General features: G+C 42.6%; 1 protein-coding gene across 1 annotated transcript; it reads left to right on the forward strand.

Annotated features, from left to right (window-relative positions):
• Positions 1 to 5201: 5201 nt before the first annotated feature.
• Positions 5202 to 178294, forward strand: LOC124545655. Its single transcript, XM_047124601.1, has 2 exons — positions 5202 to 5486; positions 178052 to 178294. The coding sequence occupies exons 1-2, from the start codon at positions 5202 to 5204 to the stop codon at positions 178292 to 178294; spliced, it is 528 nt and encodes a 175-aa protein (XP_046980557.1).
• The last annotated feature ends 110064 nt before the right edge of the window (positions 178295 to 288358 follow it).

The following is a 288358-nucleotide window of genomic DNA, read 5'->3' on the forward strand; positions in this document are numbered from 1 at the left end:
AGAGCGAGAGAGTGAGATAGAATAGAGGAGATATTACCAACGAGTAAACATATTATGAAATTGTTTGCGTATTGTGTGGAGGACGGAGGGTGTACTCATGGATGGAGAGAAAGAGAGAGATATATTTGAAATAACAAAAATTACTGTGACAGAGTCCATCTACGCTGATTAGTTTGTAAGTATCTAGACAGGGTATAAATGAAATCAAAACAGAATATTTAACCATCTGCATATTCAAAAGAAACCCACTTGAATTAGAAAGGCGACTCAAAGGAAAACTAACCCATATTGTAACTTTTCTGTTGCCACGCGATCTTCCACTAGCTCCCAATGAGGAAAAATGACGATAGATAACAAAACATTTTAAGGACTCTAATATTTTATCAAGAATCCTTCATTATCTTGTACTTCTATCATGCGTCTTGGCATAGAATGTATAAGCTGTCGGATGTAACAGCCTGAAGAAGCAACTTCCTCCCAAAGAGCGTCCACAGTAGTTAGTTGGTTTCGTGGCCAGTTCTCTGTTAATGTTCTGGCGACCTCAGCCCACATGTTTTCCATGGGGTTCATATCAGCCGCCCGTGGCGGCCAGTCCATGACGTTGACGCCAATCGTGGAGAGCCGCTGCTGAACAAATGCAGACTTGTGAATGGGAGAATGGTCCTCTTACAATGTGACGTCCCCTTCTGCATACAGCATTCGCACTGACGGAAGCATCACATATTGAAATATGTGGGCATACTGCACGCTATCCAGAGTTCCTTCTATCCTGTGAAGAATTCCCGCCCCTCCCGCAGAAATCCAACCCCAGCAGGTAACAGATATCCAGCAACTTCTTCTCGTCGTGGTTACATATCACTGTCGATGGCGACTCCCTTGCGTCCTGTAAACGATTCGTAGACCGTCGTTACTGATGGAAAACACCTTCTCATCAGTGAAAATGACGTTGTCCCACCACGCCCTCAGATGGAGCTCCGCAAGTGCTACCCGGTATAAAACGTTGTCTTCGCTGAGCGGATCGTTGTGCATGCAGTCCAGCGTCCCTCAGCCTTCGGCGGATCGTGTCACTGGAGCCGGGGAAGTTGGTCTGCCGCCGCAACTGCTTCACGTTCAGGAAGGTATTTTCTCTGCTCCTAGACACTAGGTCCGTGTCTTCCTGCTGTGAGCTCACCCTCTTCCTGCCTGAGCCAGGAGCCCTGTTGGTGGTGCCTCTTTCAAGGCAGATCCTCCACCGTCTCGTTGAAGTTGTATGTGGTACGCCATACCGTCTGCCAGCTTCTCTGATGGAACATCCTCCTTCTTCAATGAGACCTCTCCCAGGGAGCCACTACGGCAGACAGCCTGATGTGTATTTCTGCTTGCCGCTCTTATACTGATGCCAGGAGAGGAGGTAAACATACACTCCTGGAAATTGAAATAAGAACACCGTGAATTCATTGTCCCAGGAAGGGGAAACTTTATTGACACATTCCTGGGGTCAGATACATCACATGATCACACTGACAGAACCACAGGCACATAGACACAGGCAACAGAGCATGCACAATGTCGGCACTAGTACAGTGTATATCCACCTTTCGCAGCAATGCAGGCTGCTATTCTCCCATGGAGACGATCGTAGAGATGCTGGATGTAGTCCTGTGGAACGGCTTGCCATGCCATTTCCACCTGGCGCCTCAGTTGGACCAGCGTTCGTGCTGGACGTGCAGACCGCGTGAGACGACGCTTCATCCAGTCCCAAACATGCTCAATGGGGGAGAGATCCGGAGATCTTGCTGGCCAGGGTAGTTGACTTACACCTTCTAGAGCACGTTGGGTGGCACGGGATACATGCGGACGTGCATTGTCCTGTTGGAACAGGAAGCTCCCTTGCCGGTCTAGGAATGGTGGAACGATGGGTTCGATGACGGTTTGGATGTACCGTGCACTATTCAGTGTCCCCTCGACGATCACCAGTGGTGTACGGACAGTGTAGGAGATCGCTCCCCACACCATGATGCCGGGTGTTGGCCCTGTGTGATTCGGTCGTATGCAGTCCTCATTGTGGCGCTCACCTGCACGGCGCCAAACACGCATACGACCATCATTGGCACCAAGGCAGAAGCGACTCTGATCGCTGAAGACGACACGTCTCCATTCGTCCCTCCATTCACGCCTGTCGCGCCACCACTGGAGGCGGGCTGCACGATGTTGGGGCGTGAGCGGAAGACGGCCTAACGGTGTGCGGGACCGTATCCCAGCTTCATGGAGACGGTTGCGAATGGTCCTTGCCGATACCCCAGGAGCAACAGTGTCCCTAATTTTCTGGGAAGTGGCGGTGCGGTCCCCTACGGCACTGCGTAGGATCCTACGGTCTTGGCGTGCATCCGTGCGTCGCTGCGGTCCGGTCCCAGGTCGACGGCCACGTGCACCTTCCGCCGACCACTGGCGACAACATCGATGTACTGTGGAGACCTCACGCCCCACGTGTTGAGCAATTCGGCAGTACGTCCACCCGGCCTCCCGCATGCCCACTATACGCCCTCGCTCAAAGTCCGTCAACTGCACATACGGTTCACGTCCACGCTGTCGCGGCATGCTACCAGTGTTAAAGACTGCGATGGAGCTCCGTATGCCACGGCAAACTGGCTGACACTGACGGCGGCGGTGCACAAATGCTGCGCAGCTAGCGCCATTCGACGGCCAACACCGCGGTCCCTGGTGTGTCCGCTGTGCCGTGCGTGTGATCATTGCTTGTACAGCCCTCTCGCAGTGTCCGGAGCAAGTATGGTGGGTCTGACACACCGGTGACAATGTGTTCTTTTTTCCATTTCCAGGAGTGTATTTACGTCAAACGGAGCGGCAGAGGCAGAGGCATGCAGCGCAGCCGTGCTGGCTCGTCCCGGGCTGTTGGCCCACCAACGCCACCGCCTGCTCGCTCACTTGCGTCTCGCCTCGGCCAGCCTGGCTGGCCCGTAGCTCGCTAGCCGCGGCTAGTACAGATCCGGGCCGCAAGGCCACGATCACCCCTTGAAGGATCAAAAGTTACACCTAACCTACCCAAGTGTGTAGTATAAACTAACGCAGCTACAGCTATTATGCTATAACATGTGCAGGTACACCTACAGTTGACGATTCATTCAAATATTTGACGAACAGTACGTTCAAAAATACATTCATTTTCAACATAGCTACCACAAAAGATTTCACCTAGCTAGCAGCAGCATGATGCAGGAAACTATTCTTCCTTTAAGCGCTCTGCATTAGATGTAACCCTAAGAAAACGTTTATTCAACCACGACAAGTAAGCCCAATGTAAAAGTAAACAGGTTTGGCGGCAGCTTCACCAAATAATAGTATATACGTAGTATATAATACACATTTTGTGTACTTATAACATGTACTCAGTGTCTCTGAAACAATACGTGCTGCACGACAGAAATTACTTTCTGCTGAGGCACTTCATTTACATCTCAATGATACACGACTAATAGAGAACATTGCTCTTTACGGTAGTCAATCCACTTGTAAATTAAGACCTTGATATCGCAGATATTAGGCAACACGTTACTAGGGATGAGAAAGGCCTTAAGGTTTGCAACTAAACATGCTACTCCTAGCCACTGCTGAATAAGAATTTGATTATTAACGTGTCTTCATAACCAAGTGTGCGGCGTTCGACTCTCAGTCAGCATAGACGTTTCCGTCGAATTATTTCCAGTAAAACGTGCGCACATCTCGCTAATGGTGGACCAACGTTGGACATATCCTAGTTAGACAACGACGGCGGTAGGCGCCGGGTTCGAATCCCGGTCAGGCAATAGAACTTAAGTCGTCATTTAAGGTTCCAACCACACTACTGGTGACAAACTGTGATAAATACATTCTAATTTTACTTACTTATTCAACAGTCCGATTAGGTGCTGGGTTCGCATCCTTGTCATCAGCATTACATGATGGCATTTCAATTGTAAACATGTGCATCCTTCGTTCCTTGACAATGCAACAGTATACAATGTCTTTCGAGGTTAATTACCACGAAGGTAATTGTCATTTTACGGTTCCCGGTTTCGCACAAACATTATCGTCATTTACGTTCAAGTTGAGAATTGGTAACTGATACTGGTGCAGACGTCAATGTATGACATCTCTTTCTGTCTAGTGAACGAGTCTCGATAAGGCACGTGCGCCCTAAAACACTAATCTTCATCATCATCTTCTATAAAGCACAAAGCTTTGCTTGATTAATAATGGCTTTACGTTCTGGGTTTGCATCTGGATCCAGAACGAAGACGTTGGTCATGTCATTTAAAGTACAACTTTGTGTACAAGTAACTGTTGATGAGTAATGTGAACAATGATATTACTTGTGATTCGCTGTTAATGTTGGGATTTCCGTAGAGCGCTTCCAGCCGTTAATCAGGTTTTCTTTTAACTGCTTAGTATTACATAAAGTTGATGCGAAACCACTCCCATTTTAACGTTGAACGACGTTGAGCATGTGCTGGGTAAACCTTTTAGACAGCAAAGAACTTGTTTCCAATTGTCATACAACTTTATAAATCCATATATTCTCTCAAATATTTAATTGTGCCTAAGGATTGCTGAACGATTTATGTGACAAAATTAGTTGTCCCATAACGTTTGAAATATCACTTACTGTAATTAAGTTTAGTTTACAAACGTTAAGGACTGCCTGATCTGTACTATCGTGGTGTTACTTTACATCTGGACGAACTGTCATAAAGACTGGTGTTCTCTAAGAGTCTCTAGTGGTTCCCATTGTGCAGCTTACAATGACTGTGGAGGGTTGCGATGATGTGCAACACAAAGTGCTACGTTGGTTGCATACATTCAGGTGCAGCCTACACGTTGGAATTTAAGCATGACCCACTTTTTTTGCTGTCGAGTGTACATCTTTTCTCTAGGTACTGACAGACTCTGAGCTAGAGGCTGAGCTAACTGCAGTTGCAATTCCCACTGGGCTGGTACTGATGACTCGACTCTTTGACTCACTGGATGACTGACTGGAACTGACTGGGTCCTCTTGTCCACAGCAGCCATCTAAATACTGTCGGCCGAGATGCCGTTGGTGGCACGTTTCTTGCTAGTCTGCCTCTATCAATCTTCTCGCAACCTCTTTGCCTCCTGGTGTGGTGGCAACTCCTTACGCTAGCACATTCCTTCCCCCTCCGCCCCCCCCCCCACCACACACACACAAAATGCCACAGCGTTGTCGTGTATTGAGGCTCCTGACCGCACTCTGCAATTTGGCTTGTGAGGCAAAAGGACCATCCTCGGGAAAACTGTGGCCAGGGCACACGTACAGGCCTGAGGACGTGTCCTGGGCAACGTCGGCGACGGCGGACGGAGACGGCGACGGCGACGGCGACGGCGGATCCAGGTTCGTGGGGTCGGCGAGCGGTGACTGCGGGGGCGAGGGCGCGTCACCGATCGCCTCCTCCTGGGAGGAGGTGGCACCAGCAGGAGGTTGCAAAGGCCGTGCGGTACTGTGAAGCCGTGAATCTGGGGGAAGAAAACCAGAAGAATTACGGGATAAATGACGAGCAATTAAATACACTAAAGAGCCTATGCGTTCCTTGATCATGCCTCTTTCCCAGTGACCATTGTTGCCATAAACCCAGTAAACAACAACATCGCGCAGTGTAAAGCGGCGCCGTTTGCTGCGGTGGGTGAAGCAAGTGCAGCAGCGTCCGATGGCTGCGGCAATGCCGAAGTTCCGCAGGTGATGGTCCGCCTAGTGGGTGTGAGCGATAGGAGGCCAGAAAGAGTATCAGCGCCTGTTGCCGTGTCTGGGTGGTGCGACGCTTGGCCATCTGTTGCTTGAAACTGCGTACGAAGCGTCCTGCTTCTTCGTTGGACTGCGGGTGAAACGGAGGACTTGTTAGGTGACAAATGCCATTTCGTTCACAAAACTGTTCAAAATTACGTGTAAAGACACGTTGTCCGACACAAGTACTTCAGGCAGACCTTCTATGCAAAATATGGAGGACAACGCTTGAATGGTGTTACGTGATGTGGTGATGTGGTAGAGTTCATAGGCACCGGAAATCTAAGCTTGCTGTTAAGAGCCTACTACGATGAACCAACGATTGTTCGAAAATGATCATGGAAAGTCAATGTGCACTCGTTGCCATGGCGATTCATTCTTAGACCAAACAGAGAACGTCTGTGGCGAAGCGGATTGGTTTCCGCTCATGCGCGACACTGTGACACCATCTGTTGAATGTGGGCGTCCACGGCCTGCCAAGTACAGTGCTGGCGCGCTAACTGCTTAGTGCGAACAATTCCCCAATGTCCTTGGTGGAGCAACAGCAACACATCGTTTTGCAACATTTTGGAAATAAGCACACGCAATTGTCCACTGCCATTTTGAACTAGAGTCGCATCTTGTTGAACAAAATCTGGAGGTCTGGGTCTACTTCCGTGGCCCGTGCAATTTTTCTGCAGTGCAAGAGAAAAGAATCCAGCTATTCAGAGTCCTGCGCATCGATATGGCAACAAGATACGCAGATGCATCAATATCAGAGTCTGGGCCAACTGGAGGGCGAGATAGGACGTCTGCGTTGGCATGCTTTGCCGTACGTCTGTACACAATTTCGTACTGATGGGAAAGCAACAAAACCCATCGTTTCAATTTTTGAGCAGTACATGTAGCAACCGGCTTTGACAGATGAAGAAAGTACTGCAAAGGCTTGTGATTTGCCACTAAATAGAACTCTGCGACCATACAAACAGCGATGAAATTCGTCGCACCTTACACAGTAGCGGGAGCCTCATTTTCGATCTGAGAATAACTGCACTGAAATTGAGTGTGCAACTTTGACGCAAAAACAATGTCTGTCTTGTGCACCAATTCTGCGCGAAAGTATAGCACCGATCCCGTAGGATGGGGCGCTCACTTGCAAAATCCCTGGCTTGGCAGGATCAAAATGCACTAAACATCTGTCACTGAGCATAGCATTTTTGAGTTTCTGATTTGCATCTTGACAGTCTTTAGATCACACAAAAGACTTTTTTTCAACGCAAGCAAGGCAATGGAGGCGCGTTCTGAGCGGGATTTGGTATGTGCCAAATATATCATGTCATTTTGCCTAATACTAACTGCAGTTTAGACGCATTGACTGTTTATCACGTGACCTAAGTACTGTAGTTCAGTTTGGAAAAAAGTCACACTTGTCGAGATGACACTTGAGTCTTGCTTCTGATAACACTCGAAAGAGAATACGCATACTGGCAATGTGTTCCTCTTGTGTACCACCCGAGACGACAATCTCGACAAGGTTGTTTGAGCAAAATGGCACTTTAGCAGTCAGCTGTTCCAAGTAACGTTGAAAAATGGTGGGTGTGGTAGCACTGACGAAGAGCAAACGCAAATAATTGGATATTCCTAAGTGTGTATTTACAAAAAGCACTTTCTGTGATTCTTCATCCAATGGAATTTGCAAATAGGCATCACGCAGATCGATCTGAGAAAAGTAACGTCCTGCACCAAGCCCTGTCCATGAGTTCCTCAGGACGAGGTAACGGATAAGTGTCAAGTACTGTCTGTGGGTTGACTGTAGACTTGAAGTCAACACATGCAAATGCGACCAGAAGGCTTAGACAACAAAACGAGAGGACTCGCCCATTGATTAGCTCGATGGGAGAAAACACACCACTATCATGCAATCCTTTCAATTCACTGTCTACTTTGTCTCTTAATGCAAGTGGAACGGGGCTGGCCCAAAAAACTTGGGCTAGTTATTGTCTTTCAATGTAATAAGCGCTACGAAGTTATTTGCTTTTCCCATTCCTTTTGAAAATATTTCAGAAAATTCTTTAAACAAGTTAGCGACACTATCTTTTGGTGCAAAAACTGATATGAAAATTACACTGCTGGCCATTAAAATTACTACACCAAGAAGAAATGCAGATGATAAACGGGTATTCATTGGACAAATATATTATACTAGAACTGACATGTGAGCACATTTTCACGCAGTTTGGCTGCATCGATCCTGAGAAATCAGTACCCAGAACAACCACCTGCTAGCCAGGGCAGCAGTCGAACATTTTCTGTATCCAGAAAGGCCCGTACAACATGCGGTCGTGCATTGTCCTGCTGAGATTTCGGGTTTAGCAGGGATCGAATGAAAGGTAGAGCCACGGGTCATAACACATCTGAAATGTAACGTCCACTTTTCAAAGTGCTGTCAATGCGAACAAGAGGCGATCGAGACGTGTAACCAATGGCACACCATACTATCACGCCGCGTGATACGCAAGTATGGCGATGACGAATACACGCTACCAATGTGCGTTAACCGCGATGTCGCCAAACACGGATGCAACATCATGATGCTGTAAACAGAGCCTGGATTCATCCGAAAATGAGGCACGATATGGCGGACAGACGTTTTGCCATTCGTGCGTCCATGTTCGTCGTTGAGTACACCATCACTGGCGCTCCTGTCCATGATGCGGCGTTAAGGGTAACCGCAGCCATGGCCTCCGAGCTGATAGTGCATGCTGCTGCAAACGTCGTCGAACTGTTCGTGCAGATGGTTGTTGTCTTGCAAACGTCCCCATCTGGTGACTCAGGGATCGAAACGTGGCTGCACGATCCGTTACAGCCATGCGGATAAGATGCCTGTCATCTCGTCTGCTAGTGATACGAGGCCGTTGTGATCCAGCACGGTGTTCCGTATTACCCTGCTGATCCCACCGATTCCATATTCTGCTAGCAGTCCTTGGACCTCGGCCAACGCGAGCAGCAATATCACGAAACGATAAACCGCAATCGCGATAGGCTACAATCCGACCTTTATCAAAGTCGGAAACGTGATGGTACGCATTTCTCCTTCTTACACGAGGCATCACAACAACGTTTCACCAGGCAACGCCGGTCAACTTCTGTTAGCGTATGGGAATTCGGTTGCAAACTTTCCTCATGTCAGCACGTTGTAGGTGTCGCCACCGGCGCCAGCCTTGTATGAATGCTCTGAAAGGCTAATCATTTGTATATCAGAACATCTTCTTCCTGTCGGTTAAATTTCGCGTCTGTAGCACGTTGTCTTCGTGGGGTAGTGATTTTAATGGCCAGTAGTGTACTTTGTCTTGGATGCTAAGGCCAAACAAATCAAAGCCATCTAAACCGAAAATGTTCTCAATGTCTCTGGATTTCAACATAGTAAAATTTACTATTCTAAAGTGAGATCTGTAAGTGTCAGCCAAATTGCACTGTCCAAGCAATGGAATTTCCTGTGCGTTATAAGCTGTGAGGTGGTTTCCAGATTTAGACAGGCGTGGCGAGCCCAAATTTTCGTACGTGGCACGATTAAGCGAAGTTACTGGAGCTAACTGAAGGTTCACACGATGGCCAGCAATTCGTAAGGAAACAAATAGTTTGTTACAATGTTGTTGCACAGCACTGGAGTGAGAAGGAGGCATAACCTTAATATTACTTTTGTCAGACCCTGAGTTCGTCTTTTCTGGGAGCGAACAAAGTTGGCGTTTTTGTGCCGTTGCAAACGAACTGCTTGGACATGGCCTTTTTTTCCACACGTGTAGCACGATTCGTTACATAATGGGCAGTCCTGTCTTTTATGGCGAGCAAAACTTCTAGGGCAAGACGTCACCAAATTCACAGGCCTGTTTACACGTGTACGTGGCTTTTCACGCCGCTGTGAAAGCGCTGGATGTTGCGGCTGCTTTGGGCGATCGCGGGCAAGGGGCACTAGACCCGACATATCGGAGCCTGGTCAAACTTATTGTCCCCTATGCCACCCCAATCATATTGCACTAAGATTTGCAACAGTTGAGGAAGTGATGGGTCAGAGTACTTTAGGATCTCTTCCCCTATTCTACTATCAGGGACACTGAACGTTATAGCATCTCTTATCATTAGGTCACTGTAAAAGTTGCCACAACTACACTTAAATTTACACTTCCTAGTCATGCCCGTTAGTACCGTGTACCACTGACGGTAAGTCTGTTCCGCCACGTGGTATTGGGAGTATTGTCGTATTGTCACGGTCCGTGCTGCTCCCCTCCCCCCCCCCCCCCCCCCCCCCCCGTCAGAGATCGGTGGTTCGAGTCCTCCCTCTGACATAGGTGTGCGTGTGTGTGTGTGTGTGCATCGTCCATAGCTTAAGTTAGATTAAGTAGTGTGTAAGTTTAGGGACCGATGACCTCAGCAGTTTGGTCCCATAAGAAATTACCAACTGTAAGTAGACTGTTTAGGTTTTTTTATTTGGTAACGCCACCTCTGTATGAAAATCACTGGCTGTGCTGTGTGCAGTCTGTGGCTGCTTTGCATTGTTGTAATACTCGCCATTGTAGTGTTAGGCAGCTGGATGTGAACAGCGCGTAGCGTTGCACAGTTGGAGGTGAGCCACCAGCAGTGGTGGATGTGGGGAGAGAGATGGCGGAGTTTTGTAATTTGTCATGAACTGCTATATATATTATGACTATTAAGGTAAATACATTGTTTGTTCTCTATTAATATCTTTCATTTGCTAACTATCCCTATCAGTAGTTAGTGCCTTCAGTAGTTTGAATCTTTTATTTAGCTGGCAGTAGTGGCGCTCGCTGTATTGCAGTAGCTTGAGTAGCGAAGATTTTTGTGAGGTAAGTGATTTGTGAAACGTATAGGTTAATGTTAGTCAGGGCCATTCTTTCGTAGGGATTTTTTGAAAGTCAGATTGCGTTGCGCTAAAAAAAAATATTGTGTGTCAGGTTAAGCACAGTCTTGTATAATTGTTCAAAGGGGAATTTCCACAACTTCCAATTTACGTCTGTTCCGGGTTTTTCTACAAGCGAAAGAACTGATATCTGGCTGCAGCTACTTTAACTTCCTGGTCATAGTATTGAGTTGATCCAGCAAGTACTTGCTCATAACTGAGTTAGGCAGGAGACGCAGTTGGGAATAGTTTTTTCATTAACCTCAGGAATGGGGACCCTGAAATTGAAAGGAAGTCTTGTAGCCTTATAGTACCTTCAACCCGATCAATTTCACAATGTGCTTGGAACTGTGTCGGGTATTAGAGCCATTCCTCTTCGGTGTCTTAAACTGCCGGAACGGTGGAGTGCTGGTCGGCGGCACATGCTGGGCTATCGATCGGTCGGTTGTTGTGCAGCCGACGCGGCTTGTGCTGCCAGAAGCTGTTGTACCGTCGTTAGAAAAAGAACAATTTGCTATTTCTTAAACTGAAAATGTTGTGCTAGATCCATCACATTGGCCGTCTGCGGCTGAGCAGTGGTGCAGTGGGTGGAGGGGGTGGGGATAGCCATGGTGTTCACAAATATGTTATAGCAAAAAGCAAGCAAAGCCTCTGAAAAGAGAAATCTGATTAGTTCTGCGCCTCCCCTCCTGGAATATGTACAAGAACACTACAAGACATTAGCATTAAGAACAGAGCACACCTGCAAGCTAAAACAAAAGAGAGGCAAGCAAGATCTGCAATGAATTATACTCGTTGCCAGTTTTTACGTCGTCTCGCTGTCTGTGTGGGCTATTACCACGAGAAGCAAGGAAAGGATGTTGTTCGGTGGCTGCGAGCCGCTATCTATAACACAACTTCACGCATGTAATAACTGGGTTCTTTATTCATAAGAAAAAGAAAGCCACTTAACTTTAGCTAGTTTTTGTGATACAAGCTCTTCCGAGCTAGTCTATGTTTGCCTCACTGCTGGTGAAGTACAAGTCCTGCTATGAACAATACTCTGGTCGCTCGGCATTGAAAGACTATGAGCTAGAGGCTGAGCTGACTGCGACTGCGATTCCCACTGGGCAGGTATCTGCGACGGACTGGATGACTGATCTAAATACTGACAGCCGAGAGGGTTCAAATGGCTCTGAGCACTATGGCACATAACTTCTTTGGTCATCCTTCCCCTAGAACTTAGAACTACTTAAACCTAACTAACCTAAGGACATCACACGCATCCGTGCCCGAGGCAGGATTCGAACCTGCGACCGTAGCTGTCGCGCAGTGCCAGACTAGCCGAGAGGGCGTTGGCGGCGTGTTCCTTGCGAGTCTGTCATTGGCCTCTATCGTTCTCCTCGAAAGCTATTTGGCACCTGGGGTGCTGGTAACATCTTATGCCAGCTCTTTAACAGGGACATTTTAGTGACATAGAAAAAATTTTATTGTCATGCTTACATCGCTTAACCTAAGAGTTGGTTCGTTTGCGAGAAGTGAGCTTAGACCCATCATGAAATTTCCTTTCTTATGTCGCCTCTCAGAGAACTGGTCAAATGCATACCAAAGCTGCTCAGAATTTTCTTCCACAAAAACATAAGAAAGGTATATCTCAGTCTATCAGTATGAGAAGATTTTCTAGAAAATTCATACCTAATTTTCTCCAGTTATTTGCGTTCCTCAATAAGCTGTAAAGGGACGTTTTTTGGGAACCAATAGTCAGCAGGCGTTGTTGTACGCACTCCAGTGTGCCCTAAGTAGTGTTCATGCTTTGGATTTCCCAGACTTTGAATGAACCATCATAGTACAAACTGACGCAGCTGACTCTGAGGTTGCAGCTGTACTTCTCGACCTTGGTCTGCAGTTGGACTAAATATACCGTCCGCAAGCTGGAAGTATTATCAGCCCTTTCGTCTTAAAGAAGTTTTATCTTGAGCTTAGAGGATTCTTTTTGGAAACCGAAAACCTTTCCTTATTCTAGTTACTTGCATATTCTTGTAAAACTGGCAGGCTAGCACGTTTCTGGCTTTCTGTTCTCAGTAAAGAATATGGGGAGATTAGACAGCCAGACGGTGGACGCCTTGAGACTGAATTTTGAGGTCAATTACACTGAGTCGAAGACGTTTCAGAATGTGTGGCATGGATTCGACGGTATTAGACGAAATATCTTCACTAATCGGTAATTTAGGAGAAACTCTCATAAAACATGGAAACAGAAAAAAAACTTGAAAAATATGTAAACAGACATTCATAATTCCGAATAACAATTAATGAAATCATAAGTACGTACAATATAGAATAAAATAACTTAAACATTACAAATATTCACCATGAAAAACAGTACTCGCAGGATTGTCTAACTTTAGGGTAAGTACACCATCTGAATAACACATAAGTTATAGTGGATCTAAATGTATACATACACACATAAGGGCTATTCGAAAAGTAATGTTCATCGATCGCGAATTGGAAACCAGAGGGAAGATCAAAAATGTTTTATTTGCAACAATCTGCTACTCCTTCCCGTTACTTCTCCATATTGTCGCCGTAGCACTTGGGACATGTGTCGTTGCATTGTACCAATTATCCAATATCCTTGCATAGAAGGCAGCCGCCTGTGATTTGTGCTAAGTCGCTACGCCGATCAGAAGTTTCTTGTTAGTTGAGACGAAAATCCGGGATTTATGGTGGGTGATCAAACATTTCTCACTAAAAATGCTGCAGGAGCTTCCTCATTGAATTGTCATGAAGAGGGAAATGCATGAGTGAAACGTCTTATGAGCTGCGTGAAATCAGGCGAAATCTTCTTATGGACACTCGTATTTGGTGGGATGGTGATGATGATGATGATGCTGATGATGATTCTAATGGTGATGCTGATGATGATATTTGGTTTGTGATCCACTTAACTGCGTGGTTATCAGCGCCCGTACAAAATCCTAATCTCTTTTACTGTCCGGTCTCGCCACTTTCGCGAAGGAGGACAAAATCATGAAGACATCACAAACACCCAGTCCCCAGAAGAAGAGAATCCCCAACTCGGCCGGGAGTCGAACACGGGACCCAGTGATAGAGAGAAATTTTGAGGGAGACACTGTTTTCTAGGCGTCTTCACGTGCTCGCTGTGCGCTCGGAACTGGAAAGAGTGACGTGACGTAAGGGCGTGTATAATAGAGGCACAGTTCAAGACATCTATGCAAGGCTTCATCGGATGATCACAGTGGTTTCCATGTTCCGATCAATCGGACCTTAAGTTTCCGAATAGCCCTTGAATACACGTCTCTCCTAAAAGTCGCCAGGCGCCTTTTCGTTAGTGTCTGAACATATATTTGCAATTCAGCTTTGTAGCAGAAATCAGCTCCAACAAATAGTGCTCATGAAGTCTTTCATATGACGCCCAGGTCAAAGAAAAGCGTCGTTTGTCTCTCACTAGAAACATAATCATTTTTGAAGCGGAATTTTACGTGCCCATTCGATAGAGCGGTCCCTTATTAGCCTAGTGCAGTGTCCCTTGTATCAGTATGTATTAACAGGAATAGTAAAACTGGAAGAATACTCAATACTCCAGCAGCAACATCACTGGCCTGGTCCACGCTGACTGCTACCGTGAAGGACGCAGCACGACTGAGTCTCTGCCGGACTGCTGCTTCTTCTTCGTGTTTTACTGTCCCTGTTAATACATATAGATAAAACAAGAATCGGACAGTACTAGTGTTGGATCGCTCTATCGAAGGTACCCGTACTGTTCAGCTTTAAAAAATCATTTTGTTAGTAATAGGAAACAAACCGACGCTTTCCGCCGACACTGGATGTCGTATGGAAGATATGATGAGCACTATTTGTTTGAGATGACCACCGTTGCACAATGCGAAAACTAAATTGCAAATACGTGCCGAAACACCAGAGAACATGCGCCTAACTAGGGAAGACGCCCGGTAAATAAAAACACCTCTTAAGCCTTGTGACAGTAAAGAATGAGAGAACTCGAGCCATAATAACTTTTGCAAATAATTTCTGCGAAAGCATAGTTCAACACATAACTTGTATTTATGTGTGCTAGAGTAGCTATTCCATTACAGTTAAAAACAAAACCAGAGGCAGAAATCCCCACAACATAACAGAAAAAGTAGAAGCTACATAAATTCAAACAAAAATTTATCTGAAGTCAGTCTTATACTGAGCACGGACACAAATGTCTTTGTTGTTGTGGTCTTCAGTCCTGAGGCTGGTTCGATGCAGCTCTCCATGCTAATCTATCCTGTGAAAGCTCATTCATCTCCCAGTACCTACTGCAACCTACATCCTTCTGAATCTGTTTAGTGTATTCATCTCTTGGTCTCCGTCTACGATTTTTACCCTCCACGCTGCCTCCAATGCTAAATTTGTGATCCCTTGTTGCCTCAGGACATGTCCTACCAACCGATCCCTTCTTCTAGTCAAGTTGTGCCACAAACTTCTCTTCTCCCCAATCCAATTCAACACCTCCTCATTAGTTACGTGATCTACCCACCTAATCTTCAACATTCTTCTGTAGCACCACATTTCGAAAGCTTCTATTCTCTTCTTGTCCAAAGTATTTATTGTCCGTGTTTCACTTCCATACATGGCTACACTCCATACAAATACTTTCAGAAACGACTTCCTGACACTTAAATTTATACTCGATGTTAACAAATTTCTCTTCTTCAGAAACGCTTTCCTTGCCATTGCCAGTCTACATTTTATATCCTCTCTACTTCGACCATCATCAGTTATTTTGCTCCCCAAATAGCAAAACTCCTTTACTACTTTAAGCGTCTCATTTCCTAATATAATTCCCGCAGCATCACCCGACTTCATTCGACTACATTCCACTATCCTCGTTTTGCTTTTGTTGATGTTCATCTTATATCCTCCTTTCAAGACACTGTGCATTCCGTTCAACCGCTCTTCCAAGTCCTTTGCTGTCTCTGACGGACACAAAACACACCTAATTCCGCTGTTATCGACAGGAATGATCAAATCGTTTTGCATTAAAATTTTCATCTGTGCTCCACTTGCAGTGGAGTGAATGACGAATCATTGTGTGCGCAGCTGCTATGGGTCTGCCGGTAGCCCGGCCCTCCACAGTAAACTATTTTCGGGCTGAGGTCTTCTGAGATGCAGAAGCGAGGAAGGCACGAAGAGCAAGACCATGCATGAGACACTCTTAAATCAGACTAGCGAGGCACGCCGCGAACTCTAGCGTGACGCGGCAGTACTCTTTGCTAGTCTACGCTTGTGAAATGTAGGTAACAGAGTGAAGACCAATATTGTTTCAAGTGCCGATAAACGGCCCAGTCACTTACTCCACTATGTATCAAGCGTTCAAAACGAATGAGTTACCAAATACGCAATAATTCATAAAATAACTGATTGACTCATATTTAGCATAGAAATCTTTCATCAAAAGATCGCACTTGTACAAAAACTATTGGTGCTATAAAATTTTGGTGTCTTACCTTGTCCTACGAGCACGCATCAATCTTACGACTTGGGGATAACGACCAATTCGGGGAAAATCTTATGATTTTAGGATTCCTCCTTTTTGTGTTACCACATAAAACTATTCCCACGTTTAACTTCCTATCACTTCTCCAGAAATTACAGAATTTCTCTGATGAAACAATTTTATTCTGAGATAGTCAATAATTTCATCATCTTGACGCTGCAGAAAGCTTATTTTCTTGCTAATTCACTTACATACCTCGCAATCACCGTACTATCCAGAAATTGGTTGTGTCATAGTGTACGTATCAGCTATGAACGAAACAGTAAACGCATAAGTGCAGTGAACTTCCATTAAAGGAATTACATGTGTTAGATGAGGATGCACTTTATGACCTACGCCATACAGGGTGACTTTTTTCCACCGTGTACTAACTGTAGGGATTTATCAGTGAGAGGTTATGGAACAAAAATCTCTACTGGACTTACAACCGGAAATGCATTGTTTCCATTGTAGAACCCATTTATTGAATCATACACTGTTACAGAGACTGCCGCCTGATACGGGGCGTATCACGCAGCTACAGTTACAGTATGTGTTGAAAGTAGTTTCCATGTCTCTCAACGCATGCGTCTACGCGCCGTAGCATGTTCTGTCTCACACGTTCACATCGGCCAGGCTGCATCCGAACAGTGTCAAAGGCAGCATGAATACCCTGCTCCAGTGTCTCCACATCTGGACTCTGCATACACAATACTTTTGAGATGGTCTCATAACCATAAATCGCACGGGTTGAGATACGGTGAACGAGCAGGCCATGCAACTGAACAGGGGGTACGACTGAGAAGCGAACGCACGTTAACGCGGAGTGGACTTGAGCACCATCATGCAACAGCAACTATAAAAATCATCAGTAAAACTTCTTCCAGCAGGGGAGGAAAAGTCACCAGCAAGAAACGCCGATAGTTCCAGCAGGGGAGGAAAAGTCACCAGCAAGAAACGCCGATAGTTCCGGTATGTTAGGTACCGTGGGAGGAAGAATCGTACCAAAATACGGTCGCCAATTATCCCGGCCCACACATTCCGGCTACATCAATGTTGATGATTCGCTGTCACCATACCATAAAGGTTCTGCATACTATCCCACAAATTATTTTCAGAGTTGAAGATACCACTCCGCGTATAGGTGGCCTCGTCTATGAACTGGGTGGAAGACACAAATCCCGGAATCGTCGTCGCCGGGGAAGAAACAAGTGACAAAACTGCTACCGATGTGGAAAATCTGTCACTAGTAAGCCCTGCACAAGCTGTAAATGATAAGGGTAGTAACAGCGGCAATGGAGAAGGTTTCACACGGTCGTCTGGTTTATCCTGTGTTAGTGGGCGGACTTCCTGGTACTGACACGGCAGACGCCTTCGACAGTGTTCATCACATTTTCCTTCAAGTCTGGTGTCCGAACATTTCGGCTACGTCTTTCATGAATGCCTGCTTCCTGAAACGACCCTGTCTCAGACAAACGTCGGAACACTGTTGCAAACATTGAATTCTGTGGTTGTTGTCGACGGAGATAGGTCTCCTGATACAACCTTGCTGCACGCCGCCCGTTGCCAATTGCCTTTCCATAAATAAATACCACATCGGCAAACTCTCGATTCGAATACGGAACCATTGTTACAACGCTGTATCACATCCATTACAACGTGAGTCTGCAAGAGAAGTGAATCGGACACAAAATTACCAATTACCATGGCAGGAGAGGGAGCTAGGTCGTATGAGGAACAGTACCACCCTCTAGGAGGAAGCCATGCGTACTGTAACAGTGGCTGCATAGTACAGGGCGTATTAGAACCCAGTATCTATAACAAAATATGAATGAATAAATGCTCTCTAGCATGGAAACCATGCATTTCCGGACATAAATTCATTAGACCGTTTATGTTTCACATCCTCTCATCAATGAATCCCTAGAGTTTCTACACGGTGGAAAAAATCATCCTGTCTGATTCACATATCGATACTCTGTTTAAAGCATGAGCTTCTGAGTGTGAGTAATAACATTTTTTTATGAATGTACAATATCCTTCCCTCCATTATGTCGTCTGGTACAGTAGACGTATATAGCACATTTAAATTAAAAACAGTTCTTGTTTCAATTTATTCCTTAATTAATAACGCGTTTCACCTTCGTCGGGTATCATCCAATTATCTTAAAATTTTATATTACATCATTTTTAAAAACCATAAAACGGCTATTTGCTAGACTGAAGCATGTGCCAAATCAGATAAACTGGCAGAGACCTTAATGAAGTCGTAGTAGTAGGTCAGAACGTTGTAATGATAGGACCAAACTCGCTGAGAAGTATATACATTTAAACAGAATACACAAAGATGTCAACGCAACTTCCCGGCAGAAGCGTCAAGCGAGCACACAAGTGAGCAATGGTACGCGAAACGAGTTGTTAATAAAATAAAAAACTGCCACCAAGACTGTTTTATTTGAAATATTTTATTAACTCTCTCCTGTATGTCAATGGCCAAGTGGTCCAAGGGGTAACCAAAATTGAACTGCAGATAATGTAAACAAAGTGTTTCTGTAAGTTACCTACTACAAAGTCAGGAGTATAGAAACCAGTTAGGTCAAATGTCACACTACAAGAGTTAAACGTTGTAACAATCTCGTTTTACCCTGTTTGGATGTCACTCTAGTCTCAATTTTCAAAGAGAGATGTAGAGAAGACAACAGTTATCATGCGACGGAATGAATAGAAATTTAAAAATAAGGAAAATTAAAGCAGCTTTAAAATTCCAAAAAATAATAGTCATATCGACAATGGTATATATAAATGGGACCTAGACAATCACTAAAAATAGGAAGAAACATACATCCACCTGTGAAATGGAATCCGTAAAACACAGTTAAGGGTTTAACAAGATTTAATCGACACGAAGACGAAGATATCAGAAGATACCTCCATTCAACTGCTGTTAATAACATAATAAGGAACTGCAGATTAACTGGCTAGTATATCTGACACGAACGAAAAATTATATACAGCCGTTATTGATGACAAACAAGACTACCGGCGGAACGTACAGTAGGAAGGCAGAGACTACGCAGAGCGGGAAACGTCTAATACTAAAATGTGACGGAAGAATAACGTGGTTATCACTGCTACTATTATTATTATTATTACTATGACTTAAAATTTTAAATTAGTGAGGAACATACAATTAAAAGGCACCAAATTTTGCTCATTCTGTAAACTTTGCTATTCCACTACACTTCATAAAGAACTGTCTAACGTCACAAGCAAATATTAACTCATGGAGAAAGTTATGACTATGAATTTAGGCTTGTGATACTGATATTTGAGAAACAAATTGCTGTGTTACGTTTGTCATATGGTAAAGCAATGCAAATGAATGTAAATATAATCTTAATGTCAATATTTGTTTTGTAGCGAAAGTGGTTTCCATGCACTTTTTATCACAAATGGAAAAAATTGTTTTAATTAACAAGGTACTCTTAATAGTTAATTAACACGCCGTATTTCCCTCGCCTCTGTCAACAACATTTAATTCATACATTTGCATGAAATATTTCACTCCTCCACACAGGAGACAAAAGAAAATCAACTAGAATAATCATGACTGAGCAGAACAGCGGTCCGTGTATCATGTCACAACAAATGCGCGAAACAATTTCAGAAAAACAGCTTCGATGCCATTATGACAAGGCTGAAAAAATCTAACAGCCACTTTGCATGTTTAACTACACAATTAAAACAGCTGTGCTACAGCACGAATGACGTTTCACTAAGTGTGTCGAACACATACACACCGTACCATTAGTCTGCCGATACTTGAAATATGACAAAAATTTTAGAAGCATTATTCTCGATTAAGTGTAATGATAAGATTATGAATGTGGAGATTTTCTGCAGGATCTTCGAGGAAAGAAATATGTGGAGAGCTCTGACACTAAGAAATGAAAATACGTTAGGACACGTATATGCAGGAACTCTTTGGGAAGTTGACGGGCCCTAGTCATCGGAATTGAAAGTAAAGATAACCAACTGAAATAAATTTTTGTACTTTGCTTTCCTTCTAAGTTCGCTTGCTGACACAAGTTGAGACTGGTTTTAATGAATCAACTGAAACATAACCGTTGACTAAGTTTAGACATCACGTTGAAGCTCTCTGTTCCGGAATATACTGGCTCAGGAGTCTGCTTAATACATTAACACTAACACTTCACTTTCTTCCTCAAATATCGTTTCCATATACATAATCAGTATGGAAACTGACGCTTTTCGTCAGCATGTAGCTCCTAAGTGGGTCACTGTAGCTGATGCTCGGTTGGTGAATTCAGAGGTGTAACAAAATTTTCTTCACAAGGTCACTTTCCGCGATACAAAATGATAACAAAACGGTATAGATTCTATGTCACTTAAGTGACAAACATAAATAAAAACAAGTTATGATACATATAACCCGAAAATTATTCAGACACTTACATCAAATGTCAAAACAACCATAATATTAAACACAAATACAGAAACACAATTAAGAAAGAAATCATAATCAGTAATGTTTGTGTGTTATACAGTTTAATGAAAATGTAATTATAAGAATTGGAGGAGAACGCTCTCGTTTTGTAAGATGGCTGATCATTATTGCTAAACAGAAACCAACAGTAAACGTTCACCACTGAAGGTTCCGTTGTCCATGACAGCGATTTTCTGTTTTAGGAATGTCTTGGTGTTCGTCGCTAACAACATACAAGTTTTGAGTGGTAACGTCAAGGTGGAAACGTTAAACCTTTATTTTTAATGAGAGTGTACAGTACATTTTTTTGTAGTTACGCAACAGTCCATTCACAAAACAAACTTTGTTTTCTTCTATTGTGTAGCCCAAAAAGCCACGTGCATTGACTTTTAAAGGCGTTCAAGAAGCAGTGAAGAACCAACTCGACCTTCATGAGCTTAGCATCAGAGGTCTCATTTTATGATTTCGCTCCCAATAAACACGCGTTCTTTCTACTTATCCTCACTGATCTTGCGAAAACCTGGTTTCAAATACTTGAAAGCCTCAGCCAACGTGTCAAGGCCCTTTGCAAAACTCCTCAATGGACCTGACGTAACCTGAAGCAGAGGCAGTATGATTTTAAGATTCTTCAATTTCTCCAGGCGTATTTTATGACCAAATAAATCTCGGGTGCACAGCCTGGTATGAGTGGGCATAGGGCACAATATCTTTGATGACACAGTCCCAGTATTTGGAAGTCTGTGTCAGGACTTTGGTTTGGTCATAATCCATGCTGTGGAGTTCCGACAGGCAATGCTCAGCGTTTGCCGACTTACTCTGCTGTTGCAGTCTAGTGTGCCGTTGATGTTCTCGTGATCGGTCCTCAATGCTACGAATGGTCTGACCTATGTATACACTACCGCATTCGCAAGGTATGTGATAAAGCCCTGATTTACGTAGACCAAGGTTCTCCTTGACACTACCAAGAAAGCTTTTGGTTTTGCTTGGAGGACGGCAGATGAAAGTGAAAACCACAACTAAATCGAATCAGCGGTTACATCTTAGCAAGGCGTCGGAACCCGCCATCACCCGGATAAGGAAGAAAAAGGATTTTTCCCAGAGTGTACCGACTTCAGGGGAGTAGGGAGGAATAACGAGAGCGGTGCTGGCAGACCCTCCTGAACGAGAAGACCTAGGACGCAGCGCCCAGACGGCGGGGGAACGGACGCTGTACCTGGACCGCGCGCGGGGCGCCGACCACACCGACTCATAGGAAGCGCCTGAGGGAGGGGGATTGTCCTATATATACATGGCGCCGGCCCACCGCCGGTCAGTACATCAGCGCACCTGATGATGGCAACGTGGTCGATTGCCGAAATACTGTGTCCTATGCACACTCATACCAGGCTGTTCAGCCGCGATTTATTTCGTCAGTATGATTTTATTTTGGACAAAGAATAGTTCGTTCGTTACATTTTCTTTTCCTGCAGAATACATTTGTTCCACAGGTTACTCCATGACGTTGTAATGTCTTTTCTTGGATCAGATCAACTACAAACACAATAATAAAATAGACTGGAAACGTACAAATAATCATAATTTTTAATACCTCGAAAACTTTGTGACTCCATATGCGTAAGGGTAAATTTTGAATCTAGAAACTGATATACCACATATCAAATGTCACTTGATGGTACACCACTGGTATATTACGAATAAATTGCCTGTCAAGGCTCAAGTAAATAACATTAAGTGCTCACTAGTTTCAGCTGATTGTGCAGCTATCTTCCATCTGAAGATGGCTGATTAATGAGCTTAGATACTTTTAGGTGTTTCCCAAATCTCACAAAGTGAATAAGGGGCTGATTGCCAATTTCCGCCTCAGTTATACGATTCTCAAACGTTTGGAAAACTTTCACGCATTTCCACGTGAATAACACTACAGCCTGACAGTTGGAGCACATTCACTCCATCGGTTGGGGGGGGGGCGAGTTGGAAGAAGGTGGTGACAGGCTGACATCTGGATGGGCATCCCACCACCCCTTTGATTACCGATGCCAAGTCCGTTAATAAACATACCTAACCACGGGCAGAAGGCACAACAAAAAGAAAGCAAGGAGCGTCAGTTATACGATTCTCAAACGTTTGGAAAACTTTCACTCATTTCCACATGAATAACACCTCACCCAGACAGTTGGAGCACACACACTCCGTCCTGGGGGAGTGCGAGTTGGAGGGGGGTGGTAACAGGCTGACATCTGAATGAGCATCCCGCCGCCCCTTAGGTTAACATAAACATACCTAAATGGTGCTGACACGAGCCGAAGGCACAAGGAAAAGAAAACAAAGGGATTGTGTAAATGTCTCTCCGAGTCGGCAGAAGCATACTATTAAAGCAAAAATCTCAGATTTTTGTGCGAGACGTGCCTTTATAGCGACGAAACGATTTCTACAGCAGTCTTTTCAGCCAGCCGTCCGCAACACTTAGTGGCTGACTGTTAGGGGACAGAGAGCTGCTTGCTACATCGGGTCCTCGGCATTGGTTCACGGGTCGGGATGCCGCCGCCCTCAGTGCTGGCGACGGCGGGTCGCCACTCCACGCTGAAGACCGCCAATTACTGCGACAGCGCCATCGATCGGGCGACTCTGCGCGCGTCCCAGTTCTCCGTGAATTATTGCGTTAGGGCGGGCGTTAAACAAATATTTCGCTCTCCTGCTCACTTCATTAACTAAATCACCGAAGGCGGCTGCAATTTATTCGGTGTAATTAGCAAAATTCGCGTGTGCATAGTACGTCGGTGTGTATGTGTGTGTGTGTGAGAGAGAGAGAGTGAGTGAGTGAGTGAGTGAGTGTGTGATTGGGAATGCGGAAAATCTGTCGCCGAACGTCTGTCGCACTTAGGCCTCATTAGCCTTTCACCGGAAAAATTGCAGCCCGCTGGTGTTAATAGTTGCTTATTATTAAATATCCAACCACCCGACGAAGCTTTGGGATCGTTGTTATCCCGTGGCACGGTCGTGTCTATGTATTCTGCGGATAAAGTAACAGTATCGAAACTTTACAGATTACTGTATGCAGGACAGTGCAGTATAGTACTAAAATGTAGACTTTCACGGCCGGACATGTCATGTCCATTATAATTATCCGGGCTGTTATGCCGTGGTCGGTTGATGAATTCTATGTCAATTCCCAATGTGTAATCCCCGTCTGCGGACGACATCTTCAAGGGAGTCTGTAGCTCGATGGAAGGTCCAACACACCCACTGGCTTGCTACTGAGTCAGTAGCGAGCCAGTGGGTGTGTTGGACCTTCCATAGAGCTACAGACTCCCTTGAATATGTCCTCCGCAGACGGGGACGAAACGTTGGGAATTGACACAGAATTCATCAACCGACCACGGCATAACAACCCGGATAATTATAATGGACAGTGCAGTATAGTATATCTAATAACGAACGGGCTGTGGCATCTGGATATAATTAAATTTTTCCACGTCAGAGTACGCAAATACTACAAAGCCACCAGGTAACAACGACTCCATAATTTGCTGGTTGGGTGGTTGTATATTAACGAGCACTTGGTACTAACTGTATAATGCAAATTTTTCGGCGGACGGCTAATGACACTGAAATGCGACAGACACTCGGATACAAATCTTTCACATTCCAAAACACAAACACACACACTGACAGAATACTAGGGCCGTACGAAATACGCTAATTACTCGTAATATTGCGAAGTTCAATCGTGTCTTGCACTGGCTGAATTCTGACGTACCGATACCGTCGTAGCTTTTCGTCATCGGTTTACTTTACTACCCAGACATCTTACTTCATAGTGGGGAACTGGACTAACACGAAAACTACGAAACAGATAAATTCCTGGACTTTGTTAGTTACAACGCTGATATCTCTCAAGGCCTTGTATGAAGAAACATCCATCTTACCAGTTCGTAGTTAGGAAAGTGCATATTGTGATGACTGTTGCTAAATAATGTAGAACATTTTATTAGAATCGCTATTGGACCTCTAAAATTTTGCCACATTTAGGTCGGTGAACATTCACTTTAAATATCGTCGTGTTTCGCTTGTGAACTTTTCGGCAGTCAGCCTCAGGAACTTCAAATTTAAGCAGTAACTTGGTGACTCAATCACTGTGTTTCTTTCGCATTACTGAACAAGGTTTAATAAACACTATTTCTAAACTGTATCCACCTCGTATTAAGAAAAGTATTATTTACACCACTGACCATGCGCTGATGTGACAAAGTTACTGGATAGCGTTATACACATGGCGGTAGTATCGCGTACACTAGATGTAAAAGGGTAGTGCATAGGCGGAGCTGTCATATGTATTCAGGTCATTCATGTGAGATTATGGCCGATCGACGGAAATTAACAGACTTCGAGAGCGAAATGGTAGTTGGAGCTAAATGAATGGGACATTCCATTTCGAAAATCGTTAGGGAATTCAATATTCAGTGATCCACAATATCGAGAGAGTGCCGAGAATACTAAATTTCAGGCATTACCACTCACCAGTTACCATTAACCTCTCATAACGACGAACAGCAGAGGTAATTGCGTAAAGTTGTTAGTCCTGCCAAACAAGCAAAAATGCGTCAAATAACCGCAGAAATCAACGTGTGACGTGCAATGAACATATCCATTACAGCAGTATGACGAAATTTGGCGTTAATGGGCTGTGGCAGCAGAAGACCGACGCGAATGCCTTTGTTAACAGAACGACTTCGCCTGCTGAGACTTTCCTGTGCTCCGACCATGCTAGTTGGTCCATGGAGGACTGGAAAACAGTGGCATGGTCAGATGAGTTCCAATTTCAGCTGGTAAGAGCTGAAACGCTCGCTAAATCAAGCACAGTTAACAGGTAATTAGGATTGTGGAAAGGGCGAAGAGAGTAGCGCTCGGATTCATTTCACAATTGTAATTTATTATCATTTAGTTCACAAATACACTTTTGAAGGCTTAAATTTGCTTCTCTGCTGAAGGCCTCCAAAGAGATGCTTTAGAAAAACTTAAATTTTGAAAAGACATGACACACAGTTAAATTTACGAATAAGATAAATCGTATACATATGTGAAATCATCATGCGGAGCGGCTGATGGCCGCCGAATTAAATCTTCACAACTCCAAATATACTACTATGGTTACTGAAGGACACAGCCACAATGTTTTAAGATGCTAATAGGGCCGATGGCCCACAAGGCGCACAGAAAGAGATGATGATGATGATGATGATGAGCGTTTGGCGTCATTGGCCGGGAGGCCCCTCGCGGGGCAGGTCCGGCCGCCATAGCGCAGGTCTTATTACATTCGGCGCCACATTGGGCGACCTGCACGCCGGATGGGGATGAAATGATGATGAACACAACACAACACCCAGTCCCTGAGCGGAGAAAATCTCCGACCCAGCCGGGAATCGAACCCGGGCCCAGAGGACGGCAATCCGTCACGCTGACCACTCAGCTACCGGGGCGGACACAGAAAGAGATAAACAAACGCGATAAGGTGGCTGAAGGCCGCAAAGTTAAATTCTGCAAATTAAGGAAATATATACAGGATGTTACAAAAAGGTACCGCCAAACTTTCAGGAAACATTTCTCACACACAAATAAAGAAAAGATGTTATGTGGACATGTATCCGGAAACGCTTAATTTCCATGTTAGAGCTCATTTTAGTTTCGTCAGTATGTACTGTACTTCCTCGATTCACCGCCAGTTGGCCCAATTGAAGGAAGGTAATGTTGACTTCGGTGCTTGTGTTGACATGCGACTCTTTGCTCTACAGTACTAGCATCGAGCACATCAGTACGTAGCATCAACAGGTTAGTGTTCATCACGAACGTTGTTTTGCAGTCAGTGCAATGTTTACAAATGCGGAGTTGGCTGATGCCCATTTGATGTATGGATTAGCACGGGGCAATAGTTATGGCGCGGTACGTTTGTATCGAGACATTTCCAGAACGAAGGTATCCCGACAGGAAGATGTTCGAAGCAATTGATTGGCACGGAACATTCCAGCCAATGACTCGCGAGTGGGGAAGACCTAGAACGACGAGGACACCTGCAATGAACGATGCAGTTCTTCGTGCAGTTGACGTTAACCCTAATGTCAGAGTCAGAGAAGTTGCTGCTGTACAGGGTAACGTTGACCACGTCACTGTATGGAGAGTGCTACGGGAGAACCAGTTGTTTCCGTATCATGTACAGCGTGTTCAGGCACTATCTGCAGCTGATTGGCCTCCACGGGTACACTTCTGCGGATGGTTCATCCAACAATGTGTCAATCCTCATTTCAGTGCAAATGTTGTCTTTACGGATGAGGCTTCATTCCAACGTGATCAAATTGTAAATTTTCGCAATCAACATGTGTGGGCTGACGAGAATCCGTACGCAATTGTGCAATCACGTCATCAACACAGATTTTCTGTGAACGTTTGGGCCGGCATTGTTGGTGATGTCTTGATTGGGCCCCATGTTCTTCCATCTACGCTCAATGGAGCACGTTATCATGATTTCATACGGGATACTCTACCTGTGCTGCTAGAACATGTGCGTTTACAAGTATGACACAACATGTGGTTCATGCACGATGGAGCTCCTGCACATTTCAGTCGAAGTGTTCGTACCCTTCTAAACAACAGATTCGGTGACCGATGGATTGGTAGAGGCGGACCAATTCCATGTCCTCCACGCTCTCCTGACCTCAACCCTCTTGACTTTCATTTATGGAGGCATTCGAAAGCTCTTGTCCACGCAACCCCGGTACCAAGTGTAGAGACTCTTCGTGCTCGTATTGTGGACGGCTGTGATACAATGCGCCATTCCCCAGGGCTGCATCAGCGCATCAGGGATATCATGCGACGGAGGGTGGATGCATGTATCCTCGCTAACGGAGGACATTTCCTGTAACAAAGTGATTCCACGCTGGTACTTTCTGTTGCTGTGTGTTTCCATTCCATGATTAATGTGATTTGAAGAGAAGTAATGAAATGAGCTCTAACATGGAAAGTAAGCGTTTCCGGTCACATGTCCACATAACATCTTTTCTTTATTTGTGTGTGAGGAATGTTTCCTGAAAGTTTGGCCGTACCTTTTTGTAACATCCTGTATTGCAACAATCAGTAAAACAATACATTAAGTTTCAAAATTTCCTTTTTGCAACACCAACGGCGGAAGGCCCACAGTAACTTGTAAAATCACTCAGAGGAAATTACAATAACCTTTCAAGAGCAGAAAGCGATAATGCTTAGTCTTGAAGGAAACTCTGGGAACATGTCTCCACGCAGAAGGTCCACAACTAACTTTGCCAAATTAAAAATATAAAATACAGCTAAATTTCAACAACATTAACACTGCCAAAAGGATAATTAAGAGAACGGCACTCAGGAGTCTCCAGTGGATCGGTCTGCCCTCGTTCACTTAGACGAGACAAGTGGTGAGTCGAACTTCACTTAATTCGTGCGAACCCATACAAGGGACAGTCACGGACCGACTGACGAACCGGTTGCTTGCCACGATTGAGTACACGAGAATTCAAGGCCCCACACAAACGCGTATGTGAACTGAGCTGCCAAATCTGCACACCATGCCGGGCAGCAACAACAGGTGAGGAAAACGCACTGCCTAGAAACTACGTTAGCGGCCAGGGCAGGTAACCAGAACACTAACGGCCACTAGGCTGTCCGCTGGTGCACTTGACTATGGGCAAATTGATTTAATCAATTCCACCTGACGGCGGCTATATCGAACACTTCACTCGTTGATGCTCACAGGAAAACCTCCACAACAGCAACGCCGGAACCAACAACGTGTGTTCAAAACCACTCAACTTTGGCGTCCTGGGTCGGCGAGCGACGATACTCGTACCGATCGGACAGCTCCAGGCAGACTCCGACAAAGCGGGCCCAGTCGACTACGCCGCATGGAGATGTCCTCGGACCAACCGACCGACCAACAATCCACCAAAAGTCAGGACCGGCTTAAGTGATGCGTGGCGGTAACAGTCGGAAGAGCAATGTCCACGCAAGGCTCACTGCTCCTGCAAGCCGGCGACTGGCTGGCCCGGGCTGCGCTCCAGACGCATTGCAACTGACTGCCAGGGCCCAACTCACGACCCTAACTGCCGCCGAGAACTCTCCTCCCCTAACTTTCCGACTCACCCACGACAGATGACAACCGGGAAGTCATAGCAGTCGAGCAAAGATCCTATCAGAGCGGATATATCGATACGCGCTACCAGCGCCGATGACGCTCAGGCAAAACAATAACTCAGTAACGCCAGTAATTTAAATGAACGTGGTCAGTCCGCAGCTCGTGGTCGTGCGGTAGCGCTCTCGCTTCCCGCGCCCGGTTTCCAGGGTTCGATTCCCGGCGGGGTCAGGAATTTTCTCTGCCTCGTGGTGACTGGGTGTTGTGTGATGTCCTTAGGTTAGTTAGGTTTAAGTAGTTCTAAGTTCTAGGGGACTGATGACCATAGATGTTAAGTCCCATAGTGCTCAGAGCCATTTGAACCATTTGAACGAGGTCAGATGGAAATACGTTAAAACAGGGTGTCAAATACCAAATTGTGCGATGGCGAGCCATGCATGGCTCAGGTAGGGTTCGAGTTGGTGCAGAACCCACAAAGCCATGGATCCAAGTTGTCACCAATGCACTGCGCAAGCTGGTGGTGGCTCCATAACGATGTGGGCTGTGTTTACATGGAATGGACTGAGTCCCCTGGTCCAACTGACTCCGTCATTAACCGAAAATGGTAATGTTCGGTTACTAGGACTTCATGTTCCCAAACGTCGATGGATTTTCTATTGATGACAAGGCGCCTTGACACTGAGTCGCAATTATTCGCAATTTGCTTGCAGAACATTCCGGATAATTCGAGCGAATGATGTGGCCACACAGATCGTCCGACATGAATCCCATCGAACTTTTATGGGACATAATCGAGACGTCAGTTCGTGCACTGCACCGACAACGCTTCCGCAGTTATTATCGGTTAAAGAGGCATCGTGGATCAGTATAACCGTAGTTAACTTCCAATGACTTATTTACTCTATGCCACGTCGAGTTTCTGCACTACTCCAGGAAAAAGGAGGTCCTACACGATATTTGGAGGTATCCCATGACATTTCTCATCTCAATATATTATTTACACCACTGACCATAATAGTGTCTGTAATTAATATTTATTTAGAAGTTATGAAATATTTTTATTGGCAAATGGGCCAAATGTGTGACCGTTAAAAAGACATAAATATTCCCAACAATTTCCTAACCAGTCACAATCTTAAGCCCTTTGACTTACCTGAACTCTGAATGTCTTAAGCAGACAAATACGACGCAAAGGTGACAGGTTTCAAATGATACACAGCCCAGTCTTGATGATTTGTACCCACTGTAATCGTTAGTGACCATGCCACGGGGTCAAATGGGAAAATATATTGCAGTCTACCGTCCCCTGTCCAACAAAGTGCTCTGAACAGTGTGCCTCCACTGGCACCGTTTCTCAGTCGTCATATGTTCCTCACATCGCCGCCTATCTAGTTTTACAGAGCGGGCAAGCCTTCGATCTCCGCATTCTGTGATGAGGTGTGGATGTGCAACATTTTCTCGCCTATTCATGGTTTCACTGTCGTTCAACAACTTATCGTAAGTTCGCCGTTTCCAGGCGCCGGGCTGTAAGAATCTGCAATTTTGACAAATTCGCTTATGTCATGGGATTTCCCCATCTGCGGGCTGTATTGTAGCTAGAACGGTTCGTCTTTGCTCCGATTATTTCTTCGCCGCGTCACTTATCCGCAACGCACACAGGTGACATTCACTTCCGATGTGGGCAGTGGTCACAGTATATTGGCTCATCGGTGCGTATACAGATAAAGACGGGATGCTGTCTTCCAGGTATACACGGTGAATCACCTAAACTTGCACTGAAAATCCTGCGGAAATGAAACGTGCTATTGATGTGATTTTCACAGAATGGATTGGTAGTCTGGTAGCCATATAGTTAGCCAATTAACAGATCCTAATAATTTTTGGAAAACGTATTTTGTTTGTAAACAAACATTTTTAAATGGAACAGACTTAATGTAGGGTACATTAAAATGTTATTGGAGATTGTTACAGGATTCTAGTGCGAGTCGTTTTCCAGATATCGCATTTTGAAAAGTTCCCACAACGACACTTGTACATACACAAGAGAACAACACAAGTGCATATTTTACTTATGTAAGTGTTCAGTATGACCACCGCCAGCGTCAATACACACTTCCAGTCCGGTATGAAATGACTACTCCAAATGTGTATTTCAACAGAGATGTCCGAGCAACCTATAGTAATACGTCGTTGCGTATCACCGGGAGTAGTTGGCAGGTGGCGTATTTCGGCTTTCCCCACAGAAAAAAGTCTACCAGATCCGGGGAACGGGGCGGCCAAGGTGCAGCTCCAATGCGTCCAATCCCACGATTTGGAAACAGTTAGTGAAGATACGCTGTAGTACTCTATGCACTATATGCTGGCCAGCCATCATGTTGCCACCAAAACTGACATCTAGTCCGCAGAGTAACTTTTTGTAGAAACCATGGAAAGTGGTCTGTTAGGAGGCTGCGATAGTTGTGTGCGTTCAGTGTTCCCTGTATGAAAATCGGGCCTATGAGCTGAAGGTCTACTACCCCACTCCACACGTTTACGCTCCATGGACGCTGACGTTCCACCTGCCCGAGCCAACCGGGTATTGTTAACAGACGAGTAGTGCATGTTTCGGTGGTTTACCTGGCCATAATTTGAAAATACGGATTCTTCACTAAACATGATACATCAAGATACATGATACACATAACTGGTTGAAGAGTTTGATAAATAATGGCCGAGATGGTTGACGTCTATTATAATATCTTGCAGCATACACCATAGAAGAACGAATTGCATTCTTCCTACATTCTTTATACATCATGAATATGTCGGATTTTTGTGCGTTGGCGAATCCCATAATTCATTCGCGACCTACTGCTTCGATTGTCATGCAGTTAGTGACTAGCAAGTCTCAGTTCTCTGAAGGAACACACACTATTAGAAAGTATAACAACTGCGTACCTAGTAACAATGTAGGTTGAATAACACAGACAAGGGGCACTGTGGAAATTTTTTGCATTGTTTGCATTAGAATCACGCAACAAATAGCACTGCCATTCTAATATGCCATGTTTTTATTAGTTAATGTCAATAGGAATTGTTATATTTAAAAAGGTGCATGCTTGCGCAAAAGTACAGTTTCTAATTATTATTAAAACGTGTTTATTAGCTAACAACACGAGTCTCTGTGTACCAATCCTTTCTGTGTATACCACACGTCAACAGTACTTCCTATTTCCACAGTGTTAGCGGTGAAAGTTGCGGGTGATTCACCCTATGTACCAGATTTCAACTTATTATCAAAAATCTGTTTTCATGATAAGGCAAAGCTGTGCTGTGACACAGCTTCTCCTAACACAAATCGTTAATATACTAGGGGCGTTCAATAAGTAATGGAACACAGTTTTTTCCCGAAAGTAGGTTGGTTTTATTCGTTATTCCAGTACAGTACGTTATTCCCCACTGTTTTGGTTACGAAGCACTAATTTTCAACACAACCACCATTGAATGAGACTTCAGTACGCCACCTTACTGGGAGAGTCTGTATGTTCACATTGTACTACTCTGCTGGTGCCGACGGCATGGTCCGTCAATAAACCCTCCATTATCCACGTACTGCGTTCCGCGAAGTGCATCTTTCATAGTGCTTCAAAAGAGACACTTCAGAGTTGATCGTATCACCTGATGGAAGAGATGAAGCAGAATAATCCTTTCAGAGCCCCAGAAGACCGTCGCCGACTTTACCCGCTGAGGGTGCGGCTTTGAACTTTCTTTTGAGAGGAGGGCTCGTGTGACGCCACTACATGGATTGCAGTTTTTTTTCCGGTTCGAAACGATGAACGCATGTTGCGCCACCTATGAAAGTGTTGGAGAAAAAATTGTCATGGTGAGTCCCGCAACGCGCAAACTACTCCGTTCAGATAACCCCTCGTCTCTCTTTATGGTATTCTGTTAGACTCCGAGGAAAACAGCGGTCACACATCTGTCAGTACCAACATTTGTGAACCTGTATGTTCGCATTACCAACAGAGACGTCCAGTTCTGCAACGAGGTGTTTCATTATGATCCGTCAATCACCTTGAATGGGAGTGTCTGCACGTTCTAAAATAACAACGGCCGGCATGCGAGAGATCGGTGGGACAGGTTTGTGCGACCTTGTTGCGATGATGTAAGAGGACACCCCTGAGGACACCCCTGCTTTTGCCCAGTGCCAGGTATCCGTAGACAACCTGCAAGCCTCTCTGAATATCTGCGATGCTCTGACTTCCCGCCAAAAGAATCTCAATAGACTAACAGCTCTCTGCATGGAACGCAACTCTGCTACAAACGCCATTTTGAAGGATACATATAGCGCCTCCACCTACTGCAACTTCATAAAACTACAGGGGCTAAAGCGGGAATATTCCACCATCTCCCACAAAAAAGTTTGTATTTTACAACCAAAATTGGCCGAAAAAGGTGTTGCATTACTTACTGAATATCCGTGGTAAAATAGTCGGTATGTAGGCAGCGACATATTAAACAAAAATTTTGTATTTCGTCTGATGCAGACACAGTCCCAACTAATATCAAAACTTTAAATTAATATTTAGCTCTGTATGTCATGGAGTACACTAAGTGGCTTTTGACCCGTCGACGTTAGATCTAGCAGCATCTGCCCAGAAAGGTTACGTTATGATTACTTAGTCACAAACTTGTAACTATCGTTGAGCCCTGGTTACTCCCAACTATGTGTTTTCGTGAACTTAACTGTCTACCTGTGTTTGGTTTCCCGCCCTTTGCTGTGGCTACGTCGTGGTTCTTCTTCCTTCTACGTGTGGCAGCTCCGATGTGCATCGATATTTGCACCATGTACCATCTTTGGTTTCGTGCCTATAGTTCCCGGGTAGGGGGTCTGCAGAGGGTCGGTCGGTTGCTGCGGACCAGAGAAGTTATCTCCTCGCGGTGCAGTCGGCTGGGTCCACTGGCGGTCCTTGCGCAGTGTCGGACCGGGTGTGGAGCTGTCCGATCGCTACGAGCTTTGTGGTTCACTGACCCACGATGTCAAAGCCGAGTAGTCGTTACAACTACACAAGCCCCGTCCATTCGTGTTGTGGGGCTCGTTTCGGTGTTGGGGAGGTTTTCCTTTGAGCAGCACTGAGTGTTCCTATTGCTGAAATTTAGCCACCATACGATGCAATTAACTACATTGGTTGACTACAATTCAAGTGCACCAGCGGAATTTTCTGCCTTGTGGACGTTAGTGTTTTGGTTACCTGCTCTGGCCACTGACGTAAATTCAGGCCGTGTTGCTTTTGGGTGAAGTTATCCATATTACCGTATTTAAAATTCAAGTGTACCAGCGGTATTTTCTGCCTTGTGACCGGCGGTTAGTGCTCCGGTTACCTGCCCTGGCCACTAACGTAATTTAAGACAGCGTCCTTTCCTTACCTGTTCACGCTATCCAACATGGTGTGTAGTTTTGACAGCTTAATAAATATTTCATTGTGGATAATCACGTTCGTAACTTTCGTGTTTTAGTTCTCATGCACCGATTGGTGGCAGGCAAGTCGTTTTGTCGGTCAGTCCATGGCTGTCCCCTGGTTGAATTCCGACGGATCAAGTGTAGTTGGGCTCACCACCTGTCTCACCTAAGTGAATGAGGCCAGACCAACCTCCCTGGAGGCTTCTGCGTGCCGTTTTCTTTATTGTCCGTCTCACCGGTGTTTAATTGTCTGTTTATAATCTATCATAGCCAATGATTTAAGAAATTCTTGCATTTACTCGATGTTATGCATTTTTGAATTGTGTTCCTTCAGCCACTTAAATCTTCATTCTAAAAAAAAAAAAAAAAAAGAAGACCTTGTGGCCTTCTACCTTTGGAAGGTACCGTTTGTATTGCATCTTGTGTATGTTTGTCTATTCACCCTTGCCTTGAGGCTCTCACCCTCCCTATATATATATATATATATATATATATAGTGTACCTGTCCGACACCTTATTTGGCCCTTTGGCCCTTTCCACTATCCTAATCACCTGTTCAGCCCAGCGGGTATAGCGGGCGTCTCAATCGTACTGCGTAACAGTTCGTAGTGAACAAATGATGTAGAAAATTTTCCATTCTATATGCTCCCTTCATTTTCAATAAAGAAACGATACACCACCTTTGCTTTAAGAACTCTTTACAACCAGCTGGGCGTTTTGAGAGTACGCCATCACTTTCCCTTGTCGCGGTCTTAGATAATGAACAGGGGGTAGGATTGCTGTCTCGTCCCCACATACGCTTAATTACATTTTATTGTTATGTTCTACCATACAGTGTAGAACACTTCACGCTGTAAGGTAGCAAGAAGTGTACACGTGATTTCACATGACGGATTGTCTCTAGAGCGTGAGAACGGTGGAGTGAGTAACTGGCGAATCGTGCAGGAACCTACACAGACGGAAAAAAATCTGCGAACCATGGCGAGAATAACTTTCATTATTTACAGTTACTGTTTGAAAGTTAAGATGCATCTCCAACCGTGCATCAAGCAATACTTGCACTGACAGTTGCTAAAAATTTTAATGACTGTTGGTCCATGCTTCAAACCTAGGTGCGAATATCACTTTTCAAGTCATTGGTGAACACTACGGATCAATCATAGCTACACCCTGAGCGTGCACGCTTAAGACTCTTACGGTAGCACACTAGCAGTCTACAATCGATTTCCATGGAGGCAACATGTACTTAAATGTGCCATGTCCCATTTCGTGAAAAGGCCAATCTAATCGCTAACAGTTGCCGTGGAAAACCTTTATGTAGGATATCTGTATGAATTGTAAGATAGTTTGAAGCATAATGTTCTGTTTCTTTTCCGTTTTTTGTGATTCTTTAGAAGGAAAAAATATCTGGAAACTTTATCGTGAGTACTGATATTAAATTGCATCTCACAATCGTTTCCTTGACTATATGAATCAATTGAGACCAATAAAAACTCATTTGCTATCCCAGTATACCGTAATTTCATTTTCAGCGGCACTGAATTCTTCCCCATTTGCCACTTCGCTATGCACTGTTTGCTCCATGCAAGTCAGGGCCTGTTCAAAAGGTTCAAATGGCTCTGAGCACTATGGGACTTAACTGCTGTGGTCATCAGTCCCCTAGAACTTACAACTTCTTAAACCTAACTAACCTAAGGACATCACACACATCCATGCCCGACGCAGGATTCGAAACTGCGACCGTAGCGGTTGCGCGGTTCCGGACTGCAGTGCCTAGAACCGCTCGGCCACTGCGGCCGGCTCAGAGCCTGTGTCCAGCACCGAATAAACGAGTCGGGACAACGACTATGAGACACGTTTACAAGACAAGAGGCAGGCCTCCAGATGTGCTATGGTAAGTGAGCGCGGACGTTACACGCTACACGGAACTATGTTCGTTAATCCTAATACATCTTTTTGGTGATAGGTGTTATATTCAGGATCCCCGTGTAGCTTGTGAGAGTTAACATTTGATTTGCCGTGAGACGACTAATAACACCAACAATGGACGGATTCGTTATTGCACATGACACATCCTTCATTACCTTCATAAATACTACTCTTGTTATCACGGGTGGTAAATTGGCTAGTGACATCTGTGGGCTGTTTCTCATTCGAGACGATCCCCGTATGACTATTGATCTACAATATTGTCTTCTATGAGCAACGAACATTAGCAGAGAACATAACTTTTAAATCCGCGAGGAAAGTCGTGGGATACCTCCTAATATTGTGTCAGTGTTCCTTTTGCTGGTCTTAGTGCAGCAACTCGACGTCGAATTGGCTTAACAGGTCGCTGGAAGTTGACTGCAGGAATATTGAGTCATGCTCCGTCTATAGCCGTCTATAATTGGGAAAGTGTTGCCGGTGCAGGGTTTTGTGCACGAACTGTCCTATCGATATGTACCCATTAATGTTCGATGCAGATGGCTAAATCATTCGCTCGTACTGTGCGGAGTGTTCTTCAAACCAAACAGAACAACTGAGTCCCGGTGACAACGCGCATTGTTATCCGTAAAAGTTCCATCGTTGTTTGGAAACATGGAGTCTATGAATGGCTGCAAATTATCTCCAGGTTGTTGAACACAACCATTTCCAATCAATGGTCGCTTGAGTCTGATGAGATGACCCAGTCCATTCCGTGAAAAACATCCCACACCATTATGGAGCCACCACCAGCTTGGACACTGTCTTCTAGGCAACTTGGGTCCATGGCTTCGTGGGCTGGCTCTGAGTACTATGGGATTTAACATCTATGGTCATCATTCCATGTAGGCTTTCACGGCCGGCGTCTTTATCAGTAAACACTTCCGGGCTAAGTTGCCGTGGTCGATCTGTAGAAATTCTTCTCCCTGACGTTTCGTTCTCAACTACGGAGAACATCTTCCGAGGTGAGTCGACGACTGGCTGCTGGTACCTGGGGCTGCTGCTTATATGGAGATCGTAGAGGGCGCCACCACACGTCACGTGGCGTCGATGTGTGGCTATCTCTGGCTATCGTCTGTTCTCTCGATTGCAGGCAATCGATTGTCACGTGATTGATGTAACGTCGACCGCCATATATTGTTCAATTTTATTCCTTCTTCTTAATGATTAATATTGTATTGATTTTTGTTGATTTCAATTGCCTCTCTATACATACGTGTTTAATAGTGCGACGTCCTCGCTAGCACGCTTGTCTCACCAAATTTTATTTCGTTATCTCCATCCTTAAAAACATGTTACGCTACTGCCGATTTGTCGATATGTCCCAAGCGAAAGTTTCTTTTGTGCTCCGTCAACCGTGTATTGATGCTTCTTTTTGTAGTTCCTAAGTAAACCCTGCCACAACTACACGGAATTTTATATACCCCTGGGGTGGCTAAGGGGTGACGAGCATCATTTGTTGATCTTAGGCATTCACTAATTTTCTTAGTAGGTCTGAAAATAGTCTCCACCTGAAACTTGGCTAGTACTTTTCCAATGCGATCAGTGATGTTATGGATGAACGGAAGAAATACTTTTCCAGCTGATGGTTGTTGCTGTCTCCTATTTTTAGGCATTTTTCTACTTGGGTGAAGTGCTCGGTTAATCTCGTTTTCCGTATAACCATTTTTCGCAAAAGCCATCCGTAAATGATTTAGTTCTTCTTCTAAGCAGCCTGGTTCACAAATATTATTGGCCCTATCCACTAGTGTTTTTATGACCCCCCCTCTTTTGCCTAGGGTGGTGGTTTGAGTTCTTATGGAGGTAGCGATCAGTATGTGTACCTTTCCTGTGGACCTTATGGCCTAAGGTCCCATCCGCCCGTTTGATTACTGATACATCCAAAAAGTTAAGTTGTCCGTTCTTCTCTTTTTCCATAGTAAATTTGATCTTTGGGTTGATGCTATTTAAGTGCACCAAGAAATCATTCAAGTCTTCTTCCTCATGATTCCATATTACAAAGGTATCATCCACATACCGGTACCACTTCGAGGGGCTATTTTTGGCCGACTGCAGTGCTTGATGTTCAAAATATTCCATGAATAAATTCGCAATTGCGGGGCTTAGGGGGCTTCCCATGGCTACCCCATAAATCTGTTCATAAAATTCACCATTGTACTGAAAATAGGTCGAGGATAGTTAGAACAAGGCCAGTCTATCAGTAGGGAACATATCGGCTATATGAGAGAGAGCTTCATCAACTGGAACCGTAGTGAACAAAGACACTATATCAAAGCTGACAAGGATGTCATTAGGACCGACAGTAATTTACCTCAATTTCTCAATGAAGTGCAGAGAGTTTTTAATATGACTCTCAGTTTTGCCTATGTAAGGCTGTAACAAAGAGGCAAGGTGTCTGGCTAGTTCTTGGTAGGAGCTCCAATTGCGCTGACTATTGGTTTCAAAGGAACATCAGGCTTATGTATCTTTGGTAATCCATGGTAATCTATGGTCATCAGTCCCCTAGAACTTAGAACTACTTAAACCTAACTAACCTAAGGACAACACACAACACCCAGTCATCACGAGGCAGAGAAAATCCCTGACCCCGCCGGGAATCGAACCCGGGAGGCTTCGTGGGGTCTGCGCCATAGTCGAACCCTACCATCAGCTTTTACCAAATCTAATCTGGCCTCAACTGACCAGGCCACAGTTTTTCATTCGTTTAGGGTCCAAGCGATATTGTAATGAGCCCAGAAGACGCGCTGCAGCCGATGTCGTGCTGGCAGCAAAGTCACTCGCGTCGGTCGTCTGCTGCCATATCGCACTAACGCCAAATTTCGCAGCACTATCACAACGAATACTTTCGTCCTACAGTCCACACTGATTTCTGCTGTTATTTTACGCTGTTTTGCTTATCTGTTAGCTCTGACATATCTACACAAACACCACTGCACTCGGTCGGTAAGTGAGAGACGTCGGCCAACGCGACGTCCATGATGAGAGGTAATGCATCAAATTTGTCGTTCTCGGTACGCTCTTCACACTGTGGATTTCGAAATATTGAATTCCCTAACTATTTTCGACTGGAATGCAAGATGCATCTAGGTCCAATTGCCAATCCGCGTTCAAAGCCTATTAAATCCCTCCGTGATGCCATTTCAGATAGGAAAAATGTTCACACGGGTCACCTGAGTACATATGACAGCTCCACCTATGCACTGCCCTTTTATATCTTGTGTATGCGGTACTACCGCCGCCCGTATATGTGCATGTCGATACCTCATGACTTTTGTCACCTCAGTGTCTATGAACAGTGGTTAGAGGGAAACGTTTTAAACAGCACATAAGTTTTTGACATATGCAGTGACAATTAGGTAAAAAAATTATCACAGAACATAGAAGACTGTACGACATTTTCCATGAAATAACGTCTAGGGTCTGTTGCTGTGGAAGAGTTCAGTTCTAAGCTACTGTTAATGGATGGTTGTTGCCACGAGATCAATCTGATAATGGCGTGTAAACTGAAAATGTGAGTAGGGCGAATGAAGAAAACTTGATCATCGATAGGAGTGCGTGCTCGACCTAAGAGTGTGGTGATGGCAGCGGTGGTATACCTGGAGTTGGAGGTGGTTCGGCTGGCAAGGCAGATTGGCAGGAACGGCTACGATTTTGAGGCGTTGACTCCTCGTGTTGGACCGCAAACGACACATCGAGACCGGAAGTAAGCGGAGGGACTCCAACGACAACCGTTGGCGTCCTGGTCGGCTTCGAAGCTTGTTGAGAGGGGCTTCAGCTCCGGACAGTGCGGGGAAGGTACACGACTTTGCAGTGATTAATGTAAGTTGTGCTTACTTTCCTGCCACAGAAAGGAACATTTTATGGTAGTTTTAGGAAGGGCAATGTTGCCATTTAGGGACTTAAAATTTTGTGTTTAGTGAAAGATTTCTATAGGAAATAAGGTAAGTTTAGTTCTTTCACTGACAACGTAGGTAATGAGATTAGCAGTCAAGCAGATGTTAATAATAATGTGAATAATATTCATGAATTAGACAAGGTGAGGTTTGTTAGTGAAAGTATGTCCGAGAAGACTACCTTTTAGGGGAGTGATAATACAAAATAAAAACAGTATTAATGAGTAAATTAGCACTGAAAGCGGTAGTTCTTTTCGCTGAGTTAATATCGAAATGTAGGCTAAGATGACACAAGTTTGGTAGATGAGTGGTTTTGTATTCAAGAAAAGCACTTTTTATCAATTTTGATGGTATACCAGCTTGATAATTGAGTATTTGTCATTTATCTGATTGACAGATCGCGACTATTGTAGATAGGACAAGGTGTGTAACGTTAGCAATAGTATGCGTTATGAAATGCCCATGAAGGGAAGCGTTGTTAATGTAATCATGTTAGTAGATAACAGAAGTGACATCATAGCTGGTTTTAGTAAATCTCAGAAATTAATACTAATTTTAAAGTTAAGGTTACTGGGAAGCAAAATGTAAATATTGGTTAAAGTAAAACAAGAGCAGAGGGTAATGAAAAGAATTGTGAACTGACACAAGTCGCGTATAAATTACTATTACATGCAACAACAAATGTGCCGAAAGCAATGCGTAGGAAAACTACTAATTTCACGAAAATAATGACATGATTGATAGGTCTAGTGAGATTTAGGCAGGAAAATATAGCATACTAATAAAGTGTTCCAGCAAAATAACGGGACGGTTCATAAAGCTGACGAGCGAATTGACCAAGTGACCAATCCTAGTGACAAACTGAGAAAAGAATTTAAAGCATAAGTGCCTGAAAGAAACTGTGAATTGACAGAACAGAAGAATATGTTAATGACTAGGAATTTGGATACAGATTATTACGAATTAAATACTGATCAGGAAACAGAAGGAAAGGTTATTTTCAATCAAGCTAAAGTACAGGAAATTGAAGAAAAATTGGGAAAGAATGAGGTGGAGAATTATGATTGAATGTCGTAAATGTAAATATTGGACTAGAGTTGTTTGTGGGAGAAATAGCAGTAAGCTATGTGGAAAGCTGTGCTGAAGGAGCTAAACGTGGTAACATTAACAGTTAAGCACTGAAAAGTGAAAGTCATTGTTGTACAGTGAGACGTAGTAATGCCAAATGCGGGTAACATTGGTGACGAGTACATGAGAAACCGATATGTGAGAATGATAACACTCTTTGCGACGTGATAAACCATAATAGCAACTTTCACATTTGCGGAATGAAGTATAACTTTATTTTGTAGTTGAGTACTATTGATGTTGTAATTAATTATCCAGAAATTCAGATAACCGATTACGGTGAAAACGAAGCGTTGTTAAAATTCTTGAAAACGCACCAGAAAATATTGTCTGTAATTTTTGTCAATCAGGAAGACGATGCTTACTTGTTTGAAGCGCAAGAGCATAGCCCTTTCAAACGAGGTCTTCTCGTCATGTCATAGTAGCGTGAGAAGATATGATAACAATATGTAGTTGCCTAAATTGTTAGGACTATACCGACTAACTTAGTGCTTATTGTGACGTCATTTTAATGTTTTGCTAATATGGTGTGGCATTGTCCATGAACTTTGTATGTACTGTGTGTCTGAAGTGAGAGAATGGTTTCACAGAACGAGTGCACAGCTCATGGATTATGGAAATCAGCTGAGTGCATATTAGCAATTGTGGGGGTGCGACTGACTGTGTGTGGGGCGACAACCTGCCGGCCACCAGCTGTTGGTGCAAGGTTGTTGCCACAGCACTTCACAGAGCGGAATGGATATAACGCGTCACTGAGTGGCGTTTGGAGAGTCGTAGAAAATCATTTAATGTTTACAAACAAAGCAGGTATCCAGTCGTCCGTGGAATGAAAATGAATACTGTATAACAGGTAAGGTACCGTATTGAGATCATTAACCTTTTATATAGCTAACATTATTGTAAAAGGGTAGATAAAAAAGTTTTCATTCAGAGACCGTACAGTCCAGAATAGGTCAATCAGTCAAAATTGGCACTGAGCTCCGTATTGAAATTACCAGTTTGGTAAAATACTGCTGCATGAAGAAATCCTTAACTGCTTGTGCACATCTTTGACCAGCAGGGATCATCGACCACACACGGCCTTTCTTAACCTACACGCGCTCGCGCGGGCGGTGAAGTGACCGCCTTTTTGCAATTTCGCGCCATACTTACTCCACAAAGGTAACGAGGTGGCGGGAGGGACATGTATTCTCTAGTTGCACCTTTTTCTGACAGATGCTGCTCAAAGTTCGTCGAAGTCGCACCTCTCTGCCTCTCAGGACAAGTTCAAATAGGTCCGAACACGTTCGGCGGTCAGTTTACCGCCTTGCGAGCGCTTACGGCTCTTACAAATACGGTCAGTTTACCGCCTTGCAAGCGCTTACAGCACTTGCAAACATGGTCAGTTACCGCCTTGCGTGCGGTTAACAGACTTTGTTCTACTCATCTACTTCAGAATGTAAGTATTTCTTTTTGTAATTCCCCCATAATTCCTCAATTTTATAGACTCTTCCAATTCTGTAGTGAATATGCATGTGCTCCAAAATTTCAACATCAAGAAGAACACAATGGTGGCCTGCATGTATATTTTTCAGCTTACTTGACTTGGTAGGAATAAATTTGTGACGCATTTTTCAATTCAACACAGGTAATATGAAAGAAAAAACGAGGAGGCAATTCTTACATGCGTTATCTTTGGAACTGATGGGCGAAAACCTGAAAGAAAGAGCTAAATTGAAGCATTTACCAAAAGATTTGTTAGTATTTTTGGAAAATTATAGAGAGAGTGACGTAGTTTATCCAGCTGTATCAACCTCTACAAGGACAGGAATATGTTATCTGTGTGGCTCAAAAAAGAATATAAAAACAAAGCGAGAATGCGGTGAATGTGGAAGAAACGTCTGTCTACGACATTCAACCACGACAGTCACGTGCAATAATTGTTGTCAGCCTCAAAACGAAAATGAAATGCATACAGACTGATCAGTATTTTTCATCTGACAGAAATGTTTGTGACGTTTTCAATCAAAAATTCTTTTTTCAAAGCAAATAGCTTTTCTTGTGACGAATTAAGACAGTGAATAATTCTAAAGTATTACATTATATAGTCCCACATCATTGCCATTAAAAAAATATTCTTATATTTCATTTGGGTATTTGGCTTTGTTTTTGTATTCCATTGTATATTTTATTGTTAAATAAATAATTTTGATTACAAATGTGTTTGCAATATTGTGTGAGATATCCTATGTCGATATTATACGGAAATATGACCTTTAAAAACAGAAAACCTCAAGAGATTGATGAAAACTCTCGCGAGGTCGGCCGACCGCCCGCGAAAGCGCTCGCGTGACTATTTCTAGCGCGAGTGCATGAAGGTTAAATGACCGAAGGCGTGATAATCACACGGGGAAACATCGGGGCAATAGTGCGGGTGCTCGATTGTCTTCCTCTTGAACTGGCGTAACATCTGCTTCATGAGATTTGCGACATAGGGACGTGCGTTCTCGTGAACTTGTTCCACCAATCCACAACGGTGGTTTTCGAGACGCATGCTGCCTCGTACAAATTCTTCTGTCACTGTTGGCTGGCTACCGGCAGGCAAGAAAACAAGAACAGCACATTGATCCTGTTTGGACGCGTATGGTAACAACGCCTCCACAAATTATGTTTCCCAATTTACTGCACGCATGTCGAAGAGACACGTATGCCACATTAATCCCTGCACAACCTGTCGGTGCTTACACACGCGCATCTAATCGCGCTACGTTGCACATACCTCCCTGTAGCTCTCTCAAATGGAAACATTTCGGATTCCCCTTACAGTTCCTGAAAGGAAGATCGTAATACTGTACGTGTCTAAAGTGTGTATTATATTGCTGAATCACAATGCTCGAGAGTAATGGAGTATGTATGCCCACACAACATTGAATCATCCACACAACTTGTGGATAAACAGATGACTCCGCAGGTGCTCACATAAAATATACAAATGGACATAATATGGACGTTTTGTGAATATTGAAAATGAAATTTATTACTAAGATTTCTTGAAAGAAAAGAATGAACTATTAATCAAATGTAACACTATGTTACGAGAGTCAGAGATTCTCATATAATTAGTTATAGGTGAATATTATTACATTGCGATAGTACCATAAATTTAAAGCAAATTTCATATACTGAAAGCAAAGTATTAGGAATGTACCATTTAGCACAGCACATGAGCCCTCAGTAAGGTTGGAGTTTATCTTATTTCTAAACTTTATAGATTTAACAAAGCCTGAAAATCTTGAAAACACTTTTGTTGGCTGATACGTGGTGCTTATACCAAATCTCAGCCTACATTTTATTACATTTTATAATTACTTTTTAACAGACAGTAGAGGAAGCCTCACTTCACTTCAAGTCAGCAAGAAGTATACACGCCATGTCACGTGACAGATTGTCTCTGAGCGTGGGAACGGTGCGGTGAGTAAGAGCTGTATCATGCTGGAACCTACACGGACACCTGGGATACACCTGCGAGCCTTCGTGAGAAGGAGAATAACTTTCATTATTTACAGTTACTGTTTAACAGTAGAAGTACCGGATTTCGGTACCCTGGGTAGTATCATGTTGGTCATTTTAGCCCACAGTAGAAAACCACCGTTTTATTCGCATTTTGGTGGTGTTTTGAGCGTCTTAATGTTGACATTAGGTGTATACAATGAATAGTACACTGTCAATATTAATTTTCAGAAGTAAACTTTTTTATTTTAAAATTTACAGAAGAAATTCTACAATCTTTCATCAATCGTCGTAAAAAAATAGTAAAACAATGTTACATCGTTTCTTGTAAAAAGATTGAATCAGAATCAAAACATTATATTAATATTAACTGTACTTTTACTTTTATAGAAAAGTAAGGTAACTACAAAATAATTGAGAAATATTCTAAAATGCAGTAGATGATTAAAATGCTCTGCGTGTTTTCTGGTTTATTGGAATCAAGGAAATAAAACATAAGAACAAATACTTTCAGCCTATAATTATAAATATTTAAAAATACTTAAGAACAAGTTCTTGACAGAATTGACTAAGTTGGGATTCTGACATTCAAAAAGCGTTTTTGCTGGGCACCTTTCGCACACATACTTGTTGCACTTGCAGCATACGCTTCATGATTTATTTCCCTTTGTTGCTTTGTTGCAGGAAACTTCAATTTAACAAGACCTTCTACTTTCACATTGGCCAGTGCCGGTTTCGAGTGCCTGAGAGGGAAGAATGACTTGTCTCTGCGGTTTGTAAGAGGCAACAAGTTCATCTGTGACTCTGAGGATAAAGTCCTGAATTTGACAACGCCTTTTCCATATTGGCCAGCGCCAGAATCGAGTACCTGCAAGGGGAGACTGGCACCTGTCTGCAGTTTGTAGAGGGCAGCAAGCTCATCTGTTATTGTGTAAAGGTCCGACGTGAAATCTTCTTAAAAGTAAGTAACTTAAAAATTGTATGAACGTTGATCGTGGCAAGGTCAATTATATTGTAAAAGACTCTCACAAGTCATCGGTGGGTGCCATATAGGACACTGTTTTGTCTAGCCATTTGGTCAACTATATCGACTCCATCCTTAGTCATTAGAAACTTCTCAGTTTCTGGAAGTTTCTTCTCTGTGTTCTCATTCATATGACATGCAGTTACTCAAGTAGTGCTCAACAATTTAAACAATGTCGGAAAAGTAGAGAAATCTTAAGGAGAGTACCAAAGGGGTGAATTTCGGGTCCACTCCTATTCCTTACACATTTGAGTAACCTTACACTTATTGTTCAATAAGTAAAACTGGGACCTTTTACAGATGACGGTAGTGTTATAATAAATCACATTAGAGATAAAGTGACAGAAGAGATGGTGAATTATATTTTCTGAACAATCATACAGTGGTTCTTAGAAAATGTACTCTCCCCAAATTTTGAAAAACATACCAAATTCAGTTGTGATCGACAAATATAGTCATACCTACAATTATATAGAAAATGACCAGGAGTCAGTAAATAGGGGTATAACTGCTAATCCTTCAAGCAATCGAATCAACCTGAAATATTTACCATATTTCCACTCAATAATGTCATGCAGAGTAACTTCCTGGGATAAGTCATCACTTAGAAAGAAAGTACTAACTGAAAAAGAACGAACATTAAGAAAAATGCAGTCCTCATTTCGGCTCCTTTTCAAGAACTTAGTCATAGGGACTACAGCATCACAACACGTTTATGGTCTAATGAAATTCATCCTAAAGAATAGGTCGCAATTTGAGAAGAATAGTGATGTCCAAACCTAGAACATTAGAAATTAAAATAACCTTTTATTGCCCTTTATTAATGCTGTGGCTCAGAAACAAGTATAATACGCAGAAATAAAAATCTATAATCATTTGGTCTTTAACATTGAATTTCTGACGCGTAGCAAAGCGTCTAAAATCTAATTTTAAATCATTGTATTCCAATGAGTAATTTCTACTTAGAAACTGGTAGCCAGTTACAGACAACTTGTTTTTAAGTGCAGTTGTATTAGTTGGAGAAAATAATAATGTATTTGTTAATGTTACCACTAATCAGATGAATACAGGGTGATTCAATAGGCCTTACTTCTTGGTAGTTTTGTACACGGCTACACCTTCAAAAATCATGGGGATCATTTTCATCTTTTCTCGCTGACTTCGGCCAAACTATTGGCTCTGAGCGCTATGGGACTTAACAGCTGAGGTCATCAGTCCCATAGAACTTAGAAGTACTTAAACCTAACTAACCTAAGGACATCAAACACATCCAAGCCCGAGGCAGGACTCGAACCTGCGACCGTAGCGGTCGCGTGGTTCCAGACTGAAGAGCCTAGAACCACTCGGCCACTCCGGCCGGCCACCAAACTATTAATGAAATTGAATTTGTAAGGGGACACATTTCCGCTGGACGCCACAGTTTTAGAGTTATTCAAGAAAAACGCATCTTAAGGTCACTTTTGTATGTTTTTGTTGAATAATTCGAAAACTACGGTCTCTAGCGAAAAGTTATCCGAGTACAAAATTTAACTAAACTATTATTCCTACACAAAGGTACTCTTCATATTTCCTGTAGGACTAACAATTTACAAGCAGCAAGCGAGAGAGTATGAAAATCTTGCTCGAGGTATTTGAAGGTGTTGCAGGTTGCATTAAAACCTATAAGTTGAGGCAGCTAAATTTCCTTGTGTATCCTGTAAACTGACTTGTTCCACATCATTTCGACAAATGAAACTTTCAAATGATTTACAGAACATTTAACTGACTAACACTATTGTACCCTAAATTCCAGAATGTCTTCAAATGTCCATCATGATCGTTGGATGAAATTATTTTTGGTGAAGTAAAATGTCTCTTAGTTCGGCCTTTCGTTTGTCTCAGACATTTATGAAAGGTAACATTGGTATAGTACGCAGTGACCAGAGAAACATGATGGGAGCATTATCAACTCATACAGTTATTTTTCACTTTACATTTCGTCAATTATATGGAAGGAGACTTTTATTCCACCCCTGTTCAATATCGACAATACTAATGCTATATTGCATTAATCGGTGTTCCGCGTTGCGTTAAAGAGGACTGTAAGATAAGCCGTTCACGGAGGTAGCGATTTACGCTCACTTGTCTCACATTGTAGCTGATTTGTCAGTTTGGCCCACGCTCACGTCATTGCTGCGTGCTATATGCCATCTAGGATCCCTGAAGTGATATTCAAAGGAGGGGTCCTGTCAAGGTCGTAGTCGAAGGCAGGCAAACTCGCCTCTTCAGTGTTGGAGCAGCTCCTCCGCAAGTGGTCCTCCAGTTTGACGAGGTGAGCTCGGAGATGAGGTCATAGCGCCGCTAAGTAGCAGCGGCAGCGGAGGGAACTACTGGGAAAACAGGACCAGCTGCTTCAGACCGGTGTGCAAGGAAGGCGCCGACAATCTGTGGCGACACGTGGAATGTGGGGAAGCAAGCGAGGTGTGGCCGGCGCGTTTCTGCCGCTTGCCAGCTCCAGAGGAATGGAGAATGAAATAGTTGCCTGACACATGGGGAATGTCCACTGGCACATAAGTGAACTTCGTGTCCTCGACCGCGCGGTTACCACGACAGTTCTCACCTAACTCTTTACAAAATACGTGGAGATCCAGAGTAATAGCAAAAGCCGTAAAGTAAGTTCCATTCTAAGCGTTCTTCCTAATTTCTTTATTGCTGTTTGATGTGGACAGTTAACAGCTACTGATGCGAAGCAAATACATGCCTTTGGGAGGAGTACTGGCAGTGACTCTGATCCAGAACCATTAAGAACCGCATTGATAGTTTCACAGCGTAGCCTATGCGGCAGAACTAGCAGTACAAGACTGTGATGTTCAAATGTGTGTGAATTCCTTAGGGACCAAACTGCTTAGGTCATCGGTCCTTAGCCTTACACAATACATAAAGTAAATTAAACTTACTTATGCTAAGAACAACACACACACCCATGCCCGAGGGAGAATTCGAACTTCCGGGAGGAGGGGCCGCGTAGTCCGTGACATGATGCCTCAAACCTCGCTGCCACTCCGAGCGGCCAAGACTGTCACGTGACTCACTAAGGCCAATATAAGTCACGGCAGTACCATGATGTAAATTTGTCAATCGGTTATAAAGGTAAGGTCCGATTGATCGTCAAATGGAAACCACAGTGAAAACCCGATGAAGCTTCGCGTATGTGTTGGACAGTGTCTCTACTATGCCCATAGATCGCGTCACGTCACTCTTTTCAGTTCTAAGCACACAGTGAGCACGTAAAGACGCCTAGAAAATAGTGTCTCTTGCCAAGTAGGAGGTACATGTGAGAGATTTGGTCTGATTTCACGCAGCCCACACAACGTAACTGCCATGCATTTCCTTCGTCCTGATAACTTTCGGGCGCAGAGGGCAAGGACAACGACGAGGCTTCTGAAGCTTTTTCGATGGTAAGTGTTCGATAGCCCACTACACAGCCCGGACTTGAGTCCCTCTGATTTTCATCTCTTCTCCCATCAACCGCTGGCAAAAATTTGGCACAGGCAACTACCTGCAGATCAGCGTAGAGAGTTGGCAGAAAGTACACGCGGCTACCTTCTTTGACGAGGGAATGGGAAACTTGGTACAACGCTACGACATATGTTTTAGTTGGAGTAGTGAGTGTGTAAAGAGTAGTTATAAGGTGTAGCTAACTCTTGCAAATGCAGCGATATTGAATGTCACGGTAGTGGAGCGATCGGATCTAATTTTCCGAATAGCAGTCATATGCAATCAGCGCAGTGGGTCTGGTCATTGTGGAGGCCAGACGGAACGACTGATACTTTGTGTTTCGACGTACGAACGATCACACCATGAATGAAGTTGCCGTTTTCCAAGCGGGCTGTCCATCATGTGTACAAGGAATTGCTTACTATACAGAGTAATGTGACACAACGTGAGAGTATTCCTCGGAAAATCATCATCGGAAAATTGAAAGGTTTATACGACGTGAAGAAAAATTCGCTCACTCGGACTTCGCAACTCGAATCCTCACATAATGGCAAAATTTCTTCCTGAGCGTATTTGGGCAGTAAATGGACGTTAAAGATAGGCAGTCTTGCAACACTGTAATCACATATACGGTAAATACCGCCATCACCAGGTTGACTCGCGGTGTGCAGTTGGTGCAGTGGGTAGTGTTTTGGGTTGACTAGCAAAACGTCGAGGGTTCGATTTTGGGTCAAGGCATATTTGTCTTTGTTTGCTAAAAGTAGTCTGTGTGGTACCGTATCTGCCGTTTTAATCGTCATATAGCGATTAGCGTGGGTCTTCTACAAAACATTTGCACTTACGTGCTACGAACACTGAAATGAAAGTATAATCGTTTTCATTGGTCAGCTTTTAAAGAAGCCTTTTGCATGTTGTGGACTCGAACTGCTTCGCGCCACTGCTACTAGTAGACTCCAAACCTGTTTTCTGTGTGCTCTCCCCCCAATGGTCCAACAGAAATTATTTACAATGCACGTTGCTAGCCATACTGGTGACATTAAGGCCCAAATTGATTGTAATGGACCATTGGAAGTAGGGTACACACAAAAAAAGTTTGGAATCCAGTAGATGCAGTATTGCGAAACAATTCGCGTCCACGATGTATAAAAGGTATCTTTAAAAGCTGACCAATGAAAACGGCGGTACTTCCATTTCTTTGTTCGTAGTACGTAACTGCAAACGTTTTGTCATACACCCACTATACTCGGAGTTATGACGATTAAGACGCCAGATACCGTACCACGCAGACTACTTTTAGCAAATAAAAAAAATTTATCCACGACTCAGAATCAAACACACTGCTGTATCCGGTGGGTTGTAGCTACCGTAGTTACGGTACACGCGCAGAACGAAATTTCGTGAGAGACATTTTTGTATTGCCAGTATGTGAGGAATCGCGCTGCGAAGCTCCAGTGCACGAATTTTTCTTCCCCCTGCATATCACGAGAGAGAGCAGTTATGTTGGGAATGTTTCCGATTATGAGCGTCTTCGGATGACTGAATATATGAGAGATATTCTACTCTTTTGCTATCAGAGTTGTATTAGAAGAAGACGACAAGTCGGCTGTGGAGAGCGTTGAGTTGTCTGTGAGTAAGGATCTTTGATGGCGGACGCGCTGAATACAGAATGAACTTTATGTGATGCACTCCCCCGTGTGCCTGAGAATGGAGGATGATTTTGAGACAGATGGCACGTTTAGAAAGAGATAGCATTGACAGAGTTCTTATTAACTGCAAGCGCTAACCGTGTAATTATTTTAATGTATAAATCCTATGTTGTTCAACAATATCTAGGTTTTGGTATCCAAGGCAGATTAGCGGCAATATCTTCAGAAATCTGATTTTTTTTCGCACTCTTCATGTACTTAAATGCATCATCATCATCATCATTTAAGACTGATTATGCCTTTCAGCGTTCAGTCTGGAGCATAGCCCCCCTTATACAATTCCTCCATGATCCCCTATTCAGTGCTAACATTGGTGCCTCTACTGATGTGAAACCTATTACTTGAAAATCATTCTTAATCGAATCCAGGCACCTTCTCCTCGGTCTGCCCCGACTCCTCCTACCCTCTACTGCTGAATCCATGAGTCTCTTGGGTAACCTTGCTTCTCCCATGCGTGTAACATGACCCCACCATCTAAGCCTGTTCGTCCTGACTGCTACATCTATAGAGTTCAATCCCAGTTTTTCCTTGATTACCTCATTGTGCACACCCTCCTGCCATTGTTCCCATCTACTAGTACCTGCAACCATCCTAGCTACTTTCATTCCGTAACCTCAACCTTATTGATAAGGTAACCTGAATCCACCCAGCTTTCGCTCCCATACAACAAAGTTGCTCGAAAGATTGAACGGTGCACAGATAACTTAGTCTTGGTACTGACTTCCTTCTTGCAGAAGAGAGTAGATCGTAGCTGAGCGGTCACTGCATTAGCTTTGCTACACCTCGCTTCCAGTTCTTTCACTATGTTGCCATCCTGTGAGAATATGCATCCTAAGTACTTGAAACCGTCCACTTGTTCTAAGTTTGTTCCTCCTATTTGGCACTCAATCCGTTTATATTTCTTTCCCAGTGACATTACTTTCGTTTTGGAGATGCTAATCTTCATACCATATTCCTTACACTTACGAACAGTGGAGACAGGTTGCAGCCTTGTCTTACCCATGAAACTACTCTGAACCATGAACTCAATTTACCGTCAACCCTAACTGCTGCCTGACTATGCATGTAAAGACCTTTAATTGCTTACAAAAGTTTCCTCCTATTCCATAATCATGTAGAACAGACAATAACTTCCTCCTAGGAACCCGGTCATATGCCTTTTCTAGATCTATAAAGCATAGATACAATTCCCTGTTCCACTCATAACACTTCTCCATTATTTGCCGTAAGCTAAAGATCTGGTCCTGACAACCTCTAAGAGGCCAAAACCCACACTGATTTTCATCCAATTGGTCCTCAACTAATACTCGCACTTTCCTTACAACAATACTTGAGAAGATTTTACCCACATCGCTGATTAAAGAGATAGCTCTGTAGTTGTTACAATCTTTTCTGTTTCCATGTTTAAAGATTGGTGTGATTACTGCTTTTGTCCAGTCTGATGGAACCTGTCCCGACTCCCAGGCCATTTCAATTATCCTGTGTAGCCATTTAAGACCTGACATTCCACTGTATTTGATGAGTTCCGACTTAATTTCGTCCACCCCAGCTATTTCCATCGTCATTTCTATCCCATTCTACCTCGAAATCTGAAACATTACTGATCGAATTTTCACCTACATTGAGCAATTCTTCAAAATATTCCCTCCATCTGCCCAAGGCATCCACAGGATTCACCATCAGTTTTCCTGACCTGTCCAAAATACTTGTAATTTCCTTCTTACCTCCATTTCGAAGACTGCTAATTACACTCCAGAATGGTTTTCCAGCAGCTTGACCCATAGTCTCCAACCTGTTTCCAAAGTCTTCCCAAGATTACTTCTTGGATGCTGCAATTATCTGTTTGGCTTTGTTTCTTTCTTCAACATAACTTTCTCTGTCTACCTGAGTTCTAGTATGTAGCCATTTTTGATACGCCTGCTTTTCCCTTTTACAGGCTGCCTTGACTGTGTCATTCCACCAAGCTGTTTGCTTCATCCTACCTTTACACACTACTGTTCCAAGACATTCTATAGCCACTTCTAGTACTGTGTCCCTGTACCTTGTCCAATCCTTTTCCAATGACTGTAATTGACTACATTCAACTAACTGGTACCTTTCTGAGATCGCTGTTATGTACTTGTGCCCGATTTCCTTATCCTGAAGTTTCTCCACTGTTATCCTCCTACATATGGACCTGACCTACTGCACTTTCGGCCTCACAATCCCAATTTCACTGCAGATTAAATAATGATACACGTGTGTCCCTCACAGCCTTCCTGAATTCCTGATCTGTTATTATATAATAGATGACAGATCTGGTTCCCTTGCCTTCCCAAGTATACCGGTGAATGTTCTTATGTTTAAGGAATGAGTTTGTGATTACTAAGCCCATACTGGCACAGAAATCCAAGAGTTGTTTCCCGTTCCTGTTGGCCTCCATATCCTCTCCAAATTTACCCATAACCTTTTCATACCCTTCTGATCGATTTCCAATCCTGGCATTTTATAAGAAAAGCATACAGTAATGTTTACTCAACTAAAATATTGTTTAGGACACAAAGAAATTAAAGACGCTGATTGCGAACGGGCATTGGTGAAAGTCAATGGGGAAAGATGAAAATTTGTAACCTATCAGGTTTCAAACTCAGGTCTCCTGATGACTAGGCAGTAGCGTTGTTTACTGCGACATCCGAACACGTCGGTAATCGCAAATGCACCTACTACCCTAGCACGCCTCCAATCAGACCCAATTCCCAATTTGCACCAACACCACTAATGTACTGCACTTTGCCCGTTATCCTCATAAGTCGTGGTATTTCTCCAAATCCCGTAAAAGGTGAAGCCTGTTGTGCATCTTCATCTGCTCCTGAATGTTGGAGGAATCGGAAATGATCAACCACATGATGATTCGGAAGCTAATGGAAACCACTGCGTTAAAGACATATGGTAAAGTGTATCAACATGGTATGCGTCGTGTAATTGAAAAAGCATATTGATGAACTGTCTACTGATAAAAGTTTCTGGTCCACTCCCCCGTTTTAGACCACAGTAGGGGGCTTCACAGGAGGAGGTGGCATGAGGAAAACATTCGTCCCATGAATAAGATATTTCACGGTAGGTTGAAATCTCTCCGAGCCCAGCAGTTTGCATCATGGCTGGTTGTTCGCTCTACTAGCGGCAGAAGTGGTGGGCGTCAATGGGACGGTGAACACAATGCCACGACGAGGTTAGCTGTGGCACTGCGGGAAGGCAAAATCGTTGCTGGCATACGGGAGTGACAACTTGAAGTCCGAGCTAGCGCCGTGTCACGGCCGGCAGACGACGAGGCCTCGATGCGGCATTAGGGAGCCGGAAGAAGATGTTTCGCATTGGGGTGACTGGTTCTATGCAGTTGCCACAGTGGATGCAATTCGATAAAGATGGGGGCGTCTAACGGCAGTTGGGATCCACCGGAAAAAGCGAACACAAGGCAGCGGGGTTGCAAATGAAAAACACTGGGTGTGACTTTTGTTAACGTGAGACATCGTTTGGATGTAACAGCAGATGGCGCTTGCCCCCGTATGTTCACAGTATACAGAACCTGGTATCCAAGAAGGGTTTGTTGTAGAATGATATGTGTCACGACAGTCGGAAGGTTGTGTATAAGAGTGACTTGCACCATTCTGTTGGGCTATCTTTGAGTTTCTGGCGGCATTAGTCAGTTGCTACGAGTGTGAACTGATAAAGCAGTGGGACCGCTATTGGGGCTGTAGTTTCAGTGGCTGTACCTCATATAATGCACTATGTTTTGATGCAACATGGTGAAGCCATGTGGGGCATAAAAACTGTAAAGCAGTGATATGACTTAGGAATAGTATTTGAGTGCTAAGCTTTTAATCATTCAAGTTGCCTTTGTATGTGGCTTGACAGTTTCTCATGTTTGATGATTTTATCTTTGTAGGTTGTGTATTGTTTCCGTGTTGTCTGTCCATATGTGTTGAAGGTGTTAGACGTAGTTGGATGTCCCTGTCCCACCCTATTGACTACTGCGATTTGCTCTGTTTTATACTGAATTACGCTTTAGTAAAGGAATCTCAGTGGGAAAAAGTTTATACTGCATGATATTTATATTTTAGCTTAAGATTTTCTGTTTGTCCGTACATTTTTATCCCCTTCAGCCTTTATTATTACTGTGGGACGAGAGCTTATTTTCCTAAGTTCTTCTGTTATTAAAACAGCTCCTAAATCAATCAAAATTGAGCTAAAATTTCTGGATTGTTCACTTTGTATGCATTCTGTGGTTCATAGTATTTTTAAAACTGAATAACAGTCCACTCCCATGGATAAACTGTGCCACAGGTTGAATATTCAACGTTATGGTAACATTCTACGTGTCAGAGTGTGGACTGCAGAAGTTTTAATATTGTAGGGAAGTTAGAAATCTGAAAAGGAAAAAGTAAAAGCACATAATAGATGTATACACTGATAAGCCAGACGAATATGATCAGTAGCCTGCTATTGATACAAACCAGTCCAGCCGAAAGCAGCGTCACCTGGCCAGGAATGACTCCTAACCAGATACACGCATGTTGCGCGTAGTATCAGTGAGCGTGCTGTCCGGGTGTAGAAGGAAAAGGGGCGCGATCAATCTGAGTTTGAGATTGTGATGGCCCGGGTTCTCGGCACGAGCGTATCGGAGATTGCACGACATGTCAGGCGTTGGAGGATTGCTGTGGTGAGTGTCTTCAACACGTGGGGAAACCAAGGTGAAACCACGTCCAGACATAGTGAAGTTGGGCGGCCACCCATCATTACAGACGTCGGAGATAGTAGGCTTGGCAGATTGATAAAACGGGATTGGCGGCGAACTGTGACGAAACTGACACCAGACTTAAATGTTGAGGACAGTACAGCTATCTGAACGCGCAGTGCACCGAACACTGCCAACAACAGGCCTCCGCAGCCGACGATCGATGCATATGCCAATGTTAACTCCACGACTTCGGCACCTACTACTGAAATGGGCTCGTTACCACCGACACTGGATGTTGGCGCAGTGATAGAGCGTTGAATGATCTGGTGCATCCCAATACCTCCTCCATTCTGCCGATAGAAGGGCACGAATCAGTACTGAGGGTCGAAGACAGCGACTCCATTATTCTCTGGGGAGCATTCATGTGGGCATCCACCGGTCCAGTGGAGCTCGTACAAGGCACCACGACGGCCAAGAGGTATCTTACACTGATTGCAGATCACGTAAAGTCCTTGAAGGCCAGCCTGTTTCCCGACAGTAATGGCATTTTTCAACAAGATAATGCACCATGTCACGAGGCTAAGAGTTTGATGGATTGGTTCGAGGCAAACAGTGGCGAGTTTCAGTTGATGTGCTGGCCCCCCAACTCACCAGATCTGAAACTGATGGAACACACCTGGGATGTCATTGAATGTGACGTCGGAGCTCATCGACCCCTCCACGGAATTTACGGAAATTAGGTGATTTGTGTGTGCATATGTGGTGCCAATTCTTCCAGTGATCCACCAAGGCCTCAAGGCTTCCATCCCACGACCCTTCATCGCTGTTATCCGTGCCGAAGGCGGACGTACCGGCGGTTAGTTAGGTGGTCATAATGTTCTGGCTGATCAGTGTAGATGGTCAGTGAAGTGAAATGTAAAGAAGATGGGAATTTCTAGTTACACGAATATAGGCTAAAAATCAGCAGCACCACAAAATTGTATAACGAGAGGAGGATTGTTTATGAATAAGAAGGAAATGCAGAGAATGATGTACTATGAACAGTCCAGTGATATGGTTATCTCATCAGCAAACCACGCGGCAACAATAATTCAGTTACAGATGCCAGTGTCACTAAATACGATAAGGAGATAGATAAAGAGAACAGTATATCGGAAAGGTAACTCAGTATCTAATCAGAGATCATAGTCTAATAATTATGGCAAGACTGGAACGCGGTAGTTGGGGAAGTAAGGAAAGACAGATTTACCGCAGAATACTGGTTTGGTAGGAGGAATGAGAGTGGAGACAGACTAACTACGTTGTGCAATAAGTTTAAGCTAATAAAAGCGAAAATATCGAAAAATCACAAGTGCATGATGTATACTTGGTAATGGAGTTACGGCACAGAATTATTCCCGTTGAATTAGGTTCATGTCATACACAAACCGCAAATAAATAATGGATAGTAAAGCACAATCGGGTGCAGAAATTGATTCATATCACAAATTGGTAATGATGAAGATTAGACTGAAGGTTGGGGTTATGGTTCGGAAGGCACAGTATGAACAGAAGTCAGATACTAAAGTACTGCACCGATATATAAAGCTTCTAAAGTCGTAGATACTGCGACAATGATTTCCATTAGGCAGTTCACTTGAGGAGTAATGTATGCCTCTAAAAAGGTCTAATCACGGAGGCTGGACAGACAAAAGTAGGGAGAAGGAAGGAAATTATGAAGAAATCTTGTGAAACAAATGACATACTTCAACTGAGTAACGATGTAGGGAAGTACAAAAATGTCTAGGCAAAAACAGAAATAAGCCAGTATGAGTCACTTTGAAATGAAGTAAATAGGCGGCGCAGGAACGCCAAGGAAAAATGGATACAAAAAACACTTGAAGTAATCGAAATAGAATCGATACAGCTTATGGAAAAGACGAAACATCCTTTGGAGAAATTAAAAGATACGAACCTCAGCATTTTGTGTGCAATGGTAATTCCACTATAAAACAAGGAACAGGGAGTCGTTACACGGAAAAGCTACACCGGAGGCCTCTATGAGAATGAGGACACAACTGATTACGTGACAGAGGAATCAGTGGGAAGACTTGCTATCAAATAAGGCAGAAGGGATGGACAATATTCCTCTTTAATTTCTCAGATCACTGAAGAAATGGCAAATAACGATTGCCCCAGTTAGTACGTAGAATCCGGGAGACTAGAAACATACTAACAGACCTTCGTAAAAATGTCATCCACATCATCCCACAGATACCAAAGGCAGATAAATACGAGAACTACTGCACACTCAGATTAACAGCTCAAGCATCGCCTGACAGCAGTACGCAAAGGAATGAAAAAGAGAACGTGGGTAGTTGTAAATGAACGTTCAGTTTCACTTTCGGAAAGGCAAAGGCAACAGACAGACACGTCTGACTTTCCTGTTGCTAATGGTCGTAACACTTAAGAAGTAAAATCAAGACACATTCTTATGATTTGTCAACCTAGAAAAAACATTCGATAACGTAAAATGGTGCAAGGTCTCATTATAAAGTAGAGGTACGACATAGGGCAAGAAAGAATAACAAGACTGACTGACTAAGAGCGAATTTATCGGATTAAAAAGGATGTGTGGCAGGGATGCGGACGTTGCCCTTACTGTTCAATCTACAGTCGAGGAAGCTATGACAGAGGTAAAAGAAAGTTTCATAAGCGGGACTACAAAACGGTGTGTAACAATATCACTGACAAGATGCGCTGATGACAGTGCTATCCTTAGTGAATGTCAAGAATTACAGGACGTGGTGAATTTAATGAACAGTTCAGTGAGTACAGAACACGGACTCAAAGCAAATCAATGGAAAATGAAAGTAGCGAGTAGTAGCAGAAGTGAGATTAATGAGAAACTTAGTATCAAAATAGGTTACCATGAAGTAAACGAAGTAAAGGGATTCAGTTACCTTGGAAGCAAAGTAATATATGACTGACGCAGAAAATATATCCTATTTTGTAGATCCACATTGTATTGTATTGAACCGTGGACATAGAAAACCAGGAAATATGGTAATCGAAGTATTTGAGGTACGGTACAGAGGGGTATTGAAAATTAGGTAGACTGATTTTCCCATATAAACAGTGAAGGAAGTAACAGTTGGAAAACACTGACAAGATGAAAGGACTGTATGATACAACATGCCCGCATCTCGTGGTCGTGCGGTAGCGTTCTCGCTTCCCACGCCCGGGTTCCCGGGTTCGTTTCCCGTCGGGGGCAGGGATTTTCTCTACCTCGTGATGGCTGGGTTTTGTGTGCTGTCCTTAGGTTAGTTAGGTTTAAGTAGTTCTAAGTTCTAGGGGACTGATGACCATAGATGTTAAGTCTTATAGTGCTCAGAGCCATTTTTTTTATACAACATGTGTTAAGACACAGGGAATAATTTATACTGCAAGAGAGGGAGTTGTAGTGGGTAAAAACTATAGGCAGAGAATGATATACATGCAAAAGATAATTGAGGATGTCGTGTGCAAATGCTACTCTGAGATGAAAAGGTTAGCTTGAGAGGGGAGTTCGTTGCGGGCATACAGCGGTACATAGACTTTAACGTTTTCAATAGGCTACAGAAAACGGAAACTGTACATAGGCTGACTAGACTTGTGTAATTTACTCCAACCAGTCGAAGTTTCACCTCTTTTAAATGATTCAAGTCGTTGAGTGCAGCTACTGCCAGCTGATGGATTAAATGCCAGTCAACCAGAATCCTTATTTCAACATTTATGTCGAGCAAGCTTGACCCTTTGCTCTTCATGTTGACGATGCAGTGGAGAGTACCAAATGTTCAAATGTGTGTGATTTGCGTAGGGACCAAACTACTGAGGTCATCGGTCCCTAGACTTACACACAACTTAAATATGCTAAGAACAACGCACACACCCATGCCGGAGGGAGGACTCGAACCTCCGGTGGGAGGGGCCGCGACATCCGTGACATGGTGCCCCAAACCGCGCTGCCACTCGGCACGGCTGGAGACAATCACCTTCCACTAATACTACAACCGTATGCACGGGGCCGCATGCATTCATGATTTGACGAACACCCAGAAAGCCTGTTGCGCATCGACTATCCCGCTGAATCAAACAATTTTCAAGTTGTGCAACTCTCTCGAACTGGAGACGTAGCGGTGGATACCCCCGCAATGTAGTCCATGTACAGGATGTAATCATCAGTGAGTGGCTTCACATAGCTACGGCGTATCTGAAGAAATTTCTGGACTCGACCACGCCAATTTGAGACCACTGTAGAGGCTAGAAGCGATTTGCTCGGCAGACAACCTGCCGTCACGAAAACTGTTTGGAATCAAACGACGTCTACAAGAATACTTCATAACCAGTTCAAAAATTCGTGGAGTACCTAATAGTTAAGTCCTGTGAGACAAGTATCATCATGATCCGCAGGCATGAGAAATACAGATGCAGCAAGACTCAAGATTTCGTAAGGAAATGCAGCATTTGACTGTTTCCAATATAACAATACACACAGGTGGATCTAAAATGGGAACAATGCTATAGGGGCATGACTAAATATAAACAGAGATGCTAGCCAAGCGTGCAGATTGCGCTTTTGTATCTGACGACGAATGGCACCTCAGCTATGTTCTCAATAGGTCGCAAGTGCCAGTCGAGGTCAGAACATTGTCCTGTGAAATTTGAAGTACATTATGCTGGAGCTAAGCGAAATCGAACGCCGGTGTTTTTTTGTGCTTTTGTAATCAAGGGAGCAGAAGTGCTTGAAGTTTCAAGATACACCGTATGGAAGATTTACATCGGATACAGGGAAACCGGAAAAACATCATCCACTAAGTGACAACGCGACCGTGACAGGCTGTCATTTGAGACGATTTGGACAAAAAATAACACGACGACAACTGCAAAAGTGACTGCAGAACAGAACGCCACACTCGTGAACCCTTTATGCTCTAAAACAACACCAAGAGAGCTCCATACCTAAGGAGCTGCAGGCCGAGCTGGAATTACAAAATCATTCACCAGTGATACGAATGCCGGTAAAAGGAATACGTGGCGCCAAAGACATTAAACCTGAGCTGTGGAGCAATGGAGGAAACTCATTTGGTCAGATGTGTCCAAATTCTGACAGCTTTTGCGTCTCAAGAGTGAACATCGTGGGGTCGGTGATGATGCAGACAATAACGCTGTGATGTTCAAGGGGCCCCATCGTTTCCCTGAAAGGGTAATCATTAAGTGCGATCATGAATGCATTCAGTGCTGTACTGTTATCAGTCTAGCGGCAAACTCAAATTCGAACCCTCATAGGCTACATTGTGAGTTCCTACACATAGATGCGAGAAGAATAACAAACACAATAGATTTCAACAAGTAATGTCTGCACCCACTTCCCGTAGCACAACTGGAGGCATCGTGCATAGCTCTTATCTTGTAAAGATATCTCGTAGCCGTGGTTCCGGTTAGTTTCTTCTCTGCTTCACACAGTCATGGACGAGTATTGAGTAAACAGAGCATAACAAAGTGGCATCAGGTAAAAAATTCAGTGATGTTAAAAATGAAATTGCGGAATACTGGAGTAAAACTTGATTTTTTGATTGTTTTCGATAGAATCATAAAGTCAAGAAAATGATCTCAAGAGCCAATCTACTATCAACACTCATACAAAAGTTTCCAGTTACTTGTTATTTCAAAGGAACCGCAAAAAATTAGAACAAAATGGTTCACACGATCTCAAAATTCCCAAAGAGATCATACATAAATGTTTTCCGAAGTAGCTATTAGCACTTCGATCCGTTTTTACATGAAATGGCACACCGCTCACTAAAGGACGTGTCTCCTTCCTAGAGACCGAACGTGGACTCCTAGTGAGCTATCTCAAAGGTTTGGCGTCGCCTGTCCAAGGTGTGCCTGCGACTGGTCCGCAGTTTTCACCAATGACTCTCAAAAGTAACTACAATTTTACCTAGTTTTTACGCGTGAGTTGAAACTCAGTGAAATTATTAACGACTGACAGTGCAATTAATGTCTGAAGCATGGCTCATATATTCACCTTTAACACTGGAAGGACTATGTGCGTCATTTTTGACCCACATACATTTTAACGCAATTTAGTACCAGTAACACCGGTATTCAGATACGTAAATAGTTTTTGGGCGTGCCTCGACGTTATTCACGAGGTGTTAGAGTATATTATGATACTCTGGGCCAAAAAGAACGTGAAATACGAAGTATTCGGAGGTCGAATGATACTTTATAATAGAGCAGCTTTCGGTTTTCTATGGACTGGCGATATGCAGACCTACGGAGTACGGAGTGACACTGGGAAGCTACAGAATAACATATTATACAGTGGGGAATCCCATCGTCCCCTATTACACTGCTGTCTGGGCACTTCTCTTACTCGACAGCAGATGTCAGGCAAGTTGCCCTTACGGAACGTCACGACTGAGAGCTTCTTCACCACTGTGAAACAAGAAGATGAGCTGAAACAAAAAAGGAGTCTCATTGGCGCTCTCCGGAGATCACTCAGGGAGGTCCTTCCTGCAGCATGTAGTTTAGACGACACATTGTATCCAACACACAAGTCAGACGACAATTTTCTCACAACATCCCAAAAGAAAAAGTGAGTAAGCATCTAAAAATGACTAGATAAACAGTGTCTCCTGCCAAGTAGGGAGCCAGGGAGGTATTCCGCCTGATTTCATGCAGCCCATACAACGCAAGTGTCGTGCATTTCCTTTTTGGTGAAAATTCTCGGTGGCACACTGCAGAGGAAATGAGTATGCTCCAGCAGCGTTTTCGATGGGAAGTATTTAATCATCTACCACACAGCCCTGAGTTGGCTCCGTCTGATATTCGTCTCTGTTCACACTAACCGCTGGCTATCAAGAAATCGTTTTGGCACAGACAAAAAGCTGCAGATCAGCGTAGAGAATTGGCAGAAGGCACAGGCGGCTGCCTTCTATGACGAGGCTATTGGAAAATTCATAAAATCGAAGACACATATCTCAGTCGGAGCGGCGACTGTGTAGATAAGTAGGTGCAAGTTGCAGCTAACTGTTGCAAATAAAAACTTTTTAATTTTCACTATGGTTTCCGTTTCGGACGGATTGGACCAAAAATTCCGATTCGTATTTTCAGGTTCAGAGCCCTACTTATACATCAATACCTATTTTAAAAGGATGTTGTCAAGCTGACAACAGTTAAGGACTTTTTTTTGTATTGGGCATAAAGTATAAGCCCACGGTAGTACGCGTTATGGAAAATGCAGTGGTACCGCTAAAGAACTCTCGTCGTCCTGATTGAGAGTCAACACATTAATCACTGCGCTGTCTCGGTAAGTCGTAAGTTTTGTTTTGACTTAAGGAAATACTCAATAGCAGCCTTTTCGCAGATCACGTCGATCTGACGACCTCGTTGGCAAGAAAACCGATTATCGGTTGATCGAAAGAAAGTATGGTTAAGTGCACGTGTTAGCACTGTTCATTCCATCATTTTCAACTGGTAATACCGAGAAAAAATTTCTAAATAAATTTCTCTGAAGCAACGTAGTCGCCTCAAATTTATCAGATCTCACCTTTCCCGGAAATACCAATTTCATTAGTGGAGATGCTTCAGAAGAATGTGTATCATACGGATTAAAATATCATTATTTTAGGTGCAGTGAATTATTTGCAATATCGACCACCCACCGGAAGTTATGAGTGTATATCTCCACTTACTGAGCTGTATATATACGGGCAGTCGTCTTGCAGCTGAAATACTGTGCTAGACATTAGAGTACATATTAACAATGGAGGCAATCCGTACGTCCCTCTTACAATTCCAACACCTCATTTCCCTTAGCTCAATGACTTCACTGCACTAAAGTTATGCGATTCTTTGCACTTCTCACAAAAGATTATCTCGAGGTGGAACAGAGTGAGATGACGCAACCCTAAACCAATGGACTCGCATTTTGGATGGTGGCTGCTTCATTCCCTGTATGGCCACAAATAGGTAACCTGTGGATGCTGAGCATGGGTCTTTTAGACCCGACAACTTGACATTTTATCAATAAAATGTCTTAAACGTCTTTTATTTTGGTAGAACTTCTGTACAATTCTTGGAATTACAACCGACGTTATTTGGAAAAAATGTTAATCCTGCAAGCCAAATTAATTATTCTATTTAGCCAATTTTGTAATCCTACACGTGTGATGTGTAAAAGGGCCTTTTCAACCCGTTAGCAAACGAGCTGTCTTTCCACTGCTGACTGCAGTCTTTATTGGGAAGTCTGAAATACTGCAAAGGCAAGAACGGAGTACTCATTTCAAGGTATGTTTATCGCTTAATGCCAAAATTCAGATGAACGTAGGTTTAGTTTCATAAACATAATAATTAGGTAGGATACATTCCCTCCCATGAACCATGGACCTTGCCGCTCGTGTGGGGGCCTGCGTGCCTCAGCGATGCAGATAGCCGTACCGTAGGTGTAACCACAACGAAGGGGTATCTTTTGAGAGGCCAGACAAACGTGTGGTTCCTGAAGAGGGGCAGGAGCCTTTTCAGTAGTTGCAGGGGCAACAGTCTGGATGATTGACTGATCTGGACTTGTAACACTAACCAAAACGGCCTTGCTGTGCTGGTACTGTGAACGGCTCAAAGCAAGGGGAAACTACAGCCGTAATTTTTCCCGAGGGCATGCAGATTTACTGTATGGTTAAATGATGATGGCGTCCTCTTGGGTAAAATATTCCGGAGGTAAAATAACCCCCCATTCGGGTCTCCGGACGGGGACTACTAAAGAGGTCGTCGTTATCAGGCGAAAGATAACTGGCGTTCTACGGATCGGAGCGTGGAATGTCAGATCCCTTAACCGGGCAGGTAGATTAGAAAATTTAAAAAGTGAAATGGATAGGTTAAAGTTAGATACAGTGGGAATTAGTGAAGTTCAGTGGCAGGAGGAACAAGACGTCTGGTCAGGTGAATGAAGGTTATAAATAAAAAATCAAATAGGGGTAATGCAGGAGTAGGTTTAATAGTGAGTAGGGAAATAGGAGTGCGGGTAAGCTACTAAAAACAGCATAGTGAACGCATTATTGTGGCCAAGATAGTGGTGGTTCGTTCTCGGGATCGATACCATCACCGCTGAAGGGAGAGCGGCTGGAAGTGTAATGAATGTGCGCATATCCACGTCGCTGTCTATTAGTCGCGGATTACCCCCAGAAGATCTGGCGCCCCTGCCCTGTGTCCAAGTTTTCCGCTATCTTGGGTTCACTTTTATGTCGTCAACGCGCCGTACAGCGGCACTCAGCATGCTGATCAGTTACAACTCCCAACACCGCCTCGTTCCTTTGCAGCTTGTTGTCTACCTGAATGCCTATGTATCATCAAAAATGTTTCATACCGCGCAGATACCACCGCTGCCGATTACGATAGGACGTTGTATTCAAGCGGCATTCAGGCAATTTCTGACGGCTGGGTCCACCCTCAAAGTACGCTGTGACACACACTCGCCCCGTGCAGGAGGGCCTGGTCTTGCAAATGTCCGCTATCGTGCGGCGACACTGTACATGGTCACGGTGCACAAACAACAGCGCAGTGTCGAGGCCTTCATTAGGCACTATGTACTTGCCATTCTTGTGGCAATGCTCCTTTCCCCGCCGGTCCCGGACGGCAGCATCAGGCCTGCGTTTGCACACATCGTGGCCTTCATTATGGCACTAAGTTATGCTCGCTCAGAACTCCTGCGAGCGCATCTGCCGCGGACGAAGAATTTATACGTCCTTTTATTGCGTCGTGTCGCCTGTAACGTTGCAGATCGTGTTCCGCAAGTTCCCATTGCCACGGGGTGGACTGTGACTTGGCGGCAAGTTCATCACAGCTTCTTTCCGACACATATCTGATCTAATTGGATTTATGCGACCGGTGGGAAGTATCCAGCTAATCAGCGGCTCCGTACCATAGGACTGCCGGACTCTCCAGTCTGTGCTGTCTGTCGTAATGTCGACGATGATCATCATCGATTCAACTGTGTAGCCGTTGTTGATGTCTGATTGTTGGGTCGACAAATGATCGCGAGCATTCTACGCGTGCCGCCGCATGTATTTGACCCCGAGGTCTTCCTTTACCCAGAGGTGGAATATTTTCCTGCAATAAAGTGTCGGGTGGTTCTTTGGATAAAGGGCTGGAATTTATGTATACGGAGATGCTCCTCACTCGCGCCCTGATTTTTGGCAATACTTGCAGGCTGCACATGCAGCAGTTCCGCGCAGTTCCAGATATCGCGCTTCTTTAACGAGTTACCTTAACAGCGTTTCCACCACGGCTCTACTAAGTTGTCATGTTCCCAAAGTGGAGGGTTCCCGCCCGATTCGGATTGAAACATGACGTGCCTACACCTTGTACTCGGCCGCCTGCCACCCTGTATCACCTTGCGTGGCATTTACAGGGTTTCAGATGGGTGGACTAGCTTTAATTTGTTTTCCTCTGTATGTATGTGCAGAAAAAATTAAGTAAATAAAAAAGTAAAATTGGTATGAACAGCATGAGGGTGCAGCACGCCCAGACGTCAGGATTCGACTGCTCCCCACCTCGTCTCCTCCAACCTGTAACTGACTGTGGCCCTAACGAACCGAAAATACAGAAATAAGTAAATAAAAATTTCAAAAAAAGAAAAAGATAATTAAAAAAAGATATTTTCCTAATAGCAATCACTGAGAACCTATAAAATAAGAATAAAAAAAAAAGGTTAGCGTCCGCAAAAAGAAAGTGTACCGTCAGAGAGTTAGCTGCCCCCTGTCAAAATAAACGAGGGGTGGGTTGCGTCTTTGAGTAGCGTCTTTGATTACTAATCAATACGTCCTCACTCCCGGGCTCGAAACCCGTCACAGCCTAAATTTTGATTGGCGGCGAAGACTTCCGGCATAAGAAGTCACCCTCCATTCTGCCAAAGGCCTTGTCAAATAGACCGGAGGAGCAGACAGAGTTCAGGACTCTCTCTTGTCCCTGGAGTGGAAAACTGCCGCTAAAGGCGGAAGACTCAACATTTATCTGCGGTGTTGCTGACAGAAGGCAATGGAAGCCACGTATAACGAGTATTTGCAGGACATGTGGCCTGTAACTGACAACGTGTCATGATGATCTCTCCATTGGCAGAAGATTCCCGAATACTCCCCCATTCGGATCTTCTGGATGGGGTTGCCAAGACGAGGTCACCACGAGAAAACATTAAATAAACTTGTACGAGTGGGGGAGGGGGACGTCAGAAGTTTCAACTTTGAAGGGAAGTTAGAAATCTGAAAAAAGGAATCCAAAGGATCAATCTAGATGTAGCTGGGTCAGTGAAGTGAAATGGAACGAAGACAAGGATTTTTGGTCAGATGATAGAGCAGCAGAAAATAGAATAACGGGAGTAGGATTACTTATAAATAAGAAGGTACAGCAGAATGTGTTTTAGTGTGAACAGTTCAGTGGTACCTGTATTCTTGTCAAAACCTACAGCAAACCAACATCGGCCGGCCGTTGGTGGCCGAGCGGTTCTAGCGCTACAGTCTGGAACCGCGCGACCGCTACGGTCGCAGGTTCGAATCCTGCCTCGGGCATGGATGTGTGTGTTGTCCTTAGGTTAATTAGGTTTAAGTAGTTCTAAGTTCTAGGGGACTTATGACCTCAGCAGTTGAGTCCCATAGTGCTCAGAGCCATTTGAACCAAACCAACATCGACGACGATAGTTCAGGTGTGCATGCCGACGGCGGAAGCCGGAGATGAAGAGATAGAGAAAATATATGTCGACATTGAGACGGTAATACAGTACACAAAGTTAGAAGAAAATATAACAGTCATGGGGGACTAGAACGCAGTCGTAGAGGATGGAGTAGAATAAAAGGTTGCAGTAGAATATTGGCTTGGGACAAGGAATAAGGAAGACTAATTGAGTTCTGTACCAAATTTCAGATAGTAATAGCGAATACTTGGTTCAGGAATAGCAAGAGGAGGAGGCATATTTGGAAGCGCCCCGGGAACTATCTGAAGATTTCAATTAGACTATATCAAAGTCAGACAGAGATTCCGAAATCAGATATTGAATTTTAAAGCAGACATAGACTCAGATCACATTTTAGTATCGATCGAGTGCGGTGAAGTTCACGAGATTAGTAAGGAAGAATCAATACGCAAAGAAGTGGGATACATAAGTCTTACGGAATGACGAGATATGCTTGAAGTTCTCTAAGGCTATAGACACAGTAAAAAACGAATAGCTCAGTAGGCAGTACAGATTAAGAGGAATGAACAACTCTAAAATGGGCAATCACAGAAGCTGGAAAGGAAAACGTAGGTACAAAGAAGGTAACTGCAAGGAAGCCATGACCGTGAGCCCTGCTCGGATAACCAAATGGTAAGACGATCGCTCGCAATAAACGGGAAATCCGACTTCAAGTCCCGGTCCAGCACAAATTTCCACTGTCGTCAATCCATTCTACAGCTGATGGTAGTCATTATTCGCAGTTCCGAAGTTATCTGATGTGTTCCATAAGAATTTCTAAAATCATTGGAAGAAGTGGCAAAATAACGACTATTCTCCTTGGTGTGTATAATGTATGAGTCTGGCGACATACCACCTGGCTTTCGCAAAGATATCATCTACACAATGCCGATGACTTCAAGAGCTGACAAGCGCAAGAATTATCGCACAATCAACTGAACAGCTCATGCATCCAAGTTGTTGACAAGAACAACATAAGAAGAACGGAAAAGAAAATTGAGGACGTGTTAGATGACGATCAGTTTGGTTTTAACAAAGTTAAAGGCACCAGGGAGGCAATTATGACGTTGTGGTTGATAATGGAAGCAACACTAAAAATTCAAAACATGTTCTTAGGATTTGCCGCCATGGAAAAAGTGTCTGACTATGTACAATGGTGCATGAGGTTCGAAATTCTAACAAAAATATGGGTAAGATGTACGGAGAGTAGGGAGAGACGGGTGTTATACAATATGTACAAGAACCAAGAGGGAATAATAAGAGCGTACGGCTAAGAACTAAATGTTCTCATTAAAAAGGGCGTATGACAAGGAATTTGGCCTTTCCACCCTAGTGTACAATCTTTACATCGAAGAAGCAATGATGGAAATCAAAAGAAAGGTTCAGAAGTGGAATTAAAATTCTAGGTCAAATAATATTAATGAACGATTCGCTGACGGAACTGCTGACCTGAGTGCAAGTGAAGAAGAATTACGTGACGTGCTGAATGGAATGATAAAGTATTATGAGTACGGAATATGGACTGAGATTAAATCGATGAAAGACGAAAGTAATCATAAGTAGCAAAAATGAGAACAGCGAGAAACTTTACATCAGGATTGATAGTCACGAAGTTTAAGGATTTCTGCCATCCTGACACCAATATAAGCGAACAAATAGGCCTTATTTGAGGAAGAAATTTCTGAGAAAGTACATTAGGAGAACACCATTGTACGATAGTGAAACGTGGACTGAGGTAAAACCGGAACAGAAGAGATTCGAAGCATTTTCAGTGTGGTGCTTCAGATGAATACTGAAAATTAAGTGGTGTGGTAAGGTAAGAAATGAGGATGTTCTGCGCAGAATCGGAGAGGAAGGTAATGTGTGGAAAACAGTGACAAGACGAAGGGACAGAGTTATAGGAATGACTTCCATTGGACCGGAGGCAGCATTAGAAGGCAGAAACTGTAGAGGAAGTTAGAGACTGGTATACATCCAACAAATAATTGAGGACTTAGGTTACAAGTGGTACTCTGAGATGGTGAGGAAGGCATAGGAGAGGAATTCGTGGTGCGAGGCATCAAACCAATCAGGAGGCTAATGACCCCCCCCTCCCCCCCACAAATAAAAAATGTTCAACAACACTACGAGTATGGCTATCACTCTAAAAATCAGAAAAAATTGTAGTGCAGATTGTACATCGCCTATTATTATGAACACTACTGTTCATCACAAAATTTCGCACCTGACAAGATAAAACACAGTGATCCAAAATTGTGCAAGTGAATAAAATGTTATATGCAAAGAACAGAGAGAAATTATTTATGAAGAGAGTTACTATTAATGGTTAACTCTTGTGGTGTGGCGATCTGGTGTGGAGAAAGAGGTATTGAATCTCAGGAGAAATAAATCGCAGTATATAATACTGTATTTAATATTATAGTAGAGAGAAGGTAACTGTAGCGTAATAAACGCTTTTTTGCTCTTTTTATGTCACTAGTCCTTTCCAAATTCGATAATTTATTTAATACCAACAGTCTGCATTTATTTTAAGTTAGGGCTTGTAAATTCTCGTCACGAATTTGTACGAATCCAAACACTTATTCATCCAAGAGTTACGTTTCCCATGGTTTACCTATATTCCAAAAGGCAAATGCTACAATGGTTAATTTGATAAGGACACGGCGGCTTTTTCTCCATCCTCCATTGATTGGAGTGTGCTCCGTCTCAAACGACTCCACCGCCCATTCGAGATTCCAGTTGTCTGTTAAAAGGTCACATTCAGTTTATAACTAAGCATTATTCAGTAGCTCACAATTTTTTTTGCAAATAGCTCTGAGCATTATGGTACTTAACATCTGAGGTCAACGGTCCCCTAGAACATAGAACTACTTAAACCTAACTAACCTAAGGACATCACACACATCAATGCCCGAAGCAGGATTCGAACCTGCTACCGTAGCGGTCGCGCGGTTCCAGACTAAAGCGCCGAGAACCGCTCGGCAACAACGCCGGCATTTTTTTGCAGATACCTTAAAAAGATCTCTCTGTATCCATCCTCTTTGAGAGGCTGTGGAGCGTTGTTACTTCTGCAAGCTTCTGAGACCTTTGCGTCAATCAGTATGTTGTTAAGGGTGCATACTTGTGGCAAGCTTCGGAGAGAGGGGTCTTGTTCGAGGAGCTGACTGCGGATGGATGTCAGATATGGCGCGGGATGTTTGCAGTTATTGGTGAGAAAGTTTCAGTTTTAGCTGCTGTTCACTCATTCTAAAGATGTCGCAGTCTATCCAGTCGTGTGACGTTCGGAACCCACGGCATAATTTTGATGAATTTCGTGTGCTGAATTTGCTATGAATCGGGAAGGCGAGCATGTACACACGCATGCAGTGGCAGGATATTTCTGTGTCTCTGTGGATTCGTTGAGCTTGCAGCTTGTTACAAAACCGCATTCTTATCATTCAGTTCCCAACATTATGCAGTGGACTCAGTCACTCTCTCCATCTATTCAGCGTTTCTTTCTTTTTTTTTTTTTTTTCATGGAGCCTTCTTTACATACACTCTAAGGCAATAATAAACGACTTAGTGCGGAGGAATTGTGCAGATTCGTCAGAAATCGATAGAGATATCGACGGAAAATTCTGAATTTTAGATTTTGGTTGCCGATGGATAAGTATGTGACATCGCAACGCAGGTTGACCTCGCAGCTTGCAAGGATATGTCGATACCAGGGCATAAAGTCTTCGCAAATTTCATTCCGTGTACTCAGTTGGACAGGAACTATGCCTCGCAAACTCACGCGGGAAGAATATACGCAGAAGTCAGCATCGGAGAGAGGACACCTAGCTGGGCTTAAAGATGCCCGTTCGAATAAATGGTGAATTGTTCGACATTTGAAAAGGAGTGTGGTTCATGGTGTGGGTTCCTGTAGTCATATCCTAGTTCATGAATCACGGGCAACGTATGAGTGGCCAAGTAAGTGATCCCGACAGTCGGGATATCAGTTACTTTGGAATAAGGCTGGGCATCTCGCACATATTCTGAGGCGTGGTCACCTTTGTGCTCATACGGCAAAGACTACCAAACCCACCAGTTAGTCCCTCAACCGTTGGGGGTAATACCCAATGGGACTCGCGCCAAGTAAGGCTAGCAACCTGCTTCCCTGGTACTTTAAATATGATGCTGGCAACAATCAGAGCAAAATTTCTCGGACCTTTGGAGGTGACGGAGTCCCACCTCTAACTGACAAACCAGGGACTCCTAAGATACGACTTGGCAAACAAATGGTAATGAGATGGGGAGCTGTTAATATCAATGGGGGCTACTCTGGGAAGAAGATAGAGCTGGCAGAGGCTGCAAGTAGGATGGGGCTGGACGTTTTAGCTGTTAGTGACATTCGGGTAAGGGGTGAGAAACAAGAGGAAGTGGGAGAATACAAGGTCTACCTGTCAGGAGTCAAAGCAGGAATAGCACAATGGGGTGTAGGGCTTTATATCAGGAAAGAAATGGAACCCAGCGTAGTTGCAATAAGGTATGTAAACGAACGACTGATGTGGATAGATTTGACAGTGTATAGCAAGAAAATTAGGATTGTGTCAGTATATTCGCATTGTGAAGGGACTGATCAACATAAGATGGATAGTTTTTATGAGGCACTCAGTGATGTAGTTGTTAGAGTAAAGGACAAGGACAGCGTTCTGCTCATGGGTGATTTTAACGCCAGGATTGGAAATCGATCAGAAGGGTATGAAAAGGTTATGGGTAAATTTGGAGAGGATATGGAGGACAACAGGAACGGGAAACAACTCTTGGATTTCTGTGCCAGTATGGGCTTAGTAATCACAAACTCATTTTTTAAACATAAGAACATTCACCGGTATACTTGGGAAGACAGGGGAACCAGATCTGTCATTGACTATATAATAACAGATCAGGAATTCAGGAAGGCTGTGAGGGACACACGTGTATTCAGGGGATTCTTTGATGACACTGATCATTATTTAATCTGCAGTGAAATTGGGATTGTGAGGCCGAAAGTACAGCAGGTCAGGTCCATATGTAGGAGGATAAGAGTGGAGAAACTTCAGGATAAGGAAATCAGGCACAAGTACATAACAACGACCTCAGAAAGGTACCAGTTAGTTGAATGTAGTCAATTACAGTCATTGGAAAAGGAATGGACAAGGTACAGGGACACAGTACTAGAAGTGGCTAAAGAATGTCTTGGAACAGCAGTGTGTAAAGGTAGGATGAAGCAAACAGCTTGGTGGAATGACACAGTCAAGGCAGCCTGTAAAAGGAAAAAGGATAGCAACCCTGGGCACTCCTTCTCCCGGAGACAGGAGAAGAGCGAAGGCCACCACAGGTTGTCGAAGGCGCCACTGATATCCACCATGATGCCAACAACATACTTACTACATACTAGAACTCATGTAGACAGAGAAAGTTATGTTGAAAAAAGAAACAAAGCCAAACAGATAATTGCAGCATCCAAGAAGAAATCTTGGGAAGGCTTCGGAAACAGGTTGGAGACTATGGGTCGAGCTGCTGGAAAACCATTCTGGAGTGTAATAAGCAGTCTTCTAAAGGGAGGTAACAAGGAAATGACATGTATTTTGGACACGTCAGGAAAACTGCTGGTGAATCCTGTCGATGCCTTGGGCAGATGGAGGGAATATTTTGAAGAGTTTGTCAATGTAGGTGAAAATTCGATCAGTAATGTTTCACATTTCGAGGTAGAATGGGATAGGAATGACGATGGAAAGAGCATCACATTTGAGGAAGTGGAGAAAATAGTCAATAGATTGCAGTGTAATAAAGCAGGTGGGGTGGATGAAATTAAGTCGGAATTCATCAAATACAGTGGAATGTCAGGTCTTAAATGGCTACACATGATAATTGAAATGGCCTGGGAGTTGGTACAGGTTCCATCAGACTGGACAAAAGCAGTAATCACACCAATCTTTAAACATGGAAACAGAAAAGACTGTAACAACTACAGAGGTATCTCTCCAATCAGCGTTGTGGGTAAAATCTTCTCAGGTATTGTTGAAAGGAAAGTGCGAGCATTAGTTGAGGACCAATTGGATGAAAATCAGTGTGGGTTTTGCCCTCTTAGAGGTTGTCAGGACCAGATCTTTAGCTTACGGCAAATAATGGAGAAGTGTTATGAGTGGAACAGGGAATTGTATCTATGTTTTATAGATCTAGAAAAGGCATATGACCGGGCTCCTAGGAGGAAGTTATTGTCTGTTCTACGAGATTATGGAATAGGAGGCAAACTTTGCAAGCAATTAAAGGTCTTTACATGGATAGTCAGGCAGCAGTTAGGGTTGACGGTAAATTGAGTTCATGGTTCAGAGTAGTTTCAGGGGTAAGACAAGGCTGCAACTTATCTCCACTGTTGTTCACATTATTTATGGATCATATGTTGAAAACAATAGACTGGCGGGGTGAGATTAAGATATGTGAACACAAAATAAGCAGTCTCGCATATGCGGCTGACTTAGTTGTGATGGCAGATTCGATTGAAAGTTTGCAAAGTAATATTTCAGAGCTATATCTGAAATGTAAGGACTATGGTATGAAGACTAGCATCTCCAAAACGAAAGTAATGTCAGTGGCAAAGAAATATAAACGGATGGAGTGCCAAATAGGAGGAACAAACTTAGAACAGGTGGACGGTTTCAAGTACCTAGGATGCATATTCTCACAGGATGGCAACATAGTGGAAGAACTGGAAGCGAGGTGTAGCAAAGCTAATGCAGTGACCGCTCAGCTACCATCTACTCTCTTCTGCAAGAAGAAAGTCAGTACCAAGACTAAGTTATCTGTGCACCGCTCAATCTTTCGACCAACTTTGGTGTATGGGAGCGAAAGCTGGGTGGATTCAGGTTACATTATCAACAAGGTTGAGGTTACGGATATGAAAGTAGCTAGCATGATTGCAGGTATTAGTAGATGGGAACAATGGCAGGAGGGTGTCCACAATGAGGAAATCAAAGAAAAACTGGGAATGAACTCTATAGATGTAGCAGTCAGGGCGAACAGGCTTAGATGGTGGGGTCATGTTACACGCATGGGAGAAGGAAGGTTACCCATGGGTTTAGCATTAGAGGGCAGGAAGGGTCGGGGCAGACCAAGGAGAAGGTACCTGGATTCGGTTAAGAATGATTTTGAAGTAATAGGTTTTACATCAGAAGAGGCACCAATGTTAGCACTGAATAGGGGAACATGGAGGAATTTTATAAGGGGGCTATGCTCCAGACTGAACGCTGAAAGGCATAATCAGTCTTAAATGATGATGATGATGATGATGTTGAAAAGGACCGATGTCAGCTTTCGACGATGCTGCTAGGAATGGGTGAATCATGGCAGAACAAAGTGCCTGGAAAGAAGCGACACAACGTGAGAACCGCGCAATCGTCAGGGATGCAAATGGTGCTTCGCTGACGGCAAAAAACATTAACAGGCGGGTTACGGAAGGGGGCTGAACACACGCCTCTTGCGCCGTCACCCACTGACTTCTCTGCACCAACAAGACCATTTGCTGTGATGTAGGGCAAATTCAGCCTGGAATCTGAGTGAATGGAGTAGAATCGTCCTGTGAAGAGTCCCCTTTAGAAATGAGCCCCAATAGCCAGCAAAGACGTTTCTGGACGAATCCCGGGAAGTGGTGGTAAATCAACCTGATAGTCGCCCGCCATAAGGTTCAAAAACCACGAGTAATGGTCCGCCGCTCCGATTCATTTCATAGCACCCCTTTCGCTGTCGTCCGTGACACTATTACAGCACAGCGGTAAGCCGACGATATTCTCTGCTTCCCTTTCTGTTGCCCTTCATAGCAAGTCAACCAGGGCACACATATCACCAAATTATCGCTTGTGTTTGTATTTGCCAAACCCTACACTGGCCAGCAAGATCGCTGGATCATTCCCCAAATGAGTTGACAGCATTATGAGTAAGGCCCTTCAATCATCTCGGAATTTTAATGGTGTAAGGCGCCAATTGAACAGAATTTTGCATAATATCCCTCAGGCTGACATCCAACTCTGTTATATGAAATGTATTTGCAGTTACGAATGTGAACAACCATAATTGAATGACAACACGAAAATCTGTGCCCGACCGGTACTCGAACCCGTATTTTCCACCTATCGCATAGGACTACCAGAGCTGGACACACGGCCAGACCTAAACTTCCATATGTAATGAACCGTGTGTCTACAACCTGCACGCATACATGCATTATGAATATTCCTGCAAAGGCGAGTCATTTTACTTGAAAGTCGCTTGTCCGGTGTCGGCGTATAAAATTACGATGCAATAATCTTTTGGACATACATGCATGTGTTGCTTTTGCTGAAGCTTAAGTACGCAGAGTGTGCGTTGATGTGCCCAGAATTACTTAAGGGGCTCCGGAAAGGCTCAAAATCATGAAAAGTTCAATTTTTACTTTTTTGCGTTTTCTGAATCTGCAGACTATTATCTTTTAATAGATATATAATTTATTCAATTACGAAGACTACAACTATTTTTAATTTTTTTTTGAAATGTGTTCTACATAGGCGTGACCCACTGTGGCGCTGTTAAACTGCTGTCAAATGGTGTTATTATTAACGTCCGTGTTCATCAGGTACATTTTAGTGATGTGAGATAAAGTATGTGTTGTGGCTAACCTGTGATGGTTCAATATATATCGCTTGTGTGGTTGTCGATTGTTTCATGTTTATTTACTCTGTCGTTATCTCGAAAATATTCGTAATTAATTCTGTTTCTTGAGTCTCTGTTTTGTTGAAGTATAGTAATGAGTAAAAGTAAAGTTATTAGAAATCCTCTGAAGACTTTTAAGAAAAGGAGAAATGTTGGAAAGCCAAAGGTATGTGTTATTACTGTAAACAATAAAGACGATAACCAAGTGCGTGAACCTAACCTCTCAAGTACACCTGCCCATAGCAGTCAAAGTGGGAAAGAAAATACTTCACAGAAGAAGCTTGGTTCAATGAGTGAAAACTGTGAATGTTTTATGGGCGAATCGGATGTGAATGAAATATTTGATATGTCGGTTCTCAAAGGAATTTTTTCAAACTGTGTAAGATGTATTCATTGTAGTGAAGTTGGTCTGGAACTCTCCATAATAAAGCACGTAGGACTTGCTAGTGAAATACAACTGAAATGTGATAAGTGTTCATACATGACCACCTTTCGGAACAGTGTTGCAGTAACTGCAACTGAAGAAAATGGTAGCAAAATCTACGAACACAACAACGAGCGATGCTTGCTTTAGACAAGGAAAGCCTTCGGGCTGCAGACAGGGCTGTAAAGAGTCTAGAAATACAATCAAGAGTAAACAGGAGGAGGAACAAGAGGAAGCTGGAGGAGGAGTTTGCAGAGGATGAAGATAATCCATCCTATGGACCTGGAATGCACTAAAAAGTTAATCCAATATTTGTCGCTCGATTCCCAAAACTTTTATTTTCTCATACCAATTACATGTTTTCTAAGGATCTTCCAAACATATTTGTTTCCAACTTTCAGTAAATGTTACACAGTACCTTCTGCATAATTTAACACAGCCTTTTTCCAAAAAACTGTATATTTTTGAATATATAAATGAAAAATTGCAAAAAAATGTTGTGAATTTTCATTACAATTGAAAAAAAATCATCTTTAATAACTGAACTATAATTTTGTAAAATCCCTTTGTTTAGTTGTAGCCCATATTCCAATAAATAATCTGTAAAAAGTTCAACTTCCTACCTCAAGTACTTTGTGAGGAAAGGTGTAATTTATAAGCGTTATTTTAACATTGCAAGTATAGGGCGTTCCGTAGCCCCTTAATAGGTGACGCATTTTCAAATCTTTCGAACGACACCTTCATCAAATAATTCTGAGATGTATTGCTAGCAGTTGTTTACTTTTCATATTTGACCAAGAAGGTACTTGATCCCCACTGGACACTGGTGGCTTATAAGTTAGTCACCATTATATGCAATTATTTCGTAGGATCTTACAAGTGATCTTCGTATTCATTAATGTTCCATTACAAACAAACCTGTTGTACAAACATCCGCAACTGAGCATTATACAGGTGGTAGAAAATACTGCTTCAGTTGTAAATTTGTTTTATTATTACGACCGGTTTTGGGTTCTCATAAGCCCATCCTCAGGTGTCGCAACTGCGCTGTGGTCCCCAATTTCAAAAATGGTTCAAATGGCTCTGAGCACTATGGGACTTAACTTCTCAGGTCATCAGTCCCCTAGAACTTAGAACTACTTAAACCTAACTAACCTAAGGACATCACCCACATCCATGCCCGAGGCACGATTCGAACCTGCGACCGTAGCTGTCGCGCGGTTCCAGACTGTAGCGCCTACAACCGCTCGGCCACCCCGGTCGGCGGGCCGCAAGTGTCGCGGTGGACGTCCATCTCGGCGCTCGGGGGCCACAGCACAGTTGCGACACCTGTGGATGGGCTTATGAGAGCCCGAAATCAATCGTGATAGTAAAACAAATTTACAGCTGAAGCGATATTTTCTACCTCTAGTATGATGTTCCATTGTCCATACTATGACCGAGCGAGGTGGCGCAGTGGTTAGACACTGGACTCTCATTCGGGAGGACGACGGTTCAATCCCGCGTCCGGCCATCCTCATTTAGGTTTTCCGTGATTTCCCTAAATCGCTCCAGGCAAATGCCGGGATGGTTCCTTTCAAAGGGCACGGCCGACTTCCTTCCCCATCCTTCCCTAATCCGATGAGACCGATGACCTCGCTGTCTGGTCTCCTTCCCCGAAACAACCAACCAACCAATCCATACTATGCCAGTCTTTCATTAAATTGCAGGATTAACGTAAGTACGATTTGCTCTTTTAATTTCATTTTCAGATAGCGTTAAAAAACTGATTAGTTGGGTCATGAATTTTAAAACAAGGCATAGTCTCACTAAATGAAGGAAAAGTGGTTCTGCTTGTACTAGTAGTTCAATTGATAAACAGACTAACCAGTTAAGAATATTAAACATTAATCTTCCCTGTTCTTCCGAAATGAGATATGAATGGAGCACACAATTCAGCCTCCTATTAATGTTAACGACATCTACATATATCGTCCGCAGCTCGTGGTGTAGTGGCTAGCGTTGGTGCTTCTGAATCACAGGGTCCCGGGTTCGATTCCCGGTCCATTCTGGGAGTTTCCCCGCTCTGGGACTAGGTCCTCGTGTTGTCTGCATCATTTCATCATCATTCTTGAAAGTGGCGAGTCTGGACTCTGTAGAAGTTGGATCTTCGTACGGGCGCTGATAACCGCGCAGTTGAGCGCCCCGCAAAGCAAATATCATCTACATATATCAAAGTTCCATAATATTGTTCTTGTATTAAATATATTGGCGACACAAATAACACTTCGAATTCTGTAGTGAATGTAGCAGATACGTTATTTGTGAAACGTCTACGATGCTGCACGAAACTGGTTACAAGCTCTAAACTATTTATTTAATTACATGATGCTGTTGGCTATCAACAATAATGCTGACTCCAAGAGACCTGTTAAGACACACACTATGGTGCCGCAAGTCCTAATGGTTCAAATGGCTCTGAGCACTATGGGACTTAACATCTGAGGTCATCAGTCCCCTAGAACTTAGAACTACTTAAACCTAACTATCCTACGGACATCACACACATCCATGCCCGAGGCAGGATTAGAATCTGCGACCGTAGCAGTCGCGCGGTTCCGGACTCAAACATCTAGAATCGCTCGGCCACAGCGGCCGGCAACGGGAAAGAGATACCGGCTCTAAACATTTACAGTACTTGCGTAATTTTTATCTCCTGCATACCTATGAATGGCTTTGGGAATAAAATGAATGTTTGCAATCATAGAAGAACAAATTGAAATGATCCTGGTTTGCAGAGAATGTAGGAGAAATATTGAGGCTGATGTTGCTCTCTGTGCCGAGCATTTTCCAGAGAAATCTCGTTCTAGTTCGTTCTTTCACAAAGTAGTGAAGAACTTTATGTTTGATAGCAGTGTACAGACCGGAAAAAGTACACGAAGGAAACGTGTTACAGGAGAAGCTAATGAAATAGCTGTACTAGCGGCAGTACAACACAGCAGACGGATAAGCATCCGGCAATTACACCACGATCCCAGTACGTCCGTAGAGAGTGTTGTCACAATACTGCATCGTCATAAGTATCACCCAAACCACCTATCGCTTCCTCAAGAACTTCATGATGTCGATTTCCATATTTCCATATTTCGTGAATTGTCACGTTAACAGATGAAAACGACCCACACGTTCTTTGTAGAAGTACTATTTTCCGATGTGTCTACATCCACAACCCGTGGTAGTGTTTACCGACGTAACATGGGTTACTGGAGTGAAGACAATTCCCGCTGGTAACGGCAAGCTGACCATCCATGTCCTTTGTCGGTTAACGTTTGGTGTGGCATCATGGCGTAAAAACTCATTGGTTCGTATTTTTTCGACGGAATGTTGAATGGACGCAAATATCGAACGTCTCTCGAACAGTAACTATCGGAACTACTCCAGGAAATTTCCCTGGACTTTCGACAACGTACGTGGTTTCAGCATGGCGGTTGCCCAACGCATTTAGCAGCTAAAGCCGTAAGGTATTCGACTGCGTTTGCACTGAACGGTGGATCGGCAGAGATAATCCTATTAATTGGCACGCTAGATCGTCGGATATATTTATGTGGAAATATTTGAAAGGTAAGGTGTGCAAGCAAGTGACAACAGGCCGCGAAGAAATACTTGACCTCATCAGAAAGAACTGTTCTGACACTCCCGCAGGCATGCTTCTGTCCTGTGTACGGTCATTTGAAAAGTGGATCACTAATTGTAATGAAGTTGGCAGTATTGCGTCTGAACACTCACTGTATTTGGGAAAGCAGAGTAGCGTTCGCTCGAGCTTCAGCCACGGTGACGCGTCGGAGAAATATAAAGTTGCGAATGGGGTTTCCAATTAGAAGTTATGAAGTACTGGGCTGTTCTATCCACGCAGCATGGAGATGCAGTCTCACGTGCCATTGGATATACAAGGACCTTTATGTCGCATGTCACAAACTGCAATTGTGTGTCCATTTCTATTCCTCCGATTACGCGGAATCTGTCGTGGAACAAAGAAAATGCTTCAGATAAAACATAAGTATATTTTGCTGTACAATCGTAATAAGACATAAAAAACAGGTGTTCCCAGCGAAGATCTCAAAGTTTTTCCCTGCCACACACGCACGTTGTGGCACAGGGAGTCGAGTGTCCCCCTCCGATACAAACAAATTTGAATTATAACTTTTTGTTATATGATGTGTAGTTTTTTTAGATATTTCAATGTTTTTAGTTAAAATGAACACTCTGTATACAAGTTCCATTGCTGGCAAGCTGAATCTTGTCTAATTTTACTGTAATATTGGAGGCTAAAATACAAAGGGGCTAAAGAGACCTGAAAAGCTTGAGAAGTACAATTTCTCCGGCCCGGTGTGCCTGAGCGGTTCTAGGCGCTTCAGTCCCCTACGGTTTCAGGTTCGAATCCTGCCTGGGGCATGGATGTGTGTGATGTCCTTAGGTTAGTTAGCTTTAAGTAGTTGTAAGTTCTAGGGGACTGATGACCTCAGATGTTAAGTCCCATAGTGCTCAGAGCCAGTACTACTTCGGTGGTTGACAAACTAAACCTCCAAAACATTTTTTCTCCCATTAATCTTGCTCACCCAAAATATCTTTTTTCTGGTGCATTAAGAGAAAAATTGTTTGAATCGATCTTTTTGTACATTATTGGATGGTTTCTGCTGTGGGAATACGTTTTAGGTACCCCCTCAGGTACAGGAGATACGGGGTAGAGCGCGATGCCCACACCCAGGTTATCCTAACGTGGATACGTGTTCTCCTATAACTGACCGTGAGCGGCGATCTGATCCGTAAATGTTTGTGGGAGGATTCCCGCGTAGTAAGTAATTATCATTCACTTTGCTGATCTCTCTCTAGAATGCAGTGCTTGTATCTTACCATACAAATAGAATTTTAAATAAAGGAACCGTTATTAGAGGAGCTGGATAGAAGTACACAAATATCACTTGGCAACACTTTGAGATGACGATGTTACACAAAAAATTATTAATATGGACACTATACACGTACTGAGTTAATTAGCCGGAAAAGCAATACTTTCATCTCCACAAAATATCTGTATGGTAGACTTGATACACTTATAAATAAATGTACTTTGAAATAATCAGTGAACATTACCTGTTTAACATTGAAGATGCCATCCAAGAACTTCATGGAAATGACTTCAAAACCAGGGGTTTCATCAATTGGCTCTGCAATAACTTCACTTCTGATTAATCCTAATTCCGATTCTTTACCGTAAACTGCGGTACCTACTCACCATCCAGTTAACGTGTATTGATAACAGCGATAATATAGAAGGTTTATAATGGTACAAAGCTGTGCAAAAGCGCAGTGCCACGCTAAAATTAGTGCAGAGGCTAGAAACGAAGTGCAAACTTTAGTACAAGTTCCGGTAGACCTCCTTGACGCCATATACTAATTTCTAACGAGATGGATACATGAGTGAATCTAGGTAGCAATGGCTCGTACGCTGTGATAAGCAGGTGCTAACCATTATGTGTAACAACACTATAGTATTACCGCCATCGCATTAATATACATGGCCTTAACGGGACCGTGCTATGGATGAGTAGTATGGGCTTACTAATACAACAGGCGATGGAATGTGTGGTCAGGCGGAATCCAGATCTGAAACCCGATCGATCTAAAAAATTAATAAAAATGGAAAACATGGGTCACGTACAAACTACAAAACAATCAAAACTGAATAACGACGCAGAAAGTCCCAGAACTTGCCTAAACTGTAATTTAGAAAGTAATTCCGTCACCAGACTAATTAGCAATCGTAGCAAACAACGCAAAGTTAGCGTTTAGCTTGCGTGGAATAACTGCAACGTACGTTATATCCAAAAGAGGAAAAAATTACCTTTAAGCCGTGTACTAATTGGAAGGGTCTTATTAATTTTAAAAAGACAGAGATGTTTACTGCTTCAACTTTTGTAACTGAAATTCGCAAATATACATAAAGGAAGGGAGGAAGATTAAGGTTTAACGTCCCGTCGACACAGAGGTTATTAGAGACGTAGCACAAGCTCGGAATGTTGGAAGTTGCAAGGACAGGAAAATAACTTGGCCGTGTCCTCATAAAGGAGAGATTTAGGTATATTAAGCAAAACCTAATGGCCGCATGCGGACGTGAACAATCGTCCTCCCGAATGCTAGTGCTAAACATGGCGCCATCTCGTACAGTATGAACGTGTTTGACAGTCTACTAATGATCACTACATACAGTAATGCCTCAGTCACTCCACTCATCAATATATACATGGTACGCTGAAAGAAGGAGCGCTGACATTAGTTATATTACAGTAAGCTCAAGTAATATTCTCTTAAATGATAAATACCCATCTCACTGCAACAATATCACTTAAATAAACTCAGGAAATAATCGATCTGTACCGCAAGAAACTGAAACGTATGTTTATATTCCGAAACGAATTGTTGCAAGTGCTGATCTTTGTTGTCCCTAGCTAACTTCAAGATGTTTCGTTCCACAAAATAACAATTTCAATTACACAGTGTCGCCTGACGCAAAGAAAACCATTACGTCACTGCCGTACGAATATAAACAAGGTATTAGTGTTTCACAGAGTTTTCCATATCTTCATTAAATGGTGATGGTCTCTGCACGCCCCGTCTTCTTAGACTCATTGTTAAGCTGCTCCCACCGCGCACGACGATTCTCCAGTGATACGAATTCTACGTGACGACCTGTTGCTTTAGAGGAATATGTAACCAAAAGATACATACAACGTTGATCCTCCGCTTGTAGTTTAACGTTTTCCCACACCAGGAAATAAAAAGTCACGTGAACGGCCCATATAACCAAAGTATCACACAGTATGATTTAACTTTGCTGGATTACACGTACTGCGTGGTGGTGATGCACTGGGTGTATGGTCAAACTCATAAAATGACTACATACCACGTTTCATATATTCCATTGGCTGTCCAGAGCATGCTCTTGCAATAAAGCGTTGTTCTCGGGGCGTCTGATTGACAAGCTTTAAAGGACAGTGGTTCCGTGACGACATGACGCGAGCGAGATGTTGTTTAGTTGATTTGGGGGAAGGGATCAAACAGAAAGGTCATCCTTAACGCGAGATGTTATTTTGGCAATCTGATAGTAGTTGCGTGGGTGATTGAATAGCGTAGGGTCGTAGTTTAAGTTAAGCAGTTTAAACAGTCACAAGGCTGATAGTAACATCTAAGGTAAAAGACGTGTATACTGAATGCACGTTCATCAAATAATACCGATTTCAGTATAATGTTTGACGGCAACTGTTTGTAACTGATATAAAGTAACCGTGAATACGAGTGCTGTACATTCCAGGAAAAGAAAGGGATGGAAAACTGTATGAAAATACCAGGACAAATGCATGTCCGAACATCAACGCAGATGACAGTCACGCCTGCAGGTTGCGCTGTTCTGTTTGAAAACGGACGAGATCTGTGGAATGTCCTCAGTACGTAGGAAGTGCCATTAGCGGACATAACAGTATTTATTTATTTATGCATTTATTTTACCTGGCAAGATTTGGGCCTTCAGGCCCTCTCTTACTCCTAACCAGGCATACTCAGATTGAACGAATTTCAGTTTCTACAGAACATTAAGGACATATAACGTATTATACAGTATTAATGTTAAAGAAAAAATAGAGATTATAACAGTAGTACAATGATAATTATAACAATCAAAAATAATTATAACAATCAAGAATAGTAATAATAATAATAATAATGACTATGTATATGAAAGTAAACATATTTTTCTTTTACGAATGTCAGTCCTATTGCTAGTTTCTCGTTATATTATTGCAGCTTGTGAGTTATTCTCATCAAGCAGAGACATAAGATGATAGAATGGGGTGAAAGAGATATAGAAGAGGTAGATAGGTTAGAGGAAGAGAAATAGAATGGTAAAATTCGAAGCTGTGATGGAGAGGAGAAAGAAAGAGATGAGAGGGGCACAACAATGGTGGCTATACCGTCCCTAATATGTAAGTTTTGAGTTCCCTCTTGAATGTTGAGTAGTTCTGGATAAGACACAGATTACAGGGGAGCGCGTTCCATAGTCATATCGCGGAGACGGAGAATGACACGAAGAAAGATTTTGTGTTATGTAAAGGTACAGCCAAGATGCTAGACGTATCCGATCTGGTACTGCGGTTGTGGAATGATGATAGGTGTTTAATGTGAGAAGATAAGTATTGGGGGCAGCAGTGGCTATGAAATCGATGAAGTAAGCACATCGTGTGGAGATCGTGGGCCTTATCTGGGCGTATCCAACCTAGCTGGGAGTATGAAGGACTGATATGATCATACAACCGTATATTGCACACATAACGAACTTAAGCATTCATCACTAGCTCGAGGCATCTCGAATTTTCACTATTTGTGCCGTGTTGAAGTACATCACAGTAGTAAAGATTAGGCAAGACTAGTGTTCGGACTAATTTTTGTTTAACATGGGTCAGAAATATTTTTCTAAATTTTTGAATTGCGTGTAGGGAGGAGAGCGATTTCCGGCAAGCTGTGACTGTTTGTTCTTCCCAGTTTAGGTGTTCATCCAAGATTATTCCAAGGTCTTTTACTGTTTTTTGGTATGGCAGTTGGGTACCATTGAGGAGTATTTGAGCGACTGTTTCGCGAAAGTACCGGCTGATTAACTTTGGATGAGATATAAGTATGACCTGGGATTTCTTGGGGTTTAGTTTCAGACCTAGGTTCTGTGCCCATCGAGAAACAGAGCAAAGATCTGCGTTCATACTCGCTACTGCGTCAGTAATGTTCTTGGGGCTTGCACTTATGTACAGTTGGATGTCATCGGCATATAGATGGTAGTTGCAGGAGTGAATCACTGAAGAAATATCATTAATGTACAGTGAGAAGAGTAGTGGACCAAGGACGGAGCCTTGGGGAACTCCAGAGCGCACGTTTCTCCATGATGACTTTTCCGACCCACAAATGACTTGTTAACTTCTGTTTTTGAGGTAGCTGTCGAACCAGTGTATTGCGCTCTTTGAGAAATTCTGCTGTTTCATTTTAATTAGTAATATATCAAAGTCAACTGTATCAAAAGCCTTGCTAAAGTAAAGCAGTGTTAGGATGGTAGCTTCACGTCTGTCCATAGCATGTTTAATGTCATCAGTTACTTTGATTAATGCAGTTGCTGTACTATGGTGCTTTCGAAAGCCTGACTGATATTTGTCATGGATGTTATGAGTTTTGAGGTAATCCGTCAGCTGTTCATGGACGATGTATTCTAGGGCTTTAGATACTGCAGGCAGTATGCTGATCGGCCTGTAGACACCTGGCGACTTGGGGTTGTCAGTGTTGGGTATAGGTTGAATTAAACTATGCTTCCACTCAGTAGGATATGTACTACTGACAAAAGACAGGTTGAAGGCGTCTGTGATAACTGGAATAATAGTGTCTACGACGTTCTTAATCATGCCAATGCTCACTCCATCATTTCCTACTGGCTCGGAAGAGATTCTCATAATTGCCTTGTGTACTGTGCCGGTAGTGACATGTGACTGTGTAGATGAGAGTGCACAATATCGGAACTTTGTGAATTCGAACGTGGACAAATTATTGGTGCTCATGTGATGGATGCTTCCGTAACCACGGAAGCTGAAGTCATTCGTGATTCAAGAGGCACCGTATCGAAGATTTATACCACATACCGGGAAAGCGAGAGAATGTCATCCACTAAGTCACAACGCGGATTAATGTATGTGTTGTGTCACAGTGACGGACATTCTTGAACAGGATTGTAACGAAAAATAAGAGAATGATAGGTACAAAAATCACTGCAAAACTGAATGTTGCACTAGTAAACACTGTCACGACCAAAACAGCACGAAGGGGCAGCCCTATAAGCAAGGATATCCAGGGAGAGCTGTAATGCCGAAACCACTCGTCAGTGATGCAAACGTCCGAAACGCAAAACTTGGTGACGAACCCGTAAAACTTGGACTCTGCAGCAACGGAGAGATAATATTTGGTTGGATTATCTTTGTTACCCACTGTTTCGAACTTGTGGTTAAGTTTACGACCGAAGTGTGAAACATGGAAGGGGTTCGCTAATGATTTGGGCTGCCATGCCATGATATTCCTTGTGCCCCATGGTTACTCTGCTAGGTCGCATTAATGTTAAGCAACATTCCTTGGCCAGGTCCATTCCATTGTAGAATTTTTGTTCCATAATGGCGACGCTGTGTTCGAAGACGAGAGGGCACCTGATCACGAACCTCGCGTCGTTCAGGACTGGTTTCGTGAGCACTAGGACCACTCGTCGCATCTCCTCTGCTTTCGACGAAATGGTGCGTATTTGTCTATTCACCTCCATCAAATTGAACTGTACTTTCCACTATACTGCAGGAAGAGTGGTATAAGATTCTGGTATAAGACTGAAAAGCTTACAGCACCTGTATTTATCCACTCCGAGGCAACTGGAAGCTGTTTTGAATGCCTTCGAGTCTCCTACACAACATTAGGAATGGTTATGTGTTGTGTTTTTGATGTTTCCGCACAAATCTTGTTGTTCCAGTGATCAATAATATGTGTTAGCAAAACGTTTGAATACCCTTTGTCAATAGCCAAGCAACCCATCAATGACTTGTAGCGATCGTAACTACAATCAAGATGAGTGCAGTCAAAATAATTAGTGTGATGTCTTCTGAGTTTCTGACACAAATGGAGAAGACGCTAGGTGAATGGAAAGAACTTTCGCAACTTGTGCTTGAAGTATACTCGTACATGCACACATTGAGCGGGCGCACTGAATTGCTGTTACATCCAGAATTCATCGTCGTGTTTTCGGCAGTAATATCGACTGGAGTTTCTAAACTGAGTTCATTAAATTATGTTATTACCTTAAAACGCAGCTACTTTGCGCAAATTTCGGTATTTTTTCTGTAGTTACATTATTTAACATCGAAAAATATTTATTTTATTTAATTTTTTTATTTTTTCCTTCAACAGAACAATGTATGCTTTGGCTATTAAATTCGTATTAATTTCAAGCCTCACTATTCCCCCACAATTTCATACGTTTCTTTAAAAAGAAATGTGAGTCAGATTTACCTCGAGTGTTTAATTTCTTTGACAAGGCTTTGAAATACAGCTTACGTCAAAGATATAATGCCTAAAAGTTACTTTGACATCATTTTCTTTAAAAAAATAACATTTTATGTGCTACAAAGGAAATTAAATTAGGAACAACGAGTTTTGGCATTCAATTCGTCATTTTTATTAAGGAAATATTTAACATCATTATACTAAATACCTATGGTAATATTATAGGCCCATAAGCAGTCTCGTAATTATCACTGGAATGATAATTAACTTTGGTATTATTAAGCTCAACTTTATAATTGAACTTGACAAAATTGAACAATAAGGAACAAGCTAAAAATAATTATTAATCCGTATCCTCGCACACTGTATATTCATAGCCCGGAATGGTTCAGCATTTGTTACGCATGCCACAATCAAACTTTTGCAGGTGATGCAGCATATCCACTCAACAGCGTGTTGGTAGAACCAGCAGTCACCCTTACAAATGGAACAAACATTGTTCTCCTTCTTCTTGCGTTCCTTCGTTCCCTTCGACTTGTCCCCTATTCCCTTCTTCCCTTAGAGAAACATCTAGATTGGAAGAAGTCTGGTCTGTAGCAGGGACCACGGAAGAAGTTGAGGAGACTGATGCCAAGGTTGGGCATCTTTGATAGCTGAGACAGTTTCAATAGTTGAGACATCGGTTTCGATTCCTGGGGCAGAATCAATTATTGGGACATCTCGGCATGCTAAAGATATCTTTGAATCTGCTTTAAGAACGACTTTCTGACTTTCTTTCCTCTTCTGTGTTGAATTCTTTCAGCGTTGTAGCCTTTTTGTAGTTTAAGAACACCAAGAGTCTGTTGTTGAGGACACTTCCAGCCTCTTCTGAGCATCAGAACGACAAAGACCTGAATTTCTTTAGGAGCTCTGTAGATTTTTCTGTACATTAGCCACTGCATCTGTCAACATGAGAAACCGTGGCCTTGGGATGGTGTCCTGTGTTTTTCAGTCTCCAGTTATCCAAAATCTTCCACCATTGTTTCTTTAAAGACCCACAGTTACCCACATCCAGTGGTTGTAACATGTGCGTCGAGTTTGGTGACAGAGTTGTAACATAATTTTGTCGTTTCCCAGTGCAGTTTTGATGACTACAGGTGAAAAATAGGAAGCCAAATTGTCACCAAATGCAACACCTTTTTAATTTCCATTTCTATGTTCGTGGAAGTGTGGTAGCAATATTTTGAAGAACCATACCTCGAGGAATTTAATATCAAACCAGCCGCTACTACTGTTCTTGGCCGCGAGGGATTAGCCGAGCGGTCTCAGGCGCTGCAGTCATGGACTGTGTGGCTGGTCCCGGCGGAGGTTCGAGTCCTCCCTCGGGCATGGGTGTGTGTGTTTGTCCTTAGGGTAATTTAGGTGTGTAAGCTTAGGGACTGATGAACTTAGCAGTTAAGTCCCATAAAGTTTCACACACATTTGAACATTTTTGTACTGCTCTAGTAATTAGTTCCATGTGGCCCACTCTGTGTTCAGGTGTCGCAAAGATGCTTCGACCTGTAGACAATCATGGGAGGAATCAGTTGTCTTCCAGCTGTGCTGCAGAAGATGATTGTGATAGATGATTTCGAATGCTCCTGGACTCTTTCGATGCGCTTGTGCCCTCAGCATACTAGGACTTTTATCGTCGCTGTAATATTTCTCTCGTCATAATTATAAATCATATTAGGACGTGTCTTCTCTAAAACTCATCCCAAATTCTCCCCAACTCCCCCCTCCCCCCCACCCAAAAGAAAAATGCTCTTTGAACTCCTAAGGACCCGCTGATGCCCTTGTGTTTTCGATATTCATGACCAGTCTCCATGTGAGTTTGTTCTGAGGTGCAAATTCGTTCAGAGTCGTAGCCCAGCAAGTTGTCTTTCAACTGCTTTATAGCTTTACGGTCTTTAATGGTAATCATTTGAACGATGGTCGAATGTCGCCCTTTGTGAAAGGAAAACCCCAGTCTGCTAGTACACACATGGTATAAGGTACTGATTTATCACTCTGAGGTATCAAAATAATTGGATGCCCAGGCTTTCCATCTTGTTTATGATACATTCTGTTAAGAGCAGTGGTACTATTAATTTTGTACTTCGTAGGAGCACCTGCGTGTGAAGGTCTCCACACTTTCACTTCCGCTATGGCTTTTGCAAGGTCTTAATCACTATAATTTTTGTAGCTTCGGACACACAGCTCTCTTTTATACGTTCTGATCATTGTGATGTATTTTTAATACTAATAAATACAACGATATCCTATAACAAATAAAAAAACCATATATACCACCGATTAAATCACTCAGGCACACATATACAGTGTGTTACAAAAAGGTACGGCCAAACTTTCAGGAAACATTCCTCACACACAAATAAAGAAAAGATGTTATGTGGACATGTGTCCGGAAACGCTTAATTTCCATGTTAGAGCTCATTTTAGTTTCGTCAGTATGTACTGTGCTTCCTCGATTCACCGCAAGTTGGCCCAATTGAAGGAAGGTAATGTAGACTTCGGTGCTTGTGTTGACATGCGACTCATTGCTCTACAGTACTAGCATCAAGCATATCAATACGTAGCTTCAACTGGTTAGTATTCATCACGAACGTGGTTTTGCAGTCAGTGCAATGTTTACAAATGCGGAGTTGGCAGATGCCCATTTGATGTATGGATTAGCACGGCCCAATAGCCGTGGCGCGGTACATTTGTGTCGAGACAGATTTCCAGAACGAAAGTGTATCGACAGGAAGACGTTAGAAGCAATTGATTGGCGTCTTAAGGAGCGCGGAACATTACAGCCTATGACTCACGACTGGGGAAGACCTAGAACGGCGAGGACACCTGCAATGGACGAGGCAATTCTTCGTGCAGTTGACGATAACCCTAATGTCAGCGTCAGAGAAGTTGCTGCTGTTCAAGATAACGTTGACCACGTCACTGTATGGAGAGTGCTACGGGAGAACCAGTTGTTTCCGTACCATGTACAGCGTGTGCAGGCACTATCAGCAGCTGATTGGCCTCCACGAGTACACTTCTGCGAATGGTCCTTCCAACAATGTGTCAATCCTCATTTCAGTGCAAATGTTGTCTTTACGGATGAGGCTTCATTCCAAAGTGATCAAATTGTAAATTTTCACAATCAACATGTGTGGCTGACGAGAATCCGCACGCAGTTGCGCAATCACGTTATCAACACAGATTTTCTGTGAACGTTTGGGCAGGCATTGTTGGTGATGTCTTGATTTGGCCCCATGTTCTTCCACCTACGTTCAATGAAGCACGTTATCATGATTTCGTAAGGGATACTCTACCTGTTCTGCTAGAACATGTGCCTTTACAAGTACGACGCAACATGTGGTTCATGCACGATGGAGCTCCTGCACATTTCAGTCGAAGTGTTCGTACGCTCCTCAACAACAGATTCGGTGACCGATGGATTGGTAGAGGCGGACCAATTCCATGGCGTCCATGCTCTCCTGACCGCAACCTTCTTGACTTTCATTTATGGGGGCATTTGAAAGCTTTTGTCGACGCAACCCCGGTACCAAATGTAGAGACTCTTCGTGCACGTATTGTGGACGGCTGTGATACAACACGCCATTCTCCAGGGCTGCATCAGCGCATCAGGGATTCCATGCGACGGAGGGTGGATGTATGTATCCTCGCTAACGGAGGACATTTTGAACATTTCCTGTAACAAAGTGTTTGAAGTCACGCTGGTACGTTCTGTTGCTGTGTGTTTCATGATTAATGTGATTTGAAGAGAAGTAATAAAATGAGCTCTAACATGGAAAGTAAGCGTTTCCGAACACATGTCCACATAACATATTTTCTTTCTTTGTGTGTGAGGAATATTTCCTGAAAGTTTGGCCGTACCTTTTTGTAACATCCTGTATATCTGACTATCCGAATCTATAAACGTTTATGTAAATAATACTACAAAGTTACCTGAAACTTGGCATCCAAATAGTACGAAACCAATTTTATGTACTACTCTACAAAAATCAACGACGAACGTGGTCGCACAAGTCGTGAGTGACGTACTGCAACGCAACCCACTCTCAGGATTCCCCTCCTGCCGCAGAAGCTCACGCGTGTTCTCTCCGCACACGTATAAGCTGTATTTTGATACTGTGACATAGGTGCCCAAAAACTGTCAAATTTATCAAAGTCAAAGTAACCCCATTTTTCAGTCCATGACTACTAACAACGAAATGTTTCTCAATACAGTTGGTTGTTGATAACAGATTTTTGTCTGTTGAAAATATCAGAGGAATGAACTCGTGCCTTGCCCGCAAAACACTCGGTTCTTTCAGGTACTCGTCTGACAAGACAGACACAAAGTAACAGCCGCTCTCAACTCTACGCAGGCGAAGCGAAAGTCGCGCAAACTCACTTCGCAAATGTGGTAGACTTTTTCTCTAGTGCACCTAACTGCGACAGTCTCCAGAGCGTTGCCTTAGCCACTACCTCATACATCCACAGATCACGCTGTCCACTTCTTCCTGTTGCTCCATCAAAAGTCTGTCGGATTCCTTCTGCCTCTGCCACGTAACGATACTTCATCTGCATCGATTTTTGTTATGGATTTTGTGTTTCTTTCAAGTCTTTGCCCTTTCCCTCAACACAACCGAGTACAGACTGTTCAGTTCACGTTAACCCAAATAGGGCACTAAGCACCATTTTGCTTAGAGCCCTACTGCGTGATATGATTGTGTATTCAGCAGGTGGTATCTACTGTAAGTCGTTGTTAAATGTTGGGATTGGAGTCAAATATCAGGATCTTGCAGTACTGATTTGTATTTCCGACTGGAAAATTCTGTTAATGTTCCTGTTCTTGGAAAAATGGCCGAATACTTTCGCATCCTGTATGAAATATTTGTGCAGTAAGCATGATATGTATTTGTAACTACTAGTTTTATACTTACAACTTGGAAAAGAAGACAATGTATTTTATTATGACATAGTACTAGTATAACATTAACTGTGCTTCACAGTATTCAACATTATGTATTGCTTCATTGCATACAGAAAGCAGGTTACAAAGCGTGGGGGAGGCGGCGGGCTTCGTTTATAGCAAATGGTAATTTACTATTCTATTGTATAGGGGTTTCAGTTTCCATCAAGTACTGAAAAGACTTAGATGTTCAAATGTGTGTGAAATCTCATGGGACTTAACTGCTAAGTTCATCAGTCCCTAAGCTTACATACTAATTAACCTTAATTATCCCAAGGACAAACACACACACACATGCCCGAGGGAGGACTTGAACCTCCGCCGGGACCAGCCGCACAGAAAGACTTAGAAATGGTGAATACAATGACCAATTTGAGAATGCAAGCGGTCAGAGTTCACTAACAGCACAACTCCCCTTCCCTTGATACTTGTGATAAATATACTGATACGGATTTAGGCGATGTAAATACGCACATTTAGATTTTGCCTGGGAAGTCATTTGAGCACTGAATCAGAAGTAGGACTAGTTACTGAAGGCTACCTAGATGAGAAAAGGTAGTGGCAGGGGAATGTGGACAGGATGAAAAATGTGATACAAAGAAGAAGAATGTGTGTCATTTGGATAAATTTCGTCTTACAGAGTGCAATAATCAATAGTTTCAAGAATATTAAATTCTCAACAATCGAAGCCCTTTGCAGCTATTTTGGTCATTTTTTGATGATGATATTGTTGGTATCGTTATTAGATTTACAAACGAATATGATGCCAAACAAAAGAGATTCGGTGATGTGACTTCAACTAAAATGAGAGCATTTGTTGCTATATGTCGACTTAGCGTGTGTATTAAGTACTGAGGTAGAAAGTGCACTGGAAAACAAGATCAGATTGCCATAATAATCTTGTTGGGTATCTTTCCCGTGATGGATTCAAATTCATAATGATCACCTTGCGCTTATGTGATAATGACAATCTAAATACGTCATACAGATACACTAGAGTGAGGCAGTTATTTCTTAGCCTAACACACGGTTGGAGGAAAATGCTTCCCACACGAGAAAAGAAGAAAAACGTTGTAATGATGAAGTAATGGAGCGTTACTTCGATAAACACGGATGCAAGCAGTTTATAAGAGGAAAACCAATACGTTGCGACGAAAACGCTCGGACTGCAGCTACGGTTACAAGGACTGGATAGAGTGCATCGATTGATCCTGGCTTGAGTTTGGGGAAATACTCTTTATCACCTGTTTTTGACAGTTATTTCACATAATTTGTCCTCATTACTGAATCACATCATGAAGAAATCCAATCACTGGGACAATGAAGGGAAACCGGATCACAGAATGCCCCATATTGGACAATAAGAAGGACAACAAATTCCCTCCGGGAATTATTGTGTCAGAAATAACAAGTCTGTAAATGCGGTAGTTGAAGATGGATTGACAGTAGTTTGGTCACAATAGCTTCCAGTTCTACACCCGTAAAGTACTACACACGGTAAAACGATTTTTGCAGAATGAGGAAAAAGCACAGCAGTCAAACAACCGCAAATCATTCACTTTTACAACTACAGCACGGGTGGAATTGATTGGGCTAATCAAAACATAAGCTTCTATTGGCCGTTCATGACTGGGAAAATCTAGTACTTCAGTTTGACAGCGCATTGCACAGATGCTGCCGAACAAAATACACGGCAGTTACATAGGCTTGAAGGTAACGAGAAACAGGATGAACTTCGTCGCTGAATTGTTGCCTCCAACCTGGACACAAATGCTCAGGTTTGCGAGTCTGCAGGGAGGCCATCAAAGATATGCATAGGTACTTCAGAGCTGATGGGCCGAGTGCTCAGAGCCATTTGAACCACTCGTAACGTTGAGCTTGTCGGGACGGGCAGCCTCAGCGTTTGTGCTGTGGACAAGATTTAATTATGTTCGCCTGTGTAGCCGTCTGTGTAGCGAATTGCTTTCGCGGCGTTCACATGTGTTGTTTACTTGGCGTGACCAGTGCAAACCGCCGGTGCGGAATGGGGCGACCACAACTAAGCGATGCAACCCGACAAATAGCTGGCTGGTCAAAAGAATGAGCCGGCCAAGCACTGGAATCGTACTGATCTAATATTTGCGCTACCCGCGGCAAGTATGGATCGGACTGTTTCAGTATATGTTCTCTGATTTTGACATCAGGTACATCGTACACGATCGCATCACGCAATGTCTGAATATAAAGCACCGCAAGCACATTTGAATTTGCATTTTCTTTTCATACCTTCCAAATACTTTGTCCACTCGCGATACGTTTGTTCCGACCGTTTTTTGCAATTAAAGAAGTGATACCTAGCTGCTACCAAATTCACTTGTTGGTCATAATAGTTTGTTAGTGAGTGTATAACACTGTCGTAGGCAAGTTCACTCGGAGTGGCGTTAGGAAAGAGTTTTTGAATTAATCTGAACACAGCACTTCCTACCGTGGATAATAGATACGGAGGTTTCACAGTACCTGGTACATTATGAACGACGACGTGCATCTCAAACTGTGATAACCACTCGAGCCAATCCTCTTCATGGTCACGCAACTGTCGAAAAGGTGGTATAGCCGCTGTAGTAGGCGGTGCTTGTTCTGTCGGGCATGCAGCATTGGCCACGAGATGCTGCACCGTGTTGAGTAACTTGGATATTTGTTGCGATTGGAACTGAAACATCTGCAATAGCTGTATGGCATCTGACGTTTGCGGCTGTGGCGCCTAAGCAGGGGGCGGGACAGGTAAGGGGGAAGGGGGGGGGGGGGGGGTGTCATATTGGAAACACAAATGTAAAAAATTGACAAATACATGCAGAAAGAAATTTTCTGCAACGCCCACCTGAAATCACTGGTTAGGAAATACGACAAGAAACTGTTAAAGCGAAGTAAAGACAAGAGAGAATTAAGGCGCCGCCACAATACACACAAAAATGTTGGTGGCCATGAGGCCCGGCATTGTTTCTAACACCTGGTCGCCAGTTGTGGGATCTTGTTCACTCGTCGCTAACAGCGTGCGTAAGGGATGCTATACAACAATTCAAACAAATAACATCAGTAGTCTTATTTCTATAAAGTAAGTGACAATACTTAACTTTGAAAATAGGTCGGTGTCACAAGCAACATGCAAACGGTAATAGCCTTCGCTATAGACAGAGTCCATAAAAGTAACTGATAAGTATTACAACTAGTTGTCCTTGTAGCACGCTCTGGAATTACGTTCCACTAATGTCCGTACACTGAGACGTTCTGAGCCCAGAGGCTGGCAGGAGCGGCGCATATATTCACTACTTTCAGATGTCGCTCCTGGCACGGCGCGGTCCAATTCCGCACACGATTGGCCGACGTTTTCTCACCACCTTCTGTGGTCTTCCGTTCGCCTTCGTCGTTACGGCGCTTGTGGTTACGCCAGAACAGTAGAAAGCTAGAGGTGGCCGTAAAATGAGTGTATCGATCAAGTGTATGATACTGACAAACCCATCCGTCACGTAGGTGCTAGAAACGAACCATGACGGCGAGTTCTTTACTAAAACTAAAACTGGGAGACTGATCCACACCCCCAGAATCTCTGAAGGTGTTTCACGAAGTAGGTAAATGATTTCCTGTTTGTAGAAAAGGGGACATTCCGTAGAACTACTAGAGTCAGAAGGGGCGTAGAGAAGAAGTGAAATGAGTTAGTAAAGGGCGCAGTCCTGTACCTCTATCACTATCGAAAACAGAAATATAATAATGGAATTCTTTCCCTATAAAGAAATGAATGTCAGAAGAAATTCCAGAAGCGATATTATAACGGTCGAAAATCCAGGATTTGACAACAGGTCAAATGATTACGTCTGCACCAAAGCCATATGTAAACTATCTGAAACTGGTGAGCCGGAGTTCGGAACCATTCCTCTTAATAATAAAGTGAGGAAAGTATACGCATGCATAGACAGTTGAAATGGAACAGAAACCACAAAATTATAAAATCATCGGAGAACGGAACTATACACCAGTACCCATGGCAAAATCAGTGGAGGAAACGGAGGGAGAAGAAGCGAGAGTGTCTCCCCCATGCTTCAACCGTTTTTTCTTCTTCTGTGATGCGGTTCTCTCAGGCTGGATACGTTGTTTACTGCAGCCCTCTAGGAATTGCCAATTCTTGTAGTTCTGTGAGTAGGTAATGCAGAAAAACATTTTGAGACCGAGAGGGAGAGACCTTCTTACCCCTCTCTTCGACAGATAGGGGCTTGCGTAAGGAGATTTATTTGGTAACGACGGGGAGCTCGTGCCCTTGGGAATCAAACGAGTTTTGCTCATCAAGAGGATGTGGCCTGGAGGCCATGACAGAAGGCGCAGGAGCGGTTTCGGAAACTGAGACAACCGTAGAAGTATCCGACAGAACCGGCGGAGACGAATGCGGTCCCAAAACAAATTCCTTAACAGACGGCGTCAACGAGGCGGACTATATGATGAGAAAATCGCCAGATAACTTATCAGTAACAACCTTATCAGGTGCTGAAGCACCCATGCCTCCCTCGTTCACAAAGGTTCCTCCAATGCAGGGCTATCCGTAGGGCGAGGGAAAGCACAAGCCTGCAAAACTGCATCATCGTCTTTTGTTCTGCAACGCTTGTTGTGAACATCTGAAGGCAGCACTGCAGGAGTGACGGGGAAAATCACTAGCATTAGATCTCGAAGATCCACTTTGATCCCCAATAAGCAGGTTAGGCTCAGCTGTGGCATCCTGTGGGAGAAGATCCGCTAAAGTCAGTTTTTACGCTGTTTGTAAGCAGATTTTAATAACACCATACGATGAGGACAACCTGTACAGAGGTAGCCGCTTTGATAAAGCCAGTTCCTTCTTGGCCGGTATAAGGAATATGAAACTGATAACCACATACCAACAACTTGGAGGGAATATTTTTTTTAATCATCGTTTCTACCGACCGAAAACCACTGTCATCTCTGATTGGTGATGAGGAGACCAGTGTTCCCTCCGACTATGTCGTTTATCCCCGTAAGGGAGTAGAATGGACGTCAGAAAACCGTCTCTACCTCGGGCGGAAGATAAGAACCTTAATATTTGTATAGACTATTTCTGAATTCGCCAAACGAATCATGTGGAACCATCACTATGAGTAATGGGGAACTGAGTGCCGTGAGGTAATAGTATACTGTCAACATGAAGCGGGTCAAGAAATTTAACAAAAAACACACGTAATTCCTAATCAGACTGCGCAGTATGCACTTGATATACATAATATCCTTGATCTCGTTCACCAACCAGTCATTTACCTCTAAAAAGCCAGGCTGCACATGCCTCATGGATTTATCAAAAATGAAGCTGACTGTACCTCTACGTGGAACAGACGTGAGCAGCACGTTGGACATCGCTCTGCGAGACAATGACGCGTCAGGAAGGGACGCGCATAAACCAGCCACTACACTACATTCTGAAATGGTATGGGCACGAGGACTCACGTCACACTGAACAGAAACAAGTAAGACACGTGGCGCTAACTGTTTGCTGTCCTTAGGTTAGTTAGCTTTAAGTAGTTCTAAGTTCTAGGAGACTGATGACCATAGATGTTAAGTCACATAGTGCTCAGAGCCATTTGAACCAGCCAACCTACTACTCCGGTGCGTGGAGTGGTGGTGTGGCGATAATCACCAGGAAGATGTTCTAACCACCATGCCACGCTGGTACAGTGGTTTTGCATAACTGCACAGACAGTGCCTCCATTTCTGTTGACAATACCGTGCTCTAAAAGGCATCTAAATTACGTGAGAAACTTTGACCATCATTTTCTCAGAAATGGTCAACTAACTACAGATAAGCTCAGACACGTACTCACTTATTTTGAGTGTTTTTCGATTGAACAATGTTTCCGAGAAATCGGGTTATGGCACATGCGGCGTCCTCATGGGTAGTTATACTCTGATGTTGGTTGCTCATATCTGACGCACTACCATGTGTATGAAGCTCCATAAACGCTTTGTTATATTCATTTTGTTTATGTATTTCTAAGCTTCTGTCAAATTTGTTACTTGGTAATTACTTAAAAAGAAAATGTGTTCCTTATACGCTTGTAACATTTCTTCAGATATTCCGAAGATGAGATAACCCGAAACGTGTCAATTGAGGCGAGTAGCTGAGAATCAAGTGACTATAATTTTTCCCCAGCGAAATAACAGCGGTGTATAAAAATTCAAACATTAGTTTCTGTAGCGACAGAGGGACGGTCACTATGATAGCTCTTGGTAACTTTGGGTAGGGGCTGTGGATATTATACGCAAAAGAACATCTGATGAATATGTTGGTGGGCACATACGTGGTATGTAGGTGTTTCAAGATGAATGGGACGCTATCGTTGAATTGTAGAAGTGGATTGATGCCTAAACTGGTGTAGAAATAGTAGGTAATTGTTGGAAAGGGACCAGTTCATAGTCCAGCCTGTGAAGACAATTGACATTACCGAGGGAAAGTATATGGAGTGTTAGGATATGATGGAATGATGGATGTAGGTGAAGGTGCTCTCGGTATATGAGGTATGAGATGTTAATCACGAAATGGCACTGGTTTCCAGTGGGAAAAGGTAGTCGGATACGGAAATCAAGGCGGGGTGCATGTCATTCCAGAATTCTGAATGAGTTGTCATTCCTTGGGAACAGCGTAAATCCATGCTACGTTGAAATAAGTTATTATGGGCAAGTTAAGATTTTTGTATATTTACGATACGTAATATTTTCATTCACTTAACAGATATTAATATTTTAGCTCCTGGAGTGGGCTGGTAGAGGCAAAGTTCCCGCTCTTTTAGCAATCTTTTCAGTATGGACCGATTTCGTGTCTTTATACGTGTAAAGTAAGATTTAGGTAAATAAGTCACCAGGAAATGCCAGGTTATTTCCTAGCACGTTCATGTTTATTCTTCAGTGCCTTAGCGTGTCGGGTACAAGGCAAGTGAATCATGAACAGAGAATTTCGCAGTTTATAGCCGCACCGCTTCAGAGGGCTAACGGAGGGGACAGTGGAGGAGGCATCGGGGTGGAACAAGTTGGCAGAGTCTGCAGAACACGGGCGGCGCGTATTGTGCTGTGATTTATAGCCTGCAGAGGAGGCGTAATCGCGGGCGGCGAGCAGGTAGGGGGGCTGGAAGGAGCGCACGCATCTTCACGTCGCCCCGGGCCGGGACCACCACCTCAGAAAAATCTGCATGCAAATAGCACGCGAGCGGCGTTATAGGTAAGCGCAATCACGCCTGGTGTTTCCTCCAGAAGAGTTAAACGTTGGACCAAGCGAGAATAAAGGAAAACGTCAGACACAGAGTGAGTTCAAATTATCCACAGGAGTCAGTACAGAAGCATTGACTAGTTGGTCATCGGAACGGTACTGAAATTATTATAACGTGCAGTGACGGGAAGAGATACTGAGGATCAGTCATTAGGTCCACTGACACGATGGCGAACATCAGATCAGTAACAGCAGTTCCTAGTCATTTGAGTCTCTTGCGGTACTTTTTCTTCTTCATCAATCTTCTGACTGGTTTCATGGGGCCTGCCGCGAATTTCTCTCTTGCCCCAGTTTCAACCTAACGCCTTGAATTATTTGTCGGGTATATTCCAATCTCTTGCTTTCCGTTAAAGTTTTTGGTATTTACGTCTTCCCACAGTGCCATGAAACTAATAACGTGATCTTTTATCACACGACCTACTACCCAGTCCCTTATTATCAGCGCTTTCTACATAGCTGTTTCTCTTAATTTATTATCCTATCAGTTTAACTAATTTTCAAAATCCTTGAACAGCATTACTTCGTAAATTCATCGATCCCATGCTTTTACGTTTTTCTAAAAGGCTGTGATGCACTTCTGTGATTGGCATGTGCATTCACAGAAATTTCTATCTCAAACTAAGATCAGTGTTTGATACTAGTGAAAAGCATCTGACGGTTATCATGAAATTATTATATTTGGTGATTAACTTGGCTTCACCTAGTTCAGTCGATAGCTTTCCTGTTATTTTCTTGTCGTATTTCCATTCCTCTGGGCTTGATTGCTTAGGAAACAAACTTCATTAACATTACTAACCTTTTATCCCACGGCTTCACCCAAGAATGCGTTCGACATATATAATAAACACATCGCCTCCTTCCTCTCGCTCTGGCTACCTCTTCCCCTCTCTGTCTGTTCACCTTATCATACCATCTCCATCTGTCTGTCTCCTCCTCCTCACTCCTTCTGTCTCTTCATCTTCTCCCCTCCCTCTTTTTGCCCGTATCCTTCCTCCCATCTCCCACTGATCCTATCACCCTCTCCTTCTCTCTTTCCACCTCTGCTTCCCTCTTTCTATCGCACATGCCCACTGCCCCTCTATGCCTTCCACTTGCTTCATGCATCCTCCCTATCTCCACTCTCACTGTCCATTTCTCTTTGCCCTCACTTTGCACATTTCCATGACAGTCTGCCTACAACCATGCTCATTGGCATTTGTGGCGCCTGAAATACAGTTCAATAAAACAGGCCAACACTACTCTCACAACAGATGTGTAAGTCAAGTAAGGCTACACGTGTACTTGGCCCTGATGTACAGGCCCCCATGCAAATTAGGTTGACAAAGCAAGTCAACATAACATGCCTATTATGCAGTGCAACTTACTTCCAGGGACCAGAAAACTGTTTCTTGCGCCTGACACATAGGCTGCCTTACAAATCAGGTTCATTTGGCAGCCCAATACTGTTCCCATTCAAAGCGTCTGTCATGTAAGGCAGCCTTCACACCACAGGCTGGAAATATCCCGTTTTGCCCATATCTCCACTGCTATTGCTGCTAGGAAGTTATGAACCGCACAGTGCTGATACGCATGACACCTGCTGTTTTTTACCAAATTTGATTGAAATCTATCCAGGGACTTTGTAGGTTCCCAACATGCAGACATACATACACTGTGCTTTATATTCATAACAGATATCCCTGTAGTTCATATCAGTATTGTATGTTACCATTTGTCCACAACCCAATCGTTGTTGGCTCTGTGATGTATGAATTTGTGGCTGGCTGAAAGTTTCAAAGGTCCTAGGCTGATTCTCTGTGACCAGTACAAATCTGTCGATGCCTGACTGCTTAAAAGAATATTCTGGTACCACTTTTGTGAACTTACGTGGCTTTCAGTCTTAGCTGGGAATCCATTGATCTCTGATCGACTTCTGGTTATTTACAGGGTCGTTTCTAATTTGTAATTTATGTCAGTATTTTTCTTACATTCAGAACGTAAATGCTGTAGCTCTGGGAAGAATAGTCTTGAAGTTGCATTACATTTGATTTAAAATAGATTTGAATATAAGAAATGATTAACTATACTAACATAAACCATAGTTTGAAATAATGCATGGATTTCTGCCTTTTCTTGTACAAATATTTATGTCACAATCTATACTTTTTTAATCAATGTATCTTATTGAAAACCTGTCTTCGGTGCAAGTGTGTCTTGGGTTTTGGAAACTAAGTGGAGTCGGCATGTCTGCAACGAACTGTGGGGAAGGAACTGTGGTAACTTGCTTGTATCTTGGGATTACTTCATTTTTCGGATGCGAACTGTTGTTGTATGATACAGAACAATGTTTCATTTCACTGTTTTTATGGTAAATGCGGAATGTATCGTTTATGACAAAAGTATAGGAAAAGTTTTTTCTTGGATTGAATAAAAAGCCTGCGTTTTATTCAAGCAACTGATAAAAACCCGGACCAATACTAAGCCCAAATCAGCGGAAGGAGTCACGCTCGAGGAAACGCCGCTGAAGTTACGTATCTGCAGTCATTTACTGAGTATATTTCAATCTAGCCTTATTCGAAGAGAGATATAGATGCTGACTGCTCTAGAATGCCTCCATTAAATAACTATTCTCACTAATATCTTTGTGGGTGCTGGCTACATTTCGAAGTGCATGTGCTGTCGTAGAATCAAAGTACTTTTCTTGGTTCTCGTCGCAGAAGCGTAGGAATTTCCGTTGAATTATAGCTTTCAAAATCGGCTACTAGAGTGACCGGCGGAGATAACAGTCTTGTCCCTCTCTTTTCGTCTCTTGATTGGTCAATTAGACAACCGCATGAACTGTGGAATTTTCCACCAAACTCCTGTTAAAATTTCGGACGATACGCTGGTGGAAGACTTGAGAAATGGAAGCTGGCATTTTTAGCATCCTTCCGCCTATGCGAAATTTGGTATCTTGTCATTTTTGCGACGTCTGGCCGCCCGCCTTCCCCCACTCAGTGATGTTGTACCAGGTCGCAGCGTCTGGGAAATTTCTGAAAGTTACTGACCTTTTGGTCGTGGTCCGACCGTGAGGTGAGTATCATGTACTGCTTATAAGCGCAATTTTGATAAACAGTTTGGTTGAGATTCCAATTGGATGATTCGTTTTATAATGTATTTAATCTGTGCAGCAATTACATTCACTTGTCAAAGGAATTACGAGGCAAAATTTTCCGTATGTAAACTTTGTAGGTTTTTCACCTTACCTTTGGAAGGACGACTTCCTTTCATTATCAAACTTGAGCATAACGAACGGTCAAAAGCCTGGACTGATGGCAGGCACTCGCTATCGTTAGGAATTATTAAGATTTTCTTTGATTGGAGAACTCATCTATTAGTGACAAACTGTCCCAGGTAAAGTGAGTGTTTGAGATTTAATGAGTTCACAAGAGGAACCACGCCCCATCCATCCTATGGCAAAGCGAGAGATATCATACTGAACAGAGCAGTTGTGATGGCATCAAAATTTGTACTGAGAGCATGTCTGTTGAGGACATTTTCTTAATATTTAAATCTATTGAATTTCTCCAAATGACACGTTTATTTCATTACTAGTATCTAGTATATTCTACAACAACCCAACGGAACAGTCGGTGAACGTAATTAATGTTTCTGTGACAAAGATCGTGCTACTGAAAGATTTTTACTATTAATACAACGGAGACTATAAATGGTGCTACTTCAAGCCAGGACCAGTGAAACAAGATGAACCAAGTGCAAAGAAGTGGAGAAACTTGAGCTGTAGGTATATACAAATGCCCTGGGAGAATTAAAGAAAAGTAAGAACAAGATATATTCATGTGTTCACGTTCAAAATTAAAACGTGAAACGTGACATAATGACAATAAAGTACACAATGATGCAATGTTTAAAATTTGTAGAACTCGAAATCGTCTTCTATCATAAATTCCTTCTTCTTTATTTGATGAGCAGTTTCAATTTATTTGCTAATCATCAGATGTGTCGTTGCAATTACGTCACATTTTATCAGCCTGGAGTCATTAAATTGAAAGTTGTGACTGCTGTGTTCCATATCTAACTAGAGGAGCGCAATTGCCGTGTTCATTATAAAACAAATTTTTATCATACAGAACGAGCGAGTACAATGCTCGTTCTTTTATCTGAATTCCTAATACAACTAACAGTTGTTTGGCCATTGTACACAACGAAATCACCGCCACATTGAAAACAAAGAAGTTGGGAACACAAGAAGTTATATTTGTTATTTATGGGTCGCTTAAGTATGAAAAAATCGTAGGATATCAGTCACGAATGATAGCCTGTTTTGTCCTCTGTAGCTCCTGGCCCCGTAGCTTTTGAAAACGAGACTAACTACAAATCAGGTGACTTTTGTGAAACTAACAGTAGGGATCTCCTGCGAGCAGCGGCAGCCAGATTTAAGGCTGTCCATCCTGTGGCCGTCACCGTGCACCTTGCTTCGCTGGCTAATGGCAGAAATCTTATTACTTCAGGGCCTATCGAAATTTCTCCTCTATTGTCATGTTAAGAGGTACATTGGGACGAATGAGAGTACTATCTACTTGAATGTCAAATTTAACTCTGCTACAACATATATATGTTTACTGGTTAACAATTTCTGTATTGTTCAGTGTCTGTAATGTAAGATGCTTGAGACTTGCATGCATTACTATATAGACACCGAACAATGCAGACATTTCAAACATATATATATTTCATGCCTCAGCAAACAACGAGAGTAATAATGCCTCTCCCTGTGCAGGAGCCACAGGAATACGTGGGAGCATGGGATGTAGAGACGGTGGCATTCAGAAGTTACGATCGGCCTGGCAGGTGTGCACGGACAGCCAAAGAGATAAAGGCAACAGCTCGCTTTAAGAAAGAAATTCGGATTCGAGTTCCGGTCTGGCAAAAATTTCCGCTGTCACTGATCCTATGCACATGGGGTATATAATCGTATTGGCAATACATTTCATTGATGTATGTTTGTTCTTACATCGAATCAAAGAGCCGAAATACGGTAGCGAGTGATCTTCATAGAACGAGTCAGCCAAAATTTGACTAACACGTATCATCATGACAAGTATCTGAAGGAATCAAAAGTGCGTTGAAGATTAGAAAACAGTGTGGGAGTGGAGCGACACCCAATGGCCAAACCTCTACACTTCCTTCCGTCACAGCTACAAGCGTAGTATCCTGACAGTGTCCCTACTCTACAGGTCATTTTGTTTTTGATAGGTTTATTGCGATTTTAACCTTTTGACTGTGCCTATCTTGGCTAAGAGCTATGTACTATATATGTTTTTTAGATTTCGAATACAAGCATGCCTTTAATGTTCAAATGGTTCAAATTGCTTTAAGCAATTATGGGATTTAACATCTGCGGTCATCAGTCCCTCAGACTTAGAGCTACTTAAATCTGACAAACATAAGGACATCACGCACATCCATGCCTGAGGCAGGATTCGAACTTGCGACCGTAGTAGCAGTGCGGTCCCGGACTGAAGCGCCTAGAACCGCTCGCCCAGAGCGACCGCCACCGTTAATGTGTTGCTTCAGACTACTTCTACCGAATAACCGCTACAGTGGTTCGCGGGAATCGCGTCGGGAAATGATGTAAAACCGGTACAGTGTTTCAACGGGACAAATGCTCTTCATCTTCTGTTGTTTACTGACCTTTACTGCAGTGGCTCTTGAGGTTTGCTCAGAATACAGACCGTTAAATAAAAAATAAGTCAAGGTAAGCACAAGACAGCTTTGCTCCTATGAGTTGTAGTGAATTCACCAGAGGTAATCGTGTGAAGAAAGTGACCACATCGAAACTCATTACTACTTCATCCGATTCGAGATACCAATTCTTCAGTTGGTACATAAAATTGTATGAGTTCGGTAAATACACATTTTCCTACCAGAGGGCTTAGTAGAGAAGCCAGATGTTTTTCTAGATAATATGTTACTGCTGCTAGATTGCTCACAATGCGTTCAGGAAACTACAAATCAAATATGTCTTCGCTTTCCAGTTTGAACAGATGCTGTGTCATGCTGAAGATAACGTAGGTCACATGTCAGTGAGGGAAATCAGACATTGGCTAGTCATGTTACACTGTTAAAGATTGATTTGCTGAGCATAGACTTCGCAACAGATCAGGTCAGCCAGAAAAGTCTGCTGTGGCTGAATACTGTCTTGACACACGGGACATAGGATAGACTATGGAGAGACAAATATCCTTTCATCCGCCTTCACGTACTGGGACTCCATCGTTAAAAAAAGCAGTCGGATTAAGTGTAAGTGATAACAGAGATATGTGATTTCAACTTAGCATGGGATGGGAAACCGTGCCGGCCGGAGTGGCCGAGCGGTTCTAGGCGCTACAGTCTGGAGCCGCACGACCGCTACGGTCACAGGTTCGAATCCTGCCTCGGGCATGGATATGTGTGATGTCCTTAGGTTAGTTAGGTTTAAATAGTTCTAAGTTCTAGGGGACTGATGACCTCAAAAGTTAAGTCTCATAGTTCTCAGAGCCATTTGGGAAACCGTAATCATGGTAATAAGACCTTGTCGGCCCCAGATGAGCGAATCTAGTGAGTCAACACAGGCGGAGAGTCGGAAACTGGACAATTACACGCTATCCTTGCTAGATTTGCGACAGCATGACCTCCGTGTACCACTGAAGAATGCCTCTTATTGTCCATATAGATAGAAAATTTTCATGAAAAGGAAAGAAATAAATTCCTTACTTTTTAAAGAGATTCATAAAACAGTTTCAATATTAATTTGTGACCAAACAATGACGTTTTCTAACACGAAGAAAGTAATCTATATTGCTGTAGCTCGTTTTTATGTAGGTTGATCGACGAGATGCTGTTAAAAGATTTCGAAAGATATAATGTAAGGAAATTTCCATGGCACACTGCATTCAGTGTACATAAATTTTACTTATTTTATTTTATTTATGTTCTTCATAGACGCCAATCGTAATCCATTTCTAATCACCTCTTTTCTTTATTCCAGTTGTAAAAGGAACTCCCTTTGGCACTCGGAAATCAGCGAAGATATTGTGGGAATGTTTCGATATAGGGTAATTCACCGAAGACTCCAAACGTTCTACAGTATTGCTAAAGTAGCAATAAACTTATATCATAGCCACCATCAGCAGTTTTACGTCAATTTCTGGAGAAAGGCATTATGTTACTCAACTGTATGCATCACGTAACTCCCAAATGTTCCCTAATGTAATCTAAATGTCATCGATTAGGTCGACTCGTCAGTCTTTACTTCCGCTATTTATTTATACTGTTTCTCAGGTTATGTGTGTAGCGACGCATATTCAAGCTAGGGCCCGATGCCGAATTTCAGGCACTTCCTGACACCCATCGGCTCAGCATCTACGCCATGCCAGCGGCTCTGCAACTACGACCCGGGTGCTGGGGCGATAACCGATGCTTCCAGACGCTTCCGCAGAGATTGGCAGGCCGCATACGTGATCTCAGCCACAACAAGAGATGTCTTGTATATAAAAGCTGGCCATCCAATCTTACTGGGTATGTCGCGGAACCTGGGCTTCGAATCTACTTCTGCTTCGTGTGTCTTACACCATGAGGCTGACAAGCTTCTTCGCTCTCCCAATGGACTGCCAACGGCGTACCAGCTGCAGCTTGGATGGGTTGGTGGTTGTCATATAACCTTCGAGCCACTGGAGCCAAGCAACGCCAAGGTGGGATCTTGAGAAACCACATGCTACCGCCAGATCCACATGCTTTTGCATCATCAGCTATGAAATCATGGGCAGTCACCTACGAGACAATGAAGCTGGACGATGCGCTGGTAGCAATGTCGATGCCTAGCAGTATTGACGAAAAGTGGTGACTCCTGCACGGCATTGACAGCAAATCCCCTCCAGAGGGTCACCGTCCACCGCCACTGCCTGTCTTCTGTGGCCACTGTATCAACACCTGCGCAACTTAGGAGTCAATTAATTACAAATGGTTCAAATGGCTCTGAGTACTATGGGACTCAACTGCTGAGGTCATTAGTCCCATAGAACTCAGAACTAGTTAAACCTAATTAACCTGAGGACATCACAAACATCCATGCCCGAGGCAGGATTCGTACCTGCGACCGTAGCGGTCTTGCGGTTCCAGACTGCAGCGCCTTTAACCGCACGGCCGCTTCGACCGTCAATTAATTACATTGTACAATACAATTGAGGAGTCACTTTTTTGAAACCCTGTATGTGTCTCCCACTGCGACTCACTAGTTACAAATGTGGCTCATTGGTACCAACAGCCTTCATCTGTAATGGTGGTGTACAGTGGGTAACGATGTTATATTGGCACCAAATTGCATCACAGCTATTGTGAGGGTGGTATAGCGAACCCAGGACTCCAGATGGCAGAGCTGAATACGGGACCCACCATGCCGTATTTCGTCAGGAGGCCAAGAAAGTTCAAGAGCGTCAAGGGGCAGTGCAGATTGATACAGCGGTATTCGGTAACATACGTTTATTCAGATAATTTTCAGTGCATAGTGTTGGCGTGCCACCTGCGCACTGTCCCACGAGTCCAGCTGGCTCAGCAGACCCTTGGTACGCCAACGCCACTGCTGCTTTCATCAAGGCTGCCCCACTGGAAGTCGGCCGTGCTCTCCCAGTCGCCGCCGGCAGATGCCTTGCGACTTGCACTGCGCTGCTGACGCGATTCCGGGGACTGCTACAATCCCTGGTCCTCGTCACCCTCCGCCCTGTTTGGCCTGCTCTATCCGACCATGGGATGAAAGTGGGTGTACTGGTCACCCATGGCCCTCAGGCCGTCACTGCTCACAGGGCAGGACCAGACACGAACCTGCGTCCTCCTGGATGCTGTGCTGCAACTTGCTGCTAGTGGTGCTTGCCAGAGGGCAACTCCTGCCACCGTCTCTGGCGATGTTGCAGCGATGCTGCACCTCCCGCAGTGTATGTCTCGCCTGGAGCCCAGTACGCCAGGTGGGAAGTGAATGTGGCCCATAGACTCGAGTGGAACCAAGCCCCTCCTAGACCCACTGCAAACCATTCATTGTCACTGACCTCTTTCAGGCAGACTGTGTGATCTCCAAGTTCCAGGCTGCCGTTCTGTCTCACCCCTGTGTTGCGTCCCCGGAGGTGGAATATAGCCTGAACAAGTACATAGAAAACAGAATACAAGTTTATGCAGAATACTTATAACATTGCTGCCAGACTGGCCCCTATAAGAAAAGACCAGCACAGAACCGTCCCGACAGTCGACTGAACTGGCACACTCTATCCTAATCTAAAATTATCCATCTATTTATATCAGTTTTTCCCTCACTTCTGATGTAGCGTCAGAGAGAGACAGAAACTATGGCACAGATAAATTCCCACATGTCAGCTACACACAAATCGCCACTCTAGGATTTGGCCTAGTGCCTCGCCTCATACATTGCAATCACTTAAAGTAACGCTGCAGTTTTCTGCCTCATTGTTGCTCCACTCAAAACAAATTGTGCATGCAGTACTGCCGTCGCAGCTCCGCACCCGCGACTGCCATGTTTACCCTGCCTGGCCCACTGGCTGTTGACTGTTACCACACTCGGCCAGTGGCCCCAGACTCCATCGCCCAAACGCGCCTTCATTGAATTTTGACAAAATATCGCTTTCGTTCGACTAGGACTAATACTAGTACAGCACAGCTCTACCCAACGCTATGGTGAAACTGTAACACGATGGCACCCACTCTTATCTTCATTTCACCCGTTCTTTCTACGCCTCTGCCAAGGAGGTGAGAGCTCTGATGCCCAGAGGTGAAATCACGCCGTTTTCTTAAGGCTGGCGGAGGAAAACGTTCCAGACATACTGCAACTTAGACTCAACACGTGTAGGTCTTCGTATGTTGTATAAATGGAGTCACTGAAACCACACCTTCTCTTGGGGCGTTTACTTACATACATGTCTCGGTTGTAAATGGCGTTTTGCAGTGTGGTATGCAACAGAACGATATTCGTAACAGTCTCTGATACTGCTGGCGCTCCCACACGATTCAGCCTTTTGCTAAGAACAATGTGGTGTTGTAACCAGATTGAACATTATCTGTTTCATTTGGAGATTAATGTGACCACAATCTTTCCTCTGGTATACATGCTGGAACCACTAGTGACCATTCAAAACCATTAGACGAAAGGAGCAAAAGTTCATTAAGCTTTTTCGGATCTCCTGTTTCAAACCACTCTGTGCCATGATCATGGGAGAGATAGGGGCAGGGGAGTGCAACGTGGATATGTCTGTGATTAAAATGGCATAGGGTTCCTGTAAGTCCCCCCAGTTAGGCAACATCCTTCGTGTCACCTGTGTACCTTCGTTGAGCACATCAAAAATGTACCTGTACTGAAACCACCGACTCTTAGATCTCTAGGCGCCTGTGGGCAGCCAACCCCTGGATGTGCTGCTGTTATACCGCCTCCTTGCAGGCGGGAAGTACCTCGTTACCAGCCTGCAGACGCATAGAGATTAATGAAACGTTAATCTCTGTACAAGTAAATTTTTAACGAGTTCAACAAAGGTGTAAGGATGACACCAAGGGCGTTGGAAAATGGAGGTCTCAGATGGACCCATTGCAGTTTTATGACTGAAAATTCATAAACGTCCTTTGCTGCTTCGAACAACAATAAAATTTCGTGGAATGCTTTCGAAAGGTACCTGGTGGCTTCACCCTGTACATCAGAGTAAAATCTGACCTTGCGCTATACTACAAACGGGTCAGATAACGTTTAATGGGTTTGCACCACCATAACGTCCTTAGAGAAGGTTTGCACTGTGCGGAAGTGTCAGCAGAGGCAAGGATTGTTAAGAACGTCGCTATGCCGCATATAGCTTTCGACTGCCATATGTGTATAAATGAAAGCCCTGAGAACTTTTCGAGTCCACCGTGTGTCCGTAATATTTTCCTCAACCACAAATATGAAATCCATCTGATTCCAACAATGGACATCGCAGTTCTTTCACAGAGGCGTAAAAAGATGGTGCGAAGACGAGGTGACACGTGAGGTGGCACTGGGAAAAATGTGTTGCAGTCTGTTGCCATCGTGACGTTACAGTTGACGTGAACTTCTGAGCTCTGGCATCTTTTCACATGTGTCGACTTCTTTCTGTATGAAGTGTCGCCGAGCCAGAGCGTGTTATCACAGGGCCCCACGCTTTTCCACCAGTGCAGAAGAAGGTTGCACGCACCTTTGAGCCGAATTTCATTCTTCTGCGTCGCATTGCGAGACAAGTACGAGTTGTCCAAAAAGTGATCTGTTGACTGTGTTACACAGTGTACATCTCACGTGTGCCTACCTCCATCATCCATATTTACTCTGCATACCCACCACCAAGACACTGAACCATAACCATCTACACATACATAATAGGAACCAAGCAAGTCAAAGTTAATTAGTCTTCCGTTTGTATTAGAATTCATAAAATAGCTTCAATGGTCCACGCACAGTCAGTCTGCCTAACTGTATTTACCTCCCACCTCATTTTTATTATCAGTTCGGTGTTACTAAAATCTCACAATCCAGTCTGCTTACTGATTCATTTGAATGTTTTCCCAATATTGAGGAACCCTCAGTTTTAGAATATTTTTCTTTTCTTTGAAATCTGATGTCTCACTGCCATAGACCGCAACTGGTTGTTTTACTGCAGAGAAACATGGGTCTTTCTCAGCTCTTTTGTTAAGGTTTCCGTTAATTGCTATTATCGTTTTCGCGTATGTCGTTCTGAAACCGGACATCTTAAATTGCATAGCTTATAGTTTAGGAAAATCGCCAGCGGATGAAGATCCGATTACTTAGCTGACAGATAGGTCCGCCGTCCCCCAGTTCAACAGCGATATTCGCCTACTATCGACATAGGGGCTCAACTGGGCTGCAGCAAATGTGTATCCCGGAACGCCCACCTCTGCTGCTGCAGGCTGTGTCGACGGGAACACGCTTTGTGCTGCCGTCTGAAAGCAAGCAACGTGTAACCAAATACGGGCTGGTTCTCAAAGGATGGATTCCGCTGTCTTGTTTCCCAACATCAGGATATATTCTCATCTCGGCACGACGGCCAGTGAAGCACCGGCTGGCTGTATACTGGTATCGGATGTCCTTACCTCTGTTGTTGTTGTCTCGCATTTAGGACTGCATTATTTACGGCAAAGATTTTCTGTCAGTTGATGTCAGCTTCAGGCCCTCAGGATGGTAGTAATAACTCGAATGGCGTATAATGGGAGAAAAAAGAAATTGTAATTTTGCTTGCGAGTTGGAATTTAGTGTAGTCATTATAAACATGCCGCAGGCACTCTACGGTGCACCGCGGAGGATATGTCGTGCTAATGCTATCACATTTCTTACCGTATCAATTTCAATAGTGAGAAATGGAAAAGTGACTTTCTATGTGGTTTGTACGCAACTTAATCTCTTGTATCTTTTACCCATGGCCCCCAAGTGGGCTATACGTTAGTGACAGGAAAATAGTTAGACAGTATTCTTCGACTACGGGTTCTCTAAATTTATTCCCTACAATTTGGCGAGAAACAGCAAGAGTTGACCAATAAAGATTGACTAGGGGACCCTCCATACTATAGATCACGGATTTTGATGCGCTTCAAATATGTTGTAGAGGCACTTACTCTGAGTACCTGGATATCCGGTTTCTTAGCGACGGGCATTGGTTTTTGAGAAAATCGATTTTGAAGTTCATTGCGCGATTTGTATACCCGTAACATAACATTAATTCCGAGCAAGTAATGGTAGCGCAGCGGTAAAGCTTCACGGCTTGAGCGCTGGAGGTATGATTTCCTGATTTCAGACCGGGAATAATCAACTCCAAGAGTGGATGATTTATCTGTCCATCTGGAACATTCGCTTCAGTTGCTAATGAAGGGAAAGTTTATTATCTTGCAGCCGCTTTGTACGTAAATACTGTATTATGACGCTGAAAATTCGCCTGTAACAATTCGGCTTTTGTTATGCTGAATAACTTGTAATACGCTGTAAAATTATTGTTTTGCAGGGTGATGAACCTTATAAGATTACTAAAATACTGGTAAACACAAAACGCAGTTTCACACTGAAAAAAAAAAGAAAAATGGAGAATGCGAACTTTATGATTAGTTCCATGCAGCTTAGGGCACACTACCTTCTCACGCGATCTAACATCAAAAGCTCTAAATCAACGGCGTGTACATGAAAACTGCAGAAAAATTACTGAAGGACTTAAATATAGCTAAACATATGTCGTTCTCCCACTAAAACAGACGCAATAATTAGTTCTGTAGTGTCACCTGACTTTGTTAATGTGTGCATTGGCGTTGTAGAGGGAATGTGAGAGATGGTACACCACTCACTTTAACTACACCGTCGGTCAGATTAATATTCACATTTTAGGTTATTAACTCAGTAATCCCCAGTACTGCATTTGCTATGTGTGACTTATGACTTTACTACATGAGGAAATAACTGCATGTGTAGGCTGCAAAGAATTTGTACCAGAGGGGCCATACTGGAGGCGATGCAGAACTGGGAAAAAGATGGATTGCAGACTATATATGTTGTGTCTAGCGACCTAGCTGTGCGAGTGATTCGTGGAAGAAGGACACTGTGAATTGTACCCACAGGACTTCGGGCCATGGCACTCCACTCTTCCCACTTAGGGTCGGAGCAGGAGAGCGCCAGCTAGCAAAACATTTTACCTGGACCAGGCGAAAGACCATCACGAAAGCGGCCATTTGACAGAAAACGGCTGGAGGAAACCATTTAAGAGAGTCTGCTGTAATCTGAGGTGTTGTGCAAACTGCAGGACGGTCGTCAAACTGCAAGCATTCTCCTGTTAAAAGCTGGAACGATACGGAAAAAGGGGCTGGTGCACGTGTTTGGTGGAGGCAAGACAGTAACTCCCCTGATGCCAAGAGGTGGTCAGGTTATTTTAGTGAGCGGCAAGAACAAATATTTCACAGGCACAACTACCTGCGAAGCTTAACAGCCTTCTTTCAGAAACTGTTGGCCTGGAAATATTAGATCTCTCCGTAAATGAGGGACTGTGGTCCTTTCTAGGTGGATGATTTTTTCTGAAACATGGCCATGCTTAATGTGAGAACGACGCCTCCCTAGCCTGAAATTTTCTATTTTCAGACAAGAGAGATTTTTAGTCGCTGATTGGCTCCACTCAGAATACGCAAAGCAGAGGCTTGCTCCCCCATCGTCAGAACCACATTGCCGTGTTTGCAGACTAGCGAATGGGTGCACCTCACACTGAAATCTGTCGGGATGTCAGGGCTGATGGGGACGTTTCCCACGTTATAATAATCAGAGCTCTAATCCACGGAGTTTGCAAGTTTTCATGGATTGTTGTTGTTGTGGTCTTCAGTCCAGAGACTGATTGGATGCAGCTCTCCATGCTACTCTATCCTGTGCAAGCTTCATCATCTCCCAGTACCTACTGCAACCTACATCTTTGTGAATCTGTTTAGTGTATTCATCTCTTGGTCTCCCTCTACGATTTTTACCCTCCACGCTGCCCTCCAGTGCTAAATTGGTGATCCCTTGATACCTCATAATATGCCCTGCCAACCGATCCCTTCTTCTAGTCGTGCCACAAACTTCTCTTCTCCCAAATCCTATTCAACACCTCCTCATTAGTTATGTGATCTACCCATCTAATCTTCAGCAATCTTCTGTAGCACCACATTTCGAAAGCTTCTATTCTCTTCTTGGCCAAACTATTTATCGTCCAAGTTTCACTTCCATACATGGCGACACTCCAAACAAATACTTTCAGAAACGACTTCCTGACACTAAAATCTCTACTCGATGTTAACAAATTTCTCTTCTTCAGAAACGCTTTCCCTGCCATTGCCAGTCTACATTTTATATCCTCTCTACTTCGACCATCATGAATTATTTTGCTCCCCAAATAGCAAAACTAATTTGCTACTTTAAGCTTCTCATTTCCTAATCTAATTCTCTCAGCATCACCCGATTTAATTCTAGTACATTCCATTATCCTCGTTTTACTTTTGTTGATGTTCATCTTATATCCTCCTTTCAAGACACTGTGCATTCCGTTCAACCGCTCTTCCAAGTCCTTTGCTGTCTCTGACGGACACAAAAACACACCTAATTCCGCTGTTATCGACAGGAATGATCAAATCGTTTTGCATTAAAATTTTCATCTGTGCTCCACTTGCAGTGGAGTGAATGACGAATCATTGTGTGCGCAGCTGCTATGGGTCTGCCGGTAGCCCGGCCCTCCAGAGTAGACTATTTTCGGGCTGAGGTCTTCTGAGATGCAGAAGCGAGGAAGGCACGCAGAGCAAGACCATGCATGAGGCACTCTTAAATCAGACTAGCTCGATTGTAGTAACAAAAGGATTAATAAAAACTTGTGATTATTTTTATAAATTTAAATACGCCACTGTTCTCATTCATGATCCTCCAGTCCTTCCATGGTTTTTTTATTTTATTATGGTGATTCATGGATGCACCAGCAATTCAGAATGCAATCGTACTAAATTAGTTAATTTGATGATTAATTTGAGTTCTGAAAGTGACCACAGACGTAGGCAAAGAAAGAGCAATGAGTAAATTCACTAATTTGGTTGGTTCAAATGGCTCTATGCACTATGGAACTTAACATCTGAGGTCGTCAGTCCCCTGGAATTAGAACTACGTAAACCTAACTAACCTAAGGACATCACACACATCCATGCCCGAGGAAGGATTCGAACCTGCGACCATAGCAGCCACGTGGTTCCAGACTGAACGCCTAGAAGCGCCGGCCACAGCGGTCGGCCTTAATTTCATATATAAAAATTAAGGGTGTGGCTCACATCTGAAGATTGTTTAGAAGATAATATTATTTATGCAAAGATAATTACGCTTCTCGTCACTTGGTCATATATTTATTATTGAAACTAGCGACCCCTTGCAGTTGACGACCCTTGGCCAGGGTCTCGATTCTTGGCACTTTTGTCAGGTACTTATCTTGCGGAACAGGCGCGTGTTTTTCGTTTTTTTCAAAGTGATACTATGATGATGATGGTGAGGTCCCATACTCCGAGGAGCGTAGGGGACGATGCGGGAGACACGCATCGCCGTACTAGGTAAGGTCCTAGTGGAGGTGGTTTGCCATAGCCTTCCTCCGACCGTAATGGTCATGAATGATGATGATATAGACGACACAATAATACCTAGTCATCTCGAGGCAGGAAAAATCCCCGACCCCGCCGGGAAACGAGAACGCTGCTGCAAGACCACGACCTGCGGACTAGTGATACTGTGATGCACTGAGAAAATTTAGACTCGGTTTTGATGCTTTGCGTCGTACCTCAATAATTTTTGGTGTTATTTCAGTTTATGCATTTCTGTGTCATGTATTTCCTTTTTTCATTGTTTCTTGTCTGATGTTGCGTCATTGCTAACAGTGTGGTACACGCTTCTATGGAGTAGATTTGTTTATGGGGATGTGCACGACATTTTCGAGTAGGTTTTGTTTCATGATCTTAGGCATAAATGTGTGAATTGTTTGAAAAATGGTCAGGGTAGAGTTGTGGCGCGTGTGCTTTAGATTCGGAAGCTAGCGGAACCAGCAACTGATTTGAATGCTTAAGAGAAGCAAAGCTCGCGTGTATAGTGAGAAAGACTGCGCACTATTGTCGTTCAGAATAAAATATGAGCCAGCCGTTGATGCAGAACAAGATAGAACGCCGGAAGAAATTCATTAAAATCACTCTGCAAACGGCGCACAAGTGTCAATTGCAGAGTACTCAGGTGATAAGGGTTCAGTTTACTCAGAAAATGAAAGCGAAAACGACAGCGAAGTGGCAGGTCACGTAGTTTCTCCAAATACGGAAAGAGGTAGACTCAGCAAAAGTAGCCGTCCGATTTCGTGGGCCATAGAGCAGTTGAGTCGCGAGCGTTCAAACTTGAGTACGTTACTGGAAGTGCAGAGTTAGAATCGATCATTCAATTTTTGCAAAAGGCAGAGAAGAGGCGACAGATAGAGCAAAAACAGAGGAAGGAAAGGGAAGTAAACGGACGGCAGGAAGGACACGAAAGACAGAAGATCCTGATCAATGAGATTAGGGAAATTCAGAAGTGACCAGACAAGGAGGAAAAGAGATAGGACGACGTAATGAAAGAAATTAAGGAAAATCGGATGAAGGCAAATGAGATTGTCGAAAACCTAAATCAGTTAAAGATGTAAAAGCAGAGGTTGGAGTCATTAGGAATACGTGAGTTGAGGCGCGAGAAGTAACGGTAGATTCCAGATATGAGGCTAGGACAGTCAGATTAGTACCGTGAGATGCGCGGAAAAATATCCAAATTGCGCGAGATCAGGCAGCGTTTGCGAAGGTCGAAGTGAGCGCAACCAAGAAGGCTATTACTGCTCTCAATAAACAGGGACAGAGAGTAGCTGAAAAGACACTGGAAGAAATGGAAATCGAAGACGAGCAAACACGTCTCACTACCCAGCAGAATGAGCTGGCGGATGAAATGAGAGACAAATGTGCGAACAGCTTACTTGTGTGGAAATTCAGCCAGAAGCAGTAACTCGTCACCGTGAGTTCGTTGGTAACCATATATCTCAAAGACAAAATAGCGATCCTCAACATGAAGCCACATCCAGGGCTCAAGAACAGAGTACATCGCTCGGCCGAGCGCGTGCAGTCAGTGGCGCGTAGCACACAAAGTACTCAGCCGGACCGCAAGTGAGAGCGTCTCAGACGTGCGGAAACATTGCAATATGACTCTGACGACACGAGACGAGGTTACAACAGGATTCATGAAATCTGGGGCAAACGCGAGCCAGAATTTAGAGAAAGTCCAGGGGCGCAAAATATCGAATATTTTGACTTAAAATATTATCTCTGAATTAAAGTTTTCAGGTTTACAAAGAGAACCAGAATTTATTACACCCCAAGTCATGGATTGCTCGGTATTACAGGACACTACCCGAAGTCATGCTCACTAGCATACAAACAGGAATTTGTCTGTGGACACCTGGAAGGCCGGCCGGTGTGGCCGAGCGGTTCTAGGCGCTACAGTCTGGAACCGCGCGAAAGCTACGGTCGGAGGTTCGAATCCTGCCTAGGGCATGGATGTGTGTGGTGTCCTTAGGTTAGTTAGGTTTAAGTAGTTCTAAGTTCTAGGGGACTGATGACCTCAGAAGTTAAGTCCCATAGTGCTCAGAGCCATTTGAACCATTTTTGATACCTGGAAGGTTTAATAGCAGGCCACACGTGTACCGCTGAAGCAAACCGTAGCAGTTACGGCGAATTCAGGGGGGCTCTCCTAAATACCTACTGGTCACAGGACACCCAAAAGAATATCAAACAGGAGATAATGTTAGGGATGGATTAAGAAGCGTCGGCGTGACGCAGTACGGTAAAGTTTTTCGAGACGCTTGTCGACAAGAACTGGTACCTGGACCAACCATAAACCGTGTATTGGCAAGGAGATATTGCAACACTGCTACATGAAACTGCCACTGAGATACCAGGAACTGTTCATTAAAAAATGTAACTACACAACAGCCATTCAAGAGTGCTCAACGAGAGATATAATCTGTCAAGGAAGCACAAAACGCAAGAGACCGAATGAGGCGTAATGAAGGAAATTTGCTAATTGCATCTGGAGGCAATAATGACGGACAAAATAGAAACAGAAACAGGGCAACAAGAAATCAGTATTAAGGCAAGAGATTTAATAACGAGCCTCTGCGGAAAGATGGAAACAGACAGGGGACGTATGGCAGTACCTTTCACGAAAACGGAAATAGCAACAGGAAGGAAACGAAAAATTCTAAACGCTTCTTGCAGCCGGTCTGGAACTCAGGGCAAACAAGAAATAATGAAGGGAATTGTGGGTGAAGTCCTCAACGTGAACATCCGAACAGCGTAGTGGGAATCAGACCACCTAAACCCTCATCCGCGTAGGCTCTAACAGACGGCTGCTGCGGGGCTCATTATGCCAGTCAGTTGGTGTTAAGAATGATTTTGTTTTCGATTCGTTTATGTAGTCATTTAGTGCACTGTTCTTTATTTGGTCGCACTAGCACTTTTTGGATGATTTGTTACTGTAATTAGTGGATAAGGTCTTCGTAACATCCGATCAATGGCATTCGTAGTTTCCTGTCAAACAATTTCGCTTTGAATATACTGCAAATTTTTTACGTACCGGTGTCCTCTCATGTTTCACTAACAGAAATTTATTTCGTGGGTAAGGATGTGCCGATTTTTCTCCCGAAACTTCTCGAGTTTATGACAATTGGTTGGTTAAACCCTTGAATTTTGCTGTATTAGTAGGTTGTCACGACACAGAAAAGGTATGGAACAATCTTAAAATTGCATTTTTTGGTTCAAAAATAATGGTACAAATCTTCGAGACACAATTCATCTCAGAATTCATCATGGAATTTAGTACTGGTTTGGGTTATTTCGCTGATTTTGTGTCCACTGCCAGTATGGTGTATGCACTGTCTGTTGCAACATTCGGAGAGATGCCACAGAAGTTGATTTGCTATCCGATACTGGATCTTGGAGTGAACTGGATCATGCCACCGATACCGGTGGCGATGTCTTGGGTGATAGACATGGGCTGTCCACGCCACAGCCTTGTTGACGTTCGAGTATGGTTATTTTTCTCGCTGTGGTGCGATTAGTTCTATCGCCAGTGGAGCGATGTGTTTTCGTTGGTGATTTGCGAACGTGGTTACACTTATAGATAACCTCCTTTGTTGCGATATTTTTCGTTAGTGATACTTTCCTCGTCTGTGTTTATCGCTTATGGATGATAACCTGTAGTGAAATGGTGTATGTTCTGGGGTACTTTGAGTGTGGATCGACAGCGCCAGAGGTGCATCATTTGCAGAGTTTTGTAAAACGCGGCGTAAGCAATTGGAGTGCGAGTCACGGTAGTATGTTCTTAGATGGATGGGAAGGAAATGGCGAATGGGACCAGATGAAAACGGAAGATGCTCAGATGCTGATCGTCCTGCACTAAAAATTTATTACTAAGACGTAGTACTTTTATGTTATTGTAGCAACTGTTAATTGATGATAACTGTATGTCGATTTTTGAGAGTTTTTGGTCAGTTACAGAGGGAAAGATGAATTCATACAGACATCTGATCTTTGCTGACAGCACAGAGAGGAGTGCAAAGATGGTGATGAGCAGTATTCGTCCCAGATTCTGCACCAGGTATCCGCGTCATTGTCACCGTCCAATAAGTTGGCATCAGGAGAAGTATCAAAGCACAGATTATCGTAAAGTAGAAACGGTTAGAGGTAGCTAAAATTGGTAATGGATAGAATAATTAGAAGTAAGTGTTGCATGGTGTGAGAGAGCTTGAAGTATGAATGTCAACTCTGTTCCGGCTTAGACCACTGGGGTGCAAGGGTTTTTTTGGGAAACTAACATGACACTGACATACACAGCAGCAACGGCTTCACAAACAGAAAATGATGAGTTTAGGTGCTTTTTAAATGAGAGTAAATGATCGATGTTTCTTTTCCTAATCGAAAGAACGATAGCACCAATGAACAATGGTTCAAATGGTTCTGAGCACTATGCGACTTAACTTCTGAGGTCATCAGTCGCCTAGAACTTAGAACTAATTAAACCTAACTAACCTAAGGACATCACACACATCCATGCCCGAGGCAGGATTCGAACCTGCGACCGTAGCGGTCGCTCGGTTCCAGACTGTAGCGCCTCAAACCGCACGGCCACTCCGGACGGCGCACCAATGAACATTTTTTTCCATTACTAATATTGTTAATTTTAACTACCATCAGTTCATATATTTATTATGATTTTCTATGTATGTATTTTCTGTAAACATTTATTGTAAGAACACGGTATTATAACATGTGTTAAGACTATCGAAATGAGGCAGTGCTTCTTTACGCCAACTATAATTTTTCTCGCTCAGTACAGCCTCTCGCTAGAAGACGGACAAATTACTTTCGGCACATCCTGCCGCTTTCCATAACAGAGTACAGCTGCCCTTCTGTAGGTCTTCTGATGTCACCATCGGATATCCATTCAAGGCATCATTTCTCTGCTCGCGTCGGAAACCACTTGGGGTGGTTGCCTATGCGATTCCTAGAAAAACGCAATGGCTATCCGGGCGACTGCGCGTCGTACGTCCTGCCACGCTGGCCTATTGCAGCCATAGATGGGAAATATTTTCACGACCCTTACAGATACGCAAGAAGGACCACGGAAAACAATGGGTCGATCTCTACAGAATCTAAAGAATGCACTCTCCTCGCAAACCTCTGGGGCAATGCATTGCGGCCTGCTGAAAGTTATTCTCTGCAAGTGGGGGAGGGAGCAGGTTGCGCCTCTGTTCAGCTGTTTAGGCTATGGCCACCAGCATGCCCCCTTCTGCGTTCAATCAGCGACCAACTCTGCCTGGCAGGGCCGAAATTCCTGCTCCTGCAAAACATTCTACCAGTTGAATGAGTGCTAAATTTTTTTGTAAGCGGAAATAAATAACTTTTTGCTTCATATCATACACCTGAAGCCCTAACCTGCAGGCCTATCTCTTGTTGCTCAGAATTAAAGAATATTCGTGAATCGTAAAATGTTTTAGCGATTTAATTCTATTTTCAAGCGTGTAATCTGTGTTGCAATGCGTTATAAGTATAGATATTGCCGGAGGACAGTCAAAGAAGGATGGGGTTGGAATTTCACTGGGGTGACAGTAGTGGGGAATGCAATGAGGCCCGCCGTTGCACTGGAGGCTTCTAAAAAAGATAAGAGACTCGCTGAGCAGAAGGCAAAGATTTATGCCCTCCATGCTGAACTAGATAGCTTAAAGGGGCATAAAGATCTTGGGTAAAGGTAACAAGCATGGGCGAAAAGAGGACAGCTCTTCAGCTTCATCTAGGTTTTAGCTGAAATTATGCAATAAATTTGACTTGTTGCCTGAAGCAGGAGGGGAAGGGCCTATTCCAGCTGTAGGTCACAGTAGGGTGCAGCAGACTTCTAGCGAAGAAACTCAATGTAGTTCGGCACCTAAACAGGGTAGGAAGAAAAGAGTTTTGAGGCTGGCTAGTACTCATGGCAGGAGAGTAGGCCAGTTGGAAGAGGACAGATTAGGGACAGGTCACCAGGTCAGGAGTATTGTGGTGCCAAGTGCTAGCTGTAGCCACTTGACAGACGACCTAGGACATTTGTGTGAAGGTTTTGGCAAGGAGGATCAGGCTGGCTAAGATCAGTAATTACTGCATTAGGGATGACCTGGATGAAATAGGAGTAGCAAGTATACACACAAATTTTCGTTTTGTGAGGGTCCTCCAGCTATAACCAGCCCTGGGTAGACATTGCTGTGGGCTGTGTGAACATTCAGTACAGCAGGCTGCTGTTTATTGAAACTAAATCTCATACGGAGGCAGTGCTTGTTGCTACAATTGAGAGATGAGGATGTAATAGACATGGCCTACACCTCAATAGGAGAGGGAAAAGTAGGTTGGCTGAGCTTCTTGCAGATAATATACGAACGGCCGCCATCACACATAGCAAAGTCCCTGTAGTTACTGATGTCAAGGGGCAACGTTTGTAGATTAGAATCAGGATTTAGGCACTCTGTTTTGAAAGAAGTGAAGATAACGGAAGAGCTCCACAAGATGCTTAAAAATGAACATAAAAGTAGGATTAGTTTATGTAACCAAAATGTTAGAGGAGTGAACAGTAAAGTACAAGAGCTTCTTGCCTATTTGGAAAATTTTGAAAAGTTCAGAAAATATAGACTTTTGTGCCTGTCTGAGTACCACGTAGCCACAGGGTTAGACAATTTACGTATAAAAAATTACGCTGCTTACTCATCCAGAAATAACATAGTTAAAGGAGGAGTCGTTAAGACAGTAACCAAGTTCCAAAATATCGAGACAAGTAGATTTTCTAGTGATCAGCACAAAGAAGTAAGTGTTTGTGACGTAATACTGAAAAATAGTTAGCTTTCCAACACAACTGGATAAAGTCAGTAGGACACTAAGTAATAGCGTTTTCTTGGATGAATTTCAAAGCAAGGAAACAACTGTTTAACGAATAACAAAAGCTTTCTCTAGTCATGATGCCCATTTAGTTATGTTAAATAACATAGCGCCTTACAGCATAGATACTCCTTATTGGAAATCAGTTAGAATAATTAATGACTCCAGGATGGCTCTGAGCACTATGGGACTTAACATCTGTAGTCATCAGTCCCCTAGAACTTAGAACTACTTAAACCTAACTAACCTAAGGACATCACACACATCCATGCCCGAGACAGGATTCGAACCTGCAACCGTAGTGGTCACGCGGTTCCAGACTGAAGCGCCTAGAACCGCATGGCCACATCGGCCGGCAATGACTCCGGGACAAAAGGTTTTATGGATAGTTTACATGAGATGACATGTGATGTAACTTATAATTAACCAAATACTAATATAAATTTAATCTATTCCATGATAAATTCATATCTTTATTTGAAAATAGCTTTCTGTATAATCCAGTCAGAAAGGACACTAAACAGCCAGATAAAAATCTATGGCTCACTAAAGGGACTAAAGTGTCTTATGAAAGGAAAGGGAAATGTATCTTTTGGAAATACCAAGTAGGGATCCTGAAGTATCTGCACACTTCAATAAATACTAAAAATTACTAAGAAACGTTACTAATAAAATCAAAGGACCAACAGGACGGCACTATTGAACCGTCTGGAAGGGCTATGAATTACGAACCACAGGAAGAAAATGCATTTCATTATCATTTCATAAATTTCGTAAAAAGCATACAGACAAAAAGTTCAAGAGCAAAATCTCAGCAGTACGCTGCAAATTTAACTTTCATAAAATTCAGTCATATGAATGTGTAACCAATTCATCCTTCTGAAATTAAGATAATTATACATACCCTCGTAAATGTAAACTCATCTTATTTTGATGATGTTTCCAGTAGGGTACTAAAAATCTGACCCCGTGTAATAAGCCTAGTCATACCGGAATGTATAATGTATCACTAACTTATGGCATTTTAAGCAGAGAGACTGAAATATGCCGTTGTTAAGCTCCTTTTTTTAAGAAAAGTGATAAGAAAGATGTCAATAATTATTGACCTGTTTCACCTCTGTCATCATTATCCAAATTTTGTGAGATATGATGTATTCTAGAATAATATCTCAGTTTACCATCAATAATCTCCGTAGCAAATCAGAGTTTGGGTTTGAGAGGGGTTTCTGCACTAAGAAAGGCATTTACATGTTCACTCATCAAATTTTACAAGCATTAAGTAATAAAATAGCACCGGTTGGTATTTTCTGCTACCTCTCTAAGGCATTTGCCTGCATTAATCACAATACTCTTCTAGATGGATTAACATTTTGTGGGATTGATGTGACAACCAACAAATGGATAATGTCACATCCAACCAAAAGAAGGCAGAAAGCTGTACTTAGTAATTCAAGAAATATACTCTGGGGACATAATTCTGACTGGGGACGCATCAAACATGGGTTTTCCCAAGGTTCACTCTTATTCTCCACTACTGTTCGTAAAATACGTTAACGATCTGTTGTGTAACAGACAACAAGCAGACTTAATTCTTTTCGCATACCACTCTAGTAGTGTAATCAATCCAAGCACTTATACAGAAACAGAAGCAATTATAAACAAAGCTCTTAAAAGTATTATTGACTGCTTTTATGTGAACGGTCTCTCTGTTTTAAAAAGATTCAACATGTTAAGTTCTGCACATATAGAGGTATGATACTAATGGTAAGTGTAGCACCTATTGAGAAAATAGTAAATAGGATGGAAAGGTCAAAATTATTAGGATTCCATTTTGACGAGAATTTAAAGTGGAAAATTATATGTAAATTGAACGTGGACAGGAGAAGAAAGGAAAAGAAATGGAGGGGATTGCTGTTTTCTACTGCATCGGAGCATTGCGCGGAATCAGCGGTGACAAGTGAAACTGTGCGTTGGACTGTGGTTCGAACCTGGATCTTCTGCTTAATAGGCAGGTGCCAACCACTGTCGGCCGGCCGGAGTGGCCGAGCGGTTCTAGGCGCTACAGTCTGGAACCGAGCGACCGCTGCGGTCACTGGTTCGAATACTGCCTCGGGCATGGATGTGTGTGATGTCCTTAGGTTAGTTAGGTTTAAGTAGTTCTAAGTTCTAGGGGACTGATGACCTCAGAAGTGAAGTCCCACAGTGCTCAGAGCCATTTGAACCAACCACTGTCAACCCTGTTTCTTAAGCATCGCATTGGCTACAGCGCCCTTCTCAATAGATAGAAGTGCCTTAGTAGCATATGTCTGCATGATCTAAATGGTCAGAGCGAAGAAATTCTGTCCATTGACTTGCAGCCTTCAAGATTTCATATGTTGCAACAAGTTGACATTTTGTTCAAGTCTTTCTGGAATTCCTTACAGTTATACAGCGACGGTGCTTTCCCGTACACAATGGGATCGTCAACAGACAGTAATATAATTTAGCTGATTCTGTCTAATAAATAGTTTATATACTGAACGGAAGAACATACCGAAATCAGTCACACTGATGGTGAGATTCGAGAGGACTAACGGAAATGAAGCAGATCGATTGTGTGTAGAATCACCGAAATCAAACAGGAAGGGAAAATACAAATTTGTTAAGCTAACAGAATCTTATATGCCAGACTTTTTAATGTTTAAATGCAAAAGTTTTAATGTGCAATCAGATTTTCAAAACTAAATTAAATTTCTAAGAGTAATATGAACTTGTGACGTACGAATACATCGTGAAGCGATTCAGTATCGACAGATCTCTGTGGTCGGTAGAATCGCTGGCGGTGGTAGAGTCAGAGCGATGTTCTGGCGCCAGAGGGAAGTGGAGTGACGATTAGGTCGATGTAAGCGCGACCGCGGGGTCGCTTAGCCTCTCTCAGTGATCGGGTATAAAGCTGTTTGTGTGGTGATGGCGGGTAGTGAGCGCCGCGTTATTGTGGCAGATAAGATCCTTGGCACGCTGTTGCATTTGCAGTGATAGTCAGACATTGTTCAGTGATGTCCTGTGTCGACCCGATCAGTGGAGATTGCCCGAGGTGCAAGTTATTTCGGTATGTTGTTTGTGCACCTACTTGTATTCTGATTGGGATTATTCTGAAGAAGCGAAGGTGGTACCGGATTGGTTTTCTGGCAGCCAGCTATAAAGAATTGAACACGACGTCGACGAGAGGATATGCTCAGATGATTGTCGCCGTTGACTGGATGATTACTGCCTTACATTCCTACTTTCTAGGAATTATGGTGAACATTCAATTACAGTCTTAACCGTTGCAGTTGACGGGTGAAGACGCTATTCTCTTACTTCACATCCTGCTTATCCTTAGTGGTCCGTAAGGCAGATTTTGTGAACCTTTGAAGTTATCTCATTTATGTCATTTTACTGTGTATTTCTTACTATTAAACTGGCCACGTGGAAGTCCTTTGACTTAGAATGGCCACGCTAATGATCGTTATCTAAATTAAGCAGTACGTGATTTCAGCGCATGACTCGCTTTTTTAAAATTTTCTTTAGCGTCTTTTGGTGTTCTAATTTTTTATAAACTTGTTAACTAGTAACTTACATGTTAGACAATATCTTGAGTACTCATATGGTTGGTATTATGAGTTTCGCTAGAAGGCTCTTGAGCAAAATAACAGTTTAACCCTAAAGTCGTTTCTCTCTGTGTTAAACGTACTAAAGCGAGAGCCCCAAAACTGAGCTTTCGATCAGGTTGAGCGTTTTTTTGGCTCTACATGGGCACCTTTTCTGCAGAACCAACTGACTGTATTTTTTGTAAATTGTCATCACCCTATCTAACTGGATTGATTGTTTATTCTAATTACATGCTATGAGCTTTACTTGACAGTGGATGTCGGATGTTAACTGCCTGTTAATCATTTCTGTAGGTTTCTGAAGCTTAAATTTCGAATGTACTGTTAAACGCAACACTGTTAGCTTTATTAAACATCTGTTTTATGGACTAGATTTAATGTCAAGATTTCAGAAAATATTTCTTATTATTACTTTTTAAATTTTTATTAAGTGTGTTTTTAGAGGCTTTGTCAAGACTCCATAGGTTCCTTTGCTTCAAAAGAAGAATGTCGCTAACAGATTAAACTCTGGTGGTAGTTTCTAAGATTTACTGGGTCTCTTGTTGTTATTTTTTATTAAATTTGTTGGTAAATTTATAGCCCAGTTTTCAGCTACCCAACACCAGTTCCCAACCTCATTTCGCAGCTGTTTAAAACAAATAAGTTTACCACAGGCTACGGCATAGTTGCGAAGAGAACAGGGATCCAGAAAGTTTAGAATAGTTTTTTTTTATTTCTGTCTATGATCAGCAAATTGTTTGGTCATGTGCCTACCGGTTTTGGTCAGCGACGAGCTTCTTCATCTCTGCAGCCTAACATTTCAAATCCAAGTACAAGAAGCAGATGTTATAGCTCTTAAAAGAGTTAAAAAGGACTTATGAAAACTATTATTTCCATACACATAGGAAACGTAGGAAACGTGTTTAAAACCTGAAGAGGCATATGTCCTAAAACGTGAAAAAATAAACACAGAATCAGCCTAGCATCTCCTCACATATTTAAATATGTGCGAAAGTGGACACAGTGCTAGCAGAGTCATTCTGTTAACAGCGCTACTGTTCTTAACAAACTGCGGTACGGTAGCCACAAAACATCTTTGTGTCGCAAACTCTATAGATGTCCTTACTGGAAGTCTACACCTATTAGTCGTTACAAAACTGTCCAGAATGCAATAAAATGAAAAATGTAGGAGGTGAAGTCTGTACTAAGCTTACTAACAATATCAGTTAGTACAGTCATAAAATGCAATAAAAACTTGTTAAATACGAAACATTGACACGCTGTTGTCGTCATTTTACATGAGAATACTAACATACACAACAAGAAGCTGAATGAGGTAACACAATAATATAAAACTTATAAAATAACTAGGGAAAGACGCCAAATGGATGAAAGAAGCCAAACTGATGAAACAACAGACCACAGTAAGTAATCAGCGCCTTATTTTGGCTTGGCTGACAAAATGCTGCATAGGAACTTAAGCGCCAGAGCCTGTCTGTCGTACCCTGTCACTCGTCGTTCCATGAAAAGGACATTAAAACACTGTAGCAGTCAATTAACACGATTAGATGGTTAATGAAATATGTTATGGGAACTGAAAAGGGACAATCAAACGAGAGAGTAATATGATTAACATAAGAAAATAAATCAAATATATAATGCGCTCTATACTAGGCAACGACTAGACAAGATACGCATAAGGGCGGCATCGCCGGATTAAAGGAAAACGTTCTCAAGCAGAACAAAGTAGGCACTGTGTACAAACTCATTCCGTCTATTGAGTAATTTTACTATTAGGGCTCGGGTTTATAAATTTCAAGCTTAAGTACCAAGTTGAGAGCACAACATTTTCGCGTCCCGTGGAGAATTAGCATTTTGTTCTCAGTGCTTTCTGTATTTAGTGCATTCTGCACTGTTTTATTATTCACGAATATGTGTGGATTTACATTAGCGAGATGTAATGAGCTTACGACACAAACACGTGCTGTGGCTACTGTTTCGCAGTTTGTTATGAAGAGTAAGAATCTGGCTGCACTGTGTCCTAGATTACACGTACTTGAAATGTTTATAACGATGGCAGCCTGTATGTTTCTTACGACGATGCCACTACGCCTCCATTATGTTCGGACACGTCTTGCAGTAGGTATGTCTAGTCGTGTTTTAAGCTCATGTTTTCCACATGTATGGAAGCAATATTCCTCATTGTGATCAATTTGTTTTAAGACGTCTGCTGTCCACTTACTGTTTTGGTTCCAGATGATTTGCTGCAGGTCTCAAGATGGTCATCGTTGACCGAAGCCGATATTCTAAGCATCGAGCAATTTTATAATCATAGGCGGAAGTAAAAAAAATACTGGAATAAGATTTACATCCCCATTGAAAACGCAATGTAAAGTTCAGTGAGTCTGTTCCTAACTGAAAATCCCGGAAAAATTTAATTGTTTCGATTACAACGCCATCTACCACGAATGGGAAAAGTGTTTTGGTATTTTTTGGCACAGATCCGAATCTGCTGTAAAAATGGACATCCCATTAGAAAACTGAAATTTTACCCCTAACAGGGATTCATTGAGTTTGCACAGACAGACGTCTCCTTCGAAAATATAACTTTTCATCTGGAACATTTTCTTTCATACGATCCGAATTTCTCCTAATAGTTAGTTGTCTCAGGTTAAACCAAACACCCAGCAATAACCCCCCGTCTTAATTTTTTTCCGTAGTGTTTAACAACGCAAAGAAAGTGTTTCACGACTTTCTATCGACTTCAACACATTCGAAAAACAGCAGTAATGCTTGATATCTCATCCTGATTACATAAAGGAAAAGAGGAAAAAAATGGAACTCTTAACTCTTCTCCTTGGGGCGATGGTAGCAAGCGGCCAAGTTACTACACTAAAATTTCGGTAACCCTGCAAATTAGAAATAATTTTTCAACTCATTTTTTAAATAAGAATTTTATCCAACTGAGACAAATGGGATCGAAAATGGCTTGCTATTCGGAATCTACCGACAAAATTTTTGTTATTGTTGTAAGCTTTTTCGATCTTCTTCAAGTCAGCTGACAAGCGATGGACTCTGTGGTTTTCTTCATTTAGGATATCGGATTCAAGAGCAAGTAGAATCAAACCACATAGATTGTACAAAAAATGGACAGAATATGAGGTACAGTTGAAACAAAAAAGGTGGCATTGATCGAATTGGCCTTGAACTACTAGAAAGACTGGAGAAACATTGGGGTCAGGTTAAAAAGAAAATTACACTCGCTATCAGGTACCTAGCTCAGCATAGTATCATATATTAAGAGAACCCAGCAACAAGCTCTTCCAAGTTAACAATGGTAACTTCCTTGGTTTGATTGAAATAGTAGTAGAATTAAATCCTGTTTTTCAGGAACAAGACATTCATAACGATTATCCTGGAGAAAACGTTCATAATGAACTTGTAAATTTGCTTCCCAACAAAGTAAAAGAAATAGCATTGTTAATTTTGTAAAATAAATAAATATTTTCAGTCATACTTAATTGTATTCCTGATACAAGTAATAATGAACAAATGCTATTAATTGTTAAGTTTGCAAACTCATCAGAAGAAGAAGAAGAAGAAGAAGTGACAACAAGAGAAAATTTGAGTGAAATCCTTTGGTCGAAACTAGACTAACCAGGCCCCGGTGTTCATGGCTGCTGAGGACAAAGTTATAATAGTGCACATATAAAAGGTCATAAAAGTAGTTTTCAAACCTAAATCCTAAAGAGTAATCCAAGAGCATCTTATACCCAAGTGCTACCCACAGTCTTGTGTTAACAGATGCTGCAAAATATACAGCAAAAACAGTCGCATATTGTGGTGTAATTCAAAGGATATACTGTGCATTGTTTCTGGTACAACCACTCAGGGATGGGAAATATTATTAAACAAGTATCAACTTTAGAAGCAGTGTAGAGAGTGTGAAAGTGATGAGACAACGCGCGACAGGAGTAAACAATGACAATGACGAATCGAAAAAAAGAGGGAAGTACACTCGTGTGCCGTCAACGAATTAGGAAACTTCGAGTTTAGTCTAACCGCTGTCATATTGTCTGATTTTTTCTTTGCCATTAACACAGCAAACAAGGAATTTCAAACAGAAAACATGGATGTGAACGTAGCAACTGAGTTCCTGGAAAGTTCAGCGAAATTTATTAAGAATTGCTGTGATGTCAGTTTTGTTAATACGCAGACAGGTGAGAAAGACATAGGCGAATGTTTACAGATTGATCCTTAATTTCAAGAAAAGAGAGTTGACGAGAAGACAGAGTAGTCTAATTATGAAAACATCTACATGGGTTTCAGGGCACAGGCTCCAAATGAGATATAACAAACTGATTCTTTTCTACTTTGTCAGTGACAGAGTATTAAACAGTTTAAAACAAATAATTGGCGTTTTGTTTTCTCCGGAAAGTTTAAGACGTATACAGGACCACGAACTTAAAACGCTACGCTCTGTAAAAAACTTGAGAAAGAGCTAAGTCTAGAAATAAATAGTGACTGTTCAGAAGACATTGTAATATAGCCTGTGGTGGTGGCAGTTCGCCGTCTGCCAGATGACTAAAAAGTCGTCTCGCCATCTACATCTACATCCATACTACGCAAGCCACCTGACGGTGAGTGGGGGAGGGTACTTTGAGTACCTCTATCGTTTCTCCCTTCTATTCCAGTCTCGTATCGTTCGTGGAAAGAAAGATTTTCGGTATGCCTCTGTGTGGCCTCCGATCTCTCTGATTTTATCCTCACCGTCTCTTCGCGAGATATACGTAGGAGGGACCAATATACTGTTTGACTCCTCGGTGAAGGTATGTTCCCGGAACTTCAACAAAAACCCGCACCGAACTACTGAGCGTCTCTCCTGCAGAGTCTTCCACTGGAGTATCTATCATCTCCGTAACGCTTTCGCGATTACTAAATGATCCTGTAACGAAGCGCGCTGCTCTCCGTTGGATCTTCTCTATCTCATCTATCAACTCTATCTGGTACGGATCCCACCCTGCTGAGCAGTATTCAAGCGGTGGGCGAACAAGCGTACTGTAACCTACTTCCTTTGTTTTCGGATTGCATTTCGTAAGGATTCCTCCAATGAATCTCAGTCTGGCGTCTGCTTTACCGACGATCAACCTTATATAATCATTCCATTTTAAATCACTTCTAATGCGGACTCCCAGATAATTTATGGAATTAACTGCTTCCAGTTGCTGACCTGCTATAATGTAGCTAAATGATAAAGGATATTTATTTTTGTGTATTCGCAGCACATTACACTTGTCTACAATGAGATTCAATTGCCATTCCCTGCGCCATGCGTCAATTCGTTGAAGATCTTCCTGCATTTCAGTACAATTTTCTATTGTTAAAACCTCTCGATATACCACAGCATCATCCTCAAAAAGCCTCAGTGAACTTCCGATGTTATCCATAAGGTCATTTATGTATACTGTGAATAGCAACGGTCCTACGACTCTCCCCTGCGCCACATTTGAAATCACTCTTACTTAGGAAGACTTCTCTCCATTGGGAATGACATGCTGCGTTGTGTTATCTAGGAACTCTTCAATCCAATCACACAATTGGTCTGATAGTCCATATGCTCTTACTTTGTTCACCCACCCAAAAGTTGTCACGGTTTTCAATAGCGCAAGGAAATCTGACTAGTAGCCCCTGAGCTGGTTCAAATTCAAATGGCTCTGAGCACTATGGGACTTAACTTCTGAGGTCATCAGTCCCCTAGAACTTAGAACTGTTTAAACCTAACTAAATTAAGGACATCACACACATCCATGCCCGAGGCAGCATTCGAACCTGCGACCGTAGCGGTCATGTGGTTCCGGACTGAAGCGCCTAGAACCGCTCGGCTGCTCTGGCCGCCTCCTGAGCTGTCTAACTTGTCATAAAATTAATTCCTACAAACACACAACAATATAAATGACTTCACAGGGAATGAGCATGGGTGTCACTGAAAAATTAAGAACAAGGACCTAGGGTATCACAAAGAGTTTTAGTAAGTAATAACAAGACCAAGAGAGAAAAAACATATAAACAAAAACTTCAACTGTGTAACATTTCATTAACACAAACTCAGGTTGTATGGCCATAGACTTGGGGAACCTAACTGGAACTTACGCTTAAATGAGAGTGGCTACTGTGAGTGGAAGGACGTCTAGGCAAGCACACTGTGCTGTATCGTTCCACTGATTGGTCTCTCATGTCAAGATTCAGTTAAGCATGCAATGGACACTGGGAGTGACTACTGCAAGCACAAGGTTACCATGACAAAAAGATGGTCTCGTAAATGATTGATAGGCTTCTGAAGTTGCCGAAGCTGCGCATCTTTACTGATACAGCGGGTGAAAGACGGAACGCTGTCGACATCGTGCGGACGCTGCTGAAGCGTCGTGCTGTGGGAGATGACACTACGTCTGCCGGTGATTGTCTCACGTACGCGCAAATATAAAGCGTAGCCGCGTGCGATTAGCCGAGCGGTCTAAGGCGCTGCAGTCATGGACTGTGAGGCTGGTCCCGGCCGAGGTTCGAGTCCTCCCTCGGGCATGGGTGTGTGTGTTTGTCCTTAGGATAATTTAGGTTAAGTAGTGTGTAAGCTTAGGGACTGATGACCTTAGCAGTTAAGTCCCATAAGATTTCACACACATTTGAACATTTTATAAAGCGTACCCGGGTGTCCAGACATCTTCACAAGTAACTGCTCTCCCCATAGAATCGGAAGAGCTCTTGTTACTATACTCCACGACGGTCAAGAAACAAGTCCTAGTCCCTCCTGTTGCTCAAAACCTTCCGAAAAACAGCCGTTCTCCCCCGATGTTCTTGAATAAACGTATCATAGCAAAGCAGCTGTTACTGTGACAATCACGTTTTCTGGCAATGAGACCCGATCTTCCTCATACAGTCACTGCAGTGCAGTAGTCTTTCTGTTCTCCGAAAAACAGCAAACAGTGCCTGGATGTCCTGCAGCAGAAACCCCTCGGCACATTTCACAAGATGTGGGAAGCATCCTAGTGAAAACAATCTCCGTCTCGTCCATAAAACGATTTAGTGAGGGCCGTTTTGGCGGGCCGCGGCAGCATCTGAGAAACATGACATCCGGAGACATTCCCGTCCCAAGGTACGCTGTTCTTGTAATAAACACATTAGCCGGGCGACAAACCGACGTCGCTTTAAATGGACCCGCACACGGAATAAGGAGACCAGACTCCCACACCGCGTTCAGTCGCTAAATAAAGCAGTTAGGTCGGTGCCACGATGCCCGGCGACGCCACTTTCTAAACAATTGTCTTTTCGCATTCAGCCACGACATTCTCACCATCTTGTTTGGCCGACAGCGGAGCAAGTCTGACCGTCACAATGCCGGCCTACAAACCACTGCCCTGCCGTGTCCACGCGCCACTTCGGTGGCTACAAAAGAATCCTCGAATTCGCTTGCTGCTTGAGGAAAGCTCTAAAGCTACCCCTAGTGCAATGGTAACCTCCAGCGTCTAGAAATCTGTCTCTATAGCCGAGTTCAATTCTTCTACTGCTACTCAAGTAATGCAAGTACTGTCAGTGGTTAATCCTAAACCTAATAGTCCATCAGATTAATGTAAATCAGAGAGAATATAGATACACCAAGGGAGAATGGAATTGTGTGGCCGGCCGGGGTGGCCGAGCGGTTCTAGGGGCTACAGTCCGGAACCGCGCGACGGCTACGGTCGCAGGTTCGAATCCTGCCTCGGGCATGGATGTGTGTGATGTCCTTAGGTTAGTTAGTTTTAAGTAGTTCTAAGTTCTAGGGGACTGATGATCTCAGATGTTAAGTCCAATAGTGCTCAGAGCCATTTCAACCATTTGAATTGTGTGATATTGGCCAAAACAAATGGAATTAACAGGTGCCTGACAGGTATTATCAAGGCAGTAGCCTGCTCAGAAGGCACCGCCGTCTTTCAACATAATTAATCAAAAGTTTAGACAGAAATCAAAGTGCCCAGAGAAAGATTGGCCAAGGATATGAAAACTTCTGTGTCAATATTGAAATACTGAAATGAAACTGGAAACTTATTACCTAACATTTATAATGCCTACAGAATTTTGCTAACCATGGCTGGAGAAAGGAACTGTTCACGTTTGAAGCTGATCAAGAACTATTTCATTAGCAGCATCTCGCAAGAACTGTTTTCTCCTGCCATGTTGTCAGAGGAACATGAGGTGGTCACGTAGCCGATTTTATGATATAATTGATGAATTTTCTTGTCAAAAATAATGGAAAAGGTGTTTTGTGTAATGTGTGGAAAGCAGAAAATCCTCAGTGCCCATATCTTCCAAATTAGTTTGAATCATATGAAACTAGAGAACATTGAATGATGAATACATTTAGAAGTGTATTCTAAACAACATCTGTGAACCTTACTTGAATTTTAATTGTATTAAGTTTGAAGGAATTCCGTTGGTATGTTAGTTTTTATTATTCGCATTTCATTAATTATCATACCTCTAAGATTCATTCTCCCATGAATTATTTTCTCATCAGAACAGCAGATCTGCTGTAGTAATAGTCTTTTGATATCTTGGTAGTAAGTCAGTGACGAAACTTACAATCAGCTCTTATTCATCAGGTAATAGTTATTAAAATAACAGCTTAGGTTGCTACATTACGTGATCAGTAACAATAGAATCAAATGTAAATTTAAGATGGAGAGTTGAAGAAAGGAAAGGAAAGGGGAGGGATCACTGCTGTCAGCTGCATTGGGACATTATGCGGAATCGGCGGCGCCAAGTGAAAATGTGTAGTTGTCTGGTTGTTTTTTTTATTATTCGAGCCAGGGGATCTCTTGTTTATTGGGCAGGTGCAGTAGACACTATGCCATTCTTTATTGTTTTTATTTTTTAAGAGAAATTAAATATATATTCTTTTCGAAACAAACTATCCAATATCTGAAAAACAGAATAAAACGAACTCAATGAAACACTTCCGAAGTTTTTTGATTTATTTATCTATTTATTTTTCATGTTATGGCTTCTGCGGAAATTAGTTTACCTTGGGACCTTGACTTGGCTTACTAATAAAAATTTTTGTGTCAACTTAATTAAAATTATGGAAACTTTGTAGTGACTCGCTTTAGTGTTGTGCGTCAACCAAAAATTACCTCTTCATTATGGCAAAGTGTGAAGTAAGAAATTTTGAAATAAAGCTTTGTATTTCGGAATCTTTTTAAACTTATGGTGGTCTTCCATTGCATACTGTGTACAGAGGTCTATACTCGCAGTCGGCCGCGGTGGTCTTGCGGTTCTAGGCGCGCAGTCCGGAACCGCGCGACTGGTACGGTCGCAGGTTCGAATCCTGCCTCGGGCATGGATGTGTCTGATGTCCTTAGGTTGGTTAGATTCAAGTAGTTCTACGTTCTAGGGGACTGATGACCACAGATGTTAAGTCCCATAGTGCTCAGAGCCCTTTGAACCATGTTTTTCTATACTCGCATGTTAAGTCGTAATTGCAAAATATCCGAACTGGCCGACAATCCAAGTGTAGCTATGATTCTTTTTTTCAGGAAAGAAATGCCAGTCTGGTTGAAGTACTTCTTTAAGTGTTCAAATGGCTCTGAGCACTATGGGACTCAACTGCTGTGGTCATAAGTCCCCTAGAACTTAGAACTACTTAAACCTAACTAACCTAAGGACAGCACACAACACCCAGCCATCACGAGGCAGAGAAAATCCCTGACCCCGCCGGGAATCGAACCCGGGAACCCGGGCGTGGGAAGCGAGAACGCTACCGCACGACCACGAGATGCGGGCTTTAAGTGTTATAGCAGTTTCTGTAGTCCTAGTAATCGTTGCGAGTTTTTCCTAGTCCAGTTGCATATGTGGACTTGGTTTCTGTAGATTAGGATGTGTGCCAAGATATCTACTGTATGGCAATGATCACAGTACGGGCTCTGCTTCAATTTGATATTGTGCAGTTTTTGACCTGTGGGGACCTTCTCGTTTACAGTGTCACACCGTGTGGACACAATTTTGAAGCGGAGGATGGGATTGTTAATATTTTTGCATAAGTTACTCCAGTCGACTGCAGGATATTTCGCTTCCACGTGGTTTGACTTGTGGTGTGTCGTGAGGTGGTAATAGGCCCTTCTGGTGTTAAGCTGCTGTGGAGTATCTTGAGTATAGCTCATTTCCAGGTAGTAAGTCCGGACGTAGTCGAGTTGAGCGCTGAAGCGACCAACATCGACTATAACTTTTTGCTCGTTTGGCGAACCTGATGAATAATGTTTTTGTAATTTCAGATGGGGTGTCTACAGCATTTTGCGGATGCGGTCCATATATATGGCAGTGCATTTTTTCTGGATGTCTTTGACGCTCAAACCACCAGCGGGGTGGGTTAACATTATGGTTGGCATGGTAAGTTTAAAGATATTTCCGCTCCAGATGAACAAATACGCTGCAGCTATAATCGCGTGCGCAATATCCTTGGGTACTGGTAACAGCTCTGCGATGTGATATATTTTGCTTAGGGCATAGCACTTAATCGATACAGCTCTCTGTATCTGATTTAGCGTTCTAGTTTTGTGTTCATGGAGAGTAGCCCTGAGTGCATTGAGTTTATGCTCCCATTTGGCAACTGTCATCTCTCGTGGATTGGACATTAAAATCATACCTAAGTGGTTCGTCTTCCCTGCCTTTGTAGCCATGTTATTTGAATGTTCCCCTTAAGGGGTCCAACAATTAAAATTTTCGATTTGTGTTCATTGAGTTTGGCTCCAGAATGGACATAATCATGGATTATTTGTTGAACTATTTCAATATCTGATCTCTTATTAAATTTTACACTGATGTAATCAGCATAAGCATGACAGACGGTTTTTGTACCCAACGCCTGCACACTTAGAACCCTGTTAGACAGGTTTAACAGTAACGGTTCTACGGCGGTTGCGTGCAGTCTCATAGAAAGGAGGTATCCTTGTCTCACTGACTGCTTAATCGGGACTGGTGAACTTAGTTGGTCATTAATTTTGATTCGAGAGGAAGTTCCGACTACACGCTCGAGTACGATCTGAGTAAAATGGGCACTGAACCCCATTCGTTGCATTACGGTTAATGGAAAGTGGTGGTTGATGCGGTCAAATGCCTTATCGAAGTCTAAAAACATGAGACCAATTTTGCCTTTACATAGCCACGACAAAGTCTCCCTGAGACAGCACTCATTTGGTAGGGTCCAAGTAACTTCGACAGTAGAGACTTCATTTTACTGTTTATGAGTCGGGTGAAGGTTTCATAGTCGGATTTGGTTAGTGGTCGAAAATCCTTCAGCGTAGTGCTGTGAGTTTTTTGGAGATCAGGACAATCATTCCCACCGTAAAGTGACATGGTATCTGCACGTCTCCCAATAATTCACTGCATATTTTGCTGAACTCTGGTCCTACGACGTTCCAAAAGTAAGCATTAAATTCTATGGGTATACCAACTAAACCAGTCAATTTATTTTTAGGAAAATCCTTAATTATGGTAAATCCTTACTTATCAGTTATGTTGGCTACAAGGTCGGCGTTATTATGGTTCAAATAGCTCTGAGCACTATGGGACTTAACATCGGAGGGCATGAGTCCCCTAGAACTTAGAACTAGGGAAACCTAAGTAACCTAAGGACAAAATGGTTCAAATGGCTTTGAGCACTATGGGACTCAACTTCTGAGGTCATTAGTCCCCTAGAACATATAACTAGTTAAACCTAACTAATGTAAGGACATCACACACACCCATGCCCGAGGCAGGATTCGAACCTGCGACCGTAGCGGTCTCGCGGTTCCAGACTGCAGCGCCAGAACCGCGCGGCCACTTCGGCCGGCCTGAATGACATAACACAATAATATAAAACTTATAAAATAACTAGGGAAAGACGCCAAATGGATGAAAGACGCCAAAATGATGAAACAACAGACCACAGTAAGTAATCAGCGCCTTATTTTGGCTTGGCTGACAAAATGCTGCATAGGAACTAAAGCGCCAGAGCCTGTCGTACCCTGTCACTCGACGTTCCATGAAAAGGACATTAAAACATTGTAGCAGTCAATTAACACGATTAGATGGTTAATGAAATATATAATGGGAAGAGAAATGGGACAATCAAACAAGAGAGTAATATGATTAACATAAGAAAATAAATCAAATATATAATGCGCTCTATACTAGGCAATGACTAGACAACATACTCATAAGAGCGGCATCTCCGGATTAAAGGAAAACGTTCTGAAGCAGAACAAAGTAGGCACTGTGCAAAAACTCATTCCGTCTATTGAGTAATTTTACTATTAGGTCTCGGGTTTATAAATTTCAAGTTTAAGTACCAAGTTGAGAGCACAACATTTTCGCGTCCCGTGGAGAATAAGCATTTTGTTCTCAGTGCTTCCTGTATTTAGTGCATTCTGCACAGTTTTATTATTCACGAATATGTGTGGATTTACTTTAGCGAGATGTAATGAGCTTACGACACAAACACGTGCTGTGGCTACTGTTTCGCAGTTTGTTATGAACAGTAAGAATCTGACTGCACTGTGTCCTAGATTACACGTACTTGAAATGTTTGTAACGATGACAGCCTGTATGTTTCTTATGACGATGTCACTACGCCTCCATTACGTTCGGACACGTCTTACAATAGGTTTGTCTCGTCGTATTTTAAGCTCATGTTTTCCACATGTATGCAAGTAATATTCTTCTTTGTGATCAATTTGTTTTAAGACGTCTGCTGTCCACTTACTGTTTTGGTTCCAGATGATTTGCTGCAGGTCTCAAGATGGTCTCGTTGACCGAAGCCGATATTCTAAGCATCAAGCAATTTTGTAATCATAGGCGGAAGTAAAAAAAAAGGTACTGGAATAAGATTTACATCCCCATTGAAAACGCAATGTAAAGTTCAGTGAGTCTGTTCCTAACTGCAAATCCCGGAAAAATTTAATTGTTTCGATTACAACGCCATGGGAAAAGTGTTTTGGTATTTTTTGGCACAGATCCGAATCTGCTGTAAAAATGGACATCCCATTAGAAAACTGAAATTTTACCCCTAACAGGGATTCATTGAGTTTGCACAGACAGACGTCTCCTTCGAAAATATAGCTTTTCATCTGGAACATTTTTTTTCATACGATCCGAATTTCTCCTAATAGTTACTTGCCTCAGGTTAAACCAAACACCCAGCAATAACCCCCCGTCTTAATTTTTTTCCGTAGTGTTTAACAACGCAAATAAAGTGTTTCACGACTTTCTGTCGACTTCAACACTTTCGAAAAACAGCAGTAATGCTTGATATCTCATCCTGATTACATAAAGGAAAAAAGGAAAAAAATGGAACTCTTAACTCTTCTCCTTGGAGCGATGGTAGCAAGCGGCCAATTTACTACACTAAAATTTCGGTAACCCTGAAAATTAGAAATAATTTTTCAACTCATTTTTTAAATAAGAATTTTATCCAACTGAGACAAATGGGATCGAAAATGGCTTGCTATTCGGAATCTACCGACAAAGTTTTTGTTATTGTTGTAAGCTTTTTCGATCTTTTTCAAGTCAGCTGACAAGCGATGGACTCTGTGGTTTTCTTCATTTAGGATATCGGCTTCAAGAGCATGTAGAATCAAACCACATAGATTGTACAAAAAATGGACAGAATATGAGGTACAGTTGAAACAAAAAAGGTGGTACTGATCGAATTGGCCTTGAATTACTAGAAAGATTGGAGAGACATTGTGGTCAGGTTAAAAAGAAAATTACACTCGCTGTCAGGTACCTAGCTCAGCATAGTATCATATATTAAGAGAAACCAGCAACAAGTTCTTCCAAATTAATAATGGTAACTTCCTTGGTTTGACTGAAATAGTAGTAGAATTTCATCCTGTTTTTCAGGAACAAGACATTCATAACGATTATCTTGGAGAAAACGTTCATAATGAACTTGTAAATTTGCTTGCCATCAAAGTAAAAGAAATAGCATTGTTAATTTTGTAAAATAAATAAATATTTTCAGTCATACTTAATTGTATTCCTGATACAAGTAATAATGAACAAATGATATTAATTGTTAAGTTTGGAAACTCATCAGAAGAAGAAGAAGAAGAAGAAGAAGAAGAAGTGACAACAAGAGAAAATTTGAGTGAAATCCTTTGGTCGAAACTAGACTAACCAGGCCCCGGTGTTCATGGCTGCAGAGGTCAAAGTTATAATAGTGTACATATTAAAGGTCATAAAAGTAGTTTTCAAACCTAAATCCTAGAGTAATCCAAGAGCATCTTATACCCAAGTGCTACCCACAGTCTTGTGTTAACAGATGCTGCAAAATATACAGCAAAAACAGTCGCATATTTTGGTGTAATTCAAAGAATTTACTGTGCATTGTTTCTGGTACAATCACTCAGGGATGGGAAATATTATTGAACAAGTATCAACTTTAGAAGCAGTGTAGAGAGTATGAAAGTGATGAGACAACGCGCAACAGGAGTAAACAATGACAATGACGAATCGAAAAAAAGAGGGAAGTACACTCGTGTGCCGTGAACGAATAGGAAACTTCGAGTTTAGTCTAACCGTTGTCATATTGTCTGATTTTTTCTTTGCCATTAACACAGCAAACAAGGAATTTCAAACAGAAAACATGGATGTGAAAGTAGCAACTGAGTTCCTGGAAAGTTCAGCGAAATTTGTTAAGAATTTCTGTGATGTCAGTTTTGTTAATACGCAGACAGGCGTGAAAGACATAGGCGCATGTTTACAGATTGATCCTTAATTTCAAGAAAAGAGAGTTGACGAGAAGACAGAGTAGTCTAATTATGAAAATATCTACATATGTTTCAGGGCACAGGCTCCAAATGAGATATAAAAAACTGATTCTTTTCTACTTTTTCAGTGACAGAGTATTAAACAGTTTAAAACAAAGGTTTGGGCACCTGGCTAAGTTTTCCGAAATAATCGGCGTTTTGTTTTCTCCGGAAAGTTTAAGACGTTTACAGGACCACGAACTTAAAACGCTACGCTCTGTAAAAAATTTGAGAAAGAGCTAAGTCTAGAAATAAATAGTGACTGTTCAGAAGACATTGTAATACAGCCTGTGGTGGTGGCAGTTCGCCGTCTGCCAGATGACTAAAAAGTCGTATCACTATCTACATCTTCATCCATACTACGCAAGCCACCTGACGGTGAATGGGGGAGGGTACTTGGAGTACCTCTATCGGTTCTCCCTTCTATTCCAGTCTCGTATCGTTCGTGGAAAGAAAGATTTTCGGTATGCCTCTGTGTGGGCTCCGATCTCTCTGAATTTATCCTCACGGTCTCTTCGCGAGATATACGTAGAATGGAGCAATACACTGTTTGACTCCTCGGTGAAGGTATGTTCCCGGAACTTCAACAAAAACCCGTACCGAGCTACTGAGCGTCTCTCCTGCAGAGTCTTCCACTGGAGTATCTATCATCTCCGTAACGCTTTCGCGATTACTAAATGATCCTGCAACGAAGCGCGCTGCTCTCCGTTGGATCTTCTCTATCTCATCTATCAACCCTATCTAGTACGGATCCCACACTGCTGAGGAGTATTCAAGCAGTGGGCGAACAAGCGTACTGTAACCTACTTCCTTTGTTTTCGGATTGCATTTCGTTAGGATTCCTCCAATGAATCTCAGTCTGGCGTCTGCTTTACCGACGATCAACCTTATATGATCATTCCATTTAAAATCACTCCTAATGCCTACTCCCAGATAATTTATGGAATTAACTGCTTCCAGTTGCTGACCTGCTATATTGTAGCTAAATGATAAAGGATATTTCTTTCTGTGTATTCGCAGCACATTACACTTGCCTACAATGAGATTCAATTGCCATTTCCTGCGCAATGCGTCAATTCGTTGAAGATCTTCCTGCATTTCAGTACAATTTTCTATTGTTAAAACCTCTCGATATACTACAGCATCATCCTTAAAAAGCCTCAGTGAACTTCCGATGTTATGCATAAGGTCATTTATGTATACTGTGAATAGCAACGGTCCTACGAGACTCCCCTGCGCCACATCTGAAATCACTCTTACTTCGGAAGACTTCTCTCCATTGGGAATGACATGCTGCGTTGTGTTATCTAGGAACTCTTCAATCCAATCACACAATTGGTCTGATAGTCCATATGCTCTTACTTTGTTCACCCACCCAAAAGGTGCCACGGTTTTCAATAGCGCAAGGAAATCTGACTAGTAGCCTCTGAGCTGGTTCAAATTCAAACGGCTCTGAGCACTATGGGACTTAACTTCTGAGGTCATCAGTCCCCTAGAACTTAGAACTACTTAAACCTAACTAACCTAAGGACATCACACACATCCATGCCCGAGGCAGCATTCGAACCTGCGACCGTAGCGGTCACGTGGTTCCGGACTGAAGCACCTAGAACCGCTCGGCCGCTCTGGCCGCCTCCTGAGCTGGCTAACTTGTCATAAAATAAATTCCTACAAACACACAACAAAATAAATGACTTCACAGGGAATGAGCATGGGTGTCACTGAAAAATTAAGAACAAGGATCTATGGTATCACAAAGAGTTTTAGTAAGTAATAACAAGACCAAGAGAGTAAAAACATGTAAACAAAAACTTCAACTGTGTAACATTTCATTACCGAGCGAGGTGGCGCAGTGGTTAGCACACTGGACTCGCATTCGGGAGGACGACGGTTCAATCCCGTCTCCAGCCATCCTGATTTAGGTTTTCTGTGATTTCCCTAAATCGTTTCAGGCAAATGCCGGGATGGTTCCTTTGAAAGGGCACGGCCGATTTCCTTCCCAATCCTCCCCTAACCCGAGCTTGCGCTCCGTCTCTAATGACCTCGTTGTCGACGGGACGTTAAACACTTATCACCACCACCACCACCAACATTTCATTAACAAACTCAGGTTGTATGGCCATAGACTTGGGGAACCTAACTGGAATTTACGCTTAAATGAGAGTGGCTACTGTGAGTGGAAGGACGTCTAGGCAAGCACACTCTGCTGTATCGTTCCACTGATTGGTCTCTCATGTCAAGATTCAGTTAAGCATGCAATGGACACTGGGAGTGACTACTGCAAGCACAAGGTTGCCATGACAAAAAGATGGTCTCGTAAATGATTGATAGGCTTCTGAAGTTGCCGAAGCTGCGCATCGTTACTGATACAGCGGGTGAAAGACGGAACGCTGTCGACATCGTGCGGACGCTGCTGAAGCGTCGTGCTGTGGGAGATGACACTACGTCTGCCGGTGATTGTCTCACGTCCGCGCAAATATAAAGCGTAGCCGCGTGAGATTAACCGAGCGGTGTAAGGCGCTGCAGTCATGGACTGTGAGGCTGGTGCCGGCGGAGGTTCGAGTCCTCCCTCGGGCATTGGTGTGTGTGTTTGTCCTTAGGATAATTTAGGTTAAGTAGTGTGTAAGCTTAGGGACTGATGACCTTAGCAGTTAAGTCCCATAAGATTTCACACACATTTGAACATTTTATAAAGCGCACCCGGGTGTCCAGACATCTTTACAAGTAACTGCTCTCCCCATAGAATCGGAAGAGCTCTTGTTACTATACTCCACGACGGTCAAGAAACAAGTCCTAGTCTCTTCTGCTGCTCAAAACCTTCCGAAAAACAGCAGTTACCCCCGATGTTCTTGAAGAAACGTATCATAGCGAAGCAGCTGTTACTGTGACAATCACGTTTTCTGGCAATGAGACCCGATCTTCCTCAAACAGTCAAGCAGTGCAGTAGTCTTTCAATTCTCCGAAAAAGAGCAAACAGTGCCTGGATGTCCTGCAGCAGAAACCCCTCGGCACATTTCACAAGATATGGGAAGCTTCCTAGTGAAAACAATCTCCGTCTCGTCCATAAAACGATTTAGTGAGGGCCGTTTTGGCGGGACGCGGCAGCATCTAAGAAACGCTACATCCGGAGACATTCGCCGTCCCAAGGTACGCTGTTCTTGTAATAAACACATTAGCCGGGCGACAGACCGACGTCGCTTTAAATGGACCCGCACACGGAATAAGGAGACCAGACTCCCACACCGCGTTCAGTCGCTATACAAAGCAGTTAGGTCGGTGCCACGATGCCCGGCGCCGCCACTTTCTAAACAATTGTCTTTTCGCATTCAGCCACGACATTCTCACCATCTTTTTGGCCGACAGCGGAGCAAGTCTGACCGTCAGAATGCCGGCCTACAAACCACTGCCCTGCCGTGTCCACGCGCCACTTCGGTGGCTACAAAAGAATCCTCGAATTCGCTTGCTGCTTGAGGAAAGCTCTAAAGCCACCCCTAGTGCAATGGTAACCTCCAGCGTCTAGAAATCTGTATCTATAGCCGAGTTTAATTCTTCTACTGCTACTCAAGACATTCAAGTACTGTTAGATCAGTCAGTGGTTGACCCTAAACCTAATAGTCCATCAGATTAATATAAATCAGAGAGAATATAGACACACCAAGGGAGAATGGAATTGTGTGGCCGTTCGGGGTGGCCGAGCGGTTCTAGGGGCTACGGTCCGGAACCGCGTGACCGCTACGGTCGCAGGTTCGAATCCTGCCTCGGGCATGGATGTGTGTGATGTCCTTAGGTTAGTTAGTTTTAAGGAGTTCTAAGTTCTAGGGGACTGATGATCTCAGAAGTCCAATAGTGCTCAGAGCCATTTGAACCATTTGAATTGTGTGATATTGGCCAAAACAAATGGAATTAACAGGTGCCTGACAGGTATTACCAAGGCAATAGCCTGCTCAGAAGGCACCGCCGTCTTTCAACATAATTAATCAAAAGTTTAGACAGAAATCAAAGTGCCCAGAGAAAGATTGGCCAAGGATATGAAAACTTCTGTGTCAATATTGAAATACTGAAATGAAACTGGAAACTTATTACCTAACATTTATAATGCCTACAGAATTTTGCTAACCATGGCTGGAGAAAGGAACTGTTCACGTTTGAAGCTGATCAAGAACTATTTCATTAGCAGCATCTCGCAAGAACTGTTTTCTCCTGCCATGTTGTCAGAGGAACATGAGGTGGTCACGTAGCCGATTTTATGATATAATTGATGAATTTTCTTGTCAAAAATAATGGAAAAGGTGTTTTGTGTAATGTGTGGAAAGCAAAAAATCCTCAGTGCCCATATCTTCCAAATTATTTTGTATCATATGAAACTAGAGAACTGTGAATGATGAATACATTTAGAAGTGTATTCTGAACAACATCTGTGAACCTTACTTGAATTTTAATTGTATTAAGTTTGAAGGAATTCCGTTGGTATGTTAGTTTTTATTATTCGCATTTCATTAATTATCATACCTCTAAGATTCATTCTCCCATGAATTATTTTCTCATCAGAACAGCAGATCTGCTGTAGTAATAGTCTTTTGATATCTTGGTAGTAAGTCAGTGACGAAACTTACAATCAGCTCTTATTCATCAGGTAATAGTTATTAAAATAACAGCTTAGGTTGCTACATTACGTGATCAGTAACAATAGAATCAAATGTAAATTTAAGGTGGAGAGTTGAAGAAAGGAAAGGAAAGGGGAGGGATCACTGCTGTCAGCTGCATTGGGACATTATGCGGAATCGGCGGCGCCAAGTGAAAATGTGTAGTTGTCTGGTTGTTTTTTTTATTATTCGAGCCAGGGGATCTCTCGTTTATTGGGCAGGTGCAGTAGACACTATGCCATTCTTTATTGTTTTTATTTTTTAACAGAAATTAGATATATATTCTTTTCGAAACAAACTATCCAATATCTGAAAAACAGAATAAAACGAACTCAATGAAACACTTCCGAGCCCGCATCTCGTGGTCGTGCGGTAGCGTTCTCGCTTCCCACGCCCGGGTTCCCGGGTTCGATTCCCGGCGGGGTAAGGGATTTTCTCTGCCTCGTGATGGCTGGGTGTTGTGTGATGTCCTTAGGTTAGTTAGGTTTAAGTAGTTCTACGTTCTAGGGGACTGATGACCATAGATGTTAAGTCCCATAGTGCTCAGAGCCATTTGAAACGCTTCCGAAATTTTTTAATTTATTTATCTATTTATTTTTCATGTTATAGCTTCTGCGGGAATTAGTTTACCTTGGGACCTTGACTTGGCTTACTAACAAAAATTTTTGTGTCAACTTAATTAAAATTATGGAAACTTTGTAGTGACTCGCTTTAGTGTTCTGCGTCAACCAAAAATTACCTCTTCATTATGGCAAAGTGTGAAGTAAGAAATTTTGAAATAAAGCTTTGTATTTCGGAATCTTTTTAAACTTATGGTGGTCTTCCATTACATACTGTGTACAGAGGTCTACACTCGCCGTCGGACGCGGTGGTCTAGCGGTTCTAGGCGCGCAGTCCGGAACCGCGCGACTGGTACGGTCGCAGGTTCGAATCCTGCCTCGGGCATGGATGTGTGTGATGTCCTTAGGTTAGTTAGATTCAAGTAGTTCTAAGTTCTAGGGGACTGATGACCACAGATGTTAAGTCCCGTAGTGCTCAGAGCCATTTGAACCATTTTTTTCTACACTCGCATGTTAAGTCGTAATTGCAAAATATCCGAACTGGCCGACAGTCCAAGTGTAGCTATGATTCTTTGTTTCAAGAAAGAAATGCCAGTCTGGTTGAAGTACTTCTTTAAGTGTTATAGCAGTTTCTGTAGTCCTAGTAATCGTTGCGAGTTTTTTCTAGTCCAGTTGCATATGTGGAATTGGTTTCTGTAGATTAGGATGTGTGCCAAGATATCTACTGTATGGCAATGATCACAGTACGGGCTCTGCTTCAATTTGATATTGTGCGGTTTTTGACCTGTGGGGACCTTCTCGTTTACAGTGTCACACCGTGTGGACACGATTTTGGAGCGGAGGATGGGATTGTTAATATTTTTTCATACGTTACTCCAGTCGAATGCTGGATATTTCGCTTCCACGTGGTTTGACTTGTGGTGTGTCGTGAGGTGGTAATAGGCTCTTCTGGTGTTAAGCTGCTGTGGAGTATCTTGAGTATAGCTCATTTCCAGGTAGTAAGTCCGGACGTAGTCGAGTTGAGCGCTGAAGCGACCAACATCGACTATAACGTTTTGCTCGTTTGGTGAACCTGATGAATAATGTTTTTGTAATTTCAGATTGGGTGTCTACAGCATTTTGCGGATGCGGTCCATATATATATATGGCAGCGCATTTTTTCTGGATGTCTTTGACGCTCAAACCACCAGCGGGGCGGGTTAACATTATGGTTGGCATGGTAAGTTTAAAGATATTTTCGCTCCAGATGAACAAATACGCTGCAGCTATAATCTCGTGCGCAATATCCTTGGGTACTGGCAACAGCGCTGCGATGTGATATATTTTGCTTAGGGCATAGCACTTAATCAATACAGCTCTCTGTATCTGATTTCGCGTTCTAGTTTTGTGTTCATGGAGAGTAGCCCTGAGTGCATTGAGTTTATGCTCCCATTTGGCAACTGTCATCTCTCGTGGAGTAGACATTAAAATCATACCTAAGTGGTTCGTCCTCCCTGCCTTTGTAGCCATGTTATTTGAATGTTCTCCTTAAGGGGTCCAACAATTAAAATTTTCGGTTTGTGTTCATTGAGTTTGGCTCCAGAAGGGACGTAAGCATGGATTATTTGTTGAACGATTTCAATTTCTGATCTCTTATTAAACTTTACACTGATGTAATCAGCATAAGCATGACAGACGGTTTTTGTACCCAATGCCTGGACACTTAGAAACCTGTGATGCAGGTTTAACAGTGCAGTCTCATAGAAAGGAGGTATCCTTGTCTCACTGACTGTTTAATCGGGACTGGTGAACTTAGTTGGTCATTAATTTTGATTCGAGAGGAAGTTCCGACTACACACTCGAGTACGATCTGAGTAAAATGGGCACTGAACCCCATTCGTTGCATTACGGTTAATGGAAAGTGGTGGTTGATGCGGTCAAATGCCTTATCGAAGTCTAAAAACATGAGACCAATTTTGCCTTTACATAGCCACGACAAAGTTTCCCTGAGACAGCACTCATTTGGTAGGGTCCAAGTAACTTCGACAGTACAGACTTCATTTTACTGTTTATGAGTCGGGTGAAGGTTTCATAGTCGGAATTGAATAGAGTTAGTGGTCGAATATCCTTCAGCGTAGTGCTGTGAGTTGTTTTGGAGATCAGGACAATCATTCCTTCCGTAAAGTGACATGGTATCTGCACGTCTCCCAATAATTCACTGTATATTTTGCGGAACTCTGGTCCTATGACGTTCCAAAAGTAAGCATTAAATTCTATGGGTGTGCCAACTAAACCAGCAGTCGCGCGGTTCCGGACTGAATCGCCTAGAACCGCTTGGCCACCCCGGCCGGCTCGGCGTTGTTAGTCGGATTGACCGTGGGTTGAATGTAGGGTAAAAGCTGCACACTTGCCGTCGAAACAGTAGCCGACTCGGTGTAAAACTACGTATAATGTACGTAGTTTTTATTGTGAACTGTCGATCGTATTCGTTCATCACTGAGAGTATGGAGTAACTTTTGTTTAACTCTCTTGGCTTCCCGCATCATGTGATATACGGACGTATTCTCCTCCGTCAGTTCAATAGGAGAACGCGCTCTAGCTTTATTCCTCTTTAGAGATTTTCGTACCAACGTTGTTATTCTTGCTTTAATGCGTTTTATTCTCCAGCTGTTTGCTACCAATTCCATGGGGTCATCATATAATTCTTAGAGGCATAGAAAGTGATATTACAAGGTGCTTTTTCGCCAGTACGCTTTCATGCGACCATGTCGTGTGATGCATGTTTTTATCTGCGGTTTTGGAGACTGCAGCCACCGCATGATGCGTGTTGCACATCTGGATTGCGTCCGAAGACATCGCTGCCATTTATCACGGATCTCTTGTTTCAGTTCTGCGTTCTCCAGAAGTAACACGTTTAGCTGCCATATTCCTCCTTCCCAGGAATGTGTTTTGTTTAGTGTGCTGCGGGGTTATATTAAATGTGCAGTGATCCGAGAAGTTAAGCGGCCAGATTTCGCAGTCAGTTACATTATGGATAAAGCATTTCGTTACATTTAGCCTTTCTAGTCTACTTGCCGAATTACTCGATACGCACGCGTATCCTCGGGTGTGTGGACGAAGATGGCCCCAAGTATCTATCGTATCTAGTTCGTTAGTTGACAACAACACTCTTCGCAAAGGTTGAAGGAAGGAGACTTGGTCTTCTGGACTATGTATGCACTTAAAATCTCCACCCAAAATTATGGGCAATTGAGAATCCGTTATTAATGGGACAATTTTGTCCCCGAACAGGTTGGTCCTTGCTCGTTTTCCGCTGGATCCGGCGGAAGCATGTACATTAATAAGACGTGGATCATATACTTTTGCAGTTATTCCTCGTCCGGATTCATATATAGCTTGTGCTGTACATGGTATGCCGTGTTTGAACAATATTACCGTTCTGCATTCATTGGCTATGTTCAAGATTGCCTCATATCCGCACACATCCGCTATTTTCGTCATAACTACCTCTTGTATCAACTCTGTTTCAATGTCGGCAGCGTATAAGTGGTACTTCAGAGATTGTAACTTTACTTCACAAACTATTCTGTTTAAATTGAGCATGGCGATTTATACGACCACGTCATTCGGTAGTAGTAGTAATCGCATTCAGTGTCATCAGACCTCGCAGTACCCTTTTCAGGTCCACGGTGGCCAACCGTTTCCATGGGTTCTTCATTTGGAGGTGCCATGTTCATATGTCCTCATTCGTGTTTGGGATGTCTGTTTTCCCGACGTCTACCACGTCACGCTTTCCGCTTCTATCTGTTTTGAGAGTTTTGGCCCCAGTTCTTGAAACCCTTCAGCCCTCTGTTTACGTGTTTGCCGTTTAGGTTTCACCGGCTGCTGTCGGATGTTGTCTCTCTCAGTATTCTTAAAATGTACTGAGAGGGTGGTGTTTCGAGCCAACTTGTAACCCATATTCTTAGTGGATGGCGGGTTCAGTACAGAAATCGGATCACTATGAAGTTGCTCATTCAAGGTTGGTTCTTCTATAATGTCATTCTCAACAGCGGAGTGCAAGCTAACATCCCAAAGACGTTGGGGCTTACATGCGCTTCTTCTTTGTCGAAATGTCTTGGCTCAAACCCGTCTCGGGTTTAAACCGCCCGTATCGCATTACACGCCCTAAATTAAATTTTTTGACGCTTTGGCAAAATTTTCTGGCTGATGGCAAGATGCGAAATACAAAGTTAACATAGCATATAGTAAAAGTAATAATTGTATCGGGAATTAAATTAACGACCCATAAATGATGTAGGCCACACAGCTGCGATTTGGTTAGAATAATGTTTACTTAGAAAGCGAACTAATAGCGAAAGTGGTCGTATTTAGAGTTACTGTTACAACCGAACGCATATCCATTTGACACAGTTCGAACATTCACAGTCCCATCGCGAAATGCAAGTTATTTACGCGAAGAATTAGAGTTCACACCAGGCAAGCGGCTGCTCACCGCTTTGAGACTAACTCCCGTGATACCACGCACCGCGAAAGTTTCTAAGTCGTTTCACTTCCTAGCAGCCTAAAGACCGACCGTCCGCTTCCGTGTCGGCATCCAAACTGTACTCTTTGTTGTCTCAAGCCGAAATTTCAGATTTCCCGTTTACGCCAGCTCTCCCCTCTGCTCGTCCCCGGCCGCGTTTTCCCGCGCGCCGTATCTCCTCGCTCGTCTGACTAGGGCAGTTCTATTACCTAAAGTCGTCCAGCTGATTGGCTACAGCTTATTGTACATTATTTTAAATTTTAACACGTTTAAATAATCAAAGCTTGACCACTTTCGCGTTCTAAAGAAAGTAACAATAATATCCGCAGCAATAATAATAATAATAATAATAATAAACCCCGTGGAGGCCCGGGAAAAGAATCGGCCTCCGGTTTGTTCTGCCAGTCGTAAAAGGCGACGAAAAGGACAAACCACTAATAGGGCTAACCCTCCTTTTAGTGTGATTAGTTGGTTCAGGACAGAACTAATGAAGCCTCGGACAAGCGCCGTCATGGTCGGGGACGACGCTTGAACCCTATGCCCGCCCACAATGGTAACGACACTGCTAGCCAACTGGAAAATGATTTAAATCCAAATAGAGGTGTTTTGCAGGATATGCTTCCTGCAACCACCCTAGAAGGAAAACAAAGACAGAGGAGGAGATGGTCAGATGAAGTTAATCGACACCTTATGTTCTGTTATTACCAAGCAACAAACCTAGGAACCAACACAACTGGATACAGATCACAAGTATACACAACATTTATTACCAGATACCCAGAATTAAAATTTTTAACAGAACAACGACTAGCTGATCAGATCCGTGTAATAATAAAAAATAACAGGATACCCCAGTCAGAATTAGATAACATCAAACAACAAGTACAACAAATACTGGAACAAAATAATGTGCAATCAGAAGAAGGAGAAAATACTGTAATGGACTCAAACATCCCAGAGCAAACAAGCAAAGAACAACACGCACCAATTAAACAATCAGAGGAAAATGAAATCTTAAGGCAGCCACCAGAACAAGCACAAATAGAACACGAAGTGACACAGATATTAGATATAGAAGAAAAATTTCAGCTAACATATATAGAATACAAAGACACAAATACAGACATTAGACCATTCTTGCATAGACCACCAAATAACCCACAAGTCGAAACAACAATAAAAACTATCAACACAATCATACACAACAAAATAAATGAAAACACAACTATGGAAGAGTTACAACTACTGGTATATATAGGAGCACTCACTACACTAAATATACACAGTAGGCAGAGATCAGAACCAACCAACACACCGAAGAAACCCACAAAACCAGCATGGCAACACAGGCTACAGATCAAAATAGAAAAACTGAGAAAAGACATCGGACCGCTAACACAATTTATAAGAAATGAAATCTCGGAAAAAAAAACGAAAAAGTTTAGGTAAAATCTCACAACAAGAAGCGACAGAGCGATTAGACGAAAAGAAGCATAAATTACAAGCATTCGCCAAACGACTCAGAAGATACAAGAAAAGTGAAAATAGAAGGAAACAAAACCAAACATTCAACACAAACCAAAAGAAATTTTACCAGACAATAGATAACACACACATTGAAATAAACAATCCACCAAACATAACAGACATGGATCACTTCTGGAGCAACATATGGTCAAACCCGGTACAACATAACAGGCATGCACGATGGATACAAGCAGAAACAGACACATACAAGATGATACCACAAATGCCTGAAGTGATAATTTTGCAACATGAAGTCACCCAAGCAATTAATTCTACTCACAATTGGAAAGCCCCTGGAAATGATAAAATAGCAAATTTCTGGTTAAAGAAGTTCACCTCAACACATTCACATCTAACTAAATTTTTTAACAGTTACATTGCAGACCCATACACATTCCCTGATACACTTACACATGGAATAACTTATCTGAAACCTAAAGATCAAGCAGACACAGCGAACCCAGCTAAATATCGCCCCGTAACATGCCTACCAACAATATACAAAATATTAACTTCAGTCATTAAACAGAAACTAGTGACACATACAACACAGAACAAAATTATAAATGAAGAACAAAAAGGCTGTTGCAAAGGAGCACGAGGATGTAAAGCGCAACTGATAATAGATGCAGAGGTGACATATCAAGCTAAAACTAAACAAAGGTCGCTACACTACGCATACATTGATTACCAAAAAGCCTTTGATAGTGAACCCCACTCATGGTTACTACAGATATTGGAAATATACAAAGTAGATCCTAAATTGATACAGTTTCTAAACATAGTAATGAATAACTGGAAAACCACACTTAATATTCAAACAAATTCAGATAACATCACATCACAGCCAATACAGATTAAGCGTGGAATATACCAAGGAGACTCATTAAGTCCTTTCAGGTTCTGTCTTGCTCTGAACCCACTATCCAACATGCTAAATAATACAAATTATGGATACAATATTACTGGAACATACCCACACAAAATCACACATTTGCTATACATGGATGATCTAAAACTACTGGCAGCAACAAATCAACAACTCAACCAATTACTAAAGATAACAGAAGTATTTAGCAATGATATAAATATGGCTTTTGGAACAGACAAATGTAAGAAAAATAGCATAGTCAAGGGAAAACACACTAAACAAGAAGATTACATATTGGATAACCACAGCGACTGCATAGAAGCGATGGAAAAAACAGATGCCTATAAATATCTAGGATACAGACAAAAAATAGGAATAGATGATAGAAATATTAAGGAAGAGCTAAAAGAAAAATATAGACAAAGACTAACAAAAATACTGAAAACAGAATTGGCAGCAAGAAACAAGAGAAAAGCTATAAATACCTATGCTATACCAATATTGACCTACTCATTTGGAGTAGTGAAATGGAGTAACACAGACCTAGAAGCACTCAATACACTTACATGATCACAATGCCACAAATATAGAATACATCACATACATTCAGCAACAGAAAGATTCACATTAAGCAGAAAGGAAGGAGGAAGGGGATTTATCGGCATAAAAAACCTACATTATGGACAGGTAGACAATTTAAGAAAATTCTTTCTAGAACGAGCATAAACTAGCAAAATACACAAAGCAATCACCCACATAAATACATCGGCTACACCACTACAATTTCATAACCACCTCTACAACCCTTTAGATCACATAACATCATCAGATAAAAAGAAAGTAAATTGGAAAAAGAAAACACTACATGACAAGCACCCGCATCATCTAACACAGCCACACATCGATCAAGACGCATCCAACACATGGCTAAGAAGAGGCAATATATACAGTGAGACAAAAGGATTCATGATTGCAATACAGGATCAAACAATAAACACCAGATATTACAGCAAGCATATTATTAAAGATCCCAATACCACAACAGATAAATGCAGACTTTGCAAACAACAAATAGAAACAGTAGATCACATCACAAGCGGATGTACAATACCAGCAAATACAGAATACCCCAGAAGACATGACAACGTCGCAAAAATAATACATCAACAGCTTGCCTTACAACATAAACTTTTAAAACAACACGTTCCTACATACAAGTATACACCACAAAATGTACTGGAGAATGATGAATACAAATTATACTGGAACAGAACCATTATAACAGATAAAACAACGCCACATAACAAACCTGACATCATACTCACCAATAAAAAGAAGAAATTAACACAACTAATTGAAATATCCATACCCAATACAGCAAATATACAGAAGAAAACAGGAGAAAAAATTGAAAAATACATCCAACTGGCTGAGGAAGTCAAGGACATGTGGCATCAGGATAAAGTTGACATTATACCAATTATACTTTCAACTACAGGAGTCATACCACGCAATATCCACCAGTACATCAATGCAATGCAGCTACATCCAAACTTATATATAAAACTTCAGAAATCCGTAATTATTGATACATGTTCAATTACCCGAAAGTTCCTAAACGCAATGTAACATACACCGTACAGTTAAAAGGAAGTGAAGCTTGATCGAGGTCCGCGTCACTTTCATTCCGAACCAGACCTAAAGTCCGAGAAAGGAAAGATAATAATAATAATCCCCGTGGAGGCCCGGGAAAAGAATAGGCCTCCGGTATGTTCTGCCAGTCGTAAAAGGCGACGAAAAGAACAAACCACTAATAGGGCTAACCCCCTTTTTAGTGTGATTACTTGGTTCAGGACAGAACTAAAGAAGCCTCGGACAAGCGCCGTCATGGTCGGGGACGACGCTTGAACCCTATGCCCGCCCACAATGGTAACGACACTGCTAGCCAACTGGAAAATGATTTAAATCCAAATAGAGGTGTTTTGCAGGATATGCTTCCTGCAACCACCCTAGAAGGAAAACAAAGATAGAGGATGAGATGGTCAGATGAAGTTAATCGACACCTCATGTTCTGTTATTACCAAGCAACAAACCTAGGAACCAACACAACTGGATACAGATCACAAGTATACACAACATTTATTACCAGATACCCAGAATTAAAATTTTTAACAGAACAACGACTAGCTGATCAGAGCCGTGTAATATTAAAAAATAACAGGATACCCCAGTCAGAATTAGATAACATCAAACAACAAGTACAACAAATACTGGAACAAAATAATGTGCAATCAGAAGAAGGAGAAAATACTGTAATGGACTCAAACATCCCAGAGCATACAAACAAAGAACAACACGCACCAATTAAACAATCAGAGGAAAACGAAATCTTAAGACAGCCACCAGAACAAGCACAAATAGAACACGAAGTGACACAGATGTTAGATATAGAAGAAAAATTTCAGCTAACATATATAGAATACAAAGACACAAATACAGACATTAGACCATTCTTGCATAGACCACCAAATAACCCACAAGTCGAAACAACAATAAAAACTATCAACACAATCATGCACAACAAAATAAATGAAAACACAACTATGGAAGAGTTACAACTACTGGTTTATATAGGAGCACTCACTACACTAAATATACACACTAGGCAGAGATCAGAACCAACCAATACACAGAAGAAACCCACAAAACCAGCATGGCAACACAGGCTACAGATCAAAATAGAAAAACTGAGAAAAGACATCGGACAGCTAACACAATTTATAAGAAATGAAATCTCGGAAAAAAAACGAAAAAGGTTAGGTAAAATCTCACAACAAGAAGCGACAGAGCAATTAGACGAAAAGAAGCAGAAATTACAAGCATTAGCAAAACGACTCGGAAGATACAAAAAAAAGTGAAAATAGAAGGAAACAAAACCAAACATTCAACACAAACCAAAACAAATTTTACCAGACAATAGATAACACACACATTAAAGTAAACAATCCACCAAACATAACAGACATGGAACACTTCTGGAGCAACATATGGTCAAACCCGGTACAACATAACAGGCATGCACGATGGATACAAGCAGAAACAGACACATACAAGATGATACCACAAATGCCTGAAGTGATAATTTTGCAACATGAAGTCACCCAAGCAATTAATTCTACTCACAATTGGAAAGCCCCTGGAAATGATAAAATAGCAAATTTCTGGTTAAAGAAGTTCACCTCAACACATTCACATCTAACTAAATTTTTTAACAGTTACATTGCAGACCCATACACATTCCCTGATACACTTACACACGGAATAACATATCTGAAACCTAAAGATCAAGCAGACACAGCGAACCCAGCTAAATATCGCCCCGTAACATGCCTACCAACAATATACAAAATATTAACTTCAGTCATTAAACAGAAATTAATGACACATACAACACAGAACAAAATTATAAATGAAGAACAAAAAGGCTGTTGCAAAGGAGCACGAGGATGTAAAGAGCAACTGATAATAGATGCAGAGGTGACATATCAAGCTAAAACTAAACAAAGGTCGCTACACTACGCATACATTGATTACCAAAAGCTTTTGATAGTGTACCCCACTCATGGATACTACAAATATTGGAAATATACAAAGTAGATCCTAAATTGATACGGTTCCTAAACATAGTAATGAAAAATTGGAAAACCACACTTAATATCCAAACAAATTCAAATAATATCACATCACAGCCAATACAGATTAAGCGTGGAATATACCAAGGAGACTCATTAAGTCCTTTCTGGTTCTGCCTTGCTCTGAACCCACTATCCAACATGCTAAATAATACAAATTATGGATACAATATTACTGGAACATACCCACACAAAATCACACATTTGCTATACATGGATGATCTAAAACTACTGGCAGCAACAAATCAACAACTCAACCAATTACTAAAGATAACAGAAGGATTCATCAATGATATAAGTATGGCTTTTGGAACAGACAAATGTAAGAAAAATAGCATAGTCAAGGGAAAACACACTAAACAAGAAGATTACATATTGGATAACCACAGCGACTGCATAGAAGCGATGGAAAAAACGGATGCCTACAAATATCTAGGATACAGACAAAAAATAGGAATAGATAATACAAATATTAAAGAAGAACTAAAAGAAAAATATAGACAAAGACTAACAAAAATACTGAAAACAGAATTGACAGCAAGAAACAAGACAAAAGCTATAAATACTTATGCCATACCAATATTGACCTACTCATTTGGAGTAGTGAAATGGAGTAACACAGACCTAGAAGCACTCAATACACTTACACGATCACAATGCCACAAATATAGAATACATCACATACATTCAGCAACAGAAAGATTCACATTAAGCAGAAAGGAAGGAGGAAGGGGATTTATCGACATAAAAAACCTACATTATGGACAGGTAGACAATTTAAGAAAATTCTTTCTAGAACGAGCAGAAACTAGCAAAATACACAAAGCAATCACCCACATAAATACATCGGCTACACCACTACAATTTCATAACCACCTCTACAACCCTTTAGATCACATAACATCATCAGATACAAAGAAAGTAAATTGGAAAAAGAAAACACTACATGACAAGCACCCGCATCATCTAACACAGCCACACATCGATCAAGACGCATCCAACACATGGCTAAGAAAAGGTAATATATACAGTGAGACAGAAGGATTCGTGATTGCAGTACAGGATCAAACAATAAACACCAGGTATTACAGCAAGCATATTATTAAAGATCCCAATACCACAATGGATAAATGCAGACTTTGTAAACAACACATAGAAACAGTAGATCACATCACAAGTGGATGTACAATACTAGCAAATTCAGAATACCCCAGAAGACATGACAATGTCGCAAAAATAATACATCAACAGCTTGCCTTACAACATAAACTTTTAAAACAACACGTTCCTACATACAAGTATACACCACAAAATGTACTGGAGAATGATGAATACAAATTATCCTGGAACAGAACCATTATAACAGATAAAACAACACCACATAACAAACCTGACATCATACTCACCAATAAAAAGAAGAAATTAACTCAACTAATCGAAATATCCATACCCAATACAACAAATATACAAAAGAAAACAGGAGAAAAAATTGAAAAATACATCCAACTGGCTGAGGAAGTCAAAGACATGTGGCATCAGGATAAAGTTGACATCATACCAATTATACTATCAACTACAGGAGTCATACCACACAATATCCACCAGTACATCAATGCAATACAGCTACATCCAAACATATATATACAACTACTGAAATCCGTAATTATTTATACATGTTCAATTACACGAAAGTTCCTAAATGCAATATAACACTTACCGTACAGTTAAAAGAAAGTGACGCTTGATCAAGGTCCGCGTCACTCCATTTTTAACCGGACTTAGCGTCTGAGAAAGTGAAGGAAACAATAATAATAATAATATCCATAATAAACGTTAAATTCTTGTACATAAAACCAATACAATTCCCTTCTTAGCTTTGAATGCCTCGGCCAGAAGCCTTGCACCAATGTGCTTTCTGATAAATAAATAAAGAATAAAAGTAACTTTTATGCACTAAGCTTTTCAACAAATATTCTATTAACTAATGATTCAATACCGTGTCATGCTGTCATCGTTCAATGTGTTTCGTGTGGATGAAATGATAATCTGATGGTTAACTGGAATAACTGAGCCGGCCGCTGTGACTGAGCGGTTCCAGGCGCTTCAGTCTGGAACCGCGCGACCGCAACGGTCGCAGTTTCGAATCCTGCCTCGGCCATGGATGTGTGTGTGATGTTAGGTTTAAGTAGATCTAAGCTCTAGGGGACTGATGACATTAGATGTTAACTCCCTTAGTGATCAGAGCCATTTGAACCATTTTCGTAAATAGTGATAATTTAAATTTACTGTATCCTTTCAACAAATGACGTTACAGAGTTGATATTAAAAAATCTGTCATTTTAATGATGCGCTTCTACATGAAATGTCGTTTTTTAAGATCGACTAAAGCGTTCAGATTTTAGTACTGAGATCTTTGGTACAAAACTTGTGAATTTCACTTTAACAGTAAATCCTAAACTATTACAGATATGAGCGATATTCAAGTTTTATTGGGATCATCACGAAAATTTACGGAGGATGGCAGATGAAAATTACAGTGGCTTGATTCCCTGCCATACTACGGAATTAAATAGTTTTCATAAATGTTTCCCTTTATGACCGATCTTCGGACCGCCACATTTCAAACTGCTACGTCTCCTCCACCACAAACGCTTCTACTGGTTTTTCCTATGCTGTAGGTTCTCGTCTGTCGCACTCGCACACTACAGCGCTTAGGCCTCAGTAGACAATAGACGTCTGTGAATTTCCCCATCTCGTGGTGAATCTGCGCCCTTTGCGGCACACCGTCCTCAACGACAGGGTTCGTTTCACAATTCCTGTAGACTGACTCTTTCGGCCATGTATTTAAATAAGAGCGCAATGCTCGCTAACTCACAGGAGGGATCGGAGAATTTGCGGTGGTTCCCAAGTTTTTCGGGATCTGCTGTGTTGAAACCGTTACAGCTGTCACGATTTCCTGAAGTTCGGGTTGTCTCGCTTCTGTTCTACATCTACATCTACATCTATACTCCGCGAGCCACCTTACGGTGTGTGGCGGAGGGTACTTATAGTACCACTATCTGATCCCCCCTTCCCTGTTCCATTCACGAATTGTGCGTGGGAAGAACGACTGCTTGTAAGTCTCCGTATTTGCTCTAATTTCTCGGATCTTTTCGTTGTGATCATTACGCGAGATATATGTGGGCGGTAGTAATATGTTGCCCATCTCTTCCCGGAATGTGCTCTCTCGTAATTTCGATAATAAACCTCTCCGTATTGCGTAACGCCTTTCTTGAAGTGTCCGCCACTGGAGCTTGTTCAGCATCTCCGTAACGCTCTCGCGCTGACTAAATGCCCCCATGACGAATCGCGCTGCTTTTCGCTGGATCATGTCTATCTCTTCTATTAATCCAACCTGGTAAGGGTCCCATACTGATGAGCAATACTCAAGAATCGGAGGAACAAGCGTTTTGTAAGCTACTTCTTTCGTCGATGAGTCACATTTTCTTAGAATTCTTCCTATGAATCTCAACCTGGCGCCTGCTTTTCCCACTATATGTTTTATGTGATCATTCCACTTCAGGTCGCTCCGGATAGTAACTCCTAAGTATTTTACGGTCGTTACCGCTTCCAATGATTTACCACCTATGGCATAATCGTACTGGAATGGATTTCTGCCCCTATGTATGCGCATTATATTACATTTATCTACGTTTAGGGAAAGCTGCCAGCTGTCGCACCATGCATTAATCCTCTGCAGGTCCTCCTGGAGTACGTACGAGTCTTCTGATGTTGCTACTTTCTTGTAGACAACCGTGTCATCTGCAAATGGCCTCACGGAGCTACCGATGTTGTCAACTAAGTCATTTATGTATATTGTAAACAATAAAGGTCCTATCACGCTTCCCTGCGGTACTCCCGAAATTACCTCTACATCTGCAGATTTTGAACCGTTAAGAATGACATGTTGTGTTCTTTCTTCTAGGAAATCCTGAATCCAATCACAAACCTGGTCCGATATTCCGTAAGCTCGTATTTTTTTCACTAAACGTAAGTGCGGAACCGTATCAAATGTCGTGTTAATGATGGCGCTCTAGGCTTCTGCTCGGTTTGGATGGTTGTCTGTGTTTACTTCAGGACTTGGCCGCGGGCAGCCGCAGCGTAAGTCGTTGGCAGCGCAGTCATAGCCGAAGGTCTCGGCGTCTCTCCAACCGGCAGCTGCGCCACTCGCCGCTGTAAACACTCAACGCGGACGTGGCCGAGAGAGTTGCACGCTGCGCACGTCCTCGGCTGGCCGTCGTATATAACGATGCCTCGATAACCACAGACACTCTTGTACGATGGTACATGTTTGTGCAAGTCGACCTTTAATTATCTCACTCCGTTGAGCGCTTGGAATTGGCGTGCATGGGACTACCGTTCGGTAACATTACTGAGAACTTCCCCGTACGGCGCTATCAATGCATTTATATGTTCCGCTGGTACTCCGAATGGCAGTTCGACTATCCTGATAGTCCGTATTCCAAACCCTGCACGTCTTATGATGACTTCGCCTACGTTTCCGATTAAACTTCATAGTTCCTCCGCAAGACTCAAGTACTTTGTCACATAAATTAACATTCTTCAATTTGACAAAACGACGCTGCCCACTATCGAACGATGCATTCGAACGACATCCTCTGCATCAAGTTTCACTTCGTATTCTAACCTATCTTCGGTTTCGTGTAGCTTGGCTAGGACGTAATGACGATCAAACGATAATCAGTATCTTCTCTGTTCAGGTGGGTATCACATTTCAGATTTTAATCTCTCTCTTTCCTAGCATTTAATCCCGACTTGCGGGATCTGCTGGTTAACCGGATGTGGCATGTTAATTTGAGGGGTGGCCGGATGGCCTTCTTGTCGCCAAACCATACCCCTCCGGAAAGGAAATAGTGTACTCCAACTGTCTGCATCTAGTGTAATCCATGGAACAGTGCGAATGTGTACAGATGTCTGTGAGCCTTGGAACTTGGGGACCAGTCCGGTATTCACCTGTAGGGATGTGGGAAACCGTCTAAAAACCACATCCAGGCTGGCCAGCACACCGGACCTCGTCGGTAACCCACCGGGTGTATTCGATCCGGGGCCGGCGCGCCTACCCGAGTCTCGCCTACCCTGGCAGGGATCATATTTAAAATTGCAATAAATTTCTACAACGGTACAAGAAGCACTGTGACTTACCACGCCGAAGCCAGACGGCTTAGTCAACACTGGAATACGTAAGCGCAAGACTATTACCGGAATAATGGAACCATCTGCTCCAAAAAAAGGGAAATTTGCCGAAAGTCAATTTAAACCGGAATGGGAACTCTCCTACTTTTTTGTGGTTTGTGACGATAAAGCTAAATGTCTAATCTGCGGTACACTAATGTCGTGTGTCAGAAAATCGTCTATGGAAAGGCACTACAGCAAATTGCATTCAGAAAAGTATAGTGATATAACAGGAGATGCCAGAGAGGAAGAATTACGGAAGTTGCAAACTCTTGCAGAAGAGAACTCTGTATCTACAAACTAGGTCTGTTGCAAGTACTTTAGCATGTATATTTTGGTTAAAGGTCATGCGAAACGAAATAACATTTGTTTAGATTCCTTAATTTTTCGTTTTCGCATAAATTATTTCTAACATATCTTTTTTTCTCTACTTTAGGATGACGAAGATGAGAGGTGTTGCGAAAGGACTCTCAGAGCTAGTTACAAAGTTGCTCTACGTTTAGCAAGAGCTGGGAGGCCATTTATGGACGGGTCATTAATAAAAAACATGATGTTTGACGTAGTAGAGACAATGAATCCCACATTAGCTCCCGCGTACAGCAGAATACCACTTTCCAGAACGACAATACATCAGAGAATCAACGACATTGCTGAGAATTTGCATGAACAACTGGCAGCCCAAATTGAAAACTTCCTAGCGTACTTCATCGCACTTGATGAGTCTACGGATATTAACGACACTGCTCAGTTAGCAATATTTTTGCGTGGCGTGGACGACGACCTACATGTAACGGAAGAGCTCGATGTGATTTCGTTGAAGGACACTGTTACAGGGGCAGATATTTTGCATCTGTTGAAATGGCAGCTGAAGGAATAGGACTCCCTTGGGAAAAGCTGTTTTCCATAACCACAGGCGGGGCACCAGCAATGTGCGGTAAAGCAAAAGGGTTTATTGGCCTACAGCGGAAAAAAATTAACATGCCGAATATACCTTCCGTCCATTGTTTTGCACACCAAGAGGCTCTTTGTGCGAAAGTTATCGGTCTTCTAGATGTGATGAAGGTAGTGGTGCGTATCGTGAACTACATTCAAAGAATTTTTGATTTCCTTTGAAGAGGAGTATCCAGATATTCCCTACCACGCTGAGGTGCGCTGGCTGAGCAAAGGGAAAGTGATTTCCCGAATTTTTCGATTACGCCACACTGTGGCTCAGTTTTTGGAGAGCAAAGGACGTCCGGAGCCACTTTTCACGACCCTGAATGGGTAGCTGATTTAGGATTTTTAGCAGACATGATGGCTCTCCGAAATGATTTAAGTCTGAAACTCCAAAAAGAAAACAATCTCATCAACGATATGATTAGCAAAATAAACGCCTTCCAGTATAAACTGAAGCGTCTCAAAAACAACCTTTCAGAGAAAATTACGCAACACTTTCCTGAACTAGGTAAGCGAGATATAAATTGTGCCTTTATTACAACAGCCTGATTTTTATAACCGATCTAATCGAAACGGTGCTATGTTTTTGTATGACAGCATCTGTGCAGGAAGGAGCGCGCTTTGAAAAATACGTCGAGGTGCTACAATCCCTTGAAAATGCGTTTAACGACCGATTCCAGGTAATGTGCCGGTATATGACATACAGCTAAATAAAGGAGATTGCGTTACATGCGCAAGTCTGATATTACATTAAAACCAATAGTACACATTACATGTTTATTGAAATCTATCGAGGAAATTACCTACCCGCAGCCAATTCTCGATGCTTTTGTGAAACCTTTTTCGATGGATATTGAAAGGGCGCCTTCAGATTTACATTTCGAACTAATTGATTTGCAAAGCGATGTTCACCGAAAGGATGTGTTTCACAATACAAAAGGTTTGCTCCAATTCTACCAGAATTTGCCGAAGGAAGAATTTCCCAAGTTACACAGAGAAGCAGCGAAGATTATTTCTATGTTTGGTTCCACTTGTGTATGTGAAAGGTTTTTTTCTGTTTTGTCTTGTACAAAAACTAGATTGCGTGCGAGTATTTCTAATTGTAATTTAAAAAATGCTCTTAGAATTGCTGTCAGCAAATTTCTTGTTCCAGATCTCAGTAGCATAATTGCGAATAAAATAAAAACACATAGGAAGATACATTTGTGTTGAAACCAAATTTAAAATTGTTACCATTACAGTTATTATATAAATCTCTTTTGTACCGGTACACCAAACTAAGCTCTCCACCTAGTGTACATTAGTATTTGGCAATGACGAAGACAACAGGGTAAAAGCTTTGAAACAGGTCGAGACAGGCGGCGCGAGCGACACAAGCTAAGGAAGTGAGAGGCAGCGCTGTTGCGCAAAGCCGACGAGTGGGGAGTCTGCACCGTCGTCAACATAGCGCAGCCGTCTTCTGCACTCTGCACTGTGCGATGCACCGGTGCATGCACCTTGTGCGGCCCTGCTCTAGAGTATGTAGCGTCTAATTGAAGCTTGATCGTGGCTTTCCGATACGAAAGATCCATCGGATGTCAGGAATGTAAAATAACACTAAAGACTAACGCGGTGGCGCGGTAAACAACACACCCGGAAACGCGACGCTTAGCGGCCAAACCGTACCGCACTGCTCCACAGCCTAAGGCCGGCTGCCAACTGAATTACCGATGCATTCCTCACGACCCGTCCTCACAGATTTATTTCCGCAAGTACCTCACCTCCTACCTTCCAAACTTCACATAAGCTCTCCAGCGAATCTGTAGATCCAGCACTCCTAGAAGAAGGATTATTGCGGAGACGGCTTTGTCACAGCCTGGGGGATGTTTCCAGAATGAAATTTTCACTCTGCAGCGGAGTGTGCGCTGATATGAAACTTCTTGGCAGATTAAAGCCGACGGGATTCTTGCCGCACAAAAGATGTGAAGTCGGGTCGTAAGTCATGCTTGGGTAGCTCAGTTGTTAGCGCACTTGACTGTGAAAGACAAACGTCACGAGTTCGCGTCTCGGTCCGGGACACAGTGTTAATCTGCCATGAAGTTTCAGAGTGGTTGTCGTAGTAACATAGCATACTGAAATGTGGTGCCGATTGAGTGCGGCCCCATCGCATTGGTTTGACATTCAGCACGAACAAAAATTGTGCCAATTAGTGACGAAGCACGTGGTTTTACAAAAAAACTGGATATAAATACAGAGGGTCGAAAATATGAGTTCGCGTCCACCATCCGGCCAATGTAGCGCAGTGTGAATTGCGTGTGTCGGTGGTTGTACAATATTTTGATGTACTGCAGCTGTGTTGAGATTATAAGTGATGACACGAGGGTGATGAAGTTAGTGACTGTCTCCCATTGTGTTTAATAAGGATAAATCGTTTTATATAGGGCAAACATTTATGACCTTACTCGAACGAAATTTTCACTCTACAGCGGAGTTTGCGCTGATATGAAACTTCCTGGCAGATTAAAACTGTGTGCCGGACCGAGACCCGAACTCGGGACCTTTGCCTTTCGCGGGCAAGTGCTCTACCAACTGAGCTACCCAAGCACGACTCAGGCCCCGTCCTCACAGCTCACTGACGGAATTGAAGCTGTGAGGACGGGGCGTGAGTCGTGCTTGGGTAGCTCAGTTGGTAGAGCACTTGCCCGCGAAAGTCAAAGGTCCCGAGTTCGGGTCTCGGTCCGGCACACAGTTTTAATCTGCCAGGAAGTTACATTTACGACCTTGATTTTCTGATTCCTTGAGTGAGTATACATTTATGGAGCAGGCAAACCCGTCTGGAACTGCTCTTATAGCAGTTAAAACTGTTGGCTCTCATCTATCACGTAATGAGCCGTGCATGGCTCGGGTTCGTCCCGTTTATTGCTTGACATCTTGTCTTTGCGGTACTTATTCGATTTACTGGCATCACTAAGTTGCTGGCTCGCCTGCCGTGAGTGGCAACAGCAGCGCTTATCTATATGAGCACTGTCGTATTATCTTTGGAGCGACTGCTAGTACTTCTGGGTCGTCGTGTGTCAGGAGTTGAGTCGGGACGGAGCAGCAGTGCGGTCTGGACAGCCATGACTCGCATTATCGTTGTCGACACACATGACTTTTGAGTGAGGTCGTCTCATCGGATGACGTGTATTTGGTCGCCGACCGCTTCTGGGTTCTCCGTGTGTGTCGACTTGTGATTCGTACTTGTTGTTCCACAGTCACTAGTTTTAGCATTGTTCGAGTTGTTTGTGGAAGTGTTTTAGTGGAACCATGTGTAGCTTGTGTGGTTTGACTGAGCAGCTATTTTAATGCCGTCTGTGTGCTTCATGGAGTCGGTCGGTTGGGAGAGAGGAGCAAGGAAGTCTCCGGGCGCGGTATGGGGCCTGTACTGCCGGCAACGTGCGCGCGTGGTCGGATTGTGAGGTGCTGGCTGCGAGAGTTACAAAGTTCGTTGCCCACCGAACCTGGACACTGAAGTTGAGTGATCAGTTTACCTGTTATGAAACCTCAACTGCTGTGACATCTCTTCGTTCATTGCCAGTTGTTGCTTCCTGGGCCGTTCTCGCTAGCAGCAATGTATGGTGTGTTGGAGTCGGTGAAATTTTGCAGCCGTCTTCCTGCAAGGTCTTTAACTATTAAATTGGTTGTTTTTTATCAGTGAAGTGGACCAGCGGTATTTTCTGCCTTGTGACCATTAACGCTCCAGTTACCTGCCCTGGTGGTTAGCGTAGTTTTCCAGCAGTGTGTTTTCCTCGTCGTGTTAATGGTGTCCAGCACGGCGTGTGGTGCGACAGCTTTTTAGTTGTTTGTTCATATTTTTTCTTAAGAGTGTTTATTGTGCCTTAGCTGTTTTTAGATGCCGATTTTGAAGACGTAGTGCGGCTGGTACCTTTGTCCTTCGCTGATATTTTCCTTTGTTGTACCGTTGGTCGGGCGGAAAAGAATTGATTAGGTTGTTGGGCGGTCCTTCAGCCGTCTCCGGGTCGGGTTGTCATGCGATTATTTAACCTTACTCTTGGCTGCCTGTCTCACCTCACCTTACGTTAGAGCTATCTCCTCAGTTCGACCCTTAGAACACTTCTCAGCACCACTGTTCTGTTGGTTTTAGATTGTGATTTTCATTTTAGAATGATGTAATGAGCGATGCCTTCAGTTGTCTATTAATTTCGTGTGATTTAATTTTAAAATAAGGCCTTCAGCCGACTTAAATCAGAATTTGAAGATTGATTTGTTTAAATACAAAATTTTGAAAGTTTGTTCTATCTGACGTTCTTGTTATCCAGGCCTTAAGCCCTGATTTGTTCAATGTCTTGTCTGTGGCGTTTAGCCGAGTATTTACGTGAAATATATTTTTTTTTAAGTAAGGCCTTCAGCCGCCTGTATTCTTAAAGCGTTTTTACAACTTGTGTTCAGGCCTTCAGCCGTTCTTGTTTTTGGTGTGGTTTTGGGCCTTCAGCCCAGGAGGTATTGCAAGTTTCCTTTACTTGGCTTCAGCTGTATTGTTTTAATTTGATCCTTTTAAGGCAATGTGTAATTAAGTGGTTCTTAGGAAAATAAAAGTTTGTGTGTTTTGTGCCACTAACAGTAACTGATTACGGCCCCCTCCACAACCGCAACTTGATCCGCTCTATCCTGCGAAACCAGATTTCACGTAAAATGGAAGGCTAGGCTGTAACATTATTCAGTCACTAGTTGCTGTGCTCTTCAGTCCGAAGACTGGTTTAATGCAGCTCTGGATACAGCTCTATCCTGTGCATGCCCCCTCATCTCCGAATAACTTACAGCCTTCTGAATTTGCTTACTGTATTCTCCTTCCACATCTTTTACCCCCTACACTTCCCTCCAGTACTCAATTATCTCTTGATGTCTCGGAATGTGTTCTATCCACCGATCAGGACGTGATACAAATTTCTTTTCACCCTAGTTCTTTTCAGTACCCCTTCATTACTTAAAGTATCTACCCATTTAGTCCTCAGCAGTCTTCTGTAGCACAATATTTCAAAAGCGTATATCCTCCTCTTGTCTAAACCGCTTGTGCTCCATGTTTCACTTCAATATATGGCTACAATGCAACAAATATTTTCAGAAAAGACTTCCAAATACTTAAATCTATATTCGATGTTAACAAAATTTCATTTCTTCAGAAACGCTTTTCTTACCATTGCAGGTTTACATTTTATACCCTCCCTACTTCAACTACCACTAGTACTTTGCTGCCCAAATAACAAAACACATGTACTACATTAAGTGCCTCATTTTCTAATCTGATATTCTTAGCATCACCTAATGTAATTGGACTAGATTCATTAGCCATGTTTTGCTTTGATGTTCATCTTATATAAAATTTTTAAGGTACTGTCCACTAAGTACAAATGCTATTTCAAGTCCTTGATTGTCTCATACAGAATTACAGTGCCTTCGGATAACAACAGGAAACGCAACTGGAGGAAACCTCTAGTTCGGATATACGGTCTTCGGGAGTTTCTAGCGTTAAGGCCGGCATCTGTGCTCTTTCTTCTGTTTCTCCGCGCTGTCTTGACCTACCTCGATACAGAAGATGCGTAACTGTGGGCCTGGCCAGCACGTTCTGCATATCTCTCATCCACAAAAAATTCTGGTAACGGGTTACTAAGCGACCGGAACTCTACTTTCTCCACCAACTGCAGTCCATAGACTCCAGCGTAGGACTGGAAGCGATGTGCAATGACGTATGCACATCTATCATCTGAGCTCAGTACGACTTGATGCCTACCTGACATAGAACTACTGTTGCTGGTAGAGGTGGGAGCACTGTATACCCACAAATCACCTACAGATTTAATCAGGTATTGTTCCTATTATTGTGTGAACACATTATTACTGATATTTTGTGGCATTGTAAGTACAGGTTCTAGTCCCAACCACTGATAAGAATTTGTAAATTACTAATGTAATCAATCTGGACTTGCAAATAAGACGTGTCAGCAATTCATTTTTCGAGTCCAGAACATAAAATAATTACAAAAACTAATAATTATTGATTCACATAACAAATTTGAAAAATTAAATATGTACAGTAGTATTTATGACACAGATTCAATAATATATACAAACAAGCAGCAGATAAACAAGCAGCAAGATGATTGTATTTCGTGACGGGCCCAGTATTCGGCGGTTGTCACAGCAGTTTCGCTGGTTGCAGCAAGATCACAGATAGTGCATGCAGCCGGTAGGTTGCTGCTGACTAGCAGAAGTTGTTCGTCCTGTACGTCACCACACTGACAAGTTTCCTTCTCATTATTGATGCCCCACTTCCTGAGGTTGGCTTTACACCTTGACACCCCAACTCGCAGTCTGTTCAAAGTCTTCCAGGTCACGTATGACAGGTGTGAACCTTCGGCTATTTGCTCCTTGACCGTTATGTGATTGTCTTCAGCTAGGGAGTCTCGCCAAAGCTCATCTCTGCGAGTTCTGGGAGGTGAACGAATTGCCACAGTTTTCTGTAGGAAGCTTTTTCTTGACCTCAGTCTTGGCTGATGAGGGTCATGTCCGAACAAAGGATGTCTATGGTCCATTTCTTGTTTTTTCTTCTCCACTTCTGTTGTAGCTTGCCTTCGAATTAATGGCGATGCTGTACCCATAATTTGGTACAGCTAATTGACAGGAGTAGGTCGTAAGCAGCCTGTAACAATACGTCCTGTCACGTTCAGGGCTGTATCTACATGTTTAACAAGTGCAGAGTTTTGCCAGACGGGTGCTGCGTATTCTGCGGCGGAGAAACATAGCGCCAAGACAGATGTTCTAAGTACTTTTGGCTGGGCATCTCAGGTGGTTCCTGTAAGTTTGTGGATGATGTTGTTCCGCGCTTTTACTTTGAGGCTCGTTTCTTCACAGTGGGTTTTGAATGTGAGGGAACGGTCCACCTTCACCCCAAGGTATTTAGGAGTTTCACAGTGGAGTAGTTGTTTTCCTCTCCAAGTGATGTTCAGTTTCCTGTTGGCTTCCTTATTTCTAAGATGGAATGCACAGCCTTGGGTCTTTCCAGGGTTTGGTTTCAGTTGATTTTCATCGCAATACTTGGCCAAATTTTCAAGAGCTGTTGACAGTTTCACCTCTACTTCCTCACAGGTCTCACCTTGGGCAGCGAGTGCTGTATCATCAGCGTATATGACTGCCATAGTTGAAGAGTTAATTTGCTGGTCATTTGTGTATATATTATATAATAGCGGAGACAGCACACTTCCCTGATGGAGACCATTTTTTTGCATTCTCCATCGACTCTTCTTGTCTTGGAGAGAGACGAAGTATATCCTGTTTTACAGCATGCACTGAATGATCTGAGTTAGTCGGTAATCCTTTGTAGCTAAGTATGCTTTTCTAAGCCGCTTTTTGCGGTTAACAGTATTATAAGCCGCCGTGTGGTCGATAAAAGCCACACCTGTCATTTCGCCTCCCTCATACTCACCCTCAATATGCTGAGGATCTCTCCACAGCAAGACCTTCCCGGTCGGAAGCCGGGCTGCTCTTTTATGATTATTTTATCAATATACTCAGCTATTCGATTTAGGATCAGCCTTTCCAATACCTTGTACGAATGACAAAGGAGTGAAACCGGACGGAAACTTTTTGGGTCTGTTGGTTCTTTCTCAGGCTTTAAAAGTGCTATTACCTCAGCAATAGTGCTATTACTTCAGCAAGAAGTTTTCCCGAATTGGTAGGACAGCGTGCTCCCAGCGATCAGAGCTAGATTAATTCCCTGCTATTGCGCTGCGCCAGCTTCGGTGTGGCCGGGCACAAGGCAAATATTTGAGGGCCCGGCCACCACGGCAGTCTGTTGTTGGAGACAGAACCACGACGCTGTTACTGTCTGAGTCTACAGGGCTCCTAGTCCGAATGCCCGCCGCACTCCAGGCGAGGCGGCACTTCAATTACCTTCTGGCAGGGCTCTGCGCGCTGGTGGCTTTCTGGATAGTTACATTCAGTGGAAAGCGGTATGGAAAGCACCGGTAGGGAAAGCGGCTGTCCACAGTCTGACAACGGTTTGTCAGTGTTACAGTAATTAGGAGAGTGTAGTGGTTCGTGTGAACCATTGTAATGGCGCGCGCTTCTTCCAGCTCCGGTTCATTGGTGGTAGGGTTAACAGTTGGTTAATGTTCCGTCCTTAGTCCTTCCTTCGCACTAAATATAATTTGCCGTCACCACTGCTTTTAATCTGTTGCATAGGTTATCCCTAGAATTTTATCACAATAAAAATGTAAAATGTTTCAATCTATCAATAATGATGATGATGACACTGATGACGATGATGACAATAATCGGAACGAAAATTGCTCCTATAATAGCGCAAAAAGGACGAATACGTGCTGGGCAGCGTTAGTGATGTGAAAGAAGCGAACTGGATTTTTTATTTATCTGGCAGTTCCACAGACATTTAAACCAAAACATCTTGACACATTCACTCTCTTTTATTTGTTAGTATTAGTGTCCATGTCATGTAATACAACGCAACGTCTCAAGTAAAGTAACATGTTACATGATGTCATGTCGTATAATATGACACATGTCATCATGCCATCGAACATGGCATTTTCCATGACGTGCAATCTGACACAACGTGTCATTAAAGTTTAGGATGCAAGCATGCACAAGTCTGGGATACCGCCTATTACAGATGTACCCCACTCTCGGGAATTTCTATGCTTTTGTTGTGCTGTTGTGGTCGGCGAATTCTGACTTTCCAGGTGAAGTTTAGTAGTTGTTTTCTTGAGCATTTCTGTTAGCCCTGTATTTCTTCATTTTCCAGTTCCACTCTGTCTTGCGTCCGTCATTTCCTGATCTCATTGTAGTTCATTTCTGTAAGACATTTTAGGAAGCCTCTCGCTCCAATAGCTAAATGGAAGTCACCTCTGTTAGTTATTATATCTGCCCTAAAATGACGCTCTCCAAGTTTTCTATCTACTCGATCCACAAGTATCCACCGGCTTTACACCTGTTGGCTACTTTCAATTTACAAGACAACCTATGGCAGTCTCTTCTGCACAAATGGCCATAAAAAGCCAATCGTCTTCTTTTAAAGTCAGTGGTGAGTGTTTGTTGGAGTTGGTAGAGTTCAGGACAGGGGCTGTACTCTCATCTCCCATGACTGGTTGGTTGACTGGGGGACGGGACCAAACAGCGGGCTTATCGGTCCCATCAGTTTAGGGAAGGATGGCGAATACAATGTTTATGTCGATTAGGCGATTATTTCGGTTCCTTTATGTCATCATGATGTCCATCAACTCTGCTTCATCCTTCTTTAGGCTAAGTGTATCTCCCAGAGGGCAAAAGGATACTTTTATTCTCTATCCATCTTACCGTTTTTTGACAATATCATTCGAATCATGAGAGTGAAAACTTTTACCCTACGTTTTTAGTGAACTTGTGTTATAACGGTCAGCAACACCCACGTAATGTTTGGAGTTCCACCAGAGATCTTTCACGTAATAATCAAGTACTGTAACCACGAAACAACAGAGATGTACTTCAAACAACGATCTTCCAGCCTCTTCAAGCGGCTTAACATCCACGTGCTTTTGGCAAAGTGCTCCTCGGCCTTTCTCAAGTAGTGAATGTCTTATGGTTGGTGCGACCGTCCTTATATAGCCACATCATCACCAGTTACAGCACAAGTACCCATAGCAGCGTCATGTAAGGTAGTGTTTTCGTTGCAAGATTGGTGTGCCCGCTTCAACATTCCCATGGCAGGCCCCCAGCTGTGCTTAGCTACAGAGCGCCGTCTCTGTTGAGATTGTTGTCAGAATTCATTAGCTCGATCACTTCTTTTATGGTGATCTCGTGAAACAATTTGTCTGTTTAGTAACAGATGTCTCCCCGAATACAATTTGGTGCCTGTTTTCCAGAAGTTTTCCGCTGAATTTTCAGGATACCGTAGGATAAAACATGTCTCGTTTTCTATACGACGCTGTTCAATAACGTTCACAGTTCGTCCGACACAAAGCTTCACAAGTAAATTTTACATCCCTAGCATTTTTGGGCTTCCATCATCTCCTACAGGCCTCATAAGGTGTCACGTTTTTGATGGGTACCTCGCAACTGACACTTCAAGTGCTAGTTATTGCTTCCTGTCACTCAATGAAGGGACAGCAAAAATATAATCTTTTCCTTGTCCCCCTTTGGGACTTCTGCTCACCCGCTTTCCTTGAATTTGCTTACAAAATTTGTCCGTTCTTGCAGCTATTATGCTTAAGTAAGTTTCTTAAGTTTCTGTCTTCTTGCGATATGTTTTCAGCGTCTAAAACAATATGCCTGGCCTCTTGGGCACTGTGACCATTGAGATGCTACACGTCGTTCAGCGAAACTTCAGTGATGCCTTCAATTCCATTTCTGCATAGCAGTCGTCATATCCCATCACTGCAAGCAACTTTATCGTGGAACGACAGACAACGATCATATCGGTAGACGTTTATCTTTCGGACTTGACATACGACATGATCTTCACGCAGCCAACAAACATTTAAATGCGATTTCTGATGGAGCAACCTGTTGTATAATTTTCCTTATGTATAGGATGTTCCAAATGGTTCAAATGGCTCTGAGCACTATGGGACTCAACTGATGTGGTCATCAGTCCCCTAGAACTTAGAACTACTTAAACCTAAGGACATCACACACATCCATGCCCGAGGCAGGATTCGAACCTGCGACCGCAGCAGTCGCACGGTTCCGGACTGCGCGCCTAGAACCAAGAAACCACAGCGGCCGGCTATAGGATGTATTAAGTACAAGTTTAGATATTTGTATTAGTGACTGAATACGATGTACTAAACAACATTAAAACAGTATTTACGTCGTTTGCAGACTAATAATTGTAGCCATTAGGCGTCATACGTTTTTAGCTTGCTTAGTACCTCTAACTATATGTAGCAAGAGGAAGCCACTAATGGTTATTTTCCCCTGGGCAACCAATTAGGTGTTGAAGTATGGCTGCATAGATGCAAAACGTTAAGGCTATACCGACAGGTGCTGTCCTCGTAGTAGCCCAGTACGAGTGTGCAGAAGTCATGAGGTAGTAAAGTTTGTGATGTGTTTGTGATGTGTTTGTGAGAAGAATGCTGATACTTAATTAGGTTTCAGTTCCAGTCTGTGCATAGATCTTAAGGCATATGGTGCTGTGACTCCAGCCAAAAGTGTAACGATTTTCTCTGGATATTTTCCCAAGTCTGTCCTAGCTTACTTAGTTTGTTGCAGATGAAGCCGACACACAACTTATCGAATGTCGGCGGCACTTGCCGGCGTGAATGTGGTGATCGGAGCCTGCCTACCTGAGTTTCAGTTCCAAGACAATGCAAGAAGTTCCAAGAAAACTGTAGAACTATCAGAAGATATCTTAAAATGTCGGTGTAGTTTTTGGAATTAATTATAAAGGCAAGTAGTTAATATTTCAACGACGTCATTCTGGAAGAAAGATATGTGTAAATTCATTCGAGGTACGCATAAACAAGACACCGATGATGAGGGCGTCAGTGAAAATGATTGGGATGCAAGGAAAACGATGCAAAATGAACTTGAAAAAGTATCTACAGATTGCCTGTGGATGAATTAAGTTCCCCAGTGCTAGTATATAGAGATTTCTTGTGGCTGAAGTAAATTCCCCAGAGTTAGAATAATTGTAATTTTTCTGCTCCACAACAAAGGAAAGTAAATGATACAGTTACCTACAGGCCATTCAGCCTCCTTATCCTATTTCACTAAAATTATTACCAACCTCATAGAAACGGATTTTAATTACACAAGGGGACAAGCTAGCTTAGAAGGCATTCGAACACTACTGTCCATTAGAACTGCAATACCATGAAGGTAGTATTCAATGGAAATTTAAGTGTAATGAAGTGTACTACAGGCTTGGACACATTGACAATTAGTATTTCAGCGCAACCTCACAATGGGCGTAGGAATGACACAACTGACATTCTATTGAGTGTGTAATGGGCTTAAGTGCAAATATTTTTATGTATGGCACCTTAATATGTACACATATGGGTGTGTTAGTTATTTTTTCTCTGTGTCAGTTGTGCATGGAATGACCAATTCAGATACTGTCACCCGACGTCTGAAACGCAACTAGCTATTACGGTCTGTTAATTGTCTATAATCTGATCTTTTATTTCCTAAATACGTACGTAAACTCGCAAATAAGTTGACGTTAGCACTTCGAAAATTTATATTTGATATTTTTGTAACTGGTGCGCAAAGAGAAGCGTGCTGTGCAATTACTGCAACATGTATGATTGCAGCGATCTTTTCGAAGCAAACAATATCCTCTGACAGGCAAGTGAACAATATACTGCAACCACTTTCAGATAACAAATTTAAGGAAAAAATCAGTGTTTATTTCCTACAAGGCAGTGAAAGAGCACGAATCATCCACGTATCTATGACATAATTACAAGGCGCTTTTGATGATAGTAGCTAAAGTCGGTTATCTATGACATAATAAAGAGGCGCTTTTGTTGATAGGAGCTAAAGTAGATCAGGATGTCAAATTTGTAAAACTGTCATTAGCAAAAGGTAGTTAATGTAATTTTAAAAGTATTTGGTTCTTGCTGCGTCCAATTTCTGGCAATTTTCTCCCAAAAATATCATAAGGAGAAACATTTTCTTCTCGGTAAGTTCCACCATTGTACCACATCTGTCATTCGTGATCTCTCCTAGTTAAAACGATCTTCACTAACCTGTCGATACGAGAGAAATAAATTGGACATTGACACTATGCAGGTGGTCCAGTCCCTTAGGCACAAGATGGTGTTCATCAGGTGATCCAGATGTAATTTGCGGTGTTACGTTCAAATATGTATCTGAGAGCGTGGCCTCAAATCGGTTAAAACAACGTTCTTCTTCGTCATGGAACCTGAATAATTTCGTTCTATATAATCTCTCCGCTTCATTCTACACTATCTTTTAAATTAATTTTATAATATAGTCACAGAATCGTTGATGTTCAACGGAGAAAAGAACAGCGATGGCGACAGCGAATGGCAACAGCGATTAACTCTTCAACATGCTCCGCAGTCATTCAAACATTTGCCTGGTATCGTCAACGATTGTTTATGCTTAAAAACTGTCAAAACTTCACAGTAACAGAACCAGAAGAATTTTATTTCTTCACTTCCTGGTAAAGTACTCCGTAAGAATCCCTCTTGGCATCTTGTGAAAGTAAAATTAGCTCGTCATTGAAACTGACTCTCTTAATAATATTTCACTACAAAGAAATAACTATCACTCAACTGTCATCACTTTAACTTTTATTAAATCGACTTTGATCTGCTGATGGAAAGCATATCACAAATGAGTTTGTGATGCTCAAAACTATGAAACTTATTCCAGTAACTTGTCACACGAGGTGTAATAGTCAGTTGAGACCAGAGAAGCTTTCAGATCCACTAGTCTCAAAGTGTGGGACGCCTCTCACCCCCCCCCCCCCCCCTACCCTCCGTAGCCCCCCTAGGTGGCTTGAAAACAATTGAGGGAGCGAGATTATTGAAAAGAAAAAGTATGACTTCAAAAGTCGATTAATTTACAGAAATGAAAGCAGAGCAGAATAGATTCTGACACAATGCAAAATTAAAATTCACGTTTATAAAGATATAATACACATATAAATAAGACTGCATCAATACTGCACAATGCATTTAATAATAAACTTCTCAGTGCAGAATCAAAAACAAGTTTTGTAATTATTAGTGACTCCCTTGGGCCTGGCTTGCAGAGCAAAGTTTTTCGAAGGTGGATTTACTATTATAAAAGTTAGCTCAGATCCGTATTTCGTCTTCAAAGCAGTGAACGCAGAAAATCTAATTTAGTAAAAGTAGGGTATTGCAAATGGTAATAGTATTTGAAATCCTCTTCTATTCAGTCCAGAGAAGTCAACATCACAGAGAAGTCAACTACCCAAAATCCAAATAGCGACATATTACTAAATTGTTTTCTTGACTTCGTCACTTGCGTGAAGTCAATGAAGATTTCGTCTTCAACAGCTGAGAACTGAGAGACCTTCGGAAATATTTTTAAATGTATTCTCAACCCACTCGTAACGTGCTACCACGTAAACATATATTCGTACGACAATGGGGATTGTAGCAGGGAGCGTAAAAATTATGACTGGAAATTTGATCGCAAATAGTGAAAGGTTACTGAATTCACTGAAATAAGCTTCATAATTGAAAACGGCAGGCTGCATGATGCTCTTTGCCAGTAACATGGCAAACAGCAACATTCAGATTTGATGTTGTTGTGTTTATATAAATTGCATCAGTTCTAAGTTAAAATAGTCCTTACGAGTGTGGGATGTTGCTAATGACTTATCGACATGAGGTTATCTTCGATCCTTTCTTCATAAAGACTATCGCCTCTGGAACCAATACCTAAACCATGGTATTTTCTACAAGAGTTAGATTTCAAATGGTCGGTTAACGGAAAAATTAGTTCCTAAACTTCCGAGCACGAGCGGAGACGCTCGCCTTTTAATGAGTATTAGTTTAGGGATTTCGCTGCTTTTCATTAGTTCCTCAGACAAAGGGAACGCGAGCAGAGTGGGGAAACGTATTTATTTAGTTTTGCCCGCCGCACACTTGGACGACGCAGACTATCAGGAGGCGAACGGTCGGAGGGGAGAAACGCGACCGCAGCGCGGACGGGGTGCGGAAAGAAAAGCGCTGCTTTTGTTTCCGCCGGTGGTGGCAGCCCTTCGCGGCGCAGATGGCCGTTCCCACGGCGCCGCCCCCACCGCCGCCGCAGGCAGGAACGGCACCGCCGGCGTTCCGGCCGCCGAGGGCCATCTCATCATCAGAGTGCAGGCTGGCTGCTTCCGGCGGCCGCGCCATGGAAACCGCCCTCCCTCCGCGGCGACCTGCTCTGCAGCACAATGAGGCGCCCGGCCGTCGCCGAGATAATGTCTGCGCCGGGGAACCCCCGCGAGTAATTTAACAGAGCGGGGCAGCGACGAGTGCGGGAGCCAGCCAGCCAGCCAGCCAGCGTCGCCGCCGGCACTGCGTCAGCGGCCGCGGTAACAGGTGCGGCGCTGACGCGGCTGCGCGCTGACACCAGCACTGCTGATTGCCGCCGGCAGGCGGCAGCCGGCAGCCGGCTCGCCCGCCAACTCCACTCATCACCATCGCTCTTCAAGATTCATTCTAATTAGTGTCATCTCTTATCTGGCGTCTGCTTCAACACATCTGACGTCTTGCCGAGAAGCACGGCGTATTACTCTTACGCTCTCGACTTCCTAATCCCGTTTAGGCAGAACAGAGTAGTCTTCAGAACCAAAGTGGAGGTGTCAGGATTATTTTAGAAAGCGCTGCACAACTTCAATATTTTTTCTGTCTTTATAAGGTGAATGAAATAAGTTGGATATGGTGAGAAGCTAAGACGAAGAAATATTGATTGTCAGACTCAGTATACAGAGAAGGCAAAACAGCCTTTGGTTAAATTAAAAACAAGGGCGGTAAAATTAGAAGTGCACTCGGAATTGAACTGTTAAATGCGGTGGAGACACAGGACACGTGGGAAGAGTACACTGAAGGCCTCTTTGAGGGTGACAACTTCTTTGATGACGCTGTAAAAGTAGAAAAGCGAGTCAACAGCTTAGACATAGGGGAGCCATAATTAGACTAAGAATTTGAGATCGCTTTGGATAATACCAAATAAAGAAGAAGGGATAACATTCCGTCCTCATCATCAACATCAGTGTTTTGCCAAAAGGCAGGTTTTCACATGGTAGTTCTCCAGGCTGTCCGGTCTTCTGCCATCCTCTTCAGGTCTGCACAATTTCCTCTACCCTTTATGTCATATATCATCTTGTATCTTCTTCTTCCTCTCAGTCTTCTCTCAGAAACCAATCCTTCCAAGGCATCTGCTAGCAAGCACTCCCTTCCCAATGAATGTCCCAACCAGTTCTTTTTTCTTTCTCTTACAACCTTCAGCGGATATCATCTCTCACCAACCCTTTCCAATACTCTGTCATTAGTCACTCTTTCCATCCAGCTTATTGTCTCCATTCTCCTCCACATCCGCATATGAAATGTTTCTAACCTTTTTTCATCCTCTCGTCTCAGCGTCCATGTTTCTGCCCCATATAGTACCACACTCCAGACAAAACATTTGCCAAGCCTTTTCCACCCGAATTTCTACAATCATTGGGGGAAAGTGATAACAAAACAACCTTCACATTGGTGTGTAGAAAGTATGAGACAGGCGAAGTACCATTACACTTTCAGAAAAACATCATCAGCACCGTTCCAAAGACAGCGAGACTCCACAAGTGTCAGAATCATCGCACAGTCAGCTTAACAGCTCATGCATCCAAGACGCTGACAGGAATAACATGCAGAAGAATGCAAAACAAAATTGAGGATCTATTAGTCGATCAATTTGACTTTATGAGAGATAAAACCACCAGAAAGGCAGCTCTGACGTTTCGGTTGATAATGGAAGCAATACTGAAGATAAATCACCACAAGTTCATAGGGTCTGCAGACCTGGAAAAGCGTGCAATAATGTAAAACGGCGCAGCGATATTCGAAATTCTGAGAAGCATAGCTACAGGGAAGATGGGTACTATACAATATGTACAAGAGCGAAGAGGGAACAATAAGACTGGAAGACCCAGAACGAATAACTCGGATTAAAAGCGGAGTAAGGCAGGGGTATAGTCTGTCACGACTACTGTTCGGTCTATAAGTCGAATAAGCAAGTACAGAACTGAAAGAAACGGTAAGCATAATATGTATCGAGTGTAAATTGAAGAAAGACGAAACTAAAGAGTAGCAGCAAAAATGAGAACAATGAGCATTTCTTCTCTTGTATCCGGTTTTAGAAAATAGATGTGAGTTTTGATCTGGATGCCTATCCCTGAGTACTTCTTTTGTGCTTTTAGGTCTAAATATGGCGATTTACGTCAGATTACCCACCCTGCCCAACTGAAAAATAACAGAAGCACAGTTCGCAGAATGCTTCTCCATCTGCGTTGCGTCTTTTTACGAAAGACCGTATTTCCTTATATCTCTGTGTCAAGAGCATTTACGTTTCGCTTTTGGCGTCACAAAACAATGAGAACTCACATGCTATAATAACTCACATGGGCATTGCAACGATAAATGAATTTATGGAAATCGAATGACTGAGCCGTATGAAAAGTTGAGTAATGGTTGAGTAATCGTTGTTATACGACATTGCCAACTTCGGTGAAACCAACTAGACATAGTGTGAGAGTAAGCTGCCGGCGGTTTCTTAAAGTTGCATACAGAGTGCGTCAAATATTTTGGTTACAATTTAAACAGATGATAGTGGATACAGAATTCATTATGAGATGGGGAACCAGTAGTCAGAAATGCGCATTTTTTGTGTTACGAGCATACACAGCATACAACGCATAACAACAACGTACAAATGCTCAAAGCGACAAACGACAGTCTCAATGCATGTGTTGCAACAGCGTACGCAGTTCTGCCGCACTGCTGCAAAGATCCCAGGCGACCAACAGTGACAATTATCTGTCAACGTACTGGCGGCCATTGTCCGAGATCATTTAATAGGACGTTCTTTGCTACATCCCCATTTGGCTCATCCACAATACCTGGTGTTACTGCGAGATGTGTTGCCATTGTTCTTAGAGTTCTAACCCCTTGTTGTCCGTGAAACTACGTGGTTTCAATACGACGATGCACCAGCCCACTTCGAGGTTAATGTCCGCGAGCCTCCTCTACAAACAACACGCACCTTCATCGTTGATTGGAAGGGGAGATGTTATCGTATGGCCACCACCAACACCGTATCTCATATATCTGAACATTTTCCTCTGGGATTACGTGAAGGCGTTGGTGGATGAATCCCGCCTAAAAAGGATGAAAACCTGCCTGCTAGGGTCGAAGCTGCCGGTTACAGCAGACACCAGGGATCTTAGAGAGTGCGGCAGAGCGTCAATCACCCTTGCCACGCATGCACTGAGACTGGCGGTTGTGACTTTGAACAATTACTATAAGTTACGTTCTTGTTTATGGCTATAACACAATAAATAAGCATTTCCGACCGTTGTTCCGCTATCTCAACATTATCGGCTGTGAACGCAATACTTTGACCCAAAAGTTTTGAGACAACTTGTTTTAAAACATATTAATATAATGAACAGGTAGAAGAAAAATCCTGGATTCTCTTACTTGAAAATGGGACGTTTAGTGTCACGATTCAAACTTCTTGGGACACTGGGAGAAAGAGTGAAAGATCGGAAAGTTCCCGAGCAGTCCGGAGTAAGGCAAACTTAGACTTCAATTATTTGTGATTTCAAGTCCGCATGGAGGCCAAAACGAAATAGACTCCTGGCAAGCGCGCAAGCAAAGAAGGGACCCAAAACTGATCAGATGAAATCTAAGAGAGAAAGTAAGGGTTAACTGGGCGAGGTACTTCAGTTCACTTGTCTCTCTCATGTCCTGTCCTCTGCCTACGAAAGCAGCCTTACCTTCAGCCTGCGACTACAAACACATTTTATTGTCACGTCGTTATTTCTGCAGTGTCCTTTTGTCCAAGTAGTATAATAAACAAAATACCACTACTGGTCAGACATTTACAACTCAACAACGATATTGTTGCACTTGGTCTCCTGTGGCTGTGAACGGAAACATATGGTGACATTACAGTAAAGCAATACAGTGATGACTAAGGAAAGTGCTTCGAATTGTGAATGATTTGAAGACTTTTGTGCATATACGAGGGTTGTCCAGAAAGTAAGTTCCGATCGGTCACGAAATGGACACCTCAGTGAAAACCCGATGAAGCTTTGCACAGATGTGTTGGGCAGTGTCTCTAGTATGACCGTCGATAGCATCAAGACGCTCTTTTCAGTTGTGAGCGCACTGTGAGCGAGTAAAGGTGCCTAGAACAACAATGTCTCTCACCAAGGAGGAGGGCCGCTGCGGGGCTTCGCCTTAATGAATGCAGCCCACCTAACACAACGCACATACTTAATTCTATATGGCAATTCTCAGGCGCACTCTGCAGGGGCAGTGAAGACGCTCCTGCAGCCTTTTCGATGGGAAGTGTTTGATCACCCACAACACAGCCCTAACTGGCTCGTCCTAAGTATCATCTCTGTTCAAATGAAACCCTGGATACGAAGACAACACGTGGGCGCAGGCTACACGCTATAGACCAATGTAAAGCACGGGCAGCTGCCTTCTATGACGATGATGTTGGAAATTTGGTATAACGCTCCGACAAATGTCTAAGTCGGAGTTGCGAGTATGTAGAGAAGTATCTGGAAAGTGTAGCTAACTCTTTCAAATAAAATGCTTCTGATTTTCACTGTCGTTTCCATTTAGCGACCGATCGGAACTTACTTTCTGGACAACCCTAGTATTATCAAGCGGTCCAGCGTGAATTGGCGAAATGTCACGATAAGAACTCACGACAAGCCCATCGAAGTGGCCTCTCATCATCATCATCATCATCAGTTATCTGCTATATTAGCAGGTCCTTTGCCTCTCCATTTTCTGCGATCCATTGCTTCCTTCTTAAGGCTGCTGTATGTTGTACCGTCCATCATGTCATCCAGTATCTGGAATCTCTTCCTTCCTCGCTTCCTTTTCCCTTCTACATAACCTTCTAAAACTGTTTTTATCAGTCCGTCATTCTTTCTTAATATATGCCCAATCCAATTTCTTTTTCTTCTCTTTATTACATCTAGTAACTGTCTTTATTCTCCCACTCTTCTCAGTACCTCTGTTTATCACCTCTCATACAGATGAAATAATATTGTAGTCGACTAATATAAAAAACATGTTTTAAGTGGCAACAGTGCGTTTGGTTCATACATCTCCCAGCTACACCGTTCGATCACGTCAACAACAGAGTTCTTGCTGCTGCTTAGCTAGGGTATTATAAGTTACAGAGATCGTTGTATAGAGACCGAAGAGTAACTTACGCTATATCTCTGAAGGAATCCGACTTTCTCCGATTTCTACTGATCGACGACCAGGGCGAGATGCGGCAGTGGAAGAAGTAAGTAAAGAGACGAACTGCTCACGCAGTGCACTAGCTCAACTACCCAATACGTTTGTTCTGCGACTCGACCTAATGTTCAGATAACTTACGGGAATGCTGCCTGGTAATGTCCTTGTCAACCACAGATTTTCAGCACGTGAGGATCATATTATTTTCAAGACATAAATGAAACGAGAAATGCTATGCATGTTAGCTGATACCAACAATATTGTTCAGTAACGCTACATTACATTAAACTCATTCGAAAAAATTGATAAACATCTAGAAAAAATTACCCATTACTGGGAAGTTTTTGCGAATGCTATCTGTTGATACGTGGGGTAGGGGGTGGAGGGGTGGGGAGGTGTAGTGCATTTCTCATCGTTTTAAACTCTCTTGAAGCTTTATAAATGGAATTACTCCGGGTAGTTAGCGTTCATTTTAGATCTCTTGTAGCACTTCTGTATCTTCATTTGTATTTGCATCTAAATGATTACAGTTGTCACTTACGTGTTTGGCAGAGGGTGCGTGGATCCATTCTAACTCTTTTCTGTCGTTTCGCTCTTCAAAAGCAACTCCGAAAGATGAAGACCTAAATATAACCGCTCGTTCTCTGATTTTTAGTCCACCTAACAAAATATGAACAAAGTGAAAATAAGGATAACGAGAACGTTAAGAGAACCGTTTGCTGAATTAGAAAGTTGTGCCAACTGACCCGACTAGAAAAAAAGAATGTTTTTACATAAAGTTACTGAGCGTATCGAAATCATCCAGTCTTGCTGAATTCTAAAGTAAAATGGTGCCAATCGACCTGACTAGAAAAAGAAATTGTTTTTACATAAAACCAGTGAGCGTATGCAAATCATTTAGTCAGTTACTCACTGATGATGCTGGAATCCAAACAGAAATTGAAAGAAAGAAGGCCGAAAGACGGAATTCGGTTTCTGAAACTTTATTGCCAAGGAAGATCGCATAATGCAGGTTAGTGCTTTCAGCCTACGCACGAACGCCGAAATGGCAGATATCGACATAAGAGATCGGTATGAAAAGCAGCTACATTCCGATGGTATTGGAGCTATTTCTATTTTCCAGAAGGGTCGTAGATCACATGCACAAGATTATAGACCTGTATCGCTGATGTCAGTCTATTGTAGAAGTATGCAACATTTTATAATAATAATTATTATGGCGGTTTTTGTGAAATGAAATCTCCTTTACAGAAATTGATATGAATTTTATAAACAGAGGTTTTGTAAAACGCAGCTCCCCTCTGTCCATTCTTGAGATCGAGAGATATCGGTGTCCTACCTTTGATTACAGGAAGGCAGTTGACACGTTTCCGCATTGCGTTTAATAAACAAAATATGAGCATACCGATTATTCGATCCAATTTTTGACAATATTCGGGGCTATTTTGCAGAAGAACTCAATAAGTCACTCTTAATGGAATAATACCGACAAATACGAAGGTAATTCAAAGTACCCCAAGGAAATGTGAAGGGCCCGTCACTGTTTAAATGTTTATAAACTTTATAGTGGATAACGCAGGAATCTACATGATGCTGGTTGCAGATGATGCGATTGCTGCAGAAATGTTGCAGTGCTAGGCTGTAGCAGGTTTGAGGAAGCCCTGCAGAAGGACCATGATTGGTGCAGGGAGTGGCATTGAGGGTAGAACATAAACTGGCTAAGGAATCCGTTCCGTCATTGTAGGTCCACGCTACTGGCGTCATCTCTCCAAAAACGTTAACTTTCTTAATATACGTAGGAGTAACCATTCGGATCACCCTAAAGTGGAATGAGTATTTAAAACATCTTGCTTGGTATTTGACACACCTACTTGGGAACGACTGATTGCCAGGGAATGGCATAAAGATGATACCGTCTAGCGAAACCGGTGAGCAATCGGCAAAATAGATAAATTTGCGACTGTAGACATGCATTATGTCAACAGATAACAGAAATTTTGTGAAAAAACGGACGCCATATTGAGAGTAATTGGAAGAAACTTATGGAAATACAGTTCACATGCGGTAGATGATATATGCACCTGAAATCGTCAGTCTGGGGGCGATTTTCAGTGTACGATAACTGAAAAGATTCTTCACAAGCCAAGATCACCAAACAAGCATTTTATTGGATGACTGGTTTCGACAAACCTATGCTGATCATCAGACTTATGCTTTTGAATTCTTACGATATATTATTCAGCAGTGCTGCAACTGCAACGTGAAGCAACTTGTAACACTCATGAATAATATATTGTAAATATTCAGAAGGATGAGATCCGGTGTTGACAGCATAGCTCCGTCGAAACCAGCAATCCAGTAAAATACTTTTTAGCACTCTTGGCTCGTGAAGTTTTCTTCGATTGCTTCGCTTACTGTACGATAGATGTCGCTTGAAAAACACTAACTCGACCGATTCTTGGTTGTTGTTCAGCCATCTGGGATCCTTACGAGATTGGATTGATAGCGAACACCATACGAAGAGTAACACGTTTGGTCTCGAGATCGTTTAGTCGACGCTGTAGCTTTACAGATATGATCAACGAACATCGGTAACAGACGCTACAGTAGAGGTGTTGTGCGTCGCTGAGAGACTTACTACAGAAATTCAGAGAGAGTATGTTCTGTAAAGAGATGGACAACACATTGATTCCTCCCACATACGTCTAGCAAAATGATCTCAACGAGAAAATTCGAGACATAACCTATAATACGAAGGTTTCCAGAGTCTCGTAACGTCTGATTCTGAAACTAAACAGAGAAGGGCGACAAGACATTGGTTACAGAAACACCGTAAGATGGCTTCCAGTTGTAGATGTATATGGTAGTTTCTTCCCATGTAGATGGGGATCAACAAAATATTTGGCATTCGGGCGACAAAGCTGGAAACTGCAATTTTGTGAAAAGATACTGTTACAACGAAAAACGGCACTGTTTTAATTATTGCCACCGCAAATGGCTTATCAACTCAGTGACATTCTCTCCCTTATCTTGTGATAACACAAAACATGTGCCTTTCTTGGAACATTTTCGACTTCCTCCGCCATTCCTATCTGGCAACGATCTCGTACCGCTGAGTAACACATCAGAAGCGGACGGAAAAGTGTAGTGTAGACAGTCTCTTTAGTAGATTTCTTCCACTTTCGAAGTATTGTGCAAATTAAATGCAGTGTTTGGTTCACCTTTTCCGAAAGGTTTCCTGTTTAATGGTTCCGATTGAAGTTGTTCGCCGCTGTAATAATTACACTTTTAGTTTAATCGACACCCTTAAATTGTGTTGTATTGTATGTTAACCGGGGGCCTAGAAACGACGGAGAGGCTCTGTCCCAGCCGTAGACGCAGTGGTCCACAACCCCACGACGACTACCGCAGTCCACTTCACCCCTTCGCCGGCCCACACCGAACCACTCTTTCAGGGTTATTGTGCGGTTCGGCCCCCGGTGGACCTCCCTAGGGAACGTCTCACACCAGACGAGTGTAGCCCCTATGTTTGGGTGGTAGACTAATGGTGGTGTACGCGTACGTGGAGAATTTGTTTGCGCAGCAATCGCCGACACAGTACAGCTGAGGCGGAATATGGAGAACCAGCCCGCATTGGACGATGCAGATGGAAAACCGCCACAAAACCATCCACAGACTTTCCGGCTCACACGACCTCGACACATATCCGCCGGGCGGATTCGTGCCGGTGGCCAGGCGCTCCTTCCCAGTCCTGAAAGCAGTGCGTCAGACCGAACGGCTATCCGGAGGGGCTTACGCTTAAATTGGTGTGATGTAGCGTGAACTGATTCTTTTTTGTCGTATTCATGTGGGAGACATCACGTTTTCATCGACCAGGATGAATTATCACATTTCGCATCTTGAATGTGTCTAAATCAGTTTGTACTTTATTGTGGCCATTTTATGACTTTACCAGACAATGAACAATGCATCATTTGCAAACAATCTAATATTTCTTCTGAAGCTATCTCCTAAGTCGTTTATACAGATTAATAACAGCAGAATTCATTAAATCCTTACTGCAGAACTCCAGATATAACTTCGGTTTCACTAAACTTCTCACTTACTATGAATTACCTTTCTTAAAGAATCAAGTTGCACGGCTGAGACGATTCTCCATAGAATAGATGTCTCTTGTGAGGAACGCTATCGAAAGTCTTCTAGAAACCTAGAACTGTAGAACTGACTTGAGATTCCCTGCTGTAGCACTCAGTACATCTTACGAATTAAGAGCCAATTGTGTTTCGAAACAATGGTGTTTTTATAATACATGCTCGTCATGAGGTAACAGATCGTTTTACTGGATGTATTCCACAGTGTTAGAATACAGTATGTTATGTTCCTAAATCCTGTTATCAATCGATATCACTGAAATTGACCTACAGTTAAAAGGATTGCCTCTGTTTCCTTTGTTGTGTGTTGATATCACCTGTGTACCTTCCTGGTCTTTAGGTACGGGTCTTTCGTCAAGCTATCGGTTGCACACTATTTCATCAGAACACTCTGAATGAAACGTAATCTGTTTCCTTTATTAAATATCTTAAGTTGCCTCATTCCGCCAAGGGAATACAATGGCAAATTACTTAAATTCGCAATCGGCTTTTTATTCGAATTCTGGTATATTCACTGCGTCTTAGATGGAAACAGTGCTCAGTAACTCTGTTTCACAGGTGGCGTGATCAGTAATATTATTATCGCTATCATTCGGCGAATTTATTGTTTGTGTCTTGGCGGTGATGTACTTTACATACGACCAGTATCTGTTTGAGTTTTCTGCAAAATTTCAAGACAGTGGGAGGCGTTAAACGCGTCTCACATTGTAGCCCAGACTAAGTTACGAGCATGCGTAATCCATCGCCAATATTGGAAACTTTACCAACTTTAAAGCTGTTTTCGTTGCTTTCGAAACAGTGTCGTGACTTATTTTATGTACCACAAGAAATATGTTCTATCTCTCATCAATTTACTCTGTTTGAATCTCTCAATTTCTTTGAATGAGAACCACTTTTAGTCGGTACTTTTAAGGTTAATGTGGACGAATTGAAGACTTGTTTTAGGAACACGTCAAACGAATTTATATTCGCTTTTTTAAGTGACATATTAACTTTTGATGAATTTGAATGTTAGGTTATTCAGTCTCGCAGTAACGGCTTTGTGGCTGCTAATTCATGTAGCTGACATCACGGTCTGTACTTTCTTAATATCCTATGCCTCGAAGACGTCTACTATATTATCGGAAGCATTCACAACTCCTGTAGGCTCTTAAACGAATAGCATAAATCAGTTTTTGTATAATGAACTTCAAATAATTTTGATCGATGATATATGCATACCCAGGACGATGTATTTCTTTTCCTCAAAATATCGAGGGCAGATTGAAGTCTCCGCGAAATTACAATAGTATAATTCAAGTACTAATGTTTACATAAAAAGAAATGATAGTTACTGGGAACTACACCTTTAGTCCATTAATTCCAAAGTAGTCAAACCTAAGTTTCAAATACTTTCTGCGTAATCAAAAGCGTTGATTTCCTGACTGCATTTAAGAGCACTTACGATATGGCACATGCACAATCAGAAACATTGCTAAATTTCATACACAGCAGTATCCCTATCGTGGAATGTTTTAAATACTTAAAGAACCACTAAACACAATTAAACAAACGAGATTAAAATCATCACCGTTAAAATTACATGGGTACAAACATACATGCAGAATATACCTTAGACACAAAGATCTTCGCTGTGCTGAAAAACTGTATATCAGATCATGGTTGCCGGAAGGGATAATCAAAATTTACACTACACAGACACTGGAGAGATTCATTGTGAGAGAAAAATGTTAATACGAATAATAAAAAATGGCTCTGAGCACTATGGGACTTTACTGCTGAGGTCATCAGTCCCCTAGAACTTAGAACTACTTAAACCTAACTGACCTAAGGACATCACACATATCCATGCCCGAGGCAGGATTCGAACCTGCGACCGGAGCGATCGCGTGGTTCCAGATTGAAGCTCCTAGAACCGCTCGGCCACAACTGCCAGCCTACAAATAATAATTAATAGCTTGCGGTCTTAATGGTTTGAAAAGTAATCGAAAGAATTTACAGGAGATATTAGTTTATCATTAAAGCTACAAAAGATCAGAGTGTTAACGAAACTTCTCGTAATTTTTCATATGAAAGGAACCCGACATTCACTTCACTTCCTTTTGGGAGATCAGGGTAAATCGAAGACTGGATGGTCTGACTAGGGTGTAAGCTCCTCACCTCGTAAATATTAGTGTAATGTCTTAACCGTTGTACAACTTCTTCCGGGAAAACTTGTTGGTAGATGTGCTCAGGAATTCACAACTGATAGTGAAAATAGCGGCGGTGTCGGAGAAAATTCATCAAATTATTCGGAGATTGTTACATGCAGAATAATACATGACAGTGTGGGGTCTGGGTATACCACGCATCCATAAAAGAAAGCATATAGAGAAAGGAATACTGGGCAGCATTCAATTGGCGCATAGGTCAGTTTCATGCAGCAGAAACAGCTGTACGCAGGCACTTTGAGTATAATGTTACTGTATCGAGTAAAGATAAAAATAATGTATAAGTTCGCCTATGGTAAATGAATGTAAACAGACAGCTGTTATTTACACTGTGTGAAGAAGTTAGAGCAGTGTCCCTACAATTGTGATTACATGTTCTTCCACCTTTAGCCTCCAGTACGTGAGGCAGTTCTCGCTGTTAATCTGGCGTCAATGAACCAAGAAGAAAAATAGATTAATGGCTACTACAAAGGTAGCCAAGAGAGGAAGAGAAGCTTTCGAACTGTGATGGCACAGAAAAATGCTCAAGACTAAAGGAGTGGATTGCATAACTAATGAGGAGGTATTGAACAGAACTAGGGGAAAAAAGAAATTCGTGGCGTAACTAGACTCAAAGAAAGGATTGACTGAAAGGATACTCAATATATGAATACAGTAAGCGGGTTCAAACAGCTGTAGGTTATGGTAGTTGTTCGCTGATGAAGAGGTTTGGACAGGATATAACAGTGTGGACAACTGCATCAAATCAGTATTTGTTTATTCACTAGCTGAGTACCCGACGTTACCCTGGTATGTATTTATTTCAGTTACTCCCTCTCCTTCCTGCCCCTCTCTTTCACCACACACCCACTCTCCATCAACTACTTTCCTTCTCTCTGTCCCCCTCCTCCTCTTTCCTTCCTATGTCCATCTCCTCTTCTTTGCTTTCTCTACCCATTTCCTTTACCCTCTCTGCGTGCCGATCCCCCCCCCCCCCCTTTCCCTGATATCTGCTGAACTATGTGTCATTCAATGATATAATTCTGAGGTGCATTTGAAAGAATATGTTGATATAGTGTGGCAAATGCGTTGAAAATAGAGTCAGTGGCAAAGAAACAATAAATGTAACCGTCATGACGTCGTTCCTGATGCGACAGTTTTGCTGTACGAACAGCGAAAATGTGATAAACGATAAACTTCTTTCCTTTAATGATTTTATTGAAGTTGTCATGCAGATAAGAGTTTGGTAAAGGTATGAAATTACGTGTAAAGACTGTTGCAAGTCACTAAGTTCTCTCGTTCTCAGATACTGGATAGTGCGCATTGTAGTTTATGCAATAGATAGTGCGGAAATATGGAATAAGCACATGGAAGTTTGCATAAGCATTGTATTCATTACTTTGAATCGTATCACGTATCGTGTACCATAACACTAGAGAAGCAGATTTTCGCAAATATGATGATGTCAGAAAGCCAAAGAGCAAATAGCTTTTTCAGTTAATATTTTGCCACTGATTTGCATAATATTCTCCAAAGCAATAAGTATCATGGACTACACACTTTCTAAAGTAACCTACATTTTTTCTCGTGGTTTAAGCTATCTCGTTACCAAAACTAACCGAAATCGCTTCAGCGGGCTACAACAATAAATTTAAATGCCCTGCATGATACGGCAGTTTTTTACGCATTTCAGCGTTATGTTGTTATATATCCTGAACAATATGTCGAATGTAAATGTAATTATGTAGATACAATCAGTGGTACATGGGACCACAGTCCTGAAGATTTGATTAGTAGTAAAGTTGTAATAAATGAAAACGTCATGCCTGATTGCAAAATAGACAGTGCAAATGTATTAAGCGATACACTCTTTTTCCTTTTGTCATTATATTGGGGCACGTCAGGGATAAAAAGTTTAGTAAAGGTTTGATATTATGTATTCTTACCTTTTTTTCGAGATCCGATTTTGATGAAATATAGCCCATACGGTGACATTAGCGACGCTGAAATTAGCAGTGAAGTATTCAGACACATACAATCAGACAAGACAGTTGTGCTGATTTGTTATTATTACAGATTTAGCGTACGGCAATATAAACTGAACTGTAATCAACATGAATGAATTGCACAATTCAAAAAAATTAATGAAACTAATGAACTAAATATACAAATATCAAAATTTTCATTCTGGTCAAGCGCCGGCTGTCTCACTTCAAAGAATTGGTCTAGATTTCCAGGGTAAAATGGTCTGCTACAGATTGTGACAATGGGATGTTCATCGTCGCGTTTATATTGGGAAGATGAAACCTTTGCGCATCGGTAGAGGTTTTTTGCATAAATTCCATGGCCTGTACAAATTCTGTTAACTGTTTCAAGCACATCATGGTAATATCATGCCGGCTTGTCTTATGTCGAATTTTATCAGATCTGATGTTCATCGGCAATATCATTCCACGTTTCTGACCACATTATAGTATCATCTTTTCTTATTTAGTCCGGCAGTTCATTGTATCTATGTCAAATCATTAAAAGTGATAGGTGTATTGGGAGTGCGTCACTGATTGACCAACGATTATGTGTGTATTATGTCGTAAATAAATTTACTATGCTCTTTGTGCGCTGATTGTTCTTTGGTGGACAGTGTTATGAGATATCCATGTATATAATCGTGAGTTTTTGGCTTTGTATCCATCCAGTACGGCAAAGTCCTGGGGAATGGTATTAACGTGAAATAAAAAGCTATTTCAAATACTTGTTATTTAAATTGAAAAAGAATTGCCAGGAGGAAATATTCAAAAGATCGCTGGTGAGACCCAATTCAAATTTCCGCATATAAACGACTTATTTAATGAGTTGTTGTCCAGTTTTCAATTACGAAGGTACGGGCTTGAAAGAAGTGTTTGATGCTACGGGCAGGTCTGCTACACGGTTAACACTCTCACACACCTTCGCTACGAGACATCCAAGCTTCAATATTCGGGCCTGCGTTGTACGTAGCGGGGTCTCTCCGATCGTCACATGATCTGCTGCTGGTCCTTCTGGTTGGATTTGCAAACCGGGTCATGAACTAAGTTTAAAACTCAAGTTCCGCGTATAAACTCATTAATAATGACACTAATGAAAAATATCTTAAGAGGTAATTCAACATCCTGCTGATGTTGAGATCCACTGCTTGCAGCCATTCAACCAATATTATAGGTGACTGCCTCGATTTTAATCGGCTTTTATATTCACTCATAAGAGAATTCTGTCTTCGAAGATTTTGCAGCGTATTATGGCTTAGAAGTGGTAACCAGTGAAGAGGAGCAGATCTGATGCAACCTGATATCGTGCTCACTGTTACAGTTACGTGATCCTCAGATTTTCTCGCATGTGACCTATTAGGCCATACAGGAACACAGTATTCGCCTGCAGAGTAGACGAGTCCCGTGGGCCAACAACGTAGTGTCACAGCTCTTGCGCCCCATGAGGTACCACTTAGCTTTAGTATGATGTTACTGTGTGATCTCAGCTTCGCTGAGATGTTTTCTGTAGGACAATATTCTATCAAGAGTTACTGCAAGGTACTTTGGGAAGTCTTGGTGGTGGAGGACTTGACCATAAGGGTATGCGTGGACAACACGTACGCAGCATACCTCAGCCTGTACGTAGTCTCTGGGTGGAGCTAAACGATTAGCAAATCTTGCAACGAGTCCTATCTATTAAATATCTCCTGCTTGAACGTAAATGAGCAACTACACCAAACCAGTAATCGGACTGAGGACCACAACAACAACAAGGGCTGCGAAAACAGACGAAGGCCAACGTGAAGACGGCATTAGTCTGAGAATCTTAAGGCCGAGGGAGATAGAGTCTGAGAATAAAGATTGAAAGACGCAGTTTGTCGTGTTGTACGCCATGCCACAGCGTGGTATCATATCTTCTTCTTTCGTTAAACGTCTAGGGTGACTTGGTCTCTCGCTACGGTCGCAGGTTCGAATCCTGCCTCGGGCATGGATGTGTGTGATGTCCTTAGGTTAGTTAGATTTAAGTAGTTCTGAGTTCTAGGGGACTGATGACCACAGATGTTAAGTCCCATAGTGCTCAGAGCCATTTGAACCATTTTTTGACTTGGTCTCTGTCACGGAAACACAGAAAGATCACTGTTGAAAGTAACTGCCTGTCCAGTCGTGTTAATGCCGTACTTCTTGCATCAGACCTCCTAGCCCAGTAATCGGCGTAATCATCTCTACTCCCAACCTACTTATTAAGTTGTCGTATCATGGGTAAGCGATTGATCGGAGAGTGGCACAGGTACAAATACACTATTTATTTTGACAATGGAACCACGGTATGTCTCCAATTTATAGGTAATGAGAGAACACTAAGACAGAAACGTAATACGACTGCTAAATAAGATTTGATTAGTAAAAGCAAGAGCAGAAATTCGAAGTAAATCGACTACAATAAGAAACTGTTGTACAGATTCGTTCTGTCTCCAACGCATGGTCTTAATACAGTAGACTATTCAGTAAACTAAATCGCACAGCGTGCACAGATTGTGGAGTGGTTGGTGGCTAGAATACTGGGACGGCGAGAGACACATCGAGCTACCGTCACACGTGGCAGCTAGCTCCTTGATCCCTGGACATGGCATGCTGGTCGGGCTACGCTGAAAGGCCGACAATTTCTTCTGTCTGGAGACAAAAATTACGTATTGCAAACTGGAAGGCCACTCATGCAAACCTCATCAGAAGAAATTAACTTGTTTTCGTTACGATCTTTTGACTGGTAATAATGATAAGCGTTAGGGAGCAATACAGGCACGCGCATCTGATGACGATGATAACACTTTGCGGCGCTCAACTGCTGTGTTATCAGCGCCTATACGAATTCCCAGTGCCTTTTCACTGTCCAGTCTCGCCGCTTTCCCGAATGAAGAAGAAATGATGAGGACAACACAAAACACCAAGTCTCTGGGTGGAGAAAATTCCCTACCCGCACTAGGATCGAACCATGGTTTCCGGGATCCATGGGCAGCGAAGCTAGCCACTAGACCGCGAGTCGCGGACCACACGTATCCGGGACTGGCGCAGGGGAACCCGCGTCTTCCTTATACAGATGATTGTGTGATTCTGTTACGAATAATTTGGGCTGAGTGAGAAATGTAAATGTACGTATTTGAGGTAAGGGACGTAGTTGAAAGGTATAACTGGAAATCTACTCTCCAGTTGAGCATCCACTGCTCACAACGCTCAAAATAAAGTCACTAACTTTCGAACCCTGATCTTGACGCACAGAATTCCTAAATATCTTCAGATAATTTTCCCTCTAGATGGACTAGTAAATACCCACGTAGCAATATCAGAGAGACCAAAAATCCTAAGTGTACGAATTCCACTTACCTGTACAAGTTTCGCAAGCTGCTACATTTACAGCAGTTGTTGAGAACAGTGTTTTCCATCGTTAATGTAGGCATGACTGCGTCGTTCCCGGTGTCGTTTGAACAGTCTCGTAGGCAGCGAGAGTTCTTGCAAGTAGATTATCTTTACAGGCGGCTAGACATAAGACTTTTCACGTGGCGCTACCAAAAGAATTCAGGTGGGGTGAGACCAGGTGAACGTGCTGTCCTCCAAACGGAACTTCACCTGCCTATTCACTTTTCAGGAAATGCCTGAGCCAAGTGATCACAAACCCCCAGTCTAAACTGAAGGGTAGTGGGTCTCCATCATATTGGAACACATCCGCTGACGAGTAACAAAAAATTCAAATGGCACTGAGCCCTATGGGACTTAACACCTGAGTTCATCAGTCCCCTAGACTTAGAACTACTTAAACCTAACTAACCAAGGACATCACACAAATCCATACCCGAGGCAGGATTCGAACCTGCGACCGTAGCAGCAGCGCGGTTCCGGACTGAAGTGCCTAGAACCTCTCTGCCACAACGGCCAGCTGACGAGTAACAAGTAGCACATATTCTACTGAAGCATTTAAGTGGGGAGTAAACGGAAACGGATCTAGTATGTAATCAATGACTATCTCTCTCCACACGATGACATAATCTATGCGGATATATCTTTACAACTTTAGGTCTTGGCTTTTCATCAGCCCAAACATGACTGTAGATAACATATAGCATTCCGTCTCTGCTGAAACAAGCTTCATCCGTGAAAAATACATACGCAAGAAAGTGAGGATGGACTGCAAGGCACTGCAAGAACCACTGGCTTAATAAGACGCGAGGGCTAATGTCAGCAGGAGTCAAAGCATGAACTTTCTGTCGATGGCACGGGTGTAGTTGCATTTCCCGTAATAGACCCCGCACAATACTCTGCGAAACATTCATTTCATGTGTGATCGAGTGCTGACTGAAGCCGCCTCATTAACTCGAACAAGCACTGCATCTTCTAAGCCAGGAGACCGTGTAGTTTGTGTTTCCCCTTGGTCGTTAAACTGTCGTGCCAATTGTCCTGTTTCACTTAATCGAGTGTTGGAAGCATGGTGTGAGCCGGATGTCTTCTTCTCCGGACATTTAATCATGTGCAACATTTACGCTTCACTACTACTTCCATTTGCTTGCCCATTCACAAAAATCATTTCTGCAATTTCTGTTACCGTGCGCTACTCATTTGGCTAGGGCTGATCGACTTTAGCACTTCAAGCTGTGAAAACAGACTACAGCCTGCTACAGTATAGACCGGCTCATACGAACGCCGCAACTTCTATCCACTGAGCACTTGGACTTCTTGAAAACGGTCCTGACAGTCAGTACATGAGCTACGCACCTAACCTGCAGATTCTTAGTTTGTTCTTGCTCATCAGTAAGTCACACACAATAATTTGTCACATTTTACTACAAAATGTACGAAAAGATAAGACATTCTCTCTCTAGCCATATACACTTAAATACACTACTGGCCATTAAAATTGCTACACCAAGAAGAAATACAGATTATAAACGGGTTTTCATTGGACAAACATATTATACTACAACTGACATGTAATTACATTTTCACGCAGTTTGGGTGCATAGATCCTGAGAAATCAGTACCCAGAACAACCACCTCTGGCCGTTCAAATGGTTCAAATGGCTCTGAGCACTATGGGACTCAACTGCTGAGGGCATTAGTTCCCTAGAACTTAGAACTAGTTAAACCTAACTAACCTAAGGACATCACAAACATCCACGCCCGAGGCAGGATTCGAACCTGCGACCCTACGGTCGGTTCCAGACTGCAACGCCTTTAACCGCGCGGCCACTTCGGCCGGCACCTCTGGCCGTAATAACGGCCGTGATACGCCTGGGCATTGAGTCAAACATAGCTTGGATGGCGTGTACAGGTACAGCTGACCATACAGCTTCAACACGATACCGCAGTTCATCAAGAGTAGTGACTGGCGTATTGTGACGAGTCAGTTGCTCGGCCTCCATTAACCAGACGTTTTCAATTGGTGAGAGATCTGGAGAATGTGCTGGCCAGGGCAGCAGTCGAACATTTTCTGTATCCAGAAAGGCCCGTACAGGACCTGCATCATGCGGTCGTGCATTATCCTGTCTAAATGTAAGGTTTCGCAGGGATCGAATGAAGGGTAGAGCCACGGGTGGCAACACATCTGAAATGTAACGTCCACTGTTCAAAGTGCCGTCAATGCGAACAAGAGGTGACCGAGACGTGTAACCAATGCCACCCCATACCATCACGCCGGGGGATACGCCAGTATGGCGATGACGAATACACGCTTCCAATGTGCGTTCACCGCAATGTCACCAAACATGGATGCGTCCATCATGATGCTGTAAACAGAACCTGGATTCATCCGAAAAAATGACGTTTTGCCATTCGTGCACCTAGGCGCTCCTGCTTGTGATGCAGCGCCCAGGGTAACCGCAGCCATGGTCTCCGAGCTGATAGTCCATGCTGCTGCAAACATTGTCGCACTGTTCGTGCAGATCGTTGTTGTCTTGCAAACGTCCCCATCTGTTGACTCAGGGATCGAGACGTGGCTGCACGATCCGTTGCCGCCATGGGGATAAGATGCCTGTCATCTCGACTGCTAGTGATACGACGCCGTTGGGATCCAGCATGGCGTTCCGTATTACCCTCCTGAACCCACTGATTCCATATTCTGCTAACAGTTATTGGATCTCGACCAATGTGAGCAGCAATGTCGCGAAAGGATAAACCGCAATCGCGATAGGCTACAATCCGACCTTTATCATAGTCGGAAACGTGATGGTACGCATTTCCCTTCCTTACACGAGGCATCACAACAACGTTTCACCAGGCAAAGCCGGCCAACTGCTGTTTGTGTATGAGAAATCGATTGGAAGCTTTCCTCATGTCAGCATGTTGTAGGTGTCGCCACCGGAGCCAACCTTGCGTGAATGCTCTGGAAAGCTAATCATTTGCATATCACAGCTTCTTCTTCCTGTCGGTTAAATTTCACGTCTGTAGCACCTCATCTTCGTGGGGTAGCAATTTTAATGGCCAGTAATGTATATCAGACAGTGTCCTATACCGATGCAGTTTGGGTACCTACGTATTTCCAGTACTTATATCATAGTGCACAGTTAATGATTACGACCGGTAATCTTTCTCCTTGTGGATGGGCATCTCAGAGTACTCTTGCAATCGTAGGATAGTCGGAGATTGACATTCCCACATTGTCCCTGACTAATGCTCCCTGCAATACCAACCTTATTCACGACATCCATCCAAATGCGCAAGATCTCTCCAGATGCGTGCATGCCGAGGATGTTAGCACCTCTTATCGGCGTATAGTTACATGAGAGTGTTGTGGTGATATAACAAATGGTTAAGAAGAAACGTGTGGTTTACACACGATGGAGCTCCATACGGAAGGAGTATCAAACATGTCACTTAAATCTGATATGCTAATAATCCTTAAGCATTATTCCACTCTCTGTAATGAGTAGCCGGAAGATATCGGCGAGGGAGAAATCATCATAGAACATAAACACACATTCCTATGGTTTTACAACTCTGCACCTAAAAATGCTATATTGTTAAAGCCAAATAGCTTGCCGGCCGAAGTGGCCGTGCGGTTCTAGGCACTGCAGTCCGGAACCGCGAGATCGCTACGGTCGCAGGTTCGAATCCTGCCTCGGGCATGGCTGTGTGTGATGTCCTTAGGTTAGTTAGGTTTAATTAGTTCTAACTTCTAGGGGACTAATGACCTCAGCAGTTGAGTCCCATAGTGCTCAGAGCCATTTGAACCATTTGAACCCAATAGCTTCTGAAGTATCAGTTTTGCTGATTGCAGCACTGTTAATACTCTAATGCAGGATGTATTTGTCCAACAACAGACATAGAACCACTCTATAGTTTTCCTACGCCAATAACTAAGGTGACAAATTTTAAAATGGTAAAACTACTTCCTTCTACACTATTCTGGTGTCCTAACAAGGCTTCATCAGTGTACATACGTCGTTCGAGCTGCTTATAAGCCAACTAGAACAAAGGCAGGAGATTGCTCTTCTGTCTCTTAGGAAAATAATGGCTTTTATATGTCTTTTTAAGTCAGAAATGTATGTACCCTCAAATACACTTCTCACAACACTCATGCTGATCATTATAGTAGCAGTAGCGCTTTTAATGGATGGGAATATGACTCATTGGGAAATAAAGCAAAGAAAACCGACATGAATATTTCAAGTAGCTGACACATTGAGGTACCAACTATGCACTGCCGCACTAAAATACGCATGAAGAAGCAGCAACTTCTTACAAGGGAGTAAACACCACGATCAGTAGCCAAAGAAGATGTAACAGTCTTAATGTTGTTCACTATAGCATTAACACAGATCTGGTAACATTCCCCTTGCACAAAGAAATCCTGGTCTGATGTTAGGTAGTTTTGTCTGTCTGTAGGATAATATAGCAATTTTGTCCTAACGCCATATCCCTTGAGTACGATTGGTACTCCACTGTCATCTAACTGCATTCGTAATCTAGATATGGTTCTTGCAAAATAGTGGAGGTGTGATTTAGCGATGATAGAGAATTTGGGAAGCAGTCGGTTGTGTCATTGGCTCGCGTTGAAATTACGGAACAAATGGTGAAATTGATAAAATTGATAGCACTGTCAACTACGGTGCGTGTTACCGTACATCATCCAATATCAAAGGCGTCTTTCCCAAGCTCTCTGTCCATCTCTGTCCACTTGATTACCACATAATGATTGACTGACACCACTTGGTTGAGATTGAGGGAGTCTTCCGGAACACTGGACATCTGCTACCTGTCACTGGGGAGCATGGATAAAATATAGAAATCGCGAGCTTCAGACAGTTGTTAGGAAGCATTCCTCAAAGCTGCAGACATCCTATTTCCACATGTTGCGATGCCCTCCACATGTTATTTTTTTCTTTTTAAGAATAAGGTAACAGTACCTCTTTATGTTTCTACTGCCTCACACATGTCGTCTGCAATAACTTCTGTCGATGGTCAACTCTGGACCAGTAATCATGTACATGACTGTAAAATGAGAAAACAATGCTCTTTGAAATGGAACACTAAGACATCCGCTACCCTGTGTCTGTGGAAGATGAAATTAACTGTATAGCTCACCATCTTAGAATAGCTGTTGAAATCACTCTGCAGTGCTGCAAATTCTTCTGGGTTCAATATGTTGTGATGACTTCTACATTTTGCCAATGAGAAACATCACCTTTGTGTTTTATTTCTACCGACCTGTGTCTTGTGGGAGCTCCATAGTTTACACCATGCAGTGTTCAGATTTTTGTGAGAGTCAATGTATCGAAATATGTTAATATCAGTTTAGCAACTGACAAAAATCTCGTCATGGTAGAAAAACGAAGTGTATGGTGGTGTACAAAGCTGTAGTCATACACCACTTGGATGTATTATAGCAGAAATAACGATGTAAAATTGCTTCTGAAGGAACAATAAAGGAACACTCAGTTGTGATTGATAGTCTGTTGGATATGGTCTTCCTCGAGTACAGTCAACAAAACTTTTACTGATTTTTGCAAGGGACTTCTGGCATTGGCCACCTGCTCCAATGGAGTGATACACGTATATCTAATATGCTCGACGTCAACACACAAATGGTATTTGTTTTTCAATGTATTGGAAGAGAGAGATGCGGTAAAATCATGTAGTAGGTTTTATTACAAGGAGTGGTATCACTCTTGAAGTTTGTATGCAGGTAGTTCTCTCAAAACTACACCGATTTTGTTCATAAAACTAAGAGAAATGGCCTGTATCGGCTCTTGTGGGATCATGACCGTTGTTTTTATTATTATTATTATCGACATGGTTGCCTGTTTAGAAATAGGTGTTACCACATGTCCTGTGTTATCTCTTACTTCATAGCCTCTATTAATAAAATACGCAACACTTGAAGTACAGCTCGTTGTGCAATCAAGAAATGATAGTGTTTTTCCCCGACATGTGAGTATATTGCATGAAACAGGTTTTGATAAACAAATTGCTTACAAAACTAGAACAAAAGAATCTGCTGGATGAATTAAATTATACAGACATATCGATAGGAGGGGAGTAATGGAGCAAAATTGTCAAATGTAAGCATACAGACAGTATTTGATTTCGATGTATAGGAAGAGAGAGATACAGTAAAATCATGTAGGAGCTTGTATTACAGACAGGCTCTCATGATTTGTTTTATAAACGCCAGTGTGATATAGCATTGCATTGGTAAAATGGGACTTGCCATAGCGTATGAAACAGAAATGTTCTCTTCAATTATAGCTTCTTGTTGTCAAACATAAAATGATCCTATTTTTTTCCTAAGATGTGACTACATAGCGTTAAAGATTGTATTCTGAAATGTTATTTCAAATGTCTGAAAAGTTTGTAATACATGCGTGCATGAGAGTTCATTTACAGACACTGATTCAAACACGGGATATGCTCTCAGTTCATGTAATTTGTCCACCACACTGAAAGAAATTGCTTAACACAGAAATTTTTTCTTCGTAGTTTACATTCTCTTTTTTTCTTTTTATTTACTTCGATGATAGTTCAGAAATTATGAGGACACTCTGCAGTGATTAGTAGTTTTGTCAACAAAACAGTATAAGTTTTTTCTGATCTTTTGCAGGGTGCACATCTGCCAAGTAATTTTGGTCATCTGTAATCGGTAGTGGTGCACTTCATTGGATGTTTCAAAATAATGAGATGCGAATTGTATCCAGCAATCGAACATAACATCTGATCCGATTTTGCTCATAAAATTAAAAGAAAATGGACTCTGTCTATTTTCGTGGAAAGAGGACATATATTATTGTTGTGACTGTGTTTGCCTTTTTAATTAATGCTCGATAATAATATGTTCGTTGATGTTAAATACAATTGTTACAGTGAACTGCCTTTTCACCTCAGAACAGCAAGCACCGCAAGGCCAGTGTGGGTTCACCCTAGACAGCTGTGCCATGACCATGGTGCGGTATTTGGGGCGGGACTGTGTCGCTATATTTTAGTCAAGTTGGGCTTGTGTTGGATTTCCAGTTGTCTCCCAATGTTTAGATTACTATACATGCCTCTGAGTTGGTAAAGGACCATCAAAGACTGTGCCGAGCTCGTCTACCAGTGGTAGGCTGAAAAAAACTGAGAGCCAGTAACAATTGACCATTTGAAAAAACCCCTATCACCACTGGGGTTGGAGGGAGAGGGGGGGAGGGGCGGACAAGGGGAGCTATGAGAGTAGGGAAGAGGGCCTCAGATTTCGGCAGTTTGTGATCGTATGTCAAGGAGAACACACGTTGAACTACCACAAAATCTGCAGCTTCAGGAATGACGATTTTCCACAGTACATGTGTTGCGTTATGACCCATTAATTACAAGTGCCGGTTATTTTCACGAGAAAGCATTTTCCATCAGTTGCAGTAGCATGTTTTGGCTTCGATTACCTGGGCTGACTGGGTGAGACATCTGTGGCGAACTGTGACGTCAAACAGCGGTAGATACAGTCCTCAGCTGTATGTTTACAGGAATACACTTATTAAACTCCTCTTTGTCCAATAGCAACATCTCGTCAGTTGAACACATTTCCCATTAAAAAATAAAGATATTACATCCCTCTCCAGCCTTTTCTCCCACCAGCTTGTAGCTGAAGGGTAGAGTTTGAGTATGTGTGCCACTAGTTTCGAGTCATGTTACGAATTTTTCCCAGCAGGATAACACCAGTAGTATGACATTGTCAACTTTTGAGCTGTATTGCGATTTTATGCAGTCCTTGTGTAGCTTTATGGATATAGTTGTGTAATTAGAGCTGATCTTAATGAAGAATTACGTAATTATGGCCGATCTCTACTTCAGCTTCCCAAGCAATATGAAGAGATTACACTAACATCACCTCCTTCTCCTTCATTTAGTTACCATGTGTCTCGTGACCCACTTGTGTTCACCATCCAGAAGGACCATTGTCCAAGTCCCAGAAAGGGCACAGCCATTTTTAATTTCCGACCAAATCCCGGGAGGGAGTGGGGTGGGTCGTCAGCACAGGCCTGACAAAATGAAATTCCCGCCAAAATTCGAAATTCCTGCTAACAGGGAAGGGGGGGGGGGGTAAGGGGCTGGGGTGGGTGGGGGTGGAGCACACGTGTCAGTTGAGGAAAACACATGATGTCATCCGAATATGGTGGTGGGGGTCATGCAGGTAATTCATTATTCAATTTAATTAACTTGCATATCAATTTGATATCAAAATTGCGCTAATAGCTCCATTACCCTACTACTACTCGGTTGTATGGTGTACCCAGAAGTGGATATAGACATAGAACACAATTTAGTAATGATGAAGAGTGGGCTGAAGTTTAAGAGCTAAATGAGAAAGATTCAGAGCACAAAGAAGGGACGTACAGTGAACATAAATGAATAGTACAGTAGGTTATGCGGTTGCACAGGAATGGACATCTCTAAAATGCACAATCACGGAAGTTGGAAAAGAACGCATAGGCACACAAACGGTAACTGCCAAGAAACCGTGGGTTACAGAAGGACTAGTTCAATTGATTGACGAAAGAAGGAAGTAGAAACATGTTCTGGGTAATTCAGGAATGCAGAATTACTATTCACATGTGAATGAAACAAACAGGAAGTGCAGGGAAGTTAAGGCGAAACGGCTGCATGAAAAATGTGAAGAAATCGAAAAAGACACGATTATCACAAGGACTGGCTAAGCATACAGAAAATTCAAACCAACCATTGGTGAAATTAAAAGCAATGGCGTTAAAATTGAGAGTGAAACGGAATTTCCACTTTTAAATGCAGAGAAGAGAGCAGAAAGGTGGAAAGAGTACACTGAAGGCCTCTACGAAGGGAATGGTTTGATGGCGTGTTGGAAGAAAAAATAGTAAACCATAGGGAAGATTCAGTTTTACAATACGAATTTAAAAGAGCTTTGGATGAGCTAAGATCAGATATGGCAGAAGGGATAGATAACATTCCATCACACTTTCGATGATTACTGGGGGTATTAGTAACGAAACGCCTATTCACCTTGGCGTGTAGAAAATATGAGACTGGCGATATACCATCAGACTTTCACGAAAACATCATCCACACAATTATGAAAATAGGAAGAGACAAGAGGTGCGACAATTATCGCAACAATCAGCTTGACGTTTCATGTAGCCAAGCTGCTGAGAAGAGTAATATATAAAATGGAAAAGAAAATTGAGGATCTGTAAGATAACCTTGGCTTTACGAAAAGTAAAGGTAGAGAAGCAGTTCTGACGTTGCTGTTGATGATAGAATCGATTCTGAAGAAAACGCAACACATTCTTTGAATTTGTCTACCAGGAAAAAGCATTCGACGATGTAACACGTTGCAATACGTTCGAAATTCTAAGAAAATAGGAGCAAGATACAGGAAAAAGCGGATAACATTCCATATCTACAAGAACCAAGAGGGAGCATTAAGACTGTACGACCAAGAAGGAAATGCTAAGATGAAAAAGGCTGTATGACAGGGATGTAGTCTTTCGCCCCTACTGTTCAGTTTATGCATCGAGGAAACAATGCCGGAAATAAAAGAAAGCCTCAGGAGTGGGATTCAAATTCAAGGTGAAAGGATGTTTATGATAAGATTCGATGAAGACATTGCTATCCTTAGTGAAAGTGAAGAAGCATTACAGGAAGTACTGAATGGAATAAACAGTTGAATGAGTACAGAATATGGATTGAGAGTAAATCGGAGAAAGACAATAGTGAAAGAAATATCAGACATGGGGACAGAGAGAAACTTAACATTGGAATTGGGGATCACGAAGGAGACGAAGTTCAGGAATTCTGCTACTTACGCAGCAAAATAATGCCTGGTGGTAGAAGTAGGGTGGATATAAAAGGCAAACCAGTGGCGGTGAAAAGGGCAATATTGGTCAAGAGAGGTCTACTATAACCGTAGGCCTTAATTTGAGGAGGAAATTTCTGGGAATGTATGTTTCACTTAAGAGAATCGAAACATTTGAGATGTGGTACTACAGTTGAATTCTGAAAATTACTGGGACTCTTACGGTAAGGACTGAGGAGGTTCTCCAAAGAACTGTCGAGGAAAAGAATATATAGAAAACGTCGACAGGAACAGTGCGGAGGATCATAGACCACCTGTTAAGACATCTGGGAATAATTTCCGTGGTACTAGATGCAGCTGCAGAGGCAAAAAACTGTAGTTTTGCTCCGGGAAAATATGAGCCCCCTGTATTCGACCATAAATATGTTAATAGAAAGTTTTTCCTTACACACACGTCTCACAAATATATAAGCGGCAATGTGCCTTATACAGCGTCTAGGCCATTGCTCCAATTTTCATCATGCAGTTCCTGACGTAAACTATTTTCTGTAGACGTATTTACGTTCTGAAGCGTGCTGTCATCAATTAGTAATCTTCATTCACCGCAATATATGCCTTTTCTGATCTCTTCGTATAGCTTGTAGGTCCCGGAGGAGCCTTCAAGATGTTCTGATGCGGCCGTCCTCTAGAAAGGGATTGTGTAAGTATAATAGTCCACGCCGTTCTTTCATCAGCCGTTTTCCTGATTTCAACGGGAGGATATCCTTTCATCTGAGTTTTTCTGTTGTCTCTGTCATGAATCCCTCAAATGCTGTTAGCTGGAGGGTAAGCGGACACATTTGTTTGATGTATCTGCAAATACTGTATATACAATTCAGTTACAGTATGAAAAATGAACTTCAGATTATTATAGAGTGATCTAGCTCATGAAACCCTTATTACTCTTCCCGAAATATGAGTTGAAATATATTAGTAACAATAATAACAATAATGTAAAAGATATCGAAACGTATCTGCAGCAGGTAAACCATCACTGGTTCGCCTCTCTTCGTCGTGTCCTGTCCAGTAGGTGAAACGTTCTTATCTGATGAGTCACTCATTTCATCGATGGGAGGGATATATTTGAGCCGTGGCGGCTGGCGCTATGGTGGTCTTCTTGCATCGCTAATCTCGATATTCGGCTGTCTTGTTATCTTTGACTGCTCCCCCCCCAGCGGTTTTCCGGGTGCATGTGCGACAGAGAGTCTCCGGTCGGCGTTCATCGAACCAATTTGTGTTGAAAACAAGCCTGCGTCGCTAACCGTAGTTGATGGGCCTCGCCGTGCTCGCCGCTCTTGTCTTTTGTCGTGCCGGATTTTCGGTGCCGATCATTGGGGGCCTTGACGTGCAAAATTGTGGTGGATTCGTCGTCTCACTCTGCACAGATTCCCAGCCCGTAATTGGCAAGCTCCAAGTTACATATGACTTTTATTCTGTCTTTAACTAAGAAGATTGTTGGAACTTATTGTGGCATGGGTTCTGAACTTGGTTCCACAGTGGCTATTTTAAGGAGGCTGATGTTCCTCATTTCGTTTCTTATCATCTGTGGAGTGTGTTTTAAGTAGGTTTCATGCAATCTTTAACTTGTTTTAGGACATATTGACCGCTTGGGGACTGGTGGCCGTAATGTACACGCCCGGCAGCCGTAGAGTTAATGGTTTAATCATTTGTCACGGTAGGTAAACCGTGGATTTATTTTCAAAGAATATTCTTAAGAATTTATTTTAGTTACTAGCGTTTTATCAAGAACATTAACACATTTAATCACACTATGCGAGCGTGGAAGTAGTTGCCAGGGAGTAACTGATGAAATCATAACCAAATTCCTTTTAACAAATGGGAATTTTATTCACTTTAATAGCGCCTAGAAGCATTTTCTTTAAAGAAACAGATTTAAAATTATAATGGAAAGCACCCTCTAAATATCAAGTTACAATTTATTCAGAGGCAGAAAGAAACAAGTTTTGACTTTATGAGCTTTCGGGCAGAAAACCTTGCCGCTCCCTTTTGACACGGCCGTAGTTGCGACCGCTCACAACAGCGTCTGAAAGACTACACTGGTGCAAATCTGCAGCACACCAGATTAGTTTAAACTAAAAGATTTAACAATTTACACCATCCCAGAAACAATGCACCCCCGTAGGGGAGATGGAAATGGTACAAAACACTAACACTAAAATATTAACTTTGCCACAGAAGGTGCAACTTGATTTTAAATTCTAAAAAAAGTCTTACGGTGAAAGTGTGGCACCTTTATATGCTAAAATGATCATTTAAATAAAAGCCAATGAAATGCAATCTTATATAAAATTCTACACGGTTGGCCAAACAAGTTAAGATGCTCTACAGTACACAGATACCGCCTCTCAAGATCATAGGCAAGGTCAAAACATATTTCAGGTATTAGGCCGTTACACTCCAAACAATAAATTCGTTAACACACCAAATCCGACAAACATGACAGAGGCACCTCCGAAAGACAGATAGACACTGCCTAACACATGCGGACGAGAGACAGACGAGCAAGCTGGGAACGAGAGACTGACCAAGAAAACAAGTAGAATTTAACAAGAGTAAATCACACAACATATCACCAATCGCTTAACTTCCAATAAACTGCGATTTCTTGAGGAGACCTGGCGCAGCACCCCCAGATCGCTTTCCCCAACCGTCCGCTGCCAGTCGCTTCAACGGACGCAAGAAGGCGCGCCGATCTCCCGTCTCACGGTGTCGCATCTCGCCCCGGACGGACTGATGTCGCGGGTTGACTCTTGTTGGTCACGTGTTGACCGCGAAGCCACTACCCCTCGCTATTTGGCGCGGCCCACTGGACTCACGTGGCGATCTCACATGCGCCGATGCTCAAGACGGACAAGTCATCTTGTGTCTCAGAACACGACCGACCAACAGATCGATCCAACCGCCAACGACCATTGCCTGAGCAAACTCGAGCAGACTGGCGGCCTAACGCGCAGACTCAGATGCAGGAACTAAGCCCCGACCGGGCGACCGCTTGCTGAGTTCTCTTACTGGCGGAGTGGAAGGTCTCTCATTTTGCCGGCTAAGGTTGATCCGAATGAAAGACGTACTAGCACTCCGAACGACAGACAAACTGCCTCACAAATGCGGACGAGAGACAGACTAACAAGCTGGGGACGATAGACCGACCCAGACTGACTCCCTGGCGAGCTCATAGCGCCCCTTAAATACACGTGAACAGGCAACCTTTCCCCTTCCCGCCAGAGGCAGACACCAAAGCTGCGATTGCCACAGCGGCGCCACAGCCAGAAACGAAGGGCGACTGCGGAGCTCTCTTCAAAACAGCAATTTTTACCACGGCTCAGTAGGATTTCGTATGTTTATTTAATGTTGAAGGCAACTGGATGTGATCTCTGTTTCCTACTAATTTACGGGGAGACAGGTAATGTTAGAGTATTGCTCCATGAGAATTTGGGGGCATGCTTATTATATATTCCAGTGTGGCCGTGATTTGACCTTGTTTTCATCGCAATATATTTGTGTGCTCGTTTCCTGGCGTCGGTGCGGCTATGGATTCTTGTCAGGACCGCTCATTGTGTGGCCGGTCGGACTATATATAAATATATATATATCACCTGCTAGTGAGCCTGTGCACAAGCCGAGGGGACTGAACGCTCGTATTGCCTGTCGGCCGTCGCCTTATTGCTTCCAAACTCTGCTGTGGGCCTTAAACGCTGTTCTCTAAAGTTAAGTGAGGCCACTTGGTTAATATTAGCGTTTCTGTAAGTTATTTTACTGGTTGAGTTATTACTAGCCGTTCTTATTTAACACTTATGTTAATCATTTATCTATCTTTAATGAATGTGCAACTTTTTTTTTTTCCCTGTGCGCCAGTTTTGCGACCTTGGTTGACCCACTTTGCATTTTTAGAAAAAAAAAGCATGTTTCACTGTGGACATTTCTGTGGCCAGTTTAGTTTTATTAAGCTTTAAGATCTTTGTTTTTTAATGAAGTTGTGGTGTTATGTGGCTGTTTAACATTGGATTGGAAGTGTATAGTATTACTAGTCTTTTGAGATATAGTTGAACAAGAACGATTCTTTGATGGATTATTCACCGTGTCTACTATCTATGATTTTGGTTGCGGACGCAAAATAAGATTCTTATTCTTGTTTATGTAATTCAATTAAAGTGAAGATTTGTATATTGTATCAGTAAGAGGGTAAATGTCCGGATTGAAGCTATAATAAAGTCTGTTTTGAGTCAAATTAAAATTGTAAAACAAGCAAAAGCTTTTCTAAAGAATTGAGTAGGATCACAGTTCAATATTTCTTATCATCAACAGCGGTTGCAGGGTCATCTTCCAGTAACTCAGCGATTTCGCAAACATTACGAAGATTTTCAGCTTCGAATTCCTCATCTGATAATGAAATAAAATATTTTAAAATTTCTTCTTCAGACGGACCATACCTTAAAAATACCTTAAATGTTCTCGCAGTTGCTAATATGGACAATTATCAGCTGCAGAATGGACTGACGACAGTGAAAATTCGTGCCGGACCGAAAGTCGATCCCAAATTTCCCGCTTATCGCGAGCGGTTGCCTTACCATATGGCTATACGTGTACGACTCACGGCCGGACGCAAACTTTCATACGTCGTCAACCATGCGTCTAGATCCTATACTATTACATCCGCCACGAATATTCCAGTACAGGTAACATATTTTACTTGAAAGTCGCTTGCTCAGTGTTGGCGGATAAGTACGATATTACAGTCCATGCAAATGTAGTAATAAAGCTTCCTTCTCAATAACAAGGTCTATGCACAATGGCATAAACCATTTAGGAAGACAATCACCAATAGCTGCGGATAGATTCGAAAGCTATTGTTCAGACGTCCGTACCTGTCGAAATGACAGATGTCTGTCCTTCTAGGAGCTCTTTGTGTCACTGCAGAAACATACTAAATTCTTATTTGTTTGCAGACGTGTACTTCACAAATATTTATTAAAAGTCATAAAAAATGGAAACTTTAGAATAAACCATTTACAAGAAATAAGTTCACTGAAGGATAATGCCCCTCAGAATGGAGGCTGGGTTCCATCTAGTATTCAAAACGAAAGAATACTAAATAACAAATTTTATATGAATTATGAATAATTACCTGCATCGAAAACTACTTAATGCCTTACTTAACCAAAATTTAAACTAGTACAATCTTTTTCCACCCATAAGGCTATTGCATTATTAGATATATTCACAATATATAGGATACACAATTGTACTACGTGGGTCAAACCATGATTTTTCCCCTTCGGAAGCAGCCAATCCAAAATCGTAGGGACCAGTCGCGGTACTGCCAGCTGCGTTATAGAATGCAGGAAACTAGTATTTTCCGATGATAATTCTGCTGACGGGCCAGTGTTACAACGTCACATAAACAGACCAAAATCGAGAAAAACGCTAATTTCTTTAGCGAAAATTTTATACTTAGGAGAATATCTCTACCAAGAACAATACCATATCTTCTCCAGTACCTTAATTCCTTCTCAGTTCAAAATGATGCAGATAGTATTCTTCAGAAAGTTATTTACTTTCTTTGATGAATGAAATTTGGAGGAAAAACTAAAATTCTTCACCAGAATAAAGTATTTTAAAAAACCTGCTTATTGTCGTCGGTGTAAACCGTGGAGGAACGAACGACTCTTCTGCAACCTGTGACGCAGGAGTTGTGGCAATAGCGTCGGATTGCGCACTGCTGCAGTCCTTGGGCGCAGCGGTGCTGAGCTGTTGGACTACAGTGTTTGAGTAGTGCGTTTGTGAGGTACGAACTAGTGCGCAAAGTTTGCCCAGCGAACTTTGCACGCTTCAGCTGCAGGACTACAAACAGAGCACTGACATTCTAATGTCATCATGAGGCTTAACTTCCGTTGTTCCTCGCTTTCTAAGATCGAGGAGAAGTACAGCCACTCTCAAGAAACAGAATCTCTGTGAAAATCGTCCTTGTGGAACATTGCGCCCTGCAAATTTATCCGCGTCAAATCCACGTGCTGATTATCAGTTAGTGCCTCAGTTCTGCTGCAAGGAAGTCGTTAGCTATTTCTCATACTACAAATATGAACTTTCTGTTACTTATCGATCCTAAAAGGTTCTACTGACAAGAAATTTCATGTTCGGCGCTGGAAGTCCGTTGTGAGCAATGCCATGGAAGTCAAACCGAGAGTTAAACTGTACATCACTCTCTTGATATCAGCAAAATAGTGCGGATACTTGTGGAACAGGTTCGGCTACAACTGGTTTCTTATGTCTAGATTAGATGAGGACACCTGGTATCAAGTTACACATTTGACAGACTTACATTTGACCTCCACTCCCCCTCCCAGAAAGAACCATTGGAAATCGACCATGGCCACCCACAGGAACACCACTAGGCAAAATTGCTAGTTATATTCAAGGACACGACGTAATTCGACAGAGGTCACGTGGTCCCAAATGGTTCAAATGGCTCTGAGCACTATGGGACTCAACATCTAAGGTCATCAGTCCCCTAGAACTTAGAACTACTTAAACCTAACTAACCTAAGGACATCATACACATCCATGCACAAGGCAGGATTCGAACCTGCGACCGTAACGGTCGCGCGGTTCCAGTCTGAAGCGCCTAGAACCGCTCGACCACACTGGCCGGCTCACGTGGTCCCATCCACACGCCTTATGCAAGTCGAGGAAATCCCTCTCAGCCAGTGGGAGCAAAATTAAACCCAATGGGACAATGAGGATCAAGTATCCCTACGCCTGCCCATTTCATCTTTTATAAGTAGTTCGAATGTGCAACATCTTCCATTCCCTCCCATTTCGGTTACCACAGTCCATGTTTCACTACCAAAAAATACTCTGCTCCAAACGTCAATTCTCACAAATTTCTTACTCGAATTAATGTCTGAGCACCATGAGAGAGAGGTGCAGGTTTGTTGTAAACAACAACAATTTCTTTTTATTCTTCAGTCTTCTGTCTGATTTGATGCTGCACACCACGAATTCCACTCAGGTGCCAACCTCTTCATCTAAGAATAGCAATTACAGCCTACGTCCTCAATTATTTGCTGGTCGTATTCCAATCTCTCTTTTCCTTTAAAGTTTTTACCTTCTACAGCTCCCTCTAGTACCACGGAAGTTATACCCTGTTCCCTTAACAGATGTCCTATCATCTTGTCCCTTCTCCTTCTCACTGATTTCCACATATTCCTTTCTTTCCCTGTTCTGTGCAGAACCTCCTCATTCCTTCCTTGTCAGTCCACCTAAATTTCAACGTTCTTCTACACCACATAAAATCCTTCCATTCTCTTCCATTTCGGTTTTCCCACAGTCCATGGTCCACTAACATAAAATACTCTGCCCCAAACGTAAATTCTCAGATATTTCTCCCTCAAATTAAGGTCTATGGGACTACACTTCTTTTGGCCAGGAATGCCCGTTTCTGCACATCTAACATTCGTTTTATGTTTGCTTTTCTCTGTCCCTCATGTCTTATTTTGCTTCCTAGGTAGTCGAATTCCTTAACTTCATCTACATCGTGACCACCAATCCTGATGTTAAATTTCTCGCTGTTCCAATTTCTACTACTTCTTATTTCTTTCGTCTTCCTTCGATTTACTCTCAGTCTGCATTCCGTATTCATTAGACTGTTCTTTCCATTCAACATATCCTGTGATTCTTCTTTACTTTCACGAAGATAGCAATGTCATCAGTGAATCTTATCGGTGATATCCCTTCATCTTAAATTTCACTTTCGATACTTTCTTTTGTTTCTATCATTGCTTCATCTATGCACTGATTGAATAGCAGGAGCGAAAGAATACATCCGTGCCTCTCACCCTCTTTCATCTTTGCCTTCGTTGTTGGTCTCCCCCTCTTATTATTCCCTCTTGGCACTTGTACGAGTACATCCTCTATATTGCCAGTCACACCCTATAGCTTACCCATTTTCTTCAGAATTTTGAACATCTTGCACCATTTGACATTGTCGAATGCTTTTTCCGGGTCGACAGATCATATGAATGTGTCTTCAGTTTTCTTTGCTGTTGCTTCCATTATCAACCACAACGTCATAACTGTCTCCCTACTGCCCTTACATTTCCTCAAAATTAACTGATAGTCATCTAACAGATCCTCAGTTTTTTTCCAGTCATCTGTATATTTCTCTTGTCAGCATTTTTTAAGTATGACCTGTTAAGGTGATAGTGAGATAAATCTCTCACCTGTCAGCTCTTACAGTCTTGGAAAATGCGTGAATGATATTTTTCGAAAAATCATGTGGTACATCGCAAGACTCATACATTCTACACGCCAATTAAATAGTCGTTCTATTGCCATTTCCCTCAATGATTTTAGAAATTCTGATGGGATGTTATCAATCCCTTGAGCCTTATTGGATTTTAAGTCTTCTAAGGTTCTTTTAAAATCTTTTTCTAATACTGGATTCCCTATGTTTTCTAGGTCGACTCTCGTTTTTCTTACATCAGATGAGGTACGTCTTCTGCCTCAAAGAGGGCTTCAATGAACTGTTTCCACCGACCCTCTCTTTCCTCTGCATTTAAGAGGGGAATTGTCATTGCACTCTAGCAAATTGCAAACACTCATATTCTCTTCTACAATGTTTAAATGCAAGGGTCTAGTCTGTTGTACACTGTAGTGAAAGGGTTTATAAATAATAACAATAATATAACAAATTTAGTAATAGTTTATTAATAAGTTTCCTTGTAAATCTTTTTCTACATAATCTGTTGTTTATTACCATACTTTTTCAATTTTATTTACAAGATTATTTGTTTCTATGACATACACAAAGTGTAGGCGGTATGCTTTATTTACAATCAATTTATGTTCTATTTTGTTAATAATTTTTTCCTTAGAAATCTATTTGTTATATAATGTTTCTTACAAAGCAGTTTTTTCTTATATACAACAATCTTCAATTTTCTGCTGTTTCATTTACAAACATACATACAGATAAGGCTTTATTTGCGAAATACTTTCTTTGATGACTTACCATTATAAATACAATATCTTACATGCAACGTTTCCCACCTAATTCTTACAATGAAAATTTCCAGTTACTCTTTCAGCATAGTTAGATTTCAGTCTATCAGCAGTTACAATATTTACATTTCTTTGCATATACTCATTGTTTAATCAGTGATTTCTGCATACAGTATCTACATGGGAATCGGAGACTAGCAGTAGCATGAGAGGAAATACACACACACACACACACACACACACACACACACACACACTCAAATATATACAGAATACAATCACATAGTGTGAAGACAATATATACACACATGTAATGTGCTATGAGACATTCATACCCTCTCACAAACAGAGAACTATGACAAATAACTGATCAGACTATTACATACCCACTCACACATTCACACAGCAGCTATTTACAAATAAATGACACAGTTGCACACTCAGTCACCCGATCCTGTCCTCACAGATGGCCCTATTTGTCGTCGTCATCGAACAACTATACTTTCAGTTGCAATGCAGTTTGTGCCTCATGGTCCCTCGATACAAAGATTACCTGGTGCACCATATGTGGAGCTATGCAAACGCCTTTGAGAAGGCACCTCTTGTGATCTGTAATAGGGAGAGCATTTGAGGTCTAACAATGCACACCCTTAGCGTGCTTCTGGCTGTCTCCTGATTCCATATGGTAAGCATACGATTTGAGCCTCACAAACTCCACAACCTGCCCACCATTCACCTCATCTTACATCAGGCTGCTAATCTTTTTGTTTCGAGGTCTTGTCCCAAAATATTATTGCTCGCATGTCAGAACATGTTAATTTCTCTGCGATTGCACCTTCTACAAGATGATGACCAGTTTCGATAGCTTTACTAGTCTTCAGGTCTGAGAACAGACAAATCAAAGGGAAATTACCTTACATAACAAGTTATGTAAAATTTTTTTGGATTAGTTTTTAACACTTGCAGGGAATTAAAGAAACACATGTAGTATTCTACACTCAATAGCTGTGTATAACACTGTTGCATCGTCCATACCATACTTATCTTAAATTTTCAGATAAAATCTGTCATGTACTGATTAAAACGAACGTAAGGGCAACCATAAAAATAGAAAAATAAAAAAGTAATGTTAAGTGCGATGGAGACACCACACAGAAAATATTTGAAAATTTTAAAAGTTTTCTGGAAAGCATGAAACATAATACTGGCTTAAATGGTACTAGATATCTGGAATCCATTCGAAGATATTTAATAAAAAGTTTGTCAATCTTGCTTGAAGTTTAAAATAATTAACGAATATGAAATTGAAGAGATACATCCTCTCATCACACAGTAGTAAACCGTCCACAGATTACTTAAATAATTGAGGAGCAGGAACCACTAAAAACAGTTTGAGTTATAACGTTGGCTCTATACTGAAACAGAATAGGATAAAAGAGATAATAACTGATATTAGAATAGCAACAGATGTAGCTAAGATGTAAGGCTAAGGCTGTAGCACTACTAGTATCGCGTTAAAAACAAAACAAAAAAATGTTTACCAATATAAACACAATCTAATACATCTGATAAAATATCTTCACGCATTAAATAATTTTAACAAAAAACTAGAAACAGGGGAGGTGACAGTCAGTAAGTCAGATAAGGCGAAACCTGCTCTCATTATTTATGAAATCTGTATTGCCAAAATACAATCATTTTTCACCTCGAATTAAGTCACTGAATTGGTGAAGGATCCAACTACAACTCTATAACAATGTTAAAAAAATAAAATATAAAAAAATAAAAAGCAGATAGTACTATGTCGCTCCCAACCTCTGTGGCGGCGTTTGTGGAGGCGCTCATTTTCCTAATGTAGCAAAAATATGATTCACCCGAAGAGAAGAAATATTATTAACCCAAAGAGCCGACGCGTTTCCATTGGTCGACGGTCGAATTCCGATGGCCCCGTGGCCACTGCGATCGTATTTGACGATGTCATTGAGTCAACACGTGGCACGCAGGGGTCGTGTGCTGCACAGCTACATGTTCAAATATGTACGATGAAAGGTGAGCTCCGAAACACCTGGGCATGTACCAGCATTATGCGCTTTCGGCAGAAATGCCACAAATATCTGTCGTCTTTTGCAGAGCAGATAAGCCTCCTAACCCCAAGTTCTCCCAGGAGTGGTGGACATCCTACCATTTAGCGCTTAGTGGTAGTTACATTGTCCTATACCTTACCGTAGATGACGAGACAGTAGCAAATGAACATTCGACCAGCTTCTCACTGACAGGCTTTGTCTATTAATAATCTGTCCCCTGACAAAGTCGCTTATCTCAATTCGTCACATGCCCAAACCGTCACCAGGCAGCATCCAACGTCGCGGTGGTCAGCTTTCCTAATGTTTTGGCTTGTCAGTGTATGTCCACATCCTCTGCTGCTTACCAGCTCTCTTACTGTCAGGTATCCTATGGTCTCCCAGCAATACGTTAGAGACAATCACAGTACAGATACAACCGATAGTGAGCCACCAATAATGCCGCGTGTGCACGGCATATACAAGAATTCTGTGACCCCTGCTATTTTGGATGGCATTCAGGCTATAATGTAACTAGTGTTTATCCAAAATTAACATAACTGATTTGTCTTTTATTGGCTGTAGGTAAATCTCAAATGTTTTACTTGAGTGAGATTCAGATTTCAATAGGTGCATATAGCGTCAGAATACATCATCAGTGTCACGAGGGGGTTCATACTCTCCACCATCCTGTTGTGAAGAAATATTACTCCTGAAGGCATATAATTCCATCTAAAGGAAGGGAGATTAGGGTTTAAAATCTTATCGACCTCGAGGTCAAAAGAGACCACAAGCTCAGATTGATTCAAGGCTGAGGAAGATAGTATGACTTCCGGAGACCAGCTTTTGCACAACAAAGTCCCTGTGCTAATTTTTGTATTGCACCATTCTACCCGAAAACAGGAAGAAAAGAAACTCTTCAACGTGGGTTAAATAACGCATTATAAGATGTGTAATATTTTGCTTTGTGTACTGTTTTCCAACTTATTTTTTAGCTCGTTGAATAATTGAAGCTGGGCCTAGTCAAATTACACGCTATATCAATATGAACTGTAGAAAAAAGCATTAATCTAAGTGCTGAACAAGTTGAATCAATACTTGAGAAATTCACTGTTTCCGTAAATACATATCACATGAATAATTATACGGAATGTTCCACCCACTGCATTCTGTGCAGCTCCAATGCGATCACACACTAAAGGAACTTCTGGTTTCGAATCAGCATGCATATAATCTAATCCATTGTCGTCACACTCGTGGTGCAAATCTACCTCTAGTTTAGCTTCAAATGTTGATAATTCAAGCTTTCTCTCTAACTTTTACTTTTACCTCAGAAGGATCTGCTTTCTTCATCGCAGTCTTCCCGATTCCCACAGAGCAGGGGGAATGTATCATTTGGTCTCTAATAAGATTTGCATTACTAATTGCGGTATGGCTCATGTAAGGTCTGTATTTTTTTCCATTAATTTGTGTACCGTAAACAAATTTCAGTCAAAGCCTAGCCTCGGGGTCCTTTAGACTAATGTTTTGAATACAAAACTTTTGCATGTGTACCAGGAAATGTGACCTATTTACGACGTTCCTAACATTTCTATATTTATTTCACTTATTCCTTTCTAAACATAAATCACAATTTTCAGCAGATTATTGGCGGTTATCGTACACGTTTTCCGCAGACAGATGTTTTACATTTGTCACATATGTCGTTGGTCTTGTTTCCTTTGCAGATAGACACTCGTTTCGCTTATTTAATTTGTTTGGTTCTAGCGCTACAGTCTGGAACCGCGTGACCGCTACGGTCGCAGGTTCGAATCCTGCCTCGAGCATTGATGTGTGTGATGTCTTTAGGTTAGTTAGGTGTAAATAGTTCTAAATTCTAGGGGACTGATGACCTCAGAAGTTAAGTCCCACAGTGCTCAGAGCCAGCCAATACATGTAGTAGTAAATCAGAAATATATTAAAATGACATGGTTCCTGTGGCACTCTACCCGACGAACGCCGAAAACGCAGTAAACAGTAATCTGTTTTCTTTTCGTCATTTCGTAGGGGTAGTCAGTAAGGAAAAGCTTCATAAGACTCTGAAATGATGTGTTAAGTTCGTTGCAGATCTTTAAAGTCTTCATCTGCTCTCAAATACCGGATGGCTAAAGTATGGTTGTTTCGAATCGTGGGCTACACTAATATTTCATCCTCACCCCCACCCCTTTGGTAAGTGGGTGATTCTCATGTCTAGAGTGATTCTCTCTACATAGTACATGACGTGTGTTCCAAGTTACGCTGAAACCAGTCCAGTGGCTGATTAGGGAATGTGGAACATACATACGTAAATACGTAATATGTACATCCACTCTTACAATTTGTGTGGATTAATGTGTGTCCATGAACCAGGGACCTTGCCGTTGGTGGGGAGGCTTGCGCGCCTCAGCGATACAGATGGCCGTACCGTAGGTGCAACCACAACGGAGGGGTATCTGTTGAGAGGCCAGAAAAACGTGTGGTTCCTGAAGAGGGGCAGCAGCCTTTTCAGTAGTTGTAGGGACAACAGTCTGGATATTGACTGATCTGGCCTATTAACACTAACCAAAACGGCCTTGCTCTGCTGGTACTGCGAACGGCTGAAAGCAAGGAGAAACTAAAGCCGTGATTTTTCCCGAGGGTGTGCATCTTTACTGTATGGTTAAATGATGATGGCATCCTCTTGGGTAAAATATTCCGGAGGTAAGATAGTCACCCATTCGGATCTCCGGCGGGGACTACTCAATAGGACGTCGTTATCAGGAGAAATAAAACTGGCGTTCTACGGATCGGAGCGTGGAATGTCAGACCCCTTAATCGGGCAGATAGGTTAGAAAATTTAAAAAGGGAAATGGATAGGTTAAAGTTAGATGTAGTGGGAATTACTGAAGTTCTGTGGCAGGAGGAACAAGACTTTTGGTCAGGTGAATACAGGGATGTAAATACAAAATCAAATAGGGGCAATGCAGGAGTAGGTTTAATAACGAATAAATAATAGTAGTGCGAGTAAGCTACTACAAACAGCACAGTGAACGCATTATTGTGGCCAAGATAGATACGAAGCCCATGCCTACCACAGTAGTACAAGTTTATATGTCAACTAGCTCTGCAGATGATGAAGAAATTGATGAAATGTATGATGAGATAAAAAAATTATTCAGGTAGTGAAGGAAGACGAAAATTTAATAGTCATGGGTGACTGGAATTCTAGAGTGGGAAAAGGGAGAGAAGGAAACATAGTAGATGAATATGGATTGGGGGTAAGAAATGGAAGAGGAAGCGGTCTGGTAGAATTTTGCACAGAGCATAACTTAATCATAGCTAACACTTGGTTCAAGAATCATAAAAGAAGGTAGTATACATGGAAGAATCTTGGAGATACTAGAAGGTATCACACAGATTATATAATGGTAAGACAGAGATTTGGGAACCAAGTTTTAAATTGTAAGACATTTCCAGGGGCAGATGTGGACTCTGACGACAATCAACTGGCTATGAACTGTAGATTAAAACTGAAGAAACTGCAAAAAGGTGGGAATTTAAGGAGATGTGACCTGGATAAACTGACTAAACCGGAGGTTGTACAGAGTTTGAGGGAGAGCATAAGGGAACAATTGTCAAGAATTGGGGAAAGAAATACAGTAGGAGAAGAATGGGTAGCTCCGAGGGATGAAGTAGTGAAGGCAGCACAGGATCAAGTAGGTTAAAGTACGAGGGCTAGTAGAAATCCTTGGGTAACAGAAGAAATACTGAATTTAATTGATGAAAGGAGAAAATGTAAAAATGCAGTAAATGAAGCAGGCAAAAAGGAATACAAACGTCTCAAAAATGATATCGACAGGAAGTGCAAAATGGCTAAGCAGGGATGGCTAGAAGACAAATGTAAGGATGTACAGGCTTATATCACTAGGGGTAGGATACTGCCTACAGGAAAATTAAACAGACTTTTGGAGAAAAGAGAGCCACTTGTATGAATATCAAGAGCTCAGATGGAAACCCAGTTCTAAGCAAAGAAAGGGAAGCAGAAAGGTGGAAGGAGTATATATATTCCATGCAGATGATGGAACACGTGAGTCAATACTGACCTTACGACTTATCTTAGAAGAAAGATTAAGGAAAGGCAAAACTACGTTTCTAGCATTTGTAGACTTGGAGAAAGCTTTTGACAATGTTGACTGGAATACTTCCTTTCAAATTCTGAAGGTGGCAGGGGTAAAATACAGGGAGCGAAAGTCTATTTACAATTTGTACAGAAACCAGATGGCAGTTATAAGAGTCGAGGGGCATGAAAGGGAAGCAGTGGTGGCGAAGGGAGTGACTCAAGTTTGTAGCCTCCCACCGATTTTATTCAGTCTGTATATTGAGCAAGCAGTAAAGGAAACAAAAGAAAAATTCGGAGTAGGTATTAAAATCCACGGAGAAGAAATAAAAACTTTGGGGTTCGCCAATGACATTGTAATTCTGTCAGAGACAACAAAGAACTTGGAAGAGTAGTTGAACGGGATGGACAGTGACTTGAAAGGACGACTTAAGATGAACATCAACAAAAGCAAAACGAGGATAATGGAATGTAGTCGAATTAAGTCGGGTGATGCTGAGGGAATAAAATTAGGAAATGAGACAATTAAAGTAGCAAAGGAGTTTTGTTATTTGGGGAGCAAAATAACTTATGATGGTCGAAGTAGAGAGGATATAAAATGTAGACTGGCAATGGCAAGGAAAGCGTTTCTGAAGAAGAAAAATATGTTAACATCGAGTATAGATTTATCAGGAAGTTGTTTCTGAAAGTATTTGTATGGAGTGTAGCCATGTATGGAAGTGAAACATGGACGATAAATAGTTTAGACAAGAAAAAATAGAAGCTCTCGAAATGTGATGCTACAGAAGAATGCTGAATATTAGATGGGTAGAGCACATAACTAATGAGGAGGTATTGAATAGAATTGGGGAGAAGAGGAGTTTGTGGCACAACTTGACAAGAAGAAGGCACCGGTTGGAAGGACATGTTCTGAGGCATCAAGGGAGCACAAATTTAGCATTGGAGGGCAGCGTGGAGGGTAAAAATCGTAGAGGGAGATCAAGAGCTGAATACACTAAGCAGATTCAGAAGGATGTAGGTTGCAGTAAGTACTTGGAGATGAAGAAGCTTGCATAGGATAGAGTAGCATGGAGAGCTGCATCAAACCAGTTTTTGGACTGAAGACCACAACAACAACAACAACAATGTATTTATATGCCGTACACCATCTCCTCACGGTGAGTGGTGGAGAGTACTTAGCCTACATCATCATTTCCCATTTTTTCTGTTTCAGTCTCGAACAGTTCGCGGGAAGAACAATGCAGTTAAGCCGCAGTGTGGGACAGATTCTCTCTGGTTTTATCTTCACGGTGTTTTTGCGAGATATTCGTACATCGAAGCAATATACTGATAGATTCTTCCAGGAACGTACGTTTTCTGAAATTTAACTGTAAACTGCACCGTGAAGCATCACCTCCCACTGGAGTTGGCCTGAAACTTAAGTGTCGTTCTCGCGCTTACTAAATTGAATCTGTAACAAAACTGCCTGCTCTTCTTTAGATCTCTATTTTCTTGATATCTGCTGTCTTGTACGGATCACAGACGAGCAGTACTCAAGTATTGGTCGAACGATTAAGTAATCTTGCTCGTATTGAGCACCACAGTTGTCACTAATGTTAATGATTAACATTACTATACATTTATTGTGTTACAACCGGTTTAGTTCGTTGAATATCTTCAGCACATGTTCAACAAACGAAATCGGTCCCAACACAAAGAAGCTGTTCATCTTTTATTTCCGTTATGATGCATGCAATTTTAACATATTTACACCACCCTTCATGATTCTCCCATTTATTATACTTTTGACAATAGTTTACTGAACTTTTCTCATTTATCACAGTTTCAATGAATTTTCATGAAATTTTCCTAGAACAAATGGAATTTCCACAGTTTCAACGAATTTTTATGAAATATTCCTAGAACAGAGGGAGGAGTTCTCATAATTGGAAATGTATAACACTGGTGACTAATTTTTTCTTTGGACAAAAACCATTGCCTCGAATGAAAGTTCACGCATCGTCAGAAAGCTTTCAAAGCTGAGCATGATAACGTTAACTTTTCAGTCACATTTAGCGCGTTACTGCTACTCCATTTATCGGTCACATTGCGCTTTTTTATCTTTGAGAGTTGTTTACAATAGCTTTGCAGCGGATTGATGTTGTAATAAAGAGATTTCGCATGTTGTAGAGAAGTTAGACATTAAACCAGAGGGTGACATAGGGTCCACATTGTGATTTGCTGCCGGCGACAACTGTCGATGACAATAATAATACTGAGGAGGAGTTAGTGTCTGTACACGTATTCCCACCTCATATATTTCCACACTCTCAAGAAATAAACCGCCACAACAGTGATAGGACACTTAAAGATGGAACGGAATTCATGGCAGCTAATCTGCCGCCATTTGGAATTGGCTCCTCCTATCGTCCTGAACGTGCATATGCCTGCCACCGAGTGTGTGTGCCTTCCGACATCATAGTGATGAATCAAAGCTGCATATATTTTAAAAAAACACACAAAGCCAAATACAGGATATGAAACAACAGACCACTTGGACCGTATCGTTAGAGGAACAAGAAGCAACGAATGATAACTACGATGCCAGAAGAATGTTTTGTGCTAAAGGTGTTACATGGCTATGAGAGATAAAATAATAAGAAGCCCATTCCGCGAATTTAGCAGTTTCGAAGAGAAGTCATCCCGGATTCAACGCGTTTCTGGTAACATGTCCATTTTTATTTCGGATACAGGGATGAAGTTCGCACAAAACTGTCTCCCCTTTTACCGCCGTGCTAAAAATATTACAACTGATAAACCGTTGCTTCCAAGGCACGAGCTGACAGATAGGTGCGGGCCGGTGTGGCCGAGCGGTTCCAGGCGCTTCAGTCTGGAACCGTGCGACCGCTACGGTCGCAGGTTCGAATCCTGCCTCGGGCATGGATGTGTGTTATGTCCTTAGGTTTGTTAGGTTTAAGTAGTTATAAGTTCTAGGAGACTGATGACCTCAGATGTTAAGTCCCATAGTGCTCAGAGCCATTTGAACCATTTGACAGATAGGTACTCATGTTATACGTAGCTGCAGATGTGACATCCAGATACACTTCTGTATCAATACTTACGTACGAGGACAGTTTGGACAGTCGGTCGCAGAATGGAAACCACATTGAAAATCCAACCCAGATTTCCACACATCTGTTTGGCAGTGTCTCTAGTGTAGCCAAAGATAGCGTCACGTTGGTCATCTCAGTTCTGAGCGCAAGTGAGCACGTTAAGATGCATAGAAAATAGTGTCTCTCGCCAAGTATGGGTGCCTGCCGGGAGATTCCACTAGATTTCATGCAATCCCACATAACGTAACTACCACGCATTTCCTTCTTCATGACGGTTCTTGGCTGCACACTGCAAGGGCAATGACGACGCTGCTGCAGCGTTTTCAACCACCATAGGGCCCGGACGTAGCACCCTCTGATTTCCATCTGTTCAATGGACTCTTGGCTATTAGGAAAACATTTTGGCACAGAAAAAGAGTTGCAGTCGAGTGCAGAAAATTCTCTGAAGGCACAGGAGACAGCCTTCTATGCCGAAGGCATTGGAAATTTGAAACGAAGCTACGACAGATGCTACGTTAGAGCAGCGTCTATATATAGAGAATTAACTGTGTACCTGTCTGTTGCAGATTTGACGTACGCTGTCGTTTCCGTTTCAAGATCGATAGTACTTTACTTCCCAAACATTTCTCTTGCATGCTCCGGAAGCCATCATATGGTGAAAGGCAAAGGGTATCTTGTTCCACTCCCACGTAGAGAGAGGGGAAAACGACTGTCTGCAGGGTTCCGTATGAGCCGTAGTTTTTCTTATCTTGTTTTCGTGGTGGCCCTTACGTGAAATGTACGTTTCGCGCAGAAGAATAGTTTCGCAGTTTCAAATACTTATCCCTAAAATTTTTCAATACTGTGTTTAGCAAATGAAACTTCTTCTTCCCAATTAAAGATTCTCATTTCAGCTAAGAAGCAATTCCGTAACAGCAACGGTAACAAAACTAGCAGCAGGCTTTTGAAGTGACCGATATTCTCCTTTAATGGGATCAAGTGGGGATCCTAAACAAAGATTCGAGCGGTAGTGTCGAAAGGGTCGCATTAGTCCTCTATATGCGCTCTGCTATATAGACGAGGTACACTTAACTAAAGTTTTCTACATAAACCGAAGACGGTTATCCGTCTACTCCACTATAGAGTCGTTCTACTTCATATCGCTACTACCTCTATTTGAACACGTTTGGCTAACAGTATTCATATATGCCGCTGACTATACCTACAAAAGTATATCGCTGTAAGAAAAATAGTTCGAAAGATACGATGTTGTAAAAATAGAGCTGCGTGAAAATGAAACCGCAGGGTGAAGTTCGCTATACATACAGATTAAATATGTGTATAAATACGTGTAAAATACGTTAAATATGTGTGAAATATATTTGACATGTGCGTTTGAGTAGTCACCGATAAAAAGCGCATCCTAAAGCACTGGAACGATTTCAATCGAATTTAGTGCACATACTAGTTACAAACTGGAGAGAAATACTGTTGGTGTAAGACCTACCAGCCTCATGTTGGGGTGAGAATGATAATTTGAGGAGACAGGGGATGGCGAGGAGATGGACAGAGAGCGGGGAGGGGGCGGGTGCAGAAGCAGATAGGCCAGATAGAGCAGGATAAGATGAGCAGAGGTAAGACAGAAGCAAATGGACAGGGAGAGAGAAGAAGAGAGGATGGGCAAAGGGAAGAGGAGAAGACGGACATATACAGGGACAAGAAGAGATAGGCAAAGAAATGAGGGAAGAGGAGATGAACATACAGAGGGGCATGAGGAAACGGACGGGAAATGGATACAGAAAGGAAAGGGGTGAGATGAAGAAGGAGAAGGGGAGAAGGAAATGGACAGAGTTAGAGGGAAGGAGGAGATGGACATAGGGCCTGACGAAGGGAGAGTGACTGGGGAGGAGATGGAATTAGAGGGGGGTCAGAGATTGAGAGAGAGGGAAGAAGCAGCTTGACAGAGGAGGGATTATCAAACTGACAGGGTGAGGGGGAAGGAGGAAATGGACAGACAGGGAGGAGCAGGACGGGATAGACAAAGAGTGGGGGTGGAAGAGCTGGACAGAGAGATGGGGTGGTGGTGATGGAGTAATAGAAGACTGGAATAAGTTCAGACTTGGTCAAACCAGGTACTCTGTTCTATAATAAATTATGCTATGGGCCTTGTTTAGAAAGTTCACGACTGAAAAATTTGAATAAATGCTGAAAAACATGTATTGTATCTCTTCAGTAAACCAGCGGCAACGGACGTAATCCAGCCATGTGAATTGGCTTGACAACAGGAAATATGGATCATATTCCCCGACGTCTCAAATTCCCCCACGCTAACCCTGTGTGTAATGTGTAGAGTAACTGCTCATCGGTTAATTCACTGCTATGCCGTCATCAGTCAAATAATATTCCTAAACCTCCAGGAAATGTATGCAGGCTGACAAGCCTAGAGAGGCCTTGGCGTGTTCCTAGAGGGCGGGCTTTTAGCCCTGGAGCTAGTCGTGGTGTGGGGCAGAGGGTCGATAGCTGGGGGCGGCGAAAGGTCGTCCGTAGCGAGCCAGAAGGTCGCCCAAGGCCGGGGACCCACCTGATGGCTGCAAATGGAAGCGGCTCGTTCCCTCGTCACTGCCCTCACTCACTCACCCTCACGCCGCAGGTAACCAACTCTGAAACTAGTGAGCTCTCCGCCTCTCCCACTCGTCTACCCCGTAGCTGCGGGGTCCATCAGCTACGTAATGGAACTGGACACACTAGCAGAAAAATAAGAACTGTTAATGAGAATGACGTCACAGATGCACGACAGCTGTTGACAACAGCAGCTATAAGACTCACTAGCCTTAAATTTTTTATTCACTGGCAGTACTTGTTGTCGCACACACTTAAGAAATGTTGTGTCCCTACTGCAGCATCATTGTCATTATCGTCATGATCATCATCATCATCATAGTTACTTCTCCATACATTACAGTTTTTAGGTTTTCGTGTCCAAGTTTGTCTTGCGTGTTTGTTCATTTCCTTAGACAACGTTCTATTAGACGGAATGGAAAAGAAGTGGTAACACTGACATTAAAAATAGGTTCCAGGCGTTCCCCCATAGATAAATATAATGCATGGTTAAATGTATGTAAGTACAAATATAAAGTATGGTAAATGGTAACGTATGGTAAATATAATGTATGGTTTTTAAGGGAATCTTATACCATTCTTCCGGCGAAATAATGCAAATTCAGGAAATTCCGATAGAGGAGAACAGTAATCAGGCACCCTCCTCTCAAAAGTAGAATATAATGCATACATACTATTGAGATCTGGTGTCTGTGGTTGACGTCGAGGATTACCAGGATCCGAGGAATGACATGGAAAAACTAGATTCGTTTAACTGACGTCATTTATCCTTGGATAACATTGATTTCATATAGTTTTTGATAACAAAAGATCGCCTTTCAAAAACCGGTAGGAAAATCGAAGTTAATTTGGCATTACAAACATGAAGGGGTTCAAATGGTGAACGGAACAACCGTTGAATTACAACAGTAATGACCTCAAAAAAAAAAATTCAAGAAACAAGACCTGAACAGTATAGGTATTTTAAAAATTTAAAACTAACAATTTTAAATTAACCAGCCAATTAAAATGATTAAAAATGATCCAGATAAATTTCAACAGCGAATTCAAATCCACGGTATTAGTCAGACTGCCAAAAGACAAATATTAAGGAAGATTAACCAAAGTTTTACACAAAAAATTACAATAAAACTTAGAACAAGGACACGATATGTATTAAACATTTAAACGGAAAATTTATTGTGCGAGGCCAATTAAAGGCCTCGAGCCTGACAACAAAATTTCGTTTACAGTGCAAGTCAGGTAACAGAAAATACTCAGCTTGAGCAGAGACAGCCAGGACGTGTGACTGCAAACAAATAGCAAGGGCCGTGCACACGGTCGCAAGTTAAGTCAGTGCCACGCGCCAAGAAGCCGTCGAAATGGAACACTCTCCCAGGAACTTAGGAAGTGTTGTCCACAAACAAGAAAGACGTCTGACTGCATTATACTAAAAGTAAAATTATGGTTAGCCATGATTGCACACGTAAAGTCTTTCTAATAAGTCAATACGCCCTAGGAAATAAGCTTTGCTAACAGGTAACTATTGAAAGGGAGCTGTATTTTCTTCACGGAAGGAATATAAATAGCCCGCTAGGGTCTTACCCTGAACTGGAGCCCACTACTTGCTTAAAGGACTGGATAACAGTGATTTTACATGGGCCCACCAGCTTCTAAAACATCGTGATAACAAATATTAAAATTAAACACAGCTGTTCAATTGCATAAGAATTTGAAAACAAAAAAAATAACAAAAACTTGATAAGGCGTAGCCCCTTGATATAGCTATACGTGACAACGAGGCACATTACATAAACATAACAGAAATAACCATGAAACTTTTTTTTTAGAGTGACAGAGACTATGTGTGTGAGAGAGAGAGAGAGAGAGAGAGAGAACGCTGGCCAGCCAATTAAGACAAGTTATTTCGAAATCACACAGAGTAGACAGAGCAAAACACTATTCCTAAAATCACAGAGCCAAGTAACAAGACGTGTATGATGACTGAATGAGCATAACATTAACGTCTCTTCAAACAGCTTGCGGAGCGAGGAATCGATACACACTGCAGAACAACTATTTACACCCAGAATAAGCGAGCCAGATGTTTCCCTCTGCCAGTCCTGGCGAAGAAGAGTGAACGATGACCCGGAAAAACGCCGTGCCGAGCCTCACCGAGTGTGCGTTTCCCCCAAGCATTGCTGCTGCCCACGGCTCCACACTGTGCGAAAACTCAATCAGCTGCCTTCACCGCGCTCTTCCGAGGCCTCTGTCTGTAGACGCGACTTTAGCGGCTGCTTTTGATGACTCGGCGACGCAGCTATGACCGCACAATGGTATAATTCGCGGCCCCTGGTGAGACGCCAGGTAAAAGTTATGTACAGTGAAATGAGCCCCCACGGTTCGATGGTGGCAAGGGAGGAAGAAATAGTTCATCCTCATGCATACAAAACAAGCCTTGGAAGATGAAAGGTGTGGTAACAGGCCACCTATCGTCTCGCAAAACAGCATCGTCATTGGGGAACAAACGTTGCATCATTGGATGATCAGCCGAAATGGTCACATAATCATTGGTGGTAATACGACCTTGCATGAGTAATCACGGGATCCCTGCAATACCATGACACGTCTACCCAAATCATCACCGAACCCCTGTCATGTTTGCCGGCCGCTGTGGCCAAGCGGTTCTAGGTGCCTCAGTTCGGAACCGCGCTGCTGCTACGGTCGCTGGTTCGAATCCTGCCTCGGGCATGGTTAGTTAAGTTTAGGTAGGTCTCAGTCTAGGGGACTGATGACCTCAGATGTTAAGTCGCACAGTGCTTAGAGCCGTTTTTGAACCCTGTCATGTCTCATTTCGTCAGAAGCTGTAAACAGCGTGAAACAAGACTTATCCGACCAAATGACATTCTCCCACTGCTCCATTGTCCAGGTTCTATGGCTGTAGCACCAAAATTTATGCCACAGGCATTTGCACCACTGATGAGTGGATTTGGAACACCAGCTCGCCCTGCAATCCCCTCCGGTTTTTTTTTTTTTTCTTTTTTTTTTCCAGGCGCTATTCACAAGTACGACATTCATTGCTGTAGTGACTTTTGCAGCTGTCGTCCTCTCATTTTTTGTTACAGTCGTCGTCATTTACTGTCCGTCATGATCACTGGGTACCAATTCTACTATAAGGTGAGGCCCATAACTTGTATGTGTTAGTAATTGTTGTTAAAGCCTTGGAATCATAGTATATAATGTGTCAACAGCTTTATTTCTCTGTGAATCAGTCCTCCATCTCGTAGAATCATGTAGCGATAAAGTTATCTCTTATGTTGAAAGAAAAACCACTTCTTACCAAATGTGTGCAATGGACATACGAGTAGCTGAACCTGTCACAAAAAGTCGAATGTGGGACGATGCTGAAATGTAATCTGAGGATTACTCGATTATGAAGTTGGTTTTCATCATCAGTAAGTAGTTTCAAATTAATCTATACTGACGTGAACGTAAATGTAAATGAGGCTCCAGCCACAAAGTAAGCATGCACGTGTCCAAAACCTGACGCCACGCAGTGCTCGAACACGTGTTACCAAAATGAAAATATCGCAGACTCTAAAAGCGGTTATGGTCAGAAAAATACACTGAAAAGTCATCGGTAATGTTTATCACAATATATAGAGGACGAATAGGTGAAGCAAGACGCCTGTTTGGACCAGAACAGCTTATGAAATACCGATCGGTCGTTAAGCACGCTAAGATGCGTGAAAACCAAGTAATGTAGATTCTGTTGCTATAATAAGCCCAGAGTGTACCTTCACTACAAACATTTAAAGAAAGTAATAGGAATTATCAAAAGCCTTTTTAGCGAAATGTCTACAAAGAAAATGGAAGTTACATTAAATACAGCTTGCGGTGCAACTTATTACAAGCGGATCCTCACTGTCCGACGGTCTCATGGAAAGTACTTAATCACATCAACGTTGTACCTGCGTTGGCCTGCCACCAAAATTTCTCGTCGTTTACTCTGTTACCAACTTTACAAAGGCACATGACTTTCTGGTGTCCAAAGTGTTATTGCTACTCTTTTAGGACCGTATTATATAGACGTCTTTGTAACCAGTGCCTAGTTTAGTTTCAGGGGGTATGCTCACTAATGTGTCCCCTTTCTGCAATCGTCAGAGGGAGAGAAAGTTATAGATTATTTATGCGAAAAAGGCAGAAACGTCATACCTCAGTCAAATGAATAACAAAATGAGGTAAGGATATAGTATTTCATCTATACTGGAGCATTTGCAAAAGGTCTGTTGGTATTCATTTTATGTGTCTTGGCAGCCAATCTCACAGCTTTTACAGTACGTGATTAGAATATCGAGCTGTAAAAAATTAATGAAATTCTTCCGCATATGAATGTTAAGGGCTACTGAAATGAGTAACAGTCATGCACAGTAAGACTGTAAAATACATTCCGAAAAGGCACTGCGTTCTTTGTTATGCAGTATCGTCGTATTTAGTGCTGAAGAGGTAAAGGCGATGTCTAGAATTCTATTAGTGTGTGAATGTCGAAAGGAATCGTAAGATTACGCAGTATTGCTCATCCGCCAGCGCATAAAAATATTAGGGTGTTTGAGGGTGACGAGAAAATGATTCCTGGGAAGATACACCTGACACTAAAACTGAGGAACGTAGGAGCGGGAACCGGAGAAATAAATAGTGATATTCTGGTACCGATTTGAAATCTGCTGTAGACAAGCAGGATCACGTGGAACGTACTTTTTTTAACCTTCATTTTAGGTATTACGCACTTTACGACATAAAAGTGACACACTACCAAGGAATTGACCGAACGGGTTGGAAATCAGTAGATGTGGTGTACGTTTAGAAACAGATGATTACAATTTCAGAAAAACTGGATGAGATATTCAAGACGGAGAGCTTCACGTACTGAGCAGGTCAGTAACGTGTCGGTCCTCCTATGGCCTTCATGTAAGCTGTTATTCGGCTTCGCATCGATTGATAGACTTTTTGGATATCTACCTGAGGTATATCGTGCCAACTTCTGTCCAACTGGCGCATTAGATCGTTAAAATCCCAAACTGGTTGGAGTGTCCTGCCCATAATGCTCTAAACGTTCCCAATTGGGGATAGCTCTAGTGGCAGGTGCTCGACTTGGAAACTCACCGTCTGGAGTAGATTAGAACTGAACCTCGATGACGGGTCTGGAGGCGCTCCGCACCGTAGTGTCGCCCGCCATTCGGCAAGATCAAAGGGAGTCTGGGGTGCCATTTCCTTGCATAGGAGGACCTCTTTGGTTGTAGTCCCCCCCTCTCTTAGACCACAGCGGTACTTCTACGGTATTCTACGCCCCGTTTTGTTGCTCTTAATGGAAAACCATCCTGGGCACATATTTCAACAAGAAAATACCGGTCCGTGTATGGCGAGAGTTTCTACTGCCTATCTTCATGGTTGCCAAACCCTACGTTGGCTAGAAAGGTTGCCGGAGGTCTCCCCAAATGAGAACATGTGGAGTATTATGGGCAAGACCCTCCAACCAGCGTAGGATTTTGAAGATCTTAACGCGACAATTGAAGGACATCGGATAACGCAGTTCATCAGTGCCAAGCCGGATAACTGTTTTCATAATGGCAAGAGGTGAACAAAACCGTTATTGAGTAGGTCTATTCGTGAAGCTTTTTCTCTTGAATAAATCATCCAATTGTTTCGAAATTGTACTAATATGTTTGTCTGTACGTGCATACCACACTCATGACATCAACTGATTTCCGTCCACATTCGTCTAATTCATTCGCGGCGCTTCGTTTTCATCTTTCCATTTTAGCACTATATGTATTTCTTACTTCGAGGTTCGCGTTGAAAATATGTTATACTTAATTACAGGAAAAAATATGTATATGTTAGACATTGGCAACAGGTCACTCAAAGTATCAATTAACTTTCTCCAGAAAAACGTCACTGCTTGTAGCTAAGCTTTAACCATTATTAGATGTTTCCTTTCTTTGACTACAGAGGTAGTTTGTTCTTTCAGAATGTCACGCCCATTACCCCACACCTTCTAGTCGCTAGGTGTTACATCATGCAAACCTAATGTTCTCCTGAAAGTGGATCACAAGGGTCTCCGGTCATTACCATTTTCGACTTTTGCCAATGGGGTGGTAGATAGACGAACTCTAGACAAATAAGTGAACACATGAGACGAATTGATCCTATTATGATTAGTCCTACCCTCAGAAAGTACGCCAAGACGAACTCAAAAGAACTACACGTGGTCGACAGAACTGGAAAAGGGCCTGTAGTCGAAAGTGAAATTCATGAAAATAAACTTTTGACTTAAGTAATTCTGTTTCGCTTATCATCTCCTGTGAGTGTTTACGCCACCTTGCGTATCTGTAAGCAATAAAAACTGGACAGTTGCTATGGGGAATGTTTTATTCTGATTAATGTATAGTTCGAATTTGTCTGTACCACCTCTTTCTAAAGTATTTCAGTCCTCCTCAAACCCCCTGTATTCGCACGTCCCGCCGGTAGCGGTTTCGCGTAGTCAGCAGTTACGGGTAGCACTGCCTATCAATAGCGTCGCTCCATTTCATCGGGCGACATTTTTCGAGCGGAATGGCTCTCCGTGACAGGCCTGCGTAGGCGATAAGCCTCGCCTGCGGACCACTCTCGGCGATACGATAGCGCAGTTATCGCCGGCTCTGTCGAATTTAAGTGGCTGATGGGATGGATGCACGTCATTGCCGTAACGGACAGCTACACGTCCGCCGAGATTCCTGGAGGACCGTGATAAAAGAGTTCGCTGGGCTGCGCGTGGGACCCAATTGTGGGTGGGATTTTACGTTACTTATGATATTTCCACACAGTTGACTAACAAATTTAAGTAGCACTTCAGTCTATGTCCTTACAGTGACAGTGACACTTCGGTTTAAGTGTTTAGCACTAACAATACATCACTTGTTGGTACACCTTATTACTTATTGATTTCCCGACGGATGTTCAATTTCCTCAAAGTTTGCGATCTAAATTTAAATAATTTTGTACTCTCTTTCGGAAGTAGGCGTAACATTGTTTATGAACGTGGAATGGAACTATGCGGGAGTGGGATTCGAATCCATAGCGTACATAAAACGCCGAAATCTAAATGTGTCCCTGACGCATGCTGATGCAACGCGTTTAAGAGCAAGGAAATATTCTAGTTCTTATGTAGTGAATCGTTTTAACCCGCCTCTTCTAATTACCACAAGTCCTGGATCTCAGCGACGCACTAGTTTTTACGTTCTGTTCCTTTCGCAGTGGATTGGTACCAATTTCACTTTATTCTCATGCACTGTATTTCTTCCAGAAGCACTCTTGTATCTTTTAATGTTTTTTTTTTTATTCCTTCTAATTTTTCTTCCACCAACACTTTTCAATCTTCCAATTTTTTTTATTCCTTCTAATTTCAACAGCTTTCCAAAATTATTTTTGAACCTGGATGCACCTACATTTAATTTCTTGTTACACATATATTTGAGGATCTGTTTTGTTTGCCTTCTGTCATTGATTGTACATAAATCTCGAAAATATTGATTATCTTTCCCTTGTGCATTTCTTATTCCTATTTTTTATGTATTCCAGGCGTCTGTAGTCCGTTATGTGTCATAATTCTACTCCATATGTCTTCCATTTTGTCGTACTAATGCCTCAGTGGTAGGTATTCGTTTCAGTAATGTCTTACTACACTACTTCGTTTTACAAGGGGCAGTAGTAAAATTTTAAATGACGCTTTGAAAAAGAAACTTCAGTAATGAGGGTTTCAATAGTTTGTGCGCCACTACAGAAGCCAAGGCGAAACAAAATTGCGGACCCAGTCTGGAAAGTGTCAGTGTCATGTGTTACGATGCCTCCAAGGAATGCCACGTGCCGAGACGGGCCCGTGGGCAGCCGTGTAAAGTCGGAAACTGACAGATCGGGACAAACTGACGAAGAACAAACCGCTGTTGTATCCATAATATGCGTATCGATTTTGTTTCCAAGTCCGTAAACCTTCAGCCGAAGATTAAAATATAGAAATAGTTGCAGAAAGGAAAGAAACCTTACGACAATAATTTCCTACTTACAGACGAAACGAAATTGTAAACAGATTTTGCTGCTGTCATTTGGAGAGACATTAAGAATTTGCTCACTATGGTGGCAGCCATGAAAGAGATTCAGGTTTAGACGGAGCGTCTTCTTGGTCTTTAGATGTGCACGAATACAGAAAAGCCCGTCATTCGAACTGCTGAGTCTACCTCATCTGGGGAGAAAACGAAGCTGCCTGGTCTACGGCCCAGCAAATAAACGCTAGTCACTTCGCCACTCAGCTAGCTGGCACCAGAACTACATTTTTTTAGCAGTAGGAACATTTGTGGAAGTGTTGGACAGCTAACAAACCTCCTGACCGCTGCTGCTCCAGTCCATTCTGCAGCTTCTTCTTCGAAGGATCATCAGATGCTGTCTCGCCGACTACTGCGTCTTGACAAAAGGCGCTCCCAATCATGCTGCATTAAATTTTAATTGTTAGTTACTTTGAGCACAGTGTAGCAATGATGCTCTGATTTGATTGCCGTTTCAGTCGTTTGGCGATCGTCAATATTTGCTGGCACAACGACAGAACACCAACGCCAGCAATACGGTAAGGGTCATCAAATTTTGCACAATCCCTTTGTTGCCTAAGCCTGGTTCTCATGTTCAGCATTCTCTCTCCAATGCGTTCTCAGTTAAGCTTGTGTAGTTCAATTTCAGGACTCATTCTGTATGTCGATCTGTGAATGTGTTTATGTCACTGGAGGCTGCACTCGGTTAAGAATGCCTTGTTCTGTTCTCACTGCATAATACATCCCTTTGCTGTACGAGGGGTGTTCATTAAGTAACACAACACTTATGTTTCTCCGACATTTTCGGCTAAAAAAGTACGGGATTTATTTTGCGACATCGCGGAATAATCTCACTCTAGCCCCCGAGTTTCGTGAAGTTCCTATAAGTGGTGGCGCTATGGTAGCCAACAAAATGGCATCTACAACGGATGTCCCTTCCAAACAGAGAGCTGTCTCTGAGTTTCTTTTTGCTTAAAACCACAGCATCGCAGACATTCATAGGAGCTTGCACAATGCCTATGGAGGCTTGACCCTGGAAAAAAGCATGGTGAGTGGTTGGGTGAGACGTCTCTCATCATAGCAACGAAGTCGTGCAAACCTGTCCCGTCACCCGCGTGTCAGCCGGCCGTATACAGCTACGACTCCTGCAGTGTTGGACTGGACACTCTCATTCAAGCTGCTCAAAAGTTCGCAGTCAATCGTCTCCCTGCACAACTGGATGTCTGTGTTGGTAGTGCTGACACATCCACCACTTGGGGTACTCAAAGATGTGCGCCCGCTGGTTTCCTCGTCGCCTAACAGAAGACCATAAAGGGCTACTAAAGAGCATCGATGGGGAATTGCTTGCGCAATGTGGGAGGCTGACGGTGACGTTTCGTTGTGGAGCATCGTTACTGGCGATGAAACATGGGTTGATCACTGCGAAACAGAGACAAAACAGCAGTCCAGGGAGTGGCGCCACATTACCTCTCCTCCGCAGAAGAAGTTCAGTGCCGCACCCCCAATCGGTAAAAGAATGGCGACTAGGACTCTGAAGGTGCTATTCTGTTTGATTTCCTGCTTCATGGTACAAAGATCAACGCTGAAGTGCACTACGCTACCCCTTAGGAAATTGGAGAAACGACTTCGCCGTTTTTGTTGCCACAAAAATGCAAATGAACAGCGCTAGGCTTCTCGCAACTCTGTGCACGGAAGAGAAGCTTACAAAACCACTGGACTGTTCTCCCTCGTCCATCCTACAGCCAGATCTCTCAGCTTCCGAATTCCATCTCTTTGACCCAAAGAAGGATGCACTTCGCTGGACATAGTACGTGGAGTGGGAAGGTTATAGATGTAGCAAGATGCTGGCTCCAACGTCGACCAGTAGAGTGCTTCAATGTGGGCAACAGGCCCTCTCAGAAGGGTGGCGTAGCGCCGTCGCACTGACAGGAAATTATGTACACACTGGTCGGAGCTTGTGTTGAAAAACAGGATTTGTAACCATAAAAACTCCGTCCGAACAGGCCTGAAAAGGCCTAACGGTACCGACCAGCAGCCGTGTCATCCTCAGTCCAGGGGCGTCACTGGATGTGGATGTGGAGGGGCATGTTGTCAGCACACTGCTCTCCCGGCCGTATGTCAGTTTATGAGACCGGAGCCGCTACTTCTCAGTCAAGTAGCTCCTCAGTTTGCCTCACATGGGCTTAATGCACCCCGCTTGCTAACAGCGCTCGGCAAACCGGATGGTCACCCGCCCTAGTGCTAGCCCAGAATGACAGCGCTTAACTTCGGTGATCTGACGGGATCCGATGTTAACACTGCGGCAAGGCCGCTTTGCAACGGTAAGAGTGGGGAATAATATGGTGTATTGGAATCCTGAATAAAACGAAACTGCTTTCACGAAAAAGAAATGTGCTGCGTTACTCATTAAACGTCCCTCGTCTTTTCTAAATCTTTTGTTTATTACTATTGTGATTCCCAACACCTTTCGCTGGTATCCATACAAATCACAGACTATCAGCAAGTAGGGACGTGGTCCATGTCTTCACACTGCCCGATAATGAATAAAATATCAATTTGGCAGCTTTTCTTTGTTTATCTCATCCGCTATCAGGAGCAAACTCTTTTCAGTTATGCTGTCCGGGCCTTGAGAAATGTGTCACTCAGTTCAGTTTCGTGGCAGTCTGCGCCATCCTGTTTTGGTTCCTCTAGCGGCCTGCTGTGGTACTGTGGCATAAGGATTTGAATGCGTATGATGATTAATCCCGTGTACTGGTGCCAAATAACAATTCATTACGTAATCATTTTTCGAAACGATAATTAAAATTTTGTGACTACTCTTATTTGTGTTGTATTTTGGGATCTCTCCTGTCTGTTGTAAGCATTTTAAAGTTACTCCATATGCTCTTTCTATTTCGCGAATAATTTAATTTTTGACCTACTTTTGTAATTCATCTCTTTAATTCCACTGAAGTGACAAAAATAGTGCCATAGTGATACGCACACCTATCGAAAGAAGTAGTTTCGCGTGCACAAGATACTGTATGGACCACTACTCTGTAGTGCCACCTCTGTAGGGGGTAGTCCAAGTGTAGTGATGCCGTAGTTGGTGGGCAAACAGTGGAAACGCTGTTTACAGTTTAATAATAGAACTTCATTATATATTCAGTTCTACAGGAGGCAGGCACACCTCTCCTTGTGAGCTCTTGGGGGGCGCAGCTGGTGTCGGCTGCTAGGACGGCGTCCGCTGATGCGGCACCAGGACCGGCCTGGTGGCGAAGGCAAAGCCACGGCCAGCAGCAACAGCGCGACACACCATATGGCAGCTCAGGCGGAGGACGGCTGAGTCTCTCCCTGGGCCTCAGTGTTGGTGGCAGCATGCATGGACACCGGGGCGGTTGGGCTATGGCATCAAGTCCCCTGAAGGACCCAGTGCGGCGGCAGACGAAGCCTGGGCTCGAACCTAAGGCTGATGTTGCTGCTGCCTAGTCGTCTTGCGGTAAGGCGGTGCTCGAACGTCATGGTGCGACTGCTCTGCAATGATCAAGTCCAAAAATCGAATGACATCCTGTCCTCAAATTCAGTCGCATTTATACTCTATTAATGTTCATTTCTTTCTCAATAACGTGGTTTCTAGTCACGTCACCAGTAACAAAGGGATCGCTCAAGTGTGGGGGCAACGAACCGCCTACTACGCCGTTCTTCACTGCGCGGGGTTGTTTACCACTGTGCTCTGGTATCCTCAATTCGCAACTCATGCGTCTTTTATTGTGCCCTTCATATCGACAACGCATGGCTGACGGCCAGCACAGTTACCACAATATTCTGCGGCGGCCTACATGCTTCTTTCCATCACTTACACTAAAGATTCGATACTTTTACCTAAAATACTGTGGTCGGACACAGCACTTCCTACCTCCGTGAATGAGACATGGTTCCTAGGGTCTTACTCTGAACCACTACTCTTCTTTAATTATAACTATTTATCTGTTCACTTACCCCAACTTATCTATTCCAAACTATTACATAAGTGTCATATGAAACAAATCAATCTGTCTGTCATCTTATGCACTGTGAATCCAGTGTAGCGAAACTTGTATTAACCCTGGATTCGGTCTCCTAACGCTACGTCGCATCAAAGAAAGACAAGATAAATTAAATAAATAAGAATACGCAGAGCAAAAACAGAATCGCCATGATACTACGAATTGCGACACTTAAGTCACTACCAGTGATAAAAGAAACATAAGTCCGACTATATCACACCAAGTCCCGTTACGTACAAGTCTGCCGCCTTGCAACTCCAAACGCCCCTACACATTATCACCTCAGGAGTTGGGGTACGGTGAGCACTCCGCTCTGTCATTCTCAGTTCTCACCCACGTTCCTCTCCACGTGTCGATCCCGGTCTTATGCTAGTAGTAACATACCTTCTCTCTTACTTGCATAAATTTCCCAACTGCCGCTAACCTCACCCTGTAAGTTTGCAACGTGTAACACCTAAATACTGGGTGTTTCCCACCTAGTGATATTTTTGCCAACACGTACAGTTGCGCACTATCTGTAACTACACCTGCTGCTGCCCTGTGGTAGTAAACTGTATGTTCTGACTATTCAGTTCCGCTACTAGTTGTAATTCCGATGACAGCAAGAGAGTCCATGTAGTGCCTGATGGACTGCCTCCCAAAAATTTGTTAACTAGGTCCTAGTGTCCCACGTGCTATAACCTAGCGACTGCAACAACCTTGTCAAAGTTGACCTTGCATCTAATACCTGGATATGTGATTGCATTGCTTCCAGATGCCAAGGTCCTCACATAATCCATAACTTCCTTAGTCAGATGGTGGAGAAACTGTGTGTTGGTGAGCAAGCGCTCTTCAAGTTCATAATTCGCGTGAAATGCCTCTCTGAAGTCACCTTATTCGTTTTTGCCAATCCTCTTTCAGCTTCTGCCATTTCATTCAGTTTTCTCAAATCACTTGCGTCTGCTCTCCCGAAGACTGTCTTCAATATTCTACTTACAATATTCCACCCCTAGCGCCTAACCATCCACTTTTTATTCTCCTAAGCTCATGCGGAACTACTTCAGTCACCTCTTGCATCTGCTGCTTAAATCTTACACATGGTCTAAGCAAGATCCTATGCTCCTTTGACACCTCTCTCTGCTTCCCACTACCAATCACCAATCCTTAAACACCTGAAAATACTTCTTAAGGCTCCCGCTTTCATTTCGTAACTGCCACATACTACATACTAAACTTAAAGACCTTTTCATGCTAGAAAATACCACATCTGTCAGGAATACAAGATTTCATAAATAGAAATATGGCATTTCAGTCTTTGATCGCTATTTTTTTATTCCGGTTTCAGGCTAGCTGCCCATCTTCAGATCATATATTGCAGTTACAGAGTAACTTTTCAGTACAGAACTATCGGTTCACTGTCATAACAGTGAACCGATAATTATGTACTGACAAGTTACACTGTAACTGCAATATATGATCTGAAGATGGGCAGCTAGACTGAAACCGGTCATTAAAATTAAAATAGCGATCAGAGATTGAAATGCCATATTTTTATTTAAAGAACGATTGCACAAATCACATTAAGACCATCCTGTCTAGTTTTGATAAACAAGATTCCACTGTCCATGTCATGCAGTTGCAGTCCCGTTACTCCACACGCAGTGAAGAGGTGCATTACTGCTAAAAGAAGCGTTCTTCTTCTCCTTCTCCTGAGGATAGGGATCCATATCACTTCCCCTTCCCCAATAAACCTGCAGTCCCTGAACAGCCAACATCTTCTCGTTCTACTGATAAGACAACCGCAAATAATTATAAGGGCATATCTCTATTACTATGATCGTTACATCCTAAAGTACACATACAAATAAACTGCACACAGTCTATACACGTAACTACACTCCTGATTTTAATGTACACTACTGGCTATTAAAATTGCTACACCAAGAAGAAATGCAGAGGATAAACGGGTGTTAATTGGACAAATATATTATACCAGAAATGACATGTGATTACATTTTCACGCAATTTGGCTGCATAGATCATGAGAAATCAGTACCCAGAACAACCACTTCTGGCCGTAATAACGGCCTTGATACGCTTGGGCATTGAGTCAAACAGAGCTTGGATGGCGTGTACAGGTACCACAGTTCATCAAGAGTAGTGACTGGCATATTGTGGCCTGCCAGTTGCTCGGCCGCGATTGACCAGACGTTTCCAATTGGTGAGAGATCTGGAGAATGTCGAACATTTTCTGTACCCAGAAAGGCACATACAGGACCCAGCGGTCGTCCATTATCCTGCTGAAATGTAGGGTTTCGCAGAGATTGAATGAAGGGTAGAGCCACGGGTCGTAACACATGTTAAATGTTCAAAGTGCCGTCAATGTGAACAAGAGGTGACCGAGACGTGTAGCCAACGTCACCCCATACCATCACGCCGGGTGATACGCCAGTATAGCGATGACGAATACACGCTTCCAATGTGCGTTCACCGCGATGTCGCCAAACACAGGTGTGACCATCATGATGCTGTAAACAGAACCTGAATTCATCCGAAAAAATTACGTATCTCTTTTCGTGCACCTACGTTCGTCGTTGAGTACACCATCGCAGGCGCTCCTGTCTGTGACGCAGCGTCAAGGGTAATCGCAGCCATGGTCTCCGAGCTGATAGTCCATGCTGCTGCAAACGCCGTCGAACTGTTCGTGCAGATGGTTGTTGTCTTGCAAACGTCCCCATCTGTTGACTCAGGGATCGAGACGTGGCTGCAAGATTCGTTACAGCCATGCGGATAAGATGCCTATCATCTCGAGTGCTAGTGATACGAGGCCGTTGGGATCCAGCACGGCGTTCCGTATTACCCTCCTGAACCCGCCGATTCCATATTTTGCTAACAGTCATTGGATCTCGCCCAACGAGAGCAGAAATGTCGCAATACGATAAACCGCAATCGCGTTAGGCTACAATCCGACCTTTACCAAAGTCGGAAACGTGATGGTGCGCATTTCCCCTCCTTACACGAGGCATCACAACAACGTTTCACCACGCAACGCCGGTCAACTGCTGTTTGTCTATGAGAAATGGGTTGGAAACTATCCTGATGTCAGTACGTTGTAGGTGTCGCCACCGACGCCAACCTTGTGTGAATGCTCTGAAAAGCTAATCATTTGCATATCACAGCATCTTTTTCCTGTCGGTTAAATTTTGCGTCTGTAGCACGTCATCTTCGTGGTGTAGCAATTTTAATGGCCAGAAGTGTATTTATACGACTACCCTGAATTCACCGAAATACATCAAGAAATTAAAAATAAAGTTTTTATTTAATTCCAGAGTATTACATATTACTGTCGTTATCGTGGAAAGGACTATTGCAGTATGAGGCATTTTTTATATATTTGTTAATTATTTGTAAAGTCAGATAATTCTATAGAGTACATTCTCTTCTGATCAATAAATTAGTCATTAAATTCATAAAATAAGTTAGGTGTATTTTCCGAAACTTTAAATACGGCCAGAGTAACGTTTCTACAGAATAAATACATTAAACGAATCAAAGAAAAAATTATTTTCTTCCAGCATATAGTCGATCCACTTTTCCGCTGAAAGAGTTGTCACAGTGGGCGACAGCGCTTATATGACTCTAATGGTTCAAATGGCTCTGAGCACTTTGGGGCTCAACTTCTAAGATCATCAGTCCCCTGGAACTTAGAACTACGTAAACCTAACTAACCTAAGAACAGCACACACATCCATGCCCGTGACAGGATTCGAACCTGCGACCGGAGCGCCTAGAACCGCTCGGCCGCCCCGGCCGGCGCTTACATGACTCTAATAATTATTAAAAATAAAATATTTCGTGCATTAATGAAACAAGCTCGGAGCAATATTTTAATTAGAAGACTACGTTCCGACTGAACATGGATTGTGTTTGCCTTTCCTTTCCTCATTTAACCGTTACGGCAGTTCACGAAACTAGTTAGCCTGTGTACTTAATTACCACCATCCATCCGGCTTCAATCACGTATTTAACAACTGTCGTGAAACTACTTCTGATGTCATATGTCAACGTAGCTTTATCCACTTACGTAAACACTGTCGTCAAACTATCTTGTGTGTTATATGAATACTTATGAACAATGTAGCGTGATCTCTGAGGATATCTCGGCGTAGTTGATTAATGGTGCGCTTTCCCGTGTTCAGCCGAGCTGGTGTTTACGTTTATACACAAGTTTTCGACAACCCACACACCCGTCCTCTGCAGGTACTGCAAGGTTTCCTGTTATGAGCACTCCCTACCTGGACTCCAACCAGGCTGTGAGTTACTGTTTGTCCTGCGCCGCTATTCAGAGCTCAGTTCCGCTCGTGACGCTAAATGCGCCCATTGATGCTCTTTCGTTTCAGATCCCGTTCTCATATTCCGAGAAACAAACACCGTCTCAGCGTTTCTCATCTATGCTTGATATGATGACCAGCAAGATTTTAATAAACTGAGTCGTGCACCCCAAGCCTTGCGTAATTTGATATCTCCGTCCACGTTTATTGGATTCTATGACATCTATATTTCGACCACCTTCTTAAGTAAGCTGCTCCAATATCTAGAAAGATTGATAGACTTCTACGGAAACATGTCATTCAGTGTATTTCGACTATGTCGACAAGGATAAGAAGTACTCTTTATAAATTTAAAAAAAAGCATCCAGGTCTCCAAAAGCAGGATGTGTACCTCATTCCATGCGAATGTGGCAGTCAACAAGGGATGCAAGGAACATCAGTGACAAATAACTAAAGCGACCAAAAAACTCTTCTATCACGAAGCACTGCCTCAATTGTAGTCACGGTGTACGATGAGACAAGTGTAGTCATGCAAACGTCAAGTTTCTGGGACAACGTAAAAAAGAAATCTTGCGAAAGTAAGTCGTCGGGAAACCTAATAACCAGGGACGGGGGTTTCAGTATAACCAAAGCTTGGAATCCTGAGCTCATCCAATTATGATCAAACAGGTCATAATATACCACAGAAATGGGAAACGCTGCGAGAATATGCGTTTCAGCGAATATCGGTACGGGCTCTAAAATCAGAAGTTCACAAAACGGAGTACTTGACATCGCTAGGAGAACTGAGCTGTCAACAGAGCCACGAGACCAACACCATTTCATTTTATTACTGGAGTCTGGGCTACGTGTACCCACAGCAGCACACCTCAAAGCGACTGCAGAAGGCGACTTTATCGGTTGGTCGAAATGTCGTCCATAAAATGGAAACAACAATCGAGTTAAGCCCCAGAAGGGCCTTTTCTACACACGTTATCGTATAGATCCATCGAATTTGACTGACCTGTGGAGAACTAGAAGTATGCACACTAACTGTGAACTGATATATCGCGTTATCTGAGTCACTGAATCCTCACAATCACGTCCAGTATTAAGGTTGTCTGTGTTATAACTTACTTGCATTCTGTGTGGTTGCTTAGTGAATACAGGAGAGAGAAACAGATGCTGTTCATGAACAGAGAATTCAGATATTAATTTATTCTACATTTAACATCAAATAGTAAAAATAATACATAACTTCGTTGCTGTAGTTACAACTTGATTTGCTAACAGTAGCTTTGACTGTATAAATGTATACAGATACAAGAGATTTATAAATCTGTACTCTTCAGTACAACATCTCTTCAGAAGATGTTGAGCTCTGCCCACTGTGAATGTTAGCAAATGCTATTCAACTGGTATGCATACAAAATGGGCACAGTGCACGAATGTTCGAACAAAGTACACCCTCCGAAGAAGGCGTGCTTGCGTCTCATAGCCAGCGGCGTAATAGTTCGTGGCAGCGCCATCGCGCCGCGGTGGCGGATGTAGGAAACGCGGAGTAGCAGCTCGCGGCGCGCATCTTTGAAAGTGCGGCCAACCGGATAGCGACCGATACCGCGATCTGGACTATGTCTGAAACTCAGTTCATAGCATCGATCTGGCAGGAGATGATATGTTATAACGGAAATTACGTAAAAAAAATGTCCCAGCCTCCTAAAGTAAGTGATACTGGTCGAAACTAGTTTTGATACGGGTATTTATATTCTATGATGCATCTGTTTTTGACACCACAGTAGGTCCTCAGTGTGGTTACCAAGCATCCTTCAGCGTCATATTTTATGACAACAGATCTGGTAGCAGGTAGGTTTCTAATAATCTAATTTTTCTACACTGTTATTTTCGAGAAGTGTCTGCAAGCAGGGATCAAGAACTACAGAAATAATTTATGGTAATGTTTGTAGCATGTTACAGACAGACAAAGCTCTTTTAATGAAGAGGCAAAACTCAAAAGTAAGAATGCGAGGAAATTTTGCACCTTAATAAAGGCATGTAATACAGTTCGACATAACTGACTTTTTTGTTAAGTAGGTTTAATCAGAGTCTGCAAAATTTTCGTAGTTGAATGCAAATGTTTATGTGTTCATTGTAACGGCAGTAAACACTTACATTAATAAATTACACATGATTACATATCGTAATACTTGGAGGATGTAGAGTGGTGCTGATCTGTAGCTATACGTCATAACTACCATTTAACGTGACAGAGTTGATAAGAAATGTAATCGCTTTTGTGGCCATGGAGGCAACTTCCAATAAATCGGTTTAATATGGTTCTCAAGAAAACCCTGTATCAAAATTTTATGCATCTGATGTTTTCATGTTCTCTTTGTAGCGGGAGGGCTTTTGAACAGTATGTAGACTACTATATGAATTAATACTGAAGTTTGAATTGAAAATTGCCTGAACTTTCAGTTCACGTAACAAAAGATAAACCGTGTTAAGGCAACGCTCTATTACATCAAAATTAAATATCGTGGTCGTTTGCTAAGATCTGTGTGACGCAAATCCCGATTATTGCAGTGCAGCGACATACATTCTGATCTATATCTCACCCACGAATTAAGTTACTGAATGCATTCTAATTATTATTTGGACCGATTGTGCCCCTCATTATGTAATCACACAAGGCACAATAATCATATACAATTATAATCTCCAAAATAGTGCACAGAAGATCGTATACAAAACAAATCAAAAAAAGAAATATTGCAATACTCTTTTCATGAAATTTAATTGAAGTGCGAACAAGTACTTGTAGCTGCAGCCCACAATATCGACTCACAACGCAGCAATATCACAGCGAAGAAAACATAGCAGTAACACCAGAAACATAGAAATACATTCGCTCTTACATTCGTGTCAGCAAATTCACACTGCGCTCATATACTCGCAGTCATACTGCGATGATGATAAATAATGAGGACAAAGCCATCTTTGTAAGTGCAGTGTAATGGATTAAAATAAATTGCATAGGCCGGTGAGAACGCAAGAAATTTTTTTCACATAATTTTGCCGGCCGAAGTGGCCGTGCGGTTAAAGGCGCTGCAGTCTGGAACCGCAAGACCGCTACGGTCGCAGGTTCGAATCCTGCCTCGGGCATGGATGTTTGTGATGTCCTTAGGTTAGTTAGGTTTAACTAGTTCTAAGTTCTAGGGGACTAATGACCTCAGAAGTTGAGTCCCATAGTGCTCAGAGCCACATAATTTGGAGCCAGTATCTACCTGACTGAATTTGAAAATTCTTCAAGTGGTTAAATACTGAAACAACAGTGATTCACCATTCTGATTATAATTCATGAACCAGAAACAGATTTGTCGGATAAAGTATTTCGTATGGATAGAAACACAGCCTGAATTTCATTTTAGACACTATTTTCTCAATCGTAATGTTTATGATGTTACTGAGCGTCCAGTCTGCAAAACTGGATGCATTCTCACTGATGTTTAGCAGTTCTTCAGTATTTTATGGTAGCTGTGGTTGCTTAGAAAGACACTCCAGCTTCGTCAATGAGCAAATTAGCACTTGCCTCATCGAATAGCATCTTCTAGACTAATGGCACGACTGTCTCCTACACACAGAGAATCCTCTCCATATTACGCTGTTACAGGTGTTCAGAACTTCATCAGACGTCCACTCATATTCACAGCTAGCCGCCTTCCTTCTTACTGTGTCCTTCTGTTCCTCACAAAGAACAGTTATTTCAAAAGTACTTGAGAGCCCTGTAGACCACTTATAAAACATGTCTTATTTACAAAGGTATTCTAATATAGAAGCTTTTACCGTAGGCCGCGCGGGATTAGCCGGGCGGTATAAGGCGCTGCAGTCATGGACTGTGCGACTGGTCCCGGCGGAGGTTCGAGTCCCCCCTCGGGCATGGGTGTGTGTGTTTGTCTTTAGGATGATTTAAGTTAAGTAGTGTGTAACCTTAGGGACTGATAGCCTTAGCAGTTAAGTCCCATAAGATTTCACACACACTTGAACATTTTTTTACTGTTGTACTATACTTTCGTGACAAGCTACTCCACAAGTATAAATGTGAAACAAATTCTGAATATCATATTTCAACAAATCATTAAGCTTACGTATTTCAGCACATTACATAAATAGCTATTCCCCCTTCGTGTCTGCTCCGTTTACATAGTTTTGTTACCGCGTCACGTGCTCTCTACGCCACCAAGTGGCTCTGAATGTCGCGGTGGGAGCTGGTCAAAGATTTGTCAACCACAGATTTGTCAACCACCGAATATGCAAAGTCTGCTCGGTAAATACAATGATGAACAAAAACGTTATAACCATCTGCTTAATAGCTTGTTTGTCCGTATATGGAACGAAATACATCACTGATTCCACGTATCAGGGATCCGACAGTTCCTTGGTATGTCTAGATGTCTACGCATGTGTCATGTAATTCGCGTAAGTAACGGGCCGTTGATTTGCGTACGTGGTAATGGCGTTCGATAGCAATCCAGATGTGTTATATATTATTTAAATAAGGCGAATTTGGCAGTCGAGAAATTAACGTGAGCTCACAAAGATGCCCCTCAAATGACTATAGCACGAATCTGGCCCCGAGACATGGACAATTACACAACTGAGAGAGGACATCGCCGTCGGGGAAGAGATGAAGCGTGAAGGATTGTCAGCGTCTCTTCGACTACAACCACTGGTCCCATGTAAGTGTAGGGGAATGTCTTCCAGAGCATAATACTGCTGCCACCAGCCTGCTTGTCTGGCGCGCTGCACGTTTAGAGCCATCATTCACCTCGATGACGGTGTGACGGCGTTTGTGGAGACGACTATCGACCTAGCGTGGCAGAAATGTGATTCACCCACAGAACTGACACTTTTCCACTGATTGACAGTCGAATTCCGGTGCTCCCGTGCCCACTGCAGTCGTAACTGACAATGTCGCTGTGTAACATGTGAACACATAGGATTGGTCTGCTGTGGGCCTCCATGTTCAACATGAATGGTTTGCTCCGCAAAGCTTGTGTGTGCACCAGCATTGTGCTTTCTCGGCAGAAACGCTCACGACAGTAGCACGTGAACATTCGACCAGCTTCACCGTTTCCGAAATACTCGTTTACTGAGTCTGTGTAGTAAATTGTGCCCTTTATTAAAATCACTTATCTCAATGGATTTCCCCATATCTTCCATGGGGTTATTCCCCCTTCGTGTCTGCTCCGTTTACATAGTTTTGTTACCGCGTCACGTGCTCTCTACGCCAACAGGTGGCTCTGAATGTCGCGGTGGGAGCTGGTCAAAATGTTTTGGCTTACATAACATTCACTTGTATAGCCTCAGTGTTAAATGTTCTACATTATGTCTCCTGTAAATACTGTAAATTAATATGTAAATGAAGTAAAATTATGCAGCATTATGAGAATGTATATAACTGGAAACCTAGTTCAGTAGGCCTACTGTAATGTTAAAGACGTACTGGTTAGTGTTTGCCTCAATTAACGTTTTATTGCATCGATTACGTTAAGAGCCAAGCTGCTGATATATTTGTGGAGCTATGACGTGCATGGGCCTCCAGACATCATGCTAACAAGTTGGCGTCGGTTTATGCTGCCTGCATATATGGTAAACACTTAAGAAAATTCTTTGTGTACGTTGACAGCAATGTGTATGCTTACATAACAGACGATTACAAACACTTAAGGAGCTTCTTTGTGTACTTCGACGGGAATGTGGATGCTTGCATAACAGATAATAATGAAGAACTTGGTTCGTTGCGATAATAAGGGCACGATCTTTCAGTTAACACAACACCCCTTTGCACGGCAGTCTTTGTATTGTCACGAACGAATGGCTGCCGGGTCACTACGTGGCCTGTGTTTATGCATGTTATCTAAGTTTTGGTGATCTGTGCACTGGTGTAAACACGATTGTTTATAATTATTTTTAGTTTTACGTACTTGCATTCTCTTTTATTTCCTTTACTTATATCTGTGTTGTATACAGAGCGTATCATAATCAATAACGAAAACTGACATGTGTGAACCTACGCGATAATAGTAGCAAAAACGTTCTGATAAAAGTAGATATGTAACCGAGCCGATCCAATGATTACAGTATGAATCATTCTCCCACGTAATACTAAATTGTTTTAAGAAAATCAATTTTTCGATTAAGTCCCCACCTAACTGGGCTGAATTTCACCGTCGGCTTACGCTAACTAGAAATAAACTAGTACTTCGGGACGTTATTCGTCACAATTTACTGTCCTTCGTACCTCTTAAAGAATTTATTCAACGAGTCGTATTCTCATTTGTATACAATACGACTATCGGCTGTGCAGTGAGTAACTATTCTTCGACAACCACTCTTACCTTCTGCTAAACCTTGACAAGACGTACAACTTAACGCTACATCTCTTCAACCGTATCAGCACAACTGCTCTTCATTTTTCAGATAACCCTAGAGGATTGAGAACAGGCGACCTGGGAGCCAATGCTTCAGGCCCTGCTCCACCCAACCATCTGGGACCATATTGGCGTGTTCCATTAGCGGCAAAATGTATCATCATGCTTGTGCCACATTCCCCATCGTTGCGCAAGGATAATAGCCTGAAGAATTTCTGGGAGAAACGGTAAGTGCCATCGACCTGCAAGTTTCAATGGAAAAACGTGTTATCCAGTGTAATCGTTACTTTTGCTCCTAATTACGAATAGAAAACATACATCATGTATTGCAGTGGCTCGATGGTTACTACTGGACGCTAACTTGATCACAAGAAATCGAATAGTAAATAGATACGTAGTAAAACAACTCACATACAGGTTAACAAGGGAAGATTGACAACTTTGAATGTGTGAATGAGTGAACTGTTTATTGAAAAAAAGTTAACCTTACTTTAGTCCCCACTTGTACTCATCATTACCCTCCTTATTCTATTTTACTCAGGTTTGTGGCCATTCTCGAAATTTATCCATTAAAGATACTATGCATGTAACCTCGAACTGAACAATTATTGTTTCTAAAAAAAACACTCACGATTGATAGTCTTTAACACCTAACCCATCCACATTCGAAAGTAAGTACGTTAATGAGTTCTTACTGCTATATTTCTTCTTACGCACTACCACGTCTTACCGCTATTCTACATTAAAATATTTATTGTCTACAAGTGCTAGACACGCTCTCCGCAAACTACCGTACGGAGCGGAGGGTACCTTGTACCACTACTAGTCATTTCCTTTCCTATTCCACTCGGAAGCAGAGCGTGGGAAAAAGGAGTGTCTGAAAGCCTCCATAATACCCTAAATTCTTGCATCTTATCTTCATGGTTCTTACGACAGACGTACACTTGACAGCAAAAGGTGGGCCCCTGCTGAATGCAACCAACATATCACAGCACTGTTAAGGTCCTCTAACTGCCCAACCAGTGGGGTACAATCGTTTGGCTATACACATTGGTTCTCACAAAAGACAAGTAGAGAATATTGCTTATTGTAGCAATATAGTCCAAATATAAACCAATACCGTCATACAACAAAAAATAGAAAACCCGTTACTAGAGGTGCTGCAGTCCTCAACGGTTGTAAATTGGATTTCACTAGTGTAAGTGACACTAAAGAAGTCTTATCACACCAATTAAATGACATGACGAGTTTTCGTTTGTGATCCGAATTTTAACGGACTATGCAGCAAACAAAGCTTGCGTGTCTAATCGAGACTCTACTAGACATAAAGAGACTAAAATATCGAAACATGCACCAGTTTACAGGGTTGAATGTCCGATCCTGGAAATAAATGACGATACATTTAGCACTGCACCAGTAACCCAACGAAACTAATATTACCCCTGAGAAGTAACCACGAAAGGTATGTAAAAAAGTGCAACGCACATGTGTGAAATGCCAGGAAGCAAAGTTGTGGTGATGGATGATGAGTATAACCCATTACTTATATGAATTTGCTAACGAAGTACAGTCAGATGTCAAATATTAAGTGTGTTCACCAAAAGCGTGATACTGGAATCTGTACTGACGATACAACTGATTTCTGCCAAGCAGGAATTCGAACCCGGCACCTTTAGCTATTGACTTATAGCTATGAATAGACATGAAATATTTAATGTTTCCTTGACGGCAGGAGACCTATAGGTATAGTAATGAACAGTTCTGTGCTGCCTGGAACACCAACCCTGTCCATGCAGTTGTTGTTCACTCTACACTACGACGTGTCAACTACCAAATTCTATTAGTCGTTAGTAACGCGACGTTCGTAGAGACCTGGAGGAATTTGGCAACGTGAGGAGACAACGTAATGATCGGTTCAAATCCAGAAAAAAGTCGGAATCGGAGCTCGAATACCATTCCAGAGCCAATATTCTCAAAAATTTCAAGGTCACTTAACTAAGAAATGAAGCACCTATGACATTACATGACGATTTGTTCGTCAACTAAAATAACATTATTAGTATAAGAAAGCTTACTAGAGACAGAGTTTCTGCGAGCAGGAACCTCTATCACCTAAAACTAATTCAAATCTGTCCCACTCAGCAGCTAATGGTCATTTGGAACTCAGCACAGCCCTGAGTACGGTAATTGGCGTTATTGCAAGTGAAGATGCTATTTTTGTAGCTATTAAAAATTGGCATCCCCAGCAGAAGTCCAACCCACTCCTTAGCCATTACAAGTTAGCCTCATTCCCACCAATCTTCTACACTCCTGGAAATTGAAATAAGAACACCGTGAATTCATTGTCCCAGGAAGGGGAAACTTTATTGACGCATTCCTGGGGTCAGATACATCACATGATCACACTGACAGAACCACAGGCACATAGACACAGGCAACAGAGCATGCACAATGTCGGCACTAGTACAGTGTATATCCACCTTTCGCAGCAATGCAGGCTGCTATTCTCCCATGGAGACGGTCGTAGAGATGCTGGATGTAGTCCTGTGGAACGGCTTGCCATGCCATTTCCACCTGGCGCCTCAGTTGGACCAGCGTTCGTGCTGGACGTGCAGACCGCGTGAGACGACGCTTCATCCAGTCCCAAACATGCTCAATGGGGGACAGATCCGGACATCTTGCTGGCCAGGGTAGTTGACTTACACCCTCTAGAGCACGTTGGGTGGCACGGGATACATGCGGACGTGCATTGTCCTGTTGGAACAGCAAGTTCCCTTCCCGGTCTAGGAATGGTAGAACGATGGGTTCGATGACGGTTTGGATGTACCGTGCACTATTCAGTGTCCCCTCGACGATCACCAGTGGTGTACGGCCAGTGTAGGAGATCGCTCCCCACACCATGATGCCGGGTGTTGGCCCTGTGTGCCTCGGTCGTATGCAGTCCTGCTTGTGGCGCTCACCTGCACGGCGCCAAACACGCATACGACCATCATTGGCACCAAGGCAGAAGCGACTCTCATCGCTGAAGACGACACGTCTCCATTCGTCCCTCCATTCACGCCTGTCGCGCCACCACTGGAGGCGGGCTGCACGATGTTGGGGCGTGAGCGGAAGACGGCCTAACGGTGTGCGGGACCGTAGCCCAGCTTCATGGAGACGGTTGCGAATGGTCCTCGCCGATACCCCAGGAGCAACAGTGTCCCTAATTTGCTGGGAAGTGGCGGTGCGGTCCCCTACGGCACTGCGTAGGATCCTACGGTCTTGGCGTGCATCCGTGCGTCGCTGCGGTCCGGTCCCAGGTCGACGGGCACGTGCACCTTCCGCCGACCACTGGCGACAACATCGATGTACTGTGGAGACCTCACACCCCACGTGTTGAGCAATTCGGCGGTACGTCCACCCGGCCTCCCGCATGCCCACTATACGCCCTCGCTCAAAGTCCGTCAACTGCACATACGGTTCACGTCCACGCTGTCGCGGCATGCTACCAGTGTTAAAGACTGCGATGGAGCTCCGTATGCCACGGCAAACTGGCTGACACTGACGGCGGCGGTGCACAAATGCTGCGCAGCTAGCGCCATTCGACGGCCAACACCGCGGTTCCTGGTGTGTCCGCTGTGCCGTGCGTGTGATCATTGCTTGTACAGCCCTCTCGCAGTGTCCGGAGCAAGTATGGTGGGTCTGACACACCGGTGTCAATGTGTCCATTTTTCCATTTCCAGGAGTGTAGTTTAACGTGTACTAGTATCATGTTCTGAGGTACACAGCACTCGGTATGAGAAGTATAGATTTCCATTTTAATTGTTGTTATTAATAGCCTATTCACGGCCTAGTAGCCAACGTCATGCAGTGCGAACGTATAGCTGTAATATCAAATCGATCGTTTTCTTTTTTTTTATGGTCATATTCCGTCAATCTGCTGAGATCATCCGTCTGTCAGAAGGATAGAGACAGTTTCATTAAATTTCTAACTACCTATTAATAGGAAAATGTAGCGGAAACATGTTTGGGAAAGGGCTCGTGGGTGTCTGTCATGATACGACCTATTTCAGCTCATCAGCCAGCGGCCGGTGGATACAAACCAGCGACCGCCCAATTGATCACCACACATCTAACTTTTCTACACTCCAATTAGCAATTATAACAGTACATAAAGTTGCATATGATGTTATACTAAGTTTCAGCATGCCCCGCGGCGATATTTTATGGCACGTTGCTATAAACTTGTTCAACTATGGTCTTATTTGGTTCAAATTTTTAGCATAGCTTATGCCATGACAACTTCCGTATTTATCATGTTTGGCGTTATGGCGAGAGTCGTTTACGAATTAAAAAACGGAGCAAAGTCAAACATTTGTAACATTTTGTTGTGCTTTCGTTAAATAAAGGGGTAAAAACAGAGGTGGCAATTTGAAACACCAGTGCACCATATGTAGGGAATGCTATCGAGTAGGGCTCATTTCTGAAATTATGAGGAGCATCGTTTATGCGTTAGAAAAAAGGAGTCCAAAATGGGGTAAAGTCTAATATCTGTGGCATTATGTCTTGTTTATGTTCAATAAAAGGGTGAAAAAAGAGGAGGCAATTCGAAATTCTTGTGCCCTGTATGCAGTGAGTGTCATCAAGACAATGAAGTTGTATCGTTTCAAGTACAATCGTTTCGAGATAATCACCATATTCAGGAAAACAAACAGGCGTTGAAGAAGGACGTTTCTGCGATTTACTGCTGTGGTCAGTGACAGTGTATCCGACAGCTGTCAAGTGAGACGGGAAATAACCTTAGTGCGACACTTGCCTTCAATGTCGTTAAAAATTTGTTCAGATGGCTCTGAGCGCTATGGGACTTAACAGCTATGATCATCAGTGCCCTAGACGTTAGAACTACTTAAACCTAACTAACCTAAGGACAGCACACAACACCCAACCATCACGAGGCAGAGAAAATCCGTGACCCCGCCGGGAATCGAACCCGGGAACCCGGGCGTGGGAAGCGAGAACGCTACCGCACGACCACGAGACGCGGGCTCAATGTCGTTAAAGCAAAGAAAGGAGTCTTCTGGTACAACGTCTCGTCGAAAACAAGATTACACGCAAAGCAGAATCTCAAACTGAGAGAGATGGGGGAGGAAGTATACAGTGCCCTTTGATACGATTGATCTTGGCATTTGCCGTAATGGGTATAATGAGGTCACCATAAACCTAGATCGGTGCGGCCTGATGACCGTTTGAAGTACTATATGGCAACTTCACAAGGAGTACATAGTGGCTGAGCCATAACAAACATTATCTCAAATGACGGCCTGTATGCCGGCCGCGGTGGCCGAGCGGTTCTAGGCGCTATAGTCTGGAACCGCGCAACCGCTACGGTCGCAGGTTCGAATCCTGCCTCAGGCATGGATGTGTGTGATGTCCTTAGGTTAGTTAGGTTTAAGTAGTTCTAAGTTCTAGGTGACTGATGACCTCGGAAGTCAAGTCCCATAGTGCGCAGAACAATTTGACGGCCTGTATACATAAACAAAATGTGTTGTTATTGGTATAAATCTTGTGGCGCAAAGAAGGTGTTTTGTATTACATACTGCTTGCCAGGGATGTGTCCTTCGCAGCAGATGTTGCCAAAAAATGAGACGCCTTGCAGTCGCAGAATAACAAATGTGATCTGAATAACAGCACCAAGGAGCCAGGTTGCAAACACGCTTACCACACATATTCTAATCAGGCTCCCCCATATGTTTACATTTTCTTGCCCGTTATTGACCAACCATCAAAAAAGATTGTTCTCGTTTTCTTCGTTTTCGTTGGTTTGGTTTTTGCAATTTCTCTTTACACATTGCTTAACTCAGAATTAGTATGTCGCTACATGTGTGGGATCGAAAAACTACCTGTCTATCATCAGTCAGTTTCCGATATCGATGTGAAATATATTGTTGAGAGTGTCTCTGATATTTGTGCCTATTTTGTTCTATAACCTAACGAGAAATGCTATTAAAATGCACTACACTAATACAGCTGCTGTTACATTATAATCCAAGACAACGAATGGCTATCTAAATTTAACACGAAGGCTTTTGTCATACTCAAGTAGCTTCACTCAAGTACAGTGTAAATACGACAGTGTGGCTGTGAGAATAGTTGTTGAATGAAAGACAGTTAACAGAGTAATCAGTGATACGATTTCATTAACAAATTTGTTTATTTTCGGTAGGAGTTCCGCCGTACTTTTTGTTTCTTACCTCTAGATCTACTGGTTACTGAACATAGCAAAATGTCTTATGATGACAAAATTTCTAAAGATATCGTTCTGGATTCGTTATAGATGTTTGCAGCTCTATCACAGATGTGGTACAATTTTACTCTTGCGCCAGTTTGGATGGAACTGAGAGCTACTGCCTCTTACGCTTTACAGTGTGTCGACATTTTCATGGGGCAAGTGACCAATTGCAGCGTTCATCGTCTGCTCTTTGCCCTTGTGATGACTGATACATGTAATTTGCAATGTAGACAACGAAATTTGTTGTAGTAGGCTACTATGTGAAAGTAATCTCCACTGTCTGTAAGAATATATTTGATAAGTCTATGACGTACCAAAGTGAAATTCATTCAGAACCCTTAATTGGTATATCACGAATATATCAAATGAATCCAACTAGTCAATTCTCAATCATTCCAGGAAGTAACTAAGCTACTACTATGTTGTCATGATCCTATCAAATCGCACCAGAACGATTGTGTTTCTACAGGCAAAGTCTTTCTTGAGTGGGCTAACGATTTAGGAGCACACCTCGTGCATCAACGATGCAGCGGCTTAATTACTCTTCCTACGTCATGAGAAGTGTTCTAATATTATTAGTGAGGGAGAAGAATGGAAAGTTGCACAGGTCACTGCAGTACATAAAAACCACTGATTTACTGATCCATTTCGTTGACATGTAGCCGGCTGTGTGAACAAATATTTAGAATACATTATTCCAACGTTATGAATACCCGAAATAACGTTATCTACGTACATCAAACCAGTATGGATTTGGAAAACATCACTCTTGTGAGATACACCTGCCACTTTATTCGCACGACGAACTGTGTACAGGCCCTCTCAAACTGATTCCGTGTTTATAGAGTTCCAAAGGGGACTTTTGATATCATTCCTCATAAGCGGCTTCCTGTCACATTATTTTCTTATGGCCGAGGAAATGCGACTGCTTCTCGTAAAAGAAAGATTAATTAATTAACTTGCTTGCTCTTTGACTTTTTGTCTTTGACAGAGATAAGACAGGTACTGAATTTAAATTCACTTTTCTTTTCCTATACGCATACATTCTAAAATTTTTACCTGTCTAATACAAAAAATCTGTGAAAGAGGAGAAAAGTTAATTATAGATAAATATGTTTTGTTTGTAACTGATGTAAGGAGAGACCTGGTTAGGTATAGGACGAGTTGGCATTCAGAGGTTTCCGCTTCTCAATTTCTGAGAGAACCCCAAGCGAGTTTAGAAAGAACAGCTGCAACTCGTGATGGAGACTCCGTCTCTCTCTTGACCAGCAAAGTACTCACAGTCGCCGTAAGATTTTCTGGAAAACGCTTTCAAAATGAGAAGGCTGAGCAAACAGCGGCAGTGTGGTAGCTTCTGCCTAGCAAACTGGTCTCTTAGAGTACGTCTTGAGCACACAAGCTGACGCCGAAATATCGTGAGTCGTTCGGACCGTGATAGTAGCAGATTCGCCCAGTATTGTTAATTCGCGAAGTAATCACTATGCCCTGTATTGCAAAATTTTTGAAGATCTGGGGATTCAACATCGAATCAAAGTTCGTAAACGATATTTCCCTTTCCCACAAATTTTTTTATTCTTGATAATCGTGATTATATGTTGACCTCTGCACTTCACATTACTTCTATATGCAAACTTATGTCGAACAAAAAAGAACACAATGTCTAATCGTCATTACTTACTTCCAACAATTAAAAGAAAATCAAGATGCTCCTCCTTTTTTCAGCAAAGAGCGTTGTCAGAGCAAAGAGCGCTGTCGTATGAAATTTCGGTAGCGCATCATCGCTGGTACTCACTGCCGGAATATTACTATCAATTACGTTAGGTTAGGACATTACGCGTATGAATTTGGTTGTGCGACTGGGTTCCTAAATTCCCATCTGACTGACGGATGTGATGAGTGTGATTCGGCAAATAACCTTGTGTAGTGATGAGTGTGATTCGGCAAATAAACTTGTATAGACTCTCTGCTGTTTGTAATGTAGACAATGAGCAGAAAGTCAGAATAATTATCTTAGATTTGCGGCGGGTAATGCTGTCGTCTAGTAAATTCCTCAGGAGAGGAAACCCAGTTGCAAGACGATGTCGACAATACGTCTTCACGGCGCTAAACCAGTGATTGCTCTAAACAATAAAATGTGTGAGGTTCTCCACTCGAAACGATAATTGGAACAGATTTGAGGGTTATAAATCTGTCGTGGGTGATAGAGGTTACAAATATAAAGAACGTAAGTGGGAAAAATCACATGTAGTGGTGAAGGTGAAACAAATGTCGAGTTACAGACCAAACCTTAGAAAACCAAAGAAGTCTATTAAGGAGAGTGCTAGCAGTACCGTTCTTCAACCTCTTCTGGAATATTTCTGAGCACCATGATGTCATTATCTGATTTGATAGACACGGTCATAGAAAATGTTGAAAGAAGGCAGCGGATTTTGTAGTATAGCGAATCTGTGGGAAGAGGGTGTCATAGATGTCTTTCTTCCGTGACTTTGGGAGGGGGGAGGGGAGAAGGAGGTGGCAGCGAGGCGAGTAGTGGATGCAATATCAAAATAAATGCTTTTTCCCTGAGGCAAAATAATTCCACGACATTTCAACCATCATCTTTCTTCTCCGAAAGCAAACAGTTTTTGTTGTTACCGCCGTACAAATGATCTACATCTACATACATACTCCGCAATGATGCTACAGTTGTAATAACATACGAGAAATTAGTACTCGCACATAACAATGTTGGTGCTCGTTTCTCCCAAGGTTTTAATGTGAGTGGAACTGAAACTAATGTGTGAACACTGTACAAAACACTTTACTGTTAATTACTGAATAATCATGTATCAATGCAATGGAAATGAAGAGCCTCAGCAGAACTTTTTGTTTCAGAGACGTTGAGCACCCTTTATAAGTGCTCAAAAGCTGAATAATAAACTATGTACACACAGTTATTTGGCAATGTTGCCCCCAAAACTGTTTAGTTTTGCAATCCGCTTAGTTACCTTGGTAGCCGGCCGCAGTGGCCGAGTGGTTCTAGGCGCTTCCGTCTAGAAACGCGCGATCGCTACGGTCGCAGGTTCGAATCCTGCCTCGGGCATGGATTATGTGATGTCCTTAGGTTACTTAGGTTAAGTTCTAGGGGACTAATGACCACAGATGTTAAGTCCCATAGTGCTCAGAGCAATTTGAAACATTTAAAGTTACCTTGGTAGAATATATATTTTCTTAAGGCGAGACCTAATGCAGACCACTTACTACAAAGAATAGTGTCCTGCATCTTGCGATTGCTAGCTAGTCGAAATATTTTGTGGTAGCTACGTTCCTCATGAGTCTATTCTTTTACTTACTTTCCGATGACTATATGAATGAAACGAAAATTGTAGGCGTTATAGCATGACGGTAGATGAAACGTTTGATCCTTCAAGGGGTGACAATGGCTTTGCGGCCTGGGCCAGTACTAGCCGTTGCTCGCTACTTACGGGCCAGCCAGGCTGGGTGGCTGACGGGTTGGTCGGCCAGCTACAGCCTGGTGCTAAAGTGACACCGAAGAGAGTGAGCCAACGATGGCGGACCAACAGCGCCCCATCTGGAACAGGTCAGCATAGCTGTAGTGCACGGCTCTGCACCGGCCGAAGTGGCCGAGCGGTTCTAGGCGCTTCAGTCTGGAACCGCGTGACCGCTACGGTCGCAGGTTCGAATCCTGCCTCGGGGATGGATGTGTGTGATGTCCTTAGGTTGGTTAGGTTTAAGTAGTTCTAAGTTCTAGGTGACAGATGGCCTCAGCAGTTAAGTCCCATAGTGCTCAGAGCCATGGCTCTGCCTCTGCGGCTCCTTTTACCATGGAAAACATAAAGTTGAACGGCAACAACTACATTGAATAAATGCTGTTTCCGCATACGCAAGGTCTTTTGAGGTTTTCCGTGAAAAAACAAATCTCGTTAACACTTTCTAAACCCTCTCTTTCAGCCGATAATTTGGAAGACTACTATGCGTAACGCAGCATTTCCTCAAATATCGGCGCTGATAAGTGATTATGCAGGCATCAAGAAGGCAGTCCAAAATAGCGTCAGCTGTAATTGGTTTGTATCGTTTCCAGTTCTCTGTTAACGTTCTGCCGATCTCAGCTCACATGTTTCCTATACGATTCATATCAGCAGCCCATGCCGACCAATCCATAAGCTTGACGCCAGTTCTGGAAAGTTGCTGCTGAACGATTACAGACTTGTGAACGGGAGAATGGTTCTCTTGCAATGTCAAGTCCCCTTCTCTGTTCAGCATTCACGCTGACGGAAGCATCGCTTTCCCAATATGTGGGCACTCTGCTCCCTGCCGAGAGTTCCTTCCATCCTGAGAAGAATTCCTCTCACAGAAATCCGTACCCAGTATGAATCAGATAGCCGCCCACTCCTTCTCGTCGCGGTTACATATTTGCGTCTATGACAAGTCACTTGTGGCCTGTAAACGACTCTTGGACCGTCATTACTGGGGAAAACACCTTCTCGTCGGTGAAAGTGACGTTTCCCCCGACGCGCTGAGATGGAACTCCGCAAATGCCAGCTGGTATAAAACACAGACTTCGCTGATGTCTTGTTTCATGGCGGTTCGTTGTGCATGTAGGCTAACCTCCCTCAGCTTTTGGCGAATCATATCACTGGAGGCTGGGAAGTTGGTTTCCTGCTGCAACTCCTTCGTCTTCAGAAAGGGATTTTCTCTGCTCTTAGACACTAGCTCCCTCTTCTGCTGTGAACTCACTCTCCTCCTGTCTGAGCCAGCAGCTCTATTGGTAATGCCTCTTTCAATGCAATTCCTTCATCATCACTTTGCAGTGGTATGTGGCACACCATACCTTCCGCCAGCTTCTCTGATGAAAGACCTACCTTCTTCAGTAACAATGACGACTATATCTCGAGTTAATCTCCCCAAGAGAGCCATTTCAACAGAGAGCATGATGTGCATTTCTTCTTGCTGCTCTTACAAAGTGCGACGAGAGGAAGCAAACATTTTCACGGTATAAGGAGCCGCAGAGGCAGAGCCATGGCTCTGAGCACTATGGGACTTAACTGCTGAGGTCATCTGTCATCTAGAACTTAGAACTACTTAAACCTAACCAACCTAAGGACATCACACACATCCATGCCCGAGGCAGGATTCGAACCTGCGACCGTAGCGGTCACGCGGTTCCAGACTGAAGCGCCTAGAACCGCTCGGCCACTTCGGCCGGTGCAGAGCCGTGCACTACAGCTATGCTGACCTGTTCCAGTTGGGGCGCTGTTGGTCCGCCATCGTTGGCTCACTCTCTTCGGTGTCGCTTTAGCACCAGGCTGTAGCTGGCCGACCAACCCGTCAGCCACCCAGCCTGGCTGGCCCGTAAGTAGCGAGCAACGGCTAGTACTGCCCCAGGCCGCAAAGCCATTGTCACCCCTTGAAGGATCAAACGTTTCATCTACCGTCATGCTATAACGCCTACAATTTTCGTTTCATTCATATAGTCATCGGAAAGTAAGTAAAAGAATAGACTCATGAGGAACGTAGCTACCACAAAATATTTCGACTAGCTAGCAATCGCAAGATGCAGGACACTATTCTTTGTAGTAAGTGGTCTGCATTAGGTCTCGCCTTAAGAAAATATATATTCTACCAAGGTAACTTTAAATGTTTCAAATGGCTCTGAGCACTATGGGACTTAACATCTGTGGTCATCAGTCCCCTAGAACTTAACCTAAGTAACCTAAGGACATCACATAATCCATCCCCGAGGCAGGATTCGAACCTGCGACCGTAGCGATCGCGCGTTTCTAGACGGAAGCGCCTAGAACCGCTCGGCCACTGCGGCCGGCTACCAAGGTAACTAAGCGGATTGCAAAACTAAACAGTTTTGGGGGCAACATTGCCAAATAACTGTGTGTACATAGTTTATTATTCAGCTTTTGAGCACTTATAAAGGGTGCTCAACATCTCTGAAACAATAAGTTCTGCTGAGGCTCTTCGTTTCCATTGCATTGACACATAATTATTCAGTAATTAACAGTAAAGTGTTTTGTACAGTGTTCACACATTAGTTTCAGTTCCACTCACATAAAAACCTTGGGAGAAACGAGCACCAACATTGTTATGTGCGAGTACTAATTTCTCTTATGTTATTACAACTGTAGTATCATTGCGGAGTATGTATGTAGATGTAGATCATTTGTACGGCGGTAACAACAAAAACTGTTTGCTTTCGGAGAAGAAAGATGATGGTTGAAATGTCGTGGAATAATTGTGCCTCAGTGAAAAAGCATTTATTTTGATATTGCATCCACAACTCGCCTCGCTGCCATCTCCTTCTCCCCTCCCCCCTCCCAAAGTCACGGAAAAAAAGACATCTATGAGACCCTCTTCCCACAGATTCGCTATACTACAAAATCCGCTGCCTTCTTTCAAGAGAACCAGGTCTGACTGAAGCGTGGGGTCTAGCTGCCTCATTCTACCTTCCTCAGCAACTTTAAAAATTTTCCCAAAAATTTTTATATTCGAACATACTCGCGATTTTTATTTATATGCAACTCTCCTGAAACTCCCACAACCACCCTTAACTGTAACTCACTCACACCCACTACTCTATCATTATAGGTCGCTCATACCTTTGCATACTCCCAGGTGCCCGTTATCACTCGCTCATTCAGGCCAACTTATTGTCATTACCTCTTTGTTTTTCTCTGCCATTGTTTCCCGTGTTACAGACACAGTACCTTCGTTCTGTCCTACTACTGCAATATCCTCTCACTGTCACTGTATCACTGTTGCTTTCTCTTTCTGATAATATCTTGTTTTTCCTTGCTAGTGTTGCTCTCTCTTCTCACTATCTCTCTCTTCCTCGTTGTCTTTGTGATATCCTCTGTCTCTTATTATCAGTGGCCCTCACCCACTTCCACTTTCCGTTTCTGTTTATTCCTTCCCACACGCCCCCACCTTGTCACTAATTCCTTCAATCATTTTCTAGCACCGTTTTGTCACTGTCAACAATGTCCCACTGCCACTGCGTCCCTCCTTTTGTCTCACACTACCATTATTTCCCACCGTCGCCCTTTCTATAGCACAACCACTGTCTACAGTCTTCCAGTATTTTTTACTTCTCCGTCTATTAGCAAGTACCACATCTTCTCTCTCAACAAATAACGGCGCGAATAAGTTCGCATGCTAAAATTTTTGGAAATATTTTAAAGGTGCTGAGGATGAAAGAATGAGGCAGCCGGTATCACATTTTTCAGATAGAGTCTTTTAAATAAATGGAACATATTTGCGTTTTTTGGGCTACAATAGAAGTATTTTTTCGCTGTCTCCTTTCTTCTCCCCGCTGCAGCACTTTATAAACTACGTTTTGCCTCACACCGGATTTTACGTGTACAAGTATGGTAGCTTTCAAACTCTGTATCTCGGAGACGGATAAAGATATAAAGAATATTTTCATGGCTGCTCGAGATAAGGATATTAGGAAATACATCGTAAAAGTTAGGCCATTTGCTGTGCGTAGCCATCTCGGAATCCTCAGCTAGGTTTGTTTCCGCTAGTGACGGCATAAGTATAATGAAGAAACGATTTTCGTGGCATTTTCCAAGGAATTACCATTGAGGTAATCGTGTCTCCGTAAAACCCATACAGCCCACTCTAGACCATATCAAATGTGAAAGGAACCAAGCGATGTGACTAAGCAAGAGGAAGGCTGTAATATACATACCTCTACTATGTACTGAGGGGTAGTTAGGCATACAAACGGTCCCCAGCACAAGGGCTATCCAAAACACTTGACCGTACGTTTTTATCACGATTAGTAACCGACGTATCAGCACCGGAGACCCCCGTTTTCATGCGCCGTGTTTTGGAACATATTAAGAATACATCCTGTCGCATGCATCTCGATTGGATGCAACGTACAGAGAATTTGTTGTAACTTTCACATGTACTGATCATAGTAGGCCACATACAGCTTGTTAACCGTAAGCTGCTAATCACTATCCTTGTATGAAGACCCCTACGACCATCTGTGGTTCTACCAATAAACAGTGATCAGTTGTGTAGTCGGCTTTATATGATATGAATTTGTTCATATATATAATAATGACTGCAGTTATAACAAGAATGAATGCACTACCTATCACAGTTTTCATATATTGACCATGTAATTTATATTGCAATATGATAACAGGTAACACACAAATGCGAAGCAATTATGATTTTATGATATGAGTCACATCACTGTGTAATGGCTTACTTTTTTCAGTGTACAATTAATGTTTATCACCTGATTTTATATTTCGCCTGTCATGATGCTGTGAGTAGAGTTATGCCAGTAGATTACATTTTTCTTCGTGTGTACCGTCGTTAATATTTAGATCAGTTCACACATTCATGTCAATGGAAGCCTTTACTGTTGATAACGTATTACGTTCACTGGCACCAAAGAATTTTATACAGTTCAAGTCGGTAATACGACATTCTTGAAACAAGTATGACCGTGAGGAACTGTGTTAACATCTTGAGGCAGCCAACCTTACGGTACGCATTTTACCTAGAGTATCTTCCATAATGAAATTTTCAGTTTAGAGCGGAATGTGCGCTGATATGAAACCGAAAGTTCAACTCAGAACCTTCGCTTTACACGGGCAAATGCTCTACCGACTGAGCTATCCAAGCACGATTCACGACCCGTCCTCACAGCTTCAGTTTTGCCAGTGTCTCCCGTCTTACCTTCCAAACTTAACAAAAGCTCTCCTGCGAGAGTACTTGCCCGCGAAAGGCAAAGGAACTGTGTTCCAGTCACGGTACAACACACGGTTTTAACCTGACTGTTAAGTTTCACACCCAAGTTATATTCATCCAGTATTTGCGAATTACAGCACATAGAGCCTTTCAATAAATCTTACGCATTATTTCAAACTATTACCAAATATATTTTCTCGCTGGCACCCCAAACACAATAATGAATGGACAAAAGCTTATCGGATAAAATATTTTTGCCGTTCATGCAACAAAGCTTCAGCACCAGGAGTGACGTTTTAATGTATTAATATTAACTCTATTCCAAAAATAATTTGCGGAAAGTGTCCACAGATACCACGAAATATACCTGCAAAATTATGTCAACGTACTACACGTAGTTCAGGAGATTTCACGTGATAAACAGTGAAATGCTTGATAATGTAGATTACCTTTAAAACGGAAGGCAAATTACCCAGGCTCTACTCATCCAGTGTTTCATTATTAGAGCACTTAGCGGCTTCCAATAAACTTTTTGAGACTCCCTGCTAAACCGGCAGGACAGGACAGGTAGTTTAAATTGTGGAAAGGGGCCAAAATAAGCGGCTGTCAGCTACATTCGAACATATAACTTTATTTGATCAAACATTACAAACACAGCATTAATTTTTGAAACTTAATTACCGGCTGAATGCACCATACAATCTCATGCCTTAAGGGCAAGACCATTTTAATTTAAAATCGGCTGAAAGCCAATAACGTAAGACTCAAACGAAAATCAGTAATTTAGAAGGCAGAAGGCCTTATCTTATTTAGTTTATTCAATTAGGCTGAAGGCCAAAATAATTTCACACCTTAAGAGCAAGACAACTTTATTAATAAAAAAGATCGGCTGAAGGCCCATCTCTTAAGACTCAAACCAAAAATAAATTTTTAAAAAGCAAAAGGCATTATGTAAAAACAGTTCTTTAATTAGGCTGAAGGCACAAACAATCTGACACCTTAAGAGCTAAACAACCTTAATTTTAAAAATCGGCTAGCAGCCATACAAATGCAAACAACAAGAACAAATAAGAAAAGGCAGTACACCCAACGGCACTCAGAAGTTTCTGAGGGTCGGTCTGAAATTCAAACACTAACGCTCGCTTAGGTGAGACAGGCAGTAGGCCCAACCATTCTGGATCCGACGACACCCCAACCGACAGACAGTCAACGGACCCACCGACCAGATAACTTCCGCTCCACCCAGCCAACACAAAACACGGACTTCAATGGAACAATGTAGAAGGTATTGGCACCCACAACCAATTATACACTGAGTTGTCAAACTACGCACTGTGTTAGACAGTGACAACACGATTAGGAAAATACACTGCGTGAATATGCGTCAAAGGCCAGAGCAGGTAGCCGGAACGTTACCAGCCACAAGGCAGAACATTCCGCTGGTGCAATTCAAATCAAAATAACCAAGTACAGTTAAACTCCACCGGAGGGTGCCTAAAATTTGCCAACTGGAAAACGCACGTTGTTTCTCGCGGGAATGTCCCAGTGGCCGACAACGAAATCCAAATGACACAATGTGAACAGTCGTGACTTGCTGGTAGGTTAAGTCAAAACTCTACTTTCGTGTCCGGGATCGGTGAGCCACGGACCTCGTGGCAATGGGAACAACGCCACACACTCCGACCGCGAGTGGACGCTGCCAGCGGCCTCGGCCAAACTACGCGCCGCCGAGATTTCCTCGCTGCTCCACCCCAACTGACCAACTGCTGGTATACAGCACAGCCGGAAACTATAAGCGCCAGGCCAAAGATCTGAATAGTATACATCAGAACGTACGGTTTACAGTGGAGGTGGAGAAGGATGGGAAGCTACCCTTATTAGATGTGCTGATGGAGCGAAAATCAGATGGACGTCTCGGACATTCTGTGAACAGAAATCCGACGCATACAGATTTATGTCTAAACGCGCGTAGTTTTCACCACCCAGCTCAGAAGATAGCTATGATGAATACCTTGATACACAGAGCAAGGACTGTTTCGGACAAGGATCATCTCGGCTCCGAGATTAACCATCTGACGACGGTATTCAGAAAAAATGGATATTCCGATCGTGATATCAGATCTACTCTTTCGAAGAAACCTAGGAAGGACGCTGTTCGAACAGATGAAGAGGACCAGCATATCGCGCGGCTACGATTCTGCGGTGCTACGACCAGCAAGATCGGCAGAGTCCAGAGCCGGCAGGGAATCAGACCAGTCTTCAGGCCACCCAGGAAGATTAAGGAGATGTTGTGACCCCTGAAAGATAATCTTGACCTGAGAGTGCCGTCTATAAGAACTGTTGCCGATCGCTGTGTGAAACATCAGCGTCACCTGAAAAGCAGGTATCTAGAAAAATCAGCGGTGGCTGAGCACAGATTGTTAAATAAACATAAGATTTTATTCGATGAAACAAGACTACTGGCTCACGCTTCAAACCATTGGGACTCTCAGGGAAGCATTTGAAATTAGACTCTGTGAAAATAATTTCAACAGAGACTCCGGTTATGCCCTCAGCAGTGCATGGAAGCGCGCAATTGATAAAGGAAGAGCGCAGAGGGAGACTTCTTACATTCCTCGCAGTTCTCCGCCTGTTGCGATGGATGGCGCTCAAGCAACGCTGGATAAAGCGCGCAAACAAAATCTATGGATATAGAGGCCGCCACCTCGGTACGCGCTGTTTTCACCGTGACGTCATCCAGCCAATGAGAAGCCGTCTATTGCTTATAAAAGCGGAAGCCTCACCGGTCCATGACAGTCAGTTTTACCCCTGACGAAGGTGGCGGAGGTAGTCATCGAAAGCTTGGGATGTTATCCAAATTTGACGCGGCAAGTAAACCGAGAACTTTTTATGCAAGGACTCCGTCGCGAAAGACTTCGTAATCATAAACATAGTACAAGTTGCGAATATCGATACACACCGCTGCTGCCACTTGCGGAGTGAGAGGATAACAGCATAATCGCGGGAGACGAAGTATAGAATAGCAATCAAGGTTTAATCCAACGCAAAACATAAGCCAGCCACAGCTCACTTTTATTTTAGATCTTTCTAATCTTTTCCTCGCTTACGTGGTTTACGTCAAATATTTAACACATTAACTCATTTCTAAAGTGATTAGACATTTGAGGCTGTTTTTCATATGGGCGTTCGATTCCTTAAAATATCGGGGGTGGGCGGTTTACTGGTGCGCTTACTAGACGATAAATGACTACATCGTGTCCAAACAATCTAAGACGGCTTCTCGTATTACCTCCTAAGCAGGTAACATATATAGTGAAATACCAAATAAACTGGTACACCTGCCTAATATCGTGTAGGGCCCACACGAGCTCGCAGAAGTGCCGCAACACGATGTGGCAAGGACTCGACTAATGTCTGGAGTACTGCTGGAGAGAACTGACGTCATGAATTCTGCAGGACTGTCCATAATTCCGTAAGAGTACGAGATAATGGAGATCTCGTCTGAACAGCACGTCGCAAGGTATCCCAGATGTGCTCAATAGTGCTCATGTCTGGGGAGTTTGGTGGCCAGTGTAAGTTGTTAAACTCAGAAGAGTGTTCCTGGAGCCACTCTGTAGCAATTCTGGAAGTGTTGGATGTCGCATTGTCCTTCTGGAATTGCCCAAGTCCATCGGAATGCACAATGGATATGAATGGACGCAGGTGATCAGACTGGATGCTTACGTACGTTTCACCTATCAGAGTCGTTTCTAGACGTGTCAGGGATCCCATACCACTCCAACTGCACGCGCTCCATACAGTTACAGAGCCTCCACCAGCTTGAACAGTCCCCTGCTAACATGCAGCGTCCATGGATTCATGAGGTTGTCTCATACCCGTACACGCCTATTCGCTCGATACAACTTGAAACGAGACTCATCCCACTTGGCAACGTGTTTCCACTCATCAACAGTCCATTGTCAGTGCTGACGGTCCCAGGAGAAACATGAGGCTTTGTACCATGCAATCATCAAAGGCACACGACTGGGCCTTCTGCCCCTAAAGCGCCGTATTCTGCCTGTTTACATATCTCTGTATTTTAATATGCATGCCTATACCATTTTCTTTGGCGCTTCAGTGTATTAACATCTTCCTCAGTGAATCCCAAATATTACTTCGGTTTCACTAGATGACTTCCCATCATTATCTGGAACGGTAGAAGCCCTTTCTAAAGAGGGATGTCGAAGGTCTTCAGTACATCTATAAACTGAAATGAACTGCAGTACCCTTGGCGATAACACTCATTACTTCGAGTAAATTAATCTTCATTTGAGTTTCACAAGAATTATGATTTCTGAATTATTTTTGCTTATGTGTCAATATGTGGCGCTTTCTTTGAGGTGCTGTATAATATTGGAAGGCATTATATGTTCCACGACGCAACTGAAAATCGATGCCAGTGATCCGGGTCATTAAACCAGTGCGTTACATCTGTTTCGTTTCTTGGGGATTGGTGAGACCTGTGTAGGCTTCCGGCTGCGAATAATAGAGCTAATTATCAGGATACATGGAAGGAAAACTAACTGGTAAACTGTATTGACTGGAAGTCTTTCCTTTACTACTTGGTATAATTTGAATCGCGATACATAGGCTACCACTTGCAGTTTAACGTTGGAATTTGTTTTCTAGTCTAATTTTGGGATGTACATGTCACTTTCTTTGATTAATGGGATACAGTGTTTAGTAACCGCTTTGATACCACAGCGAAGGCATTGATTATATATTACCACTGGTATACTCCACATACTAACAGAATCTCTATTTATTTTGTAATAAAACTATCTGGAATTGAAATCCCGACAGAGTTTAGAGCATCTGCCAACGTTCACCATTCTTGGAATCTTTGCGTTTATTTAAATCTGGAATGCATTTCTCGTTGCTTCTCCAACGAACATTTCGGTTTATTATCGTTGTCATTCATATATAGAATACAAATATAGTTTCAGGGTCAGTTTGACATGGTACTGCGAGGCGCCGGGGTTAGCAGTGTATTTAACACTAAATTCTTCTAAAATCTTCATATATAAATGATGCTCTAAGCCGCCCCTTATTCTAACTCCGACTTTTGCTGTTGCAGATAGATTAAAAAGAAACGCGAACTGACTGTAATCGACCCTGCAAGTGGAGTAGAAAAGAGTTTGGCACCTACAATAATTTAATTTGATAAATAAGTTGAATAAAGGAAAGTCTCATTAACGTAGTGAGAAATGAATTGTTTGCTGTCGGCAGCTGAGGGTTTCAATTAATTATCATTTAAATTATAATTACTTTCGAAAGGCGAAAATTTTATCTTTCCACACATTTTGGTTTGATTTGTAGTGCCAGTACGACTGAAAGCAAACAGAGGATTTTTAGTTAGCTTGAAACCGAAGGGTAATTCCTCCTGCCGCTGTTACACCTGGGAAGCAAATGTCTGCTCCTGCTCGTACGTCTCCGCCGCTTCTTCGCATCTAGTGCTGCAGTTTAGCCGTGCGCCTGCATACCGACTCCCCGCTGTACACAGAGCCGCACCCGCACCGGCTGCTTTGGTGGCGCCGGATACTGGCCGCGGGACAGCGCCGCGCTGCCCTGCCTGTAGGCGCACAGGAATCGCCCTCCCAGAGCCAACCCTTCCCTCTCCGACGGACTCGGACCTAACAGCGTCTTCGCTTGCTCGACCATTGTTCGGGAAGAAAAGCGGCCTCGCTGACTCCGGCAGGGCGGTTGTTAAAGCCTTTTCAAGGATCGAGTTTTACCAGCCGTAATCTTGTTCTGGAACTACATTCCTCTCCACGAGCCCCTCCCTCGCGCACGGCAGCTCTCCACCCCTTTAACTCGCCCTCGCTCTCTCCCCCGCACTTGTCGCCCCTCCGCCACCACCCTACCCTCCACCCGCGCCACCGCCCAGGATCTGTTATCTGGCACTCCAAGTATCCCCAACCTTCCTCTCCACTCTCACTTCCACAGTCAGCATTATGCACCGTTTTCACATTGAAGCTGCCCTGACTGTAGTGGTACGGACATTACAGCTTTCTGTGACGTGTTTTTAAACTTCCAACATTGCAACATGGTCAACGATAAATGTTTCTACATAATGTCTTCTGTTGCACTCTGCAAGTCAATTTAGATCATACAGGTACTTTTCTTTGCTGCCCCCTCCTCCCCCTGTTTCCGGGGAAACCACAAGAAAAATTATCCTCTAGAGAACTGATATGACGAAACCTAGAAAACTAAATCACCTAACTTAGCATATGCAGTTCCGAGAGATATTAGAAGTCATTCCTATAAAGTCAGTTTCTTCTTCTTCTTCGCGAATGGATCACTTCGGGCCACTGTTATCAACATTCGTTGGCCTTCCTTCTCACCCAGTACTCCTTCATAAGCAACGAATGGGATAGCTTTCGTTGCGTACACCACGTATGTCGGTTAGCTTTTCTCTCTTCTTCCTCAAAACTCCGTGTGTTGGTGATTTTTCTGATTTCATTTCTGTCATGTAGATTTGGAGACCCTAATTCTCTCTGTCCGCAGCTCGCGGTCGTGCGGTAGCGTTCTCGCTTCCCGCGCCAGGGTTCCCGGGTTCGATTCCCGGCCGGGTCAGGGATTTTCTCTGCCTCGTGATGACTGGGTGTTGTGTGATGTCCTTAGGTTAGTTAGGTTTCAGTCGTTTTAAGTTCTAGGGAACTGATGACCATAGATGTTAAGTCCCATAGTGCTCAGAGCCATTTGAACCATTTTGAACCCTAATTCTCTCAGATCTTTTTCCGTCTGTTTGTACTAGTTCGGTCTTGTAGTTTTGTTTTTTAAAAATGTATGGATTTCGTGCGTTAACCTGTTTGAGTCCATTCTTTCTAAATGCCCCATGAATTGGATTCTTCTCATGCGCATTGTGTCTGTTTTTTGGAGATATTTTTATATACTTCTGCATCGGGTTTTGGATAATGCACACCATCTTTAGTTCTTGGTCCTAGGATTTTCCTCATTTTTTTACGTTCTTTCACTTCTAATTCCCCTTTTAGTGTTCGGTGTTGAAGGTTTAGTGTCTCATACGCATAGAGAGCTTCGGGTTTAATTACTGTTGTCTAGTGTCGTATTTTGCGGTTCCACGAGAGACTCTTTTTGTTGTAAATGTTTTTTGTTGATTGAAATACCGTCTCCATTTCCTAGACTCTTGATCTGACAGATTTCTTTTCATTACAATTTTCTGCAATCCATTCACCTAAATACTTAAATTCTTTTACTCGAGTCAGTTTATATTAGACAATATTTACATTTTATTGTGCCACAGTAAAAATCAGGCTGGATCTAATATGCACCATGTTCATCTAACCTCGTGTGGCTACTGGACACTACAACTATTCCTCTATAATCTTCTGCTTTTTAAGGGGCTCCGGAAAGGCTCAAAATCATGAAAAGTTCAATTTTTACTTTTTTGCGTTTTCTGAATCTGCAGGCTGTTACCTTTTAATAGATATATAATTTATTCAATTCCGAAGACTACAACTATTTTTAAATTTTTTTTCAAATGTGTTCTACATGGGCGTGACCCACTGTGGCGCTGTTAAACTGCTGTCAAATGGTGTTATTATTAACGTCCGTGTTCATCAGGTACATTTTAGTGATGTGAGATAAAGTATGTGTTGTGGCTAACCTGTGATGGTTCAATATATATCGCTGGTGTGATTGTCGATTGTTTCATGTTTATTTACTATGTCGTTATCTCGAAAATATTCGTAATTAATTCTGTTTCTTGAGTCTCTGTTTTGTTGAAGTATAATAATGAGTAAAAGTAAAGTTATTAGAAATCCTCTGAAGGCTTTTAAGAAAAGGAGAAATGTTAGAAAGCCAAAGGTATGTGTTATTACTGTAAACAATAAAGACGATAACCAAGTGAGTGAACCTAACCTCTGAAGTACACCTGCCCATAGCAGTCAAAGTGGGAAAGAAAATACTTCACAGAAGAAGCTTGGTTCAATGAGTGAAAACTATGAATGTTTTATGGGCGAATCGGATGTGAATGAAATATTTGATATGTCGGTTCTCAAAGGAATTTTTTCAAACTGTGTAAGATGTATTCATTGTAGTGAAGTTGGTCTGGAACTCTCCATAATAAAGCACGTAGGACTTGCTAGTGAAATACAACTGAAATGTGATAAGTGTTCATACATGACCACCTTTTGGAACAGTGTTGCAGTAACTACAACTGAAGAAAATGGTAGCAAAATCTACGAACACATCAACGAGCGATGCTTGCTTTAGACAAGGAACGCCTTCGGGCTGCAGACAGGGCTGTAAAGAGTCTAGAAATACAAGCAAGAGTAAACAGGAGGAGGAACAAGAGGAAGCTGGAGGAGGAGTTTGCAGAGGATGAAGATAATCCATCCTACGGACCTGGAATGCACTAAAAAGTTAATCCAATCTTTGTCGCTCGATTCCCAAAACTTTTATTTTCTCATACTAATTACATGTTTTCTAAGGATCTTCCAAACATATTTGTTTCAAACTTTCAGTAAATGTTACACAGTACCTTCTGCATAATTTAACACAGCGTTTTTCCAAAAAACTGTATATTTTTGAATATATAAATAAAAAATTGCAAAAAAATTTTGTGAATTTTCATTACAATTGAAAAAAAATCATCTTTAATAACTGAACTAAACTTTCGTAAAATCCTTGTGTTAAGTTGTAGCCCATATTCCAATAAATAATCTGTAAAAAGTTCAACTTCCTACCTCAAATACTTTGTGAGGAAAGATGTAATTTATAAGCGTTATTTTAACATTGCCAGTATAGGGCGTTCCGGAACCCCTTAAGGTTGTTCGTGGCATGTTACGGTTCGCATCTTTCCTTCCAACTTCTAGTGTCTGTACTTTTCCTTGTAATCATTGAGGATCCATTCTTTACGGATGCTCTGTCCACCTTTTCGTATTTCCTCTAAGTTTTTCTCTACGCTGCATATCTTTATTTAATTTCTAATATCAACATTTCTTACGCTGGTTCATCTTATGTCCGCTGCCTCTTTTCGGGTAACTCATGTCCTAACTCTGGTTATGCTTTTCTTGGTTTCCGTTTACCGCCAACGACTTGCTGTTTTCTGCACAGTGTTCAGCAAATATTGTTAAAAGTATTCAGTCAGTTTCGTATTTCTGTATCATAATCGTATGTTATATCACAGCCAAGATATTTTTAGTTTTTGATCAGTACTTTTATTTCCTTGTTAACCATAATTTTAATCTGAGCTGTGTGTTTACTTGCAAAACCGTTGTTTCAGTTTTCTATGATGAATTTTTCAGGTTATACACATAAAACTATCTGCAGGTCGCCTGTCGCCTTGCTGTCTTGGCTTCAGTGTAGAAACCTAAAAATAAAGAAGTGCTTCCACTACTTTCAGTCGGTTCAGCTGTATCCCGGAATAGTATCGTCGATACGTACATCAAATAAGATAGAAGATAAACTACATCCTTCCTTCTCTCCTTTGTCCGTCATCACTCGTCATGTCGATCTTCTATTCAGATCCGACACTATGATGTCTTTTCTTATATGTTCTGAGTTTATGATATCAGATCTAACGTGGATCAACTTCGTCATAGCTCAAAGTCTTTATCTCAAAAGGTTCACAAAACCCATTAATAGTGCACTTCTAGGCTGAAATGTAAATGTTCTACAAGAATTTGTCGTAGAATCTCTACAAGTACTGTACAAATAGGCTAGTGTCTGGACAGTTCTATTTTCGTTTTAATATATCGATCAGAATAAAGGCAAGAACTCACAGTTCGACAGTGTCAAACGCTACGTTCGTCTATTTAACGTTCCTTCTCACGGAGACTCTAAACCATTTTGCCTTAGCGTGAAGTCTAGTGTTTTGTCGGTTTGTAGTTTTAAGCTAGCGTGACCTTTATTTTAAAATGATAGTATGTCGGGACTGAAAACTATAATTTCATTAAGCGATTGTACGAGATGATTTCAAAAAGTAAGTTCCACATGTCATCGTACCCTAAAACCGTTGCTCAAGAAGAATGGCGCACTGGAATAAAATTGTACGTGTTCTAAGTTTCCAGCAGACACAGTTGTGCTGTCGAAGGCGTAACAGCGTGCAGTTAAAATGACGCCATATTTTGGAGGACACCCCAGAGTTGAAGTAAGCGGGACAGTACGACTTTTGTGGATAAACGTCACACAGATTCACCGACAACTTTTTGAAGTTTATGTGCCTAATTCGATGTTGCGTCTAGCTGCAGCGAAATGGCGACGGCAATTTTACCAAAGCCGCACACTGATGGCTGATGCTGTTCAGGAATGAACGTGTTCGACATCGAGCACAGGCGACAACGCCAAGGCAATCGAGGAACTGATTTGCGTGAGTCGAGTCTGTTTCAGCACTGAGAACATTCACACTGTTGTTCATAAATGGATTCGTGACCAAGGAGCGGACTTCTATCGTCGAGGAACTGAATGATTGGTAGATCGTTCCGACCATTGATTACAGAGATCTGGTTACTGTGTTCGAAATCACTGTCATGTGCAATGCGGCATTCAATACAAATTACGTGGCCTACCATAAAAATCGTAACTTAACTTTTTGAAGTCCCTACACCACTTCCAAACCGAGTAAGATGTGTCCCAGTGACTGGTTGCAACAGCCTGCTTGTATACGTGAGGATTGTTGCTGGAGATGTACAACATCGGGCACTATTCGCCTTGTTTGATGTTTTCCAAAGATGTCCCTCTCGCTGCTGAAGACAGCACACTGTCGTGCCTTCGTTTATGATGTGGTGCTCTAACGGCGAGAATCGTTGGAAAATCTAGTACTACGTTCCAAGGGATTTTTTTTTCTACCTCCGTGTTGTCCGTGGCAGAACATTGTTAACTTTACACATGACGCATAACGCAACGTACAGTGCTTGACATCCATGAATAATAATAACAGATTAATGCAATTTTAGATGCTTACTAATATGCACGAAGCAATAAATTCCGGCCCACAGCTGAGAGTTTCCGATACAATTTTAACACAGTTTTACAGAATAACTCAATGTGACCGCCACCACTGACTATTTCTATATTGAAGGTTTCCGCCAATGGTAGTCCAGTAAATTTTGTGCTACGCTATATGGTCGAGATTCGTGCAGGGAACAGCAAACGAGGACACTGTTTTCATGCTGGTTGTGAGGTCGTAAATAGTCACGCCGTAATAGTCACGCCAACGACACCACTGTCTGCCCACACATTGGGTCTGGTGCCACATTGCACGATGTTTCGACTTACGCAATAGCGCTGGGTATTTTCGGTGGACCATACAGTTTCCAATTCCTAGGTAAGGAATTCCTGCAGAAAATAGGAGAGAAAAGAAAAGCATAATTTAAAAAAAATATCTGAGATATTCAGCATGATATTTGCACTAATAACACAAAAACGTGGACGTTGCAATTGAGTTCACTTAAAGAGAAAAATGTTAAAGCAAATCGTAGTGCATATAATTCAGGAGAGAGCCTGTCTATTTCAGCTAGTATTCGGTAAAAATAGGAAAGATAAATGGACGCGTCCCGTCAGTAGAAAACGTCATGGAATTCGCGGGCAAAGATTTTAACCTCAATCCTATGAAGTCCACAATATGATCAAAACAGCCGTGATACCTATTAGTGGACATTAATATGTGGCCTGGCCTGTGTGATGTCTTGACCTCTGCGGGGATCCCTTTCGGTGAGGAGGTATATGAGTGCCTGTGGGGGAATGACACCCCATTCTTCCTCAAGAGCAGAAGCCAATACAGGTATTTGATGTCGGACGCTGGGGTCTCGAGAGAAGTCGACGTTACAGCTCATCCCAAAGGTGTTCTGTCGGTTTCAGATCAGAACTCTGAAGAGGCCAGCCGATTTCAGAAAATTTATTGCCCGCGTAACATTATCCCGCAGATGCCGCTTTATTACACTGTCATGTTGAACAAATGGTTCCTTACCGTCTGCAGTACACTGTGATGTAAAATGTTTATACTCTTCCTCATTTATCGTTTTCCTAACGAGAATCACGGCACGACCCCCTAACCACGAATATCACCCATACCGCGACACCGTCTCCTGCGCCCTTCGCTGTTAGTACTATGCATCTTCATAGCTATCGTTATGCAGGCATACAACAAACCCAAAACCTTGCATTGGGTTTCCACAGGGTGTAGCGTGATCCATCGCTCAAAATCACTCCTATTTAGACATGCACTGTCCAGCGTCATAGCTGTTTACTCCAACTCATCGTCGCTTAGCATCTACACTCCTGGAAATGGAAAAAAGAACACATTGACACCGGTGTGTCAGACCCACCATACTTGCTCCGGACACTGCGAGAGGGCTGTACAAGCAATGATCACACGCACAGCACAGCGGACACACCAGGAACCGCGGTGTTGGCCGTCGAATGGCGCTAGCTGCGCAGCATTTGTGCACCGCCGCCGTCAGTGTCAGCCAGTTTGCCGTGGCATACGGAGCTCCATCGCAGTCTTTAACACTGGTAGCACGCCGCGACAGCGTGGACGTGAACCGTATGTGCAGTTGACGGACTTTGAGCGAGGGCATATAGTGGGCATGCGGGAGGCCGGGTGGACGTACCGCCGAATTGCTCAACACGTGGGGCGTGAGGTCTCCACAGTACATCGATGTTGTCGCCAGTGGTCGGCGGAAGGTGCACGTGCCCGTCGACCTGGGACCGGACCGCAGCGACGCACGGATGCACGCCAAGACCGTAGGATCCTACGCAGTGCCGTAGGGGACCGCACCGCCACTTCCCAGCAAATTAGGGACACTGTTGCTCCTGGGGTATCGGCGAGGACCATTCGCAACCGTCTCCATGAAGCTGGGCTACGGTCCCGCACACCGTTAGGCCGTCTTCCGCTCACGCCCCAACATCGTGCAGCCCGCCTCCAGTGGTGTCGCGACAGGCGTGAATGGAGGGACGAATGGAGACGTGTCGTCTTCAGCGATGCGAGTCGCTTCTGCCTTGGTGCCAATGATGGTCGTATGCGTGTTTGGCGCCGTGCAGGTGAGCGCCACAACCAGGACTGCATACGTCCGAGGCACACAGGGCCAACACCCGGCATCATGGTGTGGGGAGCGATCTCCTACACTGGCCGTACACCACTGATGATCGTCGAGGGGACACTGAATAGTGCACGGTACATCCAAACCGTCATCGAACCCATCGTTCTACCATTCCTAGACCGGCAAGGGAACTTGCTGTTCCAACAGGACAATGCACGTCCGCATGTATCCCGTGCCACCCAACGTGCTCTAGAAGGTGTAAGTCAACTACCCTGGCCAGCAAGATCTCCGGATCTGTCCCCCATTGAGCATGTTTGGGACTGGATGAAGCGTCGTCTCACGCGGTCTGCACGTCCAGCACGAACGCTGGTCCAACTGAGGCGCCAGGTGGAAAGGGCATGGCAAGCCGTTCCACAGGACTACATCCAGCATCTCTACGATCGTCTCCATGGGAGAATAGCAGCCTGCATTGCTGCGAAAGGTGGATATACACTGTACTAGTGCCGACATTGTGCATGCTCTGTTGCCTGTGTCTATGTGCCTGTGGTTCTGTCAGTGTGATCATGTGATGTATCTGACCCCAGGAATGTGTCAATAAAGTTTCCCCTTCCTGGGACAATGAATTCACGGTGTTCTTATTTCAATTTCCAGGAGTGTACTATAGAAATATCTGACTTGTGAGGAGCTGCATTATCATCGTATCCTATTTTTGGACACTCCCGACGCACAGTCATTGTTTAGCTGCACTGTTGGTAGTGCTTTAGAAGTCACAAGTTAGCTCTTCCGTTGTGTCATGTGGTTGTTTAGAATCACCCACCGCAGTGCTTGATGGTCGCTGACAGTCTGCCTAATACTGATGTAACTGTGGTTGTTCTTTAGTGCTGCAGCCACATCACTATCGGTTGACATGAGCAGCTTTAGAAAGTTCGAAATGCCCCTCATGGATTTGCTACTCGCGTGACATCCATTCACTAGTCCACGGCCGAGCGTGGTGGCCACGCTGTTAGAGGCGCCATGTCACGGATTGCGAGGCCCCTCCCGCCAGAGGTTCGAGCTGTCCTTAGGCCGCCGGCCGCGGTGGTCTCGCGGTTCTAGGCGCGCAGTCCGCAACCGCGTGACTGCTACGGTCGCAGGTTCGAATCCTGCCTCGGGCATGGATGTGTGTGATGTCCTTAGGATAGTTAGGTTTAAGTAGTTCGAAGTTCTAGGGGACTGATGACCACAGATGTTAAGTCCCATAGTGCTCAGAGCCATTTTTTTGTCCCTAGGCCATTGGTATATGTGTTGTTCGTAGCATAAGTTAGTTTAAGTAGTGTGTAAGTCTAGGGACCGATGACCTCAGCAGTTCGGTCCCTTAGGGAAAAAAAAGAATAAACTAGTCCACGTTCGAAGTCTCTGATCTCTCATCATTCATTCGTTGTGCTCATATTGTAAGTAGGCTGTTTAGGTTTTTATGTTGGTAACATCACGTAGCGCTCTGTATGAAAATCACTGACTGTGCTGTGCGCAGTCTGTGGATGGTTGGCATTGTAATATTCGCTATTGTAGTGTTGGGCAGTTGGATGTGAACAGCGCGTAGCGTTGCGCAGTTGAAGGTGAGCCGCCAGCAGTGGTGGATGTGGGAAGAGAGGTGGCAGAAGTTTGAGAGCAGACGATCTGGACGTGTGTCCATCAGAAAGAATAAATTTGTAATACTGGATATCATGTATGATGAATTTTGAACATTGTTTCTTCTCTATCAAAATCTTTCATTTGCCAAGTATGCCTATCAGTAGTTTGTGCCTTCAGTAGGTAGAATCTTATTTAGCTGGCAGTATTGGCGCTCGCTGTATTGCAGTAGTTCGAGTAACGAAGATTTTTGTGAGGTAAGTGATTCATGAAAGGTATAGGTTATTGTTAGTCAGGGCCATTCTTTTGTAGGGATTATTGAAAGTCAGATTGCGTTGTGCTAAAAATAATGTTTGTCGGTTTAGTGTTGATCAGAATAACTAAAGAGCGAAATGTCTGAGTACGTTCTGTATTGCTCAGCTGTTTGAAAATAAAATAACGTAAGAGGTTTTCTAGCACTGTCATTCTCAAATTTTTCTAAGGGGACGTTTCAATATTGCTTCTCTACTGACAACAAAATACTCACCGCCTAGCTGGTCCATATCTAGTGACATCTGGTGCTCAATCCATGTTACATATAGGTGTTCGTATACTTTTAATCAGAATGTGTACGATTGGTGAAAGAATATACAGCAATCACTTGCAACGTGTACTATTGTAGCAGATCTGTGTTTCGCTCACTGAGTGACCATTTTAAATGTTGGACTACGCACGCCAGTAAATATAATTGCACTGCTTTGTCCTCAGGGACCGAAATCTAGATCTGATACAGTGAACACAAGTGGCGACTGATTACAGTACCTTCTTGCACCAGCTGAAATAGTATGGTCACTGAGTTCTTCCAGTTCCTAGATGGTGTCAAATTTAAATGCGACAGTGTTTGAATCCTGTGTCCTATCACACCTTTTTCCAGCAGTTTCAGTGGATTTGAAGGTCATAGACCTACGAGATTGTCGGCATGATTGTGATATCTCTGAGAATCACAAAATATCGAGCTATATACTGAAACAGAACATGAAGCACCCAGTTTATAGAGGCATCGAAAAATTTATACACATTCTCCGTTCGATTTTTCACTTCATCTAGCAGTCTATACAAAGGTGTGCTCTTTTTTCACTGTGAGTACAAAATATACCAACCACTACTAGTGCAGGGACAAATTCTCATTAAGATTTTCAGTAAAATGAATTCACTGTAACTGAACGACGGTAGCAAAATTCAGCTAGGTAAAGACTGCAGAAGGATGACACTCGAGCGACTGTATGTACAGTGGCTTTCTTAAATTCCAACGCGTAGCTTGGGCACTCAGTTAGTATTTAATGTACAGGAAGATTTATGTATTAATCTAATATGCAGTTAAGCACGCTCGAGGCTGACTTTTTTAAAGTGACCTTTAAATACCAGGTTTTTCACTGTACTTTTTAATCAGAAAAACATTTCTTTATACGCTTTCGATCCGAAGCTAACAGTAACAGTAACAATAACTCAAAACAATTGGTTGAGTAAAGTGAGAAGAAATTGTTTCAAAGAATTATTGGGGCGACGATTCGGCGTAGTGAAAATAGAACAGAAAGCGGGGCCTTATCTCCTGCGCTTTCGAGGAAAGGCGAAAGAAAAGCAAACAAAATGAAAGGAAAGTTGGATTACTTTACAACAGACTCAGAATAAACAGAATTAATGTGGCACTTCAAACTGCTTTTCTCGGCGCAGTTTCATTCTCGTACAGCCTAAAGTTTTGCATATTTCATCAGAGCGAATAAGCTTAATTAAATGAGACAGTGAACTGACAGAGGGGACGAAGCGTTCTGTGCACCAGGCTCTTCTATTCGCGTGGAGCTCGGGGCTACGGAGAGCACCGTACAAAGGCTAGCGGGCCAGATGCGAAATAATTACATTGAAATTTCCCACGCTTTGCGATGTCTGCACAGTAAATAGGTACCCACTTCCAGACGGAACCAGCTTCACAGTTCAACGTTTTAGACGAAGCTGCATTTCAGACATTTAATTTAATACCATTGCTCTTGCAGGTGTGCTCCTCACTACAGGACGAACTGTTTTCCTCTGTGTGTCCGTCAAGCTGACTAATGGAAGAACAGACCACGCCTGTGAAACGCCGCTCGTTGTGTTCTCCTGTCAGATATTTTGAGGAGTTCTTCCGCTGATTAAATGTACTTAATTCAGGGTTCAGTTCTGTTCATATGCCAGAAGGTTTCGTATTTCTGTAATTTGTGGAAATCACTTCTCGCAAAATAGCCGTCCCGATTAAGTGACGAAAGACGGTTAGTCGACGTAAAAATCAGGTTAGTGTTAGTGGTAGAAGAGTTTAGCGCAATGAAATCGTCACTTTATGGATTAAACTTGGTGGGAGGGAGCTTAACATTCCGACCACGAGTACTGGACTGAGTTTCAAGGGGACCTCAACGAATCGCAGTCTCGGATTTTTTCATATGGATAGAATTTGTAGCTCAGTGGCTGGACAACGATTTAAATTTGCTACAGCAATATGACGCAATTTTCAAACTCAGAAATTTTACATGCTTTCGATCGCTATTGCGCAAAAGATATTGCACGCTTATTAACATAGTTCCCTTATACTGGATTATACTGTAAATGATGAAAGTATGTGAATGCAGCTTGCCGCTAACTTGGTGTAATGTCTCTCACACATAAACCTGTACAGTAAAGTAAGGGCCTCCTGTTTTATCTTTAGGCTGATCCGTGATAAGACAGGCAAACAATTATACTAATGGAGGATTCTGCGTATTTTCTCTAATTTCATTCGCTCTCTCTCTCTCTCCCTCTCCGTCCTTTATCTATATACAGTTTAAAATATAATATTTCATTACGTGAACTCAGCCCAATAGAATCTCTGGTGGAGCCCTTCGTCTTAATATTCAGCGGCTGGCTTGCTGTAAAAGATCTTTATATCTATTATTATTGTTAAGCGCTGCATTCAGTTGGGAAAATCGATCGTTTGAACAATTCGTTCATTTTACGACAGATTTAGAATTTCAGATGTGTCCGAAGCCTTTTTGGATGATTTTATAAAATCTCGGTGATTGCAGGCTCTCTTCGTCACAACTGAAACTTCCCCACTAATTACAGGGCCAAGACAATCATCAATGATTCAGACAGAGAACTCATTCGTCATTCACTCTACAATAAAAGGGTCACAAACCTTATTTCTGCGGAAAATTGTATATTCAATCCATCTCCATTACATGTTCCGTTTTCTGTTGATTCCCAGTCTTATTTAATTTGCGTTTAGAATTTTTCTCTCTCTTCAAATAACCCGCTAGTGGCACAAACGTTAATAGCTCGCTTTAGCGAGAAGAAGAGCAAATATGTCTCTTTTAGCAACCCGACAATCTTCCAACAGATACTTCCGAAGCTGTCCTCGTTATCCGTCTATAATAACCATGGAGAATACATATATGTATCTCTGTTATTCGAAAGAATAAACGTACTAGAAAAATACCTTGGCGTCGACGAGCTGTCGGCGCATATATTACTAGAAAATCCGATCAGATACTTTTCAAAAGTGAATAAATGTGGATGATTTGATTGACCATTATTAATTGTTGCGTGGTAGAGGGTAATTTTCCGTGGGGAGATTACAATGCCCCTTGCAGCGAGCGAAGTTTGTGAGCTCAATTTTGATTTACCGAACACACTTCGCGAGCTATCTATTAGTGTGGATAGCCCGGAAGTGATGATTGTCAGTCCTCCGACTGAAAAAGAATATTATGTTTAAGACAGACGAAGAAAAGAAATGTTGAAAACAGAAGAAATGAAGAGACAGTTACCGCGGCTGTATTGCTTTTACGTGCATCTAGGTGTTATGTTTGCTGTGCACAACCAAGGAAGATGATCTTCCATGAAACTGTTATCAGGGTCTACCCATTCGGGAACTTTCTTAAGCAGGCAAACCCTGGAAAACCTCTTAAGCCTAGACCCCAGCCTACGGTACATAGAAGATAGGAAAGCCTATAGAAGAAAAAAAAATAATTTTGAAATAGATCTCTAAAGGAAAGACAGGGATCAATTTATATCACGATTTGGAGAAGAGTGATTTGTGCCTCTAGCAAAAAAAAACATTTTCAATAAATAACGTGAATTTTCGTTTAACAATCTTGTTCCTAGGACAATATCTTGAGGTGCTAAAACTGTCCCGGGTCTTGCATGTCCCCGACGTCCACATTTGTAGTCGGTCTTCTACGCGGCCCACTTTGTAGTCGGTCTTCTACGCGGCCCACAATGGGAAGAGTAGAAGGGACGGGGATACTCGAATTCACATGCAACATTCATTCCAAAATAATTAGCAATGACCAAAAGGGAAACTCTTCCTGTAAGAGAACTGGTTAGGTTGCACCGTCCAAGATTCTCCTTTTTGAAAGCAAAATCCTTATGGGTTCATGGATCCTTTTTGTTACGACGTACTTCAAGGAATTTAGCTATTAACTAATGATGTTGCCAAAAGCATCATCATATTTACTCTCGTTTGAATACTCTTTTTGACTTTGCATCCCCACTTGTGCTTATAAGTCCAAAAGTTTTGACACATTTTCTATCACTGATTTGTTCTTCGTAATTTAAAGGATTCATGCAACTTACAATAGATTTTGGATTCAAATCATCGAATAATGGAAAGTGTAGTTAATTTTATACAAAGACATAATCCATCATTTCCTTGAAAGTCATATAATTTATCTATACTCAAAAACCCTAAATACACATATTTCTCTAATTGATTGTTGTAATGTAAAAGTTATTAGCATTGAGGAATGCGGATTCACTTCTTTCATTTATTCTCTGATTCATACGGCATTCACACATGCACATATATGGAAATGGATTTTTCTTTTCAAACAAAAATTCCAAACGAACCCGACCCATTAAATAACTATTAATTCTATGAATATTACTTTCTTTAAACATTCAATAATAAATTAAAAACTCTTAACTTCTAATTATAACACCTTTTCTTTTTAAAGTTTAACATGAATCAGTTTACCCTCGCGTTTGGTGCGAGTCTCTTACAAAGCATATCTGTGTCGTCTATATCGATTCTACCTCTCGCGCCGACGTCAACTGTTTTGCGCGGGAAATTATCTTTGCGGCGTTAACCGTCACTCATGATTCACTGCCTCAACACATCCCTTCACACGTTTACACATCCAGGCGTGCACTTGAAATTATATATGAACCTTCACTCGGAACCTCTTTTGATTATTCAGCGTCATTTACGGGAAACATTTCATTGTTCTTGAAGGTCAGTTAGATCCTTTATAAATCTTGATGACATTAGCAATGCTAAAGTTCCATGTTCACCCAAACACAGGTGAAGCCTATCTCCACACTCGATAGTAATAGTTAGTCACTATTTCTATAGTCTATGTCACTGATTAATTATTTCAATTTAAAGTTTTCTAACACTACACACACAGTTTATTGTTATGTTTTTTTTTTCATCTCTGTCACTCGCAACACCATTCCTCCCTATCTTCTAATCTTCATTAAATTTCTTCAAGTCGTTATGGGAAAATAACCCATTTATTTTGTTCGATCCCGGGTATGCTAATAGATAAGTCCCAGGATTCGGAATTTGTAGGATAATGTATGGGCCAGTATATAGTAACTCCCATTTCTTTATACTCTTCTTTATTAAGGATGATTTGGTATGTCTTTTGACTAATACCTTTTCTCCGACCCGGTATGTCTGTACCCTCTTGATTAATTTGTCAAATTGTTGTTTTCTCTGATCAGCTTTTTTCGTCATATTTATGATGGCTTGTCTTATTTTTTCTTCCCAAGGCATCTCAGTTTCCTGAGTTTTGGGCATATGGTCAGTCCAGAAGTTTTCCTCTTTTGCTTCGAACATCAATTCACGAGGTGTATATCCAGTTGAGGAGTGGGGCATGTTATTGTATATCTGCTCAAACTCTTCCACATAATTTGCCCACGCAGTCTGCTTATTATGGCAATACGTCCTCATAAATCGATTGAATTCTCTAAAAATTCTCTCAACCAAATTGCCTTGTGGGTGGTAAAATGATGTTAGTATGTGTTTCACACCGACTTGAGACAAAGTCTGTTTCCATCGGAGTCCCCTGAATATTTTAGCATTGTCTGTTATGATCGCCTTAGGTGTACCAACATGTGGAAGATAATCCCTTATCAATCTTAATACAATTACTTTGGCTGTAGCCGCCTTTATCGGGTATAGCTTTACGTATTTTGTACACACATCGAGAAATGCCAACACATATTTAACACCACCTCTTGAAGTAGGTAACGGTCCACACAGATCGCACGAAATTAATTATTTTGGTTCTTGGACTAATATAGAGCATAATGGGTGCTTAGTCCCTTTTGAATCCGGCTTTGTTTTTTGACAGATTATGCATCTCTTTAAGACCTCATGCACTCTGCGCTTTATGTTGGGAAAAAAACAGTGCCCACTTATCTTGTCTGCACATTTTGTCGCACCGAAATGTCCCCAGGTTAAATGAGTGAACCATACAAGTTTCTCTATTTGCTCCTCAGATATACAAACACACCAACGGACTTTGTTTTGCCTTCCACAGCGGAGAAATAATACGCCATTTACCAGTTTGTAATAATTTGCCATCTGATCCGAAGGTTGGTGTTGTAACCTTTGAAGGACACTTCCCCATTGAGCATCTCTTTTCTGTAACTGTGCCATATGCGCACACAAATTGACGTAGTACGTCTTAAATGGATTTTCCTGCAGCAGCAATACAGGGAATTCAGAGTTATTATTTACTTCACTCTCTTTAGTCAAACCCTGCGGTGACCTTGATAGAACGTCAGCAATAATGTTTTGCTGTCCTGAGACATGCACGATCTTAAATTGGTATTGTTGCAGAGCGAGAGTCCATCTAGCCAGTCTGGGGTGTAACAGTTTACACGTTTGTGAAAACGTTAATGATTGATGATCGCAATATACGATAGTCTTTGACCCATATAGATAATAATGAAATTTTTTAAAACCCCAGACGACTGCAAGAGCCTCTAATTCTGTCGTCGTGTAAGTTCGTTTACAGTTGGACAAAACACGACTGGCAAACGCAATAGGACAGAAGGTGAGTTGTCCATTTATCTTGCGTACTTGGAAAAGGCACGCTCCAAGACCCACATTCGACGAATCTGTTGACACGTAAAATTCTTCTTGCATGTCCGGATGGTACAAAATCGGTGCAATTACTAATTGCTTCTTTATCTCCTCGAATGCTTCTTGACACTCTAATGTCCAGAGCCAGGGCACATCCTTCTTCAGCAAACTATTTAGAGCTGCTGCATTCACGGCCTGATTTGTTATAAATCTTCTAAAAAATGAGGCAAGACCCATAAACCCTTTTAATTGCCTCCTATTTCTGGGTGTTGGAAACTTACTAATCGCAATTAGCTTCTCCTTGGTTGGTAAAATTCCCTTTGCGTCAATTATATGCCCCAGAAACTTGATTCTGTTTACTGCAAAATGGGATTTCTGTAGGTTAGCAGTTATTCCCATGGTTTTGAACACGTCCAATACCCGTCTCAGTAAGGTAATATGCTCCTCCCAAGTCTTCGATGCAATAAGCAAATCATCAACAAACACTGTTATCCTGCTTCTTAGTTCTGGGCCTAGTGCATAATCTAGAGCTGCTACAAAGATTCCAGCACTAACGTTGAGTCCGAAAGGAACTACAGTAAATTGGTAACTTCTTCTGGAATAAATGAAAGCCGTATATTTCCTTGATGACTCATCCAGCTTGACTTGCCAATAAGAACTCCGCAAATCAATGCTTGTCAAATATTGGACATCCTGGAACCGTTGTATAAGTTCGTCTATGATTTCCGGATGTGTTCTCACTGGAATTATGATTTTATTTATTTCTCTGGCGTCGAGTACCAGTCTCACAGTCCCATTTGCTTTTGGCACGACCAACAATGGGGAGCAGTATGGGCTTGTAGAGGGTTCGATCAAACCCCATTTCAACATGCGATCTATTTCTTTCTGAACTTGAGCCTTTAACCTCCAGGGAACAGGATAGAAAGTTCTACAATACGTTTCGTGCGGCTTAACGTAGAGATGGCATATGTATCCCTTAATAACTCCTGGCCTTTCATCAAACACGTTTTTATACGCTAATAATAATTCTTTTAGCTGCTTCTTCTGATCTTCAGTAATGCAGTCGGATTCATTTAACTTCTCGAACACTAATTGACCGAAATCTCCTTTGACTTGGAACTCACTAATTACATGCTGTTTAGAATTTTGTGCCGTCCTGATTACTTGCACACTGATCCCACTATTATATTTTCTGGTAAGGCTTTCTTTTTTCAACAGGTCCAACTCAATTTCTTGTTTATTTACATTTAACCAAATTTTTCCTGTTTTAAAATCTATTCTGCATCCGTATTGACGTAGGCTATCGACTCCGGTAATGCAGTCTACCACCAAATTTTTCACAACAAGGAATGTGCTTAATATTGCTACATTTCCGACTTCTACACTAAGTAGTGACTGCACTTTTACATTAGCCGATCTAGCCCCAACGGCGCCTATTATTCTGCAATTTTGAACTGGAAAAATTGGTACTCGTCTTATATTTCTGATCTTGTTGAATAGTGCCTCCGAAATAACATTTGTGGTTGCAGCTGTGTCTAAAACCGCCACTATAGGTACAGTCTCCAAAATGACTTGCACTTCGGCTACTGCCACCTGTTCCTTATCCTCATCCTGTGGTTCTAAGTCCTCGGTCAGTTCATCTGCCAGTAATCGTCCATCATTATACGTTGGCATGGGTACACATATCCTGTTGCCCCTCAACCAATTGTTAACCGCTCCTTCGGGGCACGAGTGGGTCCTTACAAGTTTGTTGGATTTTGATTTGCCTGCTGGTTGACATCATCCGTCACTTCGGTAATTACCAGTTTATTCGTAGATGTCCGTCCCCACTGATGTTGGTTATTTGAGTTCATTCCCCCCGGTTGATTCCACTTTCCATTACTGTTATTATTCCAGGCTTGAGGTCTGAAATTCCTTTCGTTCCCCCACACGGGATTGTATCTTTTCCCACTCCTGTTCTTCCTTGGATAGCCCCTCGCAAAACTATTGCCGGTATTACTATTGAGAGTTTGAGGGGTTTCTCTAACGATCTCTGTCCATTCCCTTGCCTACCGTTGGGCGGAGGTTCTATCTCCCTATATTGGAATCTGTTATTACGGGCTTTGTGGTTGTTCTCTTCAATAATATCTATATGGTCTAACGTCGTGAGGAACGACTCCAAGTCTTTATCATTGCCGTAAATCAATTGATTCCGGATGCTAATTGGTAGTCTTGCCTTAAGTATGTTTATTATGTCTGGCAAGGGCATAGGTCTGTCCCAGTATCTGGTTTTATTTATATATTTTTCAAAATACTTCCTAAGGCTTCCTTTTGAAAAGGAGAAAGGCTCTGGGTAGAGCACCTCCTGCCTTAGGCGTTCCTGTACCCATTCTGACCAGAACTTTGCTAAAAACGTCTTCTCAAAATCGTCATATGTCGAGCAAACAGAAGTCATGTCCGAGGCCCAAATCGCCCCCGAACCTTGTATATATCCTGTAACGAAACTGATCTTCCGCCACTCCGACCAATTTCTGGGTAGCACTCCTCTGAAACTTCGAATAAAAACAATTGGATGGACCCCCCTTTTGTCAGTGTTAAAAATCTGGAATTGCCAATGGTTTATCATTTTTTCTTCGGCATGGCAAAGGCTTTCGTAATCTCCGTTAGATAAAAATTCACGCGAACAACTAGCTCGTGGCAATTTAATGTTTGAGTTACTTACACCAGTCGGTATCGTGTGCGAATGTGCAGTAACTGGCTCTATAGTCGCTGCCAACTTCTGCTGCTGGCCTGTATTCATTTGTTCTGAGCCTTGTTGTGAAACGCGTATCGACTCTTCTATCGTTTGTTTCCAATGCTCGAAATCAGCACCTAACTGCTGTCGCACTTCCTCAAGTCCTTTCGCAAACAA

Source organism: Schistocerca americana, chromosome 8 (genome assembly GCF_021461395.2).
Source record: "Schistocerca americana isolate TAMUIC-IGC-003095 chromosome 8, iqSchAmer2.1, whole genome shotgun sequence".
NCBI classification, from domain to species: Eukaryota; Metazoa; Arthropoda; class Insecta; order Orthoptera; family Acrididae; genus Schistocerca; species Schistocerca americana.

Excerpts from the sequence above, each read along its gene's own strand:
- LOC124545655 (XM_047124601.1), top strand. The coding sequence starts at position 5,202 with ATGCCACAGCGTTGTCGTGTATTGAGGCTCCTGACCGCACTCTGCAAT. Across the intron at positions 5,487-178,051 it reads GAGGTTGCAAAGGCCGTGCG|CCCTTCGCGGCGCAGATGGC; the intron begins GTACTGTGAAGC and ends CGGTGGTGGCAG.